Source organism: Cavia porcellus, unplaced genomic scaffold (assembly GCF_034190915.1).
Source record: "Cavia porcellus strain 051 isolate PalLab524CR breed Dunkin Hartley unplaced genomic scaffold, mCavPor4.1 scaffold_3, whole genome shotgun sequence".
Taxonomy (NCBI): Eukaryota; Metazoa; Chordata; class Mammalia; order Rodentia; family Caviidae; genus Cavia; species Cavia porcellus.
The window spans coordinates 79,967,777-80,256,134 of record NW_026947486.1 but is presented as its reverse complement, the minus strand read 5'-3'; the positions used below and the strand labels follow the sequence as shown (position 1 = coordinate 80,256,134).

At 39.0% G+C, this 288,358-nt stretch overlaps 4 protein-coding genes, 1 long non-coding RNA gene and 1 pseudogene across 12 annotated transcripts; 2 read left to right on the top strand and 4 right to left on the bottom strand.

The window, feature by feature from the left end:
• Window positions 1-7,150: 7,150 nt before the first annotated feature.
• Kiaa1210 (KIAA1210 ortholog) lies at window positions 7,151-61,657 on the top strand. Its single transcript, XM_063246323.1, has 12 exons — window positions 7,151-7,379; window positions 8,193-8,263; window positions 14,262-14,430; window positions 27,718-27,838; window positions 28,156-28,263; window positions 33,244-33,399; window positions 45,964-46,155; window positions 48,781-48,889; window positions 50,908-54,996; window positions 56,158-56,354; window positions 58,674-58,776; window positions 60,284-61,657. The coding sequence occupies exons 2-12, from the start codon at window positions 8,203-8,205 to the stop codon at window positions 60,481-60,483; spliced, it is 5,505 nt and encodes a 1,834-aa protein (XP_063102393.1). The 5' UTR covers window positions 7,151-7,379; window positions 8,193-8,202; the 3' UTR covers window positions 60,484-61,657.
• A 3,170-nt stretch (window positions 61,658-64,827) lies between these two features.
• Window positions 64,828-67,915, bottom strand: Ct47c1 (cancer/testis antigen family 47 member C1). Of its 2 annotated transcripts, none has more exons than XM_063245629.1 (4): window positions 67,831-67,915; window positions 66,903-67,725; window positions 66,485-66,641; window positions 64,828-65,371 (listed from the first exon to the last, which is right to left on the bottom strand). In XM_063245629.1, the coding sequence occupies exons 2-4, from the start codon at window positions 67,642-67,644 to the stop codon at window positions 65,359-65,361; spliced, it is 912 nt and encodes a 303-aa protein (XP_063101699.1). In that variant the 5' UTR covers window positions 67,645-67,725; window positions 67,831-67,915; the 3' UTR covers window positions 64,828-65,358. The 2 variants fall into 2 exon arrangements, with proteins under 2 accessions (XP_063101699.1, XP_063101700.1); XM_063245630.1 differs by having other exon boundaries at window positions 66,485-66,638.
• A 48,085-nt stretch (window positions 67,916-116,000) lies between these two features.
• On the bottom strand, window positions 116,001-155,453 carry Lonrf3 (LON peptidase N-terminal domain and ring finger 3). 6 transcript variants are annotated; one of them, XM_063246317.1, is made up of 12 exons: window positions 154,437-155,453; window positions 151,692-151,810; window positions 148,594-148,716; window positions 144,302-144,457; window positions 141,858-142,125; window positions 141,107-141,197; window positions 132,220-132,334; window positions 127,801-127,922; window positions 125,813-125,998; window positions 124,600-124,762; window positions 123,463-123,612; window positions 116,001-120,989 (listed from the first exon to the last, which is right to left on the bottom strand). In XM_063246317.1, exons 1-12 carry the CDS (start codon window positions 155,266-155,268, stop codon window positions 120,834-120,836), a joined length of 2,481 nt encoding a protein of 826 aa, XP_063102387.1. In that variant the 5' UTR covers window positions 155,269-155,453; the 3' UTR covers window positions 116,001-120,833. The 6 variants fall into 6 exon arrangements, with proteins under 6 accessions (XP_063102387.1, XP_063102388.1, XP_063102389.1 ...); XM_063246318.1 differs by having other exon boundaries at window positions 125,813-125,971; window positions 154,437-155,452; XM_063246319.1 differs by lacking the exon at window positions 144,302-144,457 and having other exon boundaries at window positions 154,437-155,451.
• Window positions 155,454-166,396: 10,943 nt separating this feature from the next.
• LOC106027190 (uncharacterized) lies at window positions 166,397-267,093 on the bottom strand. 2 transcript variants are annotated; one of them, XR_010046634.1, is made up of 7 exons: window positions 266,873-267,093; window positions 262,895-263,018; window positions 257,558-257,635; window positions 231,643-231,771; window positions 230,528-230,678; window positions 171,419-171,509; window positions 166,397-171,278 (listed from the first exon to the last, which is right to left on the bottom strand). It is a non-coding gene; the product is annotated as an uncharacterized LOC106027190 (long non-coding RNA). The 2 variants fall into 2 exon arrangements; XR_002790616.2 differs by lacking the exons at window positions 230,528-230,678; window positions 231,643-231,771.
• A 15,528-nt stretch (window positions 267,094-282,621) lies between these two features.
• Zcchc12 (zinc finger CCHC-type containing 12) lies at window positions 282,622-285,809 on the bottom strand. The gene is made up of 3 exons (XM_005002699.4): window positions 285,572-285,809; window positions 284,914-285,033; window positions 282,622-284,482 (listed from the first exon to the last, which is right to left on the bottom strand). Exon 3 carries the CDS (start codon window positions 284,367-284,369, stop codon window positions 283,155-283,157), a length of 1,215 nt encoding a protein of 404 aa, XP_005002756.1. The 5' UTR covers window positions 284,370-284,482; window positions 284,914-285,033; window positions 285,572-285,809; the 3' UTR covers window positions 282,622-283,154.
• Window positions 285,810-288,243: 2,434 nt separating this feature from the next.
• LOC100730266 (large ribosomal subunit protein eL30-like) overlaps window positions 288,244-288,358 on the top strand; it is a 535-nt pseudogene continuing 420 nt past the window's right edge.

Sequence of the window (288,358 nt, the reverse complement as noted above, 5' to 3'; positions counted from 1 at the left end):
GGAGTTTAGTGGGCAACTGATGGGCTTTGAAGTCAGCCAGAACTCGGTTGCAGACCCAGCTCTATCATGTACAATTTGTATGGCCTTGCACATGTTATCTAATTTCAGCAAGACTTGGTTTCCTCTTCTGGGAAATGGTGATGGAAATAATAAGAACAAAATCACAATGCCTACCTCATAAAGCTCTTGAGAGGATTTGATGAATGCATGCAAAATCATTTTTCACAGTGCCTGCCTTGCAGAGTGAGGGTTCAGCAACTTCATTATCAGTGAGCTATACCCTAAGCCTAATTGCATAATACTGATTGTTTCTGATTGAAGGCAAGAACATACCTTTTAATCACAGTGTGGATCAAAAGACAGGATAAGATTGTCTGTCAGCTGTGCTCAAGGTCACTAAAGAGATGGCAGGAAGACCCTTTTTAGCTCCTGCCCAGCATCTAAGGTGTTAGGGGTGGCATGAGATGGGTCTTGCTGAGCTTCTACTGGATTATTCTCAGTGATGAGGCATAATGGAGAAGTAGGAAAGGCAGAGCTAGAGAAGAAGCTGAGACCTTTCAAACAAAAGCAATGGAAGAAGAAAAAGCACAAATAAAGGAAGAGGAATGGTGGTGGCACATGCCTGTGACCCCAACACTCGGGAGGCTGAGGCAGGAGGATCACTGTGAATTTGAGGTCAGGCTGGGCTACCTAGTGAATTCAAGGGCAGTCTAGACTACATAGGGAGATCTTGTCTGAAACAAACAAAGGAAACAAAGGAAGAAAAGGAGGCGCAAGAGGGGGTGAAGGGAAGGCTGCAGCTGGTGTGGTACCCGCAGTTGTGTCTGTGGGACAGGGAGCTGAGTTTATTCCTTTTGTTACCATAGGAATGCCTCTTACTATACACCTGTTTACTTGCACCATATGGAGGCCTAACTTTGACAGGAGCTCATCCACGCACCTTCTCCAGACATGAGACACTGTTTGACTGAACTGATTTCTCTCAGGACTGAGACTGGTTCAGTAAGACGTGGGACAATATATTTTGAGGTTATTCTTTTCAGCATAGTCTAACTTACGCTTCTTTCCTCCTTTGCCAGCCTCGTATCTCAAAACTTCTAACCCAAATTTCTCCACAGATACTGATCGTAATTTAGCATATGAAACTTTCCAAAGATAGACTTTTCAAAGGGGGCACAGTGGGAGTCCAGAGTATACCTCCTCCCAGTATGAAGGGCTTTTCCAGGCATAATGATGTGTACTTGTAATCCTAGTATTCTGGGAAGCTGAGGCCATCCTGGGCAACTCAGATACTTAGCGAGACCATGTCTCAAAATAAAAAATAACAAAGGGCTGGGGATGTAGCCTAGTGTGGAGGTGCTGGGTCCAGTCTCTCTGCCCTTTATTTGCATAAAAGCAAGGACAAAATGTACCTTCCTACCCCTTACTCCCATCAGGACAACAAAAGTTCATCACCAATGACACCCTTAGACTCTCATCCATTATGAGATTAGGCCGGAGGAGCTGATATTAGCAAGCCTTAGTAACTAAAGTTTATCTGCACTTTGTTCTTGCCCTGCTTTGTCTTGTTACTTAGAAATTTATTGTTTACTGAAGATACTGCAGAACTCAGAGTTCTGACCCAGTGCTTTGAGCTGCTTTCACTGGGGTTTTTCCCACGGTGTGATTGCACATGAAAATAAATTTGTTTGCCCTGCTCTTGTTAATCTCTTTTGTTCAAAAGTCTGTCCCAGTTGCAGATTTCTGAGGGCTAAGAAGTTATGTTTCCCTCCTGAATTTTTCCTTTTGTTCTATTTTCCTAATGGTTGGATGCTACCTCCAGAGAAATTCTGAGCAGTCTTCCAGCCAAGACAACCTATCTTTTGGGGGCTGCCTCTAGTCTCCAGAACAAAGACACGCTCCTTGGATGATGATCCGGGTGCTCAGAGGCATTCCTGTAAAGGGCTTCTCCATGGTGGAGAAGTGAAGAGTGTAGTTTTCCCACTAACTCCTAGAGTACAAGAAAGGACTCAGTGAAAATTACTCTAAAGCAGGCATCCATCCAAAGCAGGAGGCTCCTAGACCATAGATGGACATCTGTTCATGGTCCAAATGGTCAAATGCTCATCTGTAAGGGTTTGGAATGTACAGGGTGATGCTGTCTCCCAGGTATGTCTTGTCGTTGACACAAGCATTTTGTGGGCTGGCTTAGGAGAAGTTGCCACAGATATCATGTCAAATAATGTGCCACAGAAGCCATGCAGTGTCTATGCTTTGAGTAGATACTCATTCAGGGCTCTCGGAGTCTGAATAAATGATCATCAAGGTTATCATCTCTATCTAGGTTCCTATGAGGGTACACACACTTGCTGTCAGGAGCACAAGCAAACAAATTTGAAGGCTAACTTGTTGACCTTTAGCCTGCTGAGAGCTGCTGCTGCTCTTAGTCCCTGTTGGGGAAATGCCAATCATGCCAACTACCTTGGAAAGCCCTGATTTCTGCATGGAAGTAGTTGTACCTTGGTAAAACTTGGTATCAAACCTCTACTCAACAAAATGAATTCTGCCAAATGGTGCGATGACTGCCCAAAATAGAGCCATACTGACTACTGGTAGGCTCATGGAGCCCACTGTGCCATCTGAGGAGCAGCTGTCCTCATCAGGGAGTATTCAAGGGCTGCACTCCAAGGGCTGACTTGTCTGCCAACCTATGCAAGGAAAAGAGGAAGGAAGGGTAATTATAGCTTCTTCTCCACTACAGAGTAGTTTATTTTACAATTAATAAGGAATATAGAACACTCATGATACTTTCATGTCAGTAGGACCCCAGGATCCTGAATAAATTAGTAACCTGGCCTCAGAAAATTCCTGTAGAGCTGGATGAGCAGTTTCAAAGAAAAAGTTAATCACCTCCATTCTCTGCCTATGCCATACCTCCGAAAGAGCAACTCCAGGACTTCCATCCACTGTTTGGCAGACAGATGCATCCTTAGTTGAACGCACAAAATATAGCTCTAGTTTTAAAGGGGTTGAAGACATTGTCTTGGGGATAGGAAAAGTTATTTCAAACAAGATGAACTTTTGAGGGAGTTTTGCATGTTATAACATTTTGGCAAGGTCTGCAGCTCACAACTCAGTTGAGAAAGTGGTAAAGTAGCTTCTACCTAAAGAAGAGTTTGTTGTAGGGTACTGATGATGCTCTTATGGGATTCTGGGCATAGTTCTGTGTTGCAGCTTACATGGCTCCAAACCTACCCCATTTTGGGCTTTTTTCTTAACTGGAGCTGGGGCCTCTAGGACTCTGTTACTTTTCTATTGCCGTTTAACAAATAACAAAGAATTTAGTCAACATAAATTTACTATGTCTCAGCTTCCATGAGCTAAGAGTTGAGGTATGGTTTAACTGGATCATCCATTTAGGATCTGACCAGACAGTAATCAATGTGTCAGCCAGGGCCGAGGTCTTGTCTGAGGTTTAAGGTCATCCTCCAAACTGATTGTTGGCAGAATTTGGTTTTTGAGGCCACAGGGCTAAGGTGCTTGGTTTCTTGGTAACTGGTAATTTAAGTTTGCTCACAGCTACTAGAGGCCCCCTGCCATCGCCTGCCAGGTGACTTTCCACCACATGGCAGTTTGTTCCTTTAAGGTCATCAAGGAAGTATCTACTGCACCATCAAATCTGACTTTTGTGACTGACCTGGAGATTCCTTTTTAAAAGTTTCACCTAATTAGATTAGGGCCCCTCACATTCACTATACCACCAATGAAAATCCTGGGGGCCATTTTAGAAGTCTGTTTACAATAGAATCTTAAAAAAAATTTTATAATTACATCGTTTCCTTTTGTTTTTTAAAGAAAAACAAGAGGCCAGCTGCTTTCCATTAGCATTCTGCATTCTGGGAAGGCAGCAAAGCTGCCAAAAAAAGTTTTCTGAATCTATGAACCTAAATCAGAGTATGGTTAAACAATTTCAACACCCTTGGCAGATAGGCCTTTATTCCTTGTTTTTCCTCTTTTTCCCCAAGAGCTCTTATTTGGCCCTTAACTGGGAAGGCGGTGAAGAAAAGAGCAGCTCTCAGGCCTAAGTGAGAAGCAGACATGCATGTTAATAACGACTTGATAATGCAACTTTATATCCTGGCTGGGCCAGAGTTCCTGATGACCATTATTGCATGATTTAATGCTCTTTGGATGTAGCTCTGTAGGCCTGTCATCACACACTGAACAAAAACTTACCTTTCCTCTTTCTTTACTAGGTTCACCAGTTTTTCCATATGATTTCATGCAGAGAGGTCCTTCACTTATAAAGTGTGTCTCAGATTGTCCCATATGTTTCAACAAGGGGCCCAGTTTCCCCATTGATTGCTACTTGCCACTCTGATATACTTGCTTACCTACTCCTGAATTCATCCTTGCTTACACACACAGTAACACTTTCTGTGTTGCTTAGTATTGTGCTCCGTGGAGATGATGTTCCTGTACTTTAGGTGACATCAGCTATAGCAAAGGTGTAAACATAGGGCCACTACCAGGGCAGAGCTTGTTACCTTTGAGCAGTACCTTGAAAAATGTGTCAGATTTCAAGGATATGAAGATTAGGAGGATTGTGTTTCCGGCCAAGTGGGCAGGGTGTGTAAAACACACAAGAAATAAGAGAATGTAGTGTGCTTACAGAATGGTGATTCTGGGAGACCTGTGAGTGGGAGTGGGCTATTGGGAGATCAGGGGGCACAGGGCCCAAGATTTCAGAGACCCTTAAGTATTATGAGCTTGGCTTTTGTCCTGTGAGCAGCAGAAAGTGGTTGAATAACCTTTAGCATGGGAGGCTGATGACATTGTTACTTTTTTGAGACTTCAGTGAAATAACAGTTTTGCCTGAATATAAATAAAAGTATAGGCCAGATACCCATTAATTGTCCTGGTATGATTCAAGGATAAATTCATTGGGCTGGGGATTTAGCTCAGCAGAATAAGCGCCTGCCTTGCAAGCCTGCTGTTGCTAGTTTGAGTCCCAGTACTGACAAAAAACCAAACATACAAAAAATAAATTCATTTTAAATTTATATCAGGGATAATGAGATACATGAGAGAAACACAGTGACACCTCTATGAGGGGTGACTTGGGAAGTGTGCTAGTCAGCATTGTGTCATTGTGGGAGACATCAACCAACAGGAGGAAACAACTATTTTGGCCCATGGTTTCAGATATTTAAGTTCATGGTCATTTGGCCTGGTTACTTAGGCTATTGCTAGGCAGAACCTCATGGTGGAAGGATGTGGTTGGAGGAAAGTCGCTTAGCTCATGAAAGCCAGAAAGCAGAAAGAACTCGCTTTTATAATAAGCCCCTTTCCCCAATCCACTAAGCTACCAACCTATAAATGGATGAATCCACTGAAGAAGTCAGAACCCTAATTATCCAATCACCTTCCAAAGGTCCTACCTCTGAATACAGTTGCACTGTGGATCAAGCCTTGGACATATGAGTCTTTGGGGACACTTAAGATCCAAACCATAACAGGAAACAAATTTCTCTTTTATAAAGTCCACCTGAGGATGAAAGAAAAGAATTTCTTTTACTGGAGGTGGCTGTTAAGTAGGAAGATAAACCTCTTCCACATCCAGAAGGGTCTAGCCACTGCTTCTTTTTAAAAAAGATATTCATACTGTACCAATTTGCAGTACATAATGATTGCATTCACTGCAGGACGTTGGAACATGGACGTAATGAAGCTCGATTCTTTTTTTATCCCGTTCCCCTCCCCTTCCTCCTCCACCCTCCAACTTTGTTCCCTGTCTGTTTGCAAAAGATCTGTATCTTTATTTTTTCTTATTGTTTATTTTTCTCTTTAGTTTGCTTATGCTTTAAATTTCTCATATAAGGGAAACTATGTGACATTTAAGTTTGTGTGTCTGATTTATTTCACCTAACACTATGGTTTCCAGGTGCCTCTACTTTCCTACCAGTGACTCAGTTTATCCTTCTTTATGGCAGAGCAACATTCCATTGTGCATAAATACCACATTTTCTGTACAGCCACTAATTCTATTGCTCACCAAAAGATGGTTCCTAGATTATTTCTATTTTTTCATTGAACTTACGCGTTCATTTAACAAATATATTACTATTGAATGTCTACTATTCTTTTCACCTGCCACATTTAATCCACCAGTAAATTCTGTGGCTCTTCTGTTCTAGGTACCATTCTCGGTGCTGGAAGCACCTGAGATGAACAAAATACATAAAGCTTCTGTTCTTATGGCATTTATATTCCAGCAGCAGAGCTGGATAAGAAACCAATAACTAAATTAGTTACATAGAACATGATTTTGTAACAATTCCCCATGAGGAATATAACCATTATATACTGCAAAAATATACCAATAAAAATAGAATGTTAAAAAACAGAAAAGAATATGATTTCAGGCAGTTATAAGCACTATGAAGATGTTGATAAAGGATAATGTGATGGAGACATGGGAAGTGCTCTAACTAGAATGATCATGGAAATGCTCTCTAGGGGAAGTAATACTGAATGCTTCAATATACTTAAATGCTACCGAGGAGCCAGATGTGCAGCTATTTAGAAAGAGTACTCCTGGCAGGAGAAGCAGCTAATACAGACCTTGAGACTGAAAGGGGCTTGGTGTGCTGGAGATACCATGACACTCAGTGAGGCCTGAGCAGAGAGGTGAAATGGCAGGGTAGCAGGGCTGATGATCAGCACAGCATGGAAGTGAGGTCTGATCATATAAGACCCAAGATGAGGGGCTGGAATTTTACTCTGAGCTAGAAGGCAGACCACTTGGGGCACTTTTGAGAAACGGGCTGATGCAACTGATGTGGCAGCTTAGTGTGAAAAGAAGACTGTAAAATATGCTATGAACATATGGAAATAATATTTCATTATATTAGGTTAAATAAAATGCATCATTAAAAATACTTTCACCTGTTTGGGGAGTTGTTTTCATCATTATTTAAAAATATGGCTATTAGAAAACTTAAAATCACACATGCAGCTTGTAATTTTGTTCATGTTAACATTGCCATTTGTTGTTGCTGGTCTAGGAAATGGTTGTTGATAAAGAAGGGGCCAAGGACAGAAGTTTGGGTGCTACATTTCAAGATCTGGAAGAGGAGGAAGATACAACAAAGAACACTGAGAAGGAACAGCCAGTGAGGTAGGGAGAAAAGCAGAGGAATGTGATGTTCTGAAAGACAAGTGATACAATTATCCAAAAAGAGGGAGTGGTCAAAAAGGGAGTCAGATGCCGTCAGATGACCCCTGTTGCATTTGGGAAGAGAACTTTAGTGTTGCGGTTGGAAGAAGTTGAGTTTGGAAGCCTGGTTGGACAGGGCTCACAAGAATAAGAATCGAAGACATAAACGTAGTGAGTACAGGTAACTCTTTAGTTTTGCTTTCAAGAGATGCAACAATGAGGTGGTAACAGGAAAAGGGTTTGGAGGGTTGTGTGTTTTGTTGTAATTTCCAGTTTTTTAGGAGGGAAGATGATGCTGGGTACCCCAAATATGTGGCTGGTTGACAGTTTTGTCCTCAAAGCTGTTAGGATTTGGTAAGGCAAGTATGTCTGAAAGTATGTTACATGTGGCGTATATGGTTTTACCACATCATCTGAACTCAAGGATTAAATTGAACTATTGTATTAATGCTTCCGGTGTTTAGATGCTGGCAAGATGCCCTAGTTCTTTGCTCTCCCTTTTAATTTAATATTTTTCTCAGCGGTTATTTCTTTTTCTTCTACCTGTGGCAGTGATGGCCCAAGAGCAATGGTAAGCTATGGTGGCATGGCATTTTGGGAACAGGCTCCTTTTCTATGGACTTCTCTAAAGTGAAGAGGTAATTTTCCCCCCAATGTCTTCCTTAGTGGCAGATCCTAAGGCTTCCACCATGTTTATCAAGCTGGCCAAGCACAGCTCAGCGATTCTTCATCTATTACCCCAAGAAACCCCATCCTCCTATCTCTAAGCAAGAAATTCTCCCTGTGTAATAAGCATTTGCCTCTTTTGGACATTTCATGTTAATGAAATCACTGTCGTTTGAAAAAGAGTAATTCTTCCTAATGGCAATTTCATTTGTACATGTTTTCTTAGGTAGTTTAAGAGTCTAACTAAAGAAGGGATATGATGAAATCACTGTGTTATGTGCTGGATTTAAAATGATTCTCTTCTTTTTCTCTTTGTATTTTATTTTAGTCATCCTATCATGACTGACTCAGCAAGTGAAGTATCTGTCAATCTAGACACTCTGGAGGTCAGCGATGAGGGTAAGAAACCCAATTAATCTTTGATAACTAGAACTGCATTTATTGTGATTACTCTTAGGAAAAAGAACTAAGTCACATGAAAGCAAGTTTATATCAAATTTATGGTAACATTAGGCTCACCAAATATTTGCTTTTCATTCTTTTAATCTCTGTCATCTCCAACTTTGATAGTCTAAAGATTTGTTCAAGTCCCCACAAACTTCTTTGGAGGTAATAAACAGGCGCTACTTACTCAGGCAGAAGTATTTCTGTTTAATCACAAAAACAATCAGAACAGCCCATAATCTGACAGATTCAACTGAGGCTTTACTGTAGATAGTAATGTAGATGTAACCAATGGAGGAATTTGTAGTTTGAGTAATAAATGGAGGGATAGAAACAAAAGATGCCACCATAGGTTTCTGATAAGTAAGATTCAATTTACAAAACTTCTCTTTTGAAACACTCAGATGTGTTGCTTTAAACCATAGTGCCATTTACGAGTGATAGGTTACCATGAAAGGAATAATATAAAGTAAGGCACAAATCACGATAATAAGATTTTTTTTGCAATACTAGAGATCAAACCCAGGGCCTGCACACTGAGCTACATCACCAGCTCTTTCTCATTATGTCACTAAGTTGCCCAGGATGGGCTCAAAATTGTGTTCCTCCTGCCTCAGCCTCCCAGAGCACTGAGATTACAACTGGGCACCCACTATGTCCATCTGAGATTTTTGATGCATACATATAGTAAAAAAAGGAATCATAAAACACAAAGCAAAATATCAAATTTAAAGATAGAACTGAATTAAACAGTTAATTGTTTTTTTGTTGTTTTTTGCTGAGTTTTCTTTAGTAGGGCATGGTGCAAAAGACTTGCCTGTTATGGCAGAAGGGAACCTTGTTGTGACCTCCTAAAGGCCTGACCTCAAGGCTTATCTGGGGCAAGGGATGCCTGGGCTGCTTGCCTTGAGGGCAAAGCTTGGGTTTTCACCTCTGTATTAGCGTCCCCTAGCGTTGTGTCTCAGAGAGAGTGGTCAGGCACTCTACTATATTTAATCATGACTGAAAGGTCCCTCACCAAGGCAGACCTAGCTCCCAAACCACTGACCCATCCTTTTGGTATGAGCTAGACAGATGCCTAAAACAGAAGCAGCAAAGCAATGCCTCTTGATGAAGAGTGGAGGTCAGAAAATGCCTTTTCTCCATTCTCAAAATTTCATTTTAACAACAAATATTTGGATATGTTTATATGTATTTGAATCATTTCCCTAGTATAAGAAATGATTCAAATATATAAAAGTATGTGGTAATCATGATTCACCATTATGTGGCTTTGAAGCCTTATAAAGTTTTCACTTATTAATTGGAATGGTTTTATTCTGGGCTGTTTGTTATTATTGTCTGTGATGATATGAACAGCTATTTTGAAGAAAACAAGACATCAAAATAGCTAGTGCTGATTTAATATCATCTTGTTTTGAAGTTCCACCAAACTGTTGTTCTTTTGTCTCCCTTGGTTTTATCATGTTGTATCTTACTGGATTTTATTATATGTGATAGTATAAACAAAAATTTTTATAGGCAAAGAGATAATAAGTTCACTCCAGGTGGGCTACCTGTGTGCATGGGGATTAAGCAGATGTACAACCTGGAAGCAACAACTTCTCATGGGGGTTCTCTGTGATTTCTTCTCTGGAGTAAAACATTCTTCTGTGGGCTGTTCTGTGGCATGTGACACACTGCAAGCCCCCATGGGATGATGGTCTTGAAAGCTACTTGCCATTAGGAAATACATATATAGTTTTGGCTTGGCCAGCAAAATCAAAGGGTAGGTAAATCTCTGCCCACTGACCACAAGTGTTATTAACTTGTCATGGCATAAGTTATTCAATGTACAGGAGACCACATAAATATTGCTGGGCACAAAAGGATGTTGATCTCTGCGTACTGTTTAGGGTATTATCTACCCTTTTTGCTTTAAGTAGCTTTTGAAAAATCATCCTGGAAAGGACTCAGCTGCGGGAAATTTAAAGGCATCTTTTTAAAAAGCAAAGTATGATAACAGGCCAGTTGGTACACTTGAACATATGGCAACTATCTTGGATTCCACTAGGGTTTCAAAAGTAGCATAGCTTGTGAATGATACCTGGCTTTATCTCACTCCCAGGGATGAGACCAGGGCTCATGTTCACATATGAGGGAATGTTGCATTTGGAGGTAGGAAGGTCTTCTAATCAAAAGCAGGTTGAAGAGATTGGGGATGTAGCTCAATGGCAGAACACTTACCTAGCAAATGTGAGGCCCTGGGTTCCATCCCTAATACTAAACACACATATACACACACGTGTGTGCACACAGAGTAGACTGAAGATTTAGACCCTGACATTTGACATATCTGTGGCAATGGCTTGCTCATTAAGGCTATGATTATGTTCTGAGGCACTCCTCTGGATCAACAAAAATCCAACCCACCACACTGAGCGGTTACCTTCTTCAGGTGTTGCCTCAACTCTCTGCTAACAAAACTGCTTATGTATGACTACTATTCTCAGAGCTACCCGCAAGTCAGATGAAAAGAATTTCTAGTTGTTGTGTTTATAGGAGACACAAGTTACTTAAGATATTTTGAATCCTTGTGGGAAAATAATTTGCTCCTTTTCAGCAAAGAAAGAAAATGCAGAGGGGAGAGTTGGAATATATGCATTCTTAATTTTAACACCTGTTACAGTTCTAGGGTCACTAGTCATTTTATTACTATAGGACCACAAAATGTGTTAGCACATAATTTTGTCTCTCATATAATAGTTATGTTTTGTAAATTTGGTTTTGCAATCTGAAGAGTTAGAGTGTTTTTATTCAGAAGAGAGTCATTAGTTTGTGACTCTCTTCTCTTTGTCTTTGCTGGTTTATAATGGTGCAGTGGCACACATTTGTAATCTCAGCATTCTGGGAGGCAGAAGCAGGAGGATCACAAGTTCTAGTTCAGTCTTGGAAACTTAGTGACTTAGGAAGACCCTGTCTCAAAATTAAAAAAAAAAGGATGGGCATGCAATTCAGTGAGAAAGTCCTGAGTTCAATGTTCAGCACTGAAAAATAAAAGGAAGGTTAGAGAGAGGAGGAGAAGAAGGAGGAGAAGGAGGAGGAGGAGGAAGGGGGGAGGAGGAGGAAGGGGGGAGGAGGAGGAAGGGGGGAGCAGGAGGAGGAGAAGAAGGAGGAGAAGGAGGAGGAGGAGGAGGAGAGAGACACACACAGAGAATTTGCAACTCTCAATTCTGTAGCTCTGCATTTTTTCTATGCAGTCACTGTGTTTCTTTTTTTATTTAAAGAGAAAGAAACAAAAAATGGAGAGAAAAAAAGGTAGAAATAATACAGAATTACAGAAAAATAAACAGTAAGAAATCACCAGTTGATAAGTTACATATTGCCATCTTAGAAATAGTTGTTCAGGTTATAAACTTAAAGTTTCCTGTCGCATATAGCTTTGCTTTCTCATCTTTGACTTTCAGTTTATTAACCCTCCTTCGGGTTGAGTGTATTTCCCATTCAGAGCATCTCGATGGAGCCTGCCTCCTAATCTACTCTGCCTGTTTTTTTTTTATTTTAGTGTATCAAGGCGATCTATATTAAAGATTATAGCTTACCATCTCTGCCTCATATCTGCTACTCCACTTTACTGCTATAATTTGTCCACCTTAATCCCTCATTCTACTGTCTGCCCCATTCCTTGAGGCCTCTCTGCCACTGTTGCTGGAATCCAGGTATCCTTTCCTCTCTTTCTCTGGAATGTCCTTCAACACTCTATGTAGGGTTGTGTTGGTGACCATGAACTCCCACAGTTCCTCCTTGTCTTGGAAGCATCTTATTTCTCCATTAATTTTGAGAGAGAGTTTTGACGGGTGTATGAGACTTGGTTGCACATTATTTTCTTTTAGGACTTGGAATATTTCTCCCCATTCCCTTCTTGACTTAAGAGTTTGTGTTGATAAGTCAGTTGTTATTTTGATAATTTTCCTATTGTAGGTAATCTGCTTCTTTTCCCTGGCTGCTTTTAGTATTCTGTTCTTTTGGTGGATTTCTGGAATCTTGATTATTATATGTTTGGGTGTAGATCTGTTTTGGTTGTAGTTGGCTGGAGTTCTGCATGCCTCATTTATCTGGATATCATTTCTTTTTCCTATGCTTGGGAAGTTTTCTTTTAATATATCTGTGAATATTCTTTGTAGTTCATTTTTGGTTACTCTTGATTCCTCACTCAGGTGTTCTATTCTTAAGCTGTGTTTCCTTTTGTTGTCTTCTAGCCTTTGAATTGTTTATTTCTGGTTCCTCATTATTTGTAAGAGGTGTTTTCTTTCGTGATCATATATCATAAATCTCCCTTCAAGTTTCAAAAGGCTAACTTTAGTTTTTGTCAAGGCATTTTGCCAGCTTTCAATGGAATTTTAGTTTCCTGGTAATTTCTTTGGATCTGTTTCATGTATTCTAGGTTATGTTTAAATTCTTCTTCAGAAGTTTCTCTTTCTTTTCTGAGTTCCTCTGTTCCTCCATCTGTGTTCTCTTGGGAGGGGCTTATCATTTCTTTAATTAATCTCTTTATATCTTGCCTCACTTGGATCAGAAGTACAGCTTTAAATTCATCTATGAGGCCATGAATGTATTTCTTTATATCAGCTGATGCTGTATCTAGTAATGGATGGTTACTGTGCTGGTTTTCTTCTGTATTTACTTCTCTTGGGCTTATTTTCTCAGGTTCGGCAGCTGGAGATTTTTTTTTTTTATTTCTCTCTCTTTTCATGTTTCTGATTTCTTTCATACTGGTGTGTCCTGGGGGGGTCTCTGGCCCTCTCCGTATTGCTTGGGGTCTTTCTGAAGCATGCTGACTGAAGTTTTTGCTGCCCTCCCCAATTTGTTGTAATCTGATGTACATGCACGGATGCAGGGACAGTGCAGGTGAGCCTTCAGCCTCTGTTCATCAATCGCAAGTTAACTGTACCTTGTGGGCATCACAGAGTCGCGACTATTTTGTATCTGCTTATTGGGTCCCAACCAGAGGTGTGGTTCAGCCCCAGAAGATCCTGCCAGTTCTCTCTGTACCAAGGGCGGCTGACTGATGTCACCGTGGTGCAGGGCTCTGCCCAAATCCAAGCTGTCCTCCACCACACCTCAACAGTCACTATGTTTCTAAGCATAGTGAATGTTCATAATATTCTTTGTACTATGCTCTGAATATAAAGCTGCTTCACTTTGAGAAGACTATAAAGAAGAAACCCACTTATTAGAATCAATAAATCTTTTTTTCTTCTGTTTTGGGAAAATGACAATAGAATTATAGTGTTTTCCTTCCTGTTTGTGAGAGTATCTCTGCTCAGCTCAACCTCCCTGGTATGAATTATTTAGTGGCAGAGTGAAACAGGCTGAGTTTGGCTTGGGAGACTGATTATGACTCTTCCAATGTTGGTAAGGGTATTAGTAGCTTCAAATTACCCATGGTGGGAGTATTTAGATCACACAAATGGACAAATAATGCAGATCAAGGCATTTCTTCCAGAGAGCCAGTTGTTGTACATTTTCTAGCATCAAAGTATGAAATTGTGAGTATAGTAAAACATAGAGACTTCAAAATTTCACAGATTTTAGAAATGGTGTGCCATCAGGGCTTGCCAAGTGCTTACACTGGCTCAATCATGTCTTCACACTAATGAACTTCTAGAATGAGGAAAGAGAAGAGTATGTGTTCACCATTGAAATTGGAAGGCAAGAGAATACCTTGTGAGTTTGAGATGGATAGAGGCTTACTAAAACTGTGACCTGGGCTGCTTCTTTCACAAACAACTCATGTACTTGCTTACTAAGTTCTTAACAGGGGTATAAAATCAATGAATGTTGTTGTGGGAACTGGGGGCGCGATCTCTAAGTTCCTGGGGTCATAGTCCTCACTCTTGACATGCAGCCCATCTCTTCTCATGGCTTCCCTTGTTCCGTCATATTCTGCCTCACTTCCATTTCTCACTTTCAGGAAAGAAGAAATCCAAATTTAAAGCCTTCAAGAGCTTTTTTATCAAGAAGAAGAAAAAAGAGTCTGAAGAGCCTCAGGACCCGAGGTTGTTAAAGTCAAGTTTGTCCAGCAGCAGTATCAACATCTCTGTTCTGGAACTATGCCTGGAAGATGAACTAACTGACCCTAGGTAAGCTGAAATGGAGTGCAGGGATTGCGACTGTGACCAAGGTAGGTAGGACAGCTAGATCTAGGATCCATTTTGGTACCCAAATCACCAATAAACTTTTGGTCTCATGGACTTTTGACTTCTCTTCTTCTGGGTACACCCTTGCAGCCTTTGTCAATGGAGCTGTGTCCAGGGGGGCCTCTTTGTGTGCATGCGTATGCTTGTTATATGGACCTCACTGCTCAGTGGGGTAGACCATGGTGAATACACACCCCCTTCCTCCCTAGGTGAGAGGTACAGATACATTAGGGAAACTGTTCCTGTCACCGCTACAATGACATGATGTACAGCTTACTGTGAATGAGGAAATAAAAGCCTGTTTCATGTAGTAGGATGACCAATGTCATTCAAAAAGTTTAGTCTTGCCTAGATTGCAGATACGGCTGAGGGAGTCCAGCTCTCATAATGAATGGTTGCAGTCTCAGACAGCAAGGTCACGTAGTTGGAGGGGCAACAGCAGAGGGACTTAAGTATGAAATCTTTATGATGCTGTAAGAGCATTCACTCTTTACCCAGGATACTTTGAAAAATGTTGTAACTGATCCCAAAGAGTATGGGGAAGAACACTTCTCAGCCATCATTGACACCCCTATGCAAAGTTTTATCTGTGATGCCCCCATTTCAACATCCTATCATGTGCCTTCACCTCGATACACAGTACCCCCCATATCTGGATCGATTGGTCTCCCCCATGGGATGTCACTTGGGTCTGTTCTCCTGGCCTCATATGCAGACTTCTCTGAACTCCTCCTAGAATTCACCAGTTCTGTTAGCCACCCTCACAAGGCTTTGCTCAGTGGTAATGGGACAACTACCTACCACGTTACACTGCTCTGTAACCGTCTCCAATACTTCCTGTGACATAATGGTCTGACAGCACATATAGTTCTTTAAGAAGGATCTCATGAGTTCATCAAGTGTGAGAATTTTTAGAAAGCCTTCCCAGTGAGGAAGATAGTTTTATACAGAGGAGCTATTTCATGTCTCACAAATAATACCATCATAAAATGTTGCTTGCAGCTCTAAGACTAAACTAAGATCCTGTTAAACACTAAAGGGCAAGGAGAGAAAGATATTCAGAGCTATTCTGTATTGTCTCTGAAATTTGATAAGGACTGTTGCTACTGAAGTTCCACATTTTCTCCTTTTACTTGTACCTTCCCCTCCAACAGTGGTCTGTTTATTCTGTTATGTTCTGCACATTAAGAAGTATGTTGGCATGTATGGGGGAAGGGAGGGGAGGGAAGGTTAGAGGGGAAGAGGGAAGAGGGGAGGAGGGCAGGGTGAGGAGAGGAGAGGAGAGGAGAGGTTACAGGCATAAATTAACTATAAAATATAGTTTAGGGATCTGAATACAATCCCTGACCCCAGTCTCTTGCTCAATGTACTACAGTATAAACCCTAGATAATGTCACTCAGGACTTAGAAAGGCAGATCAGCTTTGTTCATTCACTGAAACAATTGTTCATAACAAAATGTATATCCAGGCTTCCCCTGGTCTGTACAATAGAACCAGCACCTATTTCTTTCTTTCTTTCTTTTTTTGTACTGAGGATCGAACTCATGACTGCACGCTTGCAAGGCAGATGCTTGTGCCGCTGAGCTAAATCCCCAACACTCCAGCATCTATTTCTAAAACTGTCTTGATATACCTAAAGGAATGGAAAAATTCCATTCCTTCATTTCATTCTTTAATGGATGCTACTGTAATATGTTTATGAACCTTAGTTAAAGCTGAGATTTTGTTTGGAGTTTTAGACTTTTTTATTTTTGCCAGCAGGTAGCAGATCAATGTGCACTGGATATGTTCAATGGGTTTTAGGTTTCTGACAAACTTGGCCACACCTAATAGTAGCATAATATTTTGCTCAGATAGGGCTTAGCACTATAGAGCCAATTCAACAGCTGTGCTCCGGCAATGTACAGCATGGAAATGGCAGATTTCTAAGCCCACCCTAGCCTGAGATCTCCTCTCATTTATTCTCTTTCTTTCTTTCTTTTTTCTTTTTCTTTTGGCATAAAACAGGTAACGAAGTATAGTACTTACAGATGCTACACTGATGTTGAGGCTGATATAAGCCAACAGGTCATAGCAGTGGTGAATGAAAGTGTGCTTAATGAGCAGACATGTGTGCAAAGTGGTGTCTTGAAACATTACTTTCCTGAGGTCCAACCACCCATATATTTCTACTAAGAGTTTATCATAAAGAGTCACATTAGTTTTCTTCTGGAGTCTTATTTTAGTAGAACAGAGAGTGTTTCTTTCACAGGGTGACCCGGGCATGGGTTTTACAAGGAAAAAGTAGGTAGGAATTTATACAAAGTAGCACACATCTGCCTCCTCACCTTTTGTGCTGGTACATGAGCCCCTGAGAGTGAGTTCCATTTTAATGTTCATAGCATGAGATCTTCATGATCACGTGCACCAAGTACAGGCTCCGCCTGCAGACAGGCTCACAATGACCCACAATTCGCAGGCCGCTTCTCTAGTTTCCATTTAAAAATTGTTTTTATTACAAGTGCCAACCTAGGCCCAGGTTTTTAGCTCAGTAGCGTAAGCACCTGCCTGGCAAGCACGAGGTCATGAGTTTCATCTTCGGTACCAAAAAAAAAAAGTGCCAATCTATAAGTATCATTTTGTAAAAGAAGTAGTAAGTGCAAAAAAGGTACTAAATTAAAATTTTATTTTAACTATTTTTAGAACATCTCCGCTCCTTTGACAGACACCTCTTAGTCAATCCCCTGTTCCCCTTTACTGCCATCCTAGCTCCAAGCAATCAATCATTTACCTACATCCTACGCCTACAAGTTTTGCTTATTCCTGACATTTCACATAAGTAGTATCATACAAAGTCACCTTTACTTCACTTAACACATTTTCTTTCTTTTATTGCTACATGTATTCTCTTTAATTGAAAGATTACTCAGTGAACTTTCAGTGCATAAATTGCACTATTTTAAATGTGCATTTAAAAAATATGTACCAGTTTACAGAGAAAACTACCACCCACATCAAGATATTGAAAACTGATCTAATATATAAATGCCACGTTATTTACCACATAAAGTCTTTTAAATGTGAGCTGTCTTGTATTAGTCTTATTTCTGCCAAGTAAGAATGTTTTTATTTCTATGACCTAAGTCAGTGGTGGTGAACCTATGGTATGTGTGCTGCAGCAGGCACACAGAGGCCTCTCTGTTGACATGCGAGCCAAGTCCTCCATTCAGTTGAGCACCGGATAAGAGTTGTTTTTTCCAAACTAAAATATTCAGGTTTAACTTCAGAATTGATGCTTTGTGATAAATAGGTGGATTTTGGGTTGTAGTTTGGGCACTCAGTCTCTACAAGGTTCGCCATCACTGACCTAAAGAGTTTCTATTACCTTTAAAACCCTTTGAGGATTGCTTTACACAAATGTTGGTATCTAGGATCAGAGATGGGTAGTTTTATTATTATTATTATTTTGGTACTGGGAATCAAACTCAGGACCTTGTGCTTCCCAGGAAGGCGCTTATGCCACTGAGCTATATTCGCGGCCACAGAGATTGATATTTGACTTAATATAGATCTAATTAATTGGGAATTTAACTAGTTTATGAGATAATTAACCTCTATCTATCAATCTAGATAATTTTAGCGTTTCTTTGCTGTTTTTCTTTTGCTACTTTTTCCTGTTTTTTAAAATTCTTTTCAATTCCGAAACCTTAGAATGCATATATTTTACTTTTTATTCATGACTCAATGACAAATCAACTTACATGAACTACCATCTGATGCAATAACTACTGTTTTTTCCCAATTTGGTATATCAGACAATGTTTTAGTCATTCCTCTCCAACCAGTGCTTTGGAAATTTCTCACACTATCGGCATTAACATTATAGACAAGCCTGCTAGTTTTTTTCTCTGTAATTAAACATAAAGGAAATAAAATTGCACCATTTTCCAATTTTGTCAGATTAACATTTAGAATGCCTTTACTTGTCCACAGTGACAGAACACTTTTATCTTACATATATTTGGTTTAACAACGTGTATCTTTATCTGTAATTCTACATGGTAAAAATAAAACATTTATTTGTACAACACACTGAATATTTGGCATGCTCTCTGGTAATTTAAAACTACATAAACTGAAAATTTTTGGATCTAGCTTACAAATTTAGTTTTACTACTCTATATACTTCTTAAATAGTTTTAATGTTTACCATCAAATCTTTCATACAAGTGCCTTTCTATTATCTAGTTGTTTTTAATTTTTGTTCTCTGTAAGGTGCAGTAAATCATTCAGCAAAAATTTCAAAGAAGGCTCTAAGTTGAAATACTTTCTTAACTCCTGGATATTTGAGAATGTCTTCCATTTGCCTTTATACAGAAATAGTAACTTACTAAGGTGTATGATTTTTGATTCAAAATTATCTTCCTTTAGAACTCTGTAGATACTGTTTCATTATCTTCTATCATTGAGAATTGCAAGAGAAAAATCTGAGGTCAGACTGACATTTTTCCCTTTTTTCTTTCTGGATACTTTCAAAAGAGTTTCTTCATCCTTGAAATTAAAAAAAAAGTCAATGGCATATGTGTAGGTGATTTTTTTTCATTAAGTTTTGAAGGTACCCTCTGAGCCTTTTCCATATGTAGCCCTACGCTGTTCTTTGCCTCTGGAAAATTCTCTTCAGTTAATTCCTTACTTATTATGTCAGCTTCACTTGCTTTGTCCCCTGTTTCAGGTATTCCTATTATGAATAGCCTGCATCTCCTGGGTTGGCCCTCTGCATTTAATTTTTTCTCTGTTTTAAAATCTTGATTTATTTGTCCCTTTTCTGTGCATTTTGTGAGAATTTCTCTTGTTTTCTATTTACTTCAATAACTCGATTTTGTGGCCAGTCTTGCCTACCCATTTCCATTAACTTAAATCAGAGAAATCTTCCAACACTATCTGCTTTATCACTGAGCACATGTCTCTAGTGCCCTCTGTCATGGGATGTTTAACACTTTCTCTCTTCTATGGAGATCAATCATATCCCTTACAAGAGGAGGCACTTTCTGGATTGCTTATTTTGGTTTCTTTCTTCTGAATTGCAGTCTTATGACCTTTTCAACCGTTCTTGTTAGCAACGGTGTCCAAAAGTTAAACACAGTCTTCCACAAGTGTGGAGCAAATTTAATAACATCCAAAATGGTTCTTAGAAGGTTTTCGAGGGTTGTCCATGTTCTATCATGTAACCTGCCTGCTTTCTTTTCCCTCCTTTTTACTTCCTTTTTCCATCCCTTCCTTCTTTCCTTTCTTTCATCCTGTGTCCTTTTTCTTTCCCTTTGTTCCTTCTTTTCATATTTAGTCTCATCTTCCATATACATATACACAATTTCCCCAAATTGGAACATTACATAATTGTGTATCTTTTTCTTTTTTGTCTTTTTCATTTTTATCGGTACCGGGGATCGGACTCACGATCGCACACTTGCAAGGAAGGCACTTATGCTGCTGAACTAAATCCCCAGCCCCCATAATTGTGTATTTTATATAAAAGTTTTATTGAAATGTAATTTACATGCTACACAGCTCTAGCTTCTCTGGTATGCATCCACCACACTCTAAATGGGCAACATTTTACTGCCCCCGCGAACAAAGTCTGTACCCATTAACAGTCATTCTGCATTTTCCCTCTTCTCTTGTCAACCACTAAGATGCTTTCTGTTTCTATAGTTTTGCCTTTTGTGGACATTTCTCATAAATGGAACGATATAACATGTGGCCTTTCTTTTTACTGGCTTCTTTCACTTAGCATAATGTTTTCAAAGGTCATCCATGTGAATTACGTGCAAATAATTCATTTGTTTTGGTTAACATTGCTGTTGTATATAATCCACGTACCATATCATTTACCTTTTCAAATTGCAAAATTCATTGGTTGGTTAGTATATTTGCAAAGCTGTGAGATCATTGTGATAATCAATTTTAGAACATTTTTATCACCTCAGAAACTCAAGTCTTTTTGTAATATACTCAGGAGAGTATATTAGAACTGAGTCAAATAGAATATTCCTGAAAGTTACAGGCCTCATAGGCCAGATGCCCATTAATACATGAATGGATGAAGAAATGTGTTACATAATGGGATATTACTGAGTCATCAAGAAAAATAAAATCATGTCATTTGCAGGAAAATTGATGGAACTTGAGACCATAATACTAAGTAAAATAAAACAGACAAAGAAAGTCAAATATTGCATGGTTTGTCTTATATGAGAAAGTTAAAATGTAAATAAAGATTAAAATAAAAGAGAGATGGTAGAAAACAAAAAGGTGTACTTTTTGGAGGTGGGGAAGGAAGCTGGGGGTAGATTAGGGAGGAAAATAAAGGAATTGAAAATAATTAAAATGCTTTACACACATACACACACACGTATACACACACACACACGCATACACAATTCCCCCTAAAAATTGTAACCATTATATATTGCAAGCACACACGAATTAAAAAAATAATTTTCCAATGAAAGAAAGCCAGTTTTCTGTTCAAAAATGGAATAAAATCATGTCATTTGCAGGAAGATGGATGGATCTAGAGATCATGATATTAAATAAAATAAACTAGGCTCAGGGGAAAAAAGAAACTCTACTACCCATTTAGCAGTTTTCTTTGTTAGCCTCTCTCTCAGGCCCTGGAAACTACTAATCTGATTTCTAGCTCTATATGCATTTACTTATTCTGAGCATTTCAAATAAACAGCATTTGTATCTAACTTATTCACTTAGCCTAAAGTTTTCTAGGTTTGGTGATGTTGTAGCATGCATCAGAACTTTATTCCCTTTTACTACTAATAGCATTGTTCAAATATAACACATTTTATGCATTCATCAGTTGATGGTTATTGGTTTGTTTTCACTTTTGAACTGTTACAAATAATGTTGCTATCAATATTGTGTACAACTTTTGGGATGGATATATGTTTTTATCCCTCCTGGTTGTGTGTATAGGAGTGGAATTACTGAGTCAAATAATAAGTATGTACTTAAACTTTTGAGAGGCCACCAGACTATTCTCCAAGTGGTTTATCATTTTACATTACCACTAAATGTAAATGCATTGTATGCGGGATTTCTAATTTCTCCCCAGCCTTGTTAGCATTTAATTAACTGGATTATTTCAGCCACTTCAGTAGGTTTGAAATAGCATCTCACTATGATTCTAGCTTGTATCCTTGCTGACTGATAAGTCTTCATATATTATAAATAGAAATCCCTTGTCACATACATGATTTACAAATATATTTTCCCATTATTTAGCTTTTCATTTTCTTGCTTGTAGCCTTTGAAGAGCAACTATTTGCTACTAAAAGTTGAACCTGAGGCCTCACATGTGCTAGACAGGTGCTCTACCATTGAGCTACATAGCCAACCCTCAGATATTTTTTAATGTGTTAAAATCTAACTATCTTTTTGTTGTTGTTGCGTGAGCTTTTCATTTCCTATCTAAGAATCCATTGCCAAATCTAGGAAGATTTATCATGATATTTTCGTCTAAGAATTTTATAGTTCTAGCTCTTATATTGGGTCTTTGCCTCATTTTGAATTAATTTTTCTGTATGGTATGAGACAAACATAGATTTCTTTGCACGTAGATATCCAATTGTTCTAGTGTAATTTGTTGTAAAAATTATTCTTTCTCCTACTTATATAAGAAATATTGTATGGCATTTTAAGCTTATGTGTCTGACTTATTTCACTCAGCGTTATATTTTCCAGGCAGATCCATTTTCCTACAGATGCCCCAAATTTGGCCTTATTTATAGCTGAGTAGTATTCCATTATGTATAGGTACCACATGAGATAAAATTAATAATATCAACAAGAAAGAAATTAGGAATGAGGATTTAGAGGATGTGGGAGGGAGGTATAAGGGAAGGGGAAGAGGATTACAAAAAAGTATCAAGTTGCATTATATACATATACCCCTTCCCAAGATGGCTGTAAACTGCATATACTGCAAACATGTACTAATTAAAAAATAAAAAAGACTATTAGTTCTACTGATTGGTCTTGATACCCTTGTTGCAAATCAATTAAATATGGATGTATGTGTTTATTTCTAAACTCTCAACTCCATTCCATTGATCTATATTTCTATCTTTATACCAGTACTTTGTTGTCTTGGAATTAGAATTTCAGTAAAAATGGCATTGAATTTGTACATCAATTTGTGGAATATTATCATCTTGACAAGATTAAATCTTCCAACCCATGAATATGGAATAACTTTTAATTTATTTTGTGACTTTTATAATTTTTAAGCAGTATTTTGTAGAGCATGAGTTGTGTACAACTTTTTAAAAACTTATTTCTATTTTATTCCTTTTATGCTATTGCAAATAGAAGTATTTGTTAGTTTCTTTTTCAGATTTTTCATTGCAAGCATATAGAAATATAATTTGGAGGTATTGATCTTATACCTTTTAATCTAGCTCAATTCATTCATTAGTGCTTTTAGTAGATTCCTTAAAAGATTTTATATGCACAATCATGTCATCTGTGTATAGAGATAATTTTCTTCTTCTTGTATACTCTGGATGAATTTCATTTTCTTACCAAATTTTCCTGGCTATACCACCTAATACAATATTGAACTAAAGAGGTAAAAGCATTCTTTGTGTTGTTCTTGATCTTAGTGAAAAATCATCCAGTCTTTCATTATCAAGTATGATATTTGCTGTGATTATTTTTGAAAAACAAATTTTTTTATTTAAAGAGAAAGAAAAAATGGAGAGAAAATAACAGGGTAGAAACAATACAGAATTACAGAAAAATAAACAGTAAGAAATCACCAGTTGATAAGTTATATATTGTCATCTTAGAAATAGTTGTTCAGGTTAAAAAATTAAAGTATGTAAAGTGAAATTCAAATAGTGACACTGCCGACAGTTCTGCTCAATGATCCAACAAAAACTTAGTAATATGGTTATCAGTCCTACACTCTTGTTTTTTAAAGATTAAAGATATCAAAACAGAACAAAACAGTTCAAAAAGAAACAGTTTAAAGAAATACAAGTTTCAAAGCAAGTCCACTGGAGATCTTCAGTGTCTATCTTGTTGTCTCTAGTTTTCTTCCAAAGAGTTGTCCCCATCTTCACACACATTGAATACATACTGCATGTTATAGAACTAATCAAATCATTACAGGATGATGAAGGCTTTTTAGGTCTTCAAGATCTGACATTGGAGAGGACAATATTGACTACAATAGTGTCCCTCATTCTCTTCGTAGTAGCTGTCCTTATCTTTACATATGCTGAAATTGAACTTAAGAGACTACACTAATATCACTCTGAACAGTGAGTAATAGTATTGCTAGATTTTATATCATAATGCTACAGAATTAGCACTGGGTTTCTTAGTGTCTCTTCTTCTTCAGAATATCTGTTCATTACATCTTGCATTATATAATCTGTTCCCATAAATAGTTTGAAAAAATTTTCCCATGTGTGAATTTCTACATGTATATCTATCCTCTCTCTATTATAGGGAAAAAACAAATCATAACAAGACAGCAAAACAAATTCCTAGAAAAGCGTGCAATGAAAAAGACACGTAAGACCACATTAGGTGATCTACCATAGTTACTACACATTCTCTTGTTATTTTCAATAGATTTGTCCACATCATCAGACTTAATATAGTTAAGCATAGTATTACATAGCTATTTTTATAAAAATACAACTTTGAAAACACTGTAGGATTTGAGAGCAGTTAATAATCAAAACTGGTATGGATATCTTTTACATTTTGTCATTTTCAGAGCAGTTGCCTCCACTTTTAGACTTGATAATATCAAGCATACCAAATTCAAATAAAATCAGCCAAGGCAAAACCGCAGTCTAACAAACCAGATTCAAATAAGCTCAGTCATAGTAAGACAATGTAAGTAATACAGAGTTTCAGTTTAAGTTAATAGGAAATTAAGGATAATTACCATGGTATAACCTGCTATTTTGGGTCAGATGTCTGTGCCCTCAAATCTGATATGAGTGGACAGACTGGAATAAAATAAATTCAAACTAAACAGAGTGATAAGACTACGGTGACTTTTAAATCCTGATGCACTATTAACATTGTCCTCTGCCTTCCCTTTTTAGGCTATTTTCACCTTTCCCCTTTTCAGGATGCTTTGTATGTTTTGGGTCTCACTAGCCCCTGTAGTTTTTAGATTAGGGGGCCAGGATGTTGTCTATCTGAGTGTTGCTGAACCTTTCTACCCCTGAGCTTGATCTTGAGCTATAGTCCTTTACTCACTAAAGTCATAGGATTTTCCTTCCTTCCAGCTGTGTAGTTCTACACTGCCCAAAAGTGTCATAGCTTTCCAATCTGTCTGAGGCTGCTGGATGAGTTGTCCCGATTTCTCTCTGGTTTCCTGTCGCATATAGCTTCGATTTCTCATCTTTGACTTTCAGTTTATTAACCCTCCTTCAGGATGAGTGTATTTCCCATTCAGAGCATCTCGATAGAGCCTGCCTCCTAATCTACTCTGCCTGTTTGTTTTATTTTAGTGTATCAATGCTATCTATATTAAAGATTATTGCTTACCATCTCTGCCTCATGTCTGCTACTCCACTTTACTGCTATAATTTGTCCACCTTACTCCCTCATTCTAATGTCTGCCCCATTCCTTGAGGCCTCTCTGCCACTGTTGCTGGAATCCTGGTATCCTTTCCTCTCTTTCTCTGGAATGTCCTTCAGAACTCTCTGTAGGGTTGTGTTGGTGGCCATGAACTCCTACAGTTTCTCCTTGTCTTGTAAACATCTTATTTCTCCATTAATTTTGAGAGAGAGAGTTTTTCTGAGTATATCAGTCTTGGTTGCAAATTATTTTCTTTCAGGGTTTGGATAATTTCCCCCTAGGCTCTTCTCAGTTTGAGAGTTTGTGTTGATAATTTTCCCATTGTAGGTAATCTGCTTCTTTTCCCTGGCTGCTTTTAGTATTCTGTTCTTTTGGTGGATTTCTGGAATCTTGATTATTATATGTTTGGGTGTAGATCTGTTTTGGTTGTAGTTGGCTGGAGTTCTGCATGCCTCATTTATCTGGATATCATTTCTTTTTCCTATGCTTGGGAAGTTTTCCTTTAATATATCTGTGAATATTCTTTGTAGTTCATATTTGGTTACTTTTGATTCCTCACTCAGATGTTCTATTCTTAAGTTGTGTTTCCTTTTGTTGTCTTCTAGCCTTTGAATTGGTTTTTTCTGGTTCCTCTTTATTTGTAAGAGGTGTTTTATTTCATGATCATATATCATAAATCTCCCTTCAAGTTTCAAAAGCCTAAGTTTAGTTTCTGTCAAGGCATTTTGCCGGCTTTCAATGGAGTTTTTAGTTTCCTGGTAATTTCTTTGGATATGTTTCATGTATTCTAGGTTATGTTTAAATTCTTTATCAGAGGTTTCTCTTTCTTTTCTGAGTTCCTCCATTCTTTTATCTGTCTTCTCTTGGGAGGGGCTTGTAATTTCTTTAATTAATCTCTTTATATCTTGCCTCACTTGGATCAGAAGTACAGTTTTAAATTCGTCTATGAGGTCATGAAGGTATTTCTTAATATCTGGTGATGCTGTGTCTAGTACTGGATGGTTACTGTGCTGGTTCTCTTCTGTATTTACTTCTCCTGGCCTTATTTTCTCATGTTGGGCAGCTGGAGATTTTTTTAAAAATTTCTATGTCTTGTCATGTTTCTGGTTCCTTTCAGATTGGTGTGTCCTGGGGATCTCTTGCCCTCTCCGTATTGCTTAGGGTCTTTCTGAAGTGTGCTGACTGGAGTTTTTGATGCCCTCCCCAATTTACTGTTATCTGACGTACATGCAGGGATGCAGGGACAGCCTCCAGCCTCTGTGCCAGTTAATGCACAAGTTAGGCTGTACCTTGTGGGCATCACAGAATCGCGACTATTTTGTATTTGCTTATTGGGTCCCAACCAGAGGCATAGTTCAGCCCCAGGAGACCCTTCCAGTTCTCTCTGTGCCAGGGATGGCTGAATGATGTCACCATGGCGGCGGTCTCTGCCCACCCAAGCTGTCCTCCACCAGACCTCTCCTTTGCTGTGATTTTTTATAAATAATCTCTATCAAGACAAAGTGCACTTGATGGAAACAGTGTTAGCTGTTTTTTCTGCAGCTGTTCAAATTATCAGTGATTTTTGTTTTTATTCTGTTGGCATAGCATGTTGTATGTTTCATGTTTAACTTTGCATTTCTTGCAGATTTTACTTTGTAACAGTATATACTTCTTTTTACATGTTACTGGGTTCACTTTGCTAGTATTTTATTGAGTTTTGTAACTGTATTTATAACATACTGGTCTTTAGTTTTCTTTTATTGTGATTCTTTTGCTTTAAATTTTAAAATGTAAAATGGATCACCACGTTCCAGTGGGAGCCTTTTGTGCCGTTAGCCCTTTTGTTTCTAACTTTCCCCTCATTTTCTTTAACATATAATTGTGATCAAACTAAATTGGTTCCTTTCATAATCAGAAGGGATTTCCAAATTGGTTCACAAATTTGGATGCAAGAGCGACTTGGATGGTATATGACATGAATTTGAAAATGGGACAGCCATAGCACAGATCTGTTGTGTGAACCAGGAAAAAAAAAAGCCTGCTGAATGAAAATCTTGTGTATCTGGGGGGATCTTTGATATTTTAAAGCAAATCAATTTTAGTGTATGTGCTGCTCAAGTGAGCACTAAAACAAACCAAAACAAAGACACTGAAGATAAAAGTGGGTGTGAGAGATCTTTCATAACTCCACCCATTCCCCAGGATTGCCACTACAAAATTATGTATTTTAAATGGGTGAACTGTATAGTATGTAAATTATATTGCAGTGAAACTGTTTTATAGAAAAGAGATGTTCACAATATAAAGAATTAAAATTACACAGAAGTACATAAGTAGAAAATAGAAATCCTTCTCCTCCTAGTACCATTCTGCAGAGGGAAATAGCATTTACATTTTGGTGGATATCCTTCCAGATGCTTTTCTTGGACCAAAACTTACATGTAGCATATGTGTAAGTGTTAAATGGGTGCATGCTACTTTTTATGTTTTCACTTCATATCTTAAGGACAGTGTTCTGTGTCAGTACATATGCCTTCCTACATTCTTTCTGAGGTATATCTGGCAGGCTATGTTGTGCATATACATTTGTCTTCATTTCCTGGGGCTCATAGTCTGCTTTTATAAGACCTTTTCTTTTTTTCTCCAGGAGTAAGAGCAGCATGGGAAGCAAATCCCTGTCCCATGACAGCATCTTCATGTTCAACACTGAGTCTGAATCAGCAAGTGAAATGTTTCTTACAGAGTTCCAGGGAAGAAAAACTCTGCGGGTAACAGTGAAATTGAATATCAGGGTCTAATTAGCATACCTCTCCTCTTCTATTCCCTGCTATTACCATGCCCCCTCAAAAGTGTGTGTTGGGGTGGATTGATCCAACTTCTTAGCTGATTCCATTCTTCAAGACTATTTTTAGCATTGAATGTATAAATGTATAGCTTACCTGTTGCCCAGCACACAGTATTGGCCGGTATTACCATGTTTACTTGTCTTGTATCCCAATATACTGCTGAAATATTATTTTGACAGTGACATACATCGTTTATGTTTTAGTATTCCAACCTTTGAGTTTTTCTTCTTCTTCCACAGAGATCTCAGGCTTTCAGAACTCTGCCTAGAACTGGACCTTCATCTAGATCTATGATTGGGTTTGTGCCCAGAAGTGGAATCTGGGTTGCAGGTTCCAAGATCAGTGAGGTAATAAGATTAGACTAAGTCAGACAAATCTGTGCTTGAACTTTCTGCCACTTATTGATGCGTCATGCTGGGTTAGTTGTTTAACCTCCCTGAGAATCCCTTTCCTTATCTCTAATGAATCTGGTATTAACATTTATCTCAAAGCGTTGCTTGTGAGAATTGAATGAAGGCTTGCGAAATCATTCAAACTCACCCAGGTAATAATCTGACACAGATAAGTTAACCTCAAAATTCATGATCTTTTCACTGGTCCATTTTCTGAGATGCTTGAACCCTTTGTATTTGTCTGGACAAGACACATTTTCAGCCCCAGTAAAATGTACATATATGAGATAATGTCTTATCTCCAGCTAATTATAAACTGTAGAAGACAGCTGTTGCTCACTCAGACTCCTCTGGAACTCTGAACCAGAAATGCTCCAGATAGAGCTGGAGACGTTACCAGGAAGTCGACCTTTGCCAGCTGCCTCTTCCTTCTCTTAACATGCGCATGAGACTAAGCCCTAAGCCCTGTGTAACTGGGGAGGCTATATGAGGAGGAGACCTTCTCCACTGGAGAGCTGATTATTTTGCATCTGGCAAAATGTAAGTGACAGGGCTGGGGGTTTAGGTCAGTGTAGAGCGCTTGTTTAACATTCAGGAGACCCTAGATTCAATCTCCAGTACCTCAAAAACCACAAAAAAGTAACTGCAAGTGGGGCTTATATCTCATGTGTCTGCTAAATGCCCCCACATAGTTGCTCTAGTTTCTGCACAACAACCTCTGTTAAGCCAGGCATGGTGGCACATGGCTGTAGTCCCAGCACTCTGAAAAGCTGAGGCAGGGAAATTGCAAGTTCGAGCTCAGTTTGGGCAATTTAATGACTCATTGTATTAAGACTCTGTCTGTCTCATAGTAAAAAATAAAATTTAATAAAGGCTGAAGATGTAGCTCATTATGAAGATACTGGATTCAGTTATGTATTACAAAACAAAATAAAACTAAGAATTACTGGGAGTAAGCCAGTTTTACTCCCTGCCAGGCAGTCACCTTTGAAGCATTAGGAATTGAGTGCCTAGATTACTGAAACTTTATATTCTATTTACTTGACCACTTATAATTAAGAAGATGTGACCTACATCTTCTTAATTATTACCATTTTCCTGCTATTAAATTAAATAGAGTCGTTTAGGAAAATAAAACTACAAGGCAGTTTTTTTCGTATAGCTTTCAGGCCCAACACTCTCTGCAGCCGTCTTAAGAAAGTAGGCATACATCTGTTCTGACTGTTGCTTCTAAACTTCCTGAACTTAGCCTCTAGTATGGGACCTCCCCTTCTTGGCCCTTATAGTTAGGAGACAAAAGTACACAGTAGTTAGGAATCCTTCCTTTCAAGCTGGCCAGACCTTTACAATGGTTGCTGTGGCCTTAAGAGAACTAGCACCAGTTGTATTGGTTATTGGAAATGCGTTTCAGGATGGTTTGATCTGGCCACTTCCCCTGGGCTTCTGATGGAATCTGGTCACTGTTGTAAATCCATGCTTTTGGAATCAGGTATAACACATTATAGAGGCTTATCTGATATTTGTTAAGGATAAAATCAAGAATTCTGATCCACATCAAGAGGACCATGGCACGGATCAATGTCTCCAAGTGAAGTGTACCATGTTCCTTTTTTAAAATAGGCAATCTTTATTTTAAGAATGTATTTAACCTAATATGTCCAAAATAGTATTTCAAAATATATTCAATATTAAAATTATTTGTGAAGGCATATAGACCACTGGAATATAAGAAAGGGCTATAAATGAACACACATAGGTTAAATGATTTTTGATAAATGTACTAAATATTTTCAATGACAAAAGAACAGTTATTTCAGCACATAGTGCTGGGGAAAATGAATACCCACATGTAAAATAATAAATTGCACTCTTATTTTACAGCATATACAAAAATGAACTCAGTATGAATGAAATACAAAAACAAAAGAGCTAAAGTTATATAATGCTTAGAAAACACAGGGGAAAATATTCATGACTTTGGATTAGGCAGTAATTTCTTTTTTACTGTGTTTTCTTTTTCTTTTTTTTGGTACCAGGAATCGAACTCAGGACCTTGAGCTCGCCAGGCAGGCATTTGTAACTTACTGCCCCTGTATCATGATATTTAAATTTAGAATTAACTAAACTAGTTTAGAGTTGCAAAAAAACCACAGATAATGAATTTTTACATTCTTAGGAAATTAAAATTACATCTGTAGTGACCTGTCTTTCTTCCCTCCTTCCTTTCTTCTCTCTCTTCCTTTACTCCCTCTATCCTTCCTTTTTTCCTTTCTTCTTTCATTTCTTCCTCTCCTCCTAAGTTAACCTGATAAATCCCCAAAAGAACCCTAATGACCAAGTTTCATACCCTTAGGAAACTAGGACTGAACTGGTCACTCTTTACCTTTCCTTTCCATCCCTCCCCTTCCTTTCCCTTCCCTCCCTCCCCTCTCCTAGCCTCCCCTCCTTGCCCTTTCCCTTTCCCTCCCTTCCATTCCCTTCCCTTCCCTTCCCTTCCCTTCCTTCCCTTCCCTTCCCTTCCCTTCCCTTCCCTTCCATTTCCTTCCCTTCCCTTCCCTTCCCTTCCTTCCCTTCCCTTCCCTTCCCTTCCCTTCCCCTCCCGTCCCTTCCCTTCCCCTCCCTTCCCCTCCCTTCCCTTCCCTTTCCTTCCCTTCCCTTCCCTCTGTTCCCTTCCCTTCCCTTCCCGCTTTCCCTTCCCTTCCCTTCATTTCCCTTCCCCTTCCCTCTCTTCCCATTCCTTCCCTTCTCTTCCCTTCCTTCTCCTCCCTTCCCCTCCTCTCCTGTCCCTTCCCTGCCCTTCCCCTTCCCTCTCTTCCCTTCCCTTCCCTTCCCTTCCCCTCCCTTCCCCTCCCCTCCCTTCCCTTCCCTTCCCTTCGCCTCCCTTCCCCTCCCTTCCCCTCCCTTCCCTTCCCTTCCCTTCCTCTCCCTTCCCTTCCCTTCCCTTCCCTCCCTTCCCTTCCCTTCCCTTCCCTTCCCTTCCCTTCCCTCCCTTCCCTCCCTTCCCTCCCTTCCCTTTCCTTCCCTTCCCTTCCCTTCCCTTCCCTTCCCTTCCCTTCCCTCCCTTCCCCTCCCTTCCCTTCCCTTCCCTTCCCTCCCTTCCCTTTCCTTCCCTCCCTTCCCTTTCCTTCCCTTCCCTTCCCTTCCCTTCCCTTCCCTTCCCTCCCTTCCCTCCCTTCCCTTTCCTTCCCCTTCCCTCCCTTCCCCTCCCTTCCCCTCCCTTCCCCTCCCTTCCCTTCCCTTCCCTTCCCTTCCTCTCCCTTCCCTTCCCTTCCCTTCCCTTCCCCTCCCTTCCCCTCCCCTCCCTTCCCTTCCCTTCCCTTCCCCTTCCCTCATTTCCCTTCCCTTCCCTTCCCTTCTCTTTGCTTTCCTTCCCTCCCTTCCCTTCCCTTCCCTTCCCCTCCCTTCCCCTCCCCTCCCTCGCCTTCCCTTCCCCTTCCCTTCCCTTCCCCTCCATTCCCCTCCCTTCCCTTCCCTTCCTCTCCCTTCCCTCCCTTCCCTTCCCCTCCCTTCCCTTCCCTTCCCTTCCCCTCCCTTCCCTTCCCCTTCCCTCATTTCCCTTCCCTTCCCTTCCCTTCTCTTTGCTTTCCTTCCCTCCCTTCCCTTCCCTTCCCTTCCCCTCCCTTCCCTTCCCTTCCCTTCCCCTCCCTTCCCCTCCCCTCCCTCGCCTTCCCTTCCCCTTCCCTTCCCTTTTCTTCGCCTCCCTTCCCCTCCCCTCCCCTCCCTTCCCTCCCCTCCCCTCCCTTCCCTTCCCTTCCCTTCCCTTCCCCTCCCTTCCCTTCCCTTCCCTTCTCCTCCCTTCCCCTCCCCTCCCTTCCCTTCACTTCCCTTCCCTTCCCTTCTCTTCTCCTCCCTTCCCCTCCCCTCCCTTCCCTTCCCTTCCCTTCCCTTCCCTTCCCTTCCTTTCCCTTCCCTCCCCTCCCTTCCCTTCCCTTCCCTTCCCTTCCCTTCCCTTCCCTTCCCTTCCTTTCCCTTCCCTCCCTTCCCTTCCCTTCTCTTCCCTTCCCTTCCCCTTCCCTTCCCTTCGCCTCCCTTCCCCTCCCTTCCCCTCCCTTCCCCTCCCTTCCCTTCCCTTCCCTTCCTTTCCCTTCCCTTCCCTTCCCCTCCCCTCCCCTCCCCTCCCTTCCCTTCCCTTCCCTTCCCTTCCCTTCCCTTCCCTTCCCCTCCCTTCCCCTCCTCTCCCCTCCCCTCCCTTGCCTTCCCTTCCCTTCCCTTCCCTTCCCTTCCCCTCCCCTCCTTTCCATTCCCTTCCCTTCCTTTCCCTTCCCTTCCCCTCACTTCCCTTTCCCTTCCTTCCCTTCCTTTTCTTTCCCTTTCATTTTATTGCTCTTCCTTCCTTCTTTACTTCTTTCCAGGTTTCAAACCCAGGACTTCACACATACTAGGCAAGCACTCTGCCTCTGAGCTATACCTTAGTCATACATCTTTAAATTTTCTTTAAAATCTTAGAAAAATAAATCTTAACATGCTTAAAATAAGCAATCAGCATGGTCAGCTTCCAGTTCAGACAGTTTCTGGAATAATAAGCGTGAGGAGTGTCACTTGGATGAAATCCCAGGCTCAGATTCTCCTCGCAGACTCACCTCTCCAAGAATAGGACTGCAGACAAGACACAAAATTAAAGATCAAAGTCAAGCAAGAGGTGTATTTAACACCAGTAAGAAGATAACATTGGGATTCTGGTTTTGATTACACGAGCAAACTGAAGCTTCTGCCTTTGGAAATTGGCAAATGTGTGCAGCAACTCAGAAGTTTAACCAAGGCTGTTAGGTGTAGATAGGTACTAGGAGTGAAGGGAGGGAGCCAAGTGGTTCCTTCCTGGACCTATTGTTTTCTTATGAAGTTTTTATTTCTCCAACAATTAAGGAATGAGAGAGCAGCAAACTGGGGAAAATCATTCAAGTTTTGACTTTTTCCTTTTCTTTTCTCCTTTGACAGATCCCACCACTGCGTCCACGCCAACCCAGCCTCAGCCCACCTCTTATCCGAGCTGAAGAAATTTCTAAGGACATTGAAAACATGTCTATTGATGATAATCTACCTAAAAGCCCACAAACTAACACTTCATCACAAATGATCTTGACAGCAAAGAAGGTATTAGCTACTTTCTAAGAGATGAGCTGAGGGAGAGTCCCCCATCCCATACATAATTTCTTTTTGTATTCTCTTTTCTACTGCTACAACTCTAAATAAGGGGGAAATTAGAGTGATTATTTGTTTGGGAGAGGAACTGCAATTCTTGGCTTTTGTTTTGTACTGTGTTTTACATTTTCCATCCAATTCTACAAACCAAATAATCGCCATTTTAATTTATGAACAATGGAGGACAGTTTTTCAGAAATAGTAGTAGTTTGAAAATGTTTTCAGTTATTTTGTCAAAACAAAAATAGTGATTTTTTTGAAGTACTAGGGATTCATACTGAGTTTTTAAATTTTATTGTGAGACAGGGTTTCATTAAGTTGCTAAATTGCCTAGGCTGGGCTCAAACTTTGCAATTCTTTCACCTGAGCCTACCAGATTGTGGCATTTCAGAAGTGTGCCACTAACATCAATTAAAAAGAACGAGATATTTTTTGCTCAAAGATTCTTTACTTTCAAATTTTGAAATCTCAGATGTTCAGGCATGTAGTAGTATTTGATAGACAGTTGACACATGAGTGAATATGTGTGAATGTTCATCTTCAGCTCTGCTAACCATAGAATGTCGATCAACAATTGGAAAATTAGTAAATTTTACTCATATCAACACTCTCATTTTCAAATTTAATTTAATTCATTGGGTTATACTTGGAAAGACTTTTAGACTAATACAGATTTTAGAATAATTTACCTTGAGAGCTAACAGTAAACAGAAATAATTTATAATGAAAACTACTGGTTAATATTGTGGATTAGATCTAAAACATCCCCCAAAAGTTTCATCTGTCCAGAGATGGGGCCTAGTCAGCAAAGGTGGATCATTGGGGACATGACCTGGGAGGGTATCTTCTTGTCCCCAGAACCTCCCTTCTTTTTTTGCTTCTTGGCCTCATGAGATGTACAATTTCTCTTTACCATGCTTGTCTACCATTCTGTTTCTGCCTTGGAGCCAGCTGGCTATGGACTGAACCCACTAAAACTATACTTCAAAATAAACCTCTCCTACTTTGAGTTGCACATGCCAGGTATTTCATCCCAGCAACAGGAAATTGACTGGTACAGCCAGTCAGAATAAGACTCTATTTTGTTGTTAAAGGATCCTATGAATGGAAAAAACCTTTGATTATACATGTAAAAAATAGGTTAGGATTTAAAACAGATTGGTAATAGGTGGGTGGACATTCACTGATTTATGGATTTGGGCCATAATTATATATATTTTATGCAAAATACCTCTAAATCAGGTGATTTTGGATGGACAACTTGAACTGGTGAAAGGATTAAATTAAGTAATATTTTTATTGTGGCAAAATCAGATGACATAATGGTTTAAATTTACCATTTAAACCACTTTAAAGTATATAATTCAGTGGCATTACATGCATTCGTAGTGTCATACAACCATTACCTGTACGTAGGTCCACAATCAGTGTAGCTCTCTCAAGTAGAAACCTAGTACCTATCAAGCAGTGATGTGCCATTTTTATCTTCTCATCAGCCGCTGACAACTACTTTGCTTTCTGTCTCTATATTTTCCTTTTGTATTCATTCAATATAAGCGGAATCATTCAATATGTGGCCTTTGTGTCTGGGTTCTTTCTTGTAGCATAATATTTTTTGAGGTTCATTCACATTGTAGCATGTATCAGAACTTTATTCTTATTTATTGTTGCATAATACTCCATTGTATGTATTACCATTTTTCTGTCTTTTTGAGACAGGGTCTCACTATGTAGTTCAGGCTGGCCTTGAGTGGCCTTGAGCTCACTTTGTAGCCCACATTGGTCTTGAACTTCCAACGGTCCTCCTGCTGAGTCTTGAGTGCTGGGATTGCAGGCATGCGCTAGCACACTCAGCTCTTATCATGTTTTATCTGTCCAATGATGGACATTTGTGTCCCATCTACTTTTTGGCAATTGTGAATAGTGCTATGATGGCATGGTGAACATTCACATGTGAGTTTTTATTTGAACACCGGTTCACAATTTTGGGGGGTATATACCTAGGGGTGTAATTGGTAGGTCATGAGGTAATTATATGTTTAATTTTTTGAGGAACTACCAAAGTGTTTCCCAAGTAGCTGTATAACTTTATATTGCTTTCCCTTTGGCAATGTAGAAGGGTTCAAGTCTCTTTACATCATAGCCAGTACTTGTTATTTTCCTTTTAAGAAATTATATTCATGACAGTTAGTATGAGGTAGTATTTCCTTGTGGTTTTGACTTGCATGTCTCTAGTGACTAATGACTGATGATGTTGAGCATCGTTATTTACATGTGCTTGTTGGCCATTTGTAGATCTTCTTTGAGATATACAAATATCTATTCAAGTCCTTTGACCATTAATTAACTGCGACTGTTGTCATTGGTTGTTGAGTTGTAAGACTCCTTCATACAATGTGAACATTAGACCTTTATCCAATATATAATTTGTGGATACTATGGTTTCCCCATTTTGTGAGTTGTCTGTTAACTTTCTTTCTTGATTATTGTTGACTAACAACTTTTAAAAATTTTTTGACGAAGTCCAACTTTTCTATTTTTTCTTTTGCTATTGGTGCTTTTGGTACCATATCTACTTGCCAGATCTAAGATCATGATGTTTATCCCTGTTTACTTCTAGAATTTTGATGGTTTAGTTCTTATGTGTAGGTCTTTGGTTCATTTCAAGTTAATTTTGTATGCAATGTGAGGTAAGGATGCAGTTTTATTCTTTTTCATGTGGATACAGTTGTCCCAGCACCAATGTTAAAAAGGTGTTTATTTTCAATTGAAATTTCTTATTATCCTTGTTGAAAATCAATTAGGTTTAATTCTGGATTCTTAATTCCATCATTTATCTAAAAATCTGTTCACACAGTATTGTGTAGTATAGTTTACTATAGTTTTGTAGTAAGGTTTGAAACTTTAAAATGTAAATTCTCCAATTTTGTTCTTTTTCAAGATTGTTTTGGCTGGGGCTAAGGATTTATCTTAGCGGCATAGGCACCTGCTAGGCTAGGTCGTTAGTTCTATCCCTGGTACCAAAAAAAAAAAGAGATTGTTTTGGCTATTCAGAGTCCCTACCTATTTAATAATTCACTTTTCCATGTCTTCAAAAAGGACTATTGGAATTTTGGTAAGAATTACATGGAATTTGTAGTTCTCTTTAGGAAGTATGAAACATTGAATGTATGGTTTTATTTAAGTCTTTTAAAATTTCTTTCAGTTATATTTTGAAGTTATAATGTATAAGTCTTGCCTTCCCTTGGTTAAATTTATTCTTAAATATTTTACTTTTTTTTACTTAGAGAAAGAAAGCAAAACAGAAAAAAAGGTAGAAATAATACAGAATTTAAAAAACAATAAGAAACCACTAGTTGATAAATTACATATTGTTATCTTATAAGTAGTTGCTCAAGTCACAACATCAAAGCATAAAAAGTGGACAATCAAACAATGACAGTACAGACTCAGGTTTAGCTCAGTGTCATAAGCACCTGCCTGCCTACTATTTTATTGTTTTGATGATATTGTAAGTGGAAGTGTTTTACTAATTCCCTTTTTAGATGTACCATCTCTAGACTTTATAAATACAACTCATTTGTGTATGTTGATCATGTATCCTTCAACTTTGATGAATTCATTTGTTAGCTCCAGTAAATTTATAGGGATTTCTTGGGACTTTCTGTGTATAAGATTCTGCCACTTGTGAGTAGTTTTATGCTATTCTCTGATTTGGATGGCTTTTGTTTCTTTTTATTGCTAATTACTCTGGCTAGCCCTTCCAGTAGAATGTTGAAAGGAAGAGACAAAAAACAGATATCCTTGTCTTATTCCTGCTCATGAGGGAAAGCATCTAGTCTTTCACAGTTAAGTATGTCAGTAGTAGATTTTTTTTCATGTATACCCTCTAGATCTAGTTTATTAAGGGATTATTTTTTTTACCATGAAAAGATGTTGGATTTTGTTAAATATTTTTTCTACATCAGTTGCGAAGATCATGTTTTCATTCATTTTATTAACGCACTGTATTACATGGGATAGTTTTTATATATCCTTGAAACCTTCAGATAAATACCAGTTGGTCATAACCTGTAATCATCTTATTGTGCTGTTGGTTGTGGCTTACTAGTATGTTTGCATGTGTTTACATAAGGGCATTTGGCCTATAGCATTCTATTCTTGTCCCTTTTATCTGACTTCGATATCATGGAAATACAGGACTCGGAATCAGTTAGGAAATACAGGTATTCCTCTTGTTTTCTTGGAAAATTTTGTGAGAGATTGCTACTAATTCTTCTTCAGAACGTGGTATAATTCACCAGTGAAGCCATGTGTTGTGAGATTTTGATTACAGATTAAATCTTTTTTTTTTTTTTTTTTTGGTACCAGGGATCAAACTCACCGCCTTGCGCTTACCAAGCAAGCACTTGAGCCTCTGAGCTAAATCCTTGGCACAGATTAAATCTTTTTACTGGTTTTGGTTTATTAAGATTTTTCATTTCTTCTTGAATTGGTTTTGGCAATTTGGATATTTCTCAAAATTTATTCATTTTATCTGGGTTATCTAATGCGTTGGCATACAAATGTTAATACTGCTGTCTTATAAAGCTTTTTATTTCTGAGGTGGACAGTAATATTCTCACAGTGTGATTATACTAATTTGTGTTTTCTATCATTTTCCTTTGTCAATCTAGGGGAAAATTATCAATTTTTTTCAAAGAAAAAACTTTTGGTTTTGTTGATTTTCTATATCTTGTTTTCTATTTCACTTATTTCGGCTTTAATCTGTATTGTTTCCTCCCTTCCACTAGTTTGGGCTTTGATTTGGTCTTGTTTTTCCAGTTCGTTAAAGTAGAGAATTCATTTTTTTTTTCTTTTCTTCTTCTTTTTTTTTTTTTGGTACGGAGGATGAACTCACGCATGCTTGCAAGCAGGCACTTATGCCACTGAGCTAAATCCCCAGCCCCTAGAATTCATTTATTGATTTGAGGTCTTTCACCTTTTTAAACATAGATTGGACAGATAGATAGATAAACTGATTTAATTTTGAAGACTGGTTTTACTGAATCCCCCAAGATTTGTTATGTTTTTAATATTTATTCAGGATAGTCATGATTTTCCGTTTGTTTTCTTCTTTATGCTTTTTATTTTTTCTTTTCAGTTTTTAAAAATTTTTATTAGTGTACATTTAAATAAATGATTACATTTCTTGTGGGATTTGGTATATATAAATAATGCATCTTAGTTTACTTTTTGTTATAGATTATTCCTTTGGCTCCCCCAGGCTTCGTGTAATATGGTAGCGGCTGAATCTAGCATTTGTGATTGGTTTGCTGTCTAGCGCTGGGATTGGCAGTGTGAGTGTTCCACCTGCCTAGTGGTGGAGCTACTGCATGATGTAATGGCGGGAAGAAGGTGCGTTTCGCTTTTTTGCTTTCACTTTTGCGGTTGCAGCGGCCATGAACTGCAGCAGCGCCACACCACGCTGCCTTGGAGCCAGTTGAGTATGGACTGAAACCTCTAAGAACTGTAAGAAATAACCTTTCCTTCCTGCATGTTGAGCATCAGATATTTCGTCTCAGCAATGAGTAAAGTTAACTAAGACACTTTTTAATTCCCTTTTTTCCACCCCCCACCATCTGTCTCTTTAGCCCCTTACTATTTGAACAAAATCTATAACCCTATTTCCTATTATCTATCTTTTATTTTGTCTTTGTTAATATTTTAGGGTTTTTATATAAGGGAAACCATATGGTATTTAAGCCTGTGTGTCTGATTTATTTCACTTAAAATTACTGGCCAAATGTATATCCATTGTTCTACAAATAACTGAAGTTTATCCTTCCTTTTTATAGCAGAGTAATACTCCATTGTGTATAACTACCATATTTGCTTTATATACCATCTTTTGATGGGCATATAGGCTGCTTCCAAGGTTTAACTATTGTAAATTGTGCTTCTGTAAGCATGGGTATGCATGTAGCACTGTAACATGATACCTGTAACTCTCCCAGCTAGATAACTAGAAAGCAAATATCTGACACAAAAGGAATTTCTATTTTTAGTTCTTGAGGAATTTCGATAGCAGTTTAACCAGTTTACATTCCCATCAACAATGTAGAAGTGTTCCTTTTTCCCTGCAGCCTTGCCAGCATTTGTTGTTACTTGATTTCTTGATGATGGCCATTCTTTCTGGAGTGAGATGGAAGTTCAGTGTTGTTTTAATTTGCATTGGCCAGCCATGTTGAACATTTTAGATGTATTTATTAGCTATTTGTACCTCTTCATCTATTCATCTCCCATATTTTGTTTTGTTATTGTTTGCTTTAGTTCTTTATATATTCTAGATGTAGTCCACTGTCTAGAGAATAGCTGGCAAAAATGTTTTCCCTTTCTGTAGGTTGTCTCTTCATCCTTATTTGTTTCTTTTGCTGTTAGGAAGCCCTTACATATGGTATGATCCCAGTTGTTGACTCTGGGTACATTCTTGAAGTATTAGGGTTCAGAAAGCCCTTGCTAATAGATTCTGCCAGCCTGGGGCTTAGCTATCTCTAACATGACATCCACCTAAGTTAGTACTGGGCCCAGAGAAGCAGCTTCTCTCCAAGAGTAACTTCTATGTTTTCCTTCTAGTTCCAGAAATAAATCTCTCCTTTGGTGCATGTGCTGAGCTCTCTCAATCCCAAGACTCCACAACCACGCAAGCTCTCCACCCCAGCCCCAGTAAATCATTCTGTTTCCTGTTTTGCCCATGCAGCTGCTCCTTCAAATCAGCTATTGATATGCTATTTTGCCCACCTCCCAAACTTCTTCCCCAGCCAGATCTGCTAAAAATACTTCCACTTCTTTGTTCTCCTCTGAGGGTACTTGCACAATAAAGGCCTCCCTTTTCCTTTCTTTGTTTCTCTATCACACCAAAATATTACTTCCCAAGGCCTATTTTATATTTACCTATATATTTACCTATTTTATATTCCAGCAGATTGTTTCTATTTTAAAATTTAGACCTTTGACTTATTTTGATTTTGATTAAGTACACAGTGAGATACATTTTATCTTCTGTAAGTAGATAGTTTTACAAGCACCATTTACTAAAGAGGCTATCGTTCCTCCAATATATAATTTTGGTTCCTTTGTTAAAGATCAAATAACTGAATATGACTGAGTGTGTTTTTGTGTTCTCTTCTCTGTTTCACTGATCTGCAGGTCTGTTTTTGTGTCATTATCATGCTGCTTTTATAATTAATGCTTTTAATATAACTTCAAATCTGGGATTGTGATGCTGCTGCTTTGCTCCTGGTAACCAAGATTGTTTTTGCTATTCTGGGTTGCTTCTGCTTCCTTGAGAATTTTACAATTGCTTTCTGTAATTCTGTGGGGAATGCTGTTGGTATTTCGAATTGGATTGGGTTAAATCTGTATTAGGGGATGTGGCTGCGCTCTTGATCTCCCATGACAAGTGTATAGTGAAGGCTTAAATAAAAGAGACAAGTAATATGGTTTGGGGGTCCAGGAAGGCCAGAACTCTCTTGGAGCTAAGACAAAGACTTCTCTGAACTGACCATATTTATTGAGTCCTTAACAATTCAAGGGGGTGCAGAAAATGGAAGGCACGTCTGAAACAAAAGCCCACAAAAATGAGCAGGCCTTGTGAAACAAAGGATCGAAGACATTCTAAGAAGTAAATTTTGCGAATTGAGAGAACCCTCTTATCGCTTAAGTTGGCAAAGATTGATTTGGAATAGGGAGTGAGAGCCTAGTGTCCTCAACTGCCACAACTGTGGGGTTAACTTGTCTTCGGAACACCGTGCTCAGCAACTTAACCCTTACACAACCCGATCCCCAACAAATCTGTATATCAGTTTTAGAAATATGGTCATTTTTTTACTACACTGGTTCTCTGTACTCAGGAACAGGGATGGCCTTCCATTTTCCAATGTCCCCTTTGAACTCCTTTTTCACAGCACTGTAGTTTTCATTGTAGAGCTCTTTAATTTCCTTGGTTAGGGTAATTACTAAGTAATTTTTAAAATGGTATTGTGAATGATACGCTTCCTAATTTCTTTCTCAGTGAGTTCATAATTGGTATATAGGAATGCTGTTTACTCTCCTGTGTTAATTTATGTACTGCTACATTGCTGAATTTGGTTGTTAATTTTAGGAGTCTTTTGGTGAAGTTTTTTTATCTTCTATGAGGACGATCATGCTGTCTGCAAAAATGATCATTTAAGTTCTTTCTTTCTTATACACATCACTTTTATTTTTTTCTGATCCCTGATTGTTCTGGCTAATGTTTTGAGTACCATATTGAACAGGAGTGTTGATAGTGGACATCACTTTGCCTTCTTTATGATTCCACAGGGAAAACTTTCAGCTTTTCCTCATTTAATATGATGTTGGCAATAGATTTCTCATAAACTACATTAATCAGATCAACATAAGATTCTTCTATACCTGTTTTCTTCAAATTTTTATAATATTTGGATGTTAGATTTTGTCAAAAGCTTTATCTTTGTCTACTAATATGACCATGTGATTTTCATTCTTGCTTCTGTTTATGTGATATCTTCCATGTATTGATTTATATATGTTGAACCATTCTTTCATCCCTAGGATGTATCCTACTTGGTCATAATGTATGATCTTTCCAATTATTTGTTGCATTCCTCTTCCAGAATTTTATTCAGGATTTTGTGTCTATGTTCATTAAAGACACTGGCCTGTAGTTCTGTTTTTTTGGTTGGATCCCTGTCTGACTTTGGAATTAGGGTAATGCCAGCTTCCAGGAATGGCTCTGGGAATATTACTTCCTTTTAGATTTCATCAGAAATTTTGGGGAGTATACACATGGAATGAATCTTCACTAACGTTCTTGTAGAATTCAGCAATCATTCATTAGAACCTGAGAATTTCTTAGTAGGATTTTTAAAAATTACTGCTTCAATTTTATTGCCTGTTATCAAGTTATTTATGGTTTTTATATCTTCTTGGTTTCGTTTTGGTAATTCATGTATGTTTAAGTATGTATCCATTTCTTATAAATTCTCCAGTTTATTGGTATACAGTTTTTTTTTTTTTTGTCTTTTTCATTTTTACCAGTACCAAGGGTCGAACTCACGACCGCACATTTGCAAGGCAGGCGCTTATGCCACTGAGCTAAATCCCCAGCCCCTGGTATACAGTTTTAAGAAATAGTTGCTAATAATCTTTTGAATTTTGGCTGTGTTCATTTTGATTTCACTTTTTTCATTGCATTGATTTACATCTTTCCTTTCTCTTATGAGATTAAGGGTTTGTTTATTTCATTTTTTCTTTTGAAGAACCAACTCTTTGTTTTGTTGATTCTTCACCTTTTTATCTGTTTCGTTGATTCCTGCTTCAATTTTTAAAATTTGCTTTCTTTTTTTTAATTTAAAAGGAAAAAGAAAAAAAAAGCAGAACAAAACCAAACAGTGTAAGGGTACAAGTAATAAAGAACTACAAAAAAACAAAAAAAAAAACCAAAAAAAAAACAGTGAGCTATCACCAGTTAATAGATTACACGCTATCATCTTAGAAACGGTGTTTCAGGTCACAGGATCAAAGCATACAAAGTGAACATTCAAACAGTGAGACTACAAATAGTTGTGTTCAATAATCCAATCAAAAAAATTAATATGGTCATCTATTTAACACACCTAAACACCCTTGCTGTTGTATCCCTTAGGGCACTTTTTTTTTCCCTCTATTACAACAAAATTTACACATTTTGGGTTTTATTGCTCCCTTTGATCTTATTACTTTTTTTGTAAGAGAATAACAAAATTTGCTTTCTTGTACTTGCTTTAATTTGGATCTTTCTTGTTTCTGAAAGACATTGAGGTGCATCATTAGGTTACTTATTTGGGCTTGCTTTGTTTTCGTGATGAGACATTCACATTTAGAAACTTCCCTCTTAGGACTGCTTTCGTTGTGTCCTATAAATCTGGTATGTTTTACGGGCATTATCATTTAAAACTGTTTTACTTCTTCCTTAATTTCTTCTGTGATCCATTGATCATTCAGGAATGTATTGTTTAATTTCCATGCATTTGGTTTCTTTTGCCACTGAGTTCTATTTTCATTATGCTATAATTTAGTCATATGTATGGCATAATTACAATTTTTTTGTAGTTACTAAAGCATGCTTTATTGGCTAGTGTGTTGTTTATTTTGGAGAAAGTTCCATGTATTACTCAGAAGAATGTGTATTCTATTGTTATATAGAGCACTCTGTAAAGTGTTTACCTATTAAATTCATTTGTTTAAAGGTTTTGTTTATTTCTGATTGTTTTGTTGATTATTATCTAGTTGACTTGCCTATTTGTGACAGTGGGATATTGAGGGCTCCCACTATAATTGTATTTTGCTTATCTGATCATTTTTGTCCAGTAGTACTTGTTAACATAGCCACCCCAGTTCTATTTTCTTGAAGTATCTTTCTATCATCGTTTTCACTTTCATTCTGTTTATGTCTTTGGACCTAAAGTGCATCTCTTGCTGGGAGTATTGGGACATACCCATAATCCTGACACTCAGGAGGCTGAGGCAGGAGAATTGCTGTGAATTTGAGGCCAGCCCAGGCTACAAAGTGAGTTCAAGGCCAGCCTAAACTGCATACTGAGACATTGTCTCAAAAAGAGAAAAAGGGCATCTCTTGAAAGAACATACAGATGGGCCAATTTTTAAATCCTCCCTGCCAATTTCTGCCTGTTAATTGGAGTATTTGTTGCAACATTACTAATTTACTAACAAGTAAAAACTCTGCTGTTTGCTTTTTTTGTCTCTACATACTGTGTCTGTTTTGTTCCTTATTTCATCCGTGGCTAGCATGTTTGGAGTTTAATCAATTTTTTTGCATACTCTTAATGGCCTTCTCATTTCCTTTTCTATGTATTTTAATATAGTCTTCTTAGAGATTACCTTGTGATCTCTAATAAAATTAGATCACATTTTAAGACATGTAGTTTCCTCTCTATATAGATTTGAGTAGGCTCACAAAGTTAAATTATTTATAGCCAATATTTCAAACCCTTGTCTATGGCATGTGCCTATAATCCCAACCCCTGGGAGGCTGAGTGTAAAGGATCACAGGTTCAAGCCCTGTCTGGTCAGTTTAGTGACTTGCTATGGCACGATCTCAAAATAAAAAATAAAAAGAAGTGCAAAAGCCCTGGATCAAATCCCACTTCTCTGGAGCACAGGTCTAAAAATTTTTCTTTCTGAAGCATAAATTCTATATTAATAAATTCAAGAGTTGAATTAACATAGGATAGATGTGGGCTTGCAGGCAGAAAGTTGAGTCTGTGATGCTACAGTCAAATCCCAACCACCTATAGGCCTGAGGCTTTATCATCTTTGTTATGGTTTCAGTCTTAGCATCCATAGTAGTAAACCCATGTAGCAGCAACAACAAAATCCAAAGAAGTGTCTCTAATCATCCCAGACAGATGTGCTGGCTTTGATGGATGTTTCTTCAAAGTGCTTACAAATTATGATTTGTACCTCATATCCCTAAATGCTTCCCTGCAAGCCTGGTCCCTACTGCTTGTTCACTCAGCACAGCAACTAGGGAGCTAATCAGGGGACCCAAGCATCCAAGTAGAGAAGACTAAAATTGGCCTTATATTTTTTTATGAGATGCTGGCCCCTACTGGCAGAAGGTGGAGATTGGGGATGGGGCAACAAGTGTTATCCCTTAGGGCACCACCAGAACTTTCATTTAGGTTAGGCTTTTCTCTCCTCCCAGTCCCCTGAAGGGAAAGTGAAGGCTCTCTTCCACCCTGATTTTCTTCCCTCCACACAGCCTGTATCTCTTTTCCAATGCAGACATCCCAGACCTTTGCTGGGTTTCACTGACGTAAGTTGTGCCTATCAGCCAGCCAGATGCCCTTCTAACCCTCTAATCTGAGAAACTCCTCTAAGTGCTGTGTTCCTATCTCATGCAGCACCCCTGAATGAAGTCCTTTCCTTTCCTTTCCTTTCCTTCCCTTCCCTTCCCTTCCCTTTTTCCTTTCCTTTCCTTTCCTTTCCTTTCCTTTCCTTTCCTTTCCTTTCCTTTCCTTTCCTTTCCTTTCCTTTCCTTCTTTTTTCTCCTCTCCTCTCCTCTCCTCTCCTCTCCTCTCCTCTCCTCTCCTCTCCTCTCCTCTCCTCTCCTCTCCTCTCCTCTCCCTCTCTCTCTGTTGGCATGCTGGAGATTGAATACAAGGCCTTTGACTGAGATATATCTCTAGCCATTTTTTATTTTGATGCAGGTCCTTACTAAGTTATAAGGCTTAAACTTGAATACTTTGGAAGAAAGGGAGCACCCCAAAGTTCTTCCTGTTTCTTGCTTTTATCTATAGGTATAGAGCAGTTTGCCTCTAATGAGCCTACTAATCCGGAGGAGAGTTAGAAGGGGTGGTGATTCATGAAGCATTTTATTTTTTTTAGAAATTCTTCTTCCAGAAGCATTTCCAGCTTTAAAACCAGTGATGGCATATGGTTGGCTCATTTATTTTCTTCCACTTTTTCCAGAGTTTCTCTGAACCATCATCTGGACCCGATCACTCACAGTCTTCAACTGCATGTGCCCTTCTCAGTAGTGCCCAGCAGCTGGCTGCTTTCAGCAATCCAGATATCAGCCAGAGCTGTTTGGATTCTTCAGCTGCTCAACCCAAGATGGCTTTAAAACTCTGGAAACAACAAAAGAAAAGTCTTGAAGAAACTGTAAGTTCTTTCAGAAATCACAGAATAATCTCCTGTATAAGAAAAGATGAGTTCCAACCTTTGCAATCCTAGAAGATGATATGGCTTGGGAAATCCATATGGCTTGGCAAAGTGAAGGGCATGCTTTTGGCCTTATCATACTCAAAAGGATGGGCAAATTCATGTACATTGGATGGGATGTCTTACCCATTTAGAACTTATATAAAAGGGACTCAAGAAGCAAAAACAGTGATTTAATGCCTGCAGAACCTGCTTATCAGCTTAGCATCTGGGAAATCATTCAGCCTTCTTTGTGGAGGAGATTCAACCCTAACTCAGATAAGGATTCTTTTAGTTATTATTCAGGTGAGACCCTGGAGTTACAAACTGCAGCACAGGCTCACTCATTCACAGATCAAGCCTTCAGCAACTCCAGGCTTTCAGAACTCAGCTGTTAAGCTCTCCAGACTTTCACATAGCTACCATAGGGTTCTGCCACCTGACTTTCTAACAAGCAGAGCTGTGTTTAAACAAACCTACTGTGTTACAAATATGACCACACAAAAAATGGGCTAGGGGTATAGGTCAGTGGCAGGGCATTTGCCTGAGTTTAATCTGAAGAAGTACCAAAGAGAGAAATGAGGAGGAGAGGAGAGGGAGGGGGAGGAGCAAAGAGGGGAGGGGAGAAGGAAGAGAGAAAGCAAGAGAAGAGAAAAGAGAAAAAAGAAAATAAAAATGAAATGAAGCCATGGCCACAGATCAGTGAAGTGACAGTTCACAGGAGAGGTGATGGGAACAATCAAAGGTTATTTGGTATAAGAAATCAGGAACACTGCCCAATCTGAGTGTGTGGTACATGCCTATAATCCCAGATATGCAGGAGGTGGAGGTAGAACAATTACAAGTTCCAGGTTAGTTTGGGCTACATGGTGAGACCCTGTCTCCAAAAAAAAGTTAAAAAATAAAAAGCAAAACCAAAAACACCTTGGCTACCTTGATAGATCCGTAGCTCAGAATGGCAAATTGTGCTCACTCTTTATCCAAATCATCAAAGACCATTCAATTATATTTCTTGATCCCTGTTTAAGAAGATAGGGAACTAATGCTTTTTGCAAAAGATTTTCACTAAAAGTTAAGACTTTAAAGATTTTGGAATTCAAAAGGATGCAGTAACCTGAAACATTTACTTCCTCAGTGATTCTGGGCTGAAAGTAAAAGTCTATGAATCAGAGCAGGAAGAGACTGAAGGATTGTGTAGTACATGCATTTTACAAGGAAGAATATGCAACCACAAGTAGCCCAGGTACTTACCCAACGTCAAACACTGAGGTGGTTGCAGGGCTAAGGCTAGAGTCCAGTCTTCTGACTTCCAGCCCAGTACACTTTTTACCACATCACGTTGCTCCTAGCTTTGACATTGAAATTTTGCTTTAGAAAATGGACAAAATGTAAGTTGAAAGAACAGTTGGAGGAACAGGGGAGTTTATGAGAACTTCTAGTGACCTTAAGACAATCTCCTTGATTTGGTGTCATGTAAGGAGGTGATTAGTTACTAGGCACTAAACTATACATGCACTATCCCTGCTAGACACCTTGCTACAAACCTGGGAGGCAGGGAATGTTGGCTAAAGGCCACATAGTGTGTCCCTTCTGCCATTCTTTCTCTGTGTAACCTAACTGAGAAAAGGTCTGGGGAGCATCTTCTGAGAGAGAAGGGACATCTACTGCATCCCTGTGATTCTTTTCTTCACATAGGGAAAAATATTAAAAGGTCCAGGATCATTTATGATGCAGAGGTTGCTACCACTTCCTGCTGCTCTGGAATCTCTTAGATCTGCAAGTCCTGTGGGACTCTTGATCTTTAATTAGATATGGACACAGAAATTCAGGGAGTAACTTGCTCAAGGTCACACGGCTAGTAAATGATGGAGAAGAGATTTAAGTTCAGGTTTAGTGTACCTCATTTACTAAAAAATAAGTGATTTTGCTATGGGTTTGTATAGGCACTGTGAATGGGACTGAAAAGAGTTATGCGTTTATCTTTAAATGTTTGCCATAAAGTACTTACATTAAGCAAATTCCAGACACTGCTCAGGACAGTGATACTTTGATAATTCCAGAGCTGCACTAAAACCTTGTTTATACTAAACGAATTTCAGCATATTCAGTGTGAAGGCTAAATCCTTCATCTTCTGTCTTTTCTTCCAACAAAACCCCAAACTTCTTTTTTCTTTTGAATTGGCAAGCCAATTCATATTTTCAATAAATTCCCTGCAAGAAAACCAGCAGGATTTGAGTTTGGATTATGGTCCAGTGAGGCAAATCTGAGCATTTCAGTGCTGCCAAAGGCGTGATTTTTGTCAGATCCGGTAACCCCATTTTCATATTTACGGCCTTCTAGCGGGATTTGGTAGTTTCCAAGGAGTTTTAGAATGATGACTGCAGCATATTATTGAGATATTAGGAACTCTAGATCTGGAAGAACCACTTCCAAAGGGTATAATGATTCAAAGAGACCTCTAGATGCATGCCATTAGAAATAACTTCCATCTTTATGGTATTTGTATGAACCTATTTTGGGAAAGCAACCATGGATGAGTGGATGGAGAATGCATCAGCAAGATTCAAGCTCTTTTCGTGTTTTAGGTGGAATCCAAGGAAGAGGAGCCAAACCTTCCAGTGGCTTGTGAAGGAGAAGAGAGTCCAACCAAAGCTAAAGAAACTGACCTAAAGAAGGTGAAAATAGAAAATACAGGTTGGTACATCTTCACTCTCACCCAGAAACGTGTCACAGGCTTCGTTGCACAGTACAATGTGACAGGACAAGAGTTACCCAGGACCGTTACCCTTTGTTTTCAGAGAACTTTCAATTTAAGATGCATTCAGTGAGGTGAAGACTTCTCATTCAAACCACCAAATTAAATACAAGTACTGTTTGTATGAGAGTTGGGTGAAGGACAATGCCTGGGTACCTATTTTATCTCATTGAATTCCACCCAGAGAGGTCCTTAGTTTTTTTTGTAAATTTGTTTACTCTTCTTTGAGGTCAATGTACATGTTGAGTTCCTCAATAAGGCAAGGTGTCAGAATGTAGTTAGTGATTTTCCCTTCAATGTTCTTCCTCAACAGCTGAATCAGAGAAGAGTAGCAGAATTTGCAAACATATGATTTTTTAAAAATTGCCTTTCTCTCCCAGTAGAGAAAAGCCATGTCAACAGTGAGTGCCACTCTTACCTTCATGGGCAAAGAGGGCTTGTGCAGCTGCGGGCAGATATCCTCAGTAGCCAATACCTATCCAATTCCCAAACAACAGATGACATCAGCAGGATAATCTTTCTGTGTATTTGTATGTGTGCATGTATTTGTGCGCGCGCGTGTGTGTGTGCTCGCATGCATGCGTGTGTGCATGTTGGCTCCACCTAATTGCAAGCTAATTTCAAGCAATGTTTGATAAAACAAAAGTCAAATTCCACAAATTAAGTTGAATAGTTATTTCAAGTTTTTGCCACAAAAGATTTCACATGTCAGTTCATACATAGAATATTCTGGAACACACGTCCCCATGAAAGAACCACAAAATTGTTCTGGAAAGAAAGGAAGGAAAGAAAGAGGAAGAAAGGAAGCTTAAGTGATTAATATTTTGTTGGATTTATTTTTAATACATATCTTTGATATTGTGTAGAACTAAATCAATACTTAGTAGAGGCAGATGTTTGGTTGGCATCACCTAAGGGAATGAATGGTTTGGAGCACAGCCAGCTCTTCTCAAAGTTGTATCCCCATATGAAACCACTAGATGGAGCCAGGGATACAGTGGGTGGTGACAGAAAGAGCAAGGAGGGGCCCTTTCACCTGGGCCTCAACCTGGATAGCTGCTATCTTGTGTGTTTGCCTTAAAGCCTGTGGACTGATGCAATTGTTAAGGTGATCAAGTATTGCTTGAAATGTATGTTACATAGGATTGTTATAATTCACAAGAGTAGAAAACAAAAGGAGGCCATAATCCTACCTCCCAGACAATTCCTATTGACACTTCTGAAAAAAACACATGGTATGGAATTTCAAGCAGTTCAGATAAATATCAAGTAGAATATACAAACCCTAATCAGAAAGTAAAAATAACCCTTCTGACTGCCCCAGTCAGTTTCATCAGATAAGTATTGTTATGAGTTTAAAATTTGTGCCTGCCCCCCAACTCCTGGCCCTGGGAATTGAACTCACAGCCTTCACACTGAACTATATCTCCAACCCTTTTTTATTTTTTACTTTTTACACAAAGTCTCACTGAATATTTAAATTGCCTAAGCTGGACTTCAACCTACTAGCTTCCTTTCCCAGCTTCCCAGAACACTGGAATTACAGGCATGCACCACCATGCCCAGCTCAAAATTTGTCTCCTGATGTGTCTCATAACTAATGGTGAACCAGACTAGTGGTTAAATGAGTCAACCTACGGAACAGTTTACAGAATTTAAATTTACCTTTGGTTTAATTTTTCCCAACTGTTGAAAGTTTAAATAGTGACCAAGATGCGCTCACTGTCTTTCTCTGTCTCTCTGTCTCTGTGTCTCTGTGTCTGTGTCTGTGTTTGTGTCTCTGTCTGTCTGTCTGTCTGTCTGTCTGTCTCTCTCTCTCCTCTCTCTTGAGCAGCTGCTTCTTCATACAAGAGAAGTGAGTAGCAAATAGGTACTCACTGGGCTAGGGAAGAGTATCTTTGTTTTAGGAAATCTAAAGCACATGTATTTCTTATTGTTTCATTTTTATTTGGTACAGAATACTCAGACCAGGAACAGAGCAACAATGCTGAAATTCATAATCAAAACACAACAGATAAGACTAAAAACCTAGCGTCAACTGCATATAGCAAAAGTCATAAAACAACAGGAATGTGTGTTTCATTGATAAATGAATATGGATCCAAAGGAAGAAGCTTGTTACAGTCTGGTAAAATGCAAAGCCCAAGCATCAGAGGCATGTCTTTATCTACCAGTCAGACTTCCAGAAATCCTTCTTCCTGGCACCTGCTCTCAGAGAAGCAAGTGGTAGAGCAGCTGGCAGTTTCACAAGCAGAAATCACTACCCCTCTGGAGATGCTTTCAGATGAAAGTGACATGACAAGGAGAGATGCTGGTGTAGATTTTGAAGGGAAAAAAGCATCAGTACCACAACTCATACCTGAGGACATACAGGAGTCTCTGGTTAGTGGTCCTCAGCTATACCATGAAGATGGAGCTACTGTGGCAAATAAGACAGAATCTGTAACTCCTTTGACAATAGTGGGAAGACCTTGTATAACCCCAAAAGATGGTGTACTTTCAGTGACCACAGAAGTTCAGGTGTTCAGGGATCCTTCTCCTAACCAGTCAGAAGAGGAAGAAGCTTCTCCAAGCCTTGGTTTGCAAAATGCCCAGTCTGAAACAGAGAATATCCCAACTGTGTGCAAAGAAGAACCTCTAGGAAATGTTCTCCAGGCCTGCATAGTGAGGGTTTCAGATATGACAAATATCATAACAGAGGAGGGAGGCATTTCTATGGAGAATCCTGAAACTGCAAACGTCTCCCCAGATTCAGATTCAAAGAGTATGTTAGAGAAAGAGAGTGATTCTGAGAAGCAGCCGGCCAAACCTAATGACAAACAAAAAGTCTTCCAAAGATCTGAGAATTTAGTTGTGAATCTGAGCAGTGTGGAACAGCAGCTGGCTCTTGGAGATTCTTCCCAGCCTGAAGCTGAAAAAGACTCTTCAGAATCAGAGAGCGCCTCTGACAGGGAGAGTGGTTCACAGGAAGTGGATCCTGCTCACTCCTCACAGTCCTCGGGGAAGGATGAAGGAATCCTCTCAGAATCAAGAAGTTTTGTTGTGGAGCAGTTGGCTCCCAGATGTCCTTCCGAAGCAGTACTGGAGTCCAAGGATAAAGAAATCTCTACAGAATCAAATAGTTCTGTTGAAAAGTACAATGCCGAGGACTGGCACAGCTCAGGGAATGCTCTAACTCTCAGCTGCCGTAACCAGGCCTTGGAAAAACCTGCAGACCAGCCAGAAGAGCTCTCAGATCCAGAGAATACTTTGAAAAAGCAAGAGCCTTCCAAATGCCTTACTCCGTCGGTCATGACGCCTGTTGTTCAGCAACATATCTCCTACAGTTCAATGAGTGTTTGTGCAGCACAGCGTGGCTCTGTGGATCCAGTGACTCCCAGCCGCCTTTTCCAGCCATGGGTAAATTCTAAATTTGTGCGTTTGTTTTCTGCAAATCAAGAGAGCACCATGGAGTGGGGCAGTTTTGTGGAACCACTGTCTCACAGAATGACTTCAAACTACCTGATGAATCCTAAAACTGAGCAAAAATCCTCTTCAGCTCCAATAATTACATCTATGAATGAAATTTCCTTGGAAGTGTTGCCTCCCAGATATTCTCAGTCCCTGACAAGAGCAGTAGATGAGCAAGAAGCCTCTGCATATCCTGAGAGTACTCCTAACGAGCGGCAGATTTGTGCGGCCCTAAGGAATCCTTCACTCCCTTTCCAGCAATGGTTGAACCCTCAAAGAGAACAAGTTTTCTCTTCCCTAGAGAGCCCAGCTATGGAAGAAGGGAGAGTTTTTGTGGATGCACTGCTTCCTGGACATTCTTCTCAGCCCTTGATGAATCCTATAGTCCAACAAAGCACGTCATTAGGTTCAGAGAGCGTTGCTGCTGAAGTCATTTCTGTGGAGCCACAATACAGCAGACATTTTTGCCCAAATCCTCAAATCCAACCAACCTACTCAAGAAGCACTGCTGTCGAACAGGACAGTTTTGTGGAACAGCTGCCACGTGAAAGCAATTTTCACCCTTCGACGAAACCCAAATTCCAGCCACAGACGAGCCTCAACTCAGCGAGCTCTTCTGCACAATGGTGCGGTGCTGTGGAGCCAGCACCTGCTAAGCACACCTGCAAGGTTTGGCTGTGCCCCGATTGTAAGCAACAAGCTCCTGTAAGTCTGAACAGCACTGAGGATGAGTGGGACATTTCTAAGAAGTCAGAGTCTCACAGACACGTTGTGCAGCCGTGGCTGAAACCTACACTTGAGCAAGCCTCCTCAGGCCCAGAGAATGCTGCTGTTGACTGGAGCGTTTCTATGGGTCCACAGCCTCCCAGACTGCCTTCTCAGTCCCTGAGAAGGTCAGCAGTCAAGCAACCAGTCTCTACAGGATCAGTGAGCACTTCTAGAGAGTGGGGCAGTAATCTGGAGCAAATGCCTCCTAGAAAGCCTTTCCAGCCATGGATGAGCTCTCCACCTGAGCAACAAGTCTCTGTAGGTCTGGGGAGCTCTACAACTGAGGGGAATGTTCCTATGGACTCAGAGCCTTCTACATACAATTCTCAGCCTGTGACAAGACCAAAAACCAAGCAAAGAATCTCAGATTCAATGAGTGCATCTGAAGAATGGACTACTCCTATGGGTGCATTCTCATCCAGACACTCGTTCCAGCCATGGATGACTCCTAAAGTGCAGCAACAAGTTTCTGCAGGCCCAGAAAGTGTTGCCCCCGAAAGAGACATTCATAAGGAGCTTCCCAGACGTCCTTTCCAGACTGCTAGCGGACAAAAATTACAGAAACTGTCCTCAAGGTTTGAGAGTGCTACTGTGGGGGGAGGCAATTCTGAGATATCACTGTCTCCCAAAAATTCCACCTATTTTTCAGTGAAGTCTAAAGTTCAGGAAATACCCTCAACCGTAGGGAATGCTCCTGCTGAAGAAAGCAATTCTAAGAAATTTCTCCTTCCCAACAGTTCTTCTCCCTCATTTGTGAAGTTCATGGCACAGCAAGTCTTTGCAGAAAACCCGGATACTTACAGGGAAATTTCTATGGATCCTTTGTCTCCAGATTTTCCTTCCAAATCTTGTCTGGGCCCTAAAATTAAGCACCAAGTTTTCTCAGATTGGGAGAATGCTGATACTGAGGAAAGCATTTCGCTGAAGCCTGCTTTAAAGTCCACAGGGAAGCCTGCAGACCCACAAGGAGATCAGTCATTTTCAGAGGGGGCTGCTAAGAAATGGAGTCATTCTAAATGGCAACTACCTCCCAGGAAAGCCTGCAAGAAGGTTAAGTACAAGCAAGAAGTCTCATTTCTTGACAACTCTCCTGAAGAGCGGAGGAGTTCTGAAAGGCAGCGGCCTTCCAGACACCTTCCCAAAACCTTGCATGGGTCTGAATTCCTGCCACCAGCAGGCGTGGTGAATGTCCATGCAGGGTGGAGCACTGCTAAGGAGCACCCAACTCATCATTCGCAAGCTTTTGGAAATGGTGAATATCAGCAACAGGTTTATTCAAGTTCCATAAATGCTGCTGCTGAGGGAAGCATTTTTGAGAACAATCCCGGAGCCTGGCCCCTAACAAAACGCCAGGTTACTCCAAAGAAAAACAGGAAACACAACAAAGGATTTGAAGACTTCAATAAGAGCATCCCAACCTCAGCAGTTAAGCTGGGGAAGATTACCACTGCTTCTACTTGGAATGTGCCCATTTCTGAAGATACTTACTATACGGAGGAAATATTTCAGAGTGGTGATAGAAACAATGATGGTCATTTATACTTACCTGCCCAAGAAGGTCATACTGAAAATCTTTCTGGAGTTGACCTGAAAAGAATGTCTTCTCTACGCAGGCGTAAGAATGAGAAACCAGGTAACTTCACCCAGGTTTTTTCAGTGCCCTTGGGACCAATGTCATACAGAGAACAGCAAATTAAAAGAGGTACTTCCCAGGGATTGCCAAACACCTCAGACAGCTTCACCATGCCATCTACTTTTGGGGAGAAGCATCAGAACAAGGCTAAATATGAAGGCATGCCCAAGAAGCAGCCAAACTACAGGACCCTAGGTAAGAGTTTTAACTTTGCAGGGTGAGTAGGTTCTAAGTAGATGAAAGAACTGGAGAGGAAAGCCTTGAATGGTTCTCAGAGCATATTCTAGCCTTGTCGACCATGTTGTTCCTTTGATTGGGCGGGCCTGGGGATTTGGAGGCAGAATAGTGCCCCATTCTCAATTCATAGATTTGGAGGTAATCTCAAATCTTCCTTTTGCCAAGGAAGTGCTGTGCTGGCCATCCCTCCACATTCTGTAATAAAAAGGTGCCCATCTTCCCATTTTCTCTGCCCCACCCTCTATACTTCATACTTTGTAGTGGAATAGTAAGCTTTCACAAACTGCTTTTATATGTATTATACCTCTCCTAACGAACAGGGATTTTTAGAGGACAATTCATTAAAAGTGCTATATTCAGACTTTTGACCTAAAATCTTAATGTATTGTAAATGCACCTCCAGTTTCTTTCCTCACATGAATGTCTTAAGAATTCAGAGCTAGGTGACCTTTTGAGCATGATTCTCTCCCAAAGCTTTGTACCTTCACTCTCACCCACGTAATTTGGTCCATACTTTAGCCACACCTGTGTAACCACACACTTGCGTGAGGAACTATGTAGTAACAGAGTCCGTAAGATTTGCCTTGGAGTTAAAGGCATGACTTTAATGACTTAAGTCTCTGACTGCTTAGGACCTGTCTCAATGCCCCAGAAACAGTTGTCATGCCCTGATTTAAAGTTGGAGAGGCAAAGAAAAGGAAGGGTCCAGTAAAGGGTCATTGTGCTCACTTTTAAGCCCAGGTTTTTTGTTTGATTGTTTTGGGAGTGGTGTTGTTGCCTTGGGACAGGGTCTTGCTGTGTAGTTCAGGGTCTTGAACTCACTATGTAGCCCAGGTTGACCTCAAACTCACAGTGAACCTTCTGCCTCAACCTCCCAAGTGCTGGGATGACAGGTGTATGCCACCATGCTGGCGAGGCGCAGCTTAAATACCCAAGGGGCTCCTGTCTTGCCAAGTGTAGAAAGGACCCAAGAGAAGGGGATCCTTTTTTACTTGATACCTGTTTATTTTAATCTGACAATTAACAAGGATTCTATTTGGGACATCATTGTGAGTAACTCCCCACCAGATAAACCCCTGCCTGCATTGCTTTCATTCTAACTTTTTATTCCTTTCTTAGGAAAATCTGGTCAGCAATCAGATTGTTACATCTCAGATCCAGCGTGGTTTACTATGGCAAGACAGAAACAAAGGGGCTCCGAGGTCAACATTCCTGCGAAAGAGACCAAAACCAGGAGCAGAGCTGGAGCCAAAACTGATACCAAGGAGCCTAGATATGGGACAAGACCTGAGGCCACCCAGAAAACACCCCAAAAGGTTCTGAAGCCACTGATTAAGCTTCCATTGTGAATTTTCCAGATGTACAGCAACCCCCATATCATTTGGGAGTATTAATCAAGTCAAGGAGACTTCAGGGGGCAAGATTTGGTTTTGTACTTATATAAAATGCTCTATGCATTTAAAGAGTTTATTAAAAGTAATTATTATGGGGATAGAGTCTATTAATCAAATCCTGTCCTAAATATTCTAGAGTAGGATTCCATGAACTTGGTTGATAAATAAAGTTTTAAAAGAAAAAAGCAATTAAAAAATAACAAAAGTAACCACTGGGCTAAGAGTTGAGTGTCCAACAGATGCTCTATATATATTATATAAATGTATTATATAAGTAGCATCCCTATACTATAAATATAGTAGTACCCCTTAACCACAGGCGATGCATGACAAGACCCTTGGGGAATGCCTGAAACTACAGATAGCACTGAGCCTTATAATTTAATTCCTCTTCCATCTTAACTAAGCACTTATGTGACTATAACTTTAAGTTTGAAGTAAAAAAGCAAAATTAGTATAAATTTCTTTTTCCTCCATCACAATTTCACAGATAGAAGATTCATCTTTTCTTAGCAAACTCAGTATATGATTTTCTTCTTGCTGTACCTTTCTTTCTTCTTGCCTGTTCACTTAAAGGAAGCACTTTATGGCTTCTCTTTGCCATATCTGAATTGCCAACATCATTGTCTTAACTCTGTGGCCATTATTAAGTAAAATAACGGTTACTTGAACATGAACATTGTGATTTCACTACAGTCAATCTGACACGTAACTGACAGACTACTCACTGACTACCAAGTAGGCAGTACATGGCAGTATGTGCTTGGGCAAGGAGTGATGCTTGTCCCACTAGGAGTAGTATGGCCTGAGATTTTATTATACCACTGAAAATAGGATGCAATTTAAAACTTAACCTTTTCTTTTATTTCTGAAATTTTCTACTTAGTATTTTTGGACCATGCTTAACTGTATGTAAGTACAACTATGGAAAGTGAAACTACACAGATAAAGAATTATTGCATTACTTTTTCACTGAACATTTTATTTCTGATTAGCTTCCCATATCAGTACACAACAGTTTGTGTTTGATGTTTGGATTTCTGTACATAGATTTGGTTTGGTGTGGCACCTACTTGTATGTTAAAAATGTGATGAAGCAGGCTAAAGGCTTCAGGGTTGATGGGATGATGCCTTGTTCCCTTCTTATGAAAACTGATGCAAGAGCTGACTAAATTTACATATTAGAAATACAGGGGCTGGGGATTTAGCTTGGGGCTGGGGATTTAGCTTAGCGGCATAAGCACCTGCCTTGCAAGCAGGCAGTTGTGAGTTCGATCCCCAGTACCGATAAAAAAAAAAAGGAAAAAGACAAAAAAAAAAAAAAGAAATACATGGAAGATCCTCAACTTTTAAGTGGTTACTAAATTTGTTGATGGATCATGTGAAAATCTATTTAAACTTTTGCTTTTAAGATCTTTTCCTAGTGATCCAGGAGGTAGGAGACCCACAAGTTCAAGTAACCCTGGACAATTTAGCAACTTAGCAAGATGCTGTGTCAAAAGTAAAAAAGTTAGGGTTGGGGATGTAGCTCATTGCAAAGATCCTGGGTTTAATCCCCAATATAAAAAATGTTTTTCACAATTAGCATTTATGTGGGAAAAGGACCATACAGCTGTAAAGTCCATCTTGATTAAAGTTTTTTTTTTCAAGGATAAACACATTTTTTTCAGTGCATATAAAGTTATTAATCCAGACCACTTTTGGAGGGGTTCATTTGCATATCCTAAACTGTAAAATTTTGAAAAGACCTACCGTTAGATAACTTTCCAGTGAAAGAAATGCTTCTAGTTGTACGTCAGTAAGTTTTTGCAAACTAGAAATCCTATGAACTCATTTCAGTGAATTGAGCAGATCTGTTGGTAGTCATCAGTTCTGTTAGGTTGCTGGCAAAGTGCTACGGAAACAATTGTTCTTACATAATTCTCATATTATTCTGTTTCTACTACTTGGTGAATTAGACAGCTTTTGGTTCCAGGTCTGAAAGGTGATAAACTTAAGCCAATTTAGGTTTTGTGAACATAAAGTCAAAACCAAGGGTCTTAGTGCTATTTCTTTTCTTCTGTACTCATATTCTTGTCCATATCCATATCCGTATCTACACCATCTATCTCTTTTCTCTTGATTAGTCTTGAACTAATAGTACCTGGGACAGGGCTTGTACCATATGATGTTCTGAGTAAGTAACTTGCTGGTTTTTATGTTCAGACTTCCAAGCCTTCTGTTTTCATTTTTGTATTAAAGGGAACTGACTCTGCAAATGAAAATCAACCAAAAAAGATTCTCACATCCAGTATCCACGGACAGGGGAAGGAACAGACAAAGTCCTCTATGCCTACCAAATCAGGTAAAAGATCATACCCTGACTACCCCAAAAGATAGCTCAGAGGAATGTTGTGAAACATTTGCAATTTCAACCTCAATTAATACAGTTCCTTCATTATTATCTCATGACTTTCATGAGACGATAACAGATGCTAGCTTGCTTTAGGAAAATCCAATTATCGTAGCTAATGTATGCCCTCATATAAGTTTCAGAGGGTCTCCCATATTTCATCTCACCAAAGAAGCTGTTGAAGCATAAAACTGTGATCACTCACTAACCCATTCTTGTGATTGGTTCAATATGCAAGAGGAGTGTCCCATGTCACTTTGCAGCTCATAGTAAAGTAGAATTTTTTCACCTGCTTTGCTTCCAATGAAACTGTTGAAAATAATCCACAGGTTCTTCCTCAGTACTTCAGGCCAGGCTTAAACTTACTGAGTAACCCAGGCTGGCCTTGAACTAATGACAATCATTGTGCCTCAACCTCCCAAGTTCTGAGATTAAAGGCATGCATGTATCGTCACACCTGGCTCAGTTCTCTGCATTCTGAACAGGAATGTGAGACATGGGGAAAAGAAAAAAAAACACTGTGATGGGATATAAAAGAATGTGATATGATCAATAAGAGTTGTGCTCCAGAGGGATTTTTTTCAGCAGGAGGAGAGAATTGATTTATATAAACTTGTCCTTCCTCTTAATCCCTTTCGTGAAGAAATCAGACTAGGAATTCAGGAATCCATTGGCCACGAAATAGCAATAATTGACCTGCTAAATGCCTCATGGGTTTTGTATTCCTGTCAAGTGGTTCTCAACTCTGAGCATTAGAATCACCTAGTAAAGCATTTTTTTAAAAAAAAACTTAATGGTCACCCTGGTCCCATCCCTTGTGATTCTAATTCAGTTGGTTCAGGAAATGGCATGAACATTGGGACTGAGAACTATTGGCTGTCGAGTCTAAACTACTGAGTCAGTTGGCCACAGAGCAAGATGAAGGAGGGAGGGAGGGAAGGAAAGGAACTGAGAAATCAGGGAAGTAGTCTTCAGAGGCAGACTGGTTGCTACATAGTTTAGCATGGACTTTCGTTAGGTAGATCTATTGAGTCATCAGGCATTTCATTTCATACAGTGCCACAGACTGGCAAAACAAATGATAATATTACCTAATGGAAATTTTAAAAACTAAACAGACACAATGTTTCCCTTCCAGTCTCAGTGCAAAACTTCAGGACAATCTAATAATAATGACCAAAGCCTAGCAGTTACAGCTTTAAGAATTACCTCTCTGCCTTTTCCATGTCCTGGCCCCTGGGGGTTGACAGCCATGCTGATATTGCCCCTTTGACATGCCACTCATGGCATTGCCTCTGAACTGTCTTTTAGAAGCCCGGCATCCATGGGAGCAGGAATTGGAGAGTAGTAAGAGAAGGGGTTCAGAGGAAACCTGAAAGGGTAAAACATTTTATTTCACCCTATAAACATAGCCCAATATTTCTGGGACATCTTACTATTTGTGTGTTATTTGCTGTAGTTCCAGTTGTATTTGCAGATCAGAAGATGCGTAACACATCTGCCACGGGAAAAGAAATGAAAAGATCTTTAAGCCTTCCGTCTGGGCTCCAACGCTCTGATGAGCTGGTTAAGTCAGATGAAGCCGCTGAGCCTGTCTGGTTCTCCATTGCCAAGAAGAAAGCCAAAGCATGGAGCCGCATCGCAGGGGTCATGCACTAAATAGCTCCTAGGTGCAGTAGCACCAACATTTTAAATGATAATTGCTGATAGCTATAGTAATTCTACGCAATGATTACATTAAGCAGAAGAGTTTTATAGATGAGAACTAAAACTTTTAATTATTTGAGTGAAATAAATACTATTAATGCTTAACTTTCAATATAGTCACTGCCAGCATCCAGAGAGCTACCATTTTCTTTAGAAAAACTGTAGAAATATTTGCACTACTGTAGAACTTTGAAATATTTTAACTTTAGACAATGTGCCTCCTACCAGGCAGAACATTTTTTGAAGATTATTGTACTCACCTGGATGATTAGTCTATCAGTGCCCTTTGTCCCAACGCCACTGGGACCCTCTCCAGTTTCTCAGAAAGGTAAACATGCCTCCAAACATACATATCCTGCTGTGGCACTCCATCCACCAGGAAGAGGGAAACCCAAAGGTCAGAGAGGGGGAGGAAACGTCAGGATGAGAAGGCTGGCTTTATAAGGGGGGGGTGATAACTGAGCACAGTTTGATTCTTCCTGCCCCATCCTGCCACAGTCTTTTTCTTGGTGGCACAGCTCCACTAAAAACTCCCAGAGCGAGAACGAAAGACGAGGGTCTCTTTTACCTCCAGAATCTGTTCCTCAACTGGTTTGAATTCCAAGGTGCACACCCTGTAGTGGCACATCCAGCCTCTCTGGAAGTTAGATAAACCTTCCTTTCATGTGCTTCCCTTTATTGCACCCCAAGTCCACCAAGCACTAAGGGAGCGCTCCCTTTAGACACATGGGCAGCAAACCTAGCTCACGTCCCTAGCACAGAAGTGATTTCTTAGGATAGGTATCACCCTGTTGGCCTGTCACTTTGGGGCTACTTTGTTTAAACAAAAGTTCGGGCTTGCCTTTGTAATTGTGCCTGTGCATTTTGAGTAGGATACTATCCAGTGCAAAAAAAGTATAGGGAGACAGTGAGATCTCAGAATTAACTTTGGTTTCTGCTGCTGATGGTATAATATGACACTGTACAACCAAATGTGAGATTTTGCATTTTCTCTATGAAACATCTATTTTCCTGATATTGTATCTTTATGTTTTTGAATAACTGGATTTTATTCCCTTTATATTTCTATAGTGAATAGTTCATTTATATAGATTTTCTTTACTCATATATCATGATACTTTCTTAGGAGTGGACTTTTTTTAACATTATTATTACTGAGAATTCTTTTAATGATTAATGATTTCTTTTCCATTGTTAAGGTTATTGTTTTAAATGATGAGTTTTTTAGATATCTAAGGGCACATTCTGGTAAATTTTTAGCTTCTTTTAATTTTCTCATTTTTTTGATATAGACAATTAGTATACGCAAAGCAAATAAATTCAGTAAAGTCTGTCTGTAGTCTGTCATGGTCTGTCTGTGGCATGAGGGGAGACATTTAACAGGACAGTAACGACTCGGGGGACCTGAGGGTTGCTGGAGGAGCAGAAGTCCTTCGGAGGCTGTGCTGCACAGGGGGGGTCTGCATGCACGTGTGCCTGGCAGGGCGGATGGCTTCTAGGTGCACACAGCTATGGGGAGAAGTGCTGCTGCTGCTGCTGAGGTTTTTCGTCTGAACACCTGGGGAACAAAGTGAGCTGTGAGGGGGTGCAGATGGGTGAGAAGACTGGACTTGATGGTGGCGGCTGTAACCCAGCCTGGCTCCAGAACTAAATCTAAATCTGACTGGATTCCTGGAACGGGCCATTTTCAAAAGCAGGGGACCGCTGTGCCCAGTGTGGCATGTAGTGAGGGAGGGAAAAGGCTCCAGACCAGATACTTAGCCTGGCCAGCCAGAGTTTTACCCAGGTACAGCGCAGGAGTTCAGTTGGGGATTCATATGTAAACCAACTAACACAACATGCTTTATCTAATGATTTATCTCTTTCCATGACAGATGTGCTTTTATGATGGCTTTAAAGGCCAAGCTAGATTTTAAGAATTTTTAGACTCCTTAAAGTCTTAATCACAATGATATGGTTCTCCTCTAAACCTCCTGATTCCTCTCCTCTGGTTCTGGCCTGGCTTCTGGACAGGCCATGCCATAGTCTGGCCATAAAGCAACCTCTTAGGTGTAGGATACAAATCCTACTAGGATAGTCAGCTTTCCCAAGGAAAGTTCTGAGAGGAGTATGCAGGTCCTGGCATCAAGCTTGGAACTCTTCATGGGTCCCTGGAACTCTTCAGGAGGGTGGTCTAGCAGGGCAGTAACCCTTGTTTCCATAGGTTCTTAGCCCTATAAAGAGGAGCATGGATGGAAGAGAGCCAAAGTGGAACCTCTAAAGCTTGAAGCTTAGAAAATACAACTTTCTTGCTTAGTTCTGAGAACAATACTATATGAACTACTTATACAACATAAACATGAACAATTTTGGAAACCCTCAAATCACACTATATGGGAATTGTATGTTCGCCAGCCCTTTCAGTTTATGTAATGGTGACAATTGGCCCCGTTTGTCTTACTATGTAAGTCTAGCCATAAGGAGTACTGTAGTGATGTTACTTTTTTTTTTCTTTTTGAGACAGGGTCTCACATGCAGTTCAGGCTGACCTCGAGCTCACTTTGTAGCCCAGGCTGGTCTCGAACTTGTGGTGATCTTCCTGCCTCAGCCTCCTGAGTACTGGGATTACAGGCGTGCACCACCATGCCCAGTTAGGATGGTACATTTTAAAATATCAACAGTAGTCACTATAAAAGGAGTTGTGAAAGTGCTTTGTTTACTTTAATGGACCCCAAGTGAGCACCTAGTAAGGAGAAAACTCAGTGCCTCGGCCTTTGGGAAAGGAAAATAAGAAAAACCCTTTTAGCTCCCAACCATTCAGAAGTTCATAATCTAGAAGTGGCAGAGTAAAGGGAGTAGATGTACATATAAATAATGTACAAGTGTTTGCATGTTCATGCCAACACTATTCACTATAGCTAAAAGATGGAAATAACTGAAATATCCATCGACAGAAGGATGGATAAACAAACTGCCTTATGTAAATATAGTAGAATATTATTGTCTTAAAAAGGAATGAAGTACTGATACAATGTGAATGGATCATGAAATCATTATGCTAAATGGGTAAATCCGATTTCTATTTATATGAAATACCCTGAACAGGTAAATCAATAAAGACAGAAAGCATATTGGTGGTTGCCAGGGGCTTGGGGGAGGCAGAAAGGGAGAATGGCTTCTTAATGAGTATATGGTTTGGATTGGAAGACACATAAAATTGCAAATGCACTAATCATCAATGAAATGTTTACAATGATTGATCTTGTTAAGTGAATTTCAACCTCAAAAATCATGCTAGTATAAACTGGAATATAAAACATGCTCCCACAGTATATGAGCGAAAGTATTAGTGTTACAGTGAGCAACCTACAAAATCTTTATAACCAGGTAGTCTAGCCTCAAATACTGGTGCCCTTCCCTCCTCTGATCCTCTACTCAGATCAACTATCACTACCTTTCCTCCCCTTAAATAGTTTAAAGGTTAAACCTATTTTCTCCTTTTTCTGTATCATTTTTTAAGAAATACTTCAAACCTATAGAAATGTGTGGATAATACTATCATATGCATCCATGTGTGCACTGTCTTCTTTCCCCATCCTGAAGTGTTTATCTTTCCAGCCACACCCACACATGCTACCTTCATGTGCATCTCTCACATTCATGCTTGTTACTCCAGATACGTGTGCACAGTCACTACATGGTGTTCACTTTGCATTGTTTTTACACTTCATTTACATGCATATATGGTCTTTTTATATCCCTTGGGATCTAGCCTTCTCCTTTATGCATTTTCTGTTATCACCCAATCTTTGGCCCATGTCACTTCTTGTTCAGTTTATCTACAATTCCAATCCAGTGAACTAAGGCTAGTCCTACTTCAGGTGAGTGTCAGCTACTTCCCTATTGTTCTAAACCAGTAGTTCTAAAACTTTAGTGGGTCTCACAATCCCTCGGAGGGCTGGTTAAAAAATCATAGGTACATCACTGGGCCTACTTCACAGCACTAATTCAGAAGTAACTGATGTTGTCTGAGAATTTTTGCATTTCTACCAAGTACTCAAGTGATGCTTATGCTGCTAGTCCAGAGACTATACTTGGAGTGCTACCACCCCAAATCAAAGTCTGGGCACGGGATCACCAACACCTTGTGGCCTCCAGGCAACCTGGCCATCTCATAAGGTTTCCTTCAAAATTCTGTTGTACAGCAATATTGTCCAACAGACATGTAACTTGACCTAAATGTGTAACTTACATGTTTTGGCAGTCACATTAAAAAAAACTGAAAAAGTTGAAAGTAATTTTAATACTGCACTTTGCTTAACCTAATACAATATTGATATGCAATTAGTTACTAAGATAGCTTACACTATTTTTTGCACAGCACATTTCAAGTCAGATTAGTCACATTTTACATGTCAATAGCCACAGATGTCTAAATGACTGATACAATTTAGTTTTAAAGAAGTTTTGATATTCATTTCTTTCCTTGGAAAAAGTTTGAAACTTCACATTTTAATTAACTGTGCTGCAATAAATGAATTTAAGTTTATCAAGTGTTGGAAAGTTACTCATTTCAAATGACAGAAGTAAAACAGATTTTAGTGTTGTTTTGAAAACAATCTGCCTATAATTCCACTTAGTTGCCTAAAACAAACTTATTTTTAACATGAACAAATGCTTTCACTATATATGTAACACACAAAGGAAAAAGGTATAATAATATATTTGAGGTGACAAACTTTAGAATGAAGTTAACGTAAATAAGATTCTCTTATTACAAACACTGAAAAACCAAAAAAGAATGACGTGTTGAATTCTTTCTTTTCTTTTTTCTCCATCCTTTTCTTTCTAGTCTTCTGAGCTACAGATAAAAATGAGAGAAAATTATTAATTGTGAAATATTAACTATTTTCTACATCTAAGGATATAACCTCTACGCATTTGTGCTGCATCTCAGGTCAAAACAACCCATTTTCCTCTTATACCTCAAACCCTTGGTTGTTAGGGTGCTCATGCAACCAAACACTTCACAAATCATGTGATCTCACCAACCTTATCTCCCTTTTGTCTAGTGCCAGAAATGCTTGGGGTACTCTGTCAGTTGTCTGGAAAGGCCATTCTGGTATTTAAATGCATCTCTCTGGCTTTAAAAGTCTGTGCTGGTTACAAAAAAAATACTACTCCCTTTCCTTCTCAAATGCTTGATTTCCATTTGTCCTATATGAAAAAGACCCTTTTATGAAATGAACAGCTATGAAAAAGGAAAAAAACCCTGATTATTTAAATATACTCAGAAATGCTGAATATGGTGGTGCATGCCTCTCATCTCAGCACTTGGGAGGCTGAGGCAGGAGGATTGCTATGAGTTCAAGGCCACCCAGGGCTACATGAGTTCAAAGCCAGGCTGAACTACATAATGAAACCTCATCTCAAAAAACCCAAATAAATAAAATAAATAAATAAACTCAAAGACAAGATATACTTAATATCATTGAATGAAAAGAATCACAATATTCTTCTCACATAAAAATGTACAAGTGTACAAATATTTAGGTATTAACTATTGAATGTGGTCCTATTTGAAGTTGCTAACTTTTTGCTAATTAGTAGTTGTCACATCCTAAAAGACACTGGTTCTTGGTTAGTAAAGGAGCCTGCATTTCTGTGATCAACTAATGAAATAAAAGCCCAGCCCAGGGTTTCAGGTCCTAGGTCTGATGTATGTACCCCTTGTTAGGAGTCTTACAGTTAGAGGACAAATGACCTCAGATGAGTATTCATGAAACACTATTTCAGAATGCACTGTATTTTATATTACTAGGTATACTAATTTACCAGTAATGTTCTAAGTAGGTAAAACTGTGTTTTTAATTAATTTTAAATAAGCATTCTTAGTTTCCTACAATTTAAAAAACAAGCTGTTGCAGGTAAATACCAGGAATTTTGAATGATACTGCAATGTACAGACAGATACCTGGGTTTTTCAAGGCTGCCGCCTGCCAGGTCTGTGTCCTTTTCCCATTCTTGTTGATTTTCGTTGTCTTTCTTACTTTCTTCCTCTGCTTCTTTCTGTTCCTCACCTCCAAGACCTTGTGCATCACTCGGGTTTTCACACAGAGTTTGAGTTGCTGCTTTAGTGAAAGGGAACAGACTTTTGGAGCAGACACCCACAGACAACATAGCCCCATTTGCGGCCAATGGCAGCACCGTGCTTTACCCTGGGGGGGGAGCAGGAAGGGCACCGCAGCGCCTGGCCTGCAGGTGGCGGTAGGCCGACCCTCTGCGTCCCGACCACGGCCGCGCGGAGCAGGGCCCGCTGCCTCCCCTCAGCGAAGGCGCCGCAGCCCGCCTCCCCGGCCCTGCCGCTGGCGGGCATCCCCGTCCCGTCGCACCTTCTGCCTGTTCGTCGTCCATGTCGTCCTCATCCTTCTGCTCTCCGCTCTGCGCTGTCTCCTTTATGGCCTCCTGGGCCTCGGCCAGCTTACCGGCAGCGCCGCCGCCGCAGGCTGCCTGCTCCTCGACGGCCGCCGCCAAGATGGCCGCGGCGGCCCGGCCCTCGCCCTCGCCCTGCAGCGGCACCCCGGCACTGGAACACAAGGGCGCTTGGGGCACCGGCAGCGGGCCAGAGCTGCGGCCATGGCGGGGGCGCTGGCGGGAGGCCGTGGCGGCGTGCGGGGGCCGACGGCGCAGCACCTGCACATTCTCGTAGGGGCGGATCAGGAGGTGGTCGTTGTGGTGCACGCGGCGCAGCAGCGAGCTGACCAGCTCCACGAACGTGACTCGAAAGTTGATCAAAGGGAACTGCCGGGGGTTGACCAGCCGGTTCGGCCCCCGGTCTGCGCCCCTCTCCAGCTCCTCCGCTGGCCCAATGGAGGAGGAGGAAGATGAGGAGGACAAAGCGGCCCCGGCCCCGTGTTCGGGCTGCGCTACCTCAGGCCCCATGCCCTCCTCTGCCGCCCCGGCTCCTAGGACCTGGATTTCAGAGGACACCTGGGCTTCGCAACTCGCCTGGGCCGCGCTGGCATCAGGCCCCAACCCTTCAACAACTCCAGTTGCCTCAGACCGCTCGGCCATGGGGCTCACCGGGCTTTCTGGCTCTTTTGGGGTTGGGTCTTCACCCCCCGTGGCAGACATGACACTAACTGGTGCCTCAAAGAGCCTTCACCAACGGCAGCAAAGATGGCGCCCACAAGGTGTAGACCGTTGGCGGTTGGCCTGTTGAGGAGAGGCCAGACAGTGGTCGGGAGGGGAGGAGAGGAGAGGCCCGCCGCGAGGTTGGGGTGTTGGGGGAAACCCACTGTTAACCAAACAAGAGTCTACCTTGGTTCTTGGAGACACCCCGAAATGAGAAGGGCAGGAGACCAACGGACACGTCCGACCCGTGCCTCTAACGACTCCGACTGAGAGACAAAATGGCCACACGCCACGAGGCAGAGGTTGGGGGTCATGACGTTCATGACAAGGTCTACGCTCATTTGCTGAAAAGTTAAGATTGGCACACCCTTCACCCAATGAATGATCAAGGCTCTTAAATTCTAAGACTAACGGGAATAACCCATTTTCGGGGGTTTTGTGGTTTTTTTTTTTAATATTTTAATAACCAGTACTACTCTTTAGGTCTAACTAGTCTCCCCCTTTTGCTTTTACAATTATTGGCAAAAGTAAAGTGGTACAAAGTGAAGCCACCTTGAGTTGGGTAAAGGTCTGTAAAGGGCAGACAATAAACAATAGGTTCAGAGGCAAAACACGTTATAAGTACTTCTATAAAAGGAAAAAAATTTCCTCAAATATTTTATTGTTGAAATGAAAACTACAATTTGTTTTTTATTTAAGGAGAAAAAGAAAAAAAAGCAGAGAAAGGGTACAAGTTATACAGATTTACAGAAAAAAATAAACAGTAGGAAATCACTAGTTAATGGATTACAGTTTTTAATCTTAGAAATAATTGTTCAAGTTACAAAGTTAAAGCTTATAAAGTGGACATTCCAACAGTGAGACTGCGAACAGTTCTGTTCAATGATCCAATAAAACTCAGTAATATCATTATCTATCTTATACACTTAAATATACATGCAGTTATATCGTTTAGAGCACTATCTTTTCCTCTCTTTTGTACAATGACAATTACCCATTTTGGGTTTTGTTGCTCCCACAGTTCTTTTTTGGAAGAGAGTAGAACCAAAAGTGACATAACAGAACAGTCAGTCAAATCAAAGGGGTGGATGTAATAGATAATGTAAAAGCATAATACTAGGTGATCAACAATGGTTACCATAATGCCTCCTGCTATCTCTAATAGAATTGCCTATATCATTAGTTATAATAAAATTTGAACAAAACAGTAAAGAATAAAACCAACAAAACCAAAATATTGGAGACATTATAGGTCTTCAAAAGTAGATAATAGTCAACCAGAATGGGCATCATAATGAATCCCACTATCTTCACAGCTGTTGCCGAAACTTGCGAACCTGGTACTATCAAGCAAAACAGAATAGAGGAACATCAGTCAAAACAAGATGGTGAGAGCAATAAAGGGCTTTAAATCAAGATAATGGAAAGTCAGAATGGGTTACCATAATATATCCTGCTATCTTTTAATTTATTTTTCCCTTAATTAAAAGGATAAAAAAGTAAATAATAAAATGGAGATTGAGATAAAAGAGGGCATAACAGCAAAACAGCGCAGATCAAAACATAACCATTTAAGCAAAATAGTGTTTCACCACAAGATTATCCCGACATAAAAGTTACCATATTGTCTCTTTCCTTGAAATCTTTGAGTATAACTTTGTATACTGTAGCATCAAATATATCAAAACAATGTAAAACCATTTAAGAGAATGACAGTATTACAGGGTATTTAGAATCAACTAACAGAAAATGAACAATGGTTTCTGTATAATCTCCTTGTCTATAAAAGATTTTGCTTATATAATCATATATAATAAAATCCAATAAGATACCACCTGTTCAGACCAATGGAGACTGAAGAACAAAAGCTTGATGAGACTTCAAAACAAGATGATACTAAATCAGTATTACCTCTTAAGACATCATTTTCTCCAATATAGCTGTTCCTATCATCCAATCTTCTCTGCCTCATTTCTGTTGAGCTCTTTTTCTGTCATTAGTTGTCAGTTTGTCTTCTTCATTTTGTTTTCTGCTCCATTCATTGTGGCCTCTCTGTTGCTACTTCTGGATTTTTCGTATTTTTCTTTTTTAGAATATCTTGCAGTATTCTCTGTAGAGTTGAATTGGTGATTGCATATTCCCCTAGTTCCTCTTTATCCTGGAAGCACCTTGTTTTTCCATCAAATTCCAGGGATAGTTGTGCAGGATATATCAATCTTGGCTGGAGATTATTATCTTTCAAAGCTTGAATTATTTCCCCCCACGCTCTTCGTGATTTGATTGTTTGCTGTAATTCTGATGGGTGTTCCCTTGTAAGTGATCTGTTTCTTGTCTCTGACGGCTTTTAGTATTCTGTTCTTGTATTGGATTTCTGGAATTTTAATTATTATATGCCTGGGTGTTGCTCTGTTTGGGTTGTAGGTGGCTGGGGTCCTGCATGCTTCATACAACTGAGTATCTTTACCTTTTGCTAAATTAGGAAAATTCTCCTGGATTATTTCTGTGAGTAGCTTTTGTAGTTCATTTGTTTGTGTCCCTACTTCTTCTTTTATGTTCTTAATTCTTAAGTTATAGACCCTCTTATCATCTTCTAGTCTTTTTATTATTGCTGTTTGTTTCTTTGTTATTTTTAAGAAGTTTTTCATTTCATGCTCCCATATTACAACTCTGCCCTCCAGTTCAGATAATCTGTCCTTAGTTTCTTTCAAGCTGTTATGCCAGTTTTCAATAGAGTTTTTAGTTTCCTGGTAGTCTCTTTGAACCTGCTTCACATATTCTATGCTTTCTCTATTTTCTCCATTAAACAATTCTCCCCTCTTTTTCTGTTCTTCCATTCCACCATCTGTTTTTTCTTGGGTGGTGCTTAGCATTTCTCTAACTATTCTGCTTATTTCTAGCTTCAGGTCATTAATAACTTCATTCCTGAACTTGTCTATGAGGCTCTCGAGATAGCGCTTTATGTCTATTGGTGCTGTGTCTGCTGTTGTCTCTTTCTCAGGATTAGGGGCCGAGGAGCCTTTCTTGTTGCTGCCTCTTCCCATATTCTTTGTTACTTATATATGCAAGTGTATATAGGAGGCCCAGTTTCCTTCCCTGTCAGCCACAGTCTGATTGAATTGCACTGGCTAGGTGTTCCCACCCACCGCAGGGCACCAGGAAGTTGTAGACCGGGCAGCCTATGCGGGGCCCGCCACTCCAGGTCAATCTACCTTTAGGAGCTGGGACTTGGGCTGTGCTAGCCTACTGGATCTCAGCCAGCAGCGTCACGTGGGCTAGGCACTGCTCACCAATCCTGCTTGAGAGGGGGATACGTGACTGAAGTCACTGCAGCGCCCTTTCCCACAAGTCTTCCCGGTCCCAGAATGTCCTCTGTTGGAGTCTCCTGGACCGTGGCAGAGTCCCAGTTTTCCCTCACTCACTGGAGGTGGATGCACGGCTCCCCGCCTGTCCCACTCTCAACTCCGTTCACCGATTCCCCTTCTCAGAGCTTCCATGCGTCTCTCTCCCTGCCGAGCTGATCCAGACGCAGCCGCAGCAGCGGGAAACCAAAATCGCGGCTTCCAATGGCGCGGGCTCCAGCTTCCAGGCTTTATCTGTTCCTGTTATAGCACCAGGATTGCATTCCCAGTTGGTTTCTCTCAGCCCAGTTCGTTCCTGGGTCACCGCGGCATATCTCCTCCTGCTTATGATACCTTACTCAGCACCATTCCTGAATTCTAAACTGGGTGTTTCAGAGAGCCTCTGTAGCTGCTGCTATCTGTCCGCCATGTTCTCCCGGAAGTCCGAAAACTACAATTTTGACTGCATACCTTTAAAAATAATACAAGTCCACTAATGAGATTAATGGAATTGTTTTGGGAGGATAACATTTTGCTTACAGTGGATCCTTGACATATGATTTCAATTTGTTCAGAGGGCTGGTTATAACATGAGTTGGTTGTAAGTCAAGCCTATTTTTCCCATAAGAAATAATGGAAATACCCATAATGCACCCCGAAAAGCATGCCTTAACTATGCTTTTCCTAGCAACATGTACCATTACATACAGAATTTACCAGAAACATCATTAATTTTCCTAGTGTATTCACCAAAAAGTTATAAAATGTGCCTAGTTTACTGTAAACTACAATTTCATACTGTACTTACCATTCAAGTTGACAAATTTGACTTCCAGGAAGGGAGTATGAAATGAAAGATGGTTATTGTTTGGAAAGAGAGTCCCCTTCCATAAGAACATCAGGAATCTGACTGTCTGGTATCTTTTCTCTCCTTGAGAGACCCTGTAGCCCACTAGGACCTGCTTCTGATTCACCAATTCTGAATCTTTCAGACATAAAATATTGTCTAAGATTCTTTAACACTGTTCTGTAGTGTGATATGACATTGCAATTAACCAAGTGAATGCAATGATTGGCGTTTTCTCTGTCAAATGTTTATCACTCTGTCCATTTTCTCAGGATTTCCTTTACTTTAGAAGAACTTTACTGTGCTGATTGTTTATACTCCCCCTTCTCTTCAGCTGCTATTCTCTGTTGCTCAGCCATAAGTTGCTTGAATTCCTCTGTAGATAACTCCTCTGAGTGTTCATCCAACAGTTCCTTAACATCACCACTATCTACCTACATCTACCTACAAGCCTATGGACTCTGCTATAGTGAAGTATCATCAACCACAGGGTCAAGCTGTCTCCTCTACACAGCCTTCAAAATCTCTCTCCTGTATAATTTTAGGCCACACTTTATCCTAGGCAGATTTCAGTGTCCTTAGAGAAACTTTAACCCATGATTTTTCAGTGAATCCCACACAGGGAAGGATATTTTAATGTTATTTCCAAAAATCTTTAATGATAAGATCTGTATCTGAGACCAACTGGAATCTCAGGAGTTCAGGAACAGTTCCCTGATGTATAGCTTCTTTTGGGGGGGATTTTTAAAAAATTTTATTTAAAGAAAGACTAAACAAAACAGAAAATGGGTAGAAATCATACATACATTAAAAGAAAAAATAAACACTAAGAAATCCTAGTTGATGATTACAAATTGTTCTCTAACAACTGGTTATTCAAGATACTAGAGTGGAGCTTATAAACTGGGGATTCAAACAGTGAGATTGTAACCAGTTCTGTTCAACTATCCAACAAAAACTTAGAAATATGGTTATCAATCCTATACACTTAAACATACATGCAGTTATACATATCTTCAATTATGTTGAGATTGAACAAACTCAAGCAGGCTAATGTCACTCGGAACAAAAAATAATACTGTTTCTGGGTTTCACATTATGATACTGCAGGATCATCATTGGGTACTTTAGTGTCTCTTTTTCTTCAAAGTATTTGTTCACTTCATCATGTGTCATAAGATCAGTTCTCATAAACTGTTTATAGAACCTACACATGCTTGAGTCTTAACATGTATTTCTATCCTTTAGATTAGAGGGAGAAACAAAACAAAGCAAAACAAAACGTATTCCTATAAACGCATGAAATAAAAAGGCATATAAGACCATTGTACAAGGAGTTCTACCATAGTTCCTGCGTTGTCTCTTGTTATCTTCAATAGAATTGGCTATATCATCAGACATAGTATAATTGACTATATCAGTACATAACAGTATTAATAAAGATACAAATTTGTATATAGTATAAAACTTCGAAAACAGGCAGTTATCAAACCAGAATGTGTATTGTAGTCTTGTCATCTTCAGTGTAGTTGTCTATACTCTCAGACTTGAAAATATCAATCATATCATTTTTGAATAAAATCTGTTGATACCAAACAGCAATCAAACAAACAGATTTAACTAAGTCATGGTAAAACAGTATAAGTCAAACAGGGCTCCAGATTAAGTTAACAGGAAATTAAAGATGATTACTGTGCTATATCCTGATGTTTTTAGGATAGCTGTCTGTGCCCTCAAATCTAATGCAAGTAGACAAACTGGGACAAAATAAAATCTAAGCGGAATGGTGCAAGTAATGTGGGTTTTAAATCCTGATACACTATTAACAATATCTTCTGCCATGGTTTTGAAGACTCTCCCTACCCTTTCACTTCCCCAGGGTACACTGTGCATTTTTGGGTCTGACGAAGACCCCTGATTTTATTTTATTTTATTTTTTCTCTTTTTTCAAAATTTTATTTAAAAGGAAAAAGAGAAAAAACAAAACGAAACAAAGCAGTGTAAGGGTACAAGTAATACAGAACTACCAAAAAAAAAAAAAAAAACCCAGTAAGAAATCACCAGTTAATAGATTACATATTATCATCTTAGAGATAGTTGCTCAAGTCATAGTATCAAAGCATACAAAGTGGACATTCAAACAGTGAGACTGCAAACAGTTGTGTTCAATGATCCAACCAAAAACGTTAATATGGTCATCTATTTAACACCCCTAAACATACTTGCTGTTGTATCCTTTAGAGCACTTTTTCCCCCCTCTCTTTTTTACAACAAAATTTACACATTTTGGGTTTTATTACTCCTTAGTTCTTATGACTATTTTTTTTGGGAGAGAATAAAGTCAAATATGGCAAAACACAGCTGTCAGTCAAAACCAAGGATAGACATAGCACACGATGTAAAAACAGAGTACAAGGTTATCAACAATGGTTACCATAATGTCTCTTGTTTCCTTAAAAAGAATTGTCTATCTCATAGACCCCTGATTTTAAATTGGGGGGAAGCAACCTGCTATTTACTTAAGTGGTTCTGAACCTTTTCTCTCCTGGACTTAATCTCTAATTGTATTCCTTTAGCTATTGAAGCCTGTCCTTCCAACCTATCCACAAATACTAGTCTAGTTGCCCCTATTACTCTCTGGTTCTCTGTCACATAGAGCATTGTTTTTTCATATTTGATTTTCTGCCCATGTACTTTTTTTCATGTTAATTATATTTCCTATAAATAGCATCTCAGTGGAACTTACCTCTCGACTACTCCATGTATGGTTCTTTATTTTTCTTTTTTTAAATTTAGTGTATCAAGGCCATCTATATTAGAGATTATAACCAACCTTCTCTGTCTCATTTCTGTTATGCTCTTTTTGGCCACCAGTTGTCTGCTTATCTTCTTCATTCTATTTTCTGCTCCATTCATTGAGGCCTCTCTGCCACTGCTCCTGGAATCCTAGTACTTTTCTCTCTCTCTAGAATGCCCTGCAGTATTCTCTGTAGAGTTGGAATGGTGGTTGCAAATTTTCAAGTTCCTCTTTGTCTTGGAAGCATCTTGTTTCTCCATTAATTTCTAGACACAGTTTAGCAGGGTATATCCATCTGGAATGGAGGTTATTTTCTTTCAGGGCTTGGAATATTTTGCTCCAGGCTCTTCTTGACTTGATAGTTTGTGTTGAGAAGTCTGCCATTATTCTGATGGGCCTTCCTTTATAGGTGATGTATTTCTTGTCTCTAACAGCTTTTCATATTCTGTTCTTATATTGAATTTCTGGAATCTTGATTATTATATTCCTGGATGTAGCTCTGTTTTGGTTGTAGGTGGCTGGAGTTCTGTATGCCTCATACATCTGAATATCATTTTCTTTTCCTATGTTTGGGAAGTTTTCCTTAATTATTTCTGTGAATAGCCTCTGTTTGAATCCCAGCTTCTTCATTTACATTCTTTATTCTCAAGTTATAGATCCTTTTGCCATCTTCTAGCCTTTGTATTGTTATTGCTTGTTTCCTTGTTATTTTTAAAAAGTTTTTCCTTTCATACTCCCACATAGCAAAATTGTCTTCCAGTTTGGATAATCTATCCTTAGTTTCTTTCAAGCTAATCTGTCATCTTTCCATAGAGTTTTTAATTTGCTGGTGATCTCTTTGAATCTGCTTCATGTATTCTATATTTTTTTAATATTCTTTTTTTTATTGGTACCGGGGATCGAACTCATGACCATGCGCTTGCAAAGCAGGTGCTTATGCCACTGAGCTAAATCCCCAGCCCCATTTTTTTAAAATATTCTTCACCAAATGGTTCTCTCCTTTGTTTGAGTTCCTCCCTTCGTCCCCCTGTGTCTGCTTGAGGGGTGCTTAGTATCTCTTTTATTAATCTTCTTATATCTTGCTTTATTTGGCTAAATATTTCACTTTTGAGTTCATCTATGAGGTTCCAAATATATCTCTTTATGTCCACTGGCACTGTATCTGATATTGCATGTTTGCTGTTCTCATTCTCCTTTGTATTTACCTGTCCTGGGTCAATGTTCTCAGGGTTGGGTCCTGAGCACTTTTTGTTGTTGCTTCCTCTTCCCATCTTTTTTGCTTCTTCCAGGAGGCCCCAGTTTCTTTCTTTGTTGGTTACAATTCTTCTGAAGCATGCTGGCTAGATGACCCTTCCCACTGCCATGTGCTAGTGAGTTGCACACAGGGACAGCTTATGCTGGCCCCTCCCCTCTGGATCAGTCAAGGTGCTATGGCCTTTACTAGTATTACTTTGCTCTGCCTCCCCTCTGGACCAGCCAAACCTCCGAGGCCCCACTGGCCAGTGTGGTTAGTGTGCACCACTGCTGCAGGGACATGACCTTGGATAACCTATTGGGTCTCAGCCGGGTCATGTGACCCAGGCCTAGCTCACTCCTCCAATGCCATTTGGGAAGGGAACAATAGACTGAAGTCACTGCTGCCCCTTGTACATGTCAGTCCTGCCCAATCCCACAATGTTGTCTGCCAGATCCCCCCTATTTATGCAATGGCTCCACTCCCAGCACTCACCACAGGTTTACGTAGGCACCCTGCCAACTCAGCCTTCTGTTAGGCTTGCTCACCCCCTAACTCAATGTAAATGTGCCTCCAGTGAATCAAAGTGGCAGGACCTCAGAGGGCTTGGCAAGTCACAGCGGGACCCTGGCAAGTTGCGGGAGGACTTCGAATAGTTGGCAAGTTATGTTAATTTCTTCTTGGGATGAGAGAATTCACCTCCCTCTGTTTGGGGCTCCCCACTCTGTATTATGTTGAATTCTAAGTTGACTATCTCAGGGAGCGTCTACAGATAGTTGTTATCTATCTGCCATCTTTGCTACTCCCTCTACTTAAGTGTCTGTACTTCTCTTTTTTAGTTGGGCCTTTCTCAGGTTTTGGTACTAGAGTAATATTTGCTTCCAGGAATGACTTAGGAAGGATTGCTTCCCTTTCAATTTCATTGAAGAATTTGAGGAGTATCAATAGTGAGTCTTCTTTATATTCATTGTAGAATTCCACAGTGAATCCATCTGGGCCTGAGCTCTTCTTTGTAGTTAAGGACTTAATTACATTTTCAATTTCAATAATAGAAATTGGGTTATTCAGCCATTTTACATCTTCTTGACCTAGCTTTGGTACTTCATATGTTTCTAGGAATCTGTACATTTCTTCTGTGTTATCAAACGTATGAGAGTAGATGTTTTCAAAATAGGTGTTGATGATCTTCTCTATTTCTACAGACTCTGTAGTGATTTCACCTTTTTCATTCCTTTTTGCATGAATTTGAGCTTTTTCTTCCCCTTCCCTTTTTTAATAAGGTTGGTTAGGGGCTTATCAATTTTATTTTTTCTTTCAAAGAACCAACTCTTTGATTCATTGATTCTTTGGATTGTTTTCTTAGTCCCTATTGCATTTATTTCTGCCCCTATTTTTGTAATTTCCTCCTTTCTTTTGGCTTTGGACTTGACTTGCTCTTCTTTTTCTAGATGTTTGAGGTGTAGCATCAGGTTATTTATATGTATTCATTCTGTTTTCCTGATGTGGGAACTCAGTGCAATAAATTTTCCTCTGAGGACTGCTTTTATTGCATCACACAGATTCCAGTATGTTGTATTTGTATTTTAGTTTGCCTTTAGGTATTTTTTAATTTCTTCTTTATTTTCCCCTGAGACCCACTGATTGCTCAAGAGTGTGTTATACAATTTCCATGTGTTTGTGGGATTGTTACAGATTCTTTTTTCATTAATTTCTGGTTTTATGACACTATGGTTTGATAACATACATGGGATAATTTCAACTCTTTTTTGCTTTTATTTAAATATGTTCTGTGGGTAGTATTTGGTCTATTTTAGAGAATGTCCCATGTACTGCTCAGAAGAATGTGTATTCTGATGTTGTTGGATGGAACACTGTGTGTATGTCTATCAAGTCCATTTGTTCACAAGTGTGATTAATATCTGTTATTTCCTTGCTGATTTTCTGTCTGGTTTATCTGTCCCTTGGTGTCAATGGTGTGTTAAGGTCTCCTGTTATTACTGTGTTATTGCTGATTTGATTTTTCATTTCTATTCGTACTTGCTTTGTATAACTTGGTTGCTCTGGAATTTGGTGCATATATATTTAAGATTGTTATCAATTCCTCTTGAAGTTTTCCCCTAACCAGTATGTAATGATTTTCTTTATCTCTTCTGATCATTCTTGGTTTGAAGTTCACATTGTCTGGAAACAGAATAGCTACCTCCGCTTTTTCTTGTGTTCCTGTTGCATGAAGTATTATTTTCTATTCTTTGACTTTCAGTCTGTGTGTATCATTTTGGGTTATATGGGTTTTTTGTAGACAGCATATGGTTGGATATTATTTCTTAATCCATTCTGCCAGTCTGTTTCTTTTAATTGGTGCATTGAGACCATTTACGTTAATGGTTATAAGTGTTATATGTTGGTTTATTGTTGACATGTTATCTTTCTGCTGTTGCATCTTTTTATTTCTTTTCTGTTTAATTGTCTGCTTTGCTTAGTGTTTTTTTCCTAAGTGTCCCTAAATTTTCTTTCAGTATTCTTTGTAGGGCTGGCTTGGTGATCATGTAGTTCTTCAGCTATTCTTTGTCTTGGAAGTATCTTATTTCACCATCAATTTTGAAGGACAGTTTTTCAGGGTACATCAGTCTAGGTTGGAAATCATTTTCCTTAGGATCTGGAATACTTCACTCCATGATCTTTTTGACTTTATTGTTTGTGCTGTGAAGTCTGCTGTGCTTTTGATAGGTTTTCCTTTATAATTGATCTGTCTTTTCTCTGACAGCTTTTAATATTGTATTCTTATGTTGGATTTCTGGGATGGTGATTTTTATCTGGGTGTAGTTTTATTTTGGTTATGACTATTTTGAGTTCTATATGCTTCACTGATCCTGATGTTGGTTTCTGATCTCATGTTTGGGAAATATTCAGCTATTACTTTTCTAAATATCCTCTTGATGTCCTTTATGTCATCCCCTTCTTTTTCATTAATCCCTATTAATCTTTTGTTGTTTTTTGGGGGTCATCTTGCAGTTATTGAATTATTTCCTGATTCCTTGTTATTTTTCAAAGATCTTTCCTTTCCTGATCACTAGCTGCAATCTTGTCTTCAAGGTCTGAAATTCTATCTTCACTTTCTTTGAGGCAGTTTTGACAACTTTCAGTAGAATTTTTGATTTCTTGTATATCTCTGAATCTACTTCATGTATTCTGTTTGCTTTTTATATTGTTCATCCAGGGATTCTATCTGTTTGTTTTGTTCCTCTATGTTTTTAACTGTGTCTTCTTTAGATATGTTCAACATCTCTTTCATTACTTTTATCATTTCTTCTTTTATCTGGGAGATTTTTTGTAGTTTGAATTCCTTTAAAGCTTCCTGGAGTAGCTTCTTTACATCAGTTGCTATTATTTCAGGTATTTCAGATGTACGGCATGTATATTCTTCTATGTACATACCTCCTAAAATTTCTTGGGATGGGCTGGAGTTTTGAAATTGTACTTTTGTCTTTCGTTTTGTCATTTTCCTATATTTCCCATTTTCAAGTGTTGTTCCAAGGTTCCCCTGGGCCTGTTGGAAATCATCTTCTATGCCCTCAGCTCCTGTTACTCTGGCTGCCCAGTTCTTGGATTGGGAGAAGGTCACTGGGGGTGGTGCAGGCAGGCCCAAGGCCTGCGGTGCCAATCTAGTGTGGCAGGAACCTTGGAAGTTCCTTGGCTGGTCCCAGTGCTGATCTTAAACTCCCAGGGCTTGGGATGGTGCAGGGACACTTACCTCCAGCTGCCCAGTTTGGGGGATTGAGGGTGCAGGCAGACCCATAGAGCCAGTCCGCACAGCAGGAAGCTGGGAAGTTGTTGCAGGCAGGCCCAAGGCGTATGGAACCAGTCAACTGTGCCAGTAAGCTGGGAAGTTCCTTGATTGGTGGGAGTGATGATTCAAAACTCCCAGGGCTCAGGATGGTGTGTGGACACTCACCTCTAGCCGCCCTGTTCCTGCAACAAAATTTTTAGTTTGATTTAAATCCAATTTATCTATTTTTTATTTTATTATCTCTGCTTTTAAGGTTGTAGTACAATAACCATTGTTCTGACTAATGTCAAGAAATTTTTTCCATATAGTTACTTCTAGTACATAATTTTACATTTTCAGGTTTTAAATTTGTGTCTTTAATCCAATTCAACTTATTTTTTATGTTGCTATGAGATAGAGATCCTCTTTTATTTTTCTGTATGTGAATTTTCAGTTTCCCCAAGATCATTTATTCCCCCATGTGTGCTCCTGGTACTGTTTTCCAAGATTAATTATCTGTAAATGTTTGGATTTCTTTCTGTGCTATTTATTCTGTTGCATTAGTGAAGTATCTGTTTTTTTAATGCCGGTGTCAAGGTATTGTGTATAGTTTGAAATCAGGCAGTGTGATAGTTGCAACTTCGTTTTGTTTCTCAAAATTTGTTTGGCTATTTAGTGTTTTTTGTAGTTTCATATGAATTTTAGAATTGTTTTTTCTATTTCCATGAAAATGTTATTGGAATTTTGACAAATATTGCACTGAATATATAGACTAGTTTGGGAAATATGAGTATTTTAATAGTATTAATTCTTCCATCCCATGAATACAGAATTTAAATCCATTTATTTGTGTTTTGTGATGGTTAACTGTGTCAGTTTAAGAAACACCTAACTGACCTGGATGAGTATGGTTCTGAGTGTGGCTGAAGGGATTTACTGAAAACAGAAAACTCACCCTGGATGTGAGTAGCACTGAGCAATCATAGGTTTATCTCCTGAATGTAGTAAGAGAGAAACAAAGAAGGAAGGCTTCCTTCTGTTTCTTTGAAGGTGCTCCAGTCTCCACCTTCACCTTGAGGCTGTGTTCCATTGCAGACTTTTCAGCTTCCAGCACAGACCCTTCAGCCTCCCACTGCAGAGCCTTTGGCCTCCTAACATGGACTTGCACAGAGCATTACAGTGCATTCCAGGCCTTCAACTGGATTCTTTGGATCCTCACCTCGCAAACAACCCTTCTGCATTCTTCAACACCTGACTCTGTGCGTGACCATTGTATATCAATCTTAAAAATTCTTATATACTGTGTTTGTATATCATGTATTAAATCCGTTTCTCTTGTAAGTGCTGACTGATGCATGTTTTTTCAATTTCTTTCATAAATATAGTTTTCATTGTGTTTTAAACATCTATACATATCTCGTATGATTTTCACCTTTGAATTTCTCTATGGTTTCATTTTCAAATACACACAGAATTCCATACAGTATAATTTTTATATGTTATGTTTCTTGTTAGTATAATTTTCTTTCATTACACTAATACTATATCTTTAGTGAAATATTTTATTTCCAACATGGCTTCTAAGATCATTCTTGATGTGTATTTTTATTTTTAGTTCCTCAGCTTACAATCCTGTTGAGAGATAAAAGAAAAAAAGTGTATTTGTCACTTCAATTATATATATATATATATACTCCATTCTTTTTCAGAATATGTCAACTGCTTTGCATGTTCACCAATTGTAAAAATAAATTTATATTTGACCCAAAAGTTTAGATCTATTGTATTTTAAATTAATTTCTAAAAGGCACATTAATTCTTGTTGTTAACATTTTGGTTTTCTTGTAAATATAGAATAGGTTCCTTTGCATATGAAAGATGACTACTACTTCATTTTTTAAATGATTAAAAATATATCCAAATAAAATAGCTAGAAAAAACAATGAAAGATTCTGAGTTGTAGGATTGTGGATAAATTTGTTTCTTCTTTATTGCTTTGTAAATTTAGTTTTCTGCAATGATTATAGATTACTTTTTTAAAATTAGAGTTTGTTTTTTAGGGAAATTTTAGATTCATGGCAAAATTGAGCAGAAAGTACAAAGCGTTCCAATATAAGTCTTGGCTCCCACACAAATGTATTACTTCTTATGTTTGGTACAGATTTTATGAAAATAAGCCCAATATAATGTATGTGGGAAACCATACTATATAGCAAATATAAAGAAATGCTTATTGATTCTAATAGATAAAGCAATTTGAATATTTTATAGCTTGGCTTTTGTTGTATAAAGTGTTAATTTCACTTTTTATGCATGTAGATTTTAACTTTATTTTATCATATTATATAGGATTCATTTCCAATATAATGCTGGTAGTGTTTTGGCTTGTTTCTTTAGTTTTTGATATTTTGTCATCTGTTTTGCCCATGTTTATCACAGTCACTTCTCCAAAATATAACTAGCATCAAAATATTACATGTACAACAAAATCAGAAGTGGGTGTAAATTGAAAAAGTGTTCCTGCATAGAAGTAATTTAGTATTATTTTATGAGCTAGCACTACAGTGAAGGTGCATACTTACATGCTAAATATTCAATTCTCTTTCTTGTCTTTAAGTGTTTGTTTCTAATGCAGAATAGTGGTGTTCCTTTTGGGTGTTGGCATATACACGCAACATATCTTGATCATTTTGAATCCATTTACCCACTTTTATTCAGGCTATGTGGTTCTTGTTTATCTGTTGTTTGCTTTAGTTTTTTTGAGGCAGGGTCTCACTGTGTAGTCCAGACTAGTCTTGAACTCAGTATATATCCCAGGTTGGCCTTGAACTCATGGCAATCTTCCTATATCAGCCTCCCAAGTGCTGGGTTAAGAGATCTGCACCAGTTCACCTGGCTGTTTGCTATTTTCTGACGAAAATTTGTCTACATTTTCCCCATGTCCAGAGACATTGCAAGAAACTAAAATTAAGGACAGTGGATTAATCTGATGGAAGTAATCTTAAGGCAGTCTAATACTGAGGCAGTGGTACAGCTACTACTGGGGGCTATTAGCCAACTCTACCTTGAGAATCAAGAGCAAATGGCCCAGTTCCTTCCCTTCCCTTCCCTTCCCTTCCCTTCCCTTCCCTTCCCTTCCCTTCCCTTCCATTTCCTTCCCTTCCCTTCCCTTCCCTTCCCTTCCCTTCCCTTCCCTTCCCTTCCCTTCCCTTCCCTTCCTTTCCCTTTCCCTTTCCTTTCCTTTCCCTTTTCCCTGTCTTTTACTTTTTCTCCTCCTCCTTATTTTTTCTTCATTCTTCCCTCCTATTCCTCATCCTTCTTACCTCCCCTTCCCTTCTCTCCCCTCCCCCCTCCTCTTTCTAAAAAATGGCCCAGTTAAATAGTAAAATATTCTGAGTTTGGCCAAAAAGGAAGCTCTGGGAAAGTTGTGGACTACAAAGATGGAGCAGAAGAACTTGGTTGCTGAAAATATTAGAAAGAAAAAGCCAAATACTTAAGAACTGGAAAACAAAGGATATGACCTGAGTGCATCACTTTGCAGCCTCCATTTTGCAAAAGTGAAAGACTTTGCTTTGAGAAACGCACCCAAGGACACCATGTTCTGGAAAGGCTGCAACTTAAGGAATTTGTTCAGTGGGACTGAGTTCATAACACTCAACAATTTAGATACTTGACTCCTACATCCAAGAGAGAAAGAAGCCTTGCTACTGCTCTAGCCAGCAGTGGGACACCTTGGTATCATTCATTGTTGGTGTTAGGTATACGCAGAATGTAAGAGTTGTGGAGTCAGGAAATCTTTCACTCAGATTTCAGAAGAAGGCTGGAAGGCCAGGCGTATGCCACTAAGAGGTCAGTTTGTGAAACTGAGTGTAAAGCTCAAAGTGCATTGGAGACCCCAGAAGGTTTGACAAGCCAGAAACTTCAATCATCTGTGGAAAGCTGCAAAAATTGAGCAAAATTGAACCAGGAGAGAAGCTAAGAGGGCTATAACACCCAGAGTGCCATAGGGCAAAGGTCACTTAAGCCCTTTGGAATTCACATCTTGCCACAGATTGCACTGGGTGTTGGACATGGAACTGTGGGATTTAATGTTTTCCCTGCTGGATTTTGTTCTTCTTTGGTCTCATTCCTTTTTATTCTCCGATTTGTACCATTTGGGATGGAAATGCTTATCTTACGACACACTATGTTGAAAGTGTTTAACTTTCTTTTCATTTGGCTTGAAGTGAAGAGTTTACCTTACATCTCAGAAAAAAATTTGGATTTAGGCTTTTTAGCAATGCTGAAACTTTTAAAATTTTAGCAATTTTATAGATGGGCTAAATATATTTTGCATAGAGGGTTATGCACATGTCTTTTGGGGTCCAGGGATGGAATGTTATGACTTGTATCTAGATGTCCCCCTAAAGCCTCATGTGGTCATAGTTGGGGCTTTTGGAAGTGACTAGATTATGGATGTTTATTACTGGATGTGAGTGTGTGATACTGGATTATGGATGTGTGATACTGGATCATGTGCTGGATTAGTCCAGTGATCGGTTTAGCATAGTTCTGGGTATGACTGGATGGATTAGAGAGGGAAAATACACCTGAGTGTGGGTGGCCCCAACCAATAGTCTTATAGCCTGGATGGAATAAAAGGGAAAGAAGAAGGAAAGCTTTTGTTTCTCATTGCCTCTTGCCTTCCATGCCATGAACTTTTTTCCTCTGTCATGCTGTCCTACCTTAAAGCCAGCCAACTCCAAGATCTGAAATCTCTGCAAATTATAAATGAAAATAAATATTTCTTCCTTTACTTGTGGGTGTCAGGTATTTTGTCCCAGCAAAGAAAAAGTAACTAAGACAACGGGGAAGTCCAAACATAGTGCTGGCTTTCAGCATTATGACATAGCACACAGGACATCATATGATGAGACAAAGACAAGCTGGCTTTTATAACAGACCCAGCTTGAGAGAACTCACTAACCTAATAACCACTCTCATATCCTAATCACCGTTGAAAGACCTTACCTTGTCCCACTTTTTCCACCCCACTAGGGTCTGACCTCAGGGCCTTGCACTTAACTACGTCTCCAGCCTATTTATTTATTTTTGAGACAGGTTATCACTAAGTCACTATGTTGCTCTGGCTGGTGTCAAACTTGGGATTCTCTTTATTTAGGCTTCTGGAATACTGCGATTATAAGCATATACCACCATGCCCAGCTGGTCCCATCTCTTAATATGTCACAATGAGGAATAAATTCTAGCATGAGTTTGGTGGGAATGTTGAAACTATACCATTGACAAAATGATGGTTTCTTTATTTCTTGTTTTTATTGCAAACAGTAAATTAATCAGACAAGAAAATGTTTCATGAACATTAATGGCCAAAATGAGGATTTTTTCAATGTAGAAAATTAGAAAATGTAGATTTTTAAACACTTCAAAGGGAAACATCTCTTATTCTTCAATCACCTGAGACTGCTATTATTAACTATTTTATGTGTTTTCTTTCAGTGTCTTCATCTCTTTCAACCACCTAGTACTGGATATTAAACCCAGATCCTTCACACTGAGTTACATGTCCAACCCATTTTAATTTACTTATTTTTATTTAGAAACAGGATCTTGTTAAAGCACTTAGTTGCTCAGGCTGGGCTTGAACTTGCAATCCTCCTGCCTAGGCTTCTTACAGTGCTGGAATTGCAGTAATGAACCACCATGCCTGGTTTTGGGTTTGTTTTTATATATAGATAAATTTATAAACACATGCAACACTTATTATAAAAAGGTTTTCATATTAAGAAATTTCTCATGCAGATCTCAAAAGTTCATTTGAAGTTTCTATTCCATTACGAATGCTTTTTTCCATTATCATATTGTAGCACACTAAGTCTAAGCTAATATGAGCCAATGGAAACAACTAGTGTCTTACCATTTAAGTAGCTGTCAAAGACTGAATATGTGTGTTGAAAAGGAGACTGAAGCCGGGTCTGGTGACACATGCCTGTAATCTCGGCACTTGGGAGGCTGAGACAGGAGGATTTCTGCAAGTTTGAAACCAGCGTATACTACAAAGTGAGTTGAAGGCCAGCCTGAACTAAACAGTGAGACTCTATCTCAAAAAGACAAAAAAAGGCACACTGGGTTTTAAAATCTCTTTCTGCACAACTTTAGACCTCACTGTAGGGCACTATTTGAGGAGCCAGATCCTTAACCTTGACATCTTGAGAGTAAAAACCTAAAGAGCGTTTAAAGTATCATATTGAAAACTGTCACCTAGATTTTAAATTATTTATTTTAAAAGTATTAATGCTTGCATAAAGGAATAATTAGTGAAAAGACTTCCTCTGGCCTCTCCCTTAAACTGTCTTCATAAGGCAAGTAGAGGTACTGGTTTCTTGTGTTTGCTTCAGGAAATGTTCCACACTTACACAAATCTTAATATACTTTTAGCAAAAATGTTGCATACCTGACATTCTGCTCTGTCTTTTGCTTAACTCTTAGTATCTTGGAGATTTTTCCATTTCAACCCACAGAGAGCTCCCTTATCTTAAAGGTTACATAATATTTCACAAAATGTCCCATTTTACCAGCCCCTATTGATGGACATAGTTTCTAATTTTTACTATTATGCCCAGTGATGAAATGAATATTAATGTGTGTGTATGGGTGAAAGAACAAGCACATTTTAGTTTTAATAGATATTGCCAAATTAGTCTCTAGACTTGAAAATGTACAGTCTCACCAGCAATGCATGTGAGTATTTTCCCACACCCTGTAGCGTACAATGTGCGTAATTAAGCTTTTAGTCTTTGTTAACACAATGAGTAAAAATGATATCTGACTGTTGCTTTATTTTGTATTTTTGTTACTACCATCAATGTGCATCTTTTATAAGTTGAAGAATCTCTTTTATTCTTTATGAGTTGTTGATTTACTTTTACAACTATTTAATTGATGGGGTTTTTACTGGTTTGTAGTTCTTTATATGTGATAAGAAAATCAGACTAACAGTCTATTTCTTTTATTTGTTACTTTATTCTCAGTTAATGGTACATTTTGTACTTTGAATTTTTTAATTTAAGCTTATTGGTACAACATAGGTACACATAATGACCACATTCACTAGTATACTTTGTACCTGTATATGATATACTTGATTCCTCTTTTTTTCCCATTCCCATTCCATCCCCTCCCCATTCACAAAGCTCGCTTTTCGTTTTATCTTTTTTTCTTGGTTTTTTCTTTCCCTTCCTTCCTCTCCCCCATTTCATTTTCCTTTTGAATAATTTCTTCCTATTTCACAATATCTATTGTACATTTTTGTTCTTATTTACATTTTCAGTTTCTCACACCAGAGAGATATTTGCACACGTGTGCTTGATTTATTTCACTTGTGATTATGTTCCCAGAGTCCACTCATTTAGCTATACATGTCTTGATTTTGTCTTTCTTTATGGTTGACATGCAGAAATTATTTTACTTATACGAGATCAAATTTAGCAATTTTTAAATGGATTTTAGACTTTTGTCATTCTTTCAAAAGAACTCTGACCTGAAAAATTACGTATAAATATTTCTCATGTTTTCTTCTAGTCCTTCATGGTTTTAATGTTAAAATCTTGGATACATTTAAAATTCATCTGACTGTAAAGTTTGAAGAAGTGACACTTAAAAAATGATATTCCTAGAAATTATACTAACTACAAAAGTTTTCCAGTTACTCGGCTTTAAATATGTCATAAAATTTCACCTTATTTTCTCTTGTTATTTCAGTTTATTGAGAAGCAAGATTAATATCCAACAAATATAAATGCAACATATAACACAATATGTAAATGTCAGCCTTTATTTTATATAATAAGAGGTAATGGATCAAGCTGAATTGGCCAGATAACCAGGATACCTTCTAAGGCCAACTTCCAATAAGCAAAATTTTCAAAAACTCTTTACATTCCATGTGAAGGAAACAAGAACAAAATTTATAGTAAGACACACAATTTTAAAACTAGCTCACCTATTCTACAAAAATTAGTTGAATGTTTCAGTAGACATGACAGGTACAATTAGACACCCATGCCAAAAAGGAGAGAATCTCAATATATACCTCATACTTTACACAAAACCTAATTCAAAATACATCATAGGGCTAAATATAAAATGCAAAACTATGTAATGTCTAAAAGAAATGTTAGAGAAAATTATATAAGATTGGGTTTGGCATTGTTTTGCATATAACACCAAGTGCCTAATTCTTGAAAGAAAAAATATTAATGCTTTAAAATTAAAAACTGCACTAAGAAGACATTATTAAGGAAATATAAAAAAACAAAGCAAGGCTGAGTACAATGTCAAGAGGCTTCTGGGGCTCTTTGAAGGTTATTCTAGGGCTCTCAAACTCATGAGACAGTGAGTCCAATCTCAGGAGGTGCTATGCCCATTTTCAGCTCTGGATGGTAATGTCAGGATGTTCACGCTGATGACCCTGTGGACCAGCTCCTCTCAAAGCATTGCAGAGCTTCAGATTAAAACTCAGGCAGGAAAGTCAACTCACACATTTTAGGGGGAAATTTTTAGGGAACAAAGCATAATAAAGGAAGCTGGACATTTTGCTACATGTCTGTAATCCCAACATTATGGGAAGCTGAGGCAAGAGGATTTCAAGTTCAAGCACAGCTTGGAAAAGTGAGTTGGCAAAATCCTGTCTCAAAATAAAAAGTCTGGGGATATTGTCCTGGACAAAGGCCCTGAATTCAACTCCTAGTACTACAACAAAACAGTAACAGCAATAAAATAACATATACAGTCTATTGAACCATCTACTAGTCAGAAGACCGATCTTTGAGGCACTTCATTGATTAGTTTCCCAGAACCGTGCAAAGACTGGGTGTGTGTCTTTTGACTGAAATTCCTGGCAGCAGTTTTTTTCTCATATGAATCTTTTTCCCAGGTCATTGTGTTGGCACCAAGTAAAGTACAAAAATTAAACATTAAAATAGCAATTGCACGAATATAAGGAAAGATATGGTTACCAAAAAAACAATTTTGGTGTTTTTATTTTCATTAATGGTAACTTTAGGTGTATAATTAAATGTGAATCTATTAGAAATATGTGTAAAGTAACTCCCAAATCAGGAAATGTCTGTTTTTATCTCTTTGTTCCCACATCTGTGGCCTAGATTCAGTTATAACTTTCAATCTCAAATTGTGAAAATATTCTTTAGCTTTGTCAGATAAAGTCAGTGATAATACATTTTTCTGCAAATTATTGATTACATGTGATGCAGCTTTGTTGATTAAATGTGGTGTCACTTGATAAAATGGCTGAGGATATTGTCTTCTAAATCAAGAAATCACAAACTTCGGCATATTAATTTTCCAAGTTTAGAAAGGGACCACAGAAAGTGTAAAACAGATCAATAAACAAAATTAATCTACTTAAAATCAAGTTAATAGATAACCAAGAAAAACAACAGAGACATATATACTAATGAGAATAAGTACATTATGGTTATCTATAGGCACCCTACTGTGTAATAGCACACAAGAATGGAGAACGACTTTCTCTCTTCTAATGTACCTTGGTATGCATTGACCAATCGCTTTCCATTTCCCCTCCCTCCTACTCTCCCTGGCCTCTGGTAGCCATGATTCTATTTTCAACTTCTATGAGATCAACTTTTTTTTTTTTTTTTTGTCTTTTTCGTTTTTACCGGTACCAGGGATCGAACTCATGACTCTCTGCTTGCAAGGCAGGCGCTTATGCCGCTGAGCTAAACCCCCAGCCCCTATGAGATCAACTTTTAAACTTTTTAATTTTATTAATACATGTTTGCAATACATAATGTTTACATTTCCGGTGGGGATTTGACACATGTACACACACACACACACACACACAGCCCAATTCTTTTTTTACCCCCTTTCCCTCCCCTCCTTCTCCACTCCCTTTGTCTCTTTCTCCTCTTTCCATTTGAGAAACATCCATCTCCCTACTTCCTATTGTCTATCTTCTATTTTGTCTTTATTTTTATTTTGGGTTTCTCATATAAGGAATGCTATGTGATATCCTAGCTTGTGTAAGAATGGCTGTGATCAACACATCAAATAACAAATGCTGTTGAAGCTGTAGGGTGATAGTGGTTGGTTCCACATCACTGGTGGGAATGTAAGCTAGTACAACCACTAGGGAAATCAGTATGGAGATTCTTCAAAAAACTAAAACTAGAAATTTTACTTGACCCAACTACTCCCCTGCTAGGTATCTTCTCAAAAAGGTTAAGGAAATTGCATTCTAGTAATGCATGCATATTTATAACAGCAGAATTCATAATAGCTAAATCTCAGAAGCAGTCTAGATGCCCATCAACAGAGAAATCAATAAAGAAAATGTGGTATTGATAAACAATGGAGTACTATTCTGCCATAAAGAAAGAGCAAGTATTTTAGTTAATCAATATTTTAATATCCATTTGCTACCAATCTATTTGCAATTTCAACTTGTGCACATTTGTAAAGGTTCATCCTGTTGTCATTTATAAGTGTAGTGATGAATGTCAGTGAGCATATTCAGACAGGAGAACAATATTCCAGAATTAGTCTTGAAAATATTGATGCAATTATCTTCTCAGGATAAAAATAAACAAAAGTATGCAGAATTTTGACATTCAGCTTCATAGTTCCTGGTCAATGTAAATATCTCCTCTACTCTGGCCACTCTTCTTGGACTAAATTGGCTAGCCTAGTAAATTAAATAGTAAAGGAATTGTACTGCACAATGTGTAAACTTGGTTTAGTTACTTGTCCTCTCTAAGTAATCACCTCCTTTTCTATAAAGTGAAGAAAATAAAAAATGTTACCCTTTTTCATAACATGCTTAAATTCATAGTGCAAGTCCTGGCGTATAAAGAATGATGAGTAAGTGCTGGCTGTTATTATTTAAGGTTAAAACAAACGCAATTACTGTGGCAAGTAGTATGATGTTTTGGGAGACACACTGAATTGGGTGTCAGGAGCCCTTAATTCTGATTCTTTCACTAAAAAACCATAATAGTCTCTAATGAGTAAGAAAATCTCTTTGGACCTTAGTTTTATTCACTGGTAAAAAAAAATGAAAGAATTGGACTAAATAATTTCTAAGGGACTCCCAAACTTTATCCCACAATTCTAGAGCTCTTTTCTTACAAGAAAGTCTAAATTTTCTGCCTCTTACCACTTCCAAGGTGAGAAAGTGGAAATGTGCTCTAAGTCACTGAATTTTAAAACATGTCCCTGAGGTTTTCAGTGGCCATGAAGGCTCCTCACCCGTGATACAGTACACTTCTCCCCAGGTCTCTTATCTGTTATGAGAGGCCAAGCACAGAGGCACTCTGCACTTACCCCTTGGGGAAGGCAGACGGCAGTGATTTTGTCATTAGCATGTCCAATGGGGACACCTAGGGCCACCTTATTATTGGTTATTTGTGTACCTCTCCAGTTTTTGCAAGTGGGGCACATGAGCGTGCCTCAGGCACACCCACACAACAGCTCTTTGAGGACTGTCTGGAACAACGCACACAACACTCAGATCCTGCTTTTGTCATTGTGTGTATGCAACATTAACAAAGCATCACTCCTGAAGACAGGCTGCCTGTGGAGACTGGAAGCCTGTTGATCTCCTATGCCTGTGATTCAAAGCCTATGTGGCAAATCAGTTCTTATTGATTTGGGGGGCTATTAAAAGCACACTCGTCTCTAGTTCTCTGAATCTATTATGGGAAAGAATTAGTCATGCTTCACAGAAGCTTGTTTACAGTGTTTTTGTTCTCTGGAAGAAAAAAATAGATTTATTAAGCATAAGGAAATAAAGATCTTCATCAACGTGCTGTTTCCAAACAAAGAAACTAGCAAAATAGCTTCCACTCTGAGGGCTGTAAGATCAACCCTGCAGGGAACTCAGAGGTCACTTAGGTGGCCAAAGATGAGGTTTTACTGGCAGTGAGAAACAATATGAACTTTCCATAAAGGTGGGACAAACCATTCCATTATCCCTAATGTAGAGAGAGGTACGTCCAGCCTCTAGTAGAAGCCTTCCAAGTGGAAGGCAATTCATGCATTCATTCATTCCCAGGAAGTGCTAGAGGCGCTCAGAGAGAAGCCTACATGCAGAGCTTGTTTGGTTCCTGCCCTTTGATGGACCAACATGTGTTAAGGATTGGTCCTTAGCTTTCAGAATGCAGAAATTAGACTGCCTTCTCTTCCAGGGTGATAGTATTCAAGAGAAATAATCCTCACTAATCAAGTTTCATAACAAATTGATTTTAAAACTGAAGTTTAGCAATTTACAGGGGAATAACATTCTATTGACCTCTATACAGTACTGGCTTCCAGATGTTGGGATTTCATTAATCAATTATATTTTGTGAACAATTTAATAGTAAGTCACACTCTTCAAACCCTTACTGTATGGTGGAGACTGAGAAATTCTTTACATGACTTATTTCATTTAAACCTGAAAATATTACTATGATATACAATGAAGTACTATTTTATTGCCAAAGTGTAAATTAGGAAATTAAGCCTCAGACAGATGAAGTAACTTCCCGATGGTAAACGATAAAAATATATGACTTCAAAAAATGTCAGAAAAACAACAATAGAAGACTCAGCTCCTTCCTCAGTTAACTAGAAAGAACACGAGGAGGGCATAAGGAAGTAGTCCGATGCACAGAGAATAAAACCTCTCTCCTGTTATCTATGACTCAGCTGAAAGTATGACTCATAGAGGACTGAAGGTCACTCAGCAAGCTGTAAATGACCCTAGAGCCAGTGTGTGATTGCTGTACCTCTGGTTGCTGCCACCAACTGACCTCTCTCACCACCACTCCCTCAATGTTATACATTCTTCAGTCTTCCACACCTACCTTCTCTCTGACAAATGTGATGAAAGGTGACAAAGTGGGTGGGTGAGCTATTTGGAGAATGGGCCGGCAGAGGTAGGTGGGTTCTGAAACACTAGAGAGATTTGCCAAAGAAATCCCTTCTAGGGTCCAATAATTGAGTGGCACCCCAGACCAGCCTCCCCACATTTGAATGATTGGCGAGGCTCAGGACTCTGGCCCCTGTGATGGGCTGATATTGATCAGATAATAGACTTTCTTCCTATAAGATTCTGAGAAAAGTAGAATGCATCTCCCTCTCTCTCCTTCCTTGTGTGACCCAGGCTGGAAGAAAACTGTTTCTAAGTCAACCCCAATTTTCATCAGCAAGTGCAAAATAAAGTAGCTGTTTTATATAATGATCTGCAATTACCACAGTGGATGGAACTGGGTTGATTATTACATCTGGTTTTGCAGAGGTGTCACTGAGATAAAAGAAACCAATCATGGGTATTCATTGCCAGCACTGTTCGTATTAATCATCGATTCGTAAGTAGCCACTGGTTGGCAAAATGGGAATTTGTGGCTGCTGAATAGCTTGTGGCATGGGGAATGAAAACTGGAAGACATGTGTCTCCTGAACAGTTTAATCTCTTAACCTGAGTCAACTTCCAGGTTCTCAAGCCTAGGATTCTTTTTATTACCCCCATGTGTATGCTGGTCTTGCTGTTTTGTTTTGTTTGGGTTTGGGTTTGGTGTTTTAGTTCACAGGTTGCTTTAAACCCAATACAACTCACTATAGGAGAATAGCAATGGATCTTCCTCTCTTCCTTTCCCTTCAAAAGAGGCCTTGCCAAGGTAGCAGAGCAGCTGTGATTACATAGTCTGAAAGTGTAAAACTTTGCCAACACAAGCCTGAGGCCTTCTGTCTGCTCGGTTTTTATCTTTCCACTCCCCATGCATGTGGCCACCTTCTGAGAGTACTACATACTCTCAGGCTTTTGTCAGTACTGCTTGTCTCCTCCTGGGCAAGCGGTCTGTGACCTTCAGCTACCCAATTATATAACCTTTGGTCAGCTGGTTCCCATAAAACTCTACTCTGACCTACTTGTGCCTCTCAATTAAATGACTTCATAGGTTACAAGAGGTATGGCTACCAGGTTGCTATAGAAACATGCTCTACTGAATTTTTCCCCCTAATAAAAAGTTAAATTAAAAGAAAAGGTAAGCCAACTATTCAGCAAGGAATTGGATATATTTTAAGTATAATGTGCTCTTTAATACTTGAAAGCGTTCTACTCCAAATTCAATTTGTCTCCCAGGTTCATTTTGTTCTGTATTTTTACATTTCCAACTAAATAGTCCTACTGAGTTCTCAGAAAGGAGAAATAATAACTTTGAATTATCCCTTAGTTGGATATTCTGTTGCTAGAGGACTATTTTCATTGTAAGGCCTGCAATCTCCTGGCAGGAACAGAGTGGGCAAAGACAAGTGACCATGCATGGCAGGGGAGGCAAAGAAGTGCCTGAAGCTGGGCAACCCTGAGGTCACATTTAAAAAGAACTGCTAAGGACTATGTTCAAGGGCCAAGAGATGAGACCACAAAAGCCAAGAGTCCTGTGCTAGAGCGAATAGTGAGGAATGTTTTAGAGAGTCAGGCCCCGGCAGAAGGCTGAAGAACAATTTAAGTGCCTAACAGCAAACATTTAGCTTGAGGTTGAATAACTGCTTGTGAAGTAAAGTTGAGAACCCTAGATGTAGTCCCTAAAGAGTTTTCTAGGAAAAGCATATAAACCCTTTCGTTTCTGTCAGCCTCCCAATGTCACACTCAAATAAAAGTAAGAAAAAATATCTTGATGAGGATAACATGTTTTTTTAAATATTAAATAAATTGTTAGAAAAAAGTATATGAGATTTTCACTATCTCTACCCCTCTACTACATACTCTAGAAGTAGAAGTAGTGTATTTACTATAGAAACTCCACTTCAAGACAGTCTCCTGATCACTAGTGTCCCCCTCTCCTTGGCACACTCCTCTGCCTTTCACTGCTGCCCTTAAGAGGCACATCTATCTTCTTTCTATATATCTATTCTACAACCACCACTGTATCCGTGGCTGACCTTTCATTTCCAAGTAATAGGTAATCAGCTTACACAGAAATTATGTGATTTTATTACTATCTTCTATTCTTCATAGCTGAGTACAAGAAGGTCTGGGCATCAAGAGGAAACCCATTCTAAGACAATTTTTCATTCCAACAGAGCCTAAACAGAGCAGGGCCAACAGCTTGTTTTACTTCCATGAGACCCATGTAAGACTGAACAACATTTGTGGTACCTACTGGCATAGGTGAAGCATTAGCCAAAAGGAAAAACAACAAAAAGAGAACAAAAATAAAATAGGGAAGGAAAAAGATAAACACCTCAGAATCGTTTAGGTGCCCTTTGCACATCTCTGATAGCTAAAGTATTGCTCAGAATTACTTGATTACTGAGCATCCTGAGGTCACTGCTCATCTAACGATGAATACCTGACACCCAGGAATAACTGCAGTTGAGTTACTTATAAGACATATATTTAAACTTGTAGCATAGCCGTCAGGAGTTTTCACTGTAAACCACAGAAACCATCATTAACGGACCAGGGAAAAATGAATTTATTTAAAGGCTCCTAGTAGCTCATAGTGTTCATGGGAGACATAGAGAGTTGTGACTAGCGTGTGCAAAGACAATGACCAGAGCTAGTTCATTCAGGTCCTTGCTTAGCAATAGGCATTAGACATGGCAGCTTGTCCCATTAGCAATGTCAGCCCTGAGCAGGGAAAGCCCATCTTGATGCAACCTTTGCTACTGTTGGAGAGCCTCTGCCTCCCAGCCACAATCATAGAGACTTCCCGAAATGATGGATGAGGCATTACAGTTTAGGAAGCCAAAAAAGGGACCGCATATAGTGTAGAAGGCTTGTCATATCAAAATATCACAGACTGGCCCAGTGTGGTGGCAGACATCTGTACTCCCAGCACTTAGGAAGCTAAGGCAGGTGAATCATGAGTTCCAGGCCAGCCTGGACTACATTTTGTGGCTCTATTTTAAAAAAATCACAGACTGGATAGTTTCAACAACAAAAATTTTATTTTTATTACAGTTCTAGAAACTAGAAGTCCAAGATCAAGATGTCAGGTGGTCTGCTTATTCCTGAGGCCTCTCTCTGGCTTGCAAAAGGCTGCTTTCTTGCTGTGTCCTCACACAACCCATTCTTTTTTAATAAGGGCATCAGCCAGATTGGATTAAGACTGACCCTGATAGCTTCATTTTAATTTAAGGTTAAGGTTAAAGAGGTTATTAGTTCTTTAAAATATTTATTTCCAAATACAGTCAATTCTAAAGTATTGAGGATTCAGGGTTTCAACATATGAATTTGGGGATAGGGCCACAATTTGGTCCATAACAAGAAGAAATATTTAGTTCCCTGAGTTTGTCACCCTACCTTGAGCACTACTGCCTCACTACCCTAGTTCCTCTATTCCCTCAAAGGGCAAACCAGGCGACTGCCTCTCCCACAATCTTATCTAATAGTAGTTATCTTTCCTACTCTATTAATGTCTTGGCATAATTTGTATCTGCACTTACCCAAATTAAATTTACCCAAATTAAAACATCCAGAGTTCATAAATCTCTTGATCTAATATTTTTCTAGATAACCTACTGGACTTTAAATTGTTCCATCTAGTAGCAATTCATTTCCGTGTAAGTACCAATTTGTGACCTAGAGATTAGATAGGTGGAAATAACCAGGAATATTGGACTATCATGTTCCACAAAATAAGCTTTGGGGAGAATGATTCAGAATGTACTGCCCTTGAAAAGTACATATGCTCTATTGTTAAGCTAACATGACTAGGTAGAAATACCGTGTGTTCATTATTAAAAATGCATTATTTTCTTCTTTATCAATATACTTCTAGGTCACTGAAGAAAATTAATCCAAGAGTTTCTCTATCTAGTTCTCATCTTGCAAATTTCCATAATCTTGTTTTGTAAATTGATAGTTTTTCATTTCCCTCATTGGGTGGCTGTTAAGAGTGACCTAGCTAAAAATCTACTTGAAGAGTCAAATGAGGTTGTTTTGTTTATGAGCCCATACATATACATTGCCATGCTCAATCTGGTGACCTCTTTTCCAAATAGATAGAATGTCCTATCATTTAACTCTGCAGCTAGAGGATGGGACAGCTAAGAAGAGAATTAAAATGGAGGGCTGTAACTGGTGGGAGCCAATAAAGGCTAGAGGAATAATCAGAACTAGACTTAACAAATATGTCAATGTGGCCTCTTGAGTTGTGAGACATTTTTGGTTTTGTTTTTTGCGAAGCAGCAGCCTGGGGATCATGATCAAAATGCAAATGTATATTGTGAAGCCACATGAAACCTAGAAGGATAAAACAAAGCCAATTTGAGGAGATGCTGGGAATCATTAGCTGGACCAAATAGGGGGTGAGTGGGCATATAATGCCTAGAGATTGTGGGTGGGTGGGTGGGTGCAGAAAAGATTTGAGAGTATAGAACAGTATTATACAAGGCACATGAAAATACATGACAAAGGGGTAAAGTAGAGAAACAAGATAGAAACATGATATAATGGGAGAACCCAAGAATGGAGAGTCAAGGACAGAAAATATCAAACAAGTCAAAAAAAGGAGAAAAAGACAAGAAGTAAATATCCAGCCTTATTTTAGACGTTAAAGTCAGGCAAAATATTCCAAATAAAATCCCAAATCAGAATCCAGAAAGCAAATGAGTCAGGATATTCCATGGATATACATGACAGGGAGGTGTCTAAGAACCCTCAATGAATTTTCCCATGTGTAACTTTTAGTAGTTTCTCAAAGGCAGAGGTACTTATATGTTTTATTGTTCATACACAATGTTCCCAGAAGTATTCTGTGAGTAATCACATTTGCTTATGGGCTGAGTAAATTATACAGTGTCCTCAAATAGATAGAATATGTGAGAGATTAAGTCAGAAAGAGTATGGGAGCTCATCCTCAAACTTTCAAACTTGGGAAGATTGGGAGTTTGAATCAAGGTCAAATTTAATATGGTGAACCACCAGCAAATCCTGAAATAGTATGAGACTCTTACATTAATACGACCTTGGTGATCTCAAACTATCATGGCTTAGAACTTTCTATCATGAATTGTGGACTTTAGTGTACAAAAAATCTTATATATAGAGAGAGAGTACATGGATGGGCTCATTAATTCAGAGGATCTCTGTAAACTGCACACAAAGCACATGCAAAATTGGGTGTTTCTTCACATGCATGCCTTTTACTGGTCCATATCTGTGTGGTGATATCTTCTTAGACATAGTAATAAAAAAGGTGATAAAAGAAAGTTAAACTAGCTGGTTGGAAGGCAGCCTTGAAAAAGACTAAGGAAAAGACTTAAAGGGTAATGACTGCCGTTGCCTGGTAAGACTATTTTTTGCTTGTTAGCTTTGTTTGTTTGTTTGCTGCAGTGCCGGTGATCAAACCTAGGGCTTTGGCATGCTGGGCAAGTGTTCTACCCTTGAACTACATCCCAGGCTCCCTCTTCTTTTTTGGTGAACTTGCAGGATCGTGTTGGCCCTCTGCAAGCTTCAGTGACAGATCTGAGAAACGGAATGGAGTAGACAGTACATGTGAGAAGTCATCTGTTAGGGGAAGCCCTGTGTCAGAGTGAATCATGGAGAGGAGCGCTAGGAAAGCTGTTTGATCAAGGCTTTATGTTCAGGAAGGGCCTGATGGTTGAGATTATCTCACAAACGACTATTTTTCATGTATTCCCAAGGATTCCTGAATGCAACTAGACAAATAAAAGCATCCACCATACAACTTTAAGCTCATATTCTATTTCTAGACCAAGCTGCCTAGATTGTAGTACAAATTAGCTTTTTGTAAATTCTGGGTTTATCTTGAAAATAGCAACATTATAATGTTAAACTACTATGTAATTAAAAGTGTTGCCACAAATTTTGTAATCTTCAGCATTTCTTCATGTTTTTTTCTATTATATTCACAATAAGGTTTAAAAATATTGCATGAAGAGTATGTACTATCACATTTTCCATCAGGGTCATCTTTGAGCTTACAGTGCAGGAGCATTAACTATTTTCATACTGCTGTGCAACAATTCTCTAGAAATATTTCATCTGGCAAAACTGAAACTACCCCCGCTGCACAGCACCCACGAGTCTTGCAGATGGCAATTATACTGCAATAAACTGTTCTGCAGTAAACGTGTGGATGTGTTACCACAAGTTTTTTCACCTTATCTTTGATATTATCCTTTTTGTCATTTATTTTAATATATTGGAAGGACCAAATAATCTAAGACTCTCAGCTTCTGCAACTAAGTCGACAGGCCAAGCTTGACCATTCATGTAAGAAGCCAGGCAGATCACCCTGCAGTAGATAGGGAGATGGATCTGACTGGCCAGAGACAGCAGTTGCTAAGCCTTGACCAAGCTATACACAATGTCACAAGGGCACCTTTGATGGAATTTGGAGATGTATCACTCATTTTTTGTTCCCCTTGTTTGAAATATAACTTTGTTCTATTTGTTTGAATAGATCTTCCTTTTTTCTGTCTTCTTTTCTTGTTTTCTCTCTTTCAACCTGTTTCCTGAGTGTTTCTTCTTATTTTCTTTTCCACTAGTTTAATCTCCATTCTCTATTAATTTATTCTTATCCTAGCTGGTTTCTCTGTTACTGTTACCTAATACTACTAATTTTCCTTTACTTCTTAATAGGACATTTTATGTAACTTTCCTCCCATCTTCCATTGTTTAATTTTTCATAACCTTTTTCTTTTTTCTTCATGTTTCCATACCCACACCATTTACCCTTATGAATCTGTAGGTAGTTAACTATATCATACTACAGCGGAGTACTGTTCTATTTTAAAGGGAAGTAAAATTGCTCTACCAAGTAGATATTTCCTGCATGTAAATACTTAAGTTGTCTTTGAGTTTGCTCTATAACTACGGATTGTGTCTATGGTTAAAGGTGGTACAGTGTTAGCCTTTAGAGTTTGTCATTATCCATTTCGTGCTTGATAATCTTGTTATTGTTGATTGTAATATTTTAGCCAGGGGACATAGATATTGTGATCAATGGTGTTCCATATATGCCACTCTCCAGATTGTCTAGGGATCATAAACAATACTGCAGTCCATTACCAAAGAACTGGGTACTAGGCTGTCTTAGGTATTTTTCTTTCATCACAGAGACCAAATACCTGACACCCCATGTTAAAGGGAAAAGCTTATTTAGTTCGTAGTTTGTAGAGGTTTCAGTCCATAATTGACTTGGCAGAGAGGAGCAAAACCAAGCAAGCTAGGGGAAGACTGTTGTAGTCAGGGGTTGTACACAGAGAACAATTCAGATCAGGACATGGAGTTTATAATATTTTTATAATGGTCACCGGGAGTTAACACCGGAAAATGCAGGAAATTTATCCACAACATCAAAGACACAGATTATTTAGTCAAGGGTCTAAACCCCACAGCACATGTCCCACATGAGTCCAGATAAAAATCCAGAGCTCAGGACAATGCCCCCCACAAGTCCAACTGGAGGTCCAGAGCCCACAAGAAGGACTCACGCCAGTCTCTTTTATGGATCCATGCCGGGAAGACCCAATGGTCAGTGGTGGAAGCCAGAAAGTCTATGCCAGCAGGATGAATGAGCTGTGCTACTGGAATGAGGGTTCTACTCTGGAGCCGAGAAGTCACACTCACAACGAAGACCAGGGCTATCCTGAAAGGCACCACAGCTGTCCTCAGCGACACGGAGGCCCCGAGCTCCTCCGACAGCAAGCACAGTCGGGTACATGCCAGGAAACAGCGTGACGAGTTCATCCTGGAGACCAAGCAGCACATGTCTTCCCCTCCAGAGCCAGGAAGCAATGCTCAATATGAAGAACAGAGCTTCTCCAGGAGAACTAACAGCTCAGACAGCAACTCGTAGGAGAACCCACAATGCCTCCTTAATGCCTCAACCCTCAACACCTCCCTTCTTCTCCACCTATTTATCCTGGCAACCCTCCTCAGGTGGAGCATCTTCTCTCAATGCATACTGACGTAATCCAGCTGGCATTAAGTTGACTACCAGTTCTCAAACCATAACAAAAACACAACTCTTTCTGTCCTTTGTATTGTATGCAAGCTACCTACCTACCCTAGGGTGAGTGTAGTACTCACACCCTTAATCCTAGCCAGAACTATGCCAAACCAATCAGTGGACTGCTTTACTAATCACACATTCTTAATCCCAGAATCACACACTCTAGGTTCAGCCACTTCTGAAAAAGCTCTATGACTGCATTAGGCTTTGGGAGGACATCTAGAAACAAATCATTACATAGGTCAAATAGGCTGCATCATATCTCACCTAACAAATGAAGGAAATCGATTTTGGGAAAGACTCAAAGACCAATAGCTACTTAAACCAAGAGGATATCTCTGAAAATTTGATGCTATTGTAACCAGAAGTAACTCTCTCTACAAAACATAGGCACAGAGACCAAATTCACTTAAAGGAAAAAACAGGAGTAAATATTATCAATGTAAGCATACAAAGCTAAAAAAGACTTCATGGGGAAGCAGCATCTTACTAAAACTCTTCATATAAACCACAAGCTCTCCTCTCTCTACCAGCCCTCAACCCACAGCACTACAAAAGAAAGAGGAAAAAGGGGGGTACATAAAAATTACATATGTACATATACATGTATATATATACACACACACACACAAATGGATATATATATACACACAAGAGCATTGGAAAGCAATGCAATAGAAGATCTCCAAGGTCTCTCAACTGTCCTAAGGCATAGCAATGGGTCACAAAATGAGACAAAACCAACTATAGCAATACCTCAGTTCACAAATGCTTCTGTTCATAAGCAATTTGGTTCATGAACAGAAGCATTTGGTGAAATTTCTTTCTGTTACCAAACTGCCTTGAATAACAAACACAAATGTGGCCATCTTATCTGCTCTGACATATGGTCATGACTTCTTGTTAAGAACATGGTCACAGTGAAGCTTTTTTGTATGCTTTTTAGCATGTACAGTACTGTACAATATTATTCAATCCAGCAAGGCTCCAAAGATGTTGAACATTTTTTCCTATATTTATTTTCCATTTGTATTTCTTCATCTGAGAAGTATGTATTCATCTCAGATGCCTAGTTTTGGATTGGATCCTTGAATTTCAGGAGCCTGATTTTTTAAAATTCTTTGTAAGTTCTAGATAGAAGTCCTTTGTCTAAGGGACAGTTGACTAAGATTTTTTTCCTAATTCATGGGTTTTCTTTTCACTCTGTTGGAGATTTCCTTTGACATACAAAAACTTTTTCATGAGACAAGATCCCAGTTGTTGATTCTGCGAAGTGTTTCCTGGGCAGTTTGATTTTTGTTCATGAACTCTGCCTACTCCTATGACCTCAAGATTTCTATCTACTTTGCCTTCTAGTATAGTGTTTCTGTTTCAATATTTAGATCTTTGATCCACTTTGAATTTAGTTTAGTTCATGGTGATAGACATGGATCTAGTTTTAGTTTTCAGCATATGGAGAGCCAGTTTTTACAGCACCACTTATCAAAGAGGCTGTCGTTCTTCCAGTGTACATGTTTGGCCCCTTTGTCAAAGATGAGGTGGCTGAGGGTGTTTGAAGTTGTGGCTGCATCTTCTAATCTACGCCATTGATTTTCAGGTCTGTTTTTATTCCAATACCATGCTGATTTTATCACAGTAGCTTTGTAATATAATTTCAAGTCAGAGATTATGATGCGTCTGGCCTTATCTTTGTTGCCCAGCATTGCCTTTGCTATTCTAGGTCTCTTCTGCTTCCAGATGAATTTTTGGGACAATTTCTCTAGATCTGTGAGGTATACAAATAATATTTTGATTGGAATTGCACTGAATCTGTATAATAATTTTGGGAGAATGGCCATTTTCACAATGTTAGAGCAAATTTTAGCACATTGTTCCTTAAACAAGGACATATATCTACTATATATAAAGAATTGAAAAACTCAAACCCCCTCCCAAAATTCAAACACCCAATCTAAAAATGGGCATCTGAGATGAATATGCACTTCTCAGATCAAGAAAGACAAATAGCAAATAAATATATGAAAAAATGTTTAACATCATTGGTCATTCAAGAGATGCAGATTAAAACAACACAGATTCCATTTTACTCCAGAAAGAATGGCTATCATAAAGAAATCAAACAATAACAAATTCTGGCAGGGATGTGGGGGAAAAGGAACCATTCTCCACTCTTGGTTGGAGTGCAGACTGGTGCAACCTGTAAGGAAATCAGTGTGAATATTCATCAGAAAGTTAAGATTAGAGGTCCCATTAAACCCAGCTGTTTCCCTTCTGGGTATCTTCTCAGAAGAATTAAAAACATCATAGCACAGTGATGTATGTTTACCTATATTTATAGCAGCACAATTTGTAATAGCTATATTTTGGAAACAACCAAAATGCCCATCAACTGGGGAAGGTATTTTATACAATGGAATACCATGCACTAAACTAAATTCAAAGTGGATCAAAGATCTAAATATTAAAACAGAAACACTAAATATACTAGAAGGCAAAGTAGATGTGGTATTTTTATACAATGGAATACTACTCAGACATACAAAAAGATAAACTTGAGACTTTTATATGTAAATAGATGTGACTTCAAACCATACTCCTAAGTGAAATAAATCAGACTCACATCTTTAAACATCATATTGTCTCCTTGATATGAGAAATTGAAAGAGTAAATAAGGCCTAAAATGTACAATAGCTATTGTGACATGGGAAGAAATGAAAGGAAAAAGGAACTAGGATGAGGAAAAGGTGAAAGAAAGAAAGGGAAAAGGGAGAAAAAAATGCAGATTAGTTATACTATTAGTATCTTTTTGTTCATAGAAAAGGAAAGTGTGAATTAATATCAATTGGAGACTTTTCATGCCCTTATCTTGTACTCTGAGTAACTATTTTAAAGACAAAAATATGCAGTGTATTAACTATTATTATTCTCCTATTATCTTGTTATGAAATTTTGTTTTATCTTTTTTTCTGTAAAATAAAGAAAAGGGCAGAAGAGCTGGGAGTGAAGTATTTGAAGGCATTACAACAAATAACTTCCAATGCAAATTAACTTACCTAGTAAAGCTACTCTTCAAAATTAATGGAGAAACAAGATATTTCCATGAAAAAGCACAGCTCAAAAAGATATATAAGTGCTAAACCACTTGAGAAAATTCTTAAAAATATTGTTCATGAAAACATCATAGCACCGTGATATATGCACTCATGTTTGTAGCTACACAATTTGTAATATCCAGATCTTGGAAACAACCCACATGCCCATCAACTGGGGAACAGATAAAAAAAGATGTGGTATTTTTATACAATGGAGTACTATTCAGCTATAAAGAAGGATAAGCTAGGGTCTTTTATAGGTAAATGGATGCAACCAGAGACCATCCACATAAATGAAACAAATCAGATTCACATTTGTAAACATTGTATTGTCTTTGGTATAAGAAACTGAAAGTAAATAAGATTCAAAAGTTACAATAAATATAGTGAAAGAGAAAGAAACTGCTGAAAGGGAAATTATATTGTTTGATCCATTTTAATGCCTGTATCTGGTAACCAAAGCAACTATTTTGAAGATAATATTATGCAATATAACAATCAATATTAAATTCTTATCATCCTGTTTTGAATCCGTATCATTATTGTTTTGTTGTTGTTGTTCTTATGGTTGATGTTGTTGTCCTTTGGCTTTTGTTGTTGTTTTCTGTTTTGTTTGATTGAATTTTGATTTTTCTCTGCTTTTTTCCTTTAAAATAAAAGAACAATATTCTTGACAGAAGCAATAAAATCAATATAGCTAAAAACCTAGAGAAAATGAAAATTGCAATTAAAATCAATGGATAAACAATGATAAAAATGTTAGGAAAAGAAAAACAAAGAAACCACCAACAGAGAAAAAAATAAATGGTAATAAATAATCAACACATCTCAGTAGTATCTCTCAATGTTACCAGCCCCAACCTCTAATTAAAAGACAAAGATTGACAGATTGAATCAGAAAAACAGAATCTAACAGCCTGTTGCAAGCAAGAAATGCATATAGTCCAAAAAGGTATTCACAGACTAAAAATTAAAAGATGAAAACAATATTTCATGCACCAGGACCCCCAATACAAGCAGGGTAGCAGTTTTAATCTCAGACACGGTAAACTTCAAGATAAAACTGATTAAAAGAGACAAAGAGAGTCACTACATACTACTTATGGGAACAATCCAACAAGAAGAGAGAACACACACAAAAAAGAAGAGAGAACACTGCTAAACATATGCATCAAATACTGGAGCCCTTATCTTCATAAAACAAAAACTGCTGAACTTAAAAGATCAAATAAACACTAACACAATCACAATAAGGAATCTTAATACCCCACTTTCACAAATAGATCAATTAAGCAAAAAATTTCACAAATATATCAAAGCAAAAACAATCAATAAAGAAATATCATAGCTCAAGCACACCTTTGAACATAGGAACTTCATAGATATCTACAAAGTATTCCATCTGTCTAAATCGAGTGTATAATAAGTTCCCACTTTATGAAACAGTCCCTTTTGGAAGAATATTCTTAAGCTGGATTTGTTTATAAGTTCAATATAGTGAGTGTTATACACCTTTGACACAAATATACAATGTAAAGCATGAAAAACCAAACACGCAAAAAGACACTAGTTTTAAGTTTACAGTTACTTTAAAAGGGTGGTACAGTACAGTACAACCAGGATTGCGTGAAGTGAACTGACAAGAAGACAGTTACTAACTGGGAAGAGTGGGTAGGTGGGAAGTGGTAGAACTCAAGGATCATTAGCAACAAGAGAGGAGGGGCAAGATGGAACTTCCTCACACCTGCTATTGATGACACAGGTTTTTCTGAAGGATGCAATTGTTTACTCTCTTGAAAAAATGATTCAGTGATTTCTGAGTAGTAACTCTTTCTTTCTCATGACACATGACTCAGTAGCAATGGATGACATCGTGGATATCTGTTACAATCTTTGCATATCATTCTAAATTGGGATCCTGTGCCTCAAAAACTAACCATAAAGAAAATTCCCTTGCCATTTCTTGTGTTGTCTTTGCTTCTTCAGTTACATCTTCCTCTTGGCTCTCTTCTTCTTTTCGCTGGGCCTCTAATTCCATCAGGTCCTCTGTAGTAAACACAGCAAGGAGTTAAGTGAAGTCGTCATCTTTCAGATATAGCTCCAGCTTCTTGCTAAAGGCCACTAAGTTGTTCAAGACCTCTTTAGAATCCTTACTCATCTTGTCAAGTCCATGAGCCTCATGAACAAACTTCAGGCAGAGGCTGTTCCAAACCCCATTCATGGTGACAACCAAAACTTTATGTTAAGCTAAATTGAGTTTTTTCATGGCCTTGTAGATATTATAGTCCTCCCAAAATTGTCACAAGGTTGTTTCTGTTTCATCAGTTGCCTTTATTGCTTGAAGAAAAGTGTGACACAAATAGTATTTTCTGAAAGCCCCAATATCTCCTTGCTATTTGGTGGCACGTGCACTATTTTGATGTTGGGATGAAAGTCATCCATGTCTTGGGGGGACATTGTGCACTGTCAAGCCACAAAAGAACATTGAATGGGATATCTTTCTCCAAAGGTATTTCTCTATCTGTGGGATAAAGTGGTGGGAAAAAACAGTCTTGGATATCCAGAAATATTGCACTCAGTGAGAATAAAATTAGAAAAATAATAGCATTCACAGTAGCTTTGAGAAAAATGAAATACATAGGAATTAACCTGACCAACGAAGTGAAGAAACTCTACAATGAAAACAACAGTACTTAGATGTTTTATCCTTTGTGGATCAAGGCTGAATGTTTTACTGGCCTTCCACAAAGGTCCTTAGTTAGTCAAATCAACATTAGGACAGGAAGCTTGAGATCTATCTACCTGATAATTAATGATTATAGCTAAGCTGTGAGCCAGAGCTTGACAAGCACCAGCTCAATTAATCCTTGCAACAAGCCTGTGAGGTAGACACTACTATTACTATCATTTTATAGATGTGGAAAGTAAGACAAAGATGTGATTTCACTGAGATCAGTTAGGTAACAAGCGGTGGGAGCAGCCAAACAGGCTGACTCTAGGAGTTCGTGCTCTAAAAACAACACTACAACAATTTTCTGACTGAAATTTGGTGAATGGATAGATGGATGGATACATGGGTTGCAGGACTGTCTGTCCTGGATCAGGATCTCTAAATCTGATTTTATTACTAATTGAAATATGAATCCTAACTTACTCTGTGCTTGTCTGAATGACTGGGATCAGAGGAGGGTCAGATTTCAGAGATGCAATTTAACTCTTGCCTAGCTGAAGCAGCCTGCTTCAGACTCATTGAACTCAAACTTCTTTGAGTGAACATAGATGCTTATCTGAAGCAGCATGTTGTATGGGATAAAAGCACCTAAAACAGAGAGGAAATCTAAAGAGAGAAGAAGTATCAGAGAGAGGACAGTCTCCACTGAGATTTCTTTTTTTTTTTTTAATTTTATTTAAGGAGAAAAAAAAAGCAGAGAAAGGGTACAAGTTATACAGATTTACAGAAAAAATAAACAGTAGGAAATCACTAGTTAATGGATTACATATTGTCATCTTAGAAATAATTGTTCAAGTCACAAAATTAAAGCTTGTAAAGTGGACATTCCAACAGTGAGACTGCAAACAGTTCTGTTCAATGATCCAACAAAACTCAGTGATATCATTATCTATCTTATACACTTAAATATACATGCAGTTATATCATTTAGATCACTTTCTTTTCCTCTCTTTTGTACAATGACAATTACACATTTTGGGTTTTGTTGCTCCCACAGTTCTTATTACTTTTTTGGAAGGGAGTAGAACCAAATGTGACATAACAGAACAGAGTCAATCAAATCAAAAGGGTGGACATAATAGATAATGTAAAAGCATAATACAAGGTGATCAACAATGGTTACCATAATGACTCCCGCTATCTCTAATAGAATTGCCTATATCATCAGTTATAATAAAATTGAACAAACAGTAAAGAACAAAACCAACAAAACCAAAACATTGGAGACATTATAGGTCTTCAAAAGTAGATAATAGTCAACCAGAATGGGTGTCATAATGAATCCCACTATCTTCACAGCTGTTGCCTAAACTTTCGAACCTGGTACTATCAAGCAAAACAGAATAGGGGGACATCAGTCAAAAACAAGATGGTGAGAGTAATACAGGGCTTTAAATCAAGATAATGGAAAGTCAAAGTGGGTTACTATAATATATCCTGCTATTTTTTATTTATTTTTCCCTTAATTAAAAAGATAAAAGTAAAAAAGTAAATAATGAAGTGGAGATTGAGATAAAAGAGGGCATAACAGCAAAACAGCGCAGATCAAAACATAACCATTTAAGCAGAATAGTGTTTCACCACAAGATAATCCTGACATAAAAGTAGTTACCATATTGTCTCTTTCCTTGAAATCCTTGAGTGTAACTTTGTATACTGTAGCATCAAATATATTAAAACAATGTAAAACCATTTAAGAGAATGACAGCATTACAGGGTATTTAGAATCAACTAACAGAAAATGAACAATGGTTTCTGTATAATCTCCTTGTCTTTAAAAGGTTTTGCTTATACTATCATACATAATAAAATCCAATAAGATACAACCTGTTTAGACCAATGGAGACAGAAGAACAAAAGCTTGATGAGACTTCAAAACAAGATGATACTAAATCAGTATTACTGGAGCTATTTTCTCCAAAATAGCTGTTCAATGCACAGCTCCCCGCCCGTTCTGTTTTCAACTCCGTTCGCTGATTCCCGTTCTCAGAGCTTCTGCGCGTCTCTCTCCCTGCCGAGCCGATGTAGACGCAGCCGCCATGCAATGGGAAACCCAAATCACGGCTTCCAATGCTGGGGGCTCCAGCTTCCACACTGAGGCTTTTCTGTTCCTGTTATAGCACCAGGATTGCATTCCAAGTTGGTTTCTCTCAGCCCAGTTCATTCTTAGGTCAGCAGGGCATATCTCCACTTGCTTATGATTCCTTACTCCGCACCATTCCTGAATTCTAAGCTGAGTCTTTCAGAGAGCCTCTGTAGCTGCTGCTATCTGTCCACCATGTTCTCCCGGAAGTCCTCCACTGAGATTTCAAGACCAGCTATACCTGCTTCAAGGAAATTTTTTAGGCACTGAGACTTGCTTAGCATGGACAAGGGCCTGAGTTCAATCCTCAGGACCACAGGCTATTAGAACACACAGGGTGAGAAGACCCGCCTGTGAGATTCCCCTTAACTGTTGAATGAATGTCAAATTTTAGCTTCATAAGCAGGGCATGGTGGTGCCTGACTGTAATTCCAGCTACTTGGGAGGCTGAGGCTGGTGGATAATTACTTTACGGCCAGCCTTGGCAACACACCAAAACCCCCATCACAAAAAAGTAGTAAGATCTTATTTAATTTTGGCCACTAAGCATGAAATGGCCTTGAACACTGCTATAGAATTCTTCCATCTACAAAATTGTTTATCTACAAAATAGGGAAAATACTGCTTGAAAGCAAGGAACTGAGCTAAATGATTTCTTAATACTTCTGCTAACTCTAGGGTATAAAACTGTAGAATTATGAGGTTGCTGCATTTGACTTTCCTCCCTTATTTTGCCTTTATAATGAGGCATTTTGAAATTGGTACATTCTTGTCACACATATTTATGGGGTATAGTGTGACATTTCAGTACATGTGCATGTTGCATAATGATTGAATCAGGATAATTAGCAAATTTATCACCTCCAATATTAATGTTAAATCTCCAAATACATCTATAGAGAGATAGATAGATTTGTATTTTGTCTGTGATGGAAGAATATTCATAAGCAGCCACAGAAGTATGAGGGAAATGGAAGCTGGGAAAGCTGTTTTGGCCATCGTTGAGCCCTGATTTTGTACTCATTAGGGAGAGAATCCCTGATGAAAAAAGGCCCCAGAGCCAGAAAAGGGGATAAGTCTTTGAGAAATTAGAATTTTAAAACTCAGTATGCTAGAATCCACCTGAGAAGTGAAGAGAGTGGCAGGCTGCAGGAGACGCAGCCTGACTTGCAGAGTGAAGCAATAACTGTGCAGGCAGACAGCCTGATTCTATGCCAGCTTCCCTACCTCCCAGCTGCAACCTTGAACAAGTTCCTATCTTCTGAGCTGCAGTATCCTCCTTTGTAAAATACAGATAATAATAACAGCTTCTTAAATAAGGCAATGCTTAGCACAGTTCCCCACATGTAGTTAACATTCAGTAAAGAGTGGCTGGCGTTCCATTCTAAGTCCTGAAAGTTCTCCACCATGTATGTATGAGCTGAGTTTTTCTCCTGGGCCTGTAGTACTGCATGATGGGCAGGTAGCTTGTAATAGTGGTGAAGAGTGTGGGCTCCAAAATCTGTGTGGGAATCAACTCAGGCATTAATCAGTCTTACAAAAGCAAGTTACATAATCATGCCACACTTCAAATTACTCACCTATGATATGGAATACAGCTCTACTTCATAGAAAATAGTGAACTCCTAATGAGGATCTAAGTTAAAAAAAAAACAGGCAAAATCCTTGCACATAGTGAGCACTCAATAGATGCTGGCTTGCCCTTTGGCTGGGTGATCTGCTCAATAAGGATTTCCCAGTACACGGTCCTCTTTGGGACAGTGCAAGAACACAACTCATATGAGATTTTTAGGTGATCAAAATTTACAGTGAATGTTTAAATTTAAAAATTTAGACAATGAATTCTGGGCCGTCTGCCTTCCTGAAGCCAATGTACCGTCCTACTACATGCTGCGGACTCACAGGCCACAGCCACTATGCTGAGCCCCACTTACTCTTAGCTAGCATCACACCCATTTTTTGCCCTTTATTCAGCCTCTGACCAGCTCTAAGCCCATTCTGAATTTTGTTTCTCCTTGGCACAGGGCAGCAGAGGCACCAACTGACCAAACCAAAGATAGAAAAATCTAGTGCCCTAAGAGAGAAGGTAAGCCCAGATGGTTGGCAGCTTCAAGGAGAGATAAAAGACCAAGGCAGCAACACTATATCCAAGAAAAGCCCACAGTTATTATAAACTGCACAAACAGTGCAGAGGTTTTTTTCTCTGAAAGTGATATTCCACACAGCAGACCAGATTTGGAGAAGAAATCCAGTGCAATGCCAGCCATATTTGAAAGAGTTTAGTCAGGAGCCATTTGGGGGAAGAGATTGTTTAAAATTGAGCCACAGAACTACTATAAAATTTCACTTCACATTTTCTAGTGATACCCTAAAGGGTTAAAATTAAGTATGGAAAACTCTTCCTTGTTCATAATAGTGCCATGGCTTTGTTCTAAAAATTAAATGTAGAATATCTTGGCATGACATCTTGACATGAACAGAAACTCCCTATGGGCCGAGCCAACTTCTAAGGATGATCTCTTTTTTACCTACCTAGAAAACACAGATGTTTGCTCCCTCAGGCACTTGCCCAGTTTGGGGTGATGGGATACAATCTCCCTGCACATAGTAGGGACACTGCCACTTTTGTCTCAATTGCTATTTATGGGAAGTTACTGGTAGGGGAACTTTGGAGTCTCATCATGAAGAGCATGCTCTTCCTGGACTCCAGTCTTCATTTTCACCTTGGACGTCATCTTCTGGCCTTTGGCACAGACCCTTCAGCCTCCAGCATCTATATATAGAACTCAAAAATTTAACCCCCAAAATAAAAGATCGAATGAAAAAGTGAGTAACTGAAATGAATAGAACACCTCTGAGAAAACAAAGTACTAATGTTGAATCAATACATTTTACAAAATTTAGCATGACTGGTCACTAGAGAAATGCAAATTAAAATGATACCAATATTCCACTTTACTCCAGAAAGAAAGACTGGCAACATCAGCTAATAACAAATCCTGGCAAGCTGCAGAGAAAGTGGAAACCTTGTACATTGTTGGTGGGAGTGTAAATTAGTACAGTGGTACCTTGTTTTACAAACTTAATTCTTTCCATGATTCTGGTTGCAAACTGAATCAAATTCGGCATTTAGGTTCAATGTTAACCTCATGAGGACATTTGATTCAGTTTTTGTTGAATTTGGTTTGTGACCATAATTGTGAAAAGAATTAAGTTCCCGAGAAGACGTATACCTCTATAAACAATAAGGAAATCAATATGAATATTTGTCAAAATGCTAAAACTAGAAATTTCGTTAGATCCGGCTATTCCCCTTCTAGGTATTTTCTAGAAAGAGTTAAAGCCAATATATTACAGTGATGCACGAATATCCATGTTTATAGTCACACAAATCAGAATAATTAAATCTTAGAAACAGCCTATTTGCCCATCAACCAATGAATAAAGAAAGTGTCATATTTATACACAATGAGTATATGAGATATATGTATTTATACACACTCTGCCATGAGGAAGGATAAACGAGGCATTTTCAGAACAATGCATGCAGTTTGAGAACATAATATTAAATAAAATAAATTAGACACCCAAGCTTAAATATTGCATGGTTTTGCTTATATGAGAAAACCAAATATAAATAAAGAACAAAATAAAAATATATAAAAAGAAATGAGCAGACAGATTTTTAGCAAAAGCCAATGGGACCTTAAGATTGAGAAAGAGAAGAGGGAGGGGGAAAGGGAATGAAAAATAATTAGGATGAGTTATGTACATGTACCAACACCTTATGAGGCATCTAATCATCATGTACTATAAGCACATACTAATAAAAAAAGTGAAGAAAAAATTTATTATGATAGAAGACATATTACCAATCCTCCTCAAAATATTCTCCCTTGCTTCCAATACCTGTATGCTTTTTGCCACTTTCTGAAGCACTTCTGGAAGTCCTCTTTTAGGAGTATGTTCATTAGCTGTGTTCAAAAATTCAATGAATGCTGCTTTCAACTGCCATCTAATGGAAATCCAGGCTTGTAAAATCATTATGGAATGTCCTTGCCCGTTTTATTCACTGGATCTGGTACTGTGTGACTTCTGGGCCTTCTGCAATGTGAAAATGACCATCAAGTGTAAATGTTTTTGACTGCTGCAGGACATTGAGGCAGCTGCAACAGTGCAACTAAAGCCACTCATGAAAATGGCAAAAATATTCAGATAAGTATGTTCAAAGTGAAAGTGTTTGAGGTGGCTTAATACCAATGTGTCCTTTACTGTTAAAACGTTGTTTTTTTTTTTACCATTCACTGTATTATTCAATTAAATCTTGTATATCCTGAAGACATAACTGTAGTCTTTGTTTGGGCTCAAGTTGCACCTCCAATGGGTACAAAAGATCAAGTCTACAGTCAGTATAGGAAAGGCATGCATGAAGTTCTGCTCAGAAGATGAAAAGGTAGCCATTCAGTTGGCACAATTAGCCCTTTCCAAAGCCCTGCCACCTATGATGCCTGCCACTCTATTGCTCCATACTTGTTTCTTCCTTTCCTTCTTTCCTGCCTCACTCACCCCTCCCTCCAGTAGGAATTCATTACTGTAATGAAGTGTTTATCTCGAATTTAGTAGAACTGTTTATCTGCACTTCTGGAAATAATGCTCTGCAAACACTAATCACTGGTCCTTTGCGCTTGGAGGAGGAACACTATATACACCTATAGTAAAATATATAATACATACAAAGAGCTTTGACAGAAGAAAGAGTGAGCTAACTGAAGAATTGAAACTGGAAAGGGTGAGAGAAGTGGGCTCAGAGTCATGGAAGTTTCAGCGATAAGAAATCAATATGAGTACAGACACCAGCCCCTACCAGTCCTACCTCAGTCCTTCCTGGGAGTGAAGAAATCATAAAACAAAAGACAAGAAGGAGAAAGTTAGACTTTTGGGAGCCTGTGGACTCAGGGTATGTTTTGTCTCTTCTTGCTCCAGTTTCATTTTGTGATTATAAGTACCGCCACAGGGAGGCATGTTTGGCCCTGGGGAACTCAAAGGAGCCAGAGAGGAGCTGAGAGAAGACACTAATAAGGTGATGGCTTTGGTTTTACTCAAGCCTAGGGAACAACTGTGAATAGCATCATCCTTTTTATATGGTCCGGTACACTTCTCCAGACAGCTAGCTATGCACACATTCCAGCTAGAAGATTGTTTGGAAGGAAACATGTGCCTTTGGCTTAAGTGTTTTCTGTCTCATGAAAACCAGAAAGTGGTAGATTGGGTACAAGTGAGCAACATTAAGCCAAACCAAGCATTCTTTCTAGGGGTTGGCTGGCCTAGAATTCTGATTCTTCTTAGTTACCCCAAAGATTCTGCTATACAGATCTAGGTCAGCTCCAAGTGGACTTTTTTTTCCTTTTCTTCTTTTTTTTCTTTCTCTTTTTCTTCTTCCTTCTTTTTCATTCATTCTCTTTTTCCTCTCCTCTCATTTCTTTCTGCTTTAACTAGGATATTTTTATTAGTACACATACATGCTAGTACATAATGATTATATTTCTGATGGGGAGTTGGTAACATGTACGTAACACACCGTAATTCTTTTTTCATCCCCTACCTTTCCCATCCCTTCCTGCTCTTTCCAACTCTCAATTCCCTTCTCATTTGTAAAAACTATTTTACGGATCTTTTGGGGGGGCATTTTTCTTTTTTGATACCAGGAATCAAATTTTCCAGGCAGTGCTATACCACTGAGCTATGGCCGAAAAGCTCTATCTTCATTTTTATTTTCAATGCTTTTTACCTCCAAGTGATTCACTAAGTTGCCCAGGGCAACTTAAACTTGGGATCCTCCTTCCTCATCCTCAAATACCTAAAATTACAGGAATGTGGTACTATACCTAGGCTATCACTTTATTTTTGGTACTAGGGATCAAACTCATGACCTTGCACTTGCCAGGAAAGCACTTACACCACAGAGCTAAATCCCCAGCCCCTATTTCATTTTTAAATTACCTCATTTTCATGTCTTTCCCCTCTATTTTTACATACATTTGTTATGGTTTATATTTGAGTGGTCCGCCAAGCCTCATGAAATCATGGCTGAGGTCGAGTCTAACATTTGTGAATGGTTCCTTGTCTAGTGCTGTGATTGGTGGTATGAGGGCTGCACCCACCCAGAGGCAGGGAGTCAACATACAATATAGGGAAAGGGAAGAGGTATGCTTTCCCCTTTTGCCCTTTCACTCTGTGGCTGGCATGAATGGCTGCCCCTCAGCCATGCCAACCTGCTTTGGAGCCAGCTAAGTATGGACTGAAACCTCCAAAAACTGTAAGCTAAATAAACCTTTCTTTCCTTCATTTTGGGCATGAGGTATTTTGTTTCAACAATGAGAGAAAAGTAACCAAGACAGTGTTAAAAATAGAGCATGTATAAAATCATCAATGGCACAGCCCAAAAATTGGTATGGTAGAGAACAGAAGATGCTTCTTAAGTTCTCTTGTTTGGTCAGTATCACTAATTGTCCCAATCAGTTTAATAAATTTTCTGCCAAAAGGGATCATGGTGGGATGGGGACAATAGCTTGCTAGTCTGGAACACACAAGGCCCCAGGCTTAGTCTCCAGCAGTGCAAGAAAAACATACATGCTCTGGGCCTTAGCGTTAGGCTGGTGTTGGTAAATTATCTAATTAAAATAAAAACATGTATGTTGCTTTTTTGAACATTTTATAATGCTAAAGAAAACCATAGGTAGTGTACTCTGCTTTAAGGAAATATCATGTAGTGATGCTTGGATTTACAAATAAACTAGGGGTACATTAGTGAACAAAAAACTTCAACAAAATTTTTAAAAAGCAAACTTTTCTAGTGTTTTTAAAGGAAAAAACCCCTAACTTAGGACCAGTGTTTCAGAACACACCAGTCATGTGAATGCATTCAAACCTGCGTCACTGCCACACGCATATGAATTTGCTGTCAGCATAGGTCTATTTCCTTAAAGGAATTTTTCTTTTTTTTTTTTTTTGCAGTGCTGTGCATGGAACACAAGGGTTTTTTTTTTTGCTTGTTTGTTTTGTGGTGTGTGTGTGTGTGTGTGTGTGTGTGTGTGTTTTGTTAAGTCAGGATCTTGCTGTGCAGTTTGAGCTGGCATTGAATTCACTTTGCGCCTAGTCTGGTCTCAAACTCACAATGATCCTCCTGCCTCAGCCTCGTGAGTGATGGGGTTACAGGCATGAGCCACTGAGCCTGGATAGAACCCATATTCTTGCACATGTTATGCAAACACTCTACCACTAAGTTACACCTCCAGATTCTAAATGGATCTTCAAATCAAATGTATTATAACCAGTAGCAACAAGAACAAAATACATTCTCACATATCTCTCCTTTCTATTTGGCTTCCAACAAAGTGATAATAAATCTAGGTAGTTCTTTTCCTAAGGTATGATTACAGTTTTGCTGTATACAAAGTGAGACAATAGGAAACTTTTATTAATGAACAAACAACTTTCACAAAGACTGTGTCTATATTACATTGCTATTACAACATAGATGAGCTGAAACTTTTTTTATACAGACTTGGAAGGGAACCCCTAAAAAGAAATAAAGCATGTAGAGGTAGTTGAATAGCAATATAGGGGAGCAATATCTTAATTTCCCTTCATTACAGTGCAAGAGTCAAATTACTACTTGACAAACAAATGGAAAACAAGCACACGTCCACAGCTGCCACTGTTTAAGTAGCTTGTTTGACATTTTAATTCTGGCATTACTTAGAATTGCATACAATGACAAAACTAGTTTACCTAAAATAAGCCATGTTAAGCTATTTGCTCTTTTTATTTCATTGTTGTTTATTGTCATTGCTTTAACAATAAATGAATGTTAATCAACTTTTAAAATGATGCATAAGCTACAGTGTTGCTTTGTAAACTTCATTTAATCACATTTGCTGCGAAAAGTTTTTAAAATAGCTACAGAGTCATGAATAGCAAAGCTTTAAAGTGACACCAGGAACAGAAATTACAGGCACTTCTCTCTGGAGGTTAATTTAACATGTTTGAAAAATATCCACTTTTAAGTGAAAATCTCTTCATCTCACATCTGGATGCACATAACCCAGATTATTAAATAGTTAAACTGATAAGTGGAGTTATCACTCTAAAATGGATTAAATGTGTACATTTTACATGATTCCTATACCTTCCTTCTCTTAGCACTTAGGAAGGGGGACAAAGTGGAGTCCATATAGCTGGCTGCTTTTCAGAACTGCCTTTACTCATGAACTAAAATCTCTGTCATCAGGCCCAAGAGTAGGCTAAGAATGGCCCTTTACCAATACTTGGGTTGTCTTTCACTGCCATATTTGTTATATGTTTCTACTATGATTCTGCCTTGGTGAGCAGAAATGGATGCAAAGTCAACAAGCTGGGAACTCAAGGAGGTTCTGAACAAAATGTTCACGTTGGTAATGGAGTTGGCAGGGGCGACACAGTCCCCAATGGATTGCAGTCCATCAACAGTATGCAATCTGTTGATAGTAAGAGACCTCTGGGTGCTGTGAATCGACTTCAGGAGCTCTGCTGCTCCCATGGCCAGTCACAGGGGATTTTTCTGAGCCCGGCTCAGCTCCACAGGCAGAGCTGGAAGCGCCATGCGTGCAATGACTTGATTTGACCCTGGTGCTGAGGCAGCACTGGGCTAGAAGCAGTTGGCCTTCAAAACAGGCTAGCTGCTGAAATAGTCATTTCTGTGCTCCCCTAAATCAGGGGCATGCCCTAATGTCTCCAAGTTGTCTATAGAAAATTAATCTTCTTCATTTTTTTATTTACTACATTTTGCTGGTTATTAGCTAGCAGCAGTAGTGTGATACAAAGTAGAAAGGCATGATGTTGTTTGCAACTTGGTATATGTATGTGGGTATACATGCATGCACACACACACACAAAGAGAGAGAGGGAGAGAGAGAGAGAGAGAGAGAGAGAGAGAGAGAGAGAGAGAGAGAGAGAATAATCTACCAGGAAAATACTGAGTCAGTCACAACAAACAGGGAAACCAATCCAATAAGTGGCACTATCTACCAAGGGGGAAGTCTTGTCATTCTAGCCTAGATTTAGACTTAGGTCTTTTCTCTCTATACTCTTCTTTCATTTTCAAGCTGGGCAGCAAAACCATTACAAGTGGTAAAAATAGTCAAGTCCAATCGAAGATTCTGTTCAAGTACAACCCAAAGATAGTCAAGGTTTAGCATGCCTCCCACCATTATAGAAACTTACGGTAAAACAACCAGACTATGTCTCTAGACCACTGAGAGTAAAGTGCAGTTCTGCTTAACAGAGACCTACATGTTCTGGAGTGGACTGCTCCCCTATCAGGGGGAATTCTATGATACAAAAATTTACTAAGAAATAAAACTTCCTTTTTGACTTAGTAGAGATGTGCTGGATAAGTGAATTTTATTTATCTGCATCTTCCCATTGGGAGCTTAGGCCTCTTTTGTGATTCAACTGCCATGTCTGTTAAATAAAACTATGTGTAACACAAACTATTTTATACTTTTTAAAACCTGCAAAGTAATGCATTTAAAATCAAGCTTGGCTATTTATTACATGACCATGTTACCCGGGAAAATTATTCATTAATGCTGAGCCTCCGTTTTCTCATCTATTATATAGGAATAACTACACTCTAAAAAAGAAATGATTTAATAAACTCAGGTATGAGAGATAATGTGGCTTCATATCTTGTACATGGTAGGCTCCCAATACATGTTTTTAGTCTGCTACTTTGGGAAGCATAAAGAGATACAGTTCACCATTTATGAACTAAACACAAAAGTCATAGATCATGAAATTCAATCATCCTGGTATAGGTGAGATTATCAATATATTTTGGAGAACTGAGAGTGATGAATTTGTTATCCTAATATAGCTAGAACTTAAGGGTTCTATTCTATCAGAGATGTTATATTTCCAAGCAACACTGCTTTTTAGCAGTTATTAAACTAGGACAATATTTGTTGGCATAGTAGTCCCTACCTCTGACCCTCATTTGTTCTCCAGTCTCTACATTTTCCCAAACAGAATTCATCCCAAAAGGAATCACCTATAAACCATTAAGTTATGGTCAAAAATTAGTGGTGCAGATTCCCTCAACCAAATTAAAGGGGTTGCAAGTGTTTACTGCATGTTCAGTCAACGTTTTATGCAAATATGAATTTTGAGTATATTCTGTAACTAGGGCCAATGAAATAATAGTTCTGATTTGTTGACTATCTCCTCTAGTCAGGCTGCCATGTTAAGTGATTTCAACTATATTTCATTCAATTTTCATGACAATCCCATATGCAATATTTAGCACTGCCATTTCATTGAGGAAACTGGCTCAGCCAAAATTAAACCACTTATCAAAGCAACACATTTAGTCAATAGAGAAGATTGTAACATTTTCTTTGTTGTTTTTACACTACAGAATAAGAAACTGCTGCACCAAGAAGATGCACACATGGTTGGCACGAGAGAATGTGCACTAATTTCCTGTACTGTGAGCCTTGTAGAGTTTTCCCGGACAAACAGGTCCTTCCACTCCCTGTACCATACTTGCATTCTTCTCCAGCCCAGTCTACTACAAGCATCAAACCTGTTAATATAATGCTCTGCCAACACAGCATCCACTAATAAGTGAGAAGATAGTTTGGTTTCTGCTTACACAAGTCTCTTAAATATTATCTGGATCATCTCATTTGCCCATCCTGTTTCTAACCACTGGTGATAGTACAGAAGCTTACAAATATTTAAGTTGTGAACTTTGACAGGTATGCTGTATAAGACTCACTTCATTGACCTCATCACTTCAATGAATCCAACTTCTGAAAAATTCTCCTGGAGCAGAACTCATTCATAAGTCAAGGACTAATGATAATTACTTGAAGCATGACTCTCTCACTTTAACGGAGTATGCTGGCTTCCAGTGAATAGCGCACCTGTCCAGAATCACACAGGGGAGGGCAATCTACATGAAGATACAAACACAACAACTCACTTCTTCCTGCACCTGTCTTTCCACTCTGACATTATGACTCTTCTATACTCGTAGTATTTTTCAGATTTTTTGGACATGAAAGGAGTCAGCTACCACTAGGCAAGCAAAGTAATGCTTAGTTTTACTTCTTTTTTCTTCCCCCATATTGAAATCTTTGGCCTCTTGGAAATTAGAATGAAAGGCAGTGTTTTGATAAAACCATAGATTGTCTGGTTGTTTTAAAATACTGTATTTTTAAAGGCTTCCACCTATCTGGCTTCTTTACACTTTTAATAACAAATAGTCCTTCATAGAGTGTTTCAGCAGAGGTCTTCATTCTCAGAACACTGAGAAGAGGTGGGGTGTACAGGCAAGCTAGGAATAGCTGTGAGCTGCTATACTTTTGAAAGCCATCCCTTCTACCCCAAATGCCCATAATATGTTGTATTAAAGACATTCAATTGGATTCTTTTACTTTACCTTGGCATGTACCACAATCTATGCCAAATCATTAAAGTATTTCATGTTATTTAATTAAAACTGGAAAGGTAGAATCTGTTAAGATGGATGATCTTAGCATCATTCTGAAGTCCTTTTTAAACTTCTACTAGGATAGATGGGGAAACGGTTCAAGAACTGGGATCAAAATAGTAAAGTTTTGGAAGCAAAAATTGTACATTTCTAGTACAGTAATTCCCCCTAGGTACATGGTAAACCACATCAATAAATAAAACAATGGACTTTTCAGCAATGTGCACTTAAATAGTTACAAACATACATGTAGAAAAAAGGATACAGTAGTGCAAAAAATAAATTATTAAACAGAAGTATGAACATTATTTTACACAATGCTCTATAAAACCTGAACCATTTGGAATGACAACTCAAGTCAGTTAAATAATGCAGCAACATTATTAGTATCTTTGCTTCACATTTCAGCCATACGGTCATTCACCTATGGAAGAAAGAAAAACTAAAGCAAAATCATGTTAAACTTCCATAAAATATTATGGTAAAATCATTTTTTCCTGGGCTCTTAAACACCTCTGCAGTTTATGTAGTTGTGCAGCATCTCAAAAAGCATCTTAAGACAGAAAGTTTCAAACAGGTCACATTCATTTGGTCTTTCTACTTGATTTCTCTGTGTGATCAAGAGTAGGGAAACACACCTCTGTTTGATAACCTCTTCTGTTAAGATGTTATTGCAATTAGATATATTTACAAGCAGGTCTCCTCCCCAAAGAGCAGGGAGGGTGAGCGCTTCTCTTCAGCAATCCACTTTCACTAGTTCTGGTTTCGGGATATAAAAGCCAGGACTCGCCGAATACCATTCAGTCTATCCTTTAAGGACCTCATTGCAAGAAACGGGAGCTGAGCTCGACTTTCCAAGGGAAGAACAGCTAATGTCCACCAGCACCAGGCTGGGCCATTCGGGTTAATCTGCAACAGAGAAACACAATGAGTTCATCCTATTCCCATGCAAGGCATAGCAGTCTGCAGATTTCCAAATGCTTGAAGTAAATATCCCAGATGTAACTGCTCCGATTTGTGGTATAGACTGATAATTGCCTCTATACCTATTTCTCCTTTATTTTAGCGAGCATATTGCCATAGGAGGTGGGGAAGGGCACTTTATTTCTCAGCCTCCTTGCAGCAAGGTGAGGCCATAACACAAAGTTTTGACTGAGATGTAAAGGGAATTTGAGATCTGTGTAATTTTTGGGTCTGCTCTAGGAGAGCAGTGTGTATCCTTTGCTTCTGCAGGCCTTTAATTGCCATGACTCCTCGGGCTTTGCATACTTCCTACCTCCCCTCCCTTCATTGCCTTATTCTGGCTGAAAGCAATAGTCCAGATATACCAGAGCACTATGGCAGACCCTCTGCTACCTTCTTCTCTGCATCCATGAGCTGTGATTTACAGTCTCAAAGAACGGCAGCCTCACATTGTAGAATTTCCAATTAGAAAACATGTTCTAGCACCCAGGTTTCCCTTAAAGAGGCTTCTCATCCCATATAAATCCTTTGCCAAGATTCTATTTGAAATTAACTTCCTGAGCATACATTTTAGACATTGATGATTTATTTCTTACTAAAACTGAAATGAGTTTGCTTCCCACAACTTTCAGAAAGCTGACTTAAGGAGACAACCATGCTGTACCCGAACCCCCTATATTTAGGATTATTTGGCTCCAAACTGGTTCCACTGATTCCCCTCAAATCTCATTGCTTTCTTTGTTTTTTGTGTCTCTTAGCTTCATCTGATTCCTTTTTGTCTTTCACTGCAATCTGTAACACATTCTGACACCTCGATCATTTCTGGATACAGATTGACATTCTGAACTTTTCCAGGATCATCAACAAAGATACTTAATATATGTAGTGGTTTCTAATAAATTTCCCCCTGAGGCAAGCAGGGGGGAATACTTTTATTCATGGACCTGCTGGGGCTGTAGCTTTGGCCATAGCAGATCATATTGGTTTCAATTTTTGTTTCTGTATTTTTTTTTCTGGTGCAGCCATCACCAGAACTACATGATAACAAACTAACAAGAAAGGAAATGAAACCCAAGATTTTGGCTTGCCCTATCACTAAGCCCTTATGAATCACAGTGAGACATCTGTGTTTTCTCCTGTGGAAGATGCGGTTAGCATTGCTGATCTCTGTCTTGCCTCATGGGGAGAATACTTGCCAGCAGGTAAAGAGGAACATTAAGCTTGATCATGAGCTTGCTCAGAGCTATGATGTAGTCCTGAGTCACCATGGCCCAGAGCCAGGAGCTTGGTCAGTGGGAAGTGCTCGCTGGTCTTTCTCCCTTCAAATGTCGTAATGCTTTTGCATAGGAAGAGAGGGGCCACATCCGTGGCCTACAGAAGAGCAAGACATTTCTGCACTTTAGGGGTGAGTTAGGTGATCTGAAGACTCAAGATACAAGAAAAAGAGGGGACTTTACAGATTTCTTTATCTACTTCTCTCATTTTAAGGAAAAGGTGAGAAGAGGGAAGGGATTTGCCCAAGGTCATGTTATTAGAAAGGTAAGCAAAACCAATCTATTAGCAGAAAAGCCAGAATATAACAGATTCATATTTATCTATTTTGACAGTCAGGAATGAGCCTAAGAATCAAAGAGGGCACAGGAGTGATACTGTGGGAGAGCCAGCTCAGAGTATGGGAAATGGCAGCAGCAAGGAAGTTTCAGGATATTTCCAGCCTTATCCTAGGGAGGAATTCTTTCCAAAGCTGGCGTTCTCTGAAAGTATACCAATCAAGTAAAGATTGACAACATGTAACTCTCTCCACTTTCTTAGAAATCTTGTGACTGCAGCTTGATCTCACATATGGACCTATTCCTCAAGGAAGAAGATCTATCCAGTGAAACCCAGTGAACTATTGTCTGAGACAGTTCGGCCAACGGTAAATTTAAAGATGGGATCAGTTTTCTCAGGACCTGTTCAGTCCTGATGCAGACAACAGCGAGGATCTAGACTTCGAAGGCTGAGCTGGATGAGTATAAGCATGACAAGTTTCTGTGGCCAACCTTGCAGTTGTAGCATACCTGGGCCTTCCGATTAGCTCCTGCACACATCTTATAACCCTAATGTTACTATGGTGTGAATGTGGACTCCTATTGAAGATTCTTCTGCTTATGATGCCTATGTTCCACTCCCTCATCTTGCTTCTTTCTCAACATCTGCCTTGGATCCAAGTTCCCACCTTCCTTCAGTTACACCAGTTCTAATTAAGGATCCTTTTGTTTTTACCTATGATGCTCATTGACCAGTTGAACAATACCTCTTTGGCTCCACCTTCCTCTCTGCATTTCTTTACTAAATAAAAACCACACACCCATATACTCACAAATTTTAGGACTCCTATCTGGTGAAGCAACCCAAAATAAAGAGACATTTTATATACCTGAGGATCAGCATCTTTCTCTGGCATTGGACCAAAGTGATTGAGAATTCGAGTCTTCAGAGATGATTTGAGCGAGTGAAACCATGATGATGCTTGCTCATAGACACAGTTATGTAATCCCATGAGCTCGGCACAGTCTTCTCCCTGAACCTGAAAGTATCACAGAGGAATTGAAATATTCTGCATATTCTCATGCCTGGCAGTGCTACTTTTAACACCTGACTCCCTTTCAGCATCCTAGTTGCCTCATAGGTGAGCTATCAAACACTCCACAGCTAGGTGCTGGGCTCTGTATAAACATGGTTGAGGGCGAGGAAGGTGAAGAGTTTGACTGGCTAGAGTAGCTGAAACAGGAAGATACACAGAAAGCCAGAGACTCAAACAGGCCTGGGAGAAGGCATGTGTTAAAGCAGGTGATGATGATTTATGCCACTGTCATATTCATGTTTATATCTATTTTCCCATTGTTCACTGGAAAGAGATACATGAATGTATCTAGGTCTCAGTGTGTAACTATCTTCAAAGTCAAACAGATTTGGGGGTTAATCAAATATTTATTAATATATGACTCAGTGAATGTAAATATAAATGAACATGGGATTATTGACCTCTTATTCTATCCATCATCTCAGAAAACCAAGGATTAACTGGACATGTCTTTCTGTTTTGGGAGGTGATGGATGATTATACTTTAGAGAAAGGACTCCTAGTCAAGTTGTGCATTTAAAAATACAAATGCATGTATGCATCTACAATGATATCAAAAGACCTATGTTTGAAAATATAATCAAAATAATCGATGAATAAAATACACACATGTAGACCCCACTCCAGATACACCCCTTGGTTTCCTGAGTAGAGGTAAAACTCTTAAGTTTCCCAGGTCCCAGGGTTGGTCTAGGGTAGCATTTCTAAAGCATGACCGCCACTCAGCAGTTAAGCAGGAAGATCCAGGACAATGGATGTTTTCACTGCCATTGTGCAACAAGACAGCAGACCAGCAGCATTCAGCTGCAGAAATTTGGTGAGAAATCCCAAGACCCCAAATAGTTCTGACAAATCTTCCTGCAATGATCTTTCTAAGGCAAGTTACAGTGAGAGGCTGGCTTTGGGATTCTTGGCACTGGTCCCTCTCACCTTTTGATCTTCAATGTATTCAATGTCGGCTGTGTTGTAGCCATCCCGCTGGCCCTGATGGAGAACCTTGAAGCGTCTCTTGCCTATGCTATCAACCACTGAGCGACCATCAGCAAAGAACTGAACATTTCTGATCTCTAGGATGCAGCCATATTCTGCAAACCTGTTTATTGAGAATAAAGTCAAGAATGTAGATCTTTTATAAGTTTTCTCAAGGCCAGAACCCCAGCCATTTATGTAACCCTGTGGCACAGCTCAAAGGACTTCTGCCTATTTGCCTGTCCCAGGGTTTATAGCTACTATTGAGAAAAGGAAGTGCCTACACAGTGTATGAAAAAAATCTCAATGTAGTAGTATACCTGATACCATTAATTGAGCACATAGTTTGTGTCAGGGCTATGGTTTGAATGTTTGTCCCCCTCAAAACCCATTCTGAAATGTAACTGCCATTGTAACAGTGTTAAGAGGTGGAACCATTAAGCAATGATTAGGTCATGAGGACGCTGTCCTCAAAATGAACTGATGCTGTTTTGCAGATATGCATGTATTATAAAAGGAGAGGTTGGTCCTCCTTTCTCTACCTCTGCTGTTTCCCCTTCTGCCATGTTATAAAACAACTGGAAGTCTTCCTATCAGATGCATAGCACCTTGATCTTGGACTTGCTAACTTTCCAGAATGAGGACAAATAAATTTCTATCATTTATAAATCACTCAGTCTATGGTATTCCGTTACAGTATCCCAAAATAGACTTGGACAGCCAGAAATTGCATTTAGTGCTTTATTTGCATTCTTAACTTATCAACCCCCCCCCAACAAGCAAACACAATGTGGTCAGCACTATCCCTATACTCTCTTATCAGACAAGAAAATAGATGCAGGAAGGTTAGGTAACTTTGCCAGAGTCAAATTTATTACAAAGTTAGAGCTGGAATATGAGCTTAGCAGTTTGACACCAGGGCCCACACTGCTAGAAAACAAGTTTTATAATATACACCACCTGCTTAACAAAAGATTATTTGTCTCTTTCTTTTACATAGATAGCCAGCCTCTCACACAGTAAATTTGGCACCACAGGGCCTATGATCCTTACAAGTGGTCTTTTTCTTGAGCTGGCTAAACCTTGTAAACTCCCCATCTCTGTGAGTACCTCAAAGTAAGACAAAAAGCCTTCTCTACCCAAGGCCCCTTTATTCCCATGGCTCTTTGCTTACCCTTTGACAGGATCTCCAAGGCACATGCCAAACTGTCTCGTGCCTGTCTCAATGCATCTCCGAATCATCAGGCGGTAACAAGGCTCAAAGATGTGCAGGGGGCAAGGAACCGTTGGATAGGCCATGGTACACACAAAAATAGGCACATTCTTATTTAAGCTGTCAAGAAGAGCAAATGAGATGGCTCTAAAAGCAATGGAGCAAAGCACAGAAAGGCTGAATAAACATCACCATGTAGTCCCCTCAAGTAAAGGGAGGGAGCTCTTAGAAAGAAAAAAACTGTCATGCGACTGATGTTGCTGGCTGAGTCTCATTATCGGTCCTGAGGCCTCAGAGGTCTCAGAGACTGACACTGTCCTCTGACTAAAGTTTTCTAGTACATTAGCATTGTGGCCAATAGCTGTGCTGTATGTTTTCTTTTATATCTTTCGCCTCTCCACTCAAAATGACTTCTTCATTGAAGAAGGAAGGATATTGATGGTATAAATGCACACAGCTCTCCAGAGTTGTGGTGAGAAATTCCCTACAAGGTCTTCACAACTTTTTCAAATTTTCAAAGTCCCCCAGAAAATGTGCACAGCAAGCCCAGGCAGAAGGAGACACAAGCATGAAACAGGCAAGAGTAATCCAGACAAGTGATACTCAAATGCTCCTGTACATCACAGTCACCAGAGACCCTTAAATCCTGATGCCTGGGCCACCACAGCCCCAAATATAATGACGTCAGCCCTTGAATTAGGAAACAGGAATTTGTCTTTCAAAAAGTACCCCCAGACTTGGACACATAGCCCACCAGGAACCCCCTATTTGTGCTAGGTCCTTGTGAGTCCCTGTCTCCTTATTTGTCTAGTAAATCAAACGCAGAAACATCTTCATCTAAGTGTATGAAGAGATATAAGATCGTTTTCCCAAATCTCAAAAAGGTCAGGATTTCTTTAAATAAAAATTCTCCTAGTATAGTCCAGTATGTATTAATAAACTTTAAGTGATACTTGAGCTACTTAAGTGATATTTCAATTAGATCAATGGTAACTTGAGAATAAGAATGAAATATAAAGATGCATTGAGTAGTTCCAATATAAGTCAATGAGAAAATAAAGACTTCTAGTTTTTGGAGAAAACATTATTCAAAATGAGAGACACATTCGAACAAACTAGCGGCAGTTTAGAACTTTTCTCTACAAGGTAAGCATAAAACCAGAACAGCTATTTGCCATCAAGACTGCACCTTTGTAATGCTGTGAGAATTCCTCTGAGGGCAGGAGAGGGAGGGATAGCAGCCAGAGGGACGGAAACTGATGATCAGCTTCTGCTTGTTCTGCCAGGTGAGCAAGCAGAGAGCTTGGAGCCTCAGGTCTGTTACAATCCCTGCCATCACCTTTCATGTGTGCACGCATACAGGTATTACCATTACCAATACAAGTATTACCATTACCATTTATGAAATGCTAACCATGTACCAGCTCACTGGTTTTTCATAAGTCCATCGGGGTAAGAACTGTTGTTATCTCCCAGTTACAGGTGAGGAAACTGAGACTCAGAAAGGTGTAATGATCTGGCGGGTCATGAAGTGTTCTCAGATTGCAATATGTATCTCAAACCCAGGCCTAACATCTAAGTTCTTAATCTTGTAGAACCTTCTATATATTTGCAGACAATTTGGACGTGTCATAAATTCTCCTGGTCAAGCCATTCCAATTTTCAGGAGCCAGAAATATCCTGTCATTCATGCCAACAAGCATCTTGGTCAGTGGTTTGACCTTTGCTTGTGCGGTGGTGCGCTGGTAAATGGTTAATTGTTTTCTGGGGGAGAGGTAAACCCTAGTTTGTAGCTCTTGCTGATTTCCATGGTGTAAATACTCTCACTATAGCCAATTTCAAGCTACCAATGCAGTATCACTGAATGAGGAGCTGGGAAGAACTGTGTCCATTCATCTGCCTTGAGCTGGTATGAATGAAAACAAAAACAGAAATATACATATACGTACTTAGAGAGTTCTTCCATTTCCTCTTCGTAAAGCCTCCTTCGTTCCTTGAGTTCTTCTGGAAGGAATTTAGCTATTAGCTCTTCCATTATTACATTTTTGCTGTATTTTCTTGATGCCAAGCACTATGTAGGGAACAAGGCAATTAGATACTATGCGGTCATCAGAAAAACACAAAGGACTTCTAATATAATCAGTAAAGCAGTCGAATGACTTACATGTTGGAGCAATTTGGACACATAATTTAGCAGTGATAATATCATATGAAATCTCTGAATGTTAAGGCTTAGTTTTTAAATTTTAAAAATGTAACTGATTACCTTAATAATTAAAACAATATTTTAACAGAAAGATTCTGAGTTGAATTTTTAAAAGTCACACAGCTTTTCTAAAACACTGAAATTGGTACCATTTTGTTGTTCAAGAAAGAGATTATCCTCCTTTTTATTTTATCTGATTATTTTGTTTCCTGGCTCTTCGGTCTCTATTTGGAATATGTTAAAGTCAAAAGATTCGGGAAACTAAAAGCCAAGATTCACTGAGACTTTCCTGCTCTTCCTTGACCCCGTTCCACCCAATGTTTGGATTATGGATATTCCCAAGTCTGTATATTTTACTCTAACTTTAGTTTAAAAACACATGAACACCTAAATACTGGTGACTGTTTTTGTCTACTTACATTTTTCATATGCCATCTGTACAAGCAAAATTATATCATAAACCATAACTGCAGAATCAGACTATTACTCTCTGCTCAAACATCCCTACCCCATGCATATTTAGGGATGTGCAAGTAGAAGAATTTGAAGGTGTCAATCAAATCACTGACTTTAGAGAACTGCTGTGAAAACTACCCCTACAGACCCACCAGGGGGAGCTCCTGAACACAAAACTGCTGACTTCAGATAATTTTGTCTTTCCCAGCACAGGGAGTCTCTATTCTGCAATGGACATGATTGAAATACTTACCTTTGTGTACATTGGTGTAAATGTGACCCTGTGTGAATAGACAGATTAAAGTATCTTCTAGCTCCTGAGACTAGGCTACACAGTATATGTGTTCTGCATATCTTAGAAGCCACCACTAGTAGCTACAGGAGAAACAACCGTGTTACTCAGTTCCTGCAGTGTGTGTGTGTGTGTGTGTTGGGGAAGAAGGTGGTGCAATAATAAAACTCTAAGAAGAATACATCCTAAAATGTCAATAGTGGTTTCATTTAGTTTCTGAACATATGGGTAGACTTTCCTTCTTTCTGCTTATCTCAACTTCATACAGTTATCACAACAGATACATTACTTAAATATAAGGGCCATGAGCTTCTCATCTGCAACAAAGTCAGCAAATATCACTCATTTTTCTAGAGAAAGGGATGGCTTTGACCTTCTCCAAACACATATGCTCAAAGTTGTATTTTATTTCATTTCCCTTAGTGAGAAAGTTAGAGTTTAGGAAAAGCTTAACCTGTGACTTCTCTGGGCAATACAGAGACAGTCCTGAGCCTCTAACTTCTGCTCAGGAATAATAAGAGTCACAGAACATTAATACTGATTGTAAATATGGTGCACAAGTCCCTAAAGGATGGAAAACAAGACAGATTCCTGGGCTTTCTTTTACCACAGGAAATTATATCAGGCTCACTTGAAAAATGAAAGTAGAAGTCTCTATGATTAATTTTAGAGAATCTAGACCCTCAGAGCTTTTCAAGCCACCAAGTGTCTTCCAACTAGTACAGTGGTTCCTGAGTAGTTAGATAGGGAACTGGCTTGTGGGACACATTTTGGTACCAAGAAGTGGGGTCACTGCTGTGATTGTACTTCACCATATGCTTCAGAAGGCTTTGGAACTGGCTCGCAGGAAGAGTTTGGAAACGTTAGGAGAGGTTGACTGAAGAAACCCTGAATGCCTTAAACTTACTTATTGAGAGATTCTGGTCAGAGCTCAAACCATAAGACTGATAGAAATATTGCCTGTAACGATCAGGCTCAGGAGGTTTCTGTTGCAAAGAAGTGAAGGACTACATTGGCTGTTAGACTCCAGATCATGTGTGTTATACTTTGGTAGAAAATTTGTCTGCATTTTACTCATGTCCAGAGACTTTGCTTAAGACTGAGAATAAAGTTAGAGAACTAATTAATCTTGTAGAACTTCCAAGGCAGTCTAATATTGAGGTGGTGGTATAGCTATTGTTGGGGGCTTTTGGCCAGATTTATTTTAAGAATCAAGAGCAAAGAGCCCAGAAGAATTATTTAAAGATTTGTGCATTTGTCCATAAAAGAAGCTCTCATAAAGCTTCAGACTGCAAAGATAAATCAGAGATAACATGGTTGCCAAGAAAGAGAAGGACTATGGCATTTTCAGCCTCAAGAAATTGCAAAGGTGAAAGAATTTGCTTTGAAATAAGAGCTCCATGATCCAGAATGGCTGTGGTCCAGAAAATTCATTCCTTGGAATTGGGGTTCAGAGTACTCAGAAATCTAAGTATTAGACCCCTGCAGTCAAGAGAAAGGGAACCCTGCTTACTGCTCAAGATGGCAACAGACCTTGGTGTTATCTATGTGATACTGGTTTTAGATGCATGCAAAATGTAAGTGTTATAGGGTCAGGAAGGCTTCCACCCAGATTTTAGAGGAGGACCTGGGAGGCCAGGCAGTGTGCCCCTGAGGGGGCAGTGTGTGAAGGTGTAAGTGTAAAGCTGAAGGCTCAGTGGAGTTCCCAGACAGTTAGAGAAGCCAGGAACATAGACTGTCTGATAAGAGCTTCAAGGAGCAAGCAAAGACAGCCCAAGAAAGAAACTTTGGGAGCTACAACCTTCTGCAGTGCCATAAGCATGGAGCCACACAAGCTCTTTGACATTACATCTTAACAAAGACTGCCTTACATGCTGGACATGGAACTACAAGAATTAATGTTCCTCCTGCTGGATTTCAGACTTGCTTTGGTCCCATTCCTTTGTATCCCCCTATTTGGAATGAGAATGTTTATCTTGTGCCATTTTATTTTGGAAGTGTTTAACTTTCTTTTCATTTGTACAATGGCTCACAGCTAAGTTTGCCCTAACTCTCAGAGGAGACTTCAGACTTGGACTTCAACAGTGCTGAAACTGTTAAAATTTTGACAATTCTTACACGTTTTTGCATAAAGGGATGTGCATGAATCTTTGGGGATGGCCACCAGAAAAATGTTATGATTTATGTCTAGATGTCCCCCTAAAGCTTCCTGTAGTCATAGGTATGGCTTTTCAGAGGCGGCTAGATCCAGAGTGTGTGATGCTGGGGTAAAGTGTATGTAATTATTAAATTAGTCCAATGATTGGTTTGGCATCATTCTGGGTGTGGATAATGAAAGCCTTGAGTTTTGAGTGCTATACACCCTAAGGGTGTGTAGCCTGGATATAATATAAGGGACAGAAAGAGGGCAGGCATTGCCATTTGCTGCTTCTTGGTTACTTTTCTGCCTTCCTGCCTTCTTCCTACCATGAACTGCTTCTCCTCTGTCATGCCACATCTGCCTTTGAGCCAGCCAATCATAAACTGAAACTTTTACAAAGTGACCTACAATAAACTTTTCCTCCTTTAACTTTAGATGCCAGATATTTTGTCTCAGCAACAAGAAAAGTAACTGAGACAGATATGGACCACATGGAAGGTCTGCAAGGTTTTTAGGGGTCCTGGGAGCTGCTTTCTTCAAAGCATAGAATAAAAGAATGAATATTCACCCAGAATTACAGTGTATCTGGTGCTACTAAATGAGAATCTATGTTTATCATCTATTTAATACTTATATTTCCAAAACAAATCAATTTCATTACTGACAGTTCACGAAAAGCTAGATATTACCTCATTTTTCTGAAGGGAGGGCTAGTTAGAAGACAGGGGAAATAGACAGTTGGCCTGAGGGACTGTTTTGCAGAAGTGTTTATGAATCAGTTAAATACTTAGTATCCTCTTTAATTTTTTTGTACCAGGAATTCAACTCAGGACCCTGTGCTTGCCAGGCAGACACTGTATCACTGCGCTATATCCCCAGCCTAAACTTTAGTATATAATTCTACAGTTAAACCAACTATTACGGTTTGTGTCTACATGTCTCCCCAAAGCCTCGTGTTGTCATAAGGGCAGACTTCTAGAGTTTGTAATTGATTCATGGTCCAATGCTGGAATTATGGGTATGACACCCACCCTGGGGCAGGTAGCCTGCATACAATATAAGGCAGGGAAAGAGGTCCTCCTTTTTTGGTTTTGTTGCTTTTGCTGTCTTTCACTGCCATGAACTGCTGTCCCTCTGCCTTCATTGGAGTAGCTGATTATGGGCTGAAACCACCACAAACTGTGAGGTAAATAAACCCTTTCTTCCCTAATTTTGGATGCTGGGTATTCTGTCTCAACAAGAAAAAGTAACTTAAAAAAGAAATATTGGTTTACCTGGGAAAGACCATCCTTGCACAATGGACATTTTGCATTGTGATCCAGGCATCTTTCAAGGCATTTTAAGCAAAAGGTGTGCCCACAAGGCGTTGTGACTGGCTCATAGAATAATCTGAAATTCAGGAATCAGAATGAAAGAAAATTGTAATAAGACCAATAGTAAAACAGAAGTACTAATGAGTAAAGTTTCATAGAACTATTTGGAAAAATCTATGTGTAAATGATTCTTTTAATTTTTAATCACTGATATTTCTACATGTCAGAAAATCACTTGCTTTTAATTTCTGAGCCAGATTAAAAGTAATGTATTTGTTAAACTTTAAGCTATAGGTAGATAATTTTTCAATATTAGCTCTAGTTTATTTCTTCTGGAGCACCCCAAAATTTTTCCCTTTCTAATCCCAGAAAAACAGAGGTTAATCCCAGAGTGAATCAATTCCATATAAAAACATTTAGCTCACCTGAGTATATGTAAACACACACACAATACACACCCCCTACATCATATTATAATGGGAAATGAGAAAAGCTTGACTTTTTGACTAACCTTCATTTCTTTTTTCACTTAAGCAACATTTATTACCTGAAAAATCTTGAAACTGCATCTCTAATAACTTTTATATGGATAGATAATTTCCCTAGAGGTCACAGGGTAATATTGTTAATGCATTTACTGAGATAGGTAGATAGATGATAAATAGGTAGGTGGCAGGTACATAGAGATAAATGTTGATATACATACTTATATACTATGTATTTATATATACACGTACTGTAGTTCAATTAGACCCTAGTTTAATTGCTTTGGAAGAGTAGGATATTTTCAAAACTGTCTTAGGACCCTTTATTAAAGCAGTTCTGCACCTTTAGAGATATACGAGTTTACTTTGCATAAAGAAAGGTTCAGCTGGGCACAGTGGAGGATGCCTGTAATCCCAGCACTCGGGAGGCTGAGGCATAAGGATCACAGCAAGTTCGAGGCTAGCCATGGCTACAAAGTGAGTTCAAGGCCACCCAGAACTAGACAGCAATACCCTGTCTGAAAGAAATGTTCACTTGGAGCAAGACTAGTGGGTGAGACTAATGGTGATGATTAAGAAGTGAGACTAGCAGTCACTAAGAGGACTAGCACAGAAAGAAGAGACACCTCATCAATCTATTTTGACCTCTCAAGAATGTTCAGTTGAGGGGCTGGGGATTTAGCTCAGCGGCATAAGCACCTGCCTTGTAAGCAGGCGGTCGTGAGTTCGATCCCTGGTACCGATAAAAAGGAAAAAGACAAAAAGAATGTTCAATTGAGAAAAAGAAATGGGCAACTACACAGCTCCTCATATGGCTAGGAGGTGCACCACTGGCCTAGCCCACACTGCCGTCCTGAGCATAAGAATCAACATGTCAGAGTTCAAAAGTTCTTGAAAAAATGTGAATCTATCAACTAGAATAAAACTGACATTCAGAGGTGGTGAAGGTGCTTATCTAAGTATATGCAACCATTAACAGATTAAAGTCTCTCCAGTTTTCACCTCCACTCATGTGCCTTTGTATTACACAATGATTTGCAACTATTAGTGTGCATCAGAAACACCAGAGGGCATTTCTTTAACACCTTTACTATATACTTAAGGAATGCTGCTAGACTTAAAGCATACAATTTGATAAGTTTTGATATATGCACACACCCATGAAACTATCACCACAATCAAGATAGTGAACATACACACCTATCACTCCCAATTGTTTCCTCTTGCCTCTTACCACATCATTATTTATTACCTGAGGGGGTCTCTTAAACTGCAGATGCACAAGAATGCACCTACAGAGATCCAGATCAGTAGGGTTAGGGTCCAGGACAGGCATCAGGATTTTTAAAGCTCCTGTTCTGTTTTAATGTGCATCCAAATTTGAGAATCACTGTATTACACAATCCAATCAAACTGCATAGGCAAACCTCCTGTATTAGTCTTCAGGCACCCATGGATCTTTGAAACATTTGCACAGTAAACCCAGATTCAGAAAGTCAAGGGAAGAGACATTTGTTTTATCATGTCCTTGAAATTCCAGAATAAAAGAAAGAGCTTATATATAACTACCTCTTTGTATTTTTTGAATTTTGCAATTTATTTAAAATTAGTTAATTTTTCAAACAGAACTAATAAATTTTACCTATTAAATTGGCTAAAAAGGCAATGGTTTAGGTCAGCAGTACAAGCATCTATTTGGCAAGCTCAAGGTTGTGAATTAGATCCCTGGTACCAAATAAAATAATGAATTGGCAAAGAAATAGGCTAGGGATTTAACTCAGTGGCATAAGCACCTGTCTTGCGAATGCAAGGTCATGAGTTCAATCCTTGTACCGAAATAAATAAATAAACAAATAAATTGGCCAAAAGTAAGTTTTCAAAAAGAAAATCCTTCATATGTTAGATGCCCTAACCAGTGTACTAAAGCAAGAAGACAAATATGAGAAATGGAAAGGAAGGAGACAAATCTGTCATTATTTAACAATGTTGTAACGATGCATACTGAGTTTAGAAAACAAAAGAATGTACCGATTGACTGTTACAAGTAAGAACAGAGTCAATAAGATTGTTAGGTAAATACACATACCACAGTTGTAGTTCTATGTAGTGCCAACAATATAATGTTTAAAATACAGTTTTACCATGACATTTACAACTCCTTTCCAAAAGCAAGTACCCAGAAATCTAATAAATCTAATAAAAATGGTGTGAGATCTCTATTAGGAAATATAAACACCTCACTGAAAGAAAGTAAAGAAGACCTAACAAGTTCCAACAAAAATTTGAATGATTATTTCTTTATTTTTATGGTACTTCATAAGTGCTTTATAAACATATTAACAAAATGTTAATGTTAAATGTAAATGTTAAATGTTAATGCAAAGGACCAAGACACATCTGAAGAGCAACAATGTGGAAGGAGTTAACCATCCACCAGACAACAGAACTTATTAAAACTTATTATAGCAGTGTGGAATAGACTAGAAGGTCTAAGAAAAGACTCAAACATAGACTTTTGACTTATGACAAATAAGGCACTTTAAAGCAGGGAATAGGGGTAGCGGTGGCAAGAAATATTTTTAATCACATAAGTAGCATTCTCAGTAAATGCTACACTGGTTATCTATAAGGAGAGATGAAATTTATCCATTTGTCACATTGTACACAAAAATGAGTTGCATTAGACTATAAAAATAATTGTGGGGGCTGGGGATTTAGCTCAGCGGCATAAGTGCCTGCCTTGCAAGCAGGTAATCGTGAGTTTGATGCCCGGTACCCATAAAAAAGAAAAAGGAAAAAAAATTGTGAATGTCTGCAATCCCAACATTCAAGAAACTGAGGTAGAAAGATTGACACAAGTTCAAGCCCAGCCTGAGTTATGTAGTGAGTCCAGGCCAGCCTGAACTACACAGTGGGATCCTGTCTCAAAAAAATCAAATATTAATTGTGAAAGGTAAAGCAATACAGCTTTCAGAAAGCAGAATAAGAAAACATCTTCATGACTTCAAGGTAAAAAACATGTTAAACAAGACACAAAGAAACACTACCTATAAATGAAAAGATTGATAATTTTGACTGTACTGATATTAAGAACTTTTAGATTCATCAAAATATATCACTGAGGGAGTAAACAGGTAAGCCACATAGGAGAAAGTATTCGTAATACATAGGACTAAAAAAAGATGTGTCTAGAACACATGTAAAGCTCCTGCAAGTCTGTATGAAAGGGAGAGAACCAAATAAAAGATAAACAAACACTGAGGTATACAAAACAGTGCTCATCCAGGCATGGTGGTGCAAGCCTATAATCCCGCACTCTGGGAGACTGTAGCAGGATGATCACAATTTTGAGTCCTCCTCGCGCAACTTAGCAATTTAATAAGATTGTGACTCTAAAAAATAAGGCCTGGGGATGTAGCTCAATGTGAAGGACCTGGATTCAATCCCCACTACAGAAATAAAAGAAGAAATACAAAAATACTGTTCGTAGCAATATTGTCCATATTATCTGCAAACTAGTATGAGCCTAAGCACCCATCTATAATAGAATTCATAAAGAATTGTGGTAGTGTCATACAATGCACTTACATGAACAAATCTTAATAATGGATAAAAGAAGCCAGACTAAAAGAATACATTTTAGATAATTTATATTAATTCCTAAAGTTAGTCAAAACTAAATTGCACTAGGCAGAGTTGCACACATGGGTGTTAAAACTATAAGACAACACAGGAGAAGGTCAGATAGTGGTTGGGGTGGGGGGGGTGCGTGAGTGTAGTCCTGATTGTGAAAGGACACCATGGGTAGCTTCTGGGGTCCTTCGATATGTTATTTATTTAATTGATGGGTTATATGTGCATTGTCTTTACAGTATTTTATTACAAGAACATATATATTTTACACCTTTTATATACTTCATAATTCAAAATGTGTTCCAAAAGTGTGACCTCCAGGCTTATTCGGAAATCACTGTTGTGATCACACTACCAGGAGAGCCAAACCAGAATAGTCTGTCTCCTTAGTAACCTGATTCTGTGCATTTAGACAGCTTTAGACATTATGTGGTGATGTTAATGACGAAGATGACTAGTAAACATGTGTTTACTACCGATACACAAAACTATTGTTTTCTGAGATTTTTAGTTAGGTTTATTATTCATTTAATATATTCCATATACATTAACAAACATAGGACTTGTTAATTCATAGCAAAATATTGATATTTCATGAGCAGATGAGTAAAACATACACAAAAGGACACAGCTATTTCTCAGCAAGTTTGATGATTAAAATGCCCCTTAATGAGATGTAGTAAGCTAAAATGCAGCCACAGACACTGCATAATTATTGCTTTGAAATAAGTCACTTTTCAGTACTCAGTTCACTTCTATTTGCAGGGATATTAATCTGCATGGGCTGAGTTAGTAAAATATATTTGTCTTGCTGTATTTCTGGATGTATGTAAATATTGATTTCATTTAAATTAACTATACATTAATAGATGGTAATTTTACTACTGATTAAATTAAAACACATTCAGGTTAAGTAATTGGTTAAAAAAAGTTAGGATATGGAGTCAAACTTGATGCCACTGTGAATGTTCCTTCTCCACTATATGACACAGTGATGACTATCTCACATGGACATCATCCACTGACACGGGGATGCGCACGTTCGTACAAACACTTTTATGTGTCCCTCTCTTTCTCTCTCCCTCCTTGTTACACTCTCTAGAAATACAGACAGAAACAGAGATCCTTATTATATAGAGATGTGTACCAGAATTCCTCTCCCCTTCATTTATCAGCTCGGATAGTGATTGCACAAAACACTTCAGGGAAGCACTTGTGAATCAGAACAGGGCCAGATTTTCTCACAAGAAAGCATTTTAAATTACCCCAGTGACAGAATGAATAATAGTAATAATAAATTCTTTCAGTTAGATGTCAACCCAGATAAACAGCTATGTTTCCCCACCAGTTTCATTCTTATATTGTGTTCTTTTGCTATCAAACCAGAACAAGGAAGGAGAAGGAGGCAGAAGGAGAGACAAAAGAAAATGAACCGACTCAGCACCCAGAGACTTAAGTAGCTAAAACTAGGTTAAATACAAAGCTTCTTTCAATTGATGAAGACATCACTGGGTCATTAGGTAAATGGCTCACACATCAAACATTCTCACTTTATATGTCAAAATATTCTTATCACCCTAAAGGTGCTGCTTCACAGCAGCCCTGGAGGTGGGCCCCACTAGCTATTGTAGCTTTACGAAGTAAAACTGAAAGAAGGATTTTTAGCTAATAAAGATTTCTGGGCAGAGTTCTGGAGTTAGGGGGCGATTTCCTTTAACAGAGTTCTCTCAGTTCAGCAAAGGAGGCTTGGAGATTGGAAAGGGCCTCATTAGCGCACCTCCAGGAACTATTCCATTTACTCTCATTTTATCCACTCTTTGCAAAACTTAAACCTGCTCCTGAATTTCTCTCTAGAATTAAAATATATAAATTTATGGTCTAACTTGTGCTTTTACCAGTGAAACACTGTGGGACTGGATTTCACTCTAGAAACTTGCACAGGTGATAGAAATGGCTAGTTTCATGACCCAGCAGGTTGCTTGAGACTATCTCTACTGTTAGATCCTCTCGCTCAAAGACACATGATAGTATTAACAGAATCTAATAATAATTGTCAAAGCAACAATATAAGCATCCATTGAGGTGGAAACCTTAACTTTTTCAAGATTAGAAAAATTCAAGCTGAAACACGTGTATGAAATAGCTTCTGTCAATTCTGAAATCTAATTTACAGATAGATCCTTTTGGAAGAGGAAATACTGTACATGTTTCTGACCAAGAGCTAAAGTTTTAGAAGCCTCCAGATCAAAAATGCTCTACAGATTGGGCAGGTTTCTTATTATCATAAAAAGGTGGGACTCTAGCTATAATTTAGCAACTTATATAACAGCCACTCCAGGGAAAGATGGGCTCTGGAATTGAAATTTTACTTAGAACAGGGGGTCAAGATAAGGGAAATAATGGCTTTAGACTTAAGACCATGCAAACTAGAAAGAGTTCTTACGCTTTTGATATTTCCTTCTTGGAACAAATTTCTAAGCCATCTCCAAAGCCTCCTGTTGAGATCAGGGACAATCAAGAAGAAAGGGAGAAAACAGAGGAAGAAGAACAAAAAAACTTCAACTACAGGATTCTGGTCCACAGAGAAAACATAAACAGGATGAGTCTATATGTTTGATTTTGTGTTGCCTGGATGCATTAGGAGGCTAAGTATAACAAAGACCTGCTCCCTTTGGATGGGTTAAGTCATATCTACTACACAGCTCACATCGTGGGCTTTGAGCCACAGTGGTGATAGCTTTGGGGACCATTTCTCTTCTTAGAAGCGGTACATATTTAGCGCAATCTACCTGCCACTCTTGTGTGGGGATAAAGGAAGTAATGAAAGAGCTACCTATACGCCCATACCATCTTTGCCCATTCCATCTAAACAAACTCCTGACAGTGTATGATGTTTGACCTGCTGAACTGCTCTTTATCAGATCTTCACAAGCTTATGAGCAGACAGGAGTACCTTGGCTTTTTATTTTTAATTATGACTATATTTTGGGGGAGTGGTGCTGGGGATGGAACACCCATGTACCATTTATGGTACACAACCATTTTACCACTGAGCCACATCCTTAGCCCCAAGTATAATCTTTTTAAAAAAGCCCATGTTTTGGGTGATGACTGCCTTACTCTTATTCATGGATAAGAAGAGTCATTCAGAACACACACGGTGATTGTTAGTAAGACATAGGTGCTTTAAAGGGCAAGAAGACTTTTGAGGAGTCTGCCAACTGGATCCAATGTGCAATGAACTAAGAGTCTCTTCTTGACACTTTTTCTTCCAGGTGAAACATCTTTTGTGTAATTGTCTCAGCCTCCTTTTAATGCTCTTTTGAAAAACATACAGAATCTACTCAAAGTTACAGACATTTGTCCTGGACACACACACACGCACACACTTAAATTGAACTTCAGTGAATTCCTAGATTTGTTAGAATCCATAATAGAACCCTTCAGAGTCTATAGACCTATTGTTAAGAAAATTGGCCTAGGAGGAAATACTAGTTAACATTTATGGAATAGTCATTATATACCAAGCACTATTCTAAGTGTTAAATAAAATTTTTTCTTCTTTACTTTCTCCTCCTCCTTTTTCTTCCTCTTTTTTATCCCTCTCTCTCTCTTTGCCCCTCTTCCCCCACCTCTCTCTGTCAGTGATGGCGATTGCACCCATAGCCTTGCACATGCTTGGTAAGCATTGTACTACTGAGCTACTTCCCCAGCAATTTAAATTTTTTCAATTAACCATAACAACCCCACGGAGTAGGTGCTACTGTTCTTTGTTTTACTGGCAAGAAAACAGCGGTAGAGAATATCACTTACTCTCAGACAAATAGCCTGTAAAGGAACACAGCTAGTACTATGATTCTGGAAGTCTCTTCTCTTGACCACTAAGTTCACAGATGTGAAATAATGACAAATGAAAGCTGAATGTGGCTACACAGACCATGATCCCAATCTCTCTCTCTCTCTCTCTCTCTCTCTCTCTCTCTCTCTCTCTCTCTCTGTCTCTCTTCCCCTCTCTCCTTCCCTCCCTCCCTCTCTATTTCTCTAGCTCTTATAGTGGAGATGTAGATAATTTGCCTCTCTACAAATCTGAGAAAGCAGAAATGATATGGTATTGTTTGGAAGGGAAATGCTTGGCTAAGTATATCACACTTGCTAGTAACTATTGTTCATGGCACAGTTTAACAGACAAGCTAGTTAGGTTGTCTACTTGGCTTCCAAAGAATAGGCCCTTGGCACTGATATTAACCCTTGAGCTTTTAATTCTTGATCCAGTAAAATTAGTTCCATATTTACAAACATAAATACTTATCAGGGTCAAGTAAAATTGTGAAGATGTGAGATAGGCTGGTATAACACAGTGTGTGTGTGTGTGTGTGTGTGTGTGTGTGTGTGTGTGTGTGTAGGGGTGACCATGAGCAAACAGCAAGTGAATATCTTTTCTCAAGACATTCATATTGAACAAAAACAAATCCTATAAAGGCCAAACAAAAGACATTCTGCATGCAACCCGTGAAAAGACCATTCCTTTGTACTCTCTAGGTACTACCAAGGCAGGAATCCAGGATGCAGGGAATGTAGTCTATAAGCAGAGGATACAAACTGTGCCTTGTGACAATGCTATGATTTCCATTTCACGAGAACCATGATTTTATGCAGTAACCAACCAAACAGTAGGTCAGCAGTAGAAAGATCCAGGCATCAGAGAGGAAGAACTACCAGGCATCACATACCTCATACATAGGGAGCATTCAAGGTCAGAGGCATCAAAAGATGCAAGTGGAATACTGAGAGCAGTTTTGGCCCCCTGATCAGTGGGAAGATCTGTAATTTAGAAAGCAATAAATCAGAGTTCAGCAAACTTTGGTTTCAAAGATAGTAGTTCTGAGATTAAAAAAAAGACACTTTCCAATTTGCCACACTTGCCACCTCCCCAATAGTTTATTGATCCCTGAGGACTTCTTTGGAATATGAAAGGCACCTCACTCAACAGCAGGAATACCAGCAGCAGCAGCAATTCCAGCAGTCTGAAGGACTGAGCCAGGCCTTCAAAGCCAGGATTAAATCTTGGCACTGATAGTATCTCTTTAAAAGATATCAAGTGACAGCTACTGCTTCTCAGATACCTACCTAAGGAAACAGAACTGGGTAAGGCTTGACCACATGACCCTATCCTATATTTCTGGACCAGGATGAGAGTAGAGTGGGTTGGCCTAGAAGGAAGCAAGACTGTCAAACGCAAGGGATGTCATTACTTGATACTGTGCTGGACCTTATGCCTTGGCTTTCTATGATAATTAACACTGAGTGCTTACAGTGATAAGGCACCATGTATGACCTCATAGAAATCCCTGATATGGCACAGCTGGTAATGCCCAAAGCTGGGCCACACACTCAGAGCCAGAAGCGTCCCCAAATAGAGGGTACCTTCTATTTGGACTCAGGCATCTCCTCCAACCTATTTGCTCCCTGGATAGTCATTACCTTGTTTATAGGCTTTATTAAACACCTCTGTGTCTTCTTGGATTTCAATTTGGCAATGTTTCCTTTTCTTTTCCTGACATTTGCCAATCTTGACAGAAGCAGTATCTGGAGAAGCAGCATCTTGCTTTTCCCCCTCTTTTTCTTCCTGTTCTTTCATGTTGTCTCGCCTCCCATCCACCTGTATGTTAGCTGTGTTCATCAGACTGCAGCCATCTCGGTTGGCTTCTGCCTGCTTCTGACTCAAGCAATGTGGGAGCTCAGGATTTTCCTAGACAGAGAAAAACAATATCAGACTCTACTTAGGATCAATATTCTTAGAAAGGACAAAAAGAAAAATACATAACCCTGGTCCTCACTACCAGTCATTTAGTGGACACATAGCTCAACTTGGGAGCAGTCATAAGGTTTATTTCCACTTCCACTCCACACAGCATCTGCAAAAAAGGCCTGCCCAGCTTGGGCAGTCAGGGAAATTCCCTAGGCAACAATGAAAGGCACATAGCAGGAGACACTCCCTGGGCAGGGAGGAAATGCAAGGGAAATCACTCCCCAGCAACACCTTTAGGGAAACCAAGGCATGCAGTGATGGTAGATACTGTCATTCAGTGCTTCTCACTCTCAAGGCCATTCATGACCATCTGAAATTTTCAAACCCCACCTCCTAAAGGATTTTTGCTAAGGCTGTGGCACTAATCTATTTACAGGCTTGCCAAAGGGACCTCATGCCCAGAGCTATATGTTATACTGACCAAATAAACGAGGGTCAACCTATTCCTTTTACTAGATTTTGGGTGAATAGTCTCAAAAGGAGACAAAAATCATTTAGCAAAACAATCTGTGTCTTGTCTGTTAAAGAATTTTTGTTCAGGAGAAGGATATTTGAAAATGGATGCAGAAATAAATCTGATGATGTGTTTATCCAGATTTACCTGGAAAACCATGTAAGACCCTGACTTAGAAACATTCAAATTGCAAACATTCACAGGTACACTGTATAAGACTGATGGTAGGCAAAGGAATGAATCCAACTTATGAAGGAATCCAATTCTCCCCAAAGGGAACTCATTTGTAAATTGGGGACTTACTGTAATATAAATCCATAGTCCACAGGTCAGAATGCTCATATTGTTGCTTCCCCTCCAACTATTACCAAAAAAAAAAAAAAAATAATGCTACCATACACACATGAAAAGGGGTGGGGCATACAGCTGGAGAAAACAGTAAAGAAAGAGAGATAGGATGCGACTTTTCTCAGTCTAACCTGGGCAGTTCAGGGTTCTCCCAGAACTACAGCAAAGCCTTGACTTTCCATGAGCCCAAGACATTTTCCGCACAGGAGTCCACTGCCTAACAAAGGGCAGTTGGGATGGAAATCCAACCTCTGTTACTCATCTGGTTCAATTTGGAGACCTAGGGGTGCTATTTTTCTTCATTTCAGAGTAAACCACAAGGAGAAGTGACTCCAGGCAGTTGGGTTCAGTATTAACCTTCACAATCATGTAAAAATGACCACCGAGGACTCTAATATTTCAGGGGATACTATAAGATCTGCCTTTTAAAAAACTTCATGCATATCTATATTTAATTCCTTCTCCAAAACAAGAACAGAAACAGGATATTTGAATGTCCAGGGCTTACATACTGGGCTTACACATACGTTAAGAACTTTTGGCACAAAATGAGGGAAAGTACCCCCCAAAGATATTTTGGAATTTAGTGCTAAATTCTGCCTTAGAGTCTGGACTTCTGCGCCCCAGCTCTGTCCTCTTACACTTTGCTAGGAAAGCCAACACCTGGAGCCCATCTTTCTATGTTCTGTTCTCTTATGCCCAAAGAAAAGCACAAATAGTCTTCCTCTCAAGTACTTCAACTCAAAAGTGTTCTCGTATCTTGTTCCTTTCTTCTGGCACAAACATGTATTGGAAGCCTACTTATCTACAAGTTACAGTGCAGGACTATGAAATTATCTCCATTTGGGGGATCAAACTGAGCTGTCCTTGCACAGGGATCTCAGCTGGAGCTCAAAGGCTAGTAGCTTGAACATACAAAAAGCAGGAAAAGAGTGGCAGGCAGGCTGTCTTCCCAGGCTCTGCTCCAAAGCTGTGGCTAGTAAGCCCACCCCAAATGTATGGCTCCAGAGGAAGTGGGCTAATCCTTTTATAGTTGTATCTAATTTCTCTCTTGTCTAGATCTGATCAAGAACTAAAGTAAATGCAATCAATCAATCAATCAATCAATCAATCAATGTATGTATGTTGGTCCATCCCTGAAATTCAGAATTGGTATCTTTAAGAAGTAACCTTCTTGGCAAAGAACACAGCCACTATGAACTCCATTTCTTCTTTCTCAGGAACCAAAGCAGGAGAGGTAGGGCTCACTCCCCATGTTTGCCCACAAAACAGCCAAACGAAGCGTCACAAAGAGCTAGGTGAGTTGAGTTTTACCTGTGACAACTTTAGTAGATTATGGCTGGTGCCTTCAGTAGCCATTGACTCTACGTGTTCCTTTAATCTAGGGTGAGGTGCCAACAGCTTCAGGATATCGGGAGAATGTTCCTGAGAATCCCCCGGGACTGATGGTGAAAAGAAACTAAGGAGAAGCTGTGACATAAAACAGAAGACTTCACTACTTAAGTTTCTACAGATGCTCAGGTGAAGGGGGTAGGGACAGGGGACAGGGGCACAGCTTGCAAGGCAAAACTGCAGGGAAGATGCCCTGGACATACCAGCTCCCAGAACACTTCAGCACACATCAGTATTATCTGAGAAGTTTATGAAAAAGCTAGGTTCCTAGTTCCCACTTCTAACTCCCCCAGGTCTGAAGCATGGTCCATGAATCTCGACTTTAAGAAGGCACTACTGATGCCTCTGTCACTCATCCAAGGTTCAGAGCCATCCCTTGGTGCTACCGTTTTACAGAAATATTTCCAGTAGGATCTCAAAACCCATCCGGAAGGAAAGGGACAGATTGGTAAAGCCAGGAGATAAACGTCAGTTGGGAAACTTGGAGTCACATCAGTAACAACTCAGCACGCTGCAGTCTACATATGTTTCCTATGTTCTTCACAGCTCCTTTTCTATGCCTACCCATTTTGCTTCTTCCTCCACCTACTTACAATCACCCTTGAATTTTTTTTAGCAGTACTGGGGATTGAACTCATGGCCTTCACACTGAGCTACATTCCCAGTCCCTTTCTTTTAAATTTTGAGCTAGGATCTGGCTAAGTCACTAAGTTACCCTGGCAGGGCTCAAACTTGTGATTCTCCTGCCTCAGTCACCAATAGTGCTGGGATTACAGGTATGTACTACCAAATATGGTTTGCTCCCTTTCATCTCTTCAGAGCTGAAGACCTGGGCCACAAAGTATTAGGAAAGTAGAATCCAAACTTCTCCCCTCTTCTTCTAGTCTCTTCCCAATTATGGCACTTCCTAGAAAAATTTTGGGTTAAATTCAAGCACCCAGGGCAGGCAGATACCAGTCTATTTCTGGTTTTCCTTGTAATCAGAAACATTGGGAGAGTAGAGTGGGAAGAAACAGAAGAGAATGGGAGCCAAAATATGCTTTGGAGTACAGGCAGTACCATTAGCTGTCACATTCTTGCTTCAATTCTCCCTTGTACCAGCAAGGACTCTATCTATCTATCTATCTGTTTATCTATCTGTCTATCTATCTTTGTATCTCTTTCATAACACAAAGAGACCAAGACACTGAATCTCTAAAACTTACTCAAGTGTTTACTACCGAGTAGGCCCTACAGAATTTGGAGCCCCACATTCTTGATCAGGCATTCACTGATCAAGAGAACTTGTTAGAAGCAAAAACCACAGTTTAATTTATTCTCTTTCTGGCCACCAGTAGTTTCTTCAGATGCCAGCACATACCATGAACTTGAACCCTGCTGAGCTTTCAAAGCTCACCCCCAGTCCCACCTTTCCTTACTAGTCTCATCTCTCTAATCTCTCCTGTCATGTCATGTTCTCTACTGCACCATTTGAGAGCAGTTTAAATTACACTGTCTTCTGTCATCCTGGCATTGTATCACAAATATGTCTTTTTCTCCAGCCAGATGCACAGCTTCTGGAATGCCCAAAACAATTGCTCAATATTCATCACACTGGATGGGACTGAATTAAGACACTTATCCATCTCAGGGCCCAAGGAGAAGCCTAGCTTTCAGGCTGACAGTTTTCAAATGGGTCCCTATGTTTTCCTCTTGCTCTTGACAACCCACTCTCCAGATATCAGTTGGCAAAGGATTCAGCTGGGAGTTATTCTAAGTGTCCAGACCCATAAAGGCTCCCTTTGAGAAGCCCCTCCTCCAAAGGAATCAAGTTGGCCCCCAGGAGGTCTAATGAGTAACACTTCTGAGGCAGTCTCCTTAGAATTCTCAGCCACGTAGCCTGACATTCTTCAGTGGCACCCACACAGCCTCCCAAGCAACAAGGATGAAAGGGCAGCGGGACACGGGAAGGCAAAGGTAGTCCAGGGCAAAAGGAAAGGAAAGAAAGCAGAAACAACCACCAGCAGCTCCTTTCTTAACTCTGCTACCTAAATCTCTCTCTCTCTCTCTCTCTCTCTCTCTCTCTCTCTCTCTCTCAGAGGTTTTGGAAAACAAAAATCAGGATCAACCTTCGGTGAGGGGAGTCATTCCAAATGAATGAAAGTCAATTTCACTTCATTTCCAGCCTTAGAAAGGCCTGAGTTGAGAAGGAAAGAAAAAAATTGGAGGTTATAAACAAATAAGGAAAAGAAATACAGGGCTGTGAGTTCTAAGCCAGCTAACTAATGCCAAGAGAATTTGGACCATTTTCATCAAAATGGAACCCTGAAACTGAAACAATCCGGGAAACAAGCACAGCGAAGCCCTTCAGTGTTCTTAAATGGCTGCCACAGCCTTATCACACTCACAGGAAAATTGTTTCTAAATTCTCTGCTAGCTTCAGAACTCTGTAATGCTTACCACAGGGATATGCTCACTAGCATTATCTGGCATTCATATTAACAAACACAAAATTGAAGTTCCTTGAGGACCGAGGCTGTGGCTTACGCCTTATTGGGTCTCCAGAGCTTTTCCACATCCTGCCTTTTACACCATTAGGCAGACATGGAAATAAAAATAGCCAATCTATAAAAGCAAACTGGAGGGAGAGGGATCAGACTAACTGATGATACCAAAACCCCTCAGGTCAACTGGGGAATGGACAAAGGAAAAGAAACCATTCCTTTTGAGCTAAGATCTGCCTCTTTGAGGCTTCGCATGCTTCATTCCCAAAGAAAAATCCCTTCTAACTGCCTCTGTCCAACCCAGAATTGATTAGTTCCACTGGTACTCTTGACCCGGCCTCAGCAGTCAGTGCCAGGACTCCAGATATGTCCTCCAGGGACTCCAACATCCTGGAGTAGCTAAGAGGGTAGGCTTTGCTGGTAGATCATGTTGAATTTTAATATTTTCCCACCAATCACTAGCTTAGGAAAATCACCAAGCTGCAGCTTCCTCAACCATCTCATCCAAAACACGGGGATAAATAATACCTACTCTCAAAGGGAAGTTATGGGGTTAAATTACATCTTCCACTTAAAGCACCTAGCATGGTGCTAGGAAAATACTCATGAAATGTTACTGCTCACAACACCGACAACACTTAACATTTGGTAACTGGTCTACAGCATGGAGCAGTTCTCCATGACCCAAGTTTCTTTCAAAAAACCCTGCCCACATACCCAAACCAGGTCAAAGCAACTTCCCAGAGAGAAAATTGTCCACTGCAGTCAGAAAACCCAAAGCCTATCTTTTACAAAGCTTATCAATTCTGCAAAAGATTCCTTCAAGGAACCTTCAGAAACTAGTCCATCTTTGCTCACTTTCTTCATCCACTGTCCAGTCAAAACACACAAGAATGAAAATAGCTGTGACTTGGTGGAGAGTAGATGGCTGGACACAGGAAAACAGAGACAACAACTGATGGTCAACATCCAACTTCCAGGCCAATTAGCCTGGAGATAACAGGAGAGTAAGTTGCAAAACAATAAACAGCAAGCTCCATGAATCGAAGATGCTCAACCCTTCAATCATGTGCTCAGTACCGCAGGCAATTTGTGTGTGTGTGTGTGTGTGTGTGTGTGTGTGTGTGTGTGTGTGACAAGCATATTGTCGTGGGACCCAAGAGTTGGAATGACTATTTAGATTATGTTAAAGGTCTCTGACTTGCATTTGTGAGACACTGAGTTTAATTTCTAGCAAAGGAGCAGAAGGTTAGAAATCTGTGTATGACAGGGGAAGTGGGGGCTGTCAATGTCCCTTTCCAAGAGCTAGTCACCTCATGTGGCTGGTGAAACTGCCACTCAGCCAAAGAAAAGTTGTACAAATTTAGACAGCCCCACACCCTATATCTCTCATCAATGGCCAGAACCTGACCAGCAAGTCTGATTCTCCAGATTGATTTATTTAGCATAGTTTGGTTTTATGACCTATTAATAATCCAAATCATGAGTCGAAGAAACATCTCTCTCAGGCTCTTACCAAAATGCTGCAGTTGCCCAGTGGGAACACAGCAGGAGGGCAGCCCTTCTAGGAAATCAATAGACACGCCTCTCTCCCTTCTACTCCCTATCCTCAAGAACCACCCACTGAGAACCCCAAATATGAGGGAGGGTGGCACCCTCATTCCTTTCCCTAGAGAAGACACAGTTGTGGGGGTCCACTAGGCAGCTGGACCTAATGTGATTCCTACTCACCCTCTGGGCTTCTGATCTTGCTCTCTTGTTCTTTCCATCAAGGGATACACAGTAAAGAAACTCTCTCAGGGCTTCCTCCACCTTGCCTAGGGTGGCTAAGGCTTGCGCTTTTCTGAAGTGTGCCTGAAAGAAAACACTAGCTTTTAATCCCATCTTATTCACATTATTAATGCTGCTACTATTCATGAAATTGCTAAGTACTTCCCGAGCAATCACTGTTCTGTGAAATGTTTTAAAGCACGCTTTCATCTACAGCTCTCTAATGGAAGTAACTGTTCTGAATCCTGCTTTAAACCGTTTTAAAGAAGACAAAACTGAGACCATCAAAAAGAACTCATACAGAGAAACACAGCTAGTAAGTTATGGTATCAGATTTTGAACCTGGAACCAACTTTACCAAAGCCCATATTTTTAACCAGCACGCTAAGGCCCATCTGGATAGTTTTCCTCTGAACTAGTCTATGGAGAAGAGACCTAGTCAACAGAGTGACTTGCTTAAGTACCTAGACTTGCTAATCCTTTCACAGAAGAGACACAAGAGAATTAGCATGACCTCTCTAAGACATCAGAGGTTGCTAGTGGCAATGCTGGCACTAGAACTGTAGTCTCAAGACTCCCACATTTCTCTTCCTCACAAAGTATAGTGCCCCTCAGAGGGCTACTCACTGCCTGACACAATGCTTTTACTCACTTCTGCTGCTTTGCCACATCTTTTAAAAGCAAATTTGGGGCTAGTCAGGGTCCAAACCCAAGTGCCCTGGAAGAGGCTAGACAGCAGAGTAGCATCCTAGGGAAGAGGGAGGAAGAAGACAAGATATAGAGGAGCTTTGGCTTCTATTTGCACAGTGTCACTTTCCTGGAGATGCCTGGGAACTGTCTTGGTGAGCAGTGGTCCCTGAGAAAGCCTATTGGAGGGCCCCTCCACATGCTTTCACCTCATTCTGGAGCCTAATCTTGGTTGACAAGTGGATGCTGATGTCCTCTTTTGTTGCTAATCCCAGCAGTGTTTAACAGGGACCTTCCAGAGAAGGGTTACTGTGCCATTGCAGGGTTAAAGGTATAGATATTGGGAGACTGGAAAGGCTTCTGGTATTTCATTAATCAACCAAGTGACAACTCATATCCTCCACCTGCAGCCAGCGTAACCCACTGAGATATATACCACCTGAATGGTGTGTTGAATACCTTGGGCCCTAGTTGGATGGCTGGAGTAGGGTTCCCAGGTAAACCCCTCCTCTGAGGCATTTCACATTCAAAGGGGAGGATACATGTAAACTGAATGCAAAATGCTTTTGAATTACATGTGTCAGTTGTTTCAATCCTCAAGATAATAGACTACCCTCATCTCTGCCCTCCCACAATTATGAGGAAGTGAAGCTCCTGCCTAATTCTTGAACCAAATGTTCCTTCATCATGGGAGTCACCTTTCCCATTTAATCCAAAATCTGTGTCTCAGTTCTGCTTCCAACCATGATACCAAGATTTTCATCCCAAGGCTTAGGATGAGAGAGGAAAAAGCTCCAGAAGTCCACTTATATACAGGAAGTTCCCTGAGTTGCACAGGTAGACAGGCTCAGCCCCTAACACCACCGCTACCAACCTCCTTTCAGATAAGACACTGGTCATTTGCATTGAACTGTAAAAGTGCTCCTTGAGAAAGACATTGTTTCGTCATCATTTTTGAAAACTCTCAAAAAGGAACACAGCAGATTTACCCTGAAATTACTGCAGAATATACTGGTCCGCAATATTTTATCTGAAGTTCCTATATTCTCCCCCTCCTCCCCACAAAAAAGTTCCAATACTCAATATTTTTAAAGCTTGACCTCAAAATTCATTAGGTGACAAAACCTGACCTACACTGATAAAGTAATTTAAAGTATTTGTCCCACTTAGTATGAATTTTACATAATTACTGCAGAGATAGTGTGCTCAATTAGTGTGAGTGGAACACTGTCTAGAGTTCACAGAGGGTATTGCCATATATATGGCCTTCTTTACAATCAGAAACATGATGGATTTTGAATGCACCTGTTCCCATGAGGTTCAGATAATGCATTAAGGCTTTGGACTTGCATATGGTAGCTTTACAGTCCTGGGATTGTGCAGAGAAAGCACTATATAAAACCCAGAGAGCTTTGTAGCTTGCAGAATCCACTTTGTAGCTCCAGCCACACTCACCTTTGATCCTAACATATCTGTGTGAGGAAATCAGGGTGGATAGCAACAGCTTTGTTTTATAACTAATAACACTTGAGTTTCAGAAAGTAAAGCCACTTCCCTCATAGTCACCTTGGCTGCAAGTTGCACAACCCAGACTCAAACATACTCTAAACAAAATATTGATATGTGTCCTGAGGCCAGGCAGAGATGCTAAAATTGACACTTGTATCCTGACATTCTGAGAGATATCTAGTCTGTTTTTTTCCACTCCTCTCATGTGATCTAGATGTCTGGGGACACCAGCAGGTCGACTGACTATAGTAAGGACTCAGAGTGACACAACCATTGTGTGCATGTGGGGATTTCTGCAAAGAAAGCTGGCAAAGCTCCTAAGAAGCCAGATGCTTCTAATTCAGTAGGGCCAGTCCAGGAATCCTTCTCTCACATTTTTGTATTGTCCTTGAAAAATGATGGTGATAGGAAATACTTATATAATGCTACATGTCAGGTACTGTTCTAAGCATCTTCCTCAATAAGCTCATACTATACTCACCACAACAGTAGGTGCTTTGAATATCTGCATTTTGTAGATGAGATGAATCACAGAAAGTTTAAGTAATTTACCCAAAGCCACTCAGCTTATAAAAGTACCAAGACTGAGACATAAACCCAGGCAGTCTGCATCACAATTCCATATTCTTAAAGCCCAGGCTGTTGTGCAGTTTGTCACTTGAAGACAAAATTAGGCAACAATCTAGTTCTCTTGCCAATTTGACTCACCTTTTACCAAGGGGTGGCCCACACCCTGGTTCCCTTGAAAGTCCTCTCTCTGTTCTACTTGAGTTGTAGTCCCCCTATCTCCCAGGGAGGTGGCCTTTCTTGACACCTCTTATCTACAATACAGTCCCTTCCCATCCCTCCTATTCCACACTCACCTTAAAACCCATTGGGCGGAGTTTACATGCTATTTCTGCATCATGTAATGCATCTTCATGAGATTCCAGGGTGAAATAAATTTGAGACCTGTTGCTATAAAGCAAGTGGTCATTTGGAGCTGCCGAAATGAGAGAGAGAGAGGAAAAAAAAACTGTCATTAATGGTTCCCAGTACAAGCACATGGTAAGTCTGGTATGAGGATGGGTCTTGAGCAAGTGACAAGATATCTAGGATTTTTTCTACCAGGGATCCAAAGAGTTAGGTTCTATATCCAGTCCTAATATAGTCCTGCCTTCTACACCAGGTCAGTTCCCCCAATATTAAAGAAGCAAATACTTCCTCCCCCTTTCAAACAGTTCTTCAGAGACATTGTGGTGTCTGTGGTGTATTACAAACTTTGACTTAGAGGTAACCCTAGCACCCTGCTTCTTGGCTACACGTAGGTGCTGGCTGGCAGCCTGGCTTCTGAGTGACATATCACCAACAGGAGAACAGGCCAGTCAGGGAAGAGAGGCAGGTAGCCAGATGTGAACCCTAGCCTGATCCACAGCAAGTCAAGAGAATGGTTCTCTTGTGGGCAAGATGACTGGTAACATTAACATCTTGGTCTGCAAACCCCAGCACATGTGACGCTTCCCTGAAGGCTATTTACAAGGACTTGTACTCACATTACAAATGGTCAAGAGTGAATGAACCTGAACAAGGCTTCTGCAAATAAAATGAGCCTGATTTTCACCAACACTCTAAGGCTGGATAGGCTTCTAGAGGTCATCTGGCTCAACAGACCCATCCTTCAGATAAGAAAAATGAAAGCCATAGAGGGGTGAGATCTGCTCATGATCTCACAGTAGCTAGTCAGAGTCATTGCCTACTGAAGTCAATGCCTACATTGCACCTCTGAAGCTTGCGGAGGGTCCTTTTTCCTGAAGATGGGTATAGTATTTAGAAAAATGAGACATGGGCCATTTTCTAGAACAAAGATACTCTTTTTTTGTCTTGGAAGAGGGAAACTGGTCTTGAAAGTTTTGTCCTGACTGCCTGGAGGGGGTGGTTAACCCCCTCTGCAAGATGCTGGGAGGCGGGGGGTGGGGGGTCAGCTCAGAATGGGGGTGAGGGATTTTTGGCTAACTGGTGGGGAGGGTGGCTAAAAGTAATGGCTCCCTTGGAGATCTGTACTCTAGCTGCCTGTACTTTCATTTATATTGCTCTGTTCCTCTCCCAGCTCTGGGCTCAGCTAGTGCTGGCAACAAGTTTGGACTTTTTCCAGGAGCAGGCTCAGGGCTTGCTTAGGAGCTCCATTAATTGCTCTTAAGACATTAGCAAAGCATTTACAGACTTTTCTGCTCCTTCTCTTCTGCAGGACATACGAGCCCAGTGGCAGATCCCAGCCTGTTTTCCTAGGCACGCACAGGTTGGTGGGGTCGTTCAGTCTGCAGCCTTCCCCAGTCAGCCCTGTTCCTTTCCCTACCCCATTACCTGTTGCAAGTTTCAGTGGACAGTCAACAGGTGGAGACTCAGGTCCACTTCGCCTTCAGTCAGGAACCTAGAGTCCTGTCTGCCCAACCCTGCCTGCCGTCTCCTCCCGGCATGCTTCGTCAGACCCGGCGCCCGGCTGGCAGAGCTGCTGGCACGCAGCCAGAGACGGCAACTCATGCCCAGCTGGCGGTTTGGTGGCCACTTCCTGGGTCCGGGCGTTGGGGATCGGAGGAGTAAACGGGGTCTCTAAAAGAAGTCGGGTGCGCACGCACGAGCAGCCTGCGGTGTGGGCTGCTCACTTTGCCCTTGAAGCTGCGGGGCCCACCCGATCGTCTGCAGGCGGCAGTGGACAGCAGCACAGAGGCGTGACCGCCTCGCCGGCAGCCCGCGTTTCTCGGGGATCCCCGGCTCCCGCTCGGTCCGTTGCTGGGCTGGCGGCGAGGTTCAGGGATTGGAGGCAGGCGCGGGCTGCTGGCTGGCAGCGGGGGGGGGGGATCTATTTTAGCCAAGGATCGTGTGATAGGAAGCGGTGACAATGAGTCACAGGGCAGCGGGGCGCGAGCGCCCCCCCCCCCACCCCGCCCCGCACACGCTCGAGGGATGGCTTCCGAGGCGAGCGTGGCCCACTTCGGTTACCTCAGCCGTTACACAATCCAGCCGCCCGCCCGCGCGGAGGAGGGGCCGCCTGGCCCGGGCCGCTCGCGGCCCTTATGCAACCAGTGCTCTCCTGACCTAATTCCAGGCCGGACTCACCCCACGGGGAGCCGCAGCCCCGGAAGGGACAACTCCCAGAGGCGAGAGCGACAGACGCAGGCGCCACCAGACATCTGGGGCTGGCAGGACAGCAGAGGACGCGGCGCGACTGTGGGAAGGGTGCGAAGTTCCCCTGCCGGGGGCGGGGCGGGCAGCCTAAAAGATCCCGGAGTGCAGAGGAGGAGGGAGGGGACACGGCCAGACACGGGGGGTGACATCAGGCCACACAGCGAGTGACTGACAAAGATGAGAAGGGCCAGCGAAAAGGAGGCACGGTGACACACAGAAACACAGGTTGACAGACACGGGAACAATAGTTGACAGGAGACAAAAGCAAACTGCCAGCAGTGATCGGGCACTGTGAAAAAGGCTCGAACCGGGGAGGTGAAGTCTCCGGAACCTGCCCGTGTCACTCCGGCAGCCCCCATCCCACGGCCCCCCGCGCCGCCCTGCCTGGGGCAGGCGCCCGCCCGCAGCGTCGTGACCGAGCCCAGCCCGCGGCGCCCGGGGCTCACCTAGCCTAACCGCCTCGTTGTACTTGAGCAGCGCCGCCTCCACCTGGCGCTCTCGGTACAGCCGGTTGCCCTCGTGCCGGAGTTGTGACGCCCGCGCCGGGCCCGGGAACAACTTGCCGAGGAGGCCACTGAGCACCACGTTGACCCGCAGCGGCGGCGGCGTCTGCTGCCCAGCCCGCCGGGCACCGCGCGTCCTCCCAGTGGCCACCATCAACGCGGAGAGCTTGACCCCGCACAGCGCACAGCGCCGGTCAGCTGCCCGCCCACGTTCTAGGCACAGTTTACAAAAGGTGTGGCCGCAAGACAAGGACACCGGGTCTGATAAAAATCCATGACACTTCCGGCACTTAAAGCCATCCCACACTTCAGTGGCCGCAGCAGCCGTCACCCCTGCCTCTTCCGCTGCCCCGGTGCAGACTGTCGCGCTGCTCCTGTCCGACAGAGCTGGCCTGTGCGCCTGTGCCTCGTCTTGCGGGACGTTCTCTGCCAGGCAGCGCACCAGCTGCTCCAGCTGCTCGGCCACCAGCTGCTGTCGCTCAGAGAGCTTTCTGTATACCTCGAGAGCTTCCCGGAGGCGCCCCCCGCACGCCAAGGCGTCGGCCTGCGAGAGCAGGACTTTGCACTCCGGGGGCGTCGAGGTTCTCGGAGGCTGCTCTTGCTCCTGCTCTCGCGTCTGTGGCGGTTCGGGACCCTCTGTAGCCCCTCCCGGATGGGAGCCCGTGTCTACTCCAGCAGCACTTGCCTCCCGCTCCGCCGACTCTGCCGGCTCTAAGTTGTTGCTGCCCTGCTCGCCGGGCAAGCTCAACATCTGTTCAGTCTGAAATGAATCCATTGAAAGAGCGACCCGCGTCGCCGGGAAAGGCGTCTAGGGACCGGGGACAGGGATCCAGGAGTGACGGCTGGAAGGAGTCAGGGCTTCCACGGCCGCGGTGCTGCCACGCACCCGGCTCTGCCGCGCCTCCGCGAGCTCCATACTGGCCACCTCGCGCCGCCTAATAACTGTCTTGTCTCAGCAAAGTGTTATATAAAACGTCCCCACGTGACCTGCCACCACGCTGCTCATTGGCCAGTAGCAGAGAAATTGTTACAAAACCAGACAGTTTTGTAACAGTGTTGCGCTTGCTTCTTTTGGCTTCGTTTTTCTTGGCTTCTTTCGGAGGTTGTTTGTATTTACTCTCTGACTTACTCCCCACTACCACCACCCGCGCCTGCAATTTGGCTCCTTTTTGGAAGGAAAGGAAACCGTCCTCTCCTCTCAGTCTTCTGCGTTTCCAAATCCCACCCCATCGCACCTCCAAACTGGCCAGCAAACAGGTCCCCTCTGCCAGCCGCTCGCCTCCAGCGGCTGCAGCCTGGCCCGGAGAGGCCGGTACCCCAGGCGCGGTCCGCGGAGTCCTCTGGGACAGACTGCCGCTTCTGTTAGAGAGCGGGGCTGACTGCCGAACGAGGCGGCTCTGCTGGGTCCCAGGGAGGTGCCTCTGCCCTATCCCCTAGAAACCCCCTCCGCAGGTTCCTGTCTTCCCTGCGAACCCCTCAAAAGTAGTGCGTGCAGTTTCCCAAAGACTCTTGGTCCTCCGACCAGGAGCGCCTCTGAGCAGTGGGTCTGGCGAGCAGCGCAGAAGTTGGGTAAACTCGCCAAGCAGTGAGGGACTCGCGGAGAAGTGTTAGCCGGCTGTGGCTTGCACGGGAAGTGGGACGCCCCTCCTGCCCTCCTCTACATCTCTCCCTACTCTAGAGCGGGCTGCGGCCGCCAGTTAGAGACGCATCCAGACCCGGGATCCACTGGCTGGATGGGTGCGGCCTCCAGAGCTGGGCCTGCTGGGCTTGGTGGTACTCTGGGGGCGTGGGAGGATGACAAAGACGCGATCTGACAGCGTTGCTCTGGAGAAAGTCCCCCAGTGCTGGCACAGCTCTGCTGTCAACTGGCCTCCAGGACCACTGCTTCTGCGGGTCAGTTTCTCACACTGCCCATCACAGTGAGGGGCTGTTGGCCGGGTGATGGTGGGGGGTTCGCTGCGTGCCTTGGTGCCTAGCTCACAATCCCTAGGAGACAATGATTCCACGTTTTGCTCACTAATCCAGTTAATGCAAACCAAGGTCCCAGAAAACAGGTTCTGTGCATTAAGCCTAGAGCGTCTGTCTGGTACGACAAGGAAGGAAGGACAGGAGGGAAAAGTTAGCAGCACATAGGCAAAAGGAGCCACCGAAAAAAGGAACAGAAGCTCAGGATATAGCCAAGAAATGTGAGGGACACACAGAAAAGCTTGGCTTGGTATTCCAAGACATGTGGGGCAAATATTCCAGGTCTTAATTTCTCGTGTCTCCAAGGTTCTCTCCAGCCCTAAGCTTCAGTCGCCCTTAATCTCACAGCCAAACTTCAAAATACTAACTCAGTGCAGAGCGGTGGTTGAGACTGGAGTTGAAATTGATGGCAGTAGTAGGAAGGGCATGGGTGACTGTCCTCTGACAGTCAGGCCTGAGCCAGATTTTGATGTCAGTCCAGGGACTGGGCAAGAGATGGAGGTGGCCAGGCTAGGTAGTAGGGAGGAGCTGGTGAGGTTTGGTGACTTGCTGTCTGATTGATGAGCTGGATTCACCCCTCAGTTACCCTTGCTATCAAATGGGGTCCCTAGCACTACCCCTTCTGGCACCCGTGAGGAGGGACAGTGCATAGAGTACGTAGAGATATTTATTTGAAAAGGCCATGAGATGGTGACGAAAGCTTCTTAATTCAAGAGCTTTATCCTTTCTCTAAAAAATAAATGCCTGTTGCCCAAAATTATTTTCCAGATGCAGAGCTGAGATGTGCCTTGCTCCCTGAACCACTTCGACAAGGGAGCACCCCCTAGATTGATCCCCTCCCTTGAACTATTGGCCATGGGGAAGCAAGGAGATCAAGTCAGGCAGAAGGTCACATTGCTGCAGCATGGTGGAAAGATGCCCTCTCCAGGCAGCCCCTCGTGGCAGCTGCAAGCACCAAGGCTGACTCAGGCATGTTACTAGCTGTCAGTGTGACGCAAGATGTGCAGGTGCAAAAGGCAACACCACCTACACACTGACCAGGCTCCACAGGGAGCTTTATGTTGGACAATTAGAATCAGAGCTGCCAGTAGGATACCACCAAATGAATTTCTAGTCAGTGAAGAAAAATTGGCCACAGTGGTTTTCTTTCTTCTTTATTTAACAGACATTACTTCACTATATACCTGTGAATCAACTCAGAAGTCCCCTACTCAAAATGTCCACTTCTCTATGCTAACTAATTGGCGCTCCCTGGGGGAAGCCAGAGGGAAGACTGACATCATCCTTTTTTTTTTTTTTTTTTTTTTTCAGATTCAAATATTCCCTTTGGAAGACCTAGGTTCTTAAACTTCTTTTCATTTGGCTAGATTCACAGATGGCTGAGGTAAACTGGGGAGCAGGAGAAAGAGTTGAGTTACCTGTCCTTTCAATAGACCATAGCAATGGTTTTCCATCCGGGCTCCAAAAGGCCTCTCTGAGGCCCAGAGGACAAAGCAGGCAGACTCAACCCTAGCTCCACTCAACCAGGGCAGTGTGTTACGTAGTGAGCTTCCAGCCATGAAGTCATTAAAGATTACACTTTCAAATTAAAAGTTTGAAAGCCATGACAATTTTTGCCCATTTTCATTATATATGTTGAGCACCTTCTGCTGGCCACTGTTCTACCTACTGAACATATAGCAAAACAGCACTTAGCACCCAGGGCCTCCCACACATAGTAGCACATCTTTGCCACGCAGTTTAAAAAATTTTGGTTCTGGAAGCTGAAGCCAGGGTCAGCCCTTTCTCACTGAGCTACACTCCCACCCTTTTTATCTTTTTATTTATTTTGGAGACAGGATCTCACCAAAGTTGCCCAGGGTGGGCTTGAACTTGTGATCTTCCTGTTTAGCCTCCCAGAGAGATGGCCTATAGGTGTATGCCACTGTGCCCATTGTGCTCTTGTATTGACTTTCCATGTATATAGACCATGAGGGCAAGGACTAGGTCTTGTGTCTTCCACTTCCTAAAAAGAGTTTACTAAACATGATAATGGACATTTTGTTTCTGGCTGCCAGTATGCAGAGGGACCAGAAGAAACACCCTTTGCCCTAGCTTCTTCACAGAGGACAGAATTAACCGGCCATACAGATAGCACAGATAGTGAGGGCTAGCAGTCCTTAGGATCACTAAGTAGCTCTGAGATAGGGTTCAGTTGAAGCCAGAGATCTGGGGATGAGATGAGGAGTGATATCTCTCTCTCTCTCCCTCTCATCCCCCCTCTATTTATCTCTGTCTGTCTCTGTCTCTCTCCATGGAAGATTGGCCAAATCATGAACTGACTCACTGAGTTTCTTATTTCTTAAACTGGGGTCAATTTATAATCCTTACAAAGCAAAAAAAAAGTTTCCATACTCTTTACGGACATTCAGATGAGGAAAAAAGACTATCTATTGCTTTATAGAGTAGCCAAAACCCAGCAATGAAACAAAGTTTACTCAGCAACTCTGTTTCCACAAATGAAGAGACTGAGTGCCAGAGAACACTAGTGACTTGCTGCTGCTGGTCATAATTGAAGTTTGTAACACAGCTAGAATTGGAAGCTTGGGCTCTTGTCCTTTTGTTTAGAGTTTCTTCCCATGAGATCAGAAAGTTTCCTAAGCACACAGAACACCTCTCTGAATAAATAGGTATTATTTCAGATTTCTTATGTACGGGATTTCCATCTATTCAACAAATATTTCTCAAATACCATGAAAAGCATCAAACTTGGGAGTATGTCCACAGAAGTGCCCAAACAGGACAGACTGAAGCGTTTCCCCTTGCACAGAGAAGGTGCCTTTAGGTGGGAGAGGATGTAAATAGCTGCTGCTCAAGTCAAAGAGGCTCCAGCGCACTGGGGCCCTGGTGAGGAAGGGAGAATTCCTCTAGTAACCTGGGCTGGTCAAAGCCCAGGAAATATTTTAACTTGTGCTAGGAATGGAACCAAGGGTTCAGGAATATCAGGCAAGCACTGTCAGCCATCTCCTCAGTCCCAGCAATTGTGTTTTTAAAAGCTACTCTTGTAATTGTTATGCTTAGCAAGGATGGGAGTTCATCTATACAATGAATGCTGCAGGGTAGACTAGAGCACTATAGTGGATTGGTAACTGGTGGTCAACTTGTAACACTAACTGAATTATATCAGCATGGTGCTGAGCTTGGATGACTCACCTGAGGACTGTTGCCAGCCTAAAAAAGGAGATCTAGAGAGGAAAAAGTAGTGTTGTGGTTTCTCCTAAGTGTTGATATTTGGAGCTGTTAGTTCTTTTGGAGCCACTGATTCTCCTGGAGGAGCTTGTCATGCTGGCTCCCCTGATATGAACTCAGTTGTTATCATCAGAGGACCTCGGGACCTTGTCACTGAAAATGGCTGCAGTTCACTTTGGGGGACCCCTGGTCCTTACATTGAGCATCGCTTCCTGGCTCTGCAGGGGAAGATGTGTGCTGGTCAATCTCCAGGAGAAGCTTGTCACACTGGCTTCCTGACACAAACTTGGCTGTTATCATCCGAGGAGCTCAGGACCTTGTTGTACTGTAGTACAGGATGGCTGTAGTACTTTTCAGGGAAGCCTTGGTCCTTACTTTGAGCATTGCTCCAGTGCAAAACCCTCAACCTACTGGCACAGATCCTTCGTCCTGCTGGCACAGACTTTCTAGCTTCCACTGCTGACTTTTGGGCCTTTGCAGTGTAGATCCATAAAACAGACTTGCATGAGTCATTGTTATGGACTATAGGCCTCCAGTTGGGCTCATGGGAGGCACTGTCATGGGCTCTAGGTTTTCAGCTGAACTCATGCAGGTTATTGCTGTGGGATCCAGGCGCTCGGCTGGATATTTTGGAGTCTTCAGTGTGTGAACAGATTTCCTGAACTCTTTGTATTTGACTTCTTAGGTGACCACTATAAATAACATTCTAAATTATGTGTCCTGTAGAGTCTTGTTCTCCTTGCAATCCCTGACTACAACAAGCACTAAACCCCAGTCCTTCTCTCCCTACCTCATCCTCAGTTTCCCTGAGGAAAGGGATATCAATAAGCCCTCTTCACATTTTGCTAATGGGCAAATGGAGGGTCCAGAGTCTTTCAATGATACAATCAAGATCATTCAGCAACTAGAGGAAACTGGGCTTCTGGCAACCATTAGAAACAAAAAGATCACAAAATATCATCCCAAGGAAGATTTGCTTCATTTCTCTGCAAGACAAGTTAGACTTGCTTGGTTAGCCAGGGAGTCTGTTGCCCAAAGTACAGAAAGGAGCAACTCCAGAGTTGCCAGTGGGACAGAGCCCAGGGCGAGGTTAGCTCTAACTTTGCTGTGTGACTCAGCCCAAGATACTTCCCTCTCTCTTTATGTCTGTTCTCCTACTAATAAGCATGCCCAGCATCACTGTTCAGATTAGTTACCAGTGATGGAAACAGCACAGTGTAGTTATTCCTGATGTGATTCCTGGGAACAGAAGGGATCCAAAGCCCTCTGCCAATTGTTATAAGTGAACTATGTGCTGACTGCCTCAGAATAAGCATTTTTTTCCCAGGAGGAGAGTGAGCTGGGGGTGTGAGGCTGAGCACTCTCCTCTTCAGGGGCACTGCCCGAAGTGAAAGTTCTACAGACCCTGACAGACTCTGTCTGGTATTAGGAGGAAAAAAGAAATAAAATCCAGGTTCAAATATTCATCGGGAGTGAATCTTCTAAGACTTAGGCAGTACTAGGAAATGGTTAGAGTCAGGGCTTGGGTATTTTAAATTGTGTTAAGATGTACATTATTAAATTTTTCATTTTAACCCCTTTTAGGTACCTGACTCAGTGGCATTAAGTACATTCACATTGTTGTACAACCATCACCCCATCCATCTCTAGAACTTTTTTCACCTTGCAAAACCAAAATACTATATGCACTTCCCAATTTCCCTTTTCCCCAAGTCCCTGGCAACTACCACTCTGATAACTGGCTTATTTCTTTTAGCATAGTCCTCAAGAGTCATTCATGTTCTGTTATGTCAGAATTTCCTTTACTTTTTAAGACTTAGTGTTATTCTATTGTATAGCTATCCCACATTTGTTTTTTATCTATTCATCCATTAATGAATGCTTCAGTTGTTTTACCATTTGTCTGTTGTGAATAGTGCCACTATAAACATGAGTATACACAAAAGTTTCTTAGAGGCCCTATTTCAATTGAGATATATACCCAGAAGCAAAATTGCTGGATCATGTGTTACTATTACTAGCTACTCATATGTTTGCTTGTTACCCTCCAAACAAACCACAAAAACCATATAAAGGAAAAAATTTTATTAAAAGATAATTACAAGGAGAAAGAGGGGCCTAACATAGTCACAAATCTGTGCAAGGACCTTTTACAGTAAGGAAGAGAGGCAAGAAAGACTACAAGGAGACAGTGGACAGCTCCAGGATTCTTCATTCCTCCCATCCTTTTTTTTCCTCCCTCCCTCCCTTCTCTGTGGAAAGAAAACTGAACTTTGACCTCCTGGGACCAGGATCTGCACCTTGTGTCCCTTCCTCTGCCCTGAGGAGGGGTGAAGGTTTTCCTCCTAGGCCTGAGGAAGTTTAGAGAAACCACTTGTCTTTAAAAAAATCTAGCTTTTAAAGTTTTATTTTGCCCTGCCAATTACAATTTAACAGTAATTCTGCTTTTTGAAGAAATCTCTATAGGATTTACAGCAGCTGCACCATTTTACATTCCCACCTGCAATGCACAAAGCATTCCAGTTTCTCATATCCTTGCCAACACTTGTTATCTTCTGTTCCTTTCTGTTGATAGCGGCCACGCTAATTCTTTTGAAGTGATTATTTCATTGTGGATTTGATTTGCATTTTCCTAGTGATCAGTATATTGAGCATATTTTCATGTTGTTTTGGCCATTTGTATATCATATTTGGAAAAATAGCTATTCAAGTCTGGTGTCCATTTTAAAATCATAGGTTTTTCAATGTTAAATTTTAAGAGTTCACTATATGTTCTGTGTAATGTAATTCTGAAATATATATATATATATATATACATATATAAAACGCAAAATGTACACACACTTTAGGAAAAGAAAAACTTGTATAAATATTTTAATACTAAATGTATTGCGACATCATGAGATTAACACAAGTTACCTTTGGTCTCTACTCACAAGAGATGCTCAAAAGGTAGCCATTAGCTACCAGACATTTATTATTAGCACAGTGACCTGCTTAGGTAACCCTAGCCACTAAGATTGCTGCACATGCATTATCAGTTTCTTCTCCACGGGCCCACAGTGTAGTGGGTTTTCTGTGATATATAACATCCTCTAGGGGCTCCATGCAAGGGTAACATCATCCATTCAAAAAACATAGTAGTATTTTTTTCCTGTAGTGTAAACACATTTTTGGTGCTCTGTCTCTCTCTGTGTGTCTCTCTCTCATTATCTACCTATCTATCTATCTATCTATCTATCATCTTATCTATCATCTATATATGTACTATCCACCATCTATTTATTTCCTTATTGGATATGTAATCGGCAGATTTTTTTCTCCCATTTTGTGGATTGCCCTCTCACCTTCTTGACTGTGTCCTTATCTGAAGACTTTAGCAGCACTTTGGTTTTAAACTCAAAATACCTGGATTGAATATCTGGCTATGTGACACTGGGAAAGCTGCTTAACTTCTAGTCCACCATAGTTTTCTCATCTGAAAAATAGAGATTATTTTATAAGAGTTCTGAGTTTATAAGATTGCTATGATCATGAGTTAATGAGATCATCATGTAAAATGTTACCTCAGAGTGTAGTCCAGTTTAAGAGCTCATGAGTAGAAACCTTTATTTAGTATCTGCTTAGGAAGGAACCAGAATGATGTAACTGAAATATGATATTATTTATTATCAAATGGGTGAGTAGGCCAGCCATTACTAAGTAACCAATCCTAACACAATAATATTACATAATACTTAACACTTGCATAGCAAATTGCAGTTTACAAAGCATTTAGACATTCATCATTAATTCAGCAGGCTCCACTGAGGCCATAAGGATGAGTAAGACAAAGTCCTGCAGAACTGAGTAGGAGGAAGGAAAAAGGAAAAAGGCAGTTTCAATCAGGCTGATAAGTACAAAGAAGACAGAAGCACAGGGAGCTGGCCAGGGTGGAGACATGAAGAAAGAGCAGTTGACACCGGGGGAGGACCTAGCAGGTGAATAATCACAGAACACTGCAGAATTACAAGTTAGTGGCAGCAAAAAGAGAGCTCAGAAGGCCTGAGCATTCTCAGTAGAGCAAGAAACTAGTACGAAGGAGGTGAGAGAGGCTGTCTTGTTGGGAAACACCTATTAGTTTATTATGGCTGGAAACTAAAATTTCAGAAGGAAGAATGATATAGAATGAGCCTAGAGAGTCTAGCAGCTTTCAGATCATGAAGAGCTTGTGAACAAGGATAAGGAGTTAAAATTTTTTGCTCTGAAATAATGAGATACTTAAGGGTTTACAATAGATGAGCAATGTGACTGAGCTTGTTTTATTTTTATTTACGGAGAAAAAGAAAAAAACAGAAAAAGGGTACAAGTAATACAAAATTTTAAAAATAAACAGCAAGAAATCACTAGTTAATAGATTACATATTCTCATCTTAGAAATAGTTGTTCAAGTTACAAAATTGAAGCATATAAAGTGGACTTTCAAACAGTGAGAGTGCAAACACTTTTGTTCAATGATCCAAAAAAACTCAGTAATATGATTATCTATCTTATACACTTAAACATATATGCAGTTATAACCTTTAGAGCACTTTCTTTTCTTTTCTTTTGTACAATGACAATTACACATTTTTGGGTTTTATTACTCCCACAGTTATTATTACTTTTTTTGAAGAGAGTAAAATCAAATGCGACATATCAGAACAGAGTCAGTCAAATCAAAAGGATGCACATAATAGATAGTGTAAAAACAAAATACAAAGTGATCAACAATGGTTACCATACGTCCTCTTGCTATTTTAAGAAGATTTGCCAGTTATAATAAAATTAAACAAAACAGTAAAGAATGAAATCAAAGCATTGGAGACATTACAGGACTTTAAAAGAAGATAATAGTCAACTGGAATGGGCGCCATAATGATTGTTATTGTTTTCACAGTTATGCCTATACTTTCGAACTTGGTACTATCAAGCAAAGCAGAATAGGGGAAAATCAGTCAAAGCAAGATGGTGAGAGCAATACAGGGCTTCAAATCAAGTTAATAGGAAATCAAAGTAGGTTACTATAATGTATCCTGCTATTTTATATTTATTATTCCTTGACTGAGCTTGTCTTTGAGAAAGGTTTCTATGGCTGCAATGTGAAGAGTGAAATAAAGAGGATGTAACTGAGAAAAAAAATAATGAAGATATGTTGGGTTCAAGAGACACTTGCGATAACATGGATCAGATGTTGATCTGAATGGATGATCTCAGTTCACTCTGTGAAAATAACTTGAGTGTTTTCATTTCATTCAAGTTGAGTAATGCAGGTTGAGGAACGCTAAGTGATTTATACAAAGTCTCACAGATGGGAAATATCCAATCAGAATTCTGACTTTCCACCTCGACAACCCCTGTTCACTTCTCTAGAAAATACAGTACGTTTTTAGATCTCTATGTGTAAATTCCCTTTAAGGAACTCATGTCCTATTTTCCCATTGACTATTAAGCAGCAGTCATTCCAGAAGTACTTTATCTGAGTTTTTGGCATCCACATATTATGACTTCGAACGCTGGAGCTTCAAGTCACTCTCATCTTCCATTCTACCTAGTGTCTAATGAATAGCCTGCAAGCAAATACTCCCATCTCTGCAAGGTGCTGCTTAAATTGTGAAGCCCTACCACCTCCCTGTTCAGAAATCTGTTACTTTCTTGTCGCATGGTTGGTGGGCTCCAAGGGAGGAACAGCATGGTGGGAGAGAGCTGCTTATATCATGGTGGTTAGGAAGCAGAAAGCAAGGCAAGAACTAGGGACAAGAATATACCCATCCAGGTTGTGTCCCCAATGACCTACCTCTTCCAACCAGGCCCCACTCCTAACAGCACATTCTGACTACTGAACTCATTACTGGGTGAGTCTACTGATGCACGTAATGTCCCATGACCCAATCACTTTCCAAAAGTTGTACCTCTGAGCACATGAGGCTTTTGGGTGGATATTCTGGATCCAAAACATAAGAGGAGCTTTTGTGAGCAAAGCCCACTCTGACTGCTCCTGACTCTTTGCTGCAAAGCTGAGCAAGTCATGGTTGTTTTTGTTTTGTTTTGCTCTTGCCAGGCTGGCACTGTGCTGCTGAGCCATAACCCCAGCCCTTCGAGCAAGTTGTTCTATTACAGGTAAACATGCTTGAGTCAGAGATATTTCATGGTTTTTTCCTCCTCAAAAGATGATGAGCCCCTTGTTGTTAGAGACAGTGGCACTCTTTTCTCTCCCCAAGAATGACTGCCAAAAAGGCACTGCATATTGGCATGCCGTAAATATTTGCTGATTGAGAGGAAGACAGAAAATTGTTCTGATCTTTTTGGGGATTCTCAAACACATTTTCTTTGTTTAAGACTGATAAATTAACCTGCTATCATGTTGCTCTAGAAGCTGGACAGACAAGAAGTCATTTTATTTCAACTTTGGATTAGAAATAAGGAAATTTTGGTTATAGTCCTAACTCTGTCACTAACTACTGAGAAGTTTGGCAAATCAGTTAACTACATTTGGACTCAAGCCTCCCTCAGTCTCAACTGAAAAAAATGGGGAAGCTTACTTCCCCAATGGGGAAGGCTAAGGAATAAACAAAATAAAATAAAATATAGACAACTTGAAGCAAGAGTATTGAAGACTCTAAAATACAGACAACAAATGGCGGTGACTCCGGAGAGATTGGAAACAAGATGAGTTCTATGAATGCTCCAGCTTAGTTTTTAAACAGCTTTATTGAGCTATAATTCATACACAACTCACTCATTTAAGTATACAATTCACAAATACATTAGCATATTCGCATGATGTAGCTATCAAAAAGATTGTAACATTTTCGTCATCTCAAAAGGAAATTACCTGCCTTTTAGCCATCACCTCTCAATTCCCCTCAGCAATTACTCATCTACTTTCTGTAATTTTAGCTATCCCTATTCTGGAAATTTCAAATAAATATAATCATATAAGATGAGGTCTTTATAATTGACATCTGGAAACATAATAGTCATCTATGTTTTGGCATGTATCAGTAATTTATTCATTTTATGGCAAAATAATATTCCATGGTATGAATATGCCACATTTTGTTCATACATTCATCAGTAGATGGACATTTGGATTGTTTCCACATTTTGGTTGTTATGAATAATGCTGCTATAAACACACCTCCCAACATGCTGGGATTACAGACATGTTTAGCCATGTCCAGCTATGGCACGGTTATGGCTTGAATCTAAAATGTACCCTAAAAGTCTTGTGTTCAGAAATTGTTCATGTGATGTGGGTGGATTTTTGTTCCTTCTCTTTCTCTGCTTCCTCGTTGCCATGGGGTGATCAGGTGTCCTCCATGATGCCCTTCAATCATGCTGTTTCTTCCTTGGAGCCATGGACAGAGACCAGTAGAAACCAGCAAAATAAACCTCTCCTTTAAGTAGCAGGTGTTGAGGATTTTGTACCAGTGACAGAAAAATCACTAAAGCAGATGGTTCTTTTGAAACACAAAAACTTTTAATTTTGATGAAACCAAGTTTTGTGTGTGTGTATGTGTGTTTAGTCTTTTAGTGGTATAAAGAAAATTCTTTGCTGAATCTGAAGTCATAAACATTTACTCCTCTGCTTTTTGTAAGAATTTTATAGCTGTAGCAACTCTATTTAGGTCTATGATCCATTTTGAGTTAATTTTAAACATAGTGTAGAGAATGGTTCAATTTAGTCCTTTTACATGTGGCTCTACAGTTGTCCTGGAACTATCTGTTCTTTCCCCCACTGAATGGTCTTGATACTCCTGTCAAAAATCAGTCGATGGTGGGCATTGTTGTATGTTTGTAATCTTAGCTATTCATGAGACTGACACAGGAGGAAAACAAGTTTGGGGACAGCCCAGGAAACTTAGAAATATCTGATCTCATAATAAAATGAAGCAATTGACCATAGACATATGGTGTTATTCTAGCCCGTTGGTGTGTATGACTATCCTTATGCCAGTACAACACTGTCATGATTACCATTGCTTTGTATTACAAATTGAATTTAGGAAATGTGAATCCTCCTACTTTGTTCTTTCTTCTCAAGATTATTTCAGCTATTCTGGATCACTTGCAATTCTATATCGATCTTAGAATCAGCTTGTCAATTTCTAAAGAAAATCTAGCTTGATAGCCTGTAGACATTGCATTGAATCTGTAAGTCATTTTAGGAGGTATTCCTGGCTTAACAATATTAAATTTTCTGACCCATGAGCACAGGGTGCTGCATTTATTTAGAACTTTTAAATTTCTTTCAACAGTGTCTTTTCCTTTTCAAAGTATAAATTTTTATACCTTTCCTTAAATTTATTCCTAAGTGTTTTATTATTTTGAAGTTATTGTTAATCGAATTGTTTCTTGAAAAGTCATTTTGGATTTTTCATTGCAAGTATATATACAATTGACTCTTGTAAAGTGATCTTATATTCTCCTATATTGTGATCAATTTGTTTTATTAGATACAAATTTGATGTGGATTCCTTAAGGTTTTCTACATACATGATCATCTCCTCTGCAAATTGAAATGATTTTCTTTTTTTCATTCCGAGTCCAGATGACTTTTTCCTGCCTAATTGCCCTGGGTAGAATTCCAGTACAATGTTGAGACACTGGCATCTTTGTTTTCTTTCCAATCTTAACGGTAAAGCATCCATTCTTTCACCATTTAATGAGTTCAGGAAGTTCCTTTTTATTCCTAGTTCATTCCACATTTTAACTGTGTATGTGTGTGTGTTGGAGGTGTGTGTTGCACTTTATAAATGCTTTTTTTCTATACCTATTGAGATGATACTGTGTGATTTTGTTTTTACTCTACAGCAGTGGTACATTATATTGATTTTCAGATGCTTAACCAACCTATATGCCTGGGTTATTTGCATTCATATTTATAAAGTATATTAGTCTGTAGTTTTCTAGTGATGCCTTTGCTTTTGGTACCAAGGAAATCCTGTCCTCCTAGCACGCATTGAGAAGTATTCCATCTTTTTCCTTTTCTATTTTAGATGAAGTGTATAAAGAATTAGTGTTAATTCCTTCATGTTTGTTAGTACTCAGTAGTAAATCATCTGGGCCTGGACTTTTGATTATGGGCAGTTAATGATTTTTAATTATAGGTTCAGCATTCCTTATCCAAAATTTGATTTCAGATTTTTTTTTGATTTTGTAATATCTGCATGTACTTAATGAGATGTCTAGAAGAAGTGACCCAAGATAAACATGAGTCCATTTATATTTTTTATATATCTTACACACATACACTGAAGAGATTTTATATTTTTAGCAATTTTGTGTATACTATGAAACAAAATTTCATAGTATGCAGCTTCCACTTTGTGGTGTTATGTCAGTGCTAAAAATGTTTTAGATTTTAGAGCATTCAGATGTTAGATTTTGGGGTTACAGATGCTCAACCTATATAACCCACTTCAATATTTGCCATTTCTCTTTGAATCCATTTTAGTAGTTTGTATCTTTCTAGGAATTTTTCCATTTCATCTGTCTACTTATTGGCTTACAGTTGTTCATAGTATTCCTTTAAAATGTTTTATTTCTATAATGTTGGTAGTAATGTTTCCTCTTTCATTTTTGACTCTAATATTAAGTATCCCAGATATTTTTCTTATTCCATCTTGCTAAAGATTTGACAATTTTGTGGACCTTTTCAAAGAACTAGATTTAGGCTTCACTGATTTTTCTCTATTGTTTTGTCTATTACTTATTCCATTAATTTCCACTCTTATTATTGTCTTCCTTTGGCTTGCTGTAGGTAAAAAATCACTGAATAAAATATTTCCTTATATTATTTGTGTTGGTTTTGTTTCTTAACCTACCTTACTTTCTTAGAAAGGTATCATATTCCACCACTGGATAGCTGTAAGTTCTTGTATTCCTGCCCAATATATATTGTCAAATTAAAGCAATTTTTGGTGAATAAATAGATTTTTAACTTCTGAAATCTTACTTTAAATCATATGGCCCATTGAGCATCAGTGATATCTAAAAGTGTTGTAGAAATGTAGGCCATTTGTGGACCAAGTGAATCAAAATCACATTTTAACAAAGTGTACATGTAATTACTATAAACATTAAACTTTGAGATACACACTGACATAGAAGCACTACTGTTGAAGGAAATCAAAGTGATGACCCATGCATATGGATCTATGAAATATTGAAGAACTTACAACTATAGTTTGATTGAGATGATACTGTGTGATTTTTGTAGAAGCTAAGCTTAGTCTAAGAGTGGGCTTAATTCACTAGCTTGGGACTTTTGCCAGGAAACTTAACAGAACATCAAGGTCTGAGCTGAGAAAGAGACTAAAACTCATAGTGGCTGAAACAGAGAAAGACCTCTTGGAAGGCAAAAGACTGAGTGGAGGTAACAGGAAAATGAATGACAGAAAAGCTAGTTTCAGGAAAATGAATAACAGAAAAGCTAGTTTCAGGATATAAATATTATCATAGCACCATATGAATTTTAAAAACATTCCATATATTTTTATATACACACATGCATGAAGATTATTCATACAAATGTGTGTATGTGAATGTATATACAAAGACATGTACAAGACATGTATAAGAATGATAACACATTTAAGATAATGGTTACCTCATAGGTGAATTAGTTATCATGGTACGTAACAAATTCACAAATTACCCCCACCAATATACATACATGTAAAGTCTTTATAAAGATTGCTATGGTTTGTGTCTAGATGCCCCCCAAAACCTCACTGCATCCACTGTGGGGTGGGTTTTCTTCAGCAATAGCTGAATCTAGAGTGTGTGACTGATTATGGTTCAGTGCTAGGATTAAGGGAGCTGGGATTAAGGGTTGGTGGTTGCTGATCAATCCACTGACTGGATTAGTACTCCCCTAATCCCAGAAGTCTGGATAAGATAAAAAGGGAAGAAAAAGCCTTGTTTTACTCTTTTGCTCTTATTGCTTTTGGTGTCTTCTGTGGCCATGAACAGCTGCTCCTCTGCAATAAGCCACCCTGCCTTGGAGCCAGCAAATTATGAACTGAAACCTCCACAAACTGTGAGCTAAAGAAATATTTCCTCCCCTAATTTGGGTGTTGGGTATTTTGCCCTAGCAACAAGAAAAGTAACTAAGACACAGATATATGTAAGAATAATACATTTATGAAGATAAATAATAATGTCTTGGAAGATGAATTAGCTATCAAGGTGCATAACAAATTAACAAATTACACCCTTCTAAATTCAGCAGCTTAAAACATATATTTTCAGGAATTTGGACATGGCTTAGCTATCTTCTGCTCAGAGTTTGTCACTAGGCCACAATCAAGTTGTTAGTTGGGGATGTAGTCTCATCTGAAGACTATCATGGAGGATCTGCTTCCGAGTTCATGCACATAGTGGCTGTCAGGATTCAGGTCTTTATGTGTATTGGACTAAGGTCTCAGTTCCTCAGCAGCTGGTGGTCTTCTTTTGATTCTTTGCCATGTGGGCCTTCCTATAGAGCCCCTCACAACTTGTCAGTAGGATTCATCAGAGGGAGCGTGTGAGAGTATTAGCAGAATGGAAGTCACAATCTTTTGTAACCTGGTAAGAGAAATGACATACAATTACTTTGGTCATATTCTATTCCACCAGAACCCAGTGACGAAATCTAGTCTACACTCAAGGGGATGGTATTACACAAGGGCTTGGATACCAGGAGACAGAGATCATTGAGGGGATACCAGTATGTAGTTTTCAGTCCATAGTCAGCTGTTTCCAAAGTAGGATGGCACGGCAGAAGGAAATGGTCAAGAAGAGCTGCTCATGGGAAGGCTGCAAAGGCAGAGAGAGACAGAGTGTCAGAGAGAGAGGGTCAAAGGAGGAGTGGAGAAGAGATAAAGAGATAAACCCTTCTACGCTGCACCCCTAGTGACTCACCTCTCTTCCTTCCAGATCCCATTCCTAACAGTAACACCTGTAAGTCCCCATGATCCAATCACCACCCCAAAGCTCCAACTATACAAGTACATGAGGCTTTGCAGAAACATCTAGACATAAATCATAACAACAGTCCTCACTAAAGTGTGATTTTCTTCTGTTACAAAAATTACCCTTTTGTTGAGGCATTATTTCTAAGAGTTCTCTCTGATAAAATAATGTTCAAATATAAGTATGTTAACTTCAGCACAGTTGTCCTTAGTGGCCTATTTATTAAATTTTTGCGGGGATACTGACCTCTTTGGAAGTTCCAAGAAACCTGTTGTTATCCTATCTCCAAATACATAACATTTTACAATTTCAAACCATGATTCAAGAACTCTTTAGAAAGAAACTTTACTTTTTCCATGAAAGACTGAATTAGGACTTGAGGAAACAAATCACTAATCTTGTATATTTTCAGGTTGAGAGATCACAGAGGAGGAACAGTGACTTGAAAGTGGGAATACTTCCTGGAGAGCAGAAAATTAAGTAGCTGGAGTATTTGGATACAAAAAGGCCCTGAGCAGCCCTGCAGTAGCGTCATGAGTGAAGGCATGTGGGTCAATTGGACCCAAGGAGAATTGGGAGCCGAGAGGCTCACAGAGTAGAGAGAATCAGGATGTCTTGGGAATTTATGAAAGAACAACATAATCTAAACTCTCACTTAAGTATTATGTTTGGATTTTCCTTTTTAATCATGATATAGGAAATGCAGTAGTTGTAGTTAGTGAAAATTTCATTTTCAGAACCTTTAGGAAGTTCTAGGTGAGTCTAGAAACCTTAGGTATTAATATTTATGTCCAAAAAGGGTGGTAATTAATATATGTGCTCAGAGTGAAGATTTCCCTCATAATATTGGCATGGTTTATGACTGCTCTATTCATGATCCATGCAGCAGAATAAAATCCATCACTTTAGGACAAACTGTTAATAGATTTGGGTGGGTATGACAGCTGTGTGCTCCTTCTGTACAACTCAGAATGATATCTTCCTTTGTCCAAAAATAGTAATTGTTAACTTGACGCAAAAGATTCTGTTTGATGAGGTAAACTTGGAATAAATGCCAAATATAGTACATGACCCCTGTTACCACTACGGTAGTCTTATTTCCTTTCTTAAGAAAACATGTCTATGGCTCTACTGCAGGTCTCTTAAAAACCGGCATGTTAGATAGTTAAGATAGTTATACAGGTAGTTTCTCTTAGTTCATTGAAAAGAAAGTTTTGTGATAATATTTTTTGGACATGATATCATGCCTATATCTTGTACTGTGTATAACTACTATGAAGACAATATGCACTGTATCAACTATTGTAGCTGTCCTACTAACCTGTTTTGAAACTTCTTTTCATTATTATATTTATCTTTAAAAATTAAAAACAAAACAAAACAAACACTGTCATGCTAACCTTATCTTCTTGTCTTGTGAGAGAGAAAGACTCCAAGATATATTTTACTTCCTGGTTACTGTTTAGGCCCAGAATTACAGAACATGCTATTTGGAAGGGTTACAGTCCATGTTACTTCTCTTTACAATTACTTTAATTACCCAAAATAATCCCTTGACTTATTTGAACTTCTCAGAAGAGAAGCAGAAAAGATGAGCAGGTAGGAAAATATACGTAGCTACATTGTCTCATGCTATGTTTATTACCGCAAACTCATTTTCTTCACAAACTGAAGCCTTTGTAGAATCCATAAAGGAGGGTTTTAAACAGGCTCTGAAAGGATTTTAAAGTTCTTCTTAAAAGTTTGTAAAAATAGGATTTACCAAATGTTCAGAAATAATTATGATGAATCACAATTGTGAAGAAATAGTTTTCTGTCTTTATTACAAGGTTATTTTTAAAGTGTTTCTTCATGAATCATACAAAATAAGCAATTGCAAAACAAACTGTCATCTTCATAACTACGTCTGAGAGAGGGAAACGAGTTAAAAAAAGAAAACCAATATTTTAATTGAAGATTACTTTTTCACAGTAAAAGCAATGATACAGCAATGGAAGAAACAATGTACTTTCCAAATGCAAATTACATCATTATTAAATAATGCTGTTATTAAATCTTGACTTAATTTTTATTCATAGCAAAGCTCCAAATTAACTTGGTAATATAGCAGGCCCTCATAGATTATTAAATTCCTTTAAAATCAAATCAGCAAATTATCTTAGTTCATGAAACTGAAATCAATTCTTTTGAGCAGATATTGATGATGGAGTTGATTCTCTGTCCAGAACGACTTTTACTAAAAGTGAAGCAAGTAACTGACTACTTCCACATGCATCAACACCACATGCTTCCTTTGCTAAATAACTATGAGTTAAATAACTACTGCAAGTATTTTATAAAAAGAATGTTGTCTCTACTCATGTCCTTTCGTTCTTAGCATTACCACAAACATCAAACATCTGGTTATGCTGACATATTCTCAGCACAGATGAGTTGGAGGGCATTCAGAGCTTAACAACTATCACTGAGAAGTTACAATTATGACAGCCCTCCGCGCAATAGATGTTCCACCCACAAAAGTTGATATTTCTAAGGGCACCTCTCAAGTGTACTATAACATAAATCACACGTCTATGTTTCCTATTAGTGAACTTCCTGAAGGCACAGAAACACTTTTCTAAAGATCTCTGCTATTATATAACACAGGGCCTTGTACATAATAACAATGAGAAAGATAATGATAATATTAATCTTTATTGAACACTTACTATGTACTATACCCTATATCCTAAGCACACTACATGATTAACTCAATCCTTACAACAACCCTGTGAGGGAGGTACGATTTATACACATTTACAAACAAGGCAACTGAGGTACCTATAGAATGAGTAGCATGTCCAAGCTCAATACACTAAGTGAGCTACAGAACCAGGAATAAAACCCAAGAAGCCCAGCTCCAGAGTAAGGAGTTTAATCTTTTTTTTTTTTTTTTTTTGGTCTTTTTCGTTTTTATCGGTACCAGGGATCGAACTCACTACTGCCTGCTTGCAAAGCAGGCGCTTATGCCGCTGAGCTAAATCCCCAGCCCCAAGGAGTTTAATCTTTAAAAGTATGTTCTGCTGCGTGGGCTTTATGCTCAATAATTTTCAAGGCAAATGTTTGCTTGAATTTTCTCTAAAAATGTACTGGACTATAAAAGTAAAGACTTTCAAAGAAGTTGCCTGGGGATGCTACTATTGTGCAAAATCTTTTGTAATTCCTTCTTTGGAGCTGTTTTTGGACCCAGTTTATGAATAACAGAAGAAAAGCAGTCAATATATTATGGTCATAGCTCATTTAAAAATAAACACAATGCTATTCAGCTTGATAAATGCCTTATTTGCCCATATTTCTTCATATGTTTTCTGAAAACATTCTTCATTAAAATAATAAAGATTTGTTATTACTGAAGATGGTCCAAAATGTGATACAAATAGGTTTTAGTCAGCTAGTAAACATTTACCAAGCAAGTAGTTCTATACATGCTTGAAACACAAAAATCAAACAAGATACTTTATTTCTGCTTTTAAATAAACCCTGGGAAAAAGTTGTTGATGTCAGCATGAAAACTGCCTTAGTTTTAAGTATGTTTGAGAATTGTTTGCTTTTGTTACTAAAACATTTACAGCATTTCTCCAAAGAATTTTGTTGATGAAGTAAACAGAAAAACCAATATCCTAAGATATTGTCAGAATTCACCACTGTGAGTGAATACACTTTATATACAGTGGGCACATGATGACCATGTTTTGGATAAAGGAATAAATCCATAATTATGATTTTTCATATTTAAATAAAACATTTATATCTTACTTCCTGTTAGTCAAATAGGGCAGAATAACCATTCATAGAGATAAAGGACTACTCTGGAAGAAGCTTCTCCTTTTCTCACTGTATCAATCTGAAAAGAGGTAATTTTGGACCATGAGAGGTGGAAGATAGGCCATCTAAGACAGGGCTGCCTTATGTTTTGGTAGCTTGCCTGTCCATAAACAATCAAACAACCCTAGCGTTACACAAAACTGTCCCTGGAGAGATTGAAAAGTCTCAAGAGAAGGATAAATGTCACCGGACACTGGTGGAACTAAGTGCTTAGATATGATGAAAATTGACGGAGAGTGTTCTACCCTAGTTGCATGTAGAGGAAATAATTTAAAAGCTCTTTCTTATAATCCTCAACCTGTAAGTGGCCTGACTGTAATTCTTTAGAACTATTACAGAGAGCAAGAAGGAAGAAGCACAACAAGAAAGCCTAGATGAAGATCAGGAGAGATCCCAGGTATGAGATGCTACCTGGGAAAGAAAGCCCTTTCTAGGATTTGACAGTGACATGACCCTACAGAAGAATGTACACTGGCCACTTGGGAAAGAGGAATACCTGATAAATAAAGGGCACTAAATATAAATGAACTACTTCATAATTCTGTCTACAGCTAGGCTCAGTGAGTTCAAAAAAGATAATCTTCCTGCTCTATTTACCTCCCTGCCATTTATTTACTCATTTAACCCATAAAATATTTAACTAACCACAATAGGGAGCTGAAGGAACCTCAGAAAGAAGGTAATATAGTTTCTTCCCTAAAGTGCTTTGCAATTTCAAGGGATTCTGATGCAGTGCAGAAGTTATATCTTGGTGCTAAGGCAGAACACTGACCAAACTGGTAGAATGTCCTTCCCCGTTTTATCATACCCATTCCCCAACACTAGTGTCAGTCATCCCTGGGAACAGAAGATCATTTTTCTCTGGAAAGTTCCTTTTCAATGTTGTAAGTTTACATTTGAAAATCGGAAGAATCCTAATTTTCCAATACCTTTCTTGAAAACTTTTGATATTAGAATCTATTCTAAGGACTGGGGACATTTGAGGAGCATTTTCCCAATTTTTTATTTTTCTGTGGTGCTGAGGATGGAACCCAGGTCATATTCATACTCACTGAGTGTTTTACCACTTAGCTACCCCACCAAATCTTGATATCTTTAGGTCCTAATAGACTATTCATCTTTCACACTCTTAATTTTCCTAGACTCATGAAGATCCATAGGTATGAATATTTTTTAAAAATGCAGGAATAGTCTTTCAAAATACTTACCTATCTGCTCCCAGTATACAGGGAAACAAAAATTACATGTTTATTCAAATTTTCAATAACTTACATATTATATAAAACAGCATGATTCAAATATATTTTTTCTTCTTAGCAACTGAATTTTTTTATCAAACAAATTCCAGAGAATATGCTAAACATAAACAATTGGAACAACTCTGACAAAGGTATGATGACAATTTTGACTTCTCAGTTCTCTTCCTGTATATTTTCTAATTAAACTCATGAAATACTTCAGTCCTTGTCTATTTATGGTATAACAAAATAGTATGCAATAAAACAAAATACCATAGATTCAGTGGTTTAAAAATAACAGAACTTAATTTCACAGAGCTCTGAAAGCAGAAAAGTTGAAGATTAAGATGCTAGCAGATTCAGTGTGAGAGGAGTCACTTCCAATAATATTTGTCGTTTCACTGGAACCTTGCTTGCCAAAAAGGGTAAGAGGCCTATCTAGAGCCACGTTTATATAAGGGCCCTAATACCATTCATAAGGGTAGAGTTAATCCAAAGCCTCACTTTCTAATACCATCATGTTGGGGTTAGAATTTTAACATATGAATTGGGCAGGGCATAAATATTCAGAACACAGGAACCTCATTCTTCAGAATGCAGTTTTAAACAATAATAATGTAATAAAAATATTTTGTGTAGTGTAGGAGTATAGCTCACTAGTAGAACATGTGCTTAGGATGCATATGGTCCTTAGTTCAATCTCCAGTGTACATGTTCTAATGTAAAAACATTGATCTAGATCCCGGCTGCGCTTGGAGAACTGTGGAGCTTCCAACAAGTTGGCGGACGCATGCTATCCTCGGAGCCCAGCCTATTTGGGACTCCTGCACCTCACCATCGGTGTGCAGAGGAGGGGCGGGGCGGATCTGGGGCACCTGCATCCGCCTCCCTGTGTGTCTGGAGGACTGTGGATATCTCAGCAAGCAGGGGAGCATCGCAGGTTCTAGAGGCCCTGCGGCCTGTGGAAAGTGCTCAGTGCACTCTGCCCAAAGCCCAGACTGTTCGGGACCCTACAGGCTTCCGGATGCAGTGAAGTGGATAAGTGGGTTTGAGGCATCTACATCCACCTCCCCATCCCGGCTGTGCTTGGAGAACTGTGGAGATTCCAACAAGCAGGTGGGCGCACAGTGTCCCTGAAGCCCAGCTTATCTGCAATTATGGAGTTCTAAACAGGCAGAAGAGGGCCACTGGTTCTACAGGCCCAGTGGCTTGGGGTAACGGGGTGCCAGAGTCTCAGGAGCTGCGAACATAGAAGGGGATTTCCAACAGACCCTGAGGAAGCTTTCAAATAACACTTGAAACACAGAAATATAGGAAAATGACAAAACGAAAGACCAAATTACAACCTCAAACCTCCAGCCCATCTCAGGAAACCCTAGGAGGAATGTATTTAGAAGAAAATATATCCCATCCTCCTCAGATATCAGACACAATAGCTACTGAAGTTGACAAGCAACTCCAGGAAGCTTTAAAGAAATTCAAACTCGAAATAATCTCCCAGATAAAAGAAGAAATGATAAAAGAAATGAAAGAGATTCTAAATATATCTAAAGAAAACACAGATAAAAAATTGGAGGAACTAAACAAAAAGATAGAATCCCTAGACGAGCAATATAAGAAACAAACAGAATACATAATGCAGATGCACAGAGATATACAGGAAATAAAAAACTCCATCGAAAGTTGTAAAAACCACCTCAATGAAAGTGAAGATAGAATTTCAGACCTTGAAGACAGGACTGCAGCTAGTGAACAGGAAAGGAAAGATCTTTTACAAATAACAAAGAATCAGGAAACAACAATTCAACAACTGCAAGATGATGCAAAGAAAAATAACATAAGAATGATAGGGATTAATGTAAAAGAAGGAGACAACATAAAGGATGTCAAGAGGATATTTAGAGAAGTAATAGCTGAAAATTTCCCAAGCATGAGATCAGAAACCGACATCAGGATCAGTGAAGCATATAGAACTCCAAATAGTCATAAGCAAAATAAAACTACACCCAGACATATAATAATCACCATCCCAGAAATCCGACACAAGAATGGATTATTATAAGCTGTCAGAGAGAAAAGACAGATCACTTATAATGGAAAACCTATCAGAATCACAGCATACTTCTCAGCACAAACAATAAAGTCAAGAAGAGCATGGAGTGAAGTATTCCAGATCCTAAATCAAAATGATTTGCAACCTAGACTGATGTATCCTGCAAAACTATCATTCAAAATTGATGGTGAAATACGATACTTCCATGACAAAGAACAGCTGAAGAACTTCATGAACACCAAACCAACCCTGCAAAAAATATTGAAAGACAGTTTAGATACACAAAGGAAAAAACCACTAAGCAAAGCAGATAATTAAACAGAACAGAAAGATAAAGATGCAACAGCAGAGTGATAACATGTAAACAATAAACCAGAATTTAACAGTAATAACCATTAATGTAAATGGTCTCAATGCACCAATCAAAAGAAACAGACTAGCACAATGGATCAAGAAACAAAATCCAACCATATGCTGTTTACAGGAAACCCATCTAACCCAGAAGGATACTCACAGACTGAAAGTCAAAAGATGGAAAACAATACTTCATGCAGGAGGAATCCAAAAAAAGGCAGGAGTAGCCATTCTGTTTGCAGACAACATGAACTTTAAACCAACAATGACCATAAAGGACAAAGAAGGTCACTATATACTCGTTCTGGGAAAACTCCAAGAGGAAGAGATAACTATCTTAAATATATATGCACCAAACTCCAGAGCACCCAGTTATATAAAACAACTATTAACAGAAATGAAAACTCAAATTATCAGTAACACAATTGTAACAGGAGACCTTAATACACCATTGACGCCAAGGGAAAGATCAAACAGACAGAAAATGAGCAAAGAAATAACAGAACTGAATCACACCTGTGAACAATTGGATTTGACAGACATATACAGAATGTTCCACCCAACAACATCAGAATACACATTCTTCTCAGCAGTACATGGATCATTCTCTAAAATAGACCATACATTATCTCACAGAACATATTTAAACAAATGCAAAAGAGTTGAAATCATCCCTTGCATGTTATCGGATCATAGCACACTGAAATTAGAAATTAATGATAAAAGATACTGCAAAATTCCCGCAAACACATGGAAACTGAGTAACACACTCTTGAGTAATCAGTGGGTCACAGAAGAAATTAAAGAAGAAATTAAAGAATACCTAAAAGAAAATGAAAATGCAGATACAACTTACTGGAATTTGTGGGATACAATGAAAGCCGTCCTCAGAGGAAAATTTATTGCACTGAGTTCCCACATCAGGAAAACAGAACGAATACAAATAAATAACTTGATGCTAAACCTCAAACAGCTAGAAAAAGAAGAGCAAGTCAAGCCCAAAGCCAAAAGAAGAGAGGAAATTATAAAAATCAGAGCAGAAATCAATGCAATAGAGACTAAAAAACAATCCAAAGAATCAACGAATCAAAGAGTTGGTTCTTTGAAAGAATATATGAAGTACCAAAGCCAGATCAAGAGGATGTAAAACTGTTGAATAACCCAATCTCTGTTAATGAAATTGAAAATGTAATTAAGTCCTTACCTACAAAGAAGAGCCCAGGCCCAGATGGATTCACTGCAGAATTCTACAAGAAATACAAAGAAGACCTAATCCTGACCCTCCTCAAACTATTCAATGAAATTGAAAGGGAAGCAATCCTTCCTAGAATACTTGCTTCCTGGAAGCAAATATTACTCTAGTACCAAAACCTGAGAAAGACGCAACTAAAAAAGAGAACTATAGACTGATCTCCCTAATGAACACAGATGCAAAACTCCTCAATAAAATATTGGCAAATAGGATGCAGCAAATCATCAAGAAGATTATACACCATGACCAAGTAGGATTCATCCCAGGAATGCAAGGGTGGTTCAACATACATAAATCAATAAATGTAATCCACCATATCAATAAAGCCAAAAGTAAGAATCACATGATCATTTCTATAGATGCAGAAAAAGCCTTTGATAAGGTCCAACATTCATTCATGATGAGAACTTTACAGAAAATTGGAATACATGGTCTTTACCACAATATAATAAAGGCCATTTATGACAAACCAACAGCCAGCATCATACTAAATGGCCAAAAATTGAAAGCCTTTACTTTAAAATCAGGCTCAAGACAAGGATGTCCTTTATCACTACTCCTATTTAATATAGTACTGGAAGTGCTAGCCAGAGCAATCAGGCAAGAGAGAGAAATAATAGGGGTAAAAATAGGAAAAGAAGAAGTTCAATTATCATTGTTTGCAGATGACATGATACTCTACATAGAAGACCCCCTAAACTCCATTGAAAGACTCTTAGATACAATAAATAAATTAATTCAGTAATGTAGCTGGATACAAAATCAATACTCAGAAATCAATAGCATTCCTATACACGAACAACAAAATCACAGAGAGGGAAATAAGAGAAACCACACTCTTCAAATTAGCAAGCCAAAAATGAAATATTTAGGAATTACTCTTATGAAAGAAGTGAAAGACCTATACAAGGAAAATTATAATTCACTGAAAAAAGAAATTGAAGATGATCTCAGAAAATGGAAAGACATCCCTTGCTCATGGATAGGAAGAGCAATCATTGTGAAAATGGCCATTCTCCCAAAACTGTAATACAGATTCAATGCAATCCCAATAAAAATACCATCAACATACCTTATAGATCTAGAGAAATCACTCCTAAAATTCATCTGGAACCAGAAGAGACCTAGAATAGCAAAGGCAATTCTGAGCAGCAAAGGCAAGGCAGGAGGCATCACAATCCCTGACTTGAAGTTATACTACAAAGCAACAGTAGTAAAGTCAACATGGTATTGGAATCAAAACAGAGCCTGAGATCAATGGAATAGATTAGAAGATAACAACCACAACTACAAACACACTCAACCACCTTTTCTTTGATAAAGGAGCCAAGCAGGTTCACTGGAACACCGACAGTCTCTTTAATAATTGGTGCTGGAAAAACTGGCTCTCCATTTGCCGACAACTAAAGCTAGACCCATGTCTATCACCATGTACTAAATTAAAATCTAAATGGGTCAAAGATCTGAATATTAAAACAGAAACACTAAATCTATTGGAAGACAAATTGGGTAGAAACCTTGAAGACATAGGAGTAGGTAGAGAATTCATGAACAGGACTCAAACCGCACGGGAAATACTTCCCAGAATCAATAACTGGGACCACTTCTTATTAAAAAGTTTCTGCATGTCAAAAGAAATCTCCAGCATAGTGAAAAGAAAACCCACAAACTGGGAAAAGATTTTAGTGAACTCTCTCTCAGACAAGGGACTCTTGTCTAAAACATATAAAGAATTAAAAAAACTCAGACCTCCGAAATTCAAAGATCCAATCCAAAAATGGGCATCTGAGATGAATATGCAATTCTCAGATGAAGAAATGCAAATGGCAAATAAATACATGAAAAAATGCTCATCATCATTGGTCATTAGAGAAATGCAAATTAAAACCACACTGAGATACCATCTCACTCCTGAAAGAATGGCCAGGATCAAGAAAACCAACAACAACAAATGCTGGAGAGGCTGTGGGGAAAAAAAGGAACTCTCTTAAACTGTTGGTGGGAGTGTAGACTGGTACACCTTTGTGGAGGTCAGTCTGGAGATTTCTCAAAAAGCTGGGATTGGAAGTCCCATTTATTCCAGCTATTCCACTTCTAGGCCTATTCCCAGAAGAACTGAAAGCATCATACCACAGTGATATATGTGCACCTATGTTTATAGCAGCACAATTTGTAATCGCCAGATCTTGGAAACAACCCAAGTGTCCTCAACTGAGGAATGGATAAAAAAGTTGTGGTATATCTATACAATGGAGTATTACTCAGCTATACAGAAGGATCACATTGAGATATTTATCAATAAATGGGCACAGCTTGAGACCATACTCATAAGTGAAATAAATCAATCTCGCATGTGTGAATACCAAATAGTTTCCCTAATGTAAGTAATGATTCAAATATATAAAAATATGTGGTAATCATGATTCCCCATTATGTGGCCTTGAAGCCTTATAAAGTTTTCACTTATTAATTGGAAAGGCTTTATTCTGGGCTTCTTGATATGGAAATATTTGAAGCTATAGAATATGAAGTTTTATTCAAATATTTCAAGGAAAAAGACAGACACTATGGTAACTGCTATTAAGTCGGATTATTTGGTGATGAAGCACTAGGTTGCTGAAACAGTCATGCTTTGACCTATATTGTTATGTTCTCTTTTATCTCAATCTCTCCCTTATTCATTAGAAAAATTATTTAGTTATTTTTTATGTTTTTTTAATTAAGGGGAAAAATTTTAAAAATTAGCAGGATATATAATAGTAACATTTTGATTTCCTATTAACTTGTTTTGAAGTCCTGTAATACTCCCACTATCTTGTTTTGACTGATTAGACTCTGTTCCATTCTGTATGATAGTATCAAGTTTGAGGGTATAGGCAACTACTTTGAAGGCAATAAGATTCACTAAGATGCCCATTCTGGTTTGACAATTGTCTCCTTTGGAAGTCCTGTAATGTTTACAATGCTTAAGTTTTATTGGTCTTGTTATCTATTTTTTTTGTTCAACTTTATAATACCTAATGAGATAGACAATTCTTTTTAAGGAAACAAGAGACATTATGGTAACCATTGTTGATAACCTTGTACTCTGTTTTACATCATGTGCTATGTCTATCCTTGGTTTTGACTGACAGCTTTGTTTTGCCATATTTGACTTTATTCTCTCCCTCCAAAAAGTAATAAGAACTAAGGAGTAATAAAACCCAAAATGTGTAAATTTTGTTGTAAAAAAGAGAGGGAAAAAAGTGCTCTAAAGGATACAACAGCAAGTGTGTTTAGGGGTGTTAAATAGCTGACCATATTAATGTTTTTGGTTGGATCATTGAACACAACTGTTTGCAGTCTCACTGTTTGAATGTCCACTTTCTATGCTTTGATACTGTGACTTCAGCAACTATCTCTAAGATGATAATATGTAATCTATTAACTGGGGACTTCTTACTGTTTTTTTTTTGTAGTTCTGTATTACTTGTACCCTTACACTGCTTTGTTTTGTTTTGTTTTTTCTCTTTTTCCTTTTAACTAAAATTTTAAAAAAATCACTGATCTATCAGGTCAGTGAAAAATAGAATAGGAACCTTTTTAAAAAATATCCTATTATCCCGAGTAATGTTTAAGAATATTTACATCCCATAGTGAGACTTCAATTTTCTGTCTAAAAAAGAGCATATAAAATCCAAAAATCAATAGTATTGTGTCCTGGAAAGCAGAATATTATATTCTGGGGTAATACAGAACATTTGCATTTCCCTCTGAGCTCAGATTAGGCCAGTGCTTCTCAATCTTAATAATATTAACATTTAAGTCCTGATAATTCCATTGTGGGAGTTGTCCTATACATAGTATAGATGGTTAGCAGCAGAATTTCTGACCTCTACCCTCTAGATGTGATAAACTCTTCTCCCAATTATGATAACTGAAAATGTCTCCAGATACTTACAAAAGTCTTTTAGGAGGTAAAAGTGCCCCTATATGAGAACAACTTAATAAAAACATGTCCATGTACCGAAAGTTTCTAGTATTTTATTTGGCATATATAGTGGCATTTAAATGATGATAAGGTTAATTTATACTGAAGGAGTAAATGTTAACATTAACTTGTGTAAGATCTGATAATGGTTTCATGACATCATGCAAGTCAATCCTGACACTTTTCAGCTTGGTTCCATGCAAAGGTCACTCTGTGGGCTAGGTTAAGGCAATCAGACATTTTTTTTTTTACCACTGATACCCCTTTACTGACTCTGTTATAAAATAAACACATTATATTACCGTAATTCATGAACAATGAATTCTGATACCTTTTTTCAATTTTTAAACTGTGTCATAAAATACACATAAGAAAAATTTATTATCTTGTCATTTTAAGTGTACAGTTCAATGGCATTAATTACATTCAGTAATGTCCAACCATCACTAGCATGCATCTCCAGAAACATTTTGCTTTTTGTAAAACTAAAACTATATACCCATTAAAATTCAACTCCATTACCCTCGTTTCAGCCCATTGAAACCTACCATTCTACTTTCTTCTCTATAATTCTTTGGAGGTAATGGGGGTGGGATCAGAGCCTCAAATATGATAAACACGTATGTTATCAGAGTTACACCTTCATCCACTCTGTGATTTTGACTAATCTACATGTTTCATAGAAGTGGAATCAATCACACAGTATTTGTCTCTTATGAGAGACTGCCAAGCATAATGTACTTAAGTTCATTCCTGTTGTAATATATGTAAGAATTTCCTTTATTTCTAAGGCTTACTAACATTCTACTGTGTATATATTTTGCTTATCCATTCAGGGGAATTTGGGTTGCCTCACATTTTTGCTATTTTGAACCATAATGCTATGAACATGGGTATTATAGTTTGTATCTGGATGTCCCTCCAAAGCCCATGTGATAATAGGTGGATTTTTGGGAGAAGACTGGATCACAGGGATGTGATAATCTTCAACAGATTAGTCCACTGATGAGTTTGAATGTGACTTTGGAAAATGAAACCTGGTCAGAGGAGGTGGGCTCCTGGAAGTGTGGCCTAGAAGGATATATCTCCGACTTACTCCTTGACCTCTCTCTGCTAGGTCATAAGCAACCCTCCTTTGGCATACCCATCTGCATCAGTGTCCTGCCTTGGAGCCAGCTGACTATGGACAGAAACCTCTAAAAACTGTGAGCTAAAATAAATCTTTCCTCCTTTAAGTTGTAGATGTTAGGTATTTTGTCTCAGCAACAAGGAAAGTTATTAAGAAAGACTTTGTACTAGTAGTAGGGTTGTATAGTGTGATTGATTGTGTCAACTTGAGACATTTAGAAGCTTAACTACACAGGCTTAGTAACTCTACATCCTAGGGTGTAGAAAAGACACCCTAGGGTGGCTTATCACCTGGACAGAATAAAAGGGAAGGAGGAAGGAAGAATGAATTCCATTCTTTGGAGGAGATCCAGTTTTTGCCTTAGGTTTGGGTATTGTCTCCTGGCTTCCAGTGTAGACTCTTCAGTTTTCTGGCATAGACTCTTTTTTTTTTATTTAAACAGAAAGAAACAAAAAAAAAATACATGGAGATAAAAAAGGGTAGAAATAATGCAGAACTACAGAAAAACAAACTGTAAGAAATCGCCAGTTGACAAGCTACACATTGTTATCCCAGAAACAGCCATTCAGGTCACAAAACTAAAGTATGTAAAATGACATTCAAATAGTGACACTGCCATCAGTTCTGCTCAATGATCCAACAAAAACTTAGTGATATGGTTATCAGTCCTACACACTTGTTCTATACCCCAAAGAGGGCAAGATTAAACATATCAAAACAGAACAAAGCAGTTTAAAAAAAAGCAATTTAAAGAAATACAGATTTCAAAGCAAGTCCACTGGAGACCTTCACTGTCTATCTAATTGTCTCTAGTTTCCTCCAAATAGTTGTCTCCATCTTCACACACATTAAATACATACTGCATATTATAGAACTAACCAAATCATTTCAGGATGATGAAGGCTTTTTAGGTCTTCAAGATCTGACATTGGGGAAGACAATAATAACTACCATCGCATCTCTCATTTTCTTTGTAGTAGCTGTCCCCATCTTTACATATGCTGATATTGAACCTAAGAGACTAGACTAATATCACTCTGATCAGTGAATAATAGTATTGCTAGATTTTATATCATAATGCTACAAAATTAGCATTGGGTTTCTTAGTGTCTCTTCTTCTTCAGAGTATCTGTTCATTACATCTTGCATTATATAATCTGTTCCCGTAAACAGTTTTTTAAAAGAATCTTCTCATGCGTGAATTTCTAAATGTATATCTATCCTCTCTGTATTATAGGGGAAAACAAATCATAACAAGACAGCAAAACAAATTCCTAGAAAAACATGCAGTGAAAAAGACACATAAGACCATAGTATTAGGTGATCTACCGTAGTTACTATGCTTTCTCTTGTTATTTTCCATAGTCTTGTCCACATCATCAGGCTTAATATAGTTGAACATAGTATTACCTAGCTATTTTTATAATAACACAACTTTGAAAACATTGTAGGACTTGAGAGCTGTTAATAATTAATACCGGTATGGATATCTTTTACATCATGTCATCTTCAGAGTAGTTGCCTCTACTTTTAGGGTTGATACTATCAAGCATATAAAATTCAAATAAAATCAGCCAAGGCAAAACTGCGGTCTTATGAATCGGATTCAAATAAGATCAATCATAGTAAGACAATATAAGTAGTACAGGATTTCAGCTCAAGTTAATAGGAAATTAAGGATAGTTACCATGGTATAACCCTGCTATGTTTGGGTCAGATGTCTGTGACCTCAAATCCAATATGAGTGGACAGACCAGAACAAATTAAATTCAAACTAAACAGGGCAATAAGACTACTGTGACTTTTAAATCCTGATACACTATTAACAATGACCTCTGCCTTTTTTGTAGTGTATCAAAGCTATCTATACTAAATATAATAGCCACCAGCTATATGTGGTATTTGAGTATTTTAAACATGATTAGTGTAACTGAACTTAATTTTAAATTAATTTTAATTGATTCAACTTTAAAAACTGACAATTGGTACTTCTAATTCTGGACGATATAGAATAACAGAAACTGAATTTATCTTCCTACTTAAAATAATTACATTTCAGACCAAATATGTAAAATGGTTTTTCAAGGCACTAAAAATCAGACAGAGGAACAGAGATCTCTGAGAATGTCTTTGAGAGGAGATCTCTGAGAATGATTTTTAAGAGAAGTAAATAAGCTCGAGGATTATCCCAGTTTATTCATTTAAGCCTGGAGTTTCCTGGCTCTGGTGCAGGGAAGAGGAGGTAGAGTCCCTGAGTTAAGAGGGTAGATCTGGGAGTTTCAGATTGCAAAGCAGCTAGAATTGACAGGGAAGAATACCATAAATGAGAGAACTACACATAAAGCAAGCTACAGTGGGTCATCTCTGAGTTTTAACAGAGTATGGATAGGTGAAGATACTACTAGAGGCCAGGAAGAGAACCATGCAAGATAATTAAAAGGAATAATACCTAGCATATACACAGAACTTAGAATAGTTTCTGTCCCTATAGGAATACTGTGAAACAGCATTGTTCATGATGAATTGGATAGATTGTTCAGAAGGGTCTTGACTCAGTAGTGAGGAATAATCAGTCCTAGAATGTTTTGCTCCAACCTAACAGATCCTAAAAGCAAGAATGGAAAGGACAAAACCGTGTGCAAATATTTTAAAAATGAATCAACTGATGCTGGGAAAGTAGACCTATGGTACAATACTTGCCTACCATATATGAGATTCTGGGTTAAATGCCCAGCACTGCAAAAATTCTAAAAAGGATAAAAATCAGTAATCAAAGATGCATTATAACTAACATTCATGTTAGAATTAGCAGACCAGAATAGCAAAGTACTTGCTATAATTATATTATAAATGGTCAAAAATTATGTAGAATTGTGCAAAATATTAAAAAGATGAAAGCTGATATTCCAACGTGAACACCAGAATATCTGAGATAAAAATATACTGGATAAGATTAATAGTAAACCTGATGTTTCAGAAGGAAATATTAATAAACTTGAAGAAATGTTAATAGACTAAAAAGTGAAACAATGATAAAATAGGTATACAAATGAAAAGATATTCAATAAGCTATAGGACAACTTCAAGCAGTTTAATGTATGTGTAATGTTAATTCATGAGGGAGAAGGGAAAAGGCTGGGGAAACAAAATAGTATTTGAGGAAATATTTACCTAAGTTCTACAAACTTCATAGATAAACCCACATATTATATCAGTACAATGAACTCCAGTCCTAAGAAAACTGAGTAGAGAACAACAAAGCAAGCCATAATTACATTGCTCCTAACAAGTTATAGAAAGAAAAAAAGCAGCCAAAGGAAAAAGGTATGTTATGCACAAGAGAACAAAGGTAAGAATGACCGGAGACTTCCTGTAAGAAACAATACAATGAATAGTGGAGAAATATATTTTAAAACTTGAAGAAAGGAGAAACTAGCAGACCAAGCAAAAATATCTTTCAAAAATAAGTATCACTTCAGACTCATCTTAATAGTTACTATTAAAAAAAAAACAGACATCTTGGTTTTTTTGCCAGTACCATGGTGTTTTTATCACAGTAGCTTTGTAATATAACTTCAAATCTGGGATTGTGATACCTTCTGCTTTGCTATTATTATCCAAAATTGTATGGGTCTTGTCTGGTTCAATATGAATTCCAGCATTATTTTCTCCAGTTCTGTGAAGAATGCTGTGGTTACTTTAATTGGGATTGCATTAAATCTATGTATCAGTTTTGGGAGAATGGCCATTTTGACAATGCTGCTTCTCTTATCCAGGCAGCGGGAAATTTCTTTCCATTTTCTTGTGCCTTCCTCAATCTCCTTTTTAAGAGTATTGCAGTTTTAACTGACGTTCGTTCACTTCCTTGATTAGGTTAACTCCTAAGTGCTTAAGTTTTCTTGTTACTGTGAATAGTACTGTTTTCCCAATTTCTCTCTTAGTGGGTTCATTATTGGTGTACAGGTACACTATTGATGTTTGTGGGTGATTTTGTATACTGCTACATTACTGATTTTGGTTACTAATGCAGAAGTCTTTTGATGGAATTTTTTGGGTCTTCTATGTAAAGGATCATGTTATCTGTAAACAGTAATAATTTTATTTCTTCCTTTCTTACATGTATCCCTTTATTTATTTCTGTGCCTGATTGCTCTGGCTAAATTTGAGTACTATTTTGAACTGGAGTGGTGACAATGGACATTATTTTCTTGTTGCTGATTTTAGAGGGAAAGCTCTAAAATTTTTCCCCATTTGACATGTTGCCAGTAGGTTGGTTGTAAATGGCTTTTATAAGATTGAGATAGGGTCCTTCATATCTATTTGCTTCAGGGTTTGAACAGATGTTGAATTTTGTCAAAGGCTTTTTCTGTGTCTAAGATGTCTGTGTCTAGGATGATTATGTGATATTTGTTCTGTTCTTCCTTCAACAGAATAGAATAGAGCATAGAGAAACAACCACAGATACATTCACTTGATCTTTGGCCAAAAATGTATAATGGAGGAAAGAGAGCCTCTTTAGCAAATGATACTGGGAAAACTGGCTATCCACAGGCAGAAAATTAAATGTCGACATATATCTCTCACTAAACTAAAATCAAAATCATATATGCTAACCTAAAATCAAAATAGATCAAGGATCTATACATTAAAATAGAAACACTTAACTGCTGAGATAAGGTAGCTAGAACTCTTGAAGTCTTAGGCATAGGCAAGGAATTTCTGAACCGAACTCCAATTTCACAAAAAATAGCATCAAGGATCAATACATGTAAATATATGAAATTAAAAAGCTTGTGTATAGCAAAAGAAACAATCAAAAGAGTGATGAGACAGCCAACAAAATGGAAAAACTTTTACCAGTCATATTCAGATAGAGGATTAATATTTAGAATATACAAAGAACTCAAAAAAATTAGACCTCCTAAACTAAAAAGACAATAAAAATGGGCAATTGAAATAAATATATACTTCTCATAAGAAGTACAAATGGTCAATAAATTATGAAAAAATGTTCAACATCACTGGTCATTAGAGAAATACAAACTAAAACACTACTGAGATTCCATCGTATTATAGAAAGAATGGCAAAATATTAAACAATAACAAATACTGTTGAGGCTGTGTGGCTAAACAAGCCCTTTTACAGTGTAGGTATGAATGTGAATTAATACATCCACTGTTGAAATCAGTATGATTATTCCTCAACAAACTTAAGACAGAAATTCTATTCTACCTAACTAGTCCCCTTCTTGGTATCTTCCCAAAAGAGTTAAAGACTTCATTGCACATGTTTATAGCAGCACAATTCATAATAGATAAGTCATGGAAGAGGTTTTTATATCCATCAACAGATGAATGGATAAATAAAATATGGTATTTATATACAATATTTTACCATGAAGAAGGATACATTTGAGCCATTTGTAGGAACGTGGGTACACCTTGAGATCATCATGTTAAGTGAAAGAAATCAGAAACACAAGCTTAAAATTATACAGTTTCTCTTATATGAGAAACACAAAGTACAAATAAATGAAAGAGCAAAATAAAAGGCAATAGGAACATTGATATTTGGCAAATAGGAAAGTGAATAACAAATGGAGAAGAGAGTGGGGTGAGGGGAAGGGGACATGAAAAGAAATAAGATGTGCCATGTATATGTACCAACTATGGACAATGAATGCATTCATGATGTATCATAAATAGGTACTAATAAAATAAAAAATCAGAATAAGTGTTGGTGAGGCTGTGGAGAAATTAAACCTTTGTATTGGTAGAAATGTAAAATGGTACAGCTATTATGGAAAAGAGTATGGAAGTTTCTCAAAGAATTAAAAGTAGAACTACCATATACTCCAGAAATTTTACTCCCAAGTTTATATTTGAAAGAATGCCAGGCAGGATATTGAAGAGATATTTGTATACTCATGTTCATTGCATTATTACTTACAATACCTTAAATGTGGAGGCAACTCAAGTGTCCACTGACAGATGATCTGATACATAAAATACATTTTAGCTTTACAAAACAAGGAAATTCTGACATATGTTATAATATGAAGGAACCTAAATGTTCTAGGTGTACTAAGTACTCTTACTATGGTGTCCTAAGTAAAGTAAGGTAGTTACAAAAACACAAATATTGTATGATTCCACAATATATGACGTGTTAGAATAGCCACATTCATAGAGATAAAAAATATAATGATGATTGCTAGATCTAGAGAGAGAGGAGAATGCAGGGTGGTTGTTTCATACATACTTTCAGCTCCAAAAGAAGAAAAGAGTTCTGGAGATGTACAGGGATGATGGTGGCATGACCATATGACTGTGAATTAATCACTGAACCATATACATAAAATGGTAAAGGTCATGAATTTTATGTGGTACAGCATTATCTCAGTTCATGGACTTAATTTTGTTCCATGATTCTAGGGAAAATTACCAGTTTGTGTTTGTGTGGTGAAGATGGCCACAGTTGTGTTCCTCACCCAATGCAGAGTTCATAAATGGAAGCAAAACTTTGCTGAATGCTCCTGTTCACAAACTAAATTGCTTACAAACAGAAGTGTTTATGAACCGAGGTGTTATTGTATGCGTTTTACCAGTTTTTAAAAAGCACAAGTGAAACACAGACATTTCAGACATATAAAAGCTTAAAAATGTTATCACCAGATCTGAATTATAATAAGGTTAAAGGATATCCTTCATTTAGGAGTAAAATGACCATTGATGGAAATACTGATCCATATGAAAGCAACAGAGAATACTGGAAAGAGGAAATTCAAGGCTAAAATATCTATCGCCTCATTTTTAAAATCTGTTTACAACATAACTTACTATTTAAACAAAAATAACTACAATGTATTGTGGACTCTCTAATTTATACACAAATAAAATATTATATATAAAAATAACAGCATAAAGGCCAGGAGAGTGGAAGTATACTACTGAATAATCTTACATGATTTGTGAACTTACTATCACTTGTTGGTAGATTACAGTAAGCTGAAGATCTATATTATAAATCCTAAAATAAGCCCTACCACAAAGCCAGGCATAGTGGAGCACTGCTGTAATCCTAATACTCTAGGAGGCAGAGACAGGAGGATTCCAAGTTCAAGCCCAAACTGAGCAACTTAGAGACTTAGGGAGACTCTGTCTCAAATACAAAAAAATTAAATATGAGCGTGATATGGTGGCACACACATGTAATTTTAGTACTTAGGTGGCTGAGGCAGGAGGATTTTATGAATTCCAAGTCAACCTGGACTAAAAAGTGAGCTCAAGGTTAGTATGAATTACATAGTGACACTCTTAAAAAGGGCCTGGGATGCAGTTTAATGTAAAGGCCGTGAGTTCAATCCCTAGTAGCACAAACAGAACAAAAACAGAATTATAGCTAAAAGCCAGCAAAAGAGATAAAACAAAGACTAAAACACATTCAGTTAATCCAAATGAAGGAAGAAAAAGAAGGAAAAGGGAACAGATGACACAGAAAGAAAAAAGACTTAAACTTAACATATCAATAATCATGTTAAATGAAAATAGTATAAATAATTTCTGTCGGCATACTGTACCCCTGTAATGAGTTATCACTTAAAACCTACAAGTTCTCAATAAAATTCTGGCAAATAGAATGCAGCAAATCATCAAGAAGATTATACATCACGACTAAGTGGAATTCATTCCAGGAATGCAGGGATGGTTTAACATATGCAAATCAATAAATGTAATATACCACATCAACAGAGCCAAAAACAAAACCCACACGGTCGTCTCAATAGACGCAGAGAAAGCTTTTGATAAAGTCCAATACATATTCATGATAAAAAACCTACAGAAACTCGGAAGACATGGTGTCTACCTCAATCTTATAAAGGCCATCTATGACAAAACAACAGCCAACATTATACTAAACAGACAAAAACTGAAAGCTTTCATTAAAATCGGGAAGAAGACAAGGATGTCCACTATCACCACTCCTATTCAATATAATTCTGGAAATACTAGCCAGGGCAGTCAGAGAGAGAGAAATAAAAGGAATAAAAATAGGAAAGAAAAAGTTAACTTATCACTATTTGCAGATGTCATGATACTCTATATAGAAGATCCAAAAAACTCCAATAAAAGACTATTAGAGGTAACAGATTCAGCAGTGTAGCTGGATACAAAGTCAATGCTCAAAAATCAACAGCATCCCTGTACACAAACAGAAAAATCACCAAAAGAAAAATTATGGAAATATTGCCTTTCCTAATAGCATCCAAAAAGTGAAATACTTACGAATCAACCTAAGAATGTAAAAGACCTATATACTGAAAATTATGCTACGCCAAACAAGGAAATTGAAGAGGATATTAGAAAATGGAAGGATATTCCTGCTCTTGGCTAGGAAGAACCAACACTGTGAAAATGACCATACTGCCAAAACTGTTATACAGATTTAATTCAATGCCAATCAAAATACCATTAACATATCTCATGGATCTCTAAACACTCCTAAAATTCATTTGGAAACAGAAGAAACCTAGAATAGCAAACACAATTCTGGGCAACAAAGGCAAGGCAGGAGGCATCTCAATTTCTGATTTGAAAATATACTACAAAACCACAGTGATAGTCAGCATGGTACTGGCAAAGAAATAGACCTGAGGGTCAATGGAACAGATTAGAAGATACAAGCACAACTACAAAGACACAGCCACCTGATACGTGACAAAGGGACTAAACACGTTCACTGGAAGGAGAGCTGGAAAAATTGGCTCTCCACATGCCAAAGACTGAAACTAGACCCATGCCTATCAACATGCACAAACTAAAGTCTAAATGGATCAAAGACCTAAATATTAAAACAGAAACACTAAATTTACTGGAAGAAAAAGTAGGTAGAAGTCTTGGAGATATAGGGATAGGCAGAGAATTCATGAAGAAAATGCAAACTGCACGGGAAACACTTCAAAGAATGAACAACTGGGATCTCATATTATTGAAAAGCTTTTGCATTTCAAAACAAATCACCAACAGAATGAAAAGAAAACCCACAGAATGGGAAAGAATTTTAGCCAGCAACTCCTCAGACAAAGGACTCATATCCCAATTGTACAAAGAATTGAAAAACATTAAGCCCCCAAATTCAAAGACCCTCTCCAAAAATGGGCATCTGAGATGAATACACAGTTCTCAGATGAAGATATACAAATGGCAAATAAATACAGGAAGAAATGTTCACCATCACTAGTCATTCAAGAAATGCAAATTAAAACAGCATTTAGATTTCATCTCACTCTGGAAAGAATAGCTGCCATCAAGAAATCAACCGATAACAAACGTTGGCGAGGCTGCAGGAAAAAAGGAACACTTCTCCACTGTTGGTGGGAGTGTAGACTGGTGCAGCCACTATGGAAATCAGTATGCAGAATTCTCAGAAGATTAGGATCAGAAGTTCAATTCAATCTGGCTATTCTCCTCCTGGGTATTTTCCCAGAAGAACTGAAAAGGTCATATCACAGTAATAAATGTGCACCCATGTTCACGGCAGCACAGTTTGTAATAGCTAAATCTTGGAAACAATCAAGATGCCCATCAACCTCAGAGTGGATGAAAAAGATGTGGCATTTTTATACAATGCAATATTGCTCAGCTATAAAACAGGATGGTCTTGAGGACTTCATAGGTAAATGGAGACAACTTGAAACTATCCTCATAAGTGAAATAAATAGGAATCATATTTACAAATATCACATTGTGCCTATAGTATAAAAAGACATAAAAACAGTAGGAGTAATAAACCCCAAAATGTGTAACTGCTATTGTAAAAAAGAGAGGGGAAAAAGTGCTCTAAAGGATAGAACTGCATGTATGTTTAAGTGTGTAGGATTGATAACCATATTACTAAGCTTTTGTTGGATCATTGAACAGAACTGTTTGCAGTCTCGCTGTTTGAATGTCCACTTTGTATGCTTTACTTTTGTAACTTGAACAACTATTTCTAAGAGGACAATATGTAATTTATCAATTAGTGATTTCTTACTGTTTATTTTTTTAAGTTATGTATTATTTCTACCTTTCTTCTTTTTTTTTCATTAAATAAAATTTTTTAAAAACCTGCAAGTTTATTATGTAAGTAAAAACAAGTCAAGGCATTGTCAGGGCTATATTCCTTCTAAAACCTCTACAGAGAATCTGGTTCTTTGATTTTTCCAGCTTCTAGAGGGCACCTATGTTCCTTGGTACACTGTTCTTTCATCATCTTCAAAACACATCACTCAACTATGTGTACTATCATTACTTCTTTCTTCTCTGCCTCTCTTGCTTTCTGAGTGGGAGACCTTTCGGGATTACATTGTGACCAGCCTGATAACCCAGGAGAGTCTTTCTTTCTCAAGATTTTAAACTTGGTCATATCTGCAATGTATCTTTTGCCCTCTAAGGTAACACATTTACAGGTTCATGGAATTAGGAAGTAGATATACTCAAGGGTCCATTATCCATTCTACCCCATATCACACTTAAAAGGCAAAGAGTAGTTGGATGTTGTGGCAAAGCCTATAATTTTAGTTCTCTTGGAGGCTAAAACAGGAGGTTACAAATTTGTACCCAGCCTGGGCAATTCTGTGACTTAGAGAGACTTAAAAAAATAAGGGATGGGGATGTGGCTCAGTACAAAGGTTGTAGGTTTAATCTTCAGTACTGTAAAAAGAAACAGAAAAATCCTATTATATTGTGTTTTAAACAAAGCAAAACTCAAGTATATGTCATTTGTAATAAAACACATTAAATATAAATACACAGACATTAAAATGAAAAGGATGGATAAACATACCATACACAGAAGACTGAGTGATAATCCCAAAGATACGCCCATTCCTAATACCAGGAACCTGTGACTATTGCCATATATAGTGGAAGATGTGATTAATTTAAGGATTTTTGAGAGCAGGAGCTTAGCCAAGCAAGCCTTCAATACAATCACATGTATTCTCCTAAGAACGAGACAGAGGAAATTTGGATAGAGTCACATAGAGGAGATGGCAATGTTAACATGGAACAGAGAGATAGAGATAGAGATAGAGATAGAGATAGAGATAGAGATAGAGATAGAGATAGAGATAGAGAGATAGAGATAGAGAGAGAGAGAGAGAGAGAGAGATAGAGATAGAGATAGAGATAGAGATAGAGATAGAGATAGAGATAGAAACAGAGATAGGGAGATACATAGACACCAGAGGCTAAAAGAGGCAGAGAACATATTTTCCAAGAGGCCACAAAAAGAAATGTGGCCTTGCTTATACCTAGATTTCACTCTTGTTGCCTCCAGTGCTGTAGGAAAAGAAATTCATGGTTTTTAAATACTTTAGTAATCTGTTACAATATCCACAAGAACCTAATAGATCTAGCTAATTAATGTTAATACCAGACACAGAAAAGACAGATGCCAACGCTAATAACAGACAGTAGATTTCAAAGCAATTAATATTACCTATAATAAATATATAATATAATAAAAGGGTCAGTTCATCAAGTCATAAAAATCTTAATATTTACATACCCAATAACAAAGCTTTAAAACTCCTAAAGCAAAAAGTCACATTCAAGTCACATAAAGTATGTATTTCAATGTCAATGGAATTGAACTCTAATGACAAAGATGTCTGAATATTTGGAAGTTAAATGATACACTTTGAATACTACATGGGTCACAGAAAAAAAATATCAGAAGGATAATTCCTAATTGAAGAAAAATGAAAGTACAGCTGCTAGTTAATGATGGTCAGGACATAGAGGTGGAGAACAGAACTGGAGGAACAGGAGAGGCTATATATATTATCGGGTGCAACACCTCTAAGACTCACCCAGACACAACCAAGAGCATGCTCTGCTGATCAGCTAGGTGATCCTTAATCCAACGAATTTGACATATCAGGAATAACAGCCACAAGCAGAACTCAATGTAATATAAAACAAAAAATCAGTAGAAAAATTGAAAGAAATCAAAGGCTGGTTTTTCACATAATCAGCAAGATTGATAGAACTCCAGATACATGTATCATGAAGAGACAGACAAATTTTTTCAATGTCAGCATGGAAGAAAAAATAATACTACCTGTAGAATCTATATTTCTTTTTTTTCTTTTTGCAGTACAGGGCCTTTGTACTGCCTACATCTGTAGCCCCCCTTTTTTTTGAGACAGAGTCTTGCTAAGTCACTAAATTGTGTAGGCTAAGCTCAAACTTGTAATCCTCCTGCCTCAGTCCCCCAGAGTGCTTGGACTGAAAGTATGCACAACAATGACAAACTCAGATTCTACAAATACTGAGAGAATAAGTGAATATTGTAAGTGAATTTATGTCAATAAACTTAAGGACTTAGATGAAATGGGTTAATTGCTTGAAAAATACAAACTACCAGAATAATTAGATAAGAAAAGGCAATAAAAGTACTCAAACTGTAAAGAAATACAGTTCCCTTTACTTGCAGATAACTCATATGCAGAAAAGTTGTTGAAATCTAGAAAATGCTCTAGATCTAATAAATGAGTTTAGCAAAGTTCCAGACTATATTAATTTATGAACAATTATTTTTACTTCTCTATACTATAGTGAATAGCCGAAACTAAAATTTTAAAATACCATTTCTGACATCATCTAAAACATTAATATTTACAGATAAATCAAAGATGTGCAAGATCATTACACTAAAAATAATAAATCACTGCTGACAGAAACTAAAAGAAAATCTACATAAAGAGATGCATGTCTTATTCATGGGTCAGAAGAATCAATACTGTTCAGGTGATGCTTCCTTCCAAATTGATTCATAGAATCAATACAATCTCTTTCAGATTCCCAGCAGGATTATTTTTGTACAAATTGACAAGCTGATTCTAAAATTCAAATGGAAATATAAATAACCTAGAAGATGCAAAAGAACTTTGAAAAAAGAACACATCTGGAGGGCTAGTGCTATCTTATTTTAATACTTATTACAAAATTCTTGGTTTTAATACTTATTATAAAGCAACAATACAATTAACACAGTATGATACTGGTATCAGAACAAACAAAAATATTATTGTAACAGAAGAGTCTAAGAACACACTCACAAAAGTATAAGCAACTGGTTTTATTTTTTTACCATGATACAAAGGTTACTGGAAAAATAGTAACCTTTTCAATAAATGGTGCTGCAATTAGTAGATATATAAATGCAAAGAATATTGGATTTTTAATGTGCACCATATAGCAAAAATAACTCAAAATGGATCATATCCCTAAATATAAAAACTAAAACTATAAAAGTCCTTGGAAAAATGTAAGAGAAAAAATTTATGACATTGGGTTAGGCTATGATTTCTAAGGTATGAAAACAAAAGCAAAATACACTACAAACAAATTGATAAATTAAACTTCATAAAGGTTAAAAATGTTTGCTCTTTCAAAGACAAGATATTAAGTGAGACATGGTAGTGGATGCCTATAATCCCAGCACACAGAGAGGCTGAGGCATTACACATTTGAGCTGGGCAACTTAGTGACACAGCAAAAGTCTTTCTTAAAATAAATATTTAAAAGGGCTGGCAATGTAGACCAGTGAAAATGCCTTGGGTTCAATCTCCAGTACCTCCAAAAAAAAGAAGAAAGGGAGGGGGTGGCAGGGGAGGGCAAAGGAAGGGAAGTAATGGTTTCACAGGTGGAAGCATATGTCAAAAGTTATCAAATTATACACTTTAAATTTATGTGTCTGCTGGATATCAATTATGTCTCAATAAGGCTATTAAAGAATAGACCCACAAAAATATGGTCAACTGATTTTTGATAAAGACACAAAAGCAGTTTGGTAGAATGTGTGAAAAGTCTGAGTAAGACCCAACTGGTCTGGAAATTTAAAAAAAAGCACACAATGATCTTTTTTAAGACTCAGTTTATGATTTACATAGAAAATTAAAGAATACCCAAAGTCCTTATCTTATTGTGGTCCTTGTCTCACACATCAAAAATATGACATCAAAACAAAAGGGTCACCCAATTCTCTCATGTGTTGAGAAGATCACAAGTAGTTTTGCCAAGACTTAGATCAACTGAAGATCAAATCTGCCTGTGTGGCCTATGTTACCAGGTTTCCACGATAGAGCTGCTGTTCTATACATAAAGCCTCACATGTTGGAACTTGAACAGGCTTCCCTGGACAATTATTCTTAACTGCTATAGAGAAAGAACAACCTGTGATTTCATATGGGGAAATCTATGCCTATCCCTCTGGACTCTGCCCAATGCATATACTTTTCATGTTGTATTTGTTCTGTATCTTTTGCTGTTTTAAAGCTTAGCTGTGAGTAAAGCTTGCCACTGAGTCATGTAATTCCTTCTAGAGAATTCTGAATCTGGAGTAGCTGTGAGATCCCCAAAATATGTTTTTTCAACACGTGGTACAGAAACACTGGACATTTATGGACAAAATAATCATAACCCCTTATATAAAAATTAATTCAAGGCAGGTGCATTGGCATCCACCTGCTATCATCCTAGCTACTCAGGTGGCTGAGGCCAGCCTGGGCAATATAGTGAGACTCTGTCTCAAAAATAATGTGAAAAAGAATGCAGCCTGGTAGTAGTGTACTGCTAGGTTCAGAACATCCTCAATACCACAAAAATAAGAAGTAAAAAATAATTCAAATAGGAGCAGTGATTTGAATGTAAACATATAAAACTTTTAGAATAAAATATGAGAAAATCTACATGACCTATAATTTAATGAGGCCCTGGGTTCCATCCTATTACATTTTACATTTAAAAAATTGCCCAGAAGCCTCATGTGTTTGAAGGGTGACTGGATCATGGAGTACTACACTCAACAGTGGATTCATCCATGGATGAGTTCATAGCTGAATGAGCTGTTAGGGGGGACCTGGCTGAAGATGGTTCACTGTGGGTGTGACCTGGAAGGGTGTATTCTTGTCTTCAACACCTCTTTTCACTCCCTGCTTCCTGGCTGCCATGACATGAGCAGTTTTCCTCTGCCAGACCCTTCTACCACGCCTTTTCTGACTTGGAACCAGCCAAGTATTGACTGAATCCTCTACATACCATAAGCCAAAATAAGCCTCCCTTCCTTTGAACTATGGCTGTCAAGTATTGTGTCTCAGCAGCAGGAAAATAAGACATATCCCAGTACCATCACCAAAAGAAAATTACATATTACAATGATACCTTGATTCAAGGACACTTGTTTGTAAACAATTTGGTTTGCAAAAAGAAGTGTTTGGCAAAATTTTGCTTTTGTGTGCAAACTCTGGAGGATACTTACTCTTGCATGTTTGCTGACTATGGATTTCATGACCATACAAACATCTTCCCACACAAACATGATCAAGATCATCTCTCCTACACAAACACAACCTTGGCCATATTTTCCAAAGTCATAGCACAAATTAAGTTCATGAAACGAGGTATCACTGTATTTGACTCTATGCTTATCCTCCAAATAACAAAGTTATAAAAATGAAGAACAAATAAGTAGCTGCCAGGGATTAGGTATAGGGAAAAGAGAAAGTGAAATAAAAGGACATCAGGAAGAACTTCCACTGTAGTGATGGAATCATTCTGTCTCTTGCTCATGGTGGCAGCAGTGGTTATACAAATCTTGTATTGTGCCAATTATTTTCTGGTTTTGCCAGTGTACTATAGTAATGGAAAATGTCATGAATGGAAACATCTGGGTAATGGATATATGGAACCTTTGGTTTTAAAATTTCTTGTGATGGCCTAATTATTTCAAAATAAAGACTTAAAAATTGATAATTCAATTTTTGAAAAAATTTAAGTATATCTGGAACAACAAACATGTGAATCTATATTTTCAACTGCAAGTTTTATGAAATCTCAATAAAGATCTAGTATTTGTGGTGAAAATTTATTTTCTAACTTAAATGCTATAAGTACACACCTGATTTCCAGGATCTCATATAAAAATATAAAAATATCATGATAGTAGTATTTATAGTAATTATATATTCAAAGGAAAGAATAACAGATACATTGGGTTAAGCAATACATTATTCAAATTAATTTGTTGGTTTATTTTTACTTTCTAAATGTGGCTACTACAAAACTAGAACTTAATATGTGGCATACATTATATTTCATTTGGATCATGCTATTCCAAGGTAGCACAAAACTAAAAACTATAGAAAGTATCATCCCTAGGTTAAGGAAAAAAGGACTTTCTCTTTATAATTATCTAAATTTAGATAAAGGTATCCATGAAAACTTAGATTTTTCAAAAGGAGGCACTTGCCAGCTTAGTGCTGCTTGAGGAAGATCCCTGTGATGCTGGCACCCAGATTCTGAGGAGGAGAGACACAGATTCTTAGTACCATCTCTGAGTAGATGGTGATGAGGCTGATTCTTCTTAGAAATAGAAAAACTGGGCCAGAGATTTAGCTCAGTAGCATAAGCCCCTGGCAAGGGTGAGATTGTAAGTCTGATACGCAGTACCCGCTCCCCAAAAAAAGAAAGAAACAGAAAAACTCCAAACTGGACCAGCTTGTGCTATAGGAAGGACTTGTTTCTAGGGTAAAGAATCACAGACAGATAGGAAATCCATAGCCAGCAAACAGACAGGAGAAAGTCTCCTCCAGTTTTGTAGTCTCCCTCTACTGGTCCCCAGTGGGTGAACCCAACATGGAATCACCAAACTAAGAGAAAGGTATTGTGGCTAGCATTATAAAGCAGGGTATACAGGACTGGGTTTGGAATGGAGACAATAACTTAATTGGCAAAATGCAACTGTGGTAAAAATGCTTAGTTACCTCTCAGTTATCTATACTACCTTTTATCATACTAAAGAATGGTTTTATGGCTCATGACAAGTCTTCACCAATGGAAGCAGTGAAAGGGATATGTAGGCTATTCAGGGCAATCTAAGAGGCCACGTGTCTTCTACACTTTTTTCCCCATCTGTTGACTAGCCATCAGCATCTAGAGTGACCTTGGATGTTATATGTTAAAAGTGACAAAAATAGTAGTGACTTATATACTTAATTCTCTACACACTATATTTGGCCTCTGGGTGGAAGGTGGGGATAATATTCATAGTTGCCATGAAGTTTCCAAAGATTTTTTTTAAAGATGTTTTTAAAACCACCAGCAGGGAGCTCACAAATGCTTATCAAAACTCTACTTCCAAATACATGCCACCTTTCATATAAAAAAACTTTTACCTTTTGAATTTACACAATATTTAGCTAAGAAAAATGTAGTTTTAGAGAATTTATTAATGCATCGAATTAGAAGACTAGTTAGTTCTGAAAATGTAACATTGGTACACTATTGCCAGTATGTTATAATGGCACACTATTAAGGTTAAAAAATATAATTTTTTATGTAATTTTATGTAAAAACACTACGTGAAAAGTAGAAGATAGGAATGTATTCTAGAGCCTCTCCTCTCACTAGAACAAAAGTGTTTTTTTACTTAGTGATTCAGTGTGAAAATATCAAGAGGCCATCTCCAGACTCTTAGTTCTAAGTCAACACACAGACTTGAAATTCTATTGGCTCCCTCATTCAGCAAAAAGTGCAAAAGGTGAATTTTGCTAAGAGAATGGCCCTTAGGTACAAATTTACGTAAATATAGGCTACATTCAAGGAAATGCAGAAAGGAACTTTTTCTGTATTATTCAAAGAACATTTGTCTTAAAACTCCCATTCCTGACAAGAAAAAGCCCAGAACTTCTGTACCAAAGTCATAAGGTTTATTTAAATTCATTTTTAGTTCATTTAAATGTCAATTTATTTAAAAATTCTAATTTTAACAGCTATATTTTGAAAACTCTTGGAGAAACTGATCAAACACATTTCTAGAAAGATCCCCAGCAACATCTCATAGAGATCATGTCAAGGGCTGGTTAAGGCGAACAATGAAAGCAAAGGAAAGGGCAGGAAATTGTCTTGGTGGAGTGGCCACAACATCTTCAGGGACTTCAGAATCCTGCTTTCCAAAGGTGGAAATATTTGGAAGACTAGCTAAGATCTCTCACAGAGGAATTTGGATGCTTCCTTTAGTATTTCTCTTCCTCTACATCATTTCTCTGGTAGCTGAGAAGGATGGTGACTAACAAAAGACTAGGAATATGATGAGAGTGGATTTGATGACCAAGTACAAACACCAGGAAGGAGTCAGCTCTGAGAGTGTGAGAAAGTTGTGTGATTGCACATGCGTATATGCACTCCCTCCCGCTCTTTTCCTCTTGCCTACTCCCTTCTCACTCTCTAGGCACAGGCCCACAGGCCCCTTATATAATCCTGAAATCCATGAGGAGTGATCCTAACAAGTGCAGTACTTTGATGTGATCACTTTGCTTTCCCTTGCTTTCTCTCTCCTAAGATTTCACCACAGAAATATTTACTACTTGTTTGCCTATGACATTATCTCCATTTTCATGTTACCAAGTCCCAGTTCCCTCTTCCAAGTTAGGCTCAAAGGAATAATATCACACAGAACAGAATCAAAACTTACAAGGTTTTGCAAAAGCACATAAATTTATTTTTGTTAGAATTTTGTATCACTACAAGTAGGAAAATGAAAAGGCTTATCTACTGGAAGTAAAATGAAATCTTTACCTCCTTGAAGTTTAAGGGGCTATCAAGTCAGGCAGAGATCAATGTGGATTAAGGCAAACAAAGAGATTAAACTATGTGTATATGAGATCAGCTGCCAACCTCCAAAACATTCCCCTCAGTAGCTTTCCACTGTCCTTGAAGTTCTCACTAATAAATTGTCTTAGTCACTTTTCTCATTGCTGGGACAAAATACCCAACACCCACATTTAAAGGAGGAGAGGTTTATTTTGGCTCATAGTTTGTAGAGATTGCAGTCCTTAGTTGGTTGCCTCCAAGGCAGGAGGATAGATCAGAGGACATGGTAGAGGACAGTTGCTTACAGCATGGTAGGAAGCAAAGAGCAAAGAGAGGAATCTTCCAGACCATGCCTCCAATGATCTGCCTCTTTTGACCAAGCTCCACCTCCCAACATCACATTCACATATACTCCTCAGAGGATAGATCTCTGATGACTATCATGCCCTTATGATCTAACCGCCTCCCAAAAGTCTCACCTATGAGCTCATGAGGCTTTGGGGGGACATCTAGATATAAACCATAACAAGAATTACTCACAAATGACCTTCCAAAGAGATACAAATAGGTTTCTAGGGTCTTGGTGTAAACAGTGAAGTAATTCACATTTAGTTTTGGCATAAACCCTGCTCAATTACTGGGAAATGATTAAAGTGCTCTGAGCTTTGGTTACTTCATTTGTTAAACATCCATTATCCATGATTATTATGTACCAACTTCCCATGATGAATATAATCATTATATGCTACAAACATATACCAGTAAAAAATTCCTTTAAAAATTCTTTTATCTTATCTGTACCTGATACCTGTTTCTTAGAATCTCTGAACCACTGTCCTTTATTTTTTTAAATTTGATAATATACAACCTGATGAATATGTAAGTAGCCTTTCTTCCTATAGTTACCTACATTTTAATGTTATCTCAGTAACTTACATCTGACTGATATTTGTAAGCTTTCACCAAATCCTCCTGCCAGCTCTGTGTGATAGTCCAATCATATCTTTCTATCTTACTGACAAAGAATTGGTCTCAGTGGGACCTGTTCACTGTTATACAAGCCAGTGGTAGCACCAGAATCAGAAACCATATCTTCTCACTGCTAGGCAATGCTACTTCCTAGGGGTGAACATTTTTTAACTTCTCTGTTTCTGGAACCTCCATGGTTTGTTTCTAATTACTAGGCAAAAAAGAGAGAACAATCTCAGCCTTGCTCTAAACATAAAATCAAAAGCATCAATACCAGTTTATTATATGTACTGTACTATATGCTTTGATCATGCTCATCTCATCTTTCTCAGTGCTTCATGGTCTGGCTGGAGACTTTCTCGAGATAGCCTTTCTTGACCAAATCCATACGACAGTGAGCATTTTGTCATATCAAATTCCTTCAGCACCTGAGAATCCCAAATCTTCAACTAATTGCATATATTTTTGGTGATAGTGGAGGGGTTCTATATACTATTTTTACAGAAAAAAAGAGAGAAATGATAACATAACCTACCAGAGCTTTAAGATTTTAGACTATGACCTGAATTCCTACATGTTCAGTTCAATTTCTAAAACTTTAATACTCCACCAAAAATTCTGAGTAGTGAGCACTGACCTAAAGGCCCTGCAAGATCCTCAAGAAACAGAAGATCAATGGTCACTAGCTTATCTTAATGAGGGAAAAGTTCAGACACTGCAGAAAAAATTGCCAGCTGAACCTAAAGGGGGCTTCTCCTTAGACTCATGTTACCCCAAAACTTCTGCCTTAGGAGATTCCATTCCCATAGTAAAAGGGAGTAAGGGGGTATCAATCTCTAAAAATGGCTTATACGTTTATTCTGTTGTTCTTGGGTGCAAGAAGATTGGGATTTTAATTCATATTTGAAGCATTTTTATCACAACACTCCCCAAAGGTGACCTGGCCATATCTGATAACTGTATCTTTTATACATTTGACAAGTGAAATTTATAGCAAAAAGGATCAAAGCCTTGAGACACTAGGAAGGAAATTTGCATTTTTAGAGCTGAAAAGGTCAGTGATACCATGAAAATGCATAGCCCTGGGGCAATCTGAAGACCTTGCTCTAAGAAAAGGAAATAGTAGAAATGGGGTTCTCTTTCATTTTGAAAGATGATAACGACTTATGATAACAAGGCTTACTTCAAAGTGATCAGCGACCCCATCTAAGATTAATTGCATTGCAACTGATGGTTGTAAGAACTAGAGTGATAAGCTTATTAGTTACATAACTGGAAAGGTATAGGGCTATCTAACATTTGGTGTAAAACTTGTACAGGTGTCTTGGCAAAGTAAGATAGCACATCCTGCTTAAGTACAGGTGACCATTTCAGAAGTCAGACATACTAAGACATACTTCAGATACCTGTGTCAGCCTAAAGTTTTCTGTAACACTTCAATTCAACAAATAGCTCATTTCCTAGGCACCATATCATGCTGGTTACTACAAATACAGAGATAATAATTATTTGCATTTGGTCAACACTACCAAGAATTTCTAAACATATAAGACATTCTATGAGGTGCTTTAGATACATTATCCCATTTAGTTTTTTCAATGCGCAATGAGGTATATTTTTAGCCCCTCTTTACACAGAAGAAAAAAAGTCATAGAAAGTCCAAATAATATGCCAAAGGTTACACAGCTGGTACATAGCAGAGGTGGTAGTTCACGGTTCTGCCTAATTCCAAATTCCATAATCTTAATCACTATGCTACATTCCTTCAGACAAAAATAAGTTTAAAAGCCGCATGGTATAGTAACACACATATACAAAGACAAATTTTCAAAGTATTATGCTAAATGCTAAGACAGAGACATACTTAACGAACTTGGAGAGAACATAGGAGAGCTCTTGCTAACCAGCATAGCATATGAATTAAGAATATATGGATCAAGGTCCCTTTTTACCTAGTCTCTCCAGCATTTATGATTGATTTGTTGATGATAGCCATTTTTTCTGGTGTGAGATGGAATCTCAATGTTTTAATTTGCATTTCTTGAATGGTCAGTGATGTTCAACATTTTTGTTTAGTTATGTTTGTTTGTTCTTCTTCATCTGAGACGTGTCTATTCATTTCAGATGCCCATTGTTGGTGGGAGTGTAAACTAGTACAACCATCATTGAAAGCAGTATGGAGATTCCTCAAAAAATTACAACTAGATATAGGCATGATATCTTGCCCAAATAGAATTAGCACAAACCTTTCTTCTCAATTGACTAAGAGAAACTAGTTATAGAACTATCTTAACTAACTTGTGCATACATATATTTTTCTTTTTCCCTTTCTTCCTTTCTCCTTTCCTCTATCATATTGCTTGTACTCTGAATAACTACTACAAAGACAAGATAGTAACTGTCCTACTAACCTGTTTTGAAACTGTTTCATTGTTATTTTTATCTTTTTTCCCTCTTTAAAATAAAAAACACCCAAAACTAGAGGTTCCATTTGACTCAGATATCTTGTGTCTTCTGGAAAGAGTAAAAGTTATATCATAATGATATACGTATATCCATGTTTATAGCAGTAAAATTTATAATAGCTAAATCTTGGAAACAGATAATATATCCATCAATAGATGAACGAATAAAGAAAAGTTGGTGTTTATATAGAATAGAACAATACTCTGCCATAAAGAAGGATAAACGAGCCATTTTTAGGTAAATAGAGGCAACTTGGGACCACAATCTTTAGTGACATAAATAAGACACACAAATTTAAATACTGTATTTCTTCTCTCCTGTGAGAAACTCAAAGTATAAATAAGGAGCAAAACAAGGATAGATATTGGGAAATAGAAAGAACTTGTTCAAATAGGAAGGGAAACAACAGATGGAAACAGGACAGTAGGAAGGAAAGAAAAGGAAATTTAAAGAAAAAGAAATGAAGGAAAAATGGAAGTAGAACTTTTGTAAATGGGAGGAAGAAGAAGAATTGGAGAGAGTGGAGAAGGGAACAAAGAAGAATTAAAATGTGTTACATACATGTACAAATCTCCTATGCTAATTGTGATCATTATGTACTATAAACATATACTAATAAAAATACATAAAAAATTTTAAAGGCTATATGAATCAGAAGGCTAAAGTAGGAGGATGGGTTGAGGTTATGAGTCTCAGACCATCCTGAGCAACACTGCAAGATTCTCAAAATGCAAAGCAAATAAAAAACTAAAAAGAACATATGGATATAGACACCAAAGACAGGTGGCCTACATTTTATGTGTGAATTTACCATTTACAAATTATGTGTACTTGGGCAAGTTAAACTTCTGTGTGGCTCTACTTCCTCATCTATAAAGTGGGAAAATAATGGAATCTGGTTCAAAGAGTTGTTATGAGGATGAAACATGGTTAGAATATTTCTTGGCACAAAATAAGTGCTATATAAATATTAAATAGATAAGCTTAACTCTGAATGGGTTATAAGAAATGTATTTTGTAAATGCTGGTGCGTGAGTTGAGTCATAGAGCATATCTAACAGTGAGTCAGATGTAGAAAGGCAGAAAAGATGTCCCTGGCAAGGGTACAGCATGAACCAAAACAGAACTGGATTGTATAATGGAGGCTCACCATGTAAAAGGTTTGATAATTCTAAAAATTCAAGCAACCGCCATAAAATTACCAATGACATTCTCTACATAACTAGAAAAACTAACCCTAAAATTCATATGGAAACACAAAAGACCCAGAATAGCTAAGCAATTGTAATCAACAAGAGCAAGGCTGCAGGCATCACAATACCATATTTCAAATTATACTACAAAGCCATGGTAATAAAAAAGCATGGGATTGGTACAAAAAGAGACACAGACCAATGGAACAGAACAGAAAACACAGAAATGAATTCATTCAAGTATGGTCATCTATCTCTCATCTTGTGCAAGAATTTAAAATTGGATCAAAGATCAAGGTATAATATATGAAATGTTGGGCTGGGGATTTAGCTCAGTGGCATAAGCACCTGCCTGGTGAGCACAAAGTTTTGAGTTCAATCCATGGTATCAAAAAAATCTGAAAAGATTAAACTGCTAAAAAAAAAAGAAAGAAAACAAGGTGGGGGGGGACAGCTGAAGCCATGAGCATAAGCAAAGACTTTAATAGGTCTCTAACAGCACAAGGAAATGATACTAAGAATCAACAAATGGGGTTATATCAAAGTTAAAAGTGTCTGTACAACAATGGAAACAATCAACTGAGAAAGGAGACAACCTACAGAATGGGACAATGTCTTTGTCAGCTATGGTTTCAACAAAGAATTAAAATCTACAAAATAAAAATCAAATAACCCAATCAATAAATAGGGCAAAAGAAAAGACAGCTCTCAAGAGAAGTACAAAAGGTCAGTAAGTGTACTAAAAATGTTCAACACCTTTAACTATTTGGGAAATGCAAATAAAAACTACACTGAGATTCTATTTTAACCTAGTCAGAACGACTATCATCAATAAAAAAACAATAGTAAGTGCTAGCAAGGATACAAAGAAATATGAATTCCTCTACATTGCTGGTAGAAATATAAATTAGTAGAGCTTCTGTGGAAACCAGTATGGAATTTCCTCAAAAATTAAACATGTTAATTCTTTTTTTCTTTTAAACAGAAAAATCAAGAAGAAAACAAACAAAAATAACAAAGGCAAAATGACAACAACAACAAACAATGGCAATATAGGATTTCAAAACAAGATGATAGGAATTTAACATGGTTATTATACTGCATATTGTTATCCACAAAGTAACTGCTCAGCAACCAAATATAGGCATGCAAGATTGAGCAAACAATATAACTTTCCTTTGAGCAGTTTCTTCATCAGCAGAGGAACCCAGAAAATCTATGCCAATAGGGTGATGGGTATGTCCCAGTAAGTTGAGAATTCTGCACTGGAGCCAAGAAGTGATACTCAAAATAAGAATCAGGGCTCCCCTAAAAAGCCATCCTCAGGAATAATGAGGTCCCAACTCTGAGGATGAGAACAGCCAAGTTCATATCAGGAAGTCAGCATGACAAACTTCTCCTGGAGATTGAACAGCACACATCTTCCCCTTCAGAGCCAGGAAGTGATGCTCAAAGTAAGAACCAATGCTCCCACAAAGTGAACCACAGCCATTCTCAGTGACAAGGTCCTGAGCTCCTCAGATGGTAATAGTGGAGTTCACATCAGGGAAGCCAGCATGACAAAGGCACCAACAGCTCCAAACAACAACACCAATTAGGAGAAACTGCAACACTACTTCTTCCTCTCCTCTTCATGCTGGCAACAGTCCTCAGGTGGGCCATATATGTTCAGCACCACGCTGATTCAGTTCAGCTGGTATAACAAGTTGACGACCAGTTACCAATCCCTTGTATTGATATTGCTAACATGTGTACACTACCCAAAACAATCTAAAGGTTTAATGTACTATCTACCAAAATCCCAGAGGCATTGTATAGAAATAGAAAAGAATCCTAAAACTCACATGGAACTACAAAAGACCAAAAACAGTCAAAGCACTCTTGAGCAAGAACAATGCTGGAGATGGCAAACTCTGATTTCAAATTGCAAGTATATAATAATAAAGCTACAGTAATCAAAACAGTATGATACTATCTTTGTTACTGTTCTCTTATCGCTGAGACAAAATACCCAACACCCAAAGTTAAAGAAGGAAGGCTTGGGCTGGGGATTTAGCTCAGTGGCTTAAGCGCTTGCCTGGTAAGCACAAGGTCATGAGTTTGATACCTGCACCAAAAAAAAAAAAAGAAGAAAAAGAAGGGAAGCAGAAGGGAAGCAGGGTGGTACACAGTAGAGGAGCAACAGTTTCTGCAACAACCAATCCTTATTGGCAACTTTCTGTCCCTTTTATACTCTATCTAGGCTGCTGGGATTAAGGCACTGCCAATCTAGTTAGTGGACTAGTCCAACAATCACTCACTCTTAATCCTTGCACTCTTAATTCCAGTATTGCACTATGAATCTATCCCAAAGTATAGATTCAGCTGCCTCTGAAAAAACCCTATGACCACATGAGGCTTTGGGGGAACATCTAGACACAAAGCATAACAGATTTGACATAAAAATAGACAAATGGACCAGTGAAACAGAATTCACCATCATTTTATGATCAACAAGGGTGCCAAGAATACCCAATAGGGAAAGGATAGTCTCTTTAACAAATAGAATTGGGAAAACTGGATATCCACATGCAGAAGAATGAAATTGGGTCACTAGTTCACATCATACACAAAAAACAATCCAAAATAAATTACTTACGCATAACACTTAAACTCCTAGAATAAAACATAGAGAAAGACTTTTGGTCTTGGCAATAATACCAAAAGCAGAGGCAACAAAATAAAACTTAATAAGACGGACTATATCAAACTGAAAAGCTTCTGCATAGGAAAAGGAAACAAAAGATGACATGCTAAGGAATGGAAGAAAATATTTGTAAATATACCTAGTAATATATTAATACAGAAAATATATAAGGAACTCATAAAACTCAGTACCAAAAATAACTCAATTAAAAATCAGGCAAATGTACACTTCTCCAGAGAAGAAACTCATTGGTAACAAGTGTATGAAATGATGTCCACTATGCTTAATCATTAGGTAAATGTAAGTCAAACTACAATGAGATTTTACCTCACACACGTTAGGAGGGTTATTATCAAAAAGGCTAACAACGAGTGTTGACAAGGATGTGAAGAAAGGAGGACTCTGGCTTACTGTTGGTGGGGATGTCAATACATTCATCACAGAACACAGGACAGAAATTCCTGAAGAAATTAAAAATAGAGCTACTGCAAGATCCAGCAATCATCCTTCTGGGTATATATCAAAAAGAAAAGCAATCAGGATTGCAAAGAGACATTTGACTTCCCTTTTCACTGTAGCATTATTCAAATTAGCCAAGACACAGAAGCAACTTATGTGTCCTTTGATGGATAAATGTATAAAGGAAATATAAAATAAACACAGTGAAATATTATTAAGCCTCAGAAAAGAAATCCTTCCATTTGTAACAATGTGGAAGGAGCTAAATAACAGTATAATGAGTAAAATAAGCAAGATATAGAAACAGGACAAACTATATGATCATATTTATATATAGAATTTAAAAGTCAAGTTTATAGAAGCAAACAGTAGTATGGAAGTTACTGGAACTCAGGGGAAGGGGAGAATAAGTTGAGGTTGATCAAAGGGTACAAAGTTTCCATTATACAAGATGAATAAATTCTGGAAATCTATTGTACAACATGGTGTCAAAAGTTAACAGTTCTCTTTTGTATACCTGTAATTTACTAAGAGGATAGATCTTAAAATTAAATTTTCTCACCATATACACGCACTGATTATTATATATAGCTAGATATGCTAATTAGCTTGATGGTAGAGATCATTTTATAAAATACACATATATCAAAACATCAAAATATGTACCTTAAATATATATAATTTTATATGCCAATAAAGCTGCTTAAAATGTAATTAAAATATAAGATGCACAACAGCAAAACAGAGATGATGAGGATACGAACTAGGGGCAAGACAGTACGAACAAAAGAGAAAAAATGTCAAGAACTACTTAGTTGAAGTCTTGGTGATCTAGAAGATGGTAAGGCCCAGGAGCAGTTTACTGATAACTTCTAGGTTTCTCATTTGGTTGACTAAATAAATAGTAGTAAAACTCACTGGGTAGAGAACAGTGTAACAACCAAAGAAAGAAGATGTATAGAGGCTGGAGTAGAAGTAATTGTTTTAACTGTGTTTTACATACACTTGGCTTAACCTCTACATGGAGATGTCCAGCAAGCACTGAAGCTTGAAACACAGGGCCAAGGTCAGGCCTGAATAAACACTCAGGAGCTAAGTAACACAAAGTTAGGAGATAATGTTTAAAAAGTGTATACCTCACAGGGCACGGAGGCATACATTTGTAATCCCAGGACTCAGAAGGCTGAGGCCGGAGGATTGTGAGTTTATAGACCAAGCCAGCTTGGACTATAAAATGAGACCTTATCTTAAAAAAAACCCTTATCTCTAAAGTGTTAAAAACACACACACACACAAGATCTGTCATATGATTCACAGCATTACTCACAATAGCCAAGGTATGGAAACACAGTTCTTCTAAGGCTATCCTAAGTACATATTTAAAAGAAATAAAAACTTAACACTTGAAGACATATTTGTATAACTGTGTTCATAGCAGCATGTTCATAATAGACAACAGGTTGAAACAACCCAAATATCCCTCCACCAATGCATACACAGACAAAAATGTGGTATATACATACAATAGAATATTATTCAGCATTGTGCACCCATATTTATAGCAGCACAATTTGCAATTGCCAGATCTTGGGAACAACCTAAGTGCCATCAACTGAGGAACGGATAAAAAAAGTAGTGGTATTTTCTACAATGGAGTACTACTCAGCTATAAAGAAGGATCACATTGAGATATTTATAAATAAATGGATGCAGCTTGAGACCATACTCATAAGTGACATAAATCAAACTCACATGTATGAATACCGAACAGTTTCTCTATTGTAAGAAATTATTCAAATATATAAAAGTATGTGGTAATCATGATTCCCCATTATGTGGCTTTGAAGCCTTATAAAGTTTTCACTCATTAATTGGAATGGTTTTATTCTGGGCAGTTTGATATTATCGCCTGTGATGATATGAACAGCTATTTTGAAGAAAACAAGACATCATAATAGCTAGTACTGATTTAATATCATCTTGTTTTGAAGTCCCACCAAACTGTTGTTCTGTCTTCATTGGTTTTATCACGTTGTATCTTACTGGATTTTATTATATGTGATAGCATAAACAAAATTTTTATAGGCAAAGAAATAATATAGAAACCATTGTTTGTTTTCCGTTAGCTGGTTCTAAATACCCTGTAATACTTTCAGCCTCTTAAATGGTTTCACACTGCCTTGATATGTTTGATGCCATAGTATATGAAGTTATACTCAAATATTTCAAGGAAAGAGACACTCTGGTAACTACTATTAAGTTGGATTATCTTGTGAAGCACTAGGTTGCTGAAATTGTTATGCTTTGACCTGTATTGTTATGTTGTTATGCCCTCTTTTATCTCAATCTCTCCCTTTTTAAAAAAATAATTTTTATTGTTATTATTTTAATTAAGGGAAAAAATCAAAAAAATTAGCAGGATATATTATAGTAACTTTTTTGATTTCTTATTAACTTGATTTGAAGCCTTGTATTGCTCCCACCATCTTGTTTTGACTGACTTTACTCTGTTCTGTTCTGTTTGATAGTATCAAGTTTGAGGGTATAGGCAACTACTTTGAAGGCAATAAGATTCACTATGACGCCCATTCTGGGTTGACTATTATCTTCTTTTGAAGTCCTGTAATGTCTCCAATGTTTAGGTTTCATTGGTCTTGTTCTGTACTGTTTTGTTCAATTTTATTATACCTAATGATATAGGTAATTCTTTTTAAGATAGCAAGAGGCATTATGGTAACCATTGTTGATTACCTTGTATTGTTTTTACATCATGTACTACATCCATCCTTTGTTTTGACTGACTGCTTTGTTTTGTCATATTTGGTAGTATTCTCTTCCCCCAAAAAAGTAATAAGAACTATGGGAGTAATAAAACCCAAAATGTGTAAATTTTTTTTGTAAAAAAGAGAGGGAAAAAAGTGCTCTAAAGGATACAACTGCAAGTGTGTTTAGGGGTGTTAAGATAGATGACCATATTACTAATTTTTTGTTGGATCACTGAACACAACTGTTTGCAGTCTCACTGTTTGAATGTCCACATTGTATGCTTTAATCCTGTAACCTGAACAACTATTTGTAAGATGACAATATGTAATTTATTAACTAGTGATTTCTTACTGTTTTTTTTTTTTGAAATTCTGTATTACTTGTTTTGGGTTTTTTTCTCCTTTACATAAAATAAAAAAGAATATTATTCAGCATTAAAAAGAAAGGAATTTATGACACATAGTACATCATGGATAAACCTTGAAGATGTCATGCTAATTGAAGTAAGCCAGACACCAAAGGACAAATATGATTCTATTTATATGAGGTACCTAGAATAGTCAAACTTATAAAGAAAGCAAAACATTGGTGACAAGAGGATATTGAAGAAGATAATGGGAAGTTATTATTTAATGCATATAGTTTCAGTTTGAGATGATGAAAAAGTTCTAGAAATGGATCATAGTGATAATGATACAATGTAAATGTACTCAATGTCACTGAAATGTACATTTAAAATGGTTAGATGGGTAAATTGTATGCTACACATACCATACCACAACAACAAAATTGCAGAAAAATGTGTTAAAAGAGTGAGATACATAAGGAACATCTTAAAGAGTGATGGCTTTTGAGAAGCAGAAAAGGGATTGGCATAAGGACTTCTAGTTATTGTAAGTGTTTCATAGTCTTATTTTTTTAAACTTTGAGCCTGTATGACATTGATAGAAATAAAAAATATTTTAAAAATATATTTTAAAAAATGAAACCACTCAGGGAGAATTTCAGTTTGTGAGGGAAACCTTTTCTTAGGGAAAAGGTTACAAAAAACAATAACCTTTATGATAAAGTAATAAAAATAGTTATAAGGACCAGGAGGACTCACACAGCAATTTAATACAACAAACAGAGGCACCCATTGCAATGAGAGTTTCTGAGTGCCCCTCCTATACTCTTTCTCGTCACTCCCCTCCCTCCTTCCTTTTCCTGCTCTACACACCTCTCTGGCTCATGATGTCTTTTTCTCATTCTCTGTGAGTGCTGAGTTCATTTGCCCCAGTCCACTCTCTGCCAAGCAGTACCTTCTATTCATTCATCTATTCTTACATAACCAAAATGGAAGCTTCTCCCTGAGTCTCTGTGACCTCTCAGCCCTGTTCCCTAAAGTCAACTGCCTCATCTCACTATATTCTTGGAAGAGAGAATGAACTCTTACAGGCCAAGCGTCCACCTCTTTTTGTTAGATAGCCATCCCTATCCAACTGGCTGTGTGCCAGGGCTTTGACACTCCTCACAGGAGAGCACAGGATGAAAAATATTATAAAATAGATCAACCCCAAAATATCTGCTGTCAAATAAGTTCCTTAAGGAATAATCAGGAAAGTAGGAGAATCTGGAGAGTACTTTAATAAAGCTCAAGGAAGAGAGTTCCAAGCAAGTGAGTGGTTAAATGGTACTAAATCCTGCAAAGCAAGATCACTAAAAACAAAGACTAAAGTATATCCACTGGAGATGGCATTGGAGTGAATGAAAAAAGTTAGAATGTCACATACAAGCTATTTTTTCAAGGAACTTGGCTGACAATGTAATAGCTGAGCGGAGCACCAGGTAAAATGTTTGTTTTTATTTATTAAAACAACACAGGGGTTTTATCAAGTTTACAAATACCGCAGGCAGTCTAACAAAAGAGCGAAGATTATAAGAGCTGGGCAGGTGAAAAGGTTGGTATAGAAGTGGAGAAGGAACATATCTTCTCAGACAACCAGAAAATCATAAGAACCGTAGAGATAATTGTCCAATTCAAAGTCAATCTTGCATTTCCCAGGCAACACCAACCCTGAGTAAAGAACGACCCTTAAAAGAACAGAACTGAGGAAAGTACAACACATTCTAATTGTGAAAGCTAGAGCCAACCCTAGTGTGATCACCCAGGATGAATTTTTTGTTTGGGTCTAGCCTGCTCTATCACTTGTATATATCTGGATCTACTCCCCTTTATACTTAATTGGTCCCAGAAATATCAATGAATTGCTGTGATAAACCATAACAATAAAGAAAAGTATGTAGCAACTAAGTCATACATCATATTCTGAAGAAAGAATGGGAATCATGAGATTTGCTACCTTCCCTCTTCTGGCTTTCTGACGTTCTATAGGTGACCATAGAAAGAACTGGCCTCAGTTTTTTCTATGGTCTCTTTGGCTAGAACAGTCTGATTCTTCAGCTTCTGGTTTATCTTCATGTTTTATAACTGTATCACTGCTTCCTTACATTAATACAAACGAGAAGTTGAGAATATTTTCTTTAAGCTCATGAGAAGAAAATTCCCCAAACCCAGGGACAATATGATTAAGTAAAAGAAAGTGAGAGTCAAAGGAGAAAACGTGATTGATCTCTTGCTCCTCATGACCATACTCGGCTGTGTAACAGCAATACTGTGTCATTTTGAAGTCAAATTAATGGCTCAGAAGGAAAAAACCCAAACTACCTTTTTTTCCTGATCAAACAGTGAAGAGGAGATAGTGAAATTGTTCTCTCTTTATAACTTCCCTCAGAGTTGTCATAAGCATTAATATCTTAATATATGTAAAACAGTATTTACATACTCTCAGCTTGCCAAGTTCTCTTATCAAACCTTAAAAATTTTACTGGAGGAGTCACCCTATGAACCGCATATCCTCCGCACCTTCTTCTATACTGCCAATAAGAAACAATTTACCAGTGTAAGTTCTGTGTTCCTCACTTGTGTTCTGAAGGTTAAAAATACTTTGGGAGAGAGACTGTGAACAAAATCATGCTGTCCTTCTAAGAAAAGAAAGTACAACTGATCTATGAGTAAGCCATTGTCCTTTCAGTTCTTTTTCCAGAGTTGAGAACAGGATTATTCTGAATCATCTATACTGCCTCATCCTCTAGAGATCAGACAGCTTTTATGTGTGTCTGTGTGGCCAGTGATACAAGGTAAAATAGTAGCCAGTAACTAACTAGTTCCTTTATATCAGAACCAGGACCATGCTCCTTATATGCCTGGAACCCTTATCAACTACTCTGACTAAAATGATCATGTCATCTAGTTTACCACTCAAGCAATATGTAGTCATAGTACCAAAATTTTAGTTCTAAACATCACAGGCAGAGGCTTCAGCTTGAAGAACCACCAGTAATTATATATAAAGTTTGTGCTTCAACTTGTGAAACTGATTCAGTCCCCTGAGCAGAGTACAGGGGTCAACACCTTGCCCTCTGCTTCTTCTAGCAGGCTAGGGAGAAGCAAGCTGCAATTTCGGAGGCTGAAGATTGCTCAGCTGCTGGCTTTATCTGCAGATGTTATCACCAATGTGAGATAATTATCATACAGCCTTACAGAGGGGTCGGGGCTTTGGTACAGAGAAAAAGCAACCACATGGAAAATTAGATCAACAAAGATAGAGGGCCTACTGTCCTAGTTGAAAATGTCTATACCTCAACATGAAAGGGTCCTGAATGCACTAGCTCTAAATACACTTTTCTTTCCTACTCTCATTTGTGTCTCAAAAAGGACTTACTAGCTTCCCGGTTGTATTTTATTATTGGTGTATCTCAAATAGCACTTCACGTCTATTAATTCAATAAGAGTTAGAATATCTTCATTCTCAGCCATCCTGCTCGCTGAGCCTCACCTAAGGATGCCTGCATACCGTACAGGTGTTATGACCAAAACCCTTCAGCAATGAGACTGTGCCTGCCTTGCTGTCAATGTGCTTCTTTGCAATGCGCTTTTTTTGCTTACTGCCTTGCTGTCAATGTGCTTCTTTGCTTATATAACCAAGGGCTGCTCTCAGTCTGTGGTTTGAGGCTGGTAAGAACCAACTGTGATAAACTGTGCTTCTGATAATTCTTTTGTTGTTTTAAACATACATCTGAAGCACTAATAGGCAAAAAAACAATAGGAATAAAACAAGCAGCCATCTGCTTTATAAACCTAGATTGCAGGAGCGTCAAATGGAGCACAATCTACTGATTTACCAATTGTTAGACATTAGCTACTTGACAGAAATGTAGTTACATGGGCCTGAAGAGGGCAGGGGAAACTATGGTAAAACAACAGCAGAGAAAAAGAGGAAGGCCAGCTGGGCATGGTGTCGCATACCTGGAAAGCTGAGGCAGGGCTTTCCAAAGTTTGAGCTCAGCCTGGACAACTTGCGTGTTAAGACTCTATCTTGGGGGCTGGGGATTTAGCTCAGCGGCATAAGCGCCTGCCTTGCAAGCAGGCAGTCGTGAGTTCGATCCCGAGTACCGATAAAAAGGAAAAAGACCAAAAAAAAAAAAAAAGACTCTATCTTAAAATTTACAAGGGGTGGGGCTAGAGATGCAGATCAGTGTGAAGGCCCTGGGTTCAAATCCCCAGTAACACACACACATACACACACACATCAGGACTAAGGTCCTGGTTAATCCTAGACAAAAGCATTCAATTCCTGCATGTAACATGCAATGATTGTCCTACTGCCCTCAATTCCAGGATAAATGTTGCCACCTGAGATCAAATCCCTTACATTTCCCTTACAGAGCCTGAAACTCTTCAATACTTTGCAGTTGTGTTCCTTTTTACAGGTAGAGCTTTAAGGGGACTTGGCTTTGGGGAGATAGAGAAAAGACTATAAACACAAAAGGACAATGACAAGAAAGCTCTCTTATAATCAGAATGTATCTCATCTCTAATTGTGGCTGAGCACACTGGATTCATGAATACTTTTTATTGAACTATGTTTCAAGGCTCTCAGTGTTTATTTGGCACAGAGATGAACCAAAGCAAGCAAGGCATCTAGCTATCCAACTCAATGGTGTAGTTCACCAGGGAATAATCAAACTTACCAAACAGTCAAAATTTGTCCTCAGCCTGCCCCCAAGTCCTTCTTTGTCACCTCCCCACCATGCACATATACAGACTGTTTCCTTGAGACCCAGTATTTCCAGATACGATAGTTTCCTATCCCAACAGTTAATTTAAGCTAGGGTGCCTATTATTTAGCACCAAGCACCAATCTAGATGTTTTCTATGCCTCAAATCTAAAGATACTGGTCTAATACTTCAGGGCCCGACTTATTACTGGAAAAGCTTCTTAAGTGCCACAGCTGACATTTTTTAAAGACATTTTTTTGGAATTCTTGAGCTCAGTGGGTGATTCTAATAGTGGAAATTTCAGACATGATTAAATCTCAGAAAGAAACATTTTTGGGAATGTTTCAGGAGGCAGGCAATTTAAGGCCTCATTTCTTGAGACAATTGTACCAGATCTTTTTTTGTTGTTGTTGTTAGCTTGGCTATGAATACTTAGAATTACATGCAGGCTTCCAGTAAGAATCATATGTATGTATAGATGTCTGCTGACTGCTGCTGTCCTGTAGGCTCCTTAGTTGGTCAAAGAAGTGATCCAAGTACAGTTCAGGTAGTCAATGATGCATCTTTCCAGCTTTAGAAATCTGTAATACATTTTTGGGAATCACCATGTACTTCTTGCTTCACTATATTTTTTACCACTAGAGATTAAGAAATAGATGAAAGAAATATGCAAATTATTATCAGTTGTTTGACCACATGTATTTAAATGCATGTAACTGTACTATTGCTGCTCATGAGAATTACTCTAAAAAATGGGAAATACTTTTTAAATTAAAAATATTCTGAGTAATCTACTGAAAGGTGCAACAATGTGATATATAAAAAAACACTTACTGGGTGAAAGGCGGCTCCACTGTTACCTAACTGCATGATGCCATGTATGACACTAAGAAGACAAAGCTATAGTGATGGAGAACACATCAGAGACTGCCAGAATTTGGGGATGGAGGGGAGGTACAAGTAAAATGGAGTAGCATTAGGGAGTTCTGGGGATAAAGGAACTGTTATGGATTCTGATTGTAGTGTTGATTGCACAAATATATATATTCTAAGTGCTAAAATTCAAATAGCAATGTGCCCAATTTCTCTATATATTTTGAAAAATAAAATTTAGAAAAAAGGAAAAATATACTTTTCTCATTGTTTAGTCCTCTCCAAAATAAAATGATCTAAAATAAACAGGTATAAAAAGGGCTTTGAAGGCCTTCCTATTAAAGAAGTCAAACTGATGAAGAAGACCAATATGTTTGGTGGCCTTGGCTTAGCAGCAGGATAGAGTTCGTAGCCAATCACCCGCAGTCTCAACTCCCCTCATAGTTTCTATTGTGGTCACTGACTGACTTCTTAGACATGGGGTGACTACTTTTCCCTACACAGAGGTAACAAGCCTGTGAAGCCCTAATGCCTTGCCCTCAGGAATAAGTGAGCCAGTCATTTCTGTTGTAAAGAGGCAGGGGTGGGAGAGATTAAGGCACCCTATTTTGATTTCCAAGTAATGCCCTCTAGAATGAAGATTTATATAGAGAATGCTTATTTTTTCATTGAAGTGATTTTAACTTTGGTTACTGAGGCTCTCCAGAAGGTGAACGATGATCCTTTGCATCATCAGAGGTCTCCTAAATTGCTATATATCCAGGCCTGGGGAGTCAGTGTTCTTTATAACTATCCAGTCTGGTAGCCAGATGGCCAATTAGCACAATGAACCAGATTCCTTAATCCAACTTCTGGCAAAATGTTCAAGGGCAAATTTTTTGTCTGTCTTTACTTTCCAATTATTTTGTTTTCATTTTGAGATAATTTTATATTCATATGAATTGTAAGAAATAATACATACACAGCATATATCCTTAACCCAGTTTCCCTCCCTGGTAACCTCTTATGAAAAACATACTACAATGTTATAACCAGAACATTACCACACCCCAACGTTTTACTTACAATCGTTTATGTATATGTACATTTAGTTTGATAAAACTTTATTACATGTGTAGGTCCATATATCCACTAACACAATGCAGAAGTATGGTGTCACCACAAGAATCCTTCCTGCTACCTTTTGAACCCATGCCCAACCTCCTATCATCCCTATTTTCTAACCACTCCTTACCCACTAATCTGTTTTCTATGTCTGTCATTTCAAAAGTCTTTATGGAATGTGTCTTTTAAGACTGTCTGTTTTAGGGGCTGGGGATTTAGCTCAGCGGAATAAGTGCCTGCCTTGCAAGCAGGCAGTCGTGAGTTCGATCCCTGGTACTGATAAAAACGAAAAGACAAAAAAAAAAAAAAAAGACTGTCTGTTTTTTTCATATAGTAAATGCCTAGGAGATTTGGTTAAGATGAACCAATTCCCTATTTCTTTTATATTACTGGGTAGCACTCCATGGCATAAGTACATCACAGTTTGTTTAACTATTAATTAATCTGTTAGAATACCAGCAATGTATGAATGCTCTGGTTTCTCTGTATTGTTACTAACATTGGTGCTGTCATTATTTTTCATTTTAGTCATTTGGATAGGCACATAATATCGCAAAGTAGTTTTCCTTTGCATTTCCTTGATAACTAATGTTGTTGCCCATCTTTCATGTACTGTTTGCCATCTGTACATCTTTACATACTCTTTGATAAAATGTCTGTTCACAGCTTTTGGCCATTTTCTAATTGGACTGTTTAAGCTTTAAGTATCTTTTTATATATTCTGGATAAGTCTTTTGTTGGATATATGGTTTGCAAATATTCCCTCAGCCTGAAGCTTGTATTTTCATCATCTTAATAGGACTTCATAAAGAAAAATTCTTAAATTTTGGTGAAGTCACATTTAAATGATTTTTCCATTTATGGATCATGCTTATGGCATCAAGCCTAAGAGCTCTTTGTGAATTCTAAATCATTGAGATAGAATCTATTACTATTTTTTTAAAGTTTCATGCTTTATATTTAAGTCTCTGATACATTTTGAGTTAGCTCTATATAAGCTGGAGCATCAAAGTTGACTTTTTTTACCTATGGATAACAATGGTTCCCACACTGTTGAAAATGTTTATCCTTCTATAATTTAAATGCTTTTAAATATTTGCCAAAAACCAGTGAGAAATTTTGTGTGGGTTTATTTCTGGGTTCTTTGCTCCTTCCCACTGATTTATGTGGTCTATCCATTGTTATTGCCAAATTGTCTTGATTATTATAGTTATATAGTAGGCCTTAATGTTGGGATTCACCCTACATTGTTCTTTATCAAAATTACTTGGCTACCTTAGATTATTTGCCTTTCCATATAAATTTTAGAATAAACTTACCTATATCTACATAAACCCTTGCTAACATTTTATTAATTTATACAACAGTTTGGAGAGAATATGATGTTGAGTCTTCTAATACATCAACACAGTTAAATCTAATTATTAAGGCCTTATATTCTTTTGTCAGTGTTTTGTGATTTTCAGTATATATATCCTGTGTGTTTTGTTAAGTCTGTGCCTAGGTATTTAATTTTGTTTGGATCAATTATGAATGATATTGTGTTGGTTATATTTCACATTATTCATATAAAGAAATGTGATTGCTTTTTTGTGTTGAACTTGTACCATGCAGCCTACTGAGTTCAATTATTAGTTCTCAAGAGATTTATTTTTTTAAGATTCACTGGGAACTTCCTTGTGAATGATCAACTCTAAGAACAGACAGTTTCCCTTGATTTTTTTTATTTAAAGAGAGAAGAAAAAAAAAAGAAAGGACATAAAAAAAAACAATGCAGTAAAAGGGTACAAATACAGTAGTTCTAGAAAAAAATATATACAGTACGAAATCACCAGTTAACAGGCTATACATTATCTTCCCAGAAACAGTTGTCCATATCACTAAGTTAAAGCATACAAAGTGAACATTCATACAGTGGAATTGGAGACAGTTCCGTTCAATGATCCAACAAAAGCTCAGTTATATGATTTTCCGTCCTTCACTCTCTAACATACCTGCGGTTATACCCTTAGTCCACCTTACTTTCCTTTCTCTTTTTTTATTTAAAGAGAGAAGAAAAAAATGAAAGGACATAAAAAACAATGCAGCTAAAGGATACAAATAATACAGTGTTTCCCTTGATTTTTTGTAATCTATATAGAATTTTCTTGTTCTTGTCTTACTGTTTGTTAGAAATTTTTTTTCTTGCAGTGTATTTGGTAGACCTTCCAGAACAATGTTGTCTAGAAAGGTAAAAAGGAACATGTTTGTCTATTATTAATCTTGTCCAGTAATTTTTTAAAATGTTCTATTACAGTTTTTCAGCTCTGAAATTCCCATTTTGTAAAATGTGATATTTAGGTATACAATGTCTGACTAATTGGTCATTTTGGAGAAAAAAAGAGATCAAGCAAAGCTTCCTGGAGGAAAGAATGTCAGAAGAGACCTTCAAATAAAATGATGCATTCGAGCCCTGCCTCTGGTTTCTCAGAGTATCTTTTCATTTCATCCTTACAACACTTCACAACAAATATATCAATGATTAAATCCATTTTACAGATGAAGAAATTGAGGCCTGCACAGGGAAAGTTATTTACTAAGATCTCATAGATAGGAAGCCAAGAAGACAGAACAGGAATCCAGGTCTCCCTAGAGCTAAATCCATATACTCACTCACATCCAGAAGCTCAGTTCATATATCCATGTGCTAGACACCTTTCCATCACTGGAACAAAATACTTGACATCCACAACTTACAAGAGGAAAGCTTTATCTTCACTTATGGTTTCAGTCCTTAGTTGATTGGCTCCAAGGCAGAAACAAGATGGCCAAGGCAGACAGCAGAGAGAAAGTACCCAATGAATGGCAGCTAAGAAATAGATAAGGGAAGACATGGAGAATAATATACCTTTCCAGGTCTCATCTCCAGTGACCCATCTTCAACCTGGCATCACCTCCTAATAGCACATTCAGCTATGAACTCATCAAAGCAGTAATCTACTGATGAGTATAGCACCCCCATGATCCAATCATCTTCCACACACATGAGAATTCTGGGAGTTTTTGAGATCTAAAATAGTATTATCCTTTCAAAGTGAGGTCTTCCTGAACACCCCCAGAATGTGATCACTCGTTATTTAGGATGCTCACGTCATTCTGTCCTTCCATCATGCTGTGCCTTCCTGTGTAAGTTCTATTCAGGTGTGTCTATAAAGGATGCCATCATGGTTGCCACTTGCACTTACTTCTAGCAGGATCTTACAGGGTAGTAGCCAACCACAGATGTCTGCTGGTAGTCCAGACACAGGGAACTTTAATCCAACTAAAACTGAGTTCTCAAAACCACCCTCTCCAGAGGGCTATGGTGAGGATTCCATGAATGCACACTCACAAAAAGGAACACATGCTAAGCACTGACTATAAGGAAAGATAGTTGTTAGGTTGTTATTTGTATTTGACTAGTCTCCATCCCTGGATATAAAGTAATGCCTATCCCCAGAGGAAGGTGGATCAGATGTAGTCATAAGCATGCATGACACTTAAAAGCATATTTCTCAACTACCGACTCCTCAGGAAATATTCCTTGCCCCTTCAAAAACCACTCACTCCATTAACGTTGAGGTCTATGTCCTCTAATAACATTAAAGCACCTTGCAATGAAATAATTCAGCTCAAACTTCCATCACAGAACAACATATCTATCTGCCATCTCTCCCTGCCCATGTAGATGCCAGGTGGTGTATTTCTTTTTTATAACTTCTTTTTCCTTGTTGAGATTTTCTACTTGCTTCAAGAGATAATGAAATTACTTATTAAGAATTTTTGTGATAGCTACAGTAAAATACCTGCCAGATAATTCTAACATCTGACTCACCTTGGTGTTGGTATCAGTTGATTATCTTAGTGTGATTTTTATTGTAATCTGGATATTTTGACTATTATGTCAGGAGATTCTGATTCCTATTTAAATTTCATTTTAGCAGGTAGTCACTGTTTAGGTTTAGCACATAGTTCCTAGCCTGCTTCTGTAGGCTGTGATTCCAGTGACAAGTGATGCTTCAGAGACTGTATGGTACTATTTTGATTTGCTTGATGAATGTGATATTGATGGGTCCAATGATCCAAAACAGGGCCTTCCCCAGACAAGGTTGCCTGGGGAAGTGAGGGGGTTGGGGTGTGGTTCTGTTCTGTGAGAACAAAGGATTTTTCTTATGTCTGCTTGTTCTAGTGGAATTCTCTCTGCCAGCAATGTCTATCTTTCTGGTACAGTATCTCTCAGTGGGAGAAGGGATCCTGAAGGCCATGGGTACCAAAAGGTTTCCTGAGATAGGTTACCTGTTGAGGTGAGATCCCCCCTTGATGGTGTCCCTGGTTTTACAGTATCTTTAGTTGGAGTAAAGGAGTCTCTGGCAAGGTAGCATAGGACAGCATTTCTTCTAGCTGCTTATTATCAGTGGGGTTCCCAGCTAGATCCACTTTGCTGGAGTAGCCAGCTTTACCTGGTATTGTTGGAAGGTCTCCCATTCAATTCAGCAGAGAAAGGAACCTCGTTGAGCTACCATTTTTGCTAGGTTGGAGGCTGGAAATGCTGGGCCTGGGTTGCCTCCATCTTTTGAGCTGAGAAGAGTAATGAACCCTACTATTATGGTGTTCCTCTAATCCTGGGGTTCCTAATCATTCTGCCCTGTCCTTCATAACTTTCAGAACTCTCCTTTAGTCATCCCTTGCATTATTGACTGGATTTATGGTTATAGTACTTAGCTAGGAGAAACAGGGAAGTATGAGCATGTTACCTTCAACCGGATTACAAGAGAGGACTAATTTTGTTTTGGTTTCTGCTGCTGCTTCTCCTAGGAATGACACAGGCTTTCACATATCACCCTTTCTTGGGCAAAGAGGATTTGATTTGGTTAATATATCAAACCCCTAAAGGTGTGAGTGAGTGTTTGTGTGTGTGTGTGTGTGTGTGTGTGTGTGTGTGTGTTTGAGAAGAATTGTTGATAGAAATCACCCCTGAAATAACTACTTTACAATAGGCAAACACTCTTATAGGGCACTGAGCTAGCTGAGCATCTATCTTACCTATAAGATATTCCTATGCCACTATTCACAGAATGATCATATTTTGAGCAATAAGAATAATAAATTTTAGTAATTTCAGACACACTAGAGGTAGATAAAATGATTTTTAGATATTCTCCTCCTTTTGTATAAAATCTTGCAATATAGTGTATTACATGCTATGTGTAGGACTGATCTTCAAAGAAAATGAGATGGCACTAGAGAGGACTGCCTGTGGCAGGTTGAAAATATTCCCCTATGATGCCCATATCCTAATCCTTAGGATGTTAATTTACATGAACTTTACAAGTGTGATTAAATTAAGGACATTAAAATGAGATTACCCTGGATTACCCAAGGGGGCCTAATCTAATTATAGACTCATTGTAAGAGAGAGGCAGGAAGGTCAGACTCAAGAAATACTATGTGACTATGGAAGCAGAAGGCCGAGTCAGAGATAAATTAAAAGATGCTATGCTGCTACCTTGGAGAATGGAAAGAGGAGCTTTGAGCTAAAAAGAAATAAGCAGTCTACAGAAATCCAGAAAATGGCTAGTTTCAGATTTTGATAATATATTTGTATTCTTTTAAACCACTAGGTTTGCAGTGATTTATTATAGCAGCAATAGGAAATAAAGATACTGACAGAAGGCAAATGACAATCAGAGGTTAGAAGTCAAGGGGTATTGTGCAGTACTTGGAGGATCAAGACTGCTGTGCAAAGATGCTAAGAACATGAAACTAGTCCGAAAACATGAAGTCTCAGAAGAAAGTGTCTCAGTCTAGCCCAATGTCTATACCACTGCTGTCCAATAGAACTGCTGTGACGATGGAAATGTTCTATATCTCTACTTCCCAATATAGTAGCCCCAAACATGTGACTACTGAGTATTTGAAATGTAGATAGTACAATGTATAAAATAAATTTTTAATTTCATTTTTTCATAATTTAAATTTAAAAAGCCACATATATCTAGTAGCTACTATATTGGACAAAGAAGGTCTCTATCATTAAAAAAGTACAGACAAAGTGAATACAAATGTGTTCATCAAGATGTGCAATGCTAAGACAAGTGTAGGAACACATGTCTGTAATTCCAATAGCTCCTAAAAATGTTAAATAGTGGACTGTCACATGACCTAGTAATCTCATTCCTATATAACCAAGAAACATGAAAATATATACTCATATAGAAGCCTGAACATGAATGCCAGCGTAACATTATTCATAATTATCCCAAAGTGGAAACAACTCAGTTGCCCACTAACTGATGAATGTGTACACCAAATGTGGTATATAAATACAACAGAATATTACTCAGCCATAAAAATGAAATTATGGCTCATGCTACAACATAGATGAATCTTGATAGTATTGTGCTAAATGAAAATAAGACAGTCACAAAAATCACACAGTATATGTTTCCATTTGTATGAAAGTCTAGAATAGGGATATTTGTAGAGAAAGAGAGTAGATTAGTAGTTTGTTAGGAATGGGGGTAGGGTGGGAGCATGGTGGTAATAGCTAAAAATTTTTTGAAGTGATGAAAATATAAAACTTGATTATAGTGATATTTGCATATACCCACAAATATACTGAAAAGCCACTGATTTGCACATTTTAAGGTGAGAATTTATGGCTTGTAAATTATAGCTCAATAGTTACTTTTGAAAGCAAGTGATAGAACAATATATGTACTGTGAGCTCATTTATGTAAAAACCAAAACTACATATGCATGTAATATAAACATTTGTGAATATATGTAAATATATAGAGCATGATTTGGAAGGAAAACCACCCCATCTGTTAGCACTGGTTACTTCTAGAAAGGGAAGTGGGACTGCCTTCTGTAACATCACACTTTCCAGTTTCTCCTCCTACAACTCTGCTTGTTCCTCCAAGTCTCTTTGTAGGCATTCCTTCCTTTGCTCATTCCTTTAGTATCCACGTCACTCTTAGGCTTTCCTTGAAATAATGATACCATCATACATTTCCCAAGGATTCATTTCTTAATTCACTCATTCAACACATATCCGTGGAGCACCATCTAGGTACTATGCTAGATGCCAGACACTCAGCAGAAACAAAGCAAATGAGGTCACCAATCTTAGGGAGCCTACATTCTCTGGTGGGGAAGATATGTAATAAGTAAGTAATCTGATTAATGAAACTGACTATTTTAGATAACATTAAATGCCGGGGAGAAAATAAAACAGAGTGACATGATGCGACACTGGTTAAGGCAGGGGCTTCTCTGTTAGGGTGATCAAGCAAAGCTTTAGGAGCTGACTCCGGAACTGAGATCTAGATGATGAGAAAGAAGGTGAGCAAAGAACATCCGAGGCAGAGTACAAAGATCCTGAAGAGAATAATTTACAGCCAGGAGCATGATGAACAAGGACTGTAGTATAAAGTTCAGGAATTTCAGCATGGGCTATAGCGTATTCAGTCCTCCGTGGGGTGATCAGGGCCAGAGATGGAAGTTTGGGAATTAAAGGTATTTGAAGCTCTAGGGACAGATGAGTTAAGATGAAGGTGGAGAAAAAGAAGGGGGCCTAACACAGGGTCCTAACCTTTCAACCTGCTGTACATAAGCCTAACATGTTTCAAAATGATTTCTCTCCAATACTGGTCCTCCTTCTGTATTGTCTATCACCTATTCATCAGTGGGCTGAATAACATCAAATCATTGGGAGCATTTTTCACTGCTCACTGCCCTTGAGATTTAGTTTATCTCATCATCTGTTGATGATCATCATCATTTACTTTATGACTATCATTATCTTGTTCCTGGCTTACTACAATAACCTTCTAGCTTTTGTGTTGATGTCTCCTCAGTTCCCTGTGCATACTTCCATCTTTTTTGTCTATAATATTTTTGTGTTTACAAGTTCATGTATCTTTTTCTCTTGCCATCACTAGTCTATAAGCTTAATGAAAGCAGACAATTTGCAATTTGTTAAAGAGTTTTACATGGATCATTTAACTGAATCCTTAAAACAATCTTCTTTAATATAGGCATTATTCTGATCTCCATTTCTTGGAGGGAAAAATTATCTCAGAGACTAGGTATCTTGTCCAAGTTTCAGAATTAGTAAGTATGAAAATAGAATTTATCCTAGAGCTTCCTTGAATCTATGCTTTAAACTACTGTGGAGGACTACCTTCACTTTACCAGTATCAACTGTGACTCTAGAGCTATACTCGGTAATCCCCTATCTATAATAGTGATGTGTAACTAGGTAAATTTGAATATATTTCAAGAGCTCAAGGGCCACAGGTGGCTGGTGGCTATCACAATAGGGAGCACAGAACATTTCCATCATCATAGGAAGTCTTACATAACTTTGTTGCATAAAAGCACACACCTTAATACAGGTGTTGTACCCTCCTCCCTTCTCTGCCAGCCTGGCCCTTTTCACTTCAGGCCCAATTAAACTTTGAGGCACACACAAGGTAGTAACTTTCATCCTTGTTGCCTTCAGAACTCACTATCTCAACAATATCACTGTTTCTATTCCCCTACTCTTGTCCTCAATTTTGTTACTTCTTGCAATTCGTTCCAGGTGCCCCCAGCTCCAGCTCTGTGAATGCAGAGGTCTCGCTGTCACTCATGCTTAACCTGCCTCCAAGCCAAATGATGGGTTGGACAAATACCTTATTGTCACAGGCACAAAAGTCCCACAAAAATAGAGATTTCTTACTGTTGGCTGCAGTCATATCCTGTCTCACAACCTCCTTGCTCAGCTCTGCAGACGCTGAGTTCACCCTGATCCTGACTCACATGCTTTGAGAGCAGGTGGCTGCTGAGATGTAGCTTCTTGTGGTCACTGCAACTCCAATAGGGTTCTGGAACTGGTGAAAAGAACCTTTTAAGAGTCCACACTAGCATTTCCAATGTAAGTGAAATTTTATAGGATTCTAGAAGGCAGGCTGGTTATAATTTGCTCTACGCACAGGGAAGAGCAGGGCAGAAAGATACAAAGCTGCCAAGGACAAGAGATCTACAAAAAACAATCACTTACCCATGGGTATGACGATCTGATATAACAGGTTATTGAAAGCAGTGTATAATCCAAAAGGACTATAACATCCACACCTGACCTCTGAACTCCAGAAACTTTTTCCACCTAATGAATTTTTCTCAGACTGGCATATACTTTCCAAACTAATTCAATCTGATGACTAAATGAAGGCCAGGTAACAGACTAAAAATAATCAATTTGTCCTAGGGATTCTTAATACAGGTATTTGAGTCACCTGGACACATACTGCAAAGAGGGACTCTACCTGTCATGGCAGCAAAGATCTAAACCACCTAAGACTCTTCTTAGAAGTCCATATCAAAAGTGTGTATTGAATCAGGTGTCTCAAGGTAAGTGTTTCTGAGCCCACAATGCTGCCAATCACAGAGTAAAACTGTGGCCCAAATCAGAGACACCCTGTTGATTCTCCTAAAGAAGAAACCTGAGTCTACCTTGGCCACTGAGCAATGAGATGTAACAGGGAAAGGAAGGCTGGGGATAACTTTGCCCCATTCCTGTGATGTATGGCCACACTCATTCTGAAAACACAGTTACAAAATGGGGACAGCAAACATCAGGCAGTTCTGGTTCAGTCATGCGTGAAGAGGTTGTAGTACAATGACAGTGGAGCAAGGAAAGGACAAAGGGTCAGATACAGAGTCAAAGCTCCTGAAAACAAGAGTCTTGCTGGAGACATTTGTTGGTTTCTGTTTTTCTTCTAAAGGAGAGAAAGTAGGTCAGCACACTCAAAGAACTGTGACCAGGAACAGAGGGTTTGAGAGGGAGTCACTCACCGAGCCCTGCCAAGATGGAGCAGTAAGAGACACGCCTCTAATTTCAGGGCATTTGGCTGAGGTCACTTGGCTTTGGGGAAAACTCAGGCTGCTGATCCCCTGGTGTGTATTCCCTGCAGGCCCCAGGAGCTGAGTACAAGAGAGATGCAAGATTTTAAAATGACCATCTGACTGGGTGGTTAGCATGAGCTGACAAACGGGAATATTTATGAGCAAACTGTGCCTACTTTGGCTTTTACACAAAGTGGGCAAGGCTCATGGAGCTTTGCTAAATATAGACAGCACAGCGCGGGGCTAGGAAGCAGAATAGCTAGGTTTTATTCCCAGGTCTCTGAGTTCACCTTCAGCCAAACTCCCTGTGTGTCTTTCTATCACACACTGATTTACTTTTAGTAAGGTAGAGAGGGTACTGCATTTCCTTGTCTCAACTTTCCTAAAAAAATCCAAGTTGGGAAGAAAACCAGTTATGTTCAGATGACAAGTCGAGTAGCTGATACATCTATGGATTAGTACAAAGCCATGTGCGCCCATGGGGAGCCATGAGTTCTCCTAGACTAACCCCAGTGACTGCCCGTGCAAAGCCAAAAGGGGGCTACCTCGCCTCTGGTCTGTCAGCAGAGGTGCCAGGCACGCAAGAGGCACCAAGTCAGAACTGCTGCTTAACACATGGCTGAGCCAGACAGGTGAAACCCAAGAATTAAAGTAGGAAATTTAAGTAGAAAACTCAGAAAGCAGATAGTCCTGGCCTTTCTGCCTCCACCTTACTTGCCATTCCTTTACCAGCAAGATTCTACTTTCTCAGAAGCAAAGAAGCCAAAGCAAAGGCAGTGCTTTTCAGGTTTGTAGTTAGGAGGCAGATTCTCAGGGGGAAATGGAATTCTGCATAGTGCAGGGGAAGCCAAGCCCAAGGAAACTATGTTGTATTTCCGGCATCAAGACCCTTGGCCTTCCCCTCATCCTTGCCTACTTCCTTTGGAAGTTGCTGCATTTTTGTGCACCAAGAACATGTGGGAGGAGCTATAATTTTTTTACTATAAAACTACAAAGTGGCTATTGAATAAAATTAAGAGCATAAAGGAAAATAGAGTAACACATAAAAATCACTATAATCCTATCATTTAAACATTACTGAGCTTAACAGGGTGAATATAAATTCAGAGTATTCAGCCTTAGCTCTATTGCTTATTTGCAGTATAACCTCAGGGAAGTTACTGAACCTCCCAGCATGTCCTTATATGCAACATAAAAATAATCAGAGTTTTCAGCTCCAAATATTATTCAAGGATAAGAGAATTCATGGAAAGAGGTCTCAGAAGTGATCAATAAATGTTGGCTCTTGCCATCATTATCACTGTTCTATACCCATATATTCAAAAGCTTCCACATTAATGGCAACAGAATAGTTAAGCATGTGACTGTACTACTTCCCTAAAGTTAAAACATTTACATGATTTCCATAATTTCACTATTATTAAATGCTGCATCTATCTTCCTGTATCCATGTGATCATTTCTTTAACATTAACTTTCCAAAATTGAGTTTGCCAGATAAAAGAGTATAAACATTTTTAGGTTCTTGATATGGATTGCAAAATGGTTTTCTAAAAAGGATGTACTCATTCAAATATCTGCTCACAGGGCATTAAGAACTAATTCTTCCATGCTTTCATTAAAAGTGAACAATAATGCTTTTTAAAATGTCTTTGCTTGTGGGGAAAAATACAGTCCTGTTTTTCTTTGTTTTTAGGCCTTTGATTATAAGGGATGATTAAAAACATTAAGCTGACCTTTTAAGCTTGTAAGAACTCACATACTTCCATAGACTAAATCCATAAAGAAATTATCAAGGAGTTTCAATGAAAATAGAGACATTTTTATAAAAATAATTTATATTTGAATAGCTGATATGCCTATTTTAACCATTTTACTTAAAAAAATAGAAGACTTAAAAATACAGATGATATCTTAAAGTATACACCCTTCTAGATACTGCTTAGATGAAAACAGGTACAAAGGGAACTTATCTCAAACTGATAAAAGCCACATATGACAAAACCATTGCCAACACCATACAAAATGGGGAAAGCTGAAAACATTTCCTCTAAAATCAGGAACAAGACAGAGGTCCCTAACCATTTCTTTTCAATATAGTACTCAAAACTTCAGTTAGAGCAATCAGACAAGATGATGAAATAAAAGGAATACATATAGGAAAGGAAGAGCTCAAAGTAGTCTTTTAAAATTTTTAACTAATGTTTATGATACATTATAAATATATTTCTTGTGGGGAATTGGTGTGTATACATATTATAATTTGATTTTTAAATTTTCCTTCCCTTTTTGCAAATGACATGATCCTTTACATAGAAGACCTCCAAATAAACTATTTATTAGAATTCAGCAAAGTAGCATGATATAAAATCAATATACAAAATCAAAACCATTCCTACATATCAACAAAGAACCCAATGAGAAAGAAAGGGGAGTAAAACAATCCAAGTCATGGTAACTTCAAAAAAATTACATAGCTAGGTATTAATCTAACCAAGTGAAAGACCTCTATAATGAAAACTACAGTACTCTGAAAAAAGAGATTAAAGAAGACATCAGAAGATGGAAAGACATCCCCTATTCCTAAATACTGTCTAAATGGACATTCAACTAAAATGATATAAATTTAAATCAATTCCAAACAAAATATCGACAGCATTATTCACAGAACTAGAAAAAATCCTAAAAACTATATGGAACCAAAAGAGACCAAGGATTACAAAGCAATCCTAAATAACAAGAGCAAAGCAACAGGCATCATAATCCCTGATTTCAAGTTATATTACAAAACTACAGTGATATAAACAGCATGGTACTGACACAAAAACAGACATGTGGATCAACAGAACAGAAATGTGGTTGCAGAAACAACCCCATCTATCTTCAACAAAATGGCCAAAAACATATACAGGAGAAAAGATAGCCTCTTTAACAAATGTTTCTGGGAAAACTGGTTTTACCTGTACTTAAGTCAAAATGCATCAAAGACCTACATACATATTAAGACAGAAACACTGTATCTGCTGGAAGATAAAATTGGTAATACTCTTGAAGATATAGATACAGGTAAAGACTTTGTGAATGGGATCCCACTGTATAAGAAATAGCACTAAATCAACAAATAGAATTATATCAAATTTAAAACCTTCTTCACAGCAAAGGAAACAATCTGCAAAATAACGAGACAGGCTTCAGAACGAGAAAAAAAGTTTGCCAGTTACTCAATGGACAAGGGACTAATATCTAGAATATATAAACTGAAAAGAAGCTAAACACTCCCCAAAATAACACACAGCCAAAGAATGGGCAACTGAAATAGACATATCAGAAGAAATACAAATGGTCACTAAACACATGAAAAACTTTCAACATCACTGGTTACTAGAGAAATGCAAATTAAAACAACACTGAGATTCCATCTAGAGAAAGAATGGTTATTATCAAGAAATCAACCAATAATAAATGCTGCTGGGGATGTGGGGGAAAATGAGTCCTTCTAAATTGTTAGTGGAAATATAAAGTAACACAATTACTATGGAATTTAGAAAACTTACAATTAGAAATTTCATTTGACCCAGCTACACCTCTTCCAGGTGTTTCTCCAAAGAGTTGAACACATCTCATTACAGTGATATATATGCAGCATAACTCATAATAGTTAAATCTTAAAGTGTCCTATAAACCCATAAATAGATGAATGGATAAAGAAAATGTGGGATACACACACACGCACACACACACATTATTTGAGTCATTTATAGGAAAATAGATATACCTTGAGACTATAGTGATAAGTAAAATAAATCAGACATAGAATGCTAAATAGCTCATGATTTTTTTCTTTCTCACTTACTTTCTGCCATGTCATGGCAGTCAGATGCAGAGACAGGGATCGAGGGAAGGAGGCAGAAGACAGATCCTTTTCCTTCCCCAGTAACCCACCTTCTCCAACCAGGCTTCACCCCAAATCATATTAGCTATGAACTCATCAATGGACAAATTCACTAGAAAGTGTCAAGCCTGCATAATCCAATCACCTCCCTGAAGCTCCACCTATGAGAACAGAAAGTTTTAGGGGATATCTTGATATAAATAATAGATACACAATAATGAGATTCTCAAAATATAAACAATTTGAGTATCAAAATACTATAAAAGATGGCAGGACTGGGATTTAGCTCAGTGGCATAAGAGCCTGCCTGGCAAGCTCAAGGTCATGAGTTTGAGCCCCAGTACCAAAAAAAAAAAAAAAAAAAAAAAAAAAAAGATATGTACATATGTACACCAAATAACCAAAACAAATGTAATCATTATGTATTGCAAACATATACTAATTTGAAAAACAGAATTTTGCCAGTTACCTCAGAAGTTTGGTGCACGTTCCACATCAATTCTAAAATTAATCACTACGCTCACTTTTATGGTATTCTCTTCCTTGGTTTCCATCATAATTTTATTACCCAAGTTATAACTGAAACACTGTAGTTCAGCTTTTCTTTTTAAAAATATTTCTTTCACTTAATAACTGTTATACTTGTGAAAAAATTTCACTGAGCTACTTAAAGTGGTATATGCTCAAAATAGAAATTTTTAAAACAAAATAGTGATTATGGACGCATGGAAATATACATTTATACAATTTCCCATATCTTTGAGTAAATAAATAACCCTGCCTAAAACTCAGCATGTCATTTTCATATAGTTACATGTTGGTTCAGTTTAAAAGTAATGTCTCCAATATCAGTATAATTTTTTATTTAGAGAAAAAAAGCAAAACAGAAAAAGGATAGAAAAAATACAGAATTAAAAACATAACAGTAAGAAATCACTAGTTGATAAATTACATATTGTTACCTTAGAAGTAGTTGTTCAAGTTACAAAATCAGAGCATAAAAAGTAGACAGACAAACAATGACAGTACAAACTATTCTGTTTGATAGACTAACAAAAACTTAGTAGTATGGATATCTGTCTTGCACACTTAAATATACATGCAGTCATATCCTTTAGAGCACTTTCTTTCCCTTTCATTATCACAATATATATTATACATTTTGGATCTTATTACTCTTTCAATTTTTATTATTTTTATACTACAGACACAATATGATATTTACAAATATGTATCTGCTTTATTTCACTTATGAGGATAGTCTCAAGTTGCTTCCATTTACCTATAATCAGTATAATTTTAACACTTGTCACTGACAGCTAAATGTCAGTTTCAAATCAGGATTTAGAATTTCAATCTTTTTATCTTTACACTATCAAAACTCTCTGTTCAAAACTACAGAATCTATTCTGATTAGTTTAATCAGAAATGAAATTTACTAAACAACACTAGATAGGTCACAGCTTTCTAGAGACTCACAGGACAAGTCCTGAAGAAGCCAGAAGCAAGGCGCAAACATACTGTGGGGGCTTCTTTGGCAAAAACATCACTAGTGTCCCTCTAGAAAAGACATGAACACCCCAGAATCCTTGTGTTCCACTGGGAATTTCCAAGCTGCTGGTATCTCCATTAAACAGCACACCCCTCCCCAAGACCTCTTCCAGCATGAACACTGAACTGGATAGATTCTATTATCTCTGTGTGGCCTTTCAGTTGTTTGCTGGTGTCTGCTGTTCAGAACTTAGACATGTCCTTTGCTGGCTGCCAGCAAGCATAGAAATGTTTTCTGTATATTTTGGGTTTTTGTCCTACTCAAGTCTTCAGCAAAATACAAACCTCTTAGGGCAGACACTAGTTCGTCACTTTTAAGTAATCAATGTAATTAACTACATTAATCAGCAAATACTAATTGAATGTCTGTGCTGAATCAGGCATAGTGCTAGCTGCTGGGGATATCACTGCAAGTAAGACAGACAAAGGTCTTCTTCATGAGCTTACCTTCCTGTCAGTGTAGAATGACTACAAATATGTTAGCAAACCATCAGGATCTCAGATGAGAAGGGCAAGCCTACCTTAATAGGATGATTAGAGAAAGTGTCCATGGGGGGCTGACAGTGATAGTGACACTTAAAGAGGAGAAGGACCAAGGCATTTAAGAGTTAGCAGAACTGTTCTGGAAGAAAGAATATCATGTGAAGAGGAAAAGCTCCCATTCATGAAGTCTGAGGCAAAAGCATGATGAATGAGCAGAATAACATTTTTCAGTTTTATTTCAAAAGGGTTGAGAAGTCATTTGAGGTAGTGAATAGCTGAGAATGACATAATCTGATTCATATTTTAAAAGACAACTCTGGGTGGTGAGTGAAGAATGGGTTGTAAGGGAGAGAAACACATTTTAGAAGACAAGCAGCCGAGTATAGCTCTCTAAATATTCTTTTTTTTTTTTTAATTTTATTTAAGGAGAAAAGAAAAAAAGCAGAGAAAGGGTACAAGTTATACAGATTTGCAGAAAAAAAATGAACAGTAGGAAATCACTAGTTAATGGATTACATATTGTCATCTTAGAAATAATTGTTCAAGTCATAAAATTAAAGCTTGTAAAGTGGACATTCCATCAATGATACTGCAAACAGTTCTGTTCAATGATCCAATAAAACTCTGTGATATCATTTTCTATCTTATACACTTAAATATACATGCAGTTATATAGTATAGAGCACTTTCTTTTCCTCTCTTTTGTACAATGACTATTACACATTTTGGGTTTCATTGCTCCCACGGTTCTTATTACTTTTTTGGAAGAGAGTAAAACCAAATGTGACATAACAGAACAGAATCGGTCAAGTCAAAAGGGTGGACATAATAGATAATGTGAAAACATAATACAAGGTGATCAACAATGGTTACCATAATGCCTCCCGCTATCTCTAATAGAATTGCCTATATCGTTAGTTACAATACAATTGAACAAAACAGTAAAGAATAAGACCGACAAAACCAAAACATTGGAGACATTGTAGGTCTTCAAAAATAGATAAAAGTCAACGAGAATGGGCGTTATAATGAATCTCATTATCTTCACAGCTGATGCCTAAATTTTCGAACCTGATACTATCCAGCAAAACAGAATAGAGGAACATCAGTTAAAAACCAGATGGTGAGAGTAATACAGGGCTTTAAATCGAGGTAATGGAAAGTCAAAGTGGGTTACTATAATATATCCTGCTATTTTTTCCCTTTAATTAAAAGGATTAAAAATAAAAAAGTAAATAATGGAGTGGAGATTGAGATAAAAGAGGGCACAACAACGAAACAGCACAGATCAAAACATAACCATTTAAGCAGAATAGTGTTTCACCACCAGATAATCCTGACCTAAAAGTAGTTACCATATTATCTCTTTCCTTGAAATCCTTGAGTACAACTTCGTATACTGTAGCATTAAGTATATCAAAGCAATGTAAAACCATTTAAGAGAATGACAGCATTACAGAGTATTTAGAATCGACTAACAGAAAATGAACAATGGTTTCTGTATAATCTCATTGTCTTTAAAAGGTTTTTGCTTATACTATCGTACATAATAAAATCCAGTAAGATACAACCTATTTGGACCATTGGAGACAGAAGGACAAAAGCTAGATGAGACTTCAAAACAAGATGATACTAAATCAGTATTACCTATTAAGATGTCATTTTCTCCACAATAGCTGTTCCTATCATCCAATCTTCTCTGCCTCATTTCTGTTGAGCTCTTATTCTGTCAGTAGCTGTCAGTTTGTCTTCTTCACTTTGTTCTCTGCTCCATTCGTTGTGGCCTCCATTATTTCTGGATTCTTTGTATTTTTCTTTTTTTAGAATATCCTACAATACTCTCTGTAGAGTTGAATTGGTGGTTGCAAATTCCCCCAGTTCCTCTTTATCCTGGAAGCACCTTGTTTTTCCATCAATTTCCAGGGACAGTTGTGCAGGATATCTCAATCTTGGCTGGAGATTATTATCTTTCAAAGCTTGAATTATTTCCCCCCATGCTCTTCGTGATTTGATGGTTTGTGCAGAGAAATCTGCTGTAATTCTGATGGGTGCTCCCTTGTAAGTGGTCTGTTTCTTGTCTCTTACAGCTTTTAATATTCTGTTCTTGTATTGAATTTCTGGAATTTTGATTATTATATGCCTGGGTGTTGCTCTGTTTGGGTTGTAGGTAGCTGGGGCCCTGTATGCCTCATACATCTGAGTATCTTTACCTTTTGCTAAATTAGGAAAATTCTCCTGGATTATTTCTGTGAGTAGCTTTTGTAGTTCACTTGTTTGTGTCCCTACTTCTTCTTTTATGTTCTTAATCCTTAAGTTATGTCTCCTCTTATCATCTTCTTGTCTTTGTATTATTGCTGTTTGTTTCTTTGTTATTTTTAAGAAGTTTTTCATTTCATTCTCCCATATTACAAGTCTGCCCTCCAGTTCAGATAGTCTGTCCTTAGTTTCTTTCAAGCTGTTATGCCAGTCTTCGATAGACTTCTTAGTATCTTGGTAGTCCCTTTGAACCTGCTTCACATATTCTATGCTTTCCCTGTTTTCTCCATCAAACAATTCTCCCCTCTTTTTCTGTTCTTCCATTCCACCATCTGTTTTTTCTTGGGTGGTGCTTAGCATTTCTCTAACTATTTTGCATACTTCTAGCTTCAGGTCGTTGATAACTTCATTCCTGAATTGGTCTATGAGGCTCTCTATATGGCGCCTTATGTGTAATGGTGCGGTGTCTGCTATTGCCTGTTTCTCAGAATTGGGGGCCGAGGAGCCTTTCTTGTTGCTGCCTCTTCCCATATTCTCTGTTCCTTATATATGCAAGCTTATATGAGAGGCCCAGCTTCTCTTCCTGTCAGCCACAGCCTGATCGAATTGCGCCAGTTAGGTGTTCCCACTCACCGCTGCACACCAGGCAGCCTACGTGGGGCCCGCCCCTCCCGGCCTCCATCGGGATCTGGGATCTGGGTTGGGCCAGCCTACTGGGTCCGCCGGCAGCGTCACGCAGGCCAGGCACTTTTCACCAATCCCGCCCGAGAGGGGAATGTGTGGCTGGAGTCGCCACTGCGCCCTGCTCCCGCAGGACTGCCCGGGCCCAGAAAGTCCACTGGAGTCAAACTGTGGTGGAGTGTCAGTTTCTCTCACTCACCTCGCCACCAGTCAGTGTACGCCTCCTTGTCCGTCCTGTTTTCGACTCTGTTCGCAGACTCCCATTCCCAGAGCTTCTGTGCGTCTCTCCTTGCCGAGCCGCTGTGGAGGCAGCCAGCCACCGCGCGGCGGGAAACCCAAATCGCGGCTTCCAATGGCGCGGGGTCCAGCCTCAGCAGCGAGGCTTTTCTGTTCGTGTTTTAGCACCAGGACTGCATTCCAAGTTGGTTTCTCTCAGCCGAGTTCGTTCCTGAGTCAGCAGAGCATAACTCCACCTGCTTATGTCTCTTTAGTCCGCACCATACCTGGCTTCTGAGCCTAGTTTTCAGAGAGCCTCCGGTAGTTGCTGTTATCTGTCCGCCATGTTCTCCCATTCTTTATGTCACCAATTGATGTTCTGATATCATTTTGTATGTCCAGAGGAATGGAGTATGCTAACCAGTTTGACAGGACTTCCCAGGATTGTATAGTAAGATTCCTGGTGTACCTGGCTTTAATGTTGGGGTCCTGAGTTTAATTCTGTGAAAGCCTTAGAGAATGTGAAGTTGGGTCAACTTTCCTAGGCAGTGACATTTCACAGTATTCTTGTAGTCTGCTGTTAGTTCCTGTATGGTCCTACATAAAGAAGAAATTAAAAAGCCTGTGCCTAACCAATGCATGTATTTTTCATGCTGCCTTTTCTCTATATCCATTGCTCTAACAAAACTTAGCTCTGAATAAAAGGTACAACTAAGACTTATGATTCCTTCTAATGAGTCACCTAACTCAAGATGGCTGTGGGACCCCCAAGACACACCCACTGATCTCTAAGAACTTTTACTTTTAGCTGAAGTGGAGACTAGAATATATGTGAATCAACAGTAATCCAAATAGGTCAATATAGTACAATGAGCCTGAGGAGAGGAACTAAACCTTTGTCTTTCTTTCCCCAAAAGAGGCCTCGGACTGGGAATTTCTCCATAAATGTTTGCTGAACTTAACAGAACAGGTGGATCTTGTTGGAGGGCAAAGATTTTGAAGGAGAAAGAGGACATGTCAACTGGAGAAAATAACTTGATGTAGGACCAAAAGTAAGAACAGGCAGGGCTGGTTTGCAGAAAGGAGTCCTCTTAGTCTGCCTGTTCCACAATACCTGACTCATTTGCCAAACAGTGGGCATTTAACAGTCCACCACTAGTACCCCTGCCCAAGATTGCTGCTGCACCCTTTTCAGTCTCTCCTTGCTTTGCCAATGTAATGCTAATGATGAGAGATGACAGGAAAGCGTATTTCCTGTGTTCCTACCCAAGTCATTTCCAAGAGAGGAAAGGCTCTCTTGAGGCTGTCTAATCCTAAAACTCCACACATTGTGAATGGTTAGCTTGGCTGCTCTCCATGTCATTCAATGATCGAAATTTCAAATGAGACTATAATAACTCTATTAGCCTTGAATTCCATATGTCAGATCCAAAATAAAAACTAGAACTTATGCGTCTCTATCATTGCGATCTGTTCATATTCCCAGCACAGCTTTCAAACAAAATAGATGAAGAACTACTTCACCAAAGAGGTTCAGATGGAGGGAGACATGAATACAGAGGAAAAGAGAACACACTTTAGGAAGCAGACTAAAACATTCAGTTCTCATGAGCAGGAGAGAGAATGGAAGGTTCAGTACTTGGACTTCAGAGATCATATAATGCAATCATCATGCCCACCACCCCTCAGCAGGAGAGTAAGAGTTTTGTTTAAGATCACATGGCAGTCCACAGCTGATCCAAGACCAAAACCCAGGTTTCCTGACTCACAATCCAGTGTTCTACCACATGTATTGCCCTATTTAGTAGTTCTATAGCTATAAGAATTATTTCCAGAGAAAGGTGATACAGAAATTTCCTAATTAGCAGACATCCCTTGGTGGAGCATGGTAAGGGCCAGAGCAGGCAATGGTGACAAAAGGCTGAGCCAAAACATTACAATTACAGTGGCTAAGTGAGACATGTTTCTGACTGCTTTATGGGCAAACTTTGCTTCTCTGCTTTAAGCCAAGTGAATTGTACTCTGTCACAGGGTGGGGGTAAGGGTCAGGGAGAGCATAAATAAAGTAGACCTTCTTGCTGGTGGTGGTTCGTGGCCAGACTATTTACTGGCAAGCAAAAGGAGAGAGATAATTGTAGATGCATGTGATGGCAGCAGAAAGCTCTGGCCCAATCAGCACTGACTTGCACCCAGTGCTTCCAGTACACAGCAACTGCTCAGAAAGCTCAGGAACAGGACAGGCCACAAGAGGCGGACCTGAAGCCCAACCTCTGTACCCTGTCCAGGCTTCTGACACAAAGGTGCTGATGAGTGGGCTAAGCTAGTTCATTCAGCACAGTGAACATGAACACGGGTAACAACCTGGCAAGGACTTGTCTGAGGATCAAATTTGCTTCCTGTTTGAGGCCCCCAACCCTGAGTGGTACTCTTTCATACCTAGGGTATCCACGAAGGATCACAGGTAGCTCCTTGGCCAACAGTAGAAATGTAAAGAAAAGCCCATGGGCACTTGAAGAAGCCTCTGATGAAGTCTAAAATGAGCATCTCTATGGGTACTAAACCAGGGAATGAATTGTGCATTCAAATCACATTCTTACATAATACCTGAATCACTCTTACAAAACCAAGGCTTCAAACCCATACAGTAAAAAAGCATTACATTGTCATTGTGTCCCATTAAGTACTACTCATAATTCTGGTTTAGGTGAGCTATGGTGAAGTTAGAAACATTTACACTTGGACAGATACAGGACTCACCCTGTAGGCACTAATATGTTTAAACACTATTTTGATGACATAAAAAATGCACATAATGATATTCCTTGCTTCTCCGATTTCTTAACCCACTCAAAAGTTTTTCCGCTCCAGGAGGTCACAGTCACATCCTTCATTATGTTACATTATTCTATTTTTCGTTCTCTTCCCAGGACATCAAGCCTTCCGTGGATACTCCCCCGTCAATCTGTCTAAACTTCTTCCCTCCGTGCCCCACTGTGACCTCTTCCTGTTGGTACTAGTTTGTACAGGAACCTGGATCACAAGTCTTTAGAGATATGTTACAAACAAAATGCTAAAAAAAGTTTGCAGCTCTACTGCTATTTTTGTGTGGTTTGGGGTAGTTTTTGAATGTTTCTTTTCAGGTTTGAGGCACGTTTCAGAGAACAAAGTGTGCAGGAAACAGCCTGGGTATAAGCGCCCATGCTATTGAGTATCTGCCCAGGAGCAGGTCCCACCTCCAGCCCCCTTCCCCACATAACTCAGCCTCCAATAGCTCTGAATAACAGAAAATTGGAAAGAATAATTAAGAAAGAGCCAGGCATGGTGGCACAGGCCTAAAATCCCTGTTACCCAGGAGGCTAAGGCAGGAGGATCACAAGTTTAAGGCCAGCCTGTGCAACTCTGCAAGAGCCTGTCTCAAAATAAAATTTTTAAAAAGGTATGGTAAGCTGGGCATGGTGGTGCACACCTATAATTCCAGCACTCTGAGAGGTTAAAGCAGCTGGATCATAAATCCTAGCCTAGCCTAGGCAACTTAGATATTTAGTATATTAGTTACTTTCTCATTGCTGGAACAGAATATCCAAAATTCAAAAGTTAAAGAGGAGAGGTTTATTTTAGCTCATATTTTGTAGAGGTTAAAAGTCCACAGTATGCTGGTTCCAAGGCAGGGTGGCATGGCACAGAGGCACGGCAGAGAGAAACGAGGTAGACAGGAAACAGCCAGTCTTTCTTTTCTTCCCTTTTATTTTCCATCCAGGTGGTACCACCCACAGCCAGGTGAGGGCCTTCCCTCTTCAGTAAATCCACCATCCACACCCACAACTATGCTTAACCAATCAATGCACTAATCCACTATCACACACCTATGATTCCATCACTCTCAAATGCACCACCTATAAGAAAATGAGGCTCCGGGGGGAACATCTAGAAATAAGCCATAACAGTGAGAACCTGTCTCAAAATGAAAAAATTTATAGAGCTAGGAATATAGTCCAGTGCAAAGGACTTGAATTTAATTCCTGGTACTAAAGAACAAGATAAAAGGGTTGAAGATGTAATTCAGTGGTAGAGTGCTCACCTAGAATGTATAAGGCCCTGGGTTCAAAGCCCAGTACTGAAAAAAAAATAATAATCAACAGGAGGCCAGGTGACATTCATCTTTCAGAAAATGAAGCAAGCACTGACAAAGCAGAGGTGACCACAGCTTGAGGAATTTGCTCTGATTTCTGACAGAGGAGCGTCTTCAAGCTGCTCTGAGAGGACCTATAAAGCCGACGTCTTGAGTCTAGGCAGACTCGAAGAAAAACCCAATGACATTAAAGTATATAAATAAATAAGCTTAAATTAGCTGGTTTTTCCTGAAATGGTAGTCCAGGTATCAAAGCCACTTCTCCCAAGGACATACACCTTGTAAATATCCAAAATTCATTGAAATCTCTTCTCAGGCACCCACCACCTCCCATGGATACCATCCATTTTACTGACAGCACTTGACACAAATGCAGGCTTATAGCGTCCATAAACAGAACTTCCTCATAAATTCAGGGCCCTGTAAAAACCAAACAACAGAGACACAACTAAGTTCGCTCTACCCTAACCATCTCACTTTCTTGTGGGCCCTGGCTAAATTCACTTTTGAAGTTTAGCATAGGAAGAAGAAGAACTTCCCTCGCTCACTCACTCTTTCTAAAATGTCTTAAGTTAGCCTCGGAATCTCTCTCAGGAAGCATGCAAGGCCAACATAAGGCAGGAAGTACAACACTTTAAACCCTGAGACAAAAGGGCCCAGGACAATTTTGGCTTAACAACCTGTGGAGAGGGGGAAGACTTCCTGGGTAGTTTTCAATACAACCAGTTGAAAGCCCTACATTCAGAGCATTTACTTCCTGAGATGACTGGGCCCCATAACGACTGCCCATTGCAAATGACTAAACTATGTCTTTAAAAACATTTCTTTCAAAGGCCAGTCACATTACCAGTGAAGGTTTGAGAACTTACATACACACAGAAATATTTTTCTTGGGGTAGACTTGATGGAAATTTTGACTTTTTCAACCTCTAAAGAAACCAATGAGGAAGCCTGCGTGGTGGTTAGGGGCTCTACACGGGCCAGGGCCTGGGCCCTGTGTAAAAGCTCACCCCTTACTTCGCAGTTGGAGTCCAGTTATGCTGGGAAGGGACAATGTGAGAAGCTCTCACATCTCTGACCCAGAAGGCCTCTCTTTTGAGCATTGCCCAATGCTCCTGTTATACAACAGGCAAAATAAATAATCAACCTTAAAAGTCAGGCAGCCAAAGCTCTACTCAAATAATAAGCCCTTTTACAAGCTGCTTATCATCTGCCAAAATCAGCTCTAGAGGAACACCAGGAACTCTTAAATTCTATTGTTCTCATTAACTACTTGGGGGAACTATACAAGCTTCAATAGCTTTATTGGTTTTCTAAGAAACAAAAAGGCAAAGGTTTCCTTCTACCCCAACCATGCACTTAATGGCAATAATTTAAGGATAACTACAGTCCCACCATCTCTGAGAGGCCCCTATTAAAAGCGTGACCTAGAAAAGGACACAAGATTTTTCTTGGAAAATAAGCCACTCTCAGCCTCCCTCCTGTCTGATTGCTGCGGTGAGGATGGGAAGAGTCTAAATGTCAAGCTTTTTAGAAAATTTACCGGGAGGGAAGGCGTGGGCAGTACAGAGGCATCTGAAGTGTAATTTTCTGCTTGTGAGAGGCCTCTCACTTAATTGCAAAAGGAAAAAAGTAGCTTGGCCCAAGGAAAGCTATTCAAAACCATGTTTGCTGCCCTTAGGAAAGCCTGACAGCATACTGTTACCCCAAACAACTTCTGTGAGTTTCAAAATACAGGAAGGGCCCTTTTGTTAAATGGTCTTTTTAAGGGAAAGTGATGTGAGAAATCTATTCTAAAATTCATTTCTAATGAATCACAAATGGTCTTTGGATATTTATTTAGTATTAATATCCCAGAACTGGCAATCCTCAAATGCAAGACTCAGGATTTCCGTCCTCTATAAAACGTTAACACTCTGCTTTTTCCCCTCCCAGGTTCCTCCTATACACTGGTCCCTTGCTCTGCTAGACTTAACACACACTGACACTGCTCCATTCACTAGCTGATGAGTTTCTGAAAGCACAGACCAAGACTCATTCATTTCTTGTCCCTATTGGCTTGCACAGTCCCTGGAACATTGCAGGTGATCATTAAATCATTTAATTACCGATAACATTAACAACACTTGTTGCTAACATTTAAGTGACTGGTAACTCTGTGCCTAATGTCCTATTTTTTCCTCATTTTCCAAGTGAAGAAGATGAGAGCACAGAGGTTAAATATCATACCTTATCCCATCCAACTAATACGTGACAAAACATGGCTGTAACCTAGGCAAATAGGCTCTATAACCTTCATTCTTAACCAATACAGCGTGGTACACAGGAATGAATGCATGATCCAGTGGAGGGCTTACATGCATATATAACTGTTAAACAAGGACTAACCTTGGTTTAATTTAGAACCTGGTTTACTCTCACACAAATTAATCAAGCAACTAGTAGCCTATACCAGGCCCACTGCCAAGCATTAATGGTACAATGATAAAGATATGGTCTTATTCCCCAATGAAAAGAGAGACAAACAATAAAAGCTTAGTGTTTACTATGTTTTGAGCACTATTACAAGTAATTTACATGTATTAATTTCTATCATATTCACATAATCTCCATTACAAAACCCCAGTAATGTTGTTATTAAACTGACACAAGACAAATCAAAAATCAAGGAATAGGGAGATTAAGAAATTTCAAGGGCCATCATTTGAACACAGCAGCTGTGTTAATCAGCTTTCCATTACTCTGACCAAATACCTGAGCTAATCAACTTATAAGGAGAAAATGATTTCTTTCATCTTACAGTTGCAGAGGTTTCACAGTGAGACAGTACATCATGGTAGGGAGCATGTGGTGGAGCAGTTACCTCAAAGACAGAGAAAGAAATGGCCAAGGTTCCACTACACACTTCAAGGGCCTCCAGTAATCTAACTTTTTGTAACCAGTCCCCATTCACTTAAATGTCTACCACCATCCAACACTGCTATAGGCTGGCACCATGCCTTTAGCGTGTGTAACTTTGGGGACAGTCAGGATCCAAGCCATAAAAGCAGGCTACTCCTGAAGCCCATATTCTTCTCCACTCTACTGCCTCTTTACTTCCCAACCACACAGCATTCTAGCATAATGGGATACATTCCAGGAAGGAGCAAGGGAAAACACAGTGAGATATGGTGAGGAAATGATTCATTTTGTCTGAGAGAGGACTTAAAGACAGCTCACAGAGCAGATGACACATGACCTGGGCTTTGAAGACGTGAGAACAGGAAAGAAAGTCACATAAACACACTACATTGCCAGGCATGGTGGTGCATGCCTGTAATCCTAGCACTTGGGAGGCTGAGGGAGAGAATCACTTTGAGTTCAAGGGCAGCCTGGGCTACAAAGTGAGTTCCTGGCCAGCCTGAACTGCAGAGTGAAAAATTGTCTCAAAAAACAAAAACAAAAAAAATCACTACCTGGAGAGCATGAAAACTTTTCTGTGTTTTAAAGCCATAACTACTGAACATAAAGCTAAGAAGCAAGTCTAGCTCTATACTCTCTTCAACCAGGGAAATTATTAGTCGAGCCATAGCCTAAATTTTAATGCCAGTTTGCCTACTTGGTTCAAACTCTAGCTGAGGTTTAGTCATACATATAGTCATACTCTAAGAATTTCTTTTTCTCTCCTTCCATACAATAAATACTGTTTCTCAAAGGAGACAGTCTCTCCATCGTGTGACAGAGGCCAGACCCTCCAAAGTTACTAAAGGGACTGGAGTCATCCTATGGGCAAGCAAGACAGCTGGGCCTCACTGTTCCAGTTTCTTCCACATAAGAAGATACTCTGTCTCTTGCAGCGGGTCTGGGTTCAGTTTTATTAAAGAGGGTTCCTTACAGTCCATGCCACTCAGATCTGTTGCTGTGACACTCAGCATCCCTTCTGATGACTCAGTACCACCTTAAGAACTTCATGTGGAAAAGGCCAAGTGAACTCCAACTCCCAGTGAGCGCTCCTGGAGTGAACTTCTTCCTGCTTCCCCCATTCTCAAGGCCCCTCTTCACCTTTCACACCATTCAATTACTGCCTTATTTCTTCACTTCTCTGTGCAACAAAACTCTTCAAAGCTTGTCTGTGCACCCTGTCCATAATTTTTTCCTCTCTTTCCCTCCTAAAACATTCTAATCATGCTTTTGTCCACTGAAACAGTGTTTTTTTAAAGGCACTAGTGAACTCTAAGTTGCTAAATTCTATTAAGAATTTGCAACCCTCAGCTTCTTGGTCAAGCAGAAGATTGTTTGTTTGTTTGTTGTTTTTGTGGTACTGGGGATGGATGGAATCCAGGCCCTCACACACACTAGACAGGCATTCTACTCTGAGTAGTTAATGGCAACTTCATCCTTCTAGTCCCAGACTAGAACTGGTGGCATTATCTTGGACAGAGATGCTGCCTTATACAACTGCAGGGGGCACCAGTTGCATTGTTATCAATGTTACTGGTGTTATGCAATATGGTGGCTCTGTGTTCCTTGATTTCCCTCCTTTTCTCTATCTGATCTATTAGTGTATCCAATTGAATCCGTCTTCAAAATATACCCCTAAGACCCGTATCTTTTCCTCAATTCAATCTCAACCATCCTGGCCCAAGCCAGTATTTACTTTCCATAAAAAAATCAAAGTGATCCTTTTAAAAAAATTCAGTAGCTCTTTAATTTTTTAATGTATAATAGTGACAGAGGCTAATGAGTTTCATTTTAGCATTTTCATATACATACATAGCATAACTTTGATTATCCTCTTCAATTATCCCCCATTTCTTTCACCTTCCTCAATCCCCTTCCTGTTTTCTAATGGTCTCTCTTCCAAAGCAAATCTTTTATAAAATGTAAGTCAGCTCACACCACTCCTTTATACTCAAAAGTCCTCAATACTTCCCATCTCTCTCTAAGTAAGGAAAGTTCTTATAATGCATTATTTCTCTTTCATATTTATCCCTATCTAATAGACTTACTGACTGCTGCCCATACATGAATATAAATTCCATGAGATCAGGGACCTAGCTGTTTTATTCAAAGATGAAGCCTCAACATTTACCAAACTACCTGACACAAAGTATGTGCTCAGTGTACAGCTGTAGATAGAATGAGTAAATTAATGAAGAAGTGGTAAAATTTTGACATATGGGCCAGAATCATACAAAAAGAGTATGAAAAGTGAAGTGGCATTTGAGTAGCCAGCCTGTGCGGGGATAAATTCCAGTCTCAAGAGATACAGTTCCTGTTTCCTACTATTTATTTTCCTACTGTTTGACATATTTTTCTGCTACTTGACATTTTATCTGAGAAAGTCTTTTATCTCTCAACGGTGGTGGTGGTGGGGGTGGGTTTGAACATCTGCAGTAAGGAGCTCCCCCTGGTGGAAGGAACTGCTAAAGCAACCGAACAGAAATTGCTACAAGTTAGGATGTAAAGCACCAGGGACAAAGGTAGTTTGTACATTCATTTCACAGGAAAAACCCTCAGTAGAAACAAGGAGAAGTAGGCAATAGATTTCAACAACGTGAAGATAATTATCCATTTATTTTACCGTTGATCCTCTTTTGCATCTGATAACAGAAAAACTTCATTTGAAGTTGAACACATGTAGCTTCTCTCAAAGAATTTAAAATCTGGTACAGAGACTCCCGCACCTCCCCATCAGTGTGCAGAGGAGGGGCTGGGCGGATCTGGGGCGCCTGCATCAGTCACCCCGTGTGTTTGGAGGACTGTGGATGTCTCAGCGGACAGTGGAGCATCACAGGTTCCGGAGGCCCTGTGGCCTGTAGTGAGTGCTAAGCACGCTCTGCCCAAAGCCCAGACTGTTCGGGACCCTCCAGGTTTCTGGGTGCAGTGAAGTGGAGAAGTGGGTTTGAGGCCTCTACATCCGCCTCCCCATCCTGGCTGCACTTGGAGAACTATGGAGGTTCCAACAAGTTGGTGGGCGCACGCTATCCCCTGAGCCAAGCCTGTTTGGGACACCCGCACCTCACCATTGGTGTGCAGAGGAGGGGCTGGGTGGATCTGGGGCACCTGCATCAGTCTCCCCATGTGTCTGGAGGACTGTGGATGTCTCAGCGGGCAGTAGAGCATCGCAGGTTCCAGAGGCCTGCAGCCTGTGGTGAGTACTCAGCGCACTCTGCCCAAAGCCCAGACCGTTCAGGTCCCTCCAGGCTTCTGGGTGCAGTGAAGTGGAGAGGTGGGTTTGAGGTGTCTACATCTTCCTCCACATCCCGGCTGCGCTTGGAGAGCTGTGGAGCTTCCAACGGTCAGGTGGGTGCACAGTATCCCTGCGGCCCAGCTTATCTGGAACTGCAGAGTTCTGAACAGGCAGAGGAGGGCCATTGGTTCTGCAAGCCCAGTGGCTTGGGGTAATGGGGTGCCAGAGTCTCAGGAGCTGGGAACATAGAAGGGGATTTCCAACAGACCCTGAGGAAGCTTTCAAATAATACTTAAAACACAGAAATATAGGAAAATGACAAAACGAAAGACCAAATTACAACCTCAAACCTCCAGCCCTTCTCAACAAACCCTAGGAGCAATGTATATAAAAGAAAATATATGCCATTCACCTCAAATATCAGACACAATAGCTACTGAAATTAACAAGAAACTCCAGGAAGCTTTAAAGAAATTCAAACTCGAAATAATCTCCCAGGTAAAAGAAGAAATGATAAAAGAAATGAAAGAGATTCTGAATATATCTAAAGAAAACAAAGATAAAAAATTGGAGGAACTAAACAAAAAGATAGAATCCCTAGACGAGCAATATAAGAAACAAACAGAATACATAATGCAGATGCACAGAGATATACAGGAAATAAGAAACTCCACTGAAAGTTGTAAAAACTGCCTTACTGAAAGTGAAGATAGAATTTCAAACCTTGAAGACAGGATTGCAGCTAGTGAACAGAAAAGGAAAGATCTTTTAAAAATAACAAGGAATCAGGAAACAACAGTTCAATAACTGCAAGACGATGCAAAGAAAAATAACATAAGAATGATAGGGATTAATGAAAAAGAAGGAGATAACATAAAAGATGTCAAGAGGATATTTAGAGAAGTAATAGCAGAAAATTTCCCAAGCATGAGATCAGAAACTGACATCAGGATCAGTGAAGCATATAGAACTCCAAATAGTGATAACCAAAATAAAACGACACCCAGACATATAATAATCACCATCCCAGAAATCCAACACAAGAATAGATTATTAAAAGCTGTCAGAGAGAAAAGACAGATCACTTATAAAGGAAAACCTATCAGAATCACAGCAGACTTCTCAGCACAAACAATAAAGTCAAGAAGAGCATGGAGTGAAGTATTCCAGATCCTAAATCAAAATGATTTGCAACCTAGACTGATGTATCCGGCAAAACTATCATTCAAATTTGATGGTGAAATACGACACTTCCATGACAAGAACAGCTGAAGAACTTCATGAACAACAAACAAACCCTGCAAAAAATATTGAAAGACAGTTTAGATACACAAAGGAAAAAACCACTAAGCAAAGCAGATAATTAAACAGAACAGAAAGATAAAGATGCAACAGCAGAGAGATAACATGTCAACAAATAAACCAGCATTTAACAGTAATAACCATTAATGTAAATGGTCTCAATGCACCAATCAAAAGAAACAGACTAGCAGAATGGATCAAGAAACAAAATCCAACCATATGCTGTTTACAGGAAACCCATCTAACCCAGAAGGATACTCACAGACTGAAATTCAAAAGATGGAAAACAATACTTCATGCAGCAGGAATTCAAAAAAAAGGCAGGAGTAGCCATTCTATTTGCATACAACATGAACTTTAAACCAACAATGACCATAAAGGACAAAGAAGGTCACTACATACTCGTAAGGGGAAAACTCCAAGAGGAAGAGATAACTATCTTAAATATATATGCACCAAACTCCAGAGCACCCAGTTATATAAAACAACTATTAACAGAAATGAAAACTCAAATTATCAGTAACACAATTGTAACAGGAGACCTTAATATGCCATTGACACCAAGGGACAGATCAACCAGACAGAAAATGAGCAAAGAAATAACAGAACTGAATCACACCTGCGAACAAATGGATTTGATAGACATATACAGAATGTTCCACCCAACAACATCAGAATACACATTCTTCTCAGCAGCATATGGATCATTCTCTAAAATAGACAATATATTAGCTCACAGAACATATTTAAACAAATGCAAAAGAGTTGAAATCATCCTTTGCATGTTATCGAATCATAGCACTCTGAAATTAGAAATTAATGATAAAAGATACTGCAAAAATCCCGCAAACACATGGAAACTGAATAACACACTCTTGAGTAATCAGTGGGTCACAGAAGAAATTAAAGAAGAAATTAAACAATACCTAAAAGAAAATGAAAATGCAGATACAAATTACCGGAATTTGTGGGATACAATGAAAGCCGTCCTCAGAGGAAAATTTATTGCACTGAGTTCCCACATCAGGAAAACAGAACGAATACAAATAAATAACTTGATGCTACACCTCAGACAGCTAGAAAAAGAAGAGCAAGTCAAGCCCAAAGCCAAAAGAAGTGAGGAAATTATAAAAATCAGAGCAGAAATCAATGCAATAGAGACTAAGACAACAATCCAAAGAATCAACGAATCAAAGAGTTGGTTCTTTGAAAGAATAAATAAAATCGATAAGCCCCTAGCCAACCTTATTTAAAAAAGGGAAGAAAAAGCTCAAAATCATGCAATAAGAAATGAAAAAGGTGAAATCACTACAGACTCAATAGAAATACAGAAGATCATCAACACCTATTTCGAAAACCTCTACTCTCAAAAGTTTGATAACACAGAAGAAATAGACAGATTCTTAGAAACATATGAAGTACCAAAGCTGGATCAAGAGGATGTAAAACTGCTGAATAACCCAATCTCTGTTAATGAAATTGAAAATGTAATTAAGTCCTTACCTACAAAGAAGAGCCCAGGCCCAGATGGATTCACTGCAGAATTCTACAAGAAATACAAAGAAGACCTAATCCTGACCCTCCTCAAACTATTCAATGAAATTGAAAGGGAAGCAATCCTTCCTAAGTCATTCCTGGAAGCAAATATTACTCTAGTACCAAAACCTGAGAAAGACCCAACTAAAAAAGAGAACTACAGACCGATCTCCGTAATGAACACAGACGCAAAAATCCTCAATAAAATATTGGCAAATCGGACGCAGAAAATCATCAAGAAGATTATACACCATGACCAAGTGGGATTCATCCCAGGAATGCAAGGATGATTCAACATACGTAAATCAATAAATGTAATCCACCATATCAATAAAGCCAAAAGTAAGAATCACATGATCATTTCTATAGATGCAGAAAAAGCCTTTGATAAGGTCCAACATTCATTCATGATTAGAACTTTACAGAAAATTGGAATAGATGGTCTTTACCTCAATATAATAAAGGCCATTTATCACAAACTAACAGCCAGCATCATACTAAATGGCCAAAAATTGAAAGCCTTTACCTTAAAATCAGGCACAAGACAAGGATGTCCTTTATCACCTCTCCTATTTAATATAGTACTGGAAGTACTAGCCAGAGCAATTAGGCAAGAGAGAGAAATAAAAGTGGTAAAGATAGGAAAAGAAGAACTTAAATTATCATTGTTTGCAGATGACATGATACTCTACATAGAAGACCCCCTAAACTCCATTGAAAGACTCTTAGATACAATAAATGAATTCAGTAATGTGGCTGGATACAAAATCAATACTAAGAAATCAATAGCATTCCTATACACGAACAACAAAATCACAGAGAGGGAAATAAGAGAAACTACACTCTTCACATTAGCAAACAAAAAAATGAAATATTTAGGAATTACTCTTATGAAAGACATGAAAGACTTATACAGTGAAAATTATAATACACTGAAAAAAGAAACTGAAGATGATCTCAGAAAACGGAAAGACATCCCTTGCTCATGGATAGGAAGAACAAACACTGTGAAAATGGGCATTCTCCCAAAACTGTTATACAGATTCAATGCAATCCCAATAAAAATACCATCAACATACCTTATAGATCTAGAGAAATCACTCCTATATTTCATCTGGAACCATAAGAGACCTAGAATAGCAAAGGCAATTCTAAGCAGCAAAGACAAAGCAGGAGGCATCACAATCCCTGACTTGAAATTACACTACAAAGCAACAGTAGTAAAATCAACATGGTATTGGAATCAAAACAGAGCCGAAGATCAATGGAATAGATTAGAAGATACAACTACAAACACACTCAACCACCTTATCTTTGATAAAGGAGCCAAGCAGGTTCACTGGAAGAACGACAGTCTCTCTAATAAATGGTGCTGGAAAAACTGGCTCTCCATTTGCCGACAACTAAAGCTAGACCCATGTCTATCACCATGTACTAAATTAAAATCTAAATGGGTCAAAGATCTGAATATTAAAACAGAAACACTACATCTATTGGAAGACAAATTGGGTAGAAACCTTGAAGACATAGGTGTAGGTAGAGAATTCATGAACAGGACTCAAACTGCACGGGAAATACTTCCCAGAATCAATAACTGGGACCACTTCTTATTAAAAAGTTTCTGCATGTCAAAAGAAATCTCCAGCATAGTGAAAAGAAAACCCATAAAGTGGGAAAAGATTTTAGTGAACTCTCTCTCAGACAAGGGACTCTTGTCTAAAACATATACATAATTAAAAAAACTCAGACCCCCAAAATTCAAGGATCCAATCCAAAAATGGGTATCTGAGATGAATACGCACTTCTCAGATGAAGAAATGCAAATGGCAAATAAATACATGAAAAAATGCTCATCATCATTGGTCATTAGAGAAATGCAAATTAAAACCACACTGAGATACCATCTCACTCCTGAAAGAATGGCCAGGATCAAGAAAACCAACAACAACAGATGCTGGAGAGGCTGTGGGGAAAAAGGAACTCTCCTACACTGTTGGTGGGAGTGTAGACTGGTGCAGCCTTTGTGGAGGTCAGTCTGGAGATTTCTCAAAAAGCTGGGATTGGAAGTCCCATTTATTCCAGCTATTCCCCTTCTAGGCATATTCCCAGAAGAACTGAAAGTATCATACCACAGTGATATATGTGCACCTATGTTTATAGCAGCACAATTTGTAATCGCCAGATCTTGGAAACAACCCACGTGTCCATCAACTGAGGAATGGATAAAAAAGTTGTGGTATTTCTATACAATGGAGTATTATTCAGCTATAAAGAAGGATCACATTGAGATATTTATCAATAAATGGGCACAGCTTGAGACCATACTCATAAGTGAAATAAATCAATCTCGCATGTGTGAATACCGAATAGTTTCCCTAATGTAAGTAATGATTCAAATATATAAAAATATGTGGTAATCATGATTCCCCATTAGGTGGCCTTGAAGCCTTATAAAGTTTTCACTTATTAATTGGAAAGGCTTTATTCTGGGCTTCTTGATATGGAAATATTTGAAGCTATAGTATATGAAGTTTTATTCAAATATTTCAAAGAAAAAGACAGACAGTATGGTAACTACTATTGGGTCGGGTTATTTGGTGGTGAAGCACTAGGTTTCTGAAGCAGTCATGCTTTGACCTGTATTGTTATATTGTTATGTCCTGTTTTATCTCAATCTCTCCCTTATTAATTTAAAAATTATTGTTATTTTTTAATTAAGGGGAAAAATTAAAAAATTAGCAGGATATATAATAGTAACTTCTTTTGATTTCCTATTAACTTGTTTTGAAGTCCTGTAATACTCCCACTATCTTGTTTTGACTGATTAGACTCTGTTCCATTCTGTATGATAGTATCAAGTTTGAGGGTATAGGCAACTACTTTAAAGGCAATCAGATTCACTAAGATGCCCATTCTGGTTTGACTATTGTCTCCTTTGGAAGTCCTGTAATGTTTACAATGCTTAAATTTTATCGGTCTTTTTCTCTACTGTTTTCTTCAACTTTATAATATCTAATGAGATAGACAATTCTTTTTAAGGAAACAAGAGACATAGTTGATAACCTTGTACTCTGTTTTACATCATGTGCTATGTCTATCCTTGGTTTTGACTGACAGCATTGTTTTGCCATATTTGATTTATTCTCTTCCCCAAAAAAGTAATAAGAACTAAGGAGTAAGAAAACCCAAAATGTGTAAATTTTTTTGTAAAAAAGAGAGGGAAAAAAAGAGCTCTAAAGGATACGACAGCAAGTGTGTTTAGTGGTGTTAAATAGCTGACCATATTAATGTTTTTGGTTGGATCACTGAACACACCTGTTTGCAGTCTCTCTGTTTGAATGTCCACTTTGTATGCTTTGATACTGTGATTTGAGCAATCATCTCTAAGGCGATAATATGTAATCTATTAACTGGTGATTTCTTACTGTTTTTTTTTTTGTAGTTCTGTATTACTTGTACCCTTACACCACTATGTTTTGTTTTGTTTTTTTTTCTCTTTTTCCTTTTAAATAAAATTTAAAAAAATAAAATATAATCTGGTACAGAATACAATCCATGAACACAAAATCAGTACCAAGTAATGAATGCACCTGTAAATCTGTGTATGTGGACCAAATAAAAGGGAAAGCTTAAGAGGTATTACTTACCAAGGAAAGAGAGTAATTATTTCAAGCTTGAGTAGATCCTGCAAGACTTCTGAGGGAAGGGTGGATCTTCAGATGAGCCTTAAAAGACAAAATTTTAATAAGACAGTATCTTAGGCAAAGACCTAATATTTAAAAGGGTGTACCATGTGGAATTCTAAGTAGACCAAGGAGGTTTTGTAAAGTTCACAATTTAGGTGAAAGAATAGAAACCCCTCCTGAAAAAGAGAAGAGAGTGTTTACCAAGAAGAAGTTCCTTGGCCGAGGTAATCACAGGAGGAAACCAAAGAAAACACATTTTCTTTTTCCCCTTTGGAAAGGAATACTACTTTTTCCCTTTGGAAAAGAACATGACTAAAAACTCGGGGGGGGGGGGAACATACAGAAAATTACAATCCCTCTTCAGGAGGCTGAGCTGGAAGGCTCACAAGTTTGAGGACAGACTGGGCAATTTAGTGAGACCGGGTCTCAAAACCAAAAGGACTGGTGGTGTAGAGAGGGCACTTGCCTGGCATCACAGGGCCTTAGGCTCCAGACAAAAGAAGAACAAGTCCGAGAAGGAAAAGGAAGGGAAGGAAGAACAACTTTTCACACAAGTTTTTTTCCATTCTATTTTGCCTTCAATGTCTTCACATGGAAATGTCCACATGCATTCTGTATCCATCTACCCCTCTTCATCTCCATTGCCATCACCCTTCTAGGTCAAGCTGCCATCATCAGTCCCTTGGTGCAGTACAACATCCTCCTGATTGGTCTCCCTACTCTTCCCCTTCCATGGCCCACACTACACAGAGCAATCAGATCACCGGGAATTCTTGGAGTGGGAGGTAAAAGTTTTGTTTTAAATTGTTAAATTTAAATTGTTTTGTTTTGAATTGTTAATTTTGAAGTAATTATAGACTTACCCAAAAGGTTATGAAAATAGTCCCGAGAATCCCTATACATCTTTCATCCAGATTCTCTAAATGTTAACATCCTATAAACCATAGCACAGTGTTATGTCGATAAATTAATTTTCAAGAAATATAATCAACTCTATAGATTGCACAGTTTTCTCTAGTTGCCACAGAAATATTCTTTTGTAAGTCCAAGGTCACATCTGACTTCTTAGGCTCTTTTATCTGACTCTTAGGCACTAGAACAGTTCTCAGTCTTTCTTGTCACATTGTTTTTCATTACCCTAAAATTTTTAAATATACTGACTAGTTTCAATGTGGGATTTGGCATTTCATCATGATTGAGTTTAGATTATGTGTTCTGAAAAGAATACTACAGACATGTGATGGTGTGTCCTCAATGCAGTGTATCAAGAGGCACATGATGTCATTCTGTTCCATTAGGAGTGATGCTTCTTTCTATGATCACTCGATTAAGGTAGTCTGCTAGGTGTCACCAGAGTAAAGTTACTCTTTTTGCATTTTATGGGCAGATACTATGAATTTATATAGATATTTCCTTCATGCTTTTGTCCATCAATTTTAGCATCCATTGATGATTCTTGCCTGAAACAATTATTACCATGGTAACTGTCAAATGGTAAGTTTTTATTTCCATTATTCTTTCTACATTAACTAGAATTCTATAGTGAAAAGTGCCTTCCTGTCTTCCCTGTTCTTTTATTCAGTCATTTCTTTATATTAGCATGGATTCTTGTTTTATTCTTTGGGGAATAACCCATTACTATCATTATTTATTTTGTTGCTTAAATTGTCCCAGATATTATCATTAGGGACCCTTTCAAATTTGACTCCATGTCTTCTTAACATGTCTCCATTATCCATGAGCATTCTTACTTTCTGACAAAAGAAGATATTCCAGGCTTATATTATACTCTCCCTGGCCTAGCCCTCGAATAAATAATTTCTCCAAGGAGCCTCAATTCCTTTTATTCAGATAATGGAATTTTTAATACCAAGATCTGGCACATGCAACGTCCAAAAAAGTCCAGAGTTCAATCCCTAGTACCAAAAATGAATAAATGAATTTTTGAATAACCCAAGATCTGAGTACTGGGTGGATTCATTGGCACTGAATTATCACTGCTTCTCGGCCTCTGCAGAGAGAGACAGGAAATAATATACATCTATTTCCATTCCTTCGCTCTCTCTATGGGATGGTGGAACAGAGTGGTATGCCTGTGTGCACATGTAAAGAAGTGTGTCCACACAATACCTCTGATCACCGCAAGGCTCATTCTAGTCTTCCTTCTTTCCTCATGTAACTTTTTCCTCTGATGAGGTAAAATACGTCTAATCATTCACCATGGAGTCACTTATTTACACAATATTAGGACACATATAAATTCACAGTTACTAACCCATAGCCCTATGGGAAACAAATCTATGAATTATGATAGGCAGCCTTTAATTCTAAGGTTTGGGCCCTAATGCAGCAGCAGCACCACCACTTGTTAATTTGTTAGAAATGCAAATTATTAGGTCCCAATGCAGACCTACTGAATGAGAAATTCTGAGTTCTAAGGGGCTTTCTAAGCAACTATGACACACACTTTAGCTTAAGGACAACTATCTTACAGTATATAGTCAAAATATTGTTTTCCCGAGTTATTTAGTATATTAGGCAGCTAGGGCTGCCATAACAAAATTGCATACACACTGGCGTAAACCACAGAAACTTATTTCTCACAGTTCTGGGGGCTAGAAGCCCAAGATCAAGGCGCCTGTGTTTCTTGGCTTCTGGCGTCCTCCTCCACCTTCTAGGGAGTCGCACAGCATCTCAAATCTCTATCTAGCCACAACCCCTGCTTCTGGCATCACACCTGCTTCCTCTGACACTGGTCATCCTGCCTCCCCCTTGTATAGTACGTCCACATGGATAATCCAAGATAATCTTCAGGTTTTGAGGCCCCTAATCACATCCATTTTGATATACAACATAACATATTCAAAAGTTCTTAAAGACTGGGACATGGACACCTTTGGGGGCCTGTATTCTGTTTATCACTCAGATTTTTTAATTAGAAATTGTGTTTTTAAAAAATATAGAGTGACAGATCACCTCACTCTCCCTCTTAAAATCACTAAATAGTTAACCTCTATTCTTAGAATGAATCTAACCTCTTTGCCCTCCTAGCTTCCCCTGGTTTCATCCTTTGAACATCCAAATCCTTCCTGACTTCAGGATCTTTATACTTATTATAATCTGTCTAGAATATTCTTTCCCTAACTCTTTTCATGGTTAACTGACTCTTCCAATCTCATCACAGAAGTTACCTCTTCAGACACTCTATCCCTGATTGCTAGTTATATAATAGCTTTCAATTACTCCAACTGAGCCTATTTATTTTATTATTTATCAGGGTCTGTAATACATTCTTGCACACCAGTGTACTTGTTTATTTATCCATTTTTTTCACTAGAATGAAAAACCCCATGAAGGCAGAGATTGCACATATCCTGCTATAACATATGCTAAGCATAGTACTGATGTACATTCAGCTCATAATAAGTGGTGATAAAATACACAAATGAAGGTTTGGGGGTGTAGCTTGGTGGTAGATTGTGTGCTTAGAATGAGTGTGACCCTGGGTTCAGTACCCAGTGCAAATAGAAGAAAAGAAGAATAAACGAATGATGCTCCAGTTTGAGTGGGCAAAGTAAAAAAAAGTGTATTACTGATTTAAATAAAGCAAAGAAAACTACCCAACATTACTTTAGGCACTGCTCATGCAGACTTTCCTAATTCCCAATAGAATTCAAACAACTTCCTATTTGTAATTTATTCATTCATACCACAAGTATTTACCAAATACCTAATATGATCTCATTGTTAAGGCTTGCATCTAGATGCCCCCCCAAAGCTTCATGCAATCTAGGTGGGACTTTCTGGAGATGGCTGGATCTACATTCTGTGCTTCTGGAATTGATTCACCAGTCCTAGGATTAGGGTGTAAGGGCTACCTGCACTAAAGGTAGCCTGAATAAAATATAAGGGACAGAAAGAGCTACTGTATTCATTACTGGTTGCTTGTAACTTGCTGCTACTTTGCTTGTTTGCTGCTTGCTGCTTTTTGCCTGCCCTGCTTTGTCATGGACTGTATCTCCTCTGCATTGCTCCTCTGCCATGCCACCCTGCCTTGGGGCCAGCAAACTATGAACTGAAACCACTACAAACTTTGAACTAAATAAACCTTTTCTCCTTTAACTTTGGATGTTTGGTATTTTGTCCCAGCAACAAGAAAAACAACTAAGACACTCGTTTGAATCTTAACAAAAAACCATATTATGTAGCTAACATTTTTTACTATCCCTGATTGACAGATGAGAAAACTCAGGTTCAGAGAACTGGCATGGCCAATGGTACAAAGCTAGTAAGCTGCTATACATTAGTCATAGTCAAAATACCAACTGCGGTCCTGCCGTCTCTGGAGGAAAGAAAGGAATGAACCCAAGATTTACCATAAAGCACCTTTAAGGTATGACAGAGGTTTGCAAAGGGCGTAATGGAAGCACAGGTACCCGCAGTGAAATCAGAGTAAACAGTCAGAGAAGACTTCCCAGTGGAGGTGACTCTTGAACCAAATTGGAAGCATAAGCACATCTTAGCTACATGAATGTAACTCCAACTAGCTATCTACTGATGAGGTTTACAGGGTAGCATTTACCTTGATTTCTCTGATTTCTCATGGTCTAGCCTTCACTTTAGCTTTCCAGGATAAGAAAGCCAATGTAGTCATCTTAAATTACAAATCCTGACACATGTTAATACAGCTCAGGAAAGAATGAAGTTTATAAATAAAAGTATCAATTTGCTAATATAATCATAAGTGGCCTTTCCCCATAGCAATGCCTACTGAGAACTTTCTGCTGAGCCTAGAACAAGGGTCTACAAACATTTTCCTTAAAAGATCACAATAAATATTACAGGCTTTGTGAGTTTTACACCATTTCTGTCACACCTACTAAATGTTGTCATTGTGGAACAAAAGCAATGACAGAAAATATGCAAACAAGCTAAGTGGGTCTGTGTCCCAATAAAACAATTAACGAAAATAGGTGGTAGATTAGATTTGGCCCACAGGCTATATGTAGTTGGTCCACCTCTGGCCTAGAATAAGAGGGGTAGTTACATGTTGCAAATGCTTAATGGCTTTGGGTTTTAGTAGTCTGATGTCCACTCATGCAACAAAAACAACAACAACAAACCCAGGTATCTCCAACATCAGCTCAGACAGTTCTCAGGCAGGGGTCTCTCTTTCTTGAGCAGTGTCTAGATGGATGTGGTTAACCATTACCTCTAACGTCCTTCTTTTTCACAGCTAACCACCCTACAAGATCCCACACCAGTTAGAAGTCTTCAGTATAAGGAAACTCCCCTTACCAGCAACGCTGCAAGGAGATGGGCAGCAAAGCTCCTCCACACACTGCAGTTACTTCCCAGGGCTCCCTGCAACATCATCACCTGCAGCGGTCGGCGAAGGACAGATCACTCTCCATTCTTACAGCTGTTCCTCCAAAAAAGTGACAGATTTAATAATATGAATGATTGGGGCTGGAGGTTTAGCTCAGCGGCATAAGCACCTGCCTTGGAAGCAGGCAGTCGTGAGTTCGATCCCCGGTACCGATAAAAAAAACGAAAAAAAAAAAAAAATAATATGAATGATTACAAGAGGCACTGGCATGTAAGATCCACGAGTAGAGATTTTCTAATTATAATTCTTCTTTTTTTACAAAAGTAGTATATGCTCATGGTCAAAAATTTGAAAACAGTCAACATAAGCATATTCCCACCACACATAGATCATCACTATTAACAGGTTAGTCTATATATCCTTTTGGATTTTTTAAAATATCATAATACATGTATGCATTTATACCACAATGAGACATTTCACAAGGGCGCCACAGTACACAAACTTCTCTATGTCACATAAATTTTCAGCTCCTCTAATACCCACCCGTATTCCAATTTCAAAAATGTTCTTCAGTTTGTTCAAATCAGGATCCAATCTCAGAGCACGTTCCATTTTAAGTCTCTTTTCATTTGCACTAGTATTCTTTTCCAGAACAGGTATTTCCTTTTTTTTTAATCGGTACTGGGGATCGAACTCATGACCGCCTGCTTGCAAGGCAGGTGCTTATGCCACTGAGCTAAATCCCCAGCCCCAGAACAGGTATTTCATTTCCTGCTGTATCCCTAATACCTTTACTAGTTCTTGGTACACAATAACAATTCAAATAAAGTTGGATACTCAATAAAAACCAGAAAACTATGGCATTCATTTAGAGTTTATCATACAGATGCATGACCTATTATCCCCATTTTATCAATAATGAAAATAACCATGAGAAGTGAAGCATCTTCCAAGGTCACACACAGCAGTATCTGTCAAATACTTTCTCTTCCTCTTATTGTTCTATTAAACCAGGAATCAGCAAACTTTTCTGTGAAGGCCAGATAACTAATATCCTAGAAATCATGGGCCAAAAATAAAACTGAGGATATATGTAGGTATTTACATAATGAGAAAAAACTATTTCCAAAAAGTTTTATCAATAAAGTTTACTATATAATAATTATTGACCATAAAGTTTTATAAAACGAGTCTACCAAAGAAAACAAGGATAACACTTTGCTTATTGAGCCTGAAGGTTACTGTGTCCTGTTAACAAAATGATTTTAAGCGCTTATCTGAAAAAAAAAAAGCCTCTTAGTTCACACATCATAGCATGCCAATCCCAGTACTACGCCATGCTCCTCATTTGTAACTATGTTCTGTACCTTAAAAATGTGAATGAAAATAAAATTCCTCTTAATTAATAGTTGCATTTGTGTGCTGGTTTATCAAAGCTGTGTGAACCTAAAAAAACGGTGAGGAAATAATTCTCTAGCTGCTCCTTTGAAAGGTATCTATCATGTTACTTCTCTCAGCATCTAAATGCTGAGCAAGCCTGGCTTCTTTCATGCAGACTGACAAGAAGGTAGCTGCATGGGAACAGTGGCTTTTATAATTAACCATATTAATATTTAAGCACCAGTGAATGTGAGACTAGGGATTGCCCTATGTCAGGACTGAGCTTTTCTCTCTCAAAAATACACTACAGATATAAAAGTAAATATCCAAAGAGTTCAAAAAATAGAAAGTAGTTGCTTAGCAGGTACAAGGAATGGGGAGGAAAAAAGAGATTCCTTTAACTTAAAAGCAAATCTTGCATATTTGACTTTTAAAACTATGGGCAAAGATAATTCTGATAAAATGAAATAAAAAGGGCACATGGAGACTTTCTAGAAAAGGCTTCTCTGATACTTTCCCCATTCCCCACTCCCCAGCTGGCTCTGCCCTGCTCCCCTACTCCCCCTGCTCTGCTCCTCGTCCACTGGCTACACCCCATCAGAGCACTTACCTTATCTGCTCAACCATAAGGATCTGTTTCTCTGTGCTCTCTAAGGAGGAACCATCTGCTATTCATTTCAATACTAATTTCCATAACATTCAAAAAGCACTCTTTCAAAGTGAGTGAAACTACATAAATCAAATAGGACCAAAAATCAAACTCTAGGCAAATTAATATCACAATAAAACGCCAATCAAAAATACAGACAAAACCCAGGCATGGTGTTGCATGCCTATAATCCCAGCACTCGGAGTTAGCTGAACCAGGAGGATCACAAGTTTGAACCCCGCATCGGTAACTTTGTGCCTTAGTCATGTCTCACATAAAAATAAAATTCATGGTGAAGGGGTTGATGTAGTTCAGGGAGAAGACCTTGTGTTAAATCCCAGATTCCCCCCCCCCCACACACACACAGTATAAAAATCTGTTGGTGAGGACAAAAAGAAATTAAAAACCTCACACAGTTCAGCCCCTTTGTAAAAAGTTTGAAAGCTCTTTAAAAAGGTAAATATAGCTGGGTGTGGTGGCACACAGCTATAATTCCAGCACTTGGGAAGCTGAGGCAGGACAATCACCATGAGTTCAAGGCCAACCTAGGCTACATGAGCAAGTTCAAAGTCAACTTGAACTGCATAGTGAGACCTTGTCTCAAAAAATGTTAAATATACAGTTATCATTTGATCTAGCAATTCTACCCTTACGTAGAGAACTAAAAACATGTTCACTCAAAAACCTGTACAGAATGTTCACAGTAGGATCATTCATAACCAAAAATAGAAAAAATTCAATTGATGAATGGAATAACAAATTCAGTATATCCATATAATGTCATACTATTCAGCTCACAAAATGACTGGGGTACTGATAATGGGTGAATCTCGAAAACTGTGTCATGATATAAGCCAGGCATATGCTTGATGCATTTGTTTCTTAAACAATGTCCAGGAAAAGCAATAAATAGGGAAGGAGGCAGCTAAGCAGGTACTCAAGGAAAAAGATGAGAAGAGCAATTAACTGTAAATAGGCTTAAGAGAATCTAGGGTTGGGAATGTCAGAAATGTTCTAAAACTGGATTGGAGTTATGGTTACATAGCTCTATAAATGTATTAAAATATGCTTAAATTTTAAGCATTAAGATTTTAAGGTATGCAAAGAAAGCATAAAGCTAAAAAAAATCCCTCTATCACTATTTTTGTTTTGGCTTGTTTTCTTTTGTTGTTGTTTGGTTTGGTTTGGGTTTTTTTTTTTTTTTTTTTTTTTTTTTTGCTACAGCGTTTCACTATGCAGTTCAGCCTGGTCTCAAACTCACAGCAATCCTCCTGCCTCAGCCTCCTGAGTGCTGGGATTCCAGACGTGCACCACCATGCCCCGGCGATCTATTACATTATTCAGTTTGTCTCTAACTCACACACACACACCAGAGAAACTAACCCTGTTAAGAACTTTAGCGAACGAAGTTTCTAAGACACTTTTGTTGGGTGAGGCTTGGGGTTGTGCTGCTAGAAACATGGAAGGTAACATCTCTCTATGAAACTCAAAGATGTCTTGAGATCCACAAACTTTCCATGTGCGCGCTCGGCCTGCGGTCTGCTCCCTCGCCTCTCTGCCATTTTGTGTGCCTAAAGCCCCTATGCCAAGCAAGAACTGCAGTCAGATATCAAAGTCACCTCTTCGAACCCTGTTCAGAGCCAGTGGAATTTTCCTATTATGGCACATCCGTGAAACTGCTGACCAACTGAATGACTGATTTAAAGTGGGGGCTTATTGGGCACTTAATGCTTATTGGGCAAGGATGTCAAGCAGCTAAGCAAAGCCCGTGCCCGCTCCGCAGGACACCGGTCCGCCGGACAAGAAAGGCTGGGACGAAGGCCCTCCTGCCTTGTATTGCGGGGAGGACAAAACCTGCCGCAGCGCCGTGGTGAGGCGTCCCCTCCCGGGGCCTCCTGGTGCCCAGAAAACTCACACGGCTCAGCTCAGATTTCAGTCGCTTTAGCGGCGCCGGCCTCACCCTCCAGTCCCTGCGGAGCTACAAGGGCCGGCAGTGGAGGAAGGAAAGCGGCCCGAACAGGAATGGGCAGGCGCCTCGGCGCTTCCTCCTCGCAGCGGCCTGGGGTCCCCAGGCTCTGGTCGCAGGCCTGACCCACGACCCTGCCTGCGTAGACATCCAGTAGGCTGCCGCCCCTCGTGGAATATGCCACTGTGTCGTACTGCCCCCTTGTGGTCAGACTCTGGAAGCACCGGTACAGTAGGCACTACTTGAGCCCCTAGTCGAGCCCTAGTCAGAACATATATTTTTTGTTTGGTTGGTTTTAGTATTTTGAGATAGGCTGCTGCTATGTAGTTCAAGCAGGCCTTGAACTTGTAATCCTCCTGCCTCAGCCTCCTGAGTGTTGGGATTATAAGCATGTGCTACCATTACTGGTGAGCTCCTTATATATTACAGAGTCGAGCCTAGCAGACCCGAGTTGATCTGAGCCGACCCGATTCGAGCCGAGCCCATCCGAGTTTAACCGAGATTTCCCGAGTTTAGCTGAGCCTACCCGAGTCCACCCGAGTAGAGCCGAGCTCGCCCGAATTGAGCCGAGCCCACCCGAGTCAAACCGAGCTGACCCGAGTCTACCCGAGCCGACTGGAGCCGACCCGCCCAAACCTAGGCAGAGTCCACAAGCTCCTGTATCTCTGGTAGAAATTCCTGCGTGGATGGCGCCAGTCCGAACCACAGAGGGTGGAGGCCTTAGGTTTCCACCCTTTTCTTCTTTCTACCCAGAGAAAAGAGGACCCCCAGAGTGACTGAAAGGCCAGATTATTTCGAAGGTGGGTCACAGCTCCCTTATGCAAACAAAACAAGAAAGTTTAAGGAGTTTTTTTTGCTGGTGTTCCTTAAAACATATATTTGTAGCCAAAATACTGTGAGCTAATAATTAGTTATCTGAGCTTCCGTCTCCTAATTTAGTGATATTAATAGTGCCTACTTGACAGGGTGTTTGTGAGGAATAAATCAAATAATCCACCTAAAGGATTTTAGCAAACTAGTCAGTTATTTAATTTGTTTCTTAGGGCTTACAAATTAGAGTAGGTGTCTTTTTTCCTCATGATTCAGGTAAATGAGAGGATTTTGACATTATAAGCTAAGTGTATACTTCAATAAATTACTCATAAAAAGTGTATGTATACAAGAATCACAGCCCTCTCTCCCCACACTGAGCCTGGACAGGGAGAAACAAAACCACAACCTCAGTATCTACATAAGCAGGACTTTACTAATCCATGTTTGCATTGCCTTTTTGGGACTCTGAAGGCCAGAAGTTTTTCATAATAGGATTTTCCCTCAAAACCTATCAACTCTTCAGTGAAAGGCACCAAAGGCTTGCACCCTAAAATTCTTGGAATGCCTCCTCTTAAAATCCTCCCTTATACAATTATTACGCATTACAACTTGTACTAATTTAAAAAGCAAAAAACCATGCTGTATAGTTTAAATATTTTTTTAAAAATCCTCCCTTTGCTGATTCCACTGTTAACAGAAAACAGACCAAACATGGGAAGAAATGCACCAAGGAGGTTTAGGAGGCAGTTTATTACACTGGTGGGCTTGACTGAGATGTCACCCAAAGAGTCAGGCCCATGTGGTAAGGTTTTGGGTCTCCCTATAGGGAGACCAAACAGGAGGTACAGACAGATTTAGCACATTATGACTGGAAGGTTGGTTGACAACATGGGTTGTGGAGGGAGTTTTAGCATCTCAAGTTATTTGCAAGCCATCAGTTAAACAAGCATTGGTTACACAAAGGAAGGAAGGTTCTGTTATGTGTCCTCCTAGTCTTGGTGGGCATACTTGGCAGGCTTTCTTGGCAGGCTTTTATCTAAAATTTTAATTTTCCTTACACCACCATTGCTATACTGTTACCATTAAGATTTTTGGCTAATCCCAATCAAAGCCCAACACTGAAAGACTCCCTCACATCTTACTTCAAAGTTATCTCACACTTCTGTCTCTCCAGTTCTCCCTGAGGTACTGTTACAGCTTTTCCAGGTGGTGCTCACCCTTACTGAAACAAGCAATAAATAGCTTTGTTATATCAGCAGGTGCACTGGTGATAGCCAGGAGTCAGTCAGTGTTTGATAGTTCAGAGCACCCCATGGAGATTCACTGAAAGCTGAGACTGCTCTACCACAGCTCAAGACCTTCGACTTGGAAATTGTATGTTCCCTCAGACCTCCTATACCTTTATCCATAATAGTAGGAAATGTAGATTTCACATTGGTTGGAGCTCTGATCTCTTTCAATGACTTCTCTGTTGCTAAGTCTAATAGACCTACTGCCCCACACAACATCTCCTATGAGAAGCCATTCTTGACTCCTTGGTCTGTTGAGCTCTTTTCTGCATTTCAGCTATCATCTGTCTCACATCTTATGTGGCTCTCACCACACCTGTGTTGTCCCCAGTGAGCCACTGTACTTAACAGCAACATATGCTTTTAGTCCCTTTGTTGAAGATCAAATAGTTCAATGTGTTAGGAGAAGTTTCTACTTCTCCAATTCTGTTCCATCAATCTATGTATATTTTTGTTTCAGTACCACACAATTTTTATCACTACTGCTTTGTCGTGATAAAATATAGTTTGAATTCAGGTATTGCTATCCTCTGGTCTTGCTCTTATTGACCCAAATTGACTTTTGTATTCGGGGTCTCTTCTGATCCTGTATGAATTTTAGAATTTTTTTTTAAGATTGATAAAGTATGCTGTGAATATTTTGATTGGGACTGCATTGAATCTGTATAACAGTTTTGGGGACTATGGCCGTATTGACAATATTGATTCTGCCTATCCAGCAGCAGGGGACATCTTTCCTTTTTCTGATGTCCTCTTCAATACCCTTTTGTAGAGTAATGTACTTTTATTTGTAAAAGTTTTTCACATCCTTGGTTATATTAATTCCTAGGTATTTCATTTTTCTTGAAGCCATTGTGGACTGATCTGGCCCACGGATCAATCCGTGGGGTTAACTGGAGGGGGAACAGGGATGAAATAGAGACAGGGGGGAGACAAAGAGAGACTGAGACAAGATGAGGAGTCCAATCAAGTCTCATTTATTCAGGAAGTGATAACATCTTTTATAGGCCAAGGGTGGGCTGGTGGGACAGGAAGAGGCTACAGGGATGAATACAACAGGGTCATCGCCACATCCGGATATGTGACGTAAGCAGGAGAGGATTATGGTTAATGTAGGCAGCTGCATCATATGCCCATAGGAGAGAGGCGGCGAGGCAGCAATGGGGCGGTCGTGCCGCTCCCTACACCTCTTCCCTTTTTATATTATTTAATCAGGAGTATGGCAGGCCCTGTGAGGACAGAGCCTGTCTTAGGTCAAGGAACCTCATTACATGAACCCAACCAGGCCTTACCCGTCATGGGCTTGCAGGACAGCAGTTGGTCCTGTACCTGTCTTAGGCGGCCAGTGGTGTAATCATGCATGTCCTAGTTGCCTGTCTCTGGCTGCCTGTCCATTGCCCCAGGGCAGTTAGGCCGCATTGTCATACGGGCCACTGTGGGAATTGTTTCCCGGTAGGTTTGTTGATGTGCCATCTCCCACTGGTGATAGTGTACCTGAATGGGCTTTGTCATAAACACGTCAATCTGGTTATTAATGAGCATCATAATCCTCTGACAAATATAAGGATCTACAGAAAGGAGAAGCAACAGGGCAGCTAAGGGACCCAAAAGGGGTGCTAGGTAAGGGAAAAGTCCCCCCTACATCGAGAAGAGGGGGTTAGCAGCCATTTGTTGTCGTCGCTGTTGAAGCCATTTTTTTATTTCTTGGAGCTTGCCTCGCATAACACCGGACTGATTGACATAGAAGCAACATTTTTCTGCAATCTATTTGGCTGGTTTGTGTTCCTCTAGACTGAAAAGAGCCTCTTCTGCAGTCACAGGGGGTTCTGTGCATGGCTGTCAACAGTTGTAGTCTGTTTGGCAGGGGTCTAAATCCACCATGGGTGTGGTACGGTCTGAGGAGAAGGCTGAGTAGGCAGCATAAGGCTCCAAGGAGTTGTGTCATCTGTAAAAGAGCACAGGGGGTTGTGCCTCAGGAAATGATATTATTCCTCGGCATCGCATGGGGTCTTTGAAGAACTGTCTACTTGTTTTACAAGGCGCTCAGGTAGCCATCTAGCCTCTCTGTCTTGAGAGTAAACACACACTGAGTTGCGTCTCCATATGAGAACGGGGTCAGGGCCATGCCATGAATTAGTCAGGGGGTCTCTCCATAGTATAGAAGCAAATTGCTTTTGTGTTTCAGAATGCCAAAAACGCATGGCTGCTGACTGTCCAGAAGCATCCAAATTTAAAAAATTAAGGATGAATAAGGCATGAGATAGAATATTTTTAGGTGTCCTTCTTGTGGAGTACCATTCCCCCTTCTTTATTTTACCAACAGCGAGTTTTAGGGAGAGATGTGCCCTTTTAACTAATCCTTGACCTTGAGGGTTATAAGGTATGCCTTTTATATGATCAATTTTAAGATGTTGACAGAAATGAGCAAAGGCAGAACTAGCATAGCCTGGGGAGAGGTATAAATGAAACCACTAAAGATATCTATAGTTATACGAACATATTTAAGATTGCCAAACTCAGGAATGTGGGTGACATCTATTTGCCATAATGCATTGGGGATAAGTCCTCCAGGATTAACCTCAAAGTGTGGAACTGGAAGGTACATGGCACAAGAAAGGCAATTTTTTACTATCTGTCTGGCTTGTTTTCTAGTGATCTTAATACAGAATTACAGAAAAATAAATGGTAAGAAATCAACAGTTAATAAGTTACATATTGTCATCTTAGAAATAGTCGCTCAGGTCACAAAACCAAAGCATGCAAAGTGACATTCAAATAGTGACACTGCCAACAGCTCCGCTCAACGATCCAACAAAAACTTAGTAACATGGTTATCAGTCCTACACACTTGTTTTTTATCTCAAAGAGGGCAGACCAAACAGAACAAAACAGTTTTTAAAAAAGATTTAAAGAAATATAGATTTTAAAGCAAGTCCACTGAAGATCTTTACTGTTTATCTAGTTGTCTCTAGTTTTCTCCAAACAGTTGTCTCCATCTTTATGCACATTAAATACACACTGCATATTATAGAACTAATCAAATCATTACAGGATGATAAAGGCTCCTCAGGTCTTTAAGATCTGACATTGGGGAAGACAATAATAACTACCATAGTGTCTCTCATTCTCCTCTCAGCAGTTGTCCCCATCCTCACATATGCTGAAATTAAACTTAAGAGACCAGACCAATATCACTTTGATCAGTTAAATGAGTCAAAGTAATTGACATTGGAATTTTTATCTCTGGAGTCTTTTTTGTAAAATGACCAGTCTCTCTACAGGTAAAACAGTTTTGTTTATGCTTTTGAGATAAGAACTGTTTAACTGTAAACCCTTGCAAGGTGGCAGCCATAGCAAGGCCTTGCTTACAAGCAGTTTTAATGTCAATGGTACCAGGGATGAAACTCAGCCTTTTATTTGTCAGGCAGGCACCTGTGCCACTGAGTTAAATCTCCAGCCCTGGGGACTGAACTCACAACCACACACTTGTAAGGCAGGTGCTCATGCCACTGAGCTAAATCTCCAGCCCCAAGGAACTCATATCGCCCTTAAATTGCTGTTGGGCCTCTCTGCCGGCATAGGCATCCTTCACTATTAACATATTAAGGTCCCACCCATTTCCAGCTTGTGTATTGTGCCTGGTGGTCTCTTTGCAATTTTTTTGTATATTCTGATTTTTACAAAAGATTATCCCCACCTGATAAAGTCACTTGGGCCAATTTTTGTCTATCTGTAGGTGTGAGCCAGCCGTCAGCCAGAGAATTTAAAACAGCAAGAGTGAATGCAGCTGTTAGGCCATATTGGGCGACTGCTATCTTTAATGCTTTTAAAGCTGCCACTGTGAATGGCGTATGTGCCCTAATGACTTGTGGAGCTAGCTGCGCAGTGCCCATGCTGTCTTGCAGCTGTGCGGTGCCATCTTGGGGAGGTACGTTTGTTTCCATCACCGGAAACGCAATTTCGGAGGAGGGACCCACCCTGATGTGGTGGAAGTGAGGCAAGTGCCATATTAAGAGTGCCACAAGGCTTGCTGGAGGCAGGCGCCATCTTAGGAGCACTATAATGCTGTATAGCTTGGAGGGCCTTGTGTGACCATCTCCTCAATCTGAGGATCTGCATGCTGCTGGGCAAGCACCTTAGAAATTAAATTCCAATATGCAAAGGTGGTCACAGGAACCTTTTCCAGACTGAAAACCCTATAATAATCTTTTAGAGCATTTCTTACTCTTTTCTACCTCTTGGTATCTATAGAGCCCTCTAGGGCAAACCTTATGGATAAACTGAAAATACTGCAATAATTCTTTTATCCTAACCCTTAACTCTCTTGGCTTTAATGCCTTGTTGAGGCCTCCCATGAACAATTCATGTTCGCTCAATGCTTGACCCATATCCGGGAAAGGGAATGGGGTTGCCATTCACTCACCGAGACTCAGGCGGCACAACAGGTGGTTGTCCATGCAGGCCTCGGTCCTTGATTCAATGTGCTTTCACTCTTAGCTTCTATCCTTAATTCAGTTTGTTTTCACTCTTAGCTTCAATCCTTGATTCAATTTGTTTTTACTTCTTGCCAGCGTTCTCGAACAGCTCCCTCGTTAACTCCCCCGTGCCAGGAGCCCCCACGCTGGGCGCCACTTGATCTGGCCCAAAGATCAATCGGTGGGGTGTACCTGGAGGGGGAACGGGGTTGAAATAGAGACAGGGGGAGACAAAGAGAGATTGAGACAAGATGAGGAGTCCAATCAAGTCTCATTTATTCAGGAAGTGATCACATCTTTTATAGGCCAAGGGCGGGCTGGTGGGACAGGAAGAGGTTACAGGGATGAATACAACAGGGTCATCATCACGTTCAAGTATGTGATGTAAGCAGGAGAGGATTATGGTTAATGTAGGCAGATGCATCATATGCCCATAGGAGAGAGGTGGGGAGGCAGCAATGGGTGGGTCATGCCGCTCCCTACAGTGGATGGTATTATTTTCATAATTTCTTTCTTATCCTGTTCATTGTTTTTGTACACAAATGCTGATTTTTATGTATTGATCTTGTGTTGATGAAGTCTGTTACTAATTCTAAGAATCTTTTGGTGCAGTTATGTGGGTCTTCTATGTAGAATATCTCATCACCTTCAAATAATAATGAGTTCTTTTACTATATGTATCTCTTATTTCTTTTGCAATAATTCTTCTATGCTAATGTTTTAAGTACTATGTTGACTAAAAAGAGGTGATAATGGACATCTTTTCATGTTCCTGATTTTAGAGGAAATGCTTTTAGTTTTCTCCATTTAGTATGATGCTGGATATTGGTTTGTCCTATAGAGATTTCATCATATTCAAGTATGGCTCATCTATACCTGTTGTCTTCAGAGTTGTTAATCATGAAATGGTGTTAGATTTTGTCAAAATCCTTTTCTGTTTCTATAAATTAGAACATGACTTTTGACCTTGCTCCTGTTTATGTGATGTATTACACTTATTAACTTACATATTCCTTTTCTCTTTCTAAGAAAACAGTCATACTCTTGGGGGCAAGGGATTTAGCTCAGCGGCATAAGCACCTGCCTTGCAAGTAGGCAGTCATGAGTTCGATACCCGGTACCAATAAAAAGGAAAATGAAAAAAAAAAAAGAAAAAAGAAAACAATCATACTCTTATTGGTATTTGTCAGCTAATGACAACACAATGATTATCTCTTATGGCTTTTATTGGTATGTTTTTATAATTGTTGAGTTTTTACCACCTTACTCCTCCTTTTTTGCCAAAATAATCTTTAATTTTTACTCTTGACATTATACACATTATTAGAAAGAGGAACAAGTTTTTTAGTTTTTAATTTGGAAAACCCTTTGGAATGTACAATTTCAACAAAGTAAATTTGGAGACATATTAAATCTAAACAATCAACAATCACAGAGTTAGAAAAAAAATTTTAAAAGAAGTATGTTAAAATGTTCAGTGTTCGGGGCTGGGGATTTAGCTCAGCGGCATAAGTGCCTGCCTTGCAAGCAGGCAGTCGTGAGTTCGATCCCTGGTACCAATAAAAATGAAAAAGACCAAAAAAAAATGTTCAGTGTTCACCTATGGTTCATTTTTTTCTCTTTCTGAGTATTTAAATATTAACTGTTTATTCTAAATATAGTACTTGTATACTACCCTAAAATTATTTAATAAGTAAAACAGTTTTACATAATATTCTGGTAATAAAGAAGGAAAAAGTTTATGTATCATCTCTTAAGTGTCAGATATTAATAAAACTCAACTGAGTTCAGTTTCAATTATATTTTCCTGGGGTAAAATTAGATTTTAGTTCATCCAACATATTTAAAAATCAACCTCCATTGTGTTCCCACTAGTAAAATTTAAATTCTTCAAGCAACTTTACTCTGTGATTGATAAACAGGACTCTGATCAGGTATTTGTCTCTACCTAGTACCTATTGCTCAAACCTCAATCAATCACTGATCTTCTATTGTAGTCTTAGTTACTTTTCTCATTGTTGAGACAAAATAACCAACACACTCAGGTTAAGGAGGAAAAGTTTATTGTAGCTTACAGTTTGTAGAGGTCTCGGTCTGTAGTCGGCTGTCTCCAAGGCAGGGTGGTATGGTAGAGGGGCATGGCAGAAGAGAATAGTCCATGCAGGGTTGGCAGGAAGAAGCAGGCAATGAGCATTCCTTTTCTTTTTCTCTCAAGTTTCTGATTTCATAAAATAAGTCAATGGTATTCAGTGGTTTGCACTATCTTATTGCCCATCTTTTCTCCAGTAGCACCTTTTCCAGATGAGCAGCAGTAACAAAGGCTTCCATTTATCAAGTGCCTACTGTGCTTCAGGCAAATCATTTATTCTAGCCCCAAAAATTTATGACCAGCTATGTTCTAGGCAATGTTCTAAGAGCTGAGGACGTGTTTGAACTAAGCAGACTGAGATGTGTGCTCTTATTGAGTTTGTATTCTAATGGGAAGAGACAGCATTATATAATACAATAAGTGAGTATATTTTGTGAAATAGTACAGTGGAAAGAAGGCATGTGATGGGGAAAAAAGGCAATAAAAGGGGAATGAGAGCTGGTGGCCAGATGTGCATTTTTAAATGGGCCATTTCGAATTATCCTGAGTAAGAAGGTGATATTTCAGCATATATTACAACATCATGAGGAATCAAGTGATAGGGCTATCTGAAGGCAAAGTGTCACCAGCCAACACAAACATATGAGGTAAAATTGTGCCTGGAATATGTGTCTAGATTCCCCAACAACACTGGGCTGTACTGGCGCTATAATCCAAGCATGGAATACATCCTTATAAAAGCAATTATAACAAAATAATAAATACTACCTAGGATAGATAGGTACCAAACTTCAATGGAGCCGTGGAAAGTCAGACTGAAGGAAAACTGAAGAGATGATGCTTCAGTTTTCACAAGGTGAAATTAGATTTTAGTTCATCCACGATATTTAAAATCAACCTCCATCGTGTTCCCACTAGTAAAATTTAAATTCTTCAAACTATTTTACTCTTGATTGATAAACGGGACTCTGATCAGGTATTTTGCCAGGTGAAGGGGAGAGATCCAAATTGATTGAGCAGCATATTGGGAATAAAGATAACACAGATGGTTTGGCAGAGCAGTGGCCTTCTAAGCTGTTTTTTAGAGAGGACACACATCATTTTTCCAGTGAGACCAATGATCTGATGGCACAGCCAGAGTTTTAAATGTGTAACATTTAAGTGTAAGTACAGAGTTTAATTTATTCCGGCAAATCTTATTTATGGTTTTTGTTTTCCACTTTCTTTTTAATTTTTTTTATTTTAAAGAGATTAAGACAAAAGGGGACATAACAAAGCAGATCAGAACAGAACAATGTAAACAACACAGTGTTTCATCTGTTTTCCACTTTCTCATTATTACAAAAAGAAACCTAGAGTAAATATCTTTGTTCATAAAAACTTTTACATTTGTGCAGCTATTTTCTCAGCATCAGTTTCAAGAACTCAAACTTCCCGATCTAAGGATTTTCATATTTTAATATTTGATGGTTTTTTTGCCAGCCTACCAGAAAGCATGCTTTACCAGCAGAATGGGAGAGAGACAATTGGCCAACATTGCCATCAATAATTTATCATTTTTATTATATTATTCCAGAAACTAAATATAAAAATGAATATGAGGATAAGATATTGTCAAACTCTGGGAAGAAACTTTCCTATACTGATCATCTTTTGTGTCTTAATATAAGAAATGAGATAGGAGCCATGCTACTGTTCTGACTTGGCAATCAGAAATTCTTACCAGGGTGCAGCCAGTAGAATGATCAGGTATTTGTACGCATTAATTAGGTACAATTATACTGCATAATAGTAACAACTTCTGGCTCTGAGGAGCAGCATCTGAAGTTCAATTCCAGCTCCACCCCACACTAGCTGTGTGATCTTAGGGAAATCACTCTGTGTGTGCCTTACCACATTCCTCTATAAAATGAGGAGGGTGAAAATGGTACATGAGTGAGGGAGCAGTTGTGAGGCCACACTCTGGTGTTAACTCTGGTCTGAGACGAACTGTGCTGCAGCTGGGGGTCCCTATACCCCCATCAGGATGAGGTCAGGAGGCTAAGCACTGCCCTCTGCTCCCCATCACTGATGACATATAAATTAGTTTTATGTGTTCTATAGCATTGTAGAAATCACAGAAATTTTCACCAAAATAGAAAATAAGAACAGAAACATACTATAAGCACCTTGTATCCCTTAAACAACAATGGCATTTTAATTGGCACCATCTTTCCCAAACAGATATTAGGCCAGACTTTAGGCATAAGTTTACTGATTCAGGTGCTCACATTCCTTTCATGACGTTTGGGAAATTAGTTTCTTACTTTTATTTCTCCTTGCTTCTTTAGTTAATGCTTAAACATGGAGTACCTTTTCTGTACCATATCAAGCCATGTCGTCCTCCAAAATATTTGAGTCCGTGCTGTGCCTATGCTAGCTAGGATTCTGTGCCTTTTATCCTGCCCTTGAAACCCGTGGTAGTGGCAGGATCACAGGGATCCCTAGATTGTAAAGAACTCCTCAGACTCAATCATATGAGTCATCTTCCCACGATGCATTGGTGTCGTGTCACACTGACATCAGTCTCCCTCACATGTCACTCCTGTCTGTTGCTAAGGAGAATAATTTGGCTGGTTTTGAGCTATTTGAAGGGATAAAGATACCTTGAACATGTATAAGAAAGAGAAATTTCCTGGGGCTGGGGATTTAGCTCAGCGGCATAAGCGCCTGCCTTGCAAGCAGGCAGTCGTGAGTTTGATCCCTGGTACCGATAAACACGAAAAAGACAAAAAGAAAAAAAAAAAAAAAAAAGAAATTTCCTGAGAATCTACAAACCATACATAGGGGTGGGAGATGGGCAGTGTTGGTCCTACCCATGATATCCTTAAGCATTCAGTAACCATTCCCTTAACATCCCACCATCATCATCATTAAATTCTCTCAGGCATTTCCAAAACAATTCTTATGCTTGCCAGGAGTCAGGCTCCGTGTAGTACCCAGAATCAGATGAGCACTTCCTCAGATTAACACTAAATAAGTGCTGTTTGCGTGGTCAAGACACCATTTACCTTCTCCTGTCCTTCCTTCTGTAGCACAGCAATGCATTCAGCCTCAGAGTTGTCATTTCTTTAGTGTCTGCAATAGACTGGTCCTGTATGACTCACTCATACACAGGCATGTATGCAAAAGGCTGGCCTTTTCCTGGATTACAAGCCTTGGGCAGTAAGTAACACTACAGATGCAATGAACACTTAGTAGAGCAAAGTCATGGAGGAATGAAAGCTTTGGAGTCACTCACCCAGAGTGAGACTTTAGGTTCTACCACTAACTAGCTGTATAATCCTGGGTAAATTTCATTATTTTTCAGCCACTTTCTTCACCTGAAATATGTGATAGTCATAATGCCTACTTTACAAGGTAGAGATGAGAAGTAAAGCAGCTAATGCATTTAATGGACTTGGTATATCATGACTGGCACACAAAAATCATAAAAATAACACTTGTTATGTTTTTTTATTTATTACAATTATTAAAAGATCAGGATATGACAGAAGAGCAAAAGAGACTGAGCACTGAATATCAAAAAAGCCAGGAGGAGGGAACTGAGAGAAGAGTGTCATAGAAACCAAGGAAAAAGATGCCAGGAAGGAGGGAGATAATGCCAAAGGGCACCCAAAGGCTGGTTTCTTCTGGCGAAAGAATGATTTTCATTCCTTAGTGACCAATGAGACTAAAAAACAGAAGAAAGAAAATAAGACTACAGCTCGAAATGAAGGCTCTCAGTTGCAAAACGCTCTAAAAGTCTCCTTTTAGTTAATCCCACTGGTCTGATCCGATCACACAGACACTCAATTAGAAAAAAAGACATTTCTTGAGTAAAGGAAAAGCAAATGTCACACAAAATGATGTAAAAAGGAATGTTACACCAGGTTAGGGAAATATAATTTTCAGCAACTTCCAGTATACACAATAGAGAGGAGGATAGAGAGAGGGAAGAAAGGTGGGATGGATCAAAAACAAGTTTTCCAGCCAACTCTAGTGAAAAGGAGAGTGGACAGAATGTATTTATTTTTCTACTCTACTTGGTACCAGAGAGGAATGATGACAGCATATTCTGCATCTTTGGGAAAATCATTCAGCAAGTGTTCACAAATTAAAACAGTTACACATAAAACCATTTTCTAAACTGGACTAGATGTTGGGGTCAGAAACTCCCTAAGCATAGATTTAGGGAGGAGGAGGGATAAATTAAGTGATAAAATCTATGCAAGTTGGGAGATGTTGGGAGCTGCTGTAGCTTTTGGGAGCTGACTTGAGTTGCCTCCTTCCTGGGGGTTCAGGAGGTATCCCCTTTGGCTCTAGAGAGATTGAGGGAACTGCCAGGGGTGTAGAGGTGGCCTCTTGACATTTTTTCCCTGGGTAAAAGGTCAGAGGCAGAGAGGCCACCCTCCTGGTGATGAGAGTTAAGGAGGCTGAGGATTAAAGGGAGCATGGAATGCTGGAGGAGGGGAGAGATGAGGGCAGAGCCCAGGAGGCTGAGCCTCCACATTTGCCACCAAGACAGTGCAGCTCCAGGTAGGTGCAGGAGGGCAATCCCACGGTCAGACTGGGTCAGACTGTAGAATCATGAATGGAACAGGAGCAGGAGGCCAAGGAGGAGCTGAAGGGGTACTTCTGAAAAGAGAAGCAGTTCAAGCCAGGTTCTGGGCAAGGCTTCCATTAGCACTTGGTTACCATCCCTGCCTCAAGGCCAAGCACACAGCCTGGGCTCCCTTTGTTCCTACTGAATAGGCTATCAACTACTAGCATAACTAGAACCCTGAAATCTTCTCTGGGAACCCCAGTCTGGGCCATGGTTGGTACAACACAGCCCTGGGTTCTCTGTAAATCCCTGGTATCTGTGATTCTTACCAGGCCTCCTGTCCCAGCTGATCTTCATGTGACTCTCCCTGGCAATAGTGTCCTCAGTCCTGTCCCCTGACCCATACGACTGTACGCTTCTAACATACCAGCTCCCACTGCTGCAAACTCTATCCTTCCAGCTGTATGGAACCCTTATTTCCTGCTTGACAAACTCAGATGGACACATTCTCTGCCCTTCCGCCTTACATCAATCACACCACACCCATGTCCCACTTGCAAAAATAGGAACGCATGCACCTACAGGAGACATAGGGACCCTAAAGGCCTAAAGTCACATGCATATTTTATCCCCCTTCAGTTTGACACCAGAAAATGGAACAAAGGGCAGGTTTCAGGGAAGCTCACTCTCCTTTCCCTCCTCTTTGAATGCTCTCCATTCTCCAAAAATGGTATGTGGTATAATCAAAAACTAAAATGAATGTTTAACTTTCTAAAAACTGTATTATAGTAAAAGATACATTACCATTAATCCCCCTCAAAATACATCATCTTGATTTCAACACATTTATCCAATAATTTTTGCCACTTTTTGAAATAGTCTTGGAAGTTTTCTTTTGTGAGTGTCTTTACAAGCTGTGATCTTAAAAACACTGTGAATACTGCTGCCAACAGTCATCCATAAGAAAGAAAGACAGGCTTGTGAAAGGTGTGTCCTCCACTGCCTTATTCACTAAATATGGCACTGTGCAACTTTTGACTCTTTCCCAACATCAAAATGACTGTGAAAGGTAAACATTTTGAATTGATTCAAGACATTGAGGCAGTTGGGATAATGCTACTAAACACATGAAAGAAAGCTTCCAGAAGGTGCTTCACAAAGTGGCAAGCACAATGGGATAAGCGTGTTCAAATTGAAGGCATGTATTTTGAGGAAGATTAATGGCAATTCATCTTTTACTGTAACAACATTTTTAAAAACATTAACCATATAGAACATATTTTGATCAAGCCTCATAGGGCTTCCTGGCTTTCTGATTCCCACGTTCTTTCCTGTGTCCTGGCAACTAGATCGGATTTCCTCCCTCCCTATGAAGGGATTCGAGTGGAGGTGAGATTGGGTTGGAATGAGGTTAGTTTGGCATGTATAGTAGCATGTAGCATCAGAATTTACAGGACAAGGCTTGAGCATTTTCAGGCCCTGGGCCCACTGATGCCGAGCTCCAGGAATAGCTGCTCTCTGTCTCTCTTTTTTTTTTTTTTTTATTTAAGAGGAAAAAGAGAAAAACACAAAACAAAACAAAGTGGTGTAAGGGTACACGTAATACAGAACTACAAAAAAACAAAACAAAACAAAACAAAAAAAAAAACATAACAGTAAGAAATCACCTGTTAGTAGATTACATATTATCATCTTGAAAATAGTTGCTCAAATCACAGTATCAAAGAATACAAGGTGGACATTCAAACAGGGAGACTGCAAACAGCTGTGTTCAATGATCCAAAAACATTGATATAGTCAGCTATTTAACACCCCTAAACACACTTGCTGTTATATCCGTTAGAGCTCTTTTTCTTTTTTTTTTCCCCTCTCTTTTTTACAACAAAATTTACACATTTTGGATTTTATTACTCCTTAGTGCTTATTACTTTTTTTTGGGGGGGTGAGAATACAGTCAAATATGGCAAAACAAAGCTGTCAGTCAATACCAAGGATAGACTCTTTTTTTAATCAGGGAAGAGGAAGAGAACACTTATTGTCGCCAGGTTGCTGATCAGAAGGAGCAGCACCAATCTAAGGAATCCACACAGAAGGGGGCCAGCTTCCCCTCTCCAGTGTGAACAGGAATGGAAAACCCTGGAATCTCCATGCTGAGCTATTATGCCAGCACCGGAGTGACTTCTTCTCCATCAGACTCTTCTGGATACTTTGAGAAGAAAGCATGGGCTAGTAGCAATTAGTACAGGTCACGATTTGGATTAATGATGTAGGGGACAAGTCAGTTGTAGGAAAAGGACCCTTTACCTTTGGGGAATATTTCAACCCATTTCTTTCTTCTTTTCCTCATCTGCAAAATGAGGTTGACAAAAAACTCCACCTCAGAGTATGATTCCATTTTATAGTTTTTCATTATATTTTTCTTATTTATTTCTTTTACTTATTCCTAAAATACTATCATGAAACATTAATTAGATGTTGATATATAGATATATATTTATTGACATAGAAGCTCACAACATTTTTTGTTTAGTGAAAAAATACAGCATATACAACATCACTTATATTGATCTTTTTTATCTGTACATATATCTATCTGGCACACAGATTTAGGGAAAACTCTGGAACATTCACCAAAGGGCTGACAATGGTTATATAAGGGTAGAAAGTTTTGAGTAACTTGTACTTTACTTTTCATATTTTCTGTATTATTTGAAGATTTAACAATGCATTATATAACACTTTCACAAAGAGAATAAAGCCACTGAAGAAATGGGCACACACAGAAAATAGACTCTTCAGCAGTGTTGAGACAAAAGACAGAGGTCCATCCTTCCCCTTCCACCATACTGGAATGCCAGATCCCTTCTTTGATCCCTCCACCCCCAAAGAAAGCTGTTTTGCAGATTAATTCATGCAATTAAAAGTCCCCTTTCCCCAGTTTTATCATCATTGAACTCTGGGTATAAGTAAGGGGGTTCATTGAAGGCTGGGGGCTAGCACCTTACTGTAGCTCAAAGGGGTCATTCAATGCATAAGGGGCCTCTCTTGACCCCTCCTCTTCCTCCTCTGTATGTGTCAGCTCCTGCAGAGTGATGATGAGATTCTCAAAAACCTGGGCTTTGTTGCTCTCGTTGTCACAGGTTTCTTTTGAGTGGCCCTCCTCCCCACAATAAGAACAGTACATTGGATGTTTTCGTTTCTTGCCTCTACACATATCCCCCGAACCATTATTCTTATACCCAAAATCACCACTGGCAGAAAGAAACTGACCCTCGGCACTGTTGGGAGAATCAATGACTAGCACTTGATCCTGAGATCTGGCCCTGTCTCTCAGTGGTAAGGCATCAGAGAATGACAGTGGAGGGTCCTCAGGCTCCACCAGGATCACATCCTCGTCTGAGTCATCAAGGGTATCATCTATCTCTATCACGTTGCAGTCCACACTGTCAGTAGCCATTGGCAGGGAGCTCTGAAATTCCACAGGGCTGGTTGCTCTCTCCATTATGGATTCAGATCTTTTGGGGCGCTTCCGCTTAATAAAAGTGTCATCCCAATCCTCTTCCTCCCTTATCATCCTGATTAATTCCAGGAAATTGGGAAGCCTCTCCTGCTCATTTGCATATATTCTCAGAAGATGCTTAAGCCTGAAGTGCAGGTCTCTATTTAGTTCAGCCCCTACCAGGAGCTGGTGCAGGCGAGTCTGGTTTGCATCTTTCTCAGCTAGGACGCCTGCCTGAATAGCATTCTGGAGCTGCACCTCTAAGCGGATCACATAAAGGGAAGCTTTCTCCCCTTGTGCCTGCAGGGTGTTAAAAAATTTACCATGCGCAGTCACACGGCTCTCAGACTCCCCAAACACCAGTTTCATTGCCCGTAAAAAATCTGCCACACTTAGGTTGGGGTTGGCAGCCTGCAGCAAACGCATGACCTCCCGGGCAGGGCCCCTAAGAGTTTTCATCAACCGTTTAAGCTTCTCCTCCTCAGACATATTCCAATCTGGCAGGACCCCATTGACTTGGATCAGCCAGTTTTCAAAGGTTTCTTCCCCATAGGCTGGCACTGCCCTCCCAGAGAAGAGTTTCATGTTTCTCTCTACTATGTTTGCCATCAAAGGACCAAGACTCCTCCCCAGGGACCTCAGCATGGAATGGGCCCAAGGTGGCAAGGATGTGTTTTGCCTCCGGCTATTACTCACACAGGCAAGGATGCTAGCCATGCCTGAGAACGATAGGATATCTGAAAACAGGAAGATGCTCAGGTTTTTTAGGGGGGAAAAGCGTAATCAACAGGTGTGCAGCAGGCTCAACCTTCTTCCTATTTCAGTAGAGACTGTAAAAAAAAAAAAAAGGGAAAAAAGGGGGTAATTAATAAGGGAGCAGGTTGTAGCCACATTCTCTCCCTACCCCAAGAGTGCCTTCATTAGATTGTATATCTGCCCACTGCCTTAATACGCAGGAGACTAGCAATTACAGCATCCTGGAGCTAGCCAAGGTTCTCTTGCTAGCAGGGTGTTTTTTGCAGCTGGTCCTCCAAGAGGGACAGCAACTGTTGCTTTGAATTCTAGGCTTAACAGTGTGTGGAGTTTATAATGGGGCTATCAAAATAGGGCACAGGATCACAGATTTATGAATGTAAAATAAGATCTCATTCCCTTTATCTGTGGTCTCAGGCATACCCCCTTCTCAATACCTGCGCCTTCCCTCTCCCTGACCCCCCCTTATTTCTCCGATTCTTATACAAGCTCAGAAATAGAAGCACACCTTTATTTTATTTCCAGCCTCTGCAACCGGTGCCCTCAGTGAGAAAGCTTGTCTCAGTGCTATCGTCGGACTGGGTCCACAGAGGGTCGCACGCAGATCCGGGTACTCAGGGCATCAAAACTGCGCCATAGGAGAAGAGGGCAGAGAAAAGAAGGTTCCAAAGCAGCCTCAAGCATAATCCCGCTACTCTTCTTCCTCCCACCGCCTCCCCTCTCACCAAGAGGAAATTGCCCTCTCCCACCTGGTGAATAAAAAGCCAAAATGACCCCCACACCCATGCGTTCAGTTCTCCCCAGGAGGCCATCAGCCTACCCAGCTCTGCGAACAGCTGCACGGAATTCAAGTTCACATTCGGCTTTGAGGGACTGCCGCCCAGAAAAGGGACAGCATTTAGACACACCCACCTACTCCAAAGGAGTTCAAGCGGGCGCGATTCCTTCTCCCTTCGCCTCAAGTAGCCCCCTCCCCCTCTCCAATCCAGGCAAATCCTACCAACAGGCAAAGTTCAGGTGAACCCTAACCTCTTCGGCCCAGCTGGGCCAAGGAAATGCTCTTTCCCCAGCCTCGAAATCAGATTTTCCAAGCCAGAGCCACCCTGCACTGTCCGGGTTTATCCCTTTCCCTTTGCGCACCAGGGAATCACATTCCTTTTCTTTACCTAGGCTGGTGGGCAGTGGATGCTCTGGCGTCGACAGCTATGGATTGCTCCTTCTGGTCGCTGCAGCCCTACAGAGGAAGAGGACGGGCGCAGACTCGGCCGCTAGCTACCCAAGGTTGCCAGGTGGAGCCGCAGATCAAGGCCGCCTAGTACAGCGCAGCAAAGGGGTGGCAGCAAGGCTCCTTAGGCAGTGAAAGCTGCTTTTATCTGCTGCCTTCTTCCCCTTAACAAAAAAGCATGACGAGCGGGTCAAGACGGCCAATCAGCGGAGCCGGGGGGCGGGCTCCCGTCGCTGCCAAGGAGCCAGCTGAAGCTGGAGGAGCCAGAACGTGCGGCTGGTAGATGGGGCATCAAAAGCAGCTCGGTCTGGAGGAAGGAGCTGGTTTGCAATTCACCCTAGAGTTTGCAACTGTCTCTCCTTCCCTCCGTTGTTTCATTCTCCCTCTTTCCCTCTCGCCTCTTTTTCTTCTCCCTTTTCCCTTTGGTTCAACCCAGTGACTGGAGGCCAGGTGCATTGATCAAGAGCTGGGACCAAAAACAAGTGAAACAGTGGAAGTTCTTCAGCTTTGCATAAGGGGAAAGAGAGAGCCTTAGTACTATCTTTGTGCAAATAGGCTTCCATGGACATCTCTGCTATTGTGACGGAAGGGGCAGTGTGTAAAATTAACAGAGAGAAGATTTAGAGCACCGTAATTTATCCAGTAATCACTCAACTAAGAGTGCAAAACTGGTTGCCTCAGGGTTATTTGTGAGAGCTAGTTAGAAATTCAGATTCCTGGGCCCTATTGCTAGGAAACTTTCTCTGAGGTGTAGAGAGATTAGTGAAGGGTAGATGGGCCTGATTCCATTATATCTGTACACATTGAGGTGGGTGCGTGAGCAATGATATAGGAATCCAAGCAGCCAAACTGATAAATTTGAAATTTAATTAACTGAGCTCAGGACCACTCTTATATCGACCCCTCCCCCAGCTTCAGGGTCCAAACAAGTGGCACAGAACTGGAAAGTTACAGAGCTTTTAAAACAGAGAATCACAAAACATATCCTGTTGGAAACAATTTAGCTTGAATCTTTCATTAATTTTTGGTTGACACCTGTATCCTGCTTCTTTTGTTGAGCAAGTTAATTTTTCTCTTGTGAGTAGAGCTCATTCTGCTGTTTTCATGGGACTTAGACCCTGAGTAATTTTTTATTTTCCTGAGTCAAATACAGGGTGCTAGTTAAATGCAGGGCTTAACATGGCATCAATTATGCCAAGCTACAACACACATCAGTGGTGAAATGCCACTCCTAAGGAGCTGTACTTAGCTAGGGCCATAATCTGCCTGAGACTGTGTGGTATGATTTTGGACTCTATAGAAGGTTTATTATTGGTCACTCCAATATTCAAAAGGTCTTCACAGATGTGATGAAATGAAGGCTGTTGACTTAAAGAAATTATCCTTATGAGCCCTAAATCCACACCCTGGTTTCTAAGCAGAATCTTGTTCTGCATTTAATTGGCTCCATCACCAAATCCAGTCCTGTGTTGTGGGGACTGATAGCATTACAAAAACAGAGACTAGGTCTCAGAAGCCTGGCAACACGTGTTGACTGTGTAATGGTGCCTTGGTTGGGTCATCAGAACAAAACCAAGGCCTTCATGTAATGTTTGGAGAAGCATTTGCTAAACTAGCTCAAGCAGGATACAGAGGATGCCTTATTCCTGGTCTTATGTTGCAAGACAGGGATTTGGGCTTTCCAGTTGTGAGAATTGTTGCTCTGGTAAGGAGGTCCCATTTTATTTTCTGATTATAAAAATTAAACCTTAAAAGCCTATAAGTTAAGAGCCAAAGATCTCAGTTGAAACAGTAACTACCTTTGGCTGCCTTCTTCCTCTGCGCCAGGAGTTTTCCACCACTTATCTTATTTAGGGACCTCAGCAACCCTATTGAGATAAGCATTCTTATGCTAGTGAAGTGAGTGCAAACTGGCTTATTATACTAGGATTTTGACCCTTCTGAAGTCAAAGCCTGGATGGGGGTACACATAGCCCCCACCTTACCTATGTTATCTGATAGCCCAAGGGCAGGATTGTGCATAGAAATAGTCAAAAGCAGAGCGGATATATTTGTAGACTGACGAGAACTAAGAGAGTTTATCACCAGCAGATTGAATTACTGGAAATTGAGGATCTACTTCAGAAAGAAAACAATATCAGAACTGAATACAGGAAGGAATGAAGGATGGAAGTAGATGGGCAACATAAGTGAACGTTGATGGGAAAAAATCATAAAAATCTGTGTTAGATTTAAAAAAATAAAGTACTGTACAATAAGAAAAGACATCAAGAGGGGCATAAAGAGAATTCAACTTTTCTAAGAATATTGTGTATCATATCAGAAGTAATTTAGGTATTTATGTAATTGTATTGTGGTAATTAATAGGACATGACTGTTAATAGCAACAGGATATAAAATTCCAAATTCCTAGGGAGGAAACAGTTGAACGGTTAACAAAAACTCAGTTTTCTTTCTTTCTTTCTTTCTTTCTTTCTTTCTTTGCTTATGTTTTACTGGAGATTGAACCCAAGGCTTTATGCCTACTAAGCTTGCACTCTACCACAAGCTACGACCCCCACCCTTGCTTAATTGTTTTGTAAGTCAGAAAAAAGAAATTAAAGAGACATAGGTGAGACAAATAAAAACACAAAATAAAATGATAGTTTTAACCTAAGTATAACAATTTTCTTAAGTGTTTTGAGATAAATATTCACGTTAAAAGACAAGTATCCATTTTTCAGTCCTT

Bases quoted from the DNA above. Each gene is read 5' to 3' on its own strand.
- Kiaa1210 (XM_063246323.1), top strand. From the start codon at position 8,203: ATGACTGACTCAGCAAGTGAAGTATCTGTCAATCTAGACACTCTGGAG. The intron at 46,156-48,780 runs GTAAGTTCTTTC...TTCGTGTTTTAG, and splicing joins AGAAAAGTCTTGAAGAAACT to GTGGAATCCAAGGAAGAGGA. The intron at 56,355-58,673 runs GTTCTGAAGCCA...TTTGTATTAAAG, and splicing joins CCCAGAAAACACCCCAAAAG to GGAACTGACTCTGCAAATGA.
- Ct47c1 (XM_063245629.1), bottom strand. From the start codon at position 67,644: ATGTCTGCCACGGGGGGTGAAGACCCAACCCCAAAAGAGCCAGAAAGC. The intron at 66,642-66,902 runs GTGCGACGGGAC...CTTTCACTAAAG, and splicing joins GGACGACGAACAGGCAGAAG to CAGCAACTCAAACTCTGTGT.
- Lonrf3 (XM_063246317.1), bottom strand. From the start codon at position 155,268: ATGGATTCATTTCAGACTGAACAGATGTTGAGCTTGCCCGGCGAGCAG. The intron at 132,335-141,106 runs GTATGTGATGCC...CCTGAATTTCAG, and splicing joins GAATGCTCCCTATGTATGAG to ATTATTCTATGAGCCAGTCA. The intron at 123,613-124,599 runs GTGAGAGGGACC...TGATACTTTCAG, and splicing joins AATACATTGAAGATCAAAAG to GTTCAGGGAGAAGACTGTGC.
- Zcchc12 (XM_005002699.4), bottom strand. From the start codon at position 284,369: ATGGCTAGCATCCTTGCCTGTGTGAGTAATAGCCGGAGGCAAAACACA.